The 288,358-nt window shown below is 46.9% G+C and overlaps 1 protein-coding gene and 1 pseudogene across 5 annotated transcripts; both read left to right on the forward strand.

Moving 5' to 3' along the window:
* The first annotated feature begins 32,472 nt into the window (after positions 1–32,472).
* LOC114603362 (large ribosomal subunit protein eL33 pseudogene) lies at positions 32,473–32,934 on the forward strand (annotated as a pseudogene).
* Positions 32,935–63,280: 30,346 nt separating this feature from the next.
* PAX7 (paired box 7) lies at positions 63,281–230,070 on the forward strand. Of its 5 annotated transcripts, none has more exons than XM_028741571.2 (9): positions 63,288–63,911; positions 68,231–68,466; positions 70,048–70,174; positions 77,852–77,980; positions 152,704–152,903; positions 171,916–172,081; positions 173,753–173,949; positions 218,117–218,363; positions 224,593–230,070. In XM_028741571.2, the coding sequence occupies exons 1-9, from the start codon at positions 63,827–63,829 to the stop codon at positions 224,706–224,708; spliced, it is 1,503 nt and encodes a 500-aa protein (XP_028597404.1). In that variant the 5' UTR covers positions 63,288–63,826; the 3' UTR covers positions 224,709–230,070. The 5 variants fall into 5 exon arrangements, with proteins under 5 accessions (XP_028597405.1, XP_028597404.1, XP_028597402.1 ...); XM_028741569.2 differs by having other exon boundaries at positions 63,289–63,911; positions 77,846–77,980; XM_028741570.2 differs by having other exon boundaries at positions 63,292–63,911; positions 70,045–70,174.
* Positions 230,071–288,358: the final 58,288 nt, after the last annotated feature.

The raw sequence follows: 288,358 nt of genomic DNA on the forward strand, positions 1-288,358 counted from the left end.
CCTTGAGATGCCAGAAACTGAGCCTGGGACCATCTGCATGCCAAGCATATGATCCCAAGCTATAGCCCTTCTCTTAAGACGTAGGAATCTGCCTCCTAGTGAGCCAGACTCTTTGCCTATCCAGCTCAGTACACCAACTGGCAGTGGCTCTCCAGAGCTTCAGGCAGGACTCATTCCAGCCCATAATAGATGTCACTGGGGATCGAACCTGGGACCTTCTGCATGCAGAGCAGGTGCCCTACCACCAAGCTATGGGCCTTCCCCCTAAGCAGCCCCTCTCTTTCTAAGCCTTTCAAGTAGGCTTCCTTTTCAAGGGAGTCATCTCAATGTAAGATGCTCTTCTCTGTCACCCCTGGGATTCCGCCATGTTGGCATTCTCTTCAGAAAGCATAGAAATCCCTTGAAGTCACCTGAATCTGTTCCTCCTGCTTCTTGCTGCAACTGTGAAGCTTTCTCTCGAGCTTGTCAGTCATGGAGAGCCCTGGGGGGAGGGGGAGGAGAGATGTACCTCTAAGAAGGGGCTGAGATTTTCTGCTTCCTTTTGGTGTACCAAGTTATCTCATGGCTCGGGGGCTTTTTATGTTCTGTTCTATTTATCTTTGTGGTTCTCCTCCCCCTCCCCTTGCAGGAAAAATATATATATACCAAGACACAACTTCCTCTCTTGGCTTGACAATGCTCTCTTCTACAAAGGGATTTTTTCTGCAAACAAGGGTGCCCTGTTGGAGGAACAGCTTTGAAGGTCTGTCCTAACATCTCTCCATCATGTGTCCCATCAGCGTTGGAAGACTCCACCATGACTAAAACCCTACAATAACGGGTCTATCTCAGCAAGTAGGCTCGGTCACATGTTTTGCCGTAAGGGAAGAGAGACAGGAGGAGATGGGGGCTCAGCTGTTATGTATCTCTGAGGGTTTTATTTTTTTCTGATCCCTTCTTCTTAACACTTCTTCTTTTTTTATGTGGGGCTGCTGGTGATTCAGCCTCAATTGCTCATTCCAGGTTAAAGGGCTCGGAGGAGAAACACCACACGAGTGTCTAGATAGACAAGCTGGTCATGGAAATGCCAGGGACATCAGATGCTGCCTTATACTGCCGGACCCATTGCTCCATCTAGCTCAGCACAGTCTACCCTGACTGGCAACAGCACTCCAGGCTTTCAGGCAGGAAGTCTCCCCCAGCCCTGCTGGGTGACACTGCCGGGGATTGAGCCCGGGGACTTTTGCATGCACAGAAAACAAGATACGGGATAGCGAAAATTTGTTCTCCCTCTCTCACAACGTTCGAATGTGTGAGCACCCAAGAAAGCCGTCAGGACAGAAGAAAGAAAGCCCTTCTTCACAAGTGGATAGTTAAACTATGGAACTCACTCCTCCAGGAGGCAGTGATGCCTCCCAACTTGGATGGATTAGACCAGGGGTCAGCAAACTTTTTCAGCAGGGGGCAGGTCCACTGTCCCTCAGACCTTGTGGGGGGCCAGACTATATTTTTTTGGGGGGGATGAACGAATTCCTATGCCCCACAAATAACCCAGAGATGCATTTTAAATAAAAGCACACATTCTACTCATGTAAAAACACGCTGATTCCCGGACTGTCTGTGGGCCGGATTTAGAAGGCAATTGGGCCAGATCCGGCCCCCAGGCCTTAGTTTGCCTACCCTTGGATTAGACAAATTTATGGAAGGATAAGGCTACCAAATGGCTGCTATCCATGATGGCTATGCTCTACCTCTATGACTCAGCAGCACTTCCAAATACCAGTTGCTGGAAACCACCGGAGAGGGTATTGATAATGCGCTTGGATCCTGATTGTGGGGCTCTCACAGGTATCTGAGTGGCTGCTGGGAGAACAGGATGCTGGACTAGATGGGCCATTGGCCTGATCCTGCAAGTTTTTCCTATGTTCAGCATGCACTCTGCTTGCTGAAAAACTGTGACTCTTCCCCTAAAACATAGGAAGCTGCCTTCTCCTAATTCAGGCCCATTGGACCATCAAGCTCAGTATGGTCTACAGTAGTGGTTCAGCTTTGTTGTTGTTTAGTCGTTTAGTCGTGTCCGACTCTTCGTGACCCCATGGACCAGAGCACGCCAGGCACCTCTGTCCTCCACTACCTCCCGCAGTTTGGTCAAACTCATGCTGGTAACCTCGAAAACACTATCCAACCATCTCGTCCTCTGTCGCCCCCTTCTCCTTGTGCCCTCCATCTTTCCCAGCATCAGTGTCTTCTCCAGGGAGTCTTCTCTTCTCATGAGGTGGCCAAAGTACTGGAGCCTCAGCTTCACGATCTGTCCTTCCAGTGAGCACTCAGGGCTGATTTCCTTAAGAACGGATGCGTTTGATCTTCTTGCAGTCCATGGGACTCTCAAGAGTCTTCTCCAGCACCATAATTCAAAAGCATCAATTCTTCAGTGATCAGCCTTCTTTATGGTCCAGCTCTCACTTCCATACATCACTACTGGGAAAACCATGGCTTTAACTATACGGACCTTTGTTGGCAAGGTGACTTCTCTACTTCTCAAGATGCTGTCTAGGCCTGTCATTGCCCTTCTCCCAAGAAGCAGGTGTCTTTTAATTTCGTGGCTGCTGTCACCATCTGCAGTGATCATGAATCATAGTGGTTCAGCTAGTGGTTCCCAATTGGCTAAGTACTATGGGCCCCCTGTTTTTCAAAAGCCATGGACCTTTGAAAGTTTTGGTATCTCTATAGTGGTTTTTGTTATGTGAACGGTGCAACGGACCCCCTGGGTGGGTTACATGGACCCTCTAGGGAATAGCTGGTACACACTGCACATGTGAAAAGGATCTAGGAGTCTTCATAGACCACAAGCTGTACATGAGTCAACAGTGTGATGCAGCAGCAAAAAAAGGCTAATGATTTTCTAGACTGCATCAACAGAAGTTTAGACTCCAGGTCAAGTGAAGTAATGATACCTCTCTTTTCTGCCTTGGTCAGACCACACCTGGAATACTGTGTCCAGTTCTAGGCACCACAGTTTAAGAAGGATATTGATAAGCTGGAATGTGCGCAGAGGAGGGCAACCAAGATGATCAAGGGTCTGGAACCCAAGCCTTATGAGGAGCAGTTGAGGGGGTTGGGTGTGTTTCACCTGGAAAAAAAGACTGAGAGGAGAGAGGAAAGCCATCTTCAAATATCTAATGGGCTGTTACATGGAAGACAGATTCTGTGTAACTTCAATGGCTTCAAGTTGCAAGAAAGGAGAATCTGATTAAACATCAGGAAGAACTTTCTGACAGTAAGAGCTGTCAGACAGTAGAAAGGTGTGATGGCCTGGGATTCAGACTCAGATGCTGAACCTGAGGGATCCCAGCCTGCACAGGATTCCCTGCCTCCAGAACCAGCTGAGCCAGGGCTGGGGCTTGAGACTGAAGGGTCCTCACCTGTGCTGGATCCTCAGGTGCAGGCACCAGCTGAGTCTGCTCTGGCTCCTGAGGTGATGGAGGACCCATTGCCTGCAGGTGCTCCACTCTCAGCCCTGTCAGGGGAAGCTGAGGTTGCCTCTGGGTCCGGTAACCCTCCAGCCTCTCCTGAGCTGCAGAGGCTCAGGGCAGAGAGGCGGAGGGAACTAAGTTCCCGCAGGAGGACAGCTCGCCTCCAGGCCAGGAGAGGCGAGTCACCAGAGGATTGGGGCCGCCCTATGCCTCGGGGCAGATAAAAGCCGGCCAGTCCCAAGTTGTGGGAACAACATTGTTGGTTGCTAGTTCCTGCCTGCACCCTGTCCTGCTTTAGAATTCAGTAGTGTTGCATTGGGTGGTCCTGGGTGAAAACATTCAACTCAAAGTTGGAGGAGGGTGGAGGTTGAAAGATAAAGAGTTGAAACGGCTACCATAAGGCAATGTAATGGCCACCAACTAGGAGGGCTTTAAAAGTCATTGCTTGAAGGACTTGGCTGTCAATGGCTACTAGCCACAGCAGCTGTGTTCCACTTCCACCGATTTGTAGGTTCCTCTTTCAAAGTCCTTCAGGCTGGTGGCCATTGTGGGACTGAGTTCTCTATCAAACATTCAAAAAGGAGAGATCATAGAATAATAGAATTGTAGTTTTTAACCTCTGCTTTAAAAAACCCAAATGAAGGAGAGTCCAACACCTTCTGAGGGAGTCTTTTCCACTGTCAAACAGCTCTTACCATCAAAATGTTCTTCCCAATGTTTAGATGGAATCTCCTTTCTTGTAAAGTGTTCCAGGTGTGATCTGATCTAGTACTGTATAGTGTCCCTGATCTGGACACTATACTTCTACTGATACAGCCTAGAAGATCATTAGCCTTTTTTGCTGCTGGATCACACTGTTGACTCATGTTCAGCTTGTGGTCTACTAAGACCCCTGGATCCTTTTGACATGTACTGCTGCCAAGCCAGGTGTCCCCCCCATTTTATATTTGTGTAGCTGGTGATTCCTAAGTGTAGAACCTTACATTTGTCTCTATTTAAATTCACTTTGCTAGTTTGGATCCAGTTCTCCAATCTGTTTAGGTCATCTTGTATCCCGATTCTCCCTTCCCAATTTGGTGTCATCTGCTAATCCGATGAGCATCGCCTTGACTCCTTCATCCAAGTCCTTTAGAAAGATGTTTAACAACGGGCCCAGGACAGAACCCTGCAGCACCCCACTTGCCCCTTCTTCTGAATACCAGTTGCTGGAAACTGCACAAGGGGAGAGTGCTCTTGTCCTCAGGCTCTGCTTGCAGGCTTTCCTTGAGGGCATCTGGTCAGCCACTGTGATCACATGATGCTGAACTAGATGAGCCTCCTTTGGCCAGATCCAGCAGCAACCTCCTGGTGTTCTTATGGAGAAGTTTGGAGCACGCAGAGAGCCAGATGCTGGGCTATATGAGTCTTTGTCCTGATCTTTAGGACTCATGTTCTTATATTATATGATATTGTGATGGCCACCAAATTGGATTAGGTGAATGCTTGGATGATAGGGCTATCTATCACGGCCTAGGACCCTCATACCTACGGGACCACCTCCCCCGGTATGCCCCGCGGAGGACCTTAAGGTCCATAAATAGTAACGCCCTAGAGGTCCCGGGCCCTAAGGAAGTCAGATTAGCCTCAACCAGAGCCAGGGCCTTTTCAACACTGGCTCCAGCCTGGTGGAACGCTCTGTCTCATGAGACCAGGGCCCTGCAGGATCTGATTTCTTTCTGCAGGGCCTGTAAGACAGAGTTGTTCCACCTGGCCTTTGGCTTGGAATCAACTTGATCCCCTTTCCCTCTTTCCACTTTCCTTTTTCCTTTCTCCTTCTGTGATGCAACTCCTATTTGGGGACACCTGGCTTTCTTCTGGCCCACGTAGGACCAGTCTGGATAGTTGGCCTTGGTGAAGACTTGACGTTTTCATCCCCAAAAAGTTTTTGATTTGAGTTTCTACTGAAATGAGGCTGCATTTTAATGTTGTTTTTTAATCTTTTTAAAAAATATGTATTTTAATAAATTGTTTTTATACCTGGTGTAGACCGCCCTGAGCCCAGTCTTGGCTGGGGAGGGCGGGGTATAAATTATTATTATTATTATTATTATTATTATTATTATTATTATTATTATTATTTACTACTTCCACCCTTGGATGGAATACACCAGTTGCCAGTACAGTCATACCTCGGGATAAACACGCTTCAGGTTGAGCGCATTCGGGTTGCGCTCCGCAGCTACCCGGAAGTAACGGAGCACGTTACTTCCGGGTTTCGCCGCTTGTGCATGTGCAGACGGTCAAAATGACATCACGCACATGCGCAGAAGTGGCAAAATGCGACCCGCACACGCGCAGACACGCTGTCGCGTCTTTACATTATGTTCAGGATGCGAACGGGGCTCCGGAACGGATCCCGTTCGCATCCCGAGGTACCACTGTATTCACAAATGGAGGAGATTGTTACTGTTGTGTTCAGGTCCTCCTTGCTGGCTTGCAGCTGGGGCATCTGGCTGTCTACTGGCGAGACTGGGGTGCTGGGCCAGTAGGGGCAACCGGCAGGCTCTGCTTCTGCCCTTATGTTCATCAGTCACACGCTGACATTCTTTCCGACCCTGCCTTTCCTTTGGCTGAGTTACAACAGCAGGGCTGAAAATAAAGCCGTGCTCTCCCCTGGCACAAACGCAGGCTTGTTCCCCATTCTTGGACTGGGGCTATGGAAGATTTGCGAGGAGGGCTGTCAGCACTTATCAATTGGCCTTCAGCTGAAGACTGGAAGTTTCAAGCTCCCTCTTGTTAATGGGGTGGGCGGGCCATCAGTTCTCTTCCGTGCTCCTCTGCCACTCAATGGGCCAGACCAGAGCTCCAGACAATGGGCATTTGTTGGATGGGCAGCATGGTGATTAGCAACGGAGGCTTCCCAGAGGGTGATGTGGCTTATTTAAAGGGATCCCAGCGGCAAGGGAGCAGGGAAGAGAGGATAGGACCAGCTCTTTCAGTCTCCGCACACCGGGCTGGTCCCAACCAGTTTATCTGCCCCTCTCCAGATTCTCCTGACTCAATGGCTTTTGAAGTTGTGGTAACTTTATCTCTCCCTCCCCATCACAAGTCCACCCCTCCTGCCTCCAAAAAAACGTCCTGTTGTTTTACAAAGTCTGGCAGGGAAGTTTCTCTCCCTCTCTCGTAACACTAGGGCTCATTGACATCCTGTGAAGTTGAATGTCAGAATATTCGGGGCAGATAAAAGAAAGGACTTCTTCACACGGTGCAGAGCTAAACTCTGGATCTCGCTTCCATAGGAGACAGTGACGGCCACCAACTCAGATGGCTTTCACCAACTCCAGAGGACTGGAGAAGTTCATAGAGGAGAGGACTATTGGTGGCTACTAGCCAACATGGGTGGTCAGAGGCAGCAATGCTTCTGAATACCAGTGGCTGGAAACTACAGGAGGGGAGAGTTGTTCTCTCTGGAGAGCCAGTGTGATGTAGTGGTTAAGAGTGGTAGACTCGTAATCTGGGGAACCGGGTTCGTGTCTCTGCTCCTCCACATGCAGCTGCTGGGTGACCTTGGGCCAGCCACACTTCTCTGAAGTCTCTCAGCCCCACTCACCTCACAGAGTGTTTGTTGTGGGGGAGGAAGGGAAAGGAGAAGGTTAGCTGCTTTGAGACTCCTTCGGGTAGTGATAAAGCAGTATATTAAATCCAAACTCTTCTTCTTGTGCTTAAGTCCTCCATGCAAGTTTCCGACTGGCGCATCTGGGTGGCCACTGTGAGAACAGGATGCTGGACTAGATGGGCCACTGGCCCACGGTTAAGTTTTTATGTTCTTATGTAACTGAACCAAGGCTTTTTGAAACTGAGGCAGCATGGCAAGGAAAGGGCCATGGCTCAGTGGTAGGGCACATGCTCTGAATGCAGAGTGTCCCAGGTTTGATCCCCAGTGTCCTCAGGTAGGACTCGAGATTCCTGAAATCCCCAGATAGGGTGAGCAGATGCCAGCCAAGGTAGACAGCATTTGCTTGCTGGATTAATAAGAACATCGGAAGAGTCAGCAATCTGTCCTCAGCCAGCCCTACTTGCAGTCAGAGGTTGGCTCTGCCTGTTATTGGCTGTGGCTTCACCTATGGCTGGTTTCCCCTGTCTTCTGCCCCGCCAGTCCTTACGAGCACCAGACAGCACTGGAGGCACCTGGCATCAACCCAGTGGCCTATCTAGTCCAGCATCCTGCTCTCATAGTGGCCAACCAAGTGACCATGATGGGCAGCCGGCGAGCAGAACCTGAGGTCAGCAAAAGCTCTCTACCCACCTATGGTGTGTGTGTAGTTAGTTTTCAATTACAATCCAATAATAGCCTCATAACAATACCAATTTATAATACAGTTATGAATACCAATCATTCAAATACCAAATTATGTCTCAACTAGGCCAGGGCCTTTTCAGTACTGGCCCCAACTTGGTGGAATGCTCTGTCACAAGAGACTAGGGCCCTGCGGGACTTGACATCTTTCTGCAGGGCCTGCAAGACAGAGCTGTTTCGCCTGGCCTTTGGTTTGGACTCAGTCTGACCCTCATGTTTCCCTCCTCTTATGGTTTTGATTTATGTGCTACTATTAAAATGAGGCTACATTTTAAATTGTATTTTAACCCGTAGTTTAATTAACTGTTCCCCCCCCCCCTAACTATGTTTTATTGTAATTTTATTGGTGTTAGCCGCCCTGAGCCTGGTTCTGGCCAGGGAGGGTGGGGTATAAATAAAAAATTATTATTATTATTATTATTATTATTATTATTATTATTATTATTATTTTGATAAAGTGCCCCCATGTGCATGCTAGATTTGATGGCTTGATTATTTGCTTTATTTCTGCCTTCCAAAATCTTACTAATTTCCATTACATTCCGGTCATAATAATAATTCCTTATACAACAACTGCAACTTCTATTCATGTTGACACATTAAATGATTTATAAATCTACAAGTGAGGAACTCAAACTATATCCTTGTTCTTCCTGTGTGTGGCAATTATTCTGTCCGTGGTGTTTCTTATTGTCCTTGTAAGATGTTATGTCTTTCTTTCTGCCAGTTGTTGCTGTTCTCCGTCATGCCTTGGATGGAGCTGATATCCCATTGTTGTTCCAGAAATTTCTCCATCGCTCCGCCCTGTGCTTTGTTGTTTTGCAACTTTAACAGCAGCTGCAAAAGTCACTCTGTCCCAATAAATAGCCTGTTTTCACCATTTTTCCTTTCAGCCTGGGAAGAAGAGCAGTCTGTCGAACTGCAGATGACTCAATAAAGAACCATATCAGTTCCTTGGCAGTTCACAGACTCCTTTCATCCTTCCTTCCATCTGAAGATATATGAGCAATTATACATCCAATTAAATTCCAAATCCTGTTAGCATTATTCAGTTCACTCCGTAAATAACAAAGGATGGGGAAGAGTCAGCTCTAAGTTTCCATGGTATACTTTTTATAAAATAGAGCTTCCCTCCCTTTTTCCTTTTTTTTTTTACCCACACAGTCCTGTTTGATGTTATATTCCATATTTATAATCCAATTTCTTCCATCCTCGCTTGTACAAATATAATTTGAACTAACATTCAGAGGAGGGTTGCCGAATCATAAATGTAGAGAAGAAAACTTTAAATAAAGAAACCATAGCCCCCCCCCCACCGTCTTTTGCGCCAAATGAAGTCTTATCTCAAGTTCAAACCTTAAAGTCCTTGCAGTTGGTTTCATTCTACAGTTTGTGATCTCATCGCTTCTAGCACGTACCTGTACTTTAGTCCAATTAAACTCTAATTAACAGGAGAACCTCTGCTTCTTAATGATGGCATTAGATGGTTTTCAGCAGACAAAGTGCTTTTGCACTCAGCGCCTCTCTGCCTCCCTCATTCCATACCGGAGCGAGATCCAAGTCCCGAGACAAACTGAGTGTGAAGCCCATTTCCCCCTGTACCCTCAATCATCCTTGTTTTTCCTTCGCCAACGATCTCCTGCTGTCTTGGGGAGCTGCCTCCATCAAGGCAGAGCAGAACTGGAAGCCCCCCTTGTGATTCCTAGCAACTGGCATACAGAAGCATATTGCCTCCAACCGTGGAAGTAGAACACAGCTAGGGTTGCCACCTTTGTTCTGGCAAAATACAAGACAGAGTGGTGCAGTTGTGGTTTTTTCCCCATCTGGTGCTGAAGTGCCTTCAAAGCAATCCATTACAATCTATTGCAACCCAACAGGATGGCTCCTCTGGAATTTGGCACACATGCATGCATGCACACACATAAATATAATTTGTAAATCTCTCTGTGCTTGGCTACTCAGAGCTTAAATACATGACCTTTCCCACACCATTTCAAGCACATGCATTTGGAAAGGATCCCTAACTTGGCAGAGAGAGAGAGACCTGAAATGTGTGGGAATGTTTATATAATTTAGCAGAGTTTATTTTTATTATTTTTTTATAAATTTTTTATTAATTTTCCAACATAAATAAAAACAATACAATAAACAATACATAAACACACAAACATATAAACACGTATAATTTCACATCCTCCTTTTCATAAACCTTACTTCCCCGACTTCCCCATACCTCCCCCTTCTGCATCCCTATTTCAAGATTTCTTCAGCAACCCCTCACTTCAATTAACTGATTACTCATTTTCCTTCCCACCCCCCCTTTCTTCTCTTACTTAATCAATTTACAGCTGTAATTCTATATTTTCTTAACCATGACATTTTAGCACTCATCAATTTTACAACAATTCTTAAGGTAAACTTTAAATTTCTTCCATTCTTCATCCACCGTCTCTTTTCCTTGGTCTCGGATTCTGCCGGTCATCTCCCCCAATCCCATATAGTCAATCACTTTCGTCTGCCATTCTTCCAGCGTGGGTAGTTCTTGTGTCTTCCAATACTTTGCTAAGAGAATCCTTGCTGCTGTGGTAGCATACACAAAGAACATCCTATCCTTTCTTGACACCAATTGGCCGACCATGCCCAGGAGAAAAGCTTCTGGCTTCTTATGAAAGGTACATTTAAGGACCTTCTTAATTTCATTATAAATCATTTCCCAGAAAGCCTTAATCCTCGGGCATGTCCACCAAAGGTGGTAGAAAGTTCCTTCAGTCTCATTACATTTCCAACATTTATTATTGGGCAAGTGATAAATTTTTGCAAGCTTGACTGGAGTATAATTTAGCAGAGTTTAAACGATCCCCTGTTTGAGTTTCTGCAGCGACAAGCGGGTTGGTAACTCGTTTGAGTCCTATCAATAATTATACCTTCCTGGTTGATAATCCCTTTCTGTCCCTCTTAAAGAAAACACACATGAATCTGAATCATATTAACATAAACTACTTTACTATCAGGACGCAGGTGGCGCTGTGGGTTAAACCACAGAGCCTAGGACTTGCCGATCAGAAGGTTGGTGGTTTGAATCCCCATGACGGGGTGAGCTCCCGTTGCTTGGTCCCTGATCCTGCCAACCTAGCAGTACGAAAGCACATCAAGTGCAAGTAGATAAATAGGTACCGCTCCAGCGGGAAGGTAAACGGTGTTTCCATGTGCTGCTCTGGATCGCCAGAAGCGGCTTAGTCATGCTGGCCACACGACCCAGAAGCTGTACGCCTGCTCCCTCAGCCATTAAAGTGAGATGAGCACCGCAACCCCAGAGTCGGCCACGACTAGACCTAATGGTCAGGGGTCCCTTTACCTTTACTTTACTATCAGATTCATTCAGGTTTACGAGTTGTTTCTGAAGGCAGGCTTAGGTTACATAACAGATAAACTATATACTAGATAGTAGTGAGTCATGAGAAGACTGCATCCCAGCAGTTACCAGTTAACACTCCTTGCAGCAACCGACCAACCAACTAACTAACTGACAAAACTGCCTGCCACATAGAGGCAGTTAGTCCTCTCTCGGAATGTTGGACTTGACTGACAGAGAGAGAGAGAGAGAGACCTGAAATGCAGGACAAAACTGTATAAATACAGGAGATAGCATAAAATACGGGACAATCCCATGTTTTATCCTGTATTACAGGGATGTCCAAGCACTAGATCGCGATCTACCAGAAGATCCCCAGGTGATCCTGATAGATCACGGGATCCTTATTGTGTACAAAAAGGTGGGGGGATACAAAAAAAATCACAGTCTCTTGGCAGTTGGACATGCCTGCTGTATTATATAGGACAGGCGACAACCCTCAGCCATCTTGGCTCATAGCTCTTGATTGTCTTCTCCATGAATTGGTTGAATCTTCTAATAGTCTGGCTCAGAAGGAGTCCCTAAGCATTTTGCTCTGCAGATGAGAAATGCGTTTCCCAAGTGATGAGGAGTTCCCAGATTTAGAATGAAATCATTGGGCTCTCTTTCCTGTGGATATTGCAACACTCCCTCATGACAGTGGTTTACTTTTATTCTTAACAAACACTTGCATCCCCCCCACCACCCCACCACCCCACCCCTGTTTTAGCTACGAGTGAGTTGAATGGCTTTTTACATACCATGATTGACACTTCAAGGTTCCTCACCCAATTGAGGGAGCAAATGTTTGTTGGAAGCAATTCTAATGTGCTGTTTCACCTCATATAGACAGATTAGCAAGCCGTTCCCCCTAATATAATGCATTTCATGTAATTTCCTCCTCATGGGGTCATATCATGGAGAACCGGTTCACAAAAGCTTTAGAACTACAAATTTTGATTTGATTTTTTGTTTTGATTTGAGTACTCTTGCGTGCCCAGGGCCCGTGACCCACGGCCCACTAGTGGATAAATAAAACACACGGAACAAACAGATTTTGGTTTATGGCAGTGATGGTGAAACTTGGCCCTTCAGCTGTTTCGGGACTACAACTCCCATCACCCCTATCTAACAGGACCAGTGGTCAGGGATGATGGGAATTGTAGTCCAAAAACTGCTGAAGGGCCAAGTTTGGCCGTCACTGGTTTATGGGTTCAAATAGGCCACAACTTCATTGGTTACAGGTGTGAGCGGTTTGGCTTAGGCATTGGGTGAAGCCAGACTATAGCTAGACTCCGGCCGTCTGCTGGGAGTCCAACTAAGGGTAAGCCACCAACAAGGGGAGCCCTAAGACTTACATCAAGTAGAAATCAGAACTCAGCTAATTATTGTGGGGGAAATGAGTTCTTTGTTGCCTGCGTAAGCCCAACAGAATAGAAAAGTTTTCAGCAGGCATTTAAATGTTGGCACAGAATACGCACCTGCTGAATCTCTAGCGGCAGACTGTTCCACAGGAGTGAGCTGATGACAGATAAAGGCTTGGTTGCTGTCAAACAAGCCTCACCAACTTTGGGAACATCCAGCGATGCTCCTGCAGATGTTCCCTGCAGGATATCGGTGATAGATAGCGTGAAAGAAGGAGGACTCACAGGGGAGCCCCTTATTTCCCAATCCTGAGCCAGCAGCTCCATACGTAGCCTCAAAAGAGCCAGACTACATTCGCTGCAGCTTTCTTTATATCAAATATGTATTCTAACACATGCTAATGTGCTTAGTATGTTACAATATTTGACTTGCATGGTTGCTGGTTTTGTTGTTTTGTTTTGTTTGGGTCTTCTGTGACCATGTAACAAAAAGACTGATTTGCATTGCTAACCCTCCATGAATTTCTCCAATCCTCTTTTAAAGCCTTGTTATTGGTCATCACAGCCTCCTGTGGGAGGGAGTTCCACAGTTTAGCTATACACTGCATGAAGAAGGGCTTTTATTTTATCCATCCTGAATCTTCCAACGTTCGGCTTCATGGGACATACACAAGTTCTGGCATTATGAGAGGGGGAGAATAACTTTTCTCTATCTACTTTTTTTGGGATGTACATGATTTTATAAGCTGTGGGTGTGCGTGTCTGTGTGTGTTGAGGGGCAGAAGAACAGCATCATAGCTTGGCAGCTGATGGACACAGAAGCACATATTGAGCTTATGTGCCTGGCATGGCTCTGTTTGGGATGCCCATGTGATGGGAGGGAATTCATGATTCAGCTTTCGTAGGCAGGTCAAGTGAGAAGAGAGGGTATAATTCGATTATCATCTTGTGACCGTCGTCTGAAGTGGAGTCCAAGGGATGGGAGGAAGAGAAGGGCAAGCTGAGCCTCTGATTTATTATTCCAACCCCATCACACCAAATTCTGAGAACATTTGTGACCTCAGCATGGAACTTACACAACCAACCAATGTTCCAACCTAAGCCATTTTATCGCCTATGAGGTCTTGCCCAGATAGGAAGTCATACTTATGGAGGATAGGACAAAGGGCTTATCTGCTGGAGAGTATCGCCAAGAGCCTTCTGAAGTTCTCCTCATCTAAATGCTTCATGTGATTTTGGAGCAAAACTAATGGGCTAGGCTTTCTGGACCATTGTTCTTTTCAAGGTCCCAAATTCACAGTAGGGCAGTACTTCTAATAGGACAAAACAAAATGACCCAACAGATGGAGCTGGAAAGCCACAGCTTGAAGACGCCTAGGCTAATCAAAGCTGGTGGGACATACAAAATTGAGAACGAAAGAAGAGCCTTTCTGGATCAGATCGATGATGATGATGATGATGATGACGACGACGACAACGACAACAACAACAACAACAACAACAACAACAACTTATTTATACCCTGCCCATCTGGCTGGGCTTCCCCAACCACTCTGGGAGGCTTCCAACCAAATATTAAAATACAGTAATACATCAAACATTAAAAACTTCCCGAAACAGGATTGTCATCGGATGCCTTCTAAAAGTCAGGTAGTTGTTTATTTCCTTGACATCTGACGGGAGGGCGTTCCACAGGGAGGGCGCCACCACCGAGAAGGCTCTCTGCCTGGTTCCCTGTAGCCTTGCTTCTCGCAGGGAGGGAGCTGCCAAAAGGCCCTCGGAGCTGGACCTCAGTGTCCGGGCAGAACGATGGGGGTGGAGACGCTCCTTCAGGTATACTGGACTGAGGCCATTTAGGGCTTTAAAGGTCAGCACCAACACTTTGAATTGTGATCGGAAACATACTGGGAGCCAGTGTAGGTGTAGGTCTTTCAAGACCGGTGTTATGTGGTCTCGGTGGCCGCTCCTAGTCACCAGTCTAGCTGCCGCATTCTGGATTAGTTGTAGTTGGCCCATCTAGTCCAGCATACTTTTCTCACAGTGACCCACCAGGTGTCCCAAGGCAAAGTCCCAATACAGGACCTGAATCCAGCAGTGCTCTCATAAGAACAGAAGAAGAGCCTGTTAGGCCAGGCCATCTAGGCCTGTTCTCACAGTGGCCACCCAGATGCCCAAAGGAAAACCCTCAAACAGTACCCAAGCATGAGAGGCCCCATGACTTCCAGGATCTGATATTTAGTAGTATTCCTGCCTGTGGTGGTGGACGTCTCTGTTAGTATTGTAGTAACTTGGTTAAAGAACAAAAGAAGAATTCCAGGATTGCCTGTATCCAGGTCCAGGGCAGGTACTCACTGCTGAGGGAGCCTTAAAATCACAAAACATGAAGCAAAGCAATGTGTGGAAATGCAGTATCTCCTAAGTTACCCCTTAGTATAGAAAGAGACCACACAGTAGGTAAGTTAAAAATGGTTTACTTACAAACCAGAGTTACCACCTGCTCTGGAGGATTAAGGGAGCCAGACACGACGTGCTGATGTCACACAGCATCCCAACATCGCTTGGGGGGGGCTGAACGTTGAGGGGCCCCTGTTCCCCTAAAAGAAAAAGATGGGGGGGTCCACAGTGACTTGGTCCCCAGAAACCGGTGCCCTTCTTACAAACTCTTCAGAGTTCAGATTCATGTGCTTTCCCATACAGCAACAAGAAAAGAAAAGCAGTATAACATAGTTTCAGAAAGCGGGAAATGTTTCTAAATTATTTGTACAGAAACACAAAGTTGGCTTGCGAGACAAAGATGTCTAAGCACAGACATCATTACTGTTTGGGTTCACATGGCGGGAGGGTGAAAGAACAAAAGTTTGGTAGCCCTTCCTCCCAAGGTGAGGGGGTGTGGCCTAGCTAAGCCTGGCAGGATAGCTTACTCTATGGTCTTAACCCTTTCATGTATTAACCAGAGTTAAGCATGTTGGTTATATAAGGCAAATAAAGATGTTTCTCTCACCACAGTCCACACTCAAATTGTGCCCCTCTGCCATAAACACAAATCTTGCATTTGGGATCCCCAAATTGACAGGCTTGACAGCAACCAGGAAGCCCTGTCCTGCCACACACAAGACCTCAGAGCCATCCCCCTCCACTGTTCACTGCCCCACTTGGAAGCACCTCTCTCTGTATACCGTAAGTTTTTCTTTCTCTGGATTAATGGGTTCTTTAATGATGGGGAAGCAATCCAATTTAGTTCACATTTAAAGGCCAGTCTACCTAAATTCACACTTCCCAAAAGAAAATGCAAAGCAAAAGGCAGTCATCTTTCAAAATGTGTGCTTCTCTGGATTTTGCAATGCAAGTAATGCATAGAAAAACATATTGGATTAAAATGGCTGCTGGTGTGTGGTTAGACACAAAATGGCTGTTCTGTGGGGCATGGGCAGACTCAAAATGGCTGCTGCATGGGCATGATAGGGTTGCCATATTTCAAAAAGTAACAACCAGGACACCCCACTCAAAAAGTTGTTGAGCTTTTCTTGATTTAGAGAAGAATGAATGAATGAATCTTTATTTGCATCAGCCATCGGCCATAGCAATAAAACGGTACGATATACAAAGAAGAAAAATTAAAAGGTCAATTATATAAAATACATTTTAGGGTTTTGAATCAATAGTCAAATAGTGGATCTTATTCTAATTGCCCCAACTAAAAACCTTGCAACCTTTGCTGTCACCTGCTCATCTTGATCTGCCAAGAGAAAGGACACTGTGGCAGTGGCTGGATGACCCGGAATGGACAATAAAAGAGGGGTGACAATCTCATTCCTCAAGTCTTTATAAAGAGCGCACACCAGAAGGGCATGTGCCACAGATTCGGTACTGCCATTGAGGCATCAGGCATAAGCCTGCATTTTATTAATGTTTGATCAGGGCTTGTATATTAAAGAGGGCTTAGATTTTTAAAAGTTTCACGCCAGGCAAGAAGGCTAGCTGCTTAAGAAAACACTGACAGTGTTTTCTTCCTAGACAAGGGGCCCCTTGATTGATAGCAGAAAACAATTCTCAAAGTCGTAAAAGCTGAAATTACAGGCTGAGAACGGACACTGATCCTACATGTTACAGAAGATAACAAAGGCAGAGATAAATATAATTAGGAATGAGTAAATAGTAAAATTATACCAATGTGCCTCCCAGTAAAATGAGCTAGATCTTCTTTCCAAGGTTAAAGACCAAATGGAGAAGCATCTGGCTGGCAGAAAGAAAGCATTTTTGGGAAGTCTTTTTTAAAGCTGTTTTCTTTCTTAAACTGAGAGAGTTTAAGGGTAATAAATATTGGGAACAGCTAAAGAGGAGAGCAGATGGCTGAAGGGGGGGTAAACTGAAGGGGTTCCTTTTAAAACCTGTTTTTTACTGAGTTCCTTCCTTTCTATTTTGAGAAGCTTTATTCTTTTAAAAGGTTACCTATGATAATGTATGAAATATATTAGCTTAAATATATTGGCTTAAATGTAACTATGCAAAGGATTTAGAAAGTAACAAATTTAGATGTTAGATTCTTATTTCATAGAGTCCTAGAGTTGGAATAGACCACAGGGGCCATTGAGCCCAGCCCCCTGTCAGACAAGAAGACGCCATCCAAGCAGCCATCCAAGCAGTCCTGATATATGGCTGTCAGACATTTGTTTAGAAACTCTCAAATGAAGGAGATCTTTCAATGTTGATGTGAAACTCAAGATCCTTGACATATGTTTAAGATAAAAATTTAAGATTAACCATTTGTTTTAGAAGGCAATAGGGCGAAGAGGGCAAGAGGTGAGCTGGTAATTAATATTCCTTGTTGAGACACATGTAAGATATATTACTACTTATTTGTCATTTATAGATGTAACAATATATAGCTCTTTGTGCTCCATATAAGGACAGGAGGATGTGGGTGTATCTTTTGTGATTGGATATAGCAGGCAGCCAATAGGAAATCCAACCAGGCTGATTGGACAGATGCAGCCAAGGAGGAGCAAAGGGGGCTGGATTAAGGGAATATAAGTGCTGGCCATAATGGCAGGAGGCCAGGCCAGAGCTTGGTAACCATATACCACTGTGCCTCTCATTTATTTGTCTGACAAATAAATAATTATTTTAATTTCTCTATTGCTGCGTTGAATATTTCATTCCAGCTAAGCGTTAACCACAAGCAGGGTGCTACATTTTATGGTGCCGTGACTCGGATAAGTGGTCTGCTGGAACGCAGCCCCTTCGCTCTACTGAGCAGGGTACAAGAGAGAGGATCTCTAAACTGCCTACCCAGCGCGCATGGAAAAATTTTTTCCAGGGGAACGCAGAAGTCTCGTCTGTCTGATACCCTGCTCACTGGCAGCGACGGACCGGGGGGAAACGGAACCAACCAAGGGGTAAGTGCACAAAGGGATTTTTGGCCCTCCAATTAATTGGGAGGAAGAGAAGTCTTGATCAAACTTCTGCGTCTCAGTAAGTGGGAACTGAGTACGCTAGGTGGTTGGGTATATCAGATGGTGGTCTGGTGGGGGAAAAGGAAAGTTGGGAGGTAGAGTGTGGTGAAGTATCTTGCGCATTGTATGTGTGAGAAAGTACAGAGCAATCTGTAGCTGACCTGAGTGTGGAGTGGGTAGTACTTCGGTTCCCAGTGAGGCGACTCCATCTGGGCAAGGAAACCCACGAAGCGTGTGTGTGAGTGACTGAGTGGATACTTCACAGGGCCATACAATGGGAGTTGGGGGTTCAAAGGGGGGAAATACACCTCTTGAATGTATGTTAAATAATTTTAAGAAAGCCTTCTCAGGGGCATATGGAGTCAAAATGACGCCAGAGCGCTTGAGAACGTTATGTGAACTAGAATGGCCAAAACAAAATACTGGATGGCCATCTCAGGGAACTTTTGATATAAATTTAGTAAGCAAACTTTGGTCTAACATCACCAAAGAAACTGGAGGGTGCCCAGAACAATTTTCATATATAGATTCCTGGCTGAGCACATTAAATAAAAATCCTCCATGGATAAGGGAATGCAAAGTCCAACGATGCAAATTATTGGCTGTAAAAGCCGAAGCTAGGAAAGGAATCTTGCCAAATAAACTCAAACCCATTTTTGAGGGACCAGAGGAAGAGGTGCTTCCACCTCCACCCTATGCTCCACATCGAAGGGAGCATAATCCAAACCCTCCACCAGTTGTAACCCCAAGGCAAGAAAGTGGAACGAATAATGGGGGTAGAGACACAGAACTTGACTCCTTGATAGATTATGATAAATATCTTCAGGAGGCATTGGAGTCCTATAATGAAGCCCAAGCAGAAGTGGTTATTCCATCTGTGAGTCCCAGTAGAACTCCATCTACAGTCTCTTTTAGTGGAACAACTGATTGCCTACCCCAAACCCCTGTACATCCAAGTCCTAGAGAATTATTACAGAAGTTACAGGGAGACCTTAATCGGTCAGCAAGCAATACAGCCAGGCGTATTAAGCTGCTAAAAGAACGCCTTGGGACAAATACCATCCCCTATGATTTGAGGCCCCTAGAGCAAAGCGAAGAGAAAGATCACGTAGTAGCCCCTCTCAGAAGAGTATTTGATGCACTTGAGGAGCCTGTGCTGGTTAACGGGCAACTCGGACCAAGGCCACCTCGAACTTCGACCCTTCAGTACATTCCATTCACAACTACGGATCTGATGAATTGGAAAACACACACCCCATCTTTTGCAGAAAAACCTCAGGCTATGATGGACTTGGTGACTTCAATAGTAAATACTCATAGTCCTACTTGGACAGATTGTCGCCAGCTTCTGAATACTCTGTTCACCACTGAGGAAAGAAGAGACATAATTGAAAAGGCACAGATATATTTGCGTGAGCAGGCCAGAGTGGGAAATATTTTTAATATTGACCGTCATCTCCAAGACAACTTTCCCTTGGAAGATCCTAATTGGGATCCAAACAATGCAATTCACCTGGCCAGGCTTACCACCTATCGCCAGACGCTTGTGCAAGGTATCCGCAGGGCATGCCAGAAGCCAACTAATATGTCTAAAGTCTCAGAAGTAGAACAGAAACCAAATGAGAGTCCAGGAGACTTTTTAGAGAGGCTGCAAGAAGCCTATCGTATATGGACTCCTTTTGACCCTGAAGCCCCTGAAAACAGCAGAATGATTACTGCTACATTTGTGGCCCAGTGCGCTTCTGACATTCGTAAGAAAATTCAGAAGTCAGAAGGATGGGAAGGGATGCTGATGAGCCAAATTATGGCCATTGCACGCCGAGTTTATCGGAATAGGGATGAGGCTGAGAAGCAAGAGAAGAAGAAGTGGCAGAAGGAAAAGATGGTAATGCTGGCCACAGCAGTGAAGCAAGACTACCGCCCCTTAAATGGAGGAAGAGGGCGGGGAAGGAATCCACCACTGGGAAGGAATCAATGTGCGAATTGCAAGAAGGAGGGTCATTGGAAGCGGGAGTGTCCTGAACCCCTGAGGTTGGAAGAAGTACGCCCAGGCCCAGGCCCAGGCCCAGGCTCCGGCCCAAGAAACCAGGGACGGGGACGGGGAATGATCCGAAATGGAAGATATCAGAGATCTGGACAAGGACAGAGTAGAGACAATTTCATTGGACTGGCAGAGGAGGATTTTACCCAAGACTAGGAACGACCGGACTCCATAAAGTTAGGCTTCCAGGAGCCCACGGTCACGATTCAATTAGGAAGCCATTTAATAGACTTTATGATTGATACTGGGGCTGAATACTCAGTACTCCCAGAACTATTGCAGAAAAAGGCATCCAAAAGTGTAGTCATTAAAAGTGCCACTGGTCAGTCAGCTAAGAGGTCTTTCCTCCAACCTTTGGAATGCCAGATTGGGGGACATCGTTTAACCCATCAGTTTTTGTATATACCTGAGTGTCCAATACCTCTCTTAGGTAGAGATATGCTGTCCAAACTGCAGGCCCAAATCACCTTCACTCCTCGAGGTCCAGAAATGAAACTGCCATCAAAGGCAGCAGGAATAATTACCCTTTCAGTACCTAAGGAACAATCATGGCGCCTAATGTCAGCCTTGCAAGTCCAACCCACATTGGATACAGAATTAAACAAGCTCCTCCGAACCCTACAGGTGCCACCAGGAGTATGGGCCGAAAATAGCCCACCAGGAATGGCCAAGAATATAGCTCCAATTGTAGTAACCTTAAAACCTATGGCTACCCCTGTATCTGTAAAGCAATATCCTTTACCCCGGCGAGCAGCAGAGGGCATCCAGAAACATTTGGACCGCCTATTAAAATATGGTCTGCTTAAGCCCTGCCAATCAGAATGGAACACACCCCTTTTGCCTGTTCGAAAACCTGGGACAGATGAATACAGGCCAGTGCAGGACTTGAGGCTCGTAAACCAGGCTATCGAGACCTTGCACCCAAATGTACCAAACCCATATACCTTGCTGAGTTTGATCCCACCAGAAGCAACATTTTTTACTGTATTGGACTTGAAAGATGCATTCTTCTGTTGCCGGCTGGCACCACAGAGCCAACCTATATTTGCCTTCCAGTGGGAAGACCCTTTAACAGGAACAAAAGGCCAGCTAACCTGGACAAGATTGCCCCAGGGATTTAAAAATTCCCCAACTTTGTTTGGCACTGCCTTGGCGAAGGATCTAACAAGTTACCCCTCAATACCTGGAGAAAAGGTGGTTCTGCAATATGTAGATGACCTTATACTAGCAGCAAAGGATTTTAATACCTGTAAAAAAGGGACAGAGGAACTGCTCCACTTGCTCTGGCAAGCTGGCTACCGAGTTTCCCAGAAAAAGGCACAGTTATGTTTAGAAAAGGTCAAATATTTGGGCTTTGACATCTCACACCAACAACGAGCATTGAGACCAGAGAGGAAAGAAGCTATTTGCCTTATCAAGGAACCTACCACAAGGAAACAACTTAGAGGATTCCTGGGAACAGCAGGGTTTTGTAGACTATGGATACCTGATTTCAGCAGTCTGGCCAAGCCCTTACATGAAAGCACTCGAGGTGCAGAGAAGGACCCATTCGTATGGGGACCTGAGCAGCAACAAGCCTTTTTAGTTATCAAACAACGACTTATGGAGGCCCCAGCCCTTGGACTGCCTAATTCGGAAAAACCCTTTCAGCTGTATGTACATGAACAGAATGGGATTGCAGCGGCAGTCCTGACCCAGAGATTAGGAAGTTGGAACCGTCCAGTAGCTTATTTGTCAAAACAATTGGACTCAGTAGCAAAAGGATGGCCTCCATGCCTAAGGGCAGTAGCGGCCACTGCAAGCCTTGTCAAAGAAGCTGATAAATTTACCTTCGGCCAGACGATGTACGTGAATGTACCTCATGCTGTTCTGACACTCATGGAATATAAGGGTAGTTATTGGCTAACGAACCCAAGGATGGCTAGGTACCAAGGCCTATTGTGTGAAAATCCCAGGATTCATCTACGAGTAGTGAATATGCTCAATCCAGCGACTTTGCTGCCCCTACCAGAGGTAGATGATGAGGAATCACATGATTGTCTCCAAGTAATGGATGAAGTTTATTCCAGTAGACCCGATCTGAAAGATGAACCATTGAAAAATCCAGATGTTGTATATTACACTGATGGTAGCAGTTACCTGCATGAAGGTGCCAGACGAGCAGGATATGCTGTGGTCACCAATGAGGAAGTTGTGGAAGCTGAAGCTTTGCCTGCCGGCACCTCAGCACAAAAAGCTGAACTTATAGGTTTAACTAGAGCTCTGCAATTGGCAGCCGGATGTAAGGCAAACATCTATACTGATTCTAAATATGCCTTCTTAACCCTGCATGCACATGGAGCTCTATGGAAAGAAAGAGGTCTAATAGGAGCCCACGGGAAGGCCTTGAAATATGGACCTGAAGTAGAAATCCTGTTAGAAGCAGTATGGGCTCCAGAACAGATTGCTGTAATGCATTGCAAAGGTCATGGACGAGGAAGGGATCCAATAACCAGAGGAAATCATGCGGCTGACAAAGCAGCCCGAGAGGCAGCCCAAAAGCCTGTGGGAGGATTTATAGCAGCCCTCATACCAGAGGTAGTTCCAGAAGAAGTTAAACCTCACTATACCCCAGAAGAGAGGAAGTGGGCTGAACAGGAAGGAGCAGTTGTGAAGGACGGTTGGATGATTCTGCCGGACAATAGGATTTATGTACCTCATCATCTAGCAGGCACAATTGTAAGAAATTATCATGAATCTACTCACCTTGGCGGTACTGCAACCAGAGAGAGTCTCAGTCGGAAGTTGTATATTATTAACCTATCACAATTAGCAACTTGCATTTCACAGAAATGTGTTCTTTGTGCTAAAAACAATCCCAGGCAGGGACCGGTACAACCTCCTGGAATCCAACATGTGGGATATGTCCCCATGGAAAGTCTAATTGTGGACTTCACAGAGCTGGTCCCTTCTAAGGGATTCAAGTATCTCCTTGTGTTTGTAGACACTCTTACCGGATGGGTTGAAGCCTTTCCCACCCGAACTGAAAAGGCACGAGAGGTAACTAAGAGACTCCTCACTGAATTGATCCCGAGGTTTGGATTACCTAGATGCATTGGAAGTGATAATGGGCCAGCGTTCATTGATCAAGTAGTACAAGAAGTATGTCGAGTCCTACAAGTGAAATGGAGACTGCATGCAGCATATAGGCCTCAGAGTTCAGGGAAAACTGAAAGAATGAATCGGACTCTGAAAACCCAATTGGCAAAATTAACCCAGGAAACGGGATTGGGATGGGTAGATGTGTTACCCATAACACTGTTTCGTGTTCGGTGTGCACCCACAAAAAGACTTAAGTTGTCACCTTTTGAGCTCCTGTATGGGAGACCGCCCTCCTTTGTTCAGGATATTCCAGCTGACCTTAAACAAATAGGAGACCATGTGACACAGGGACAAGTGCAATCTCTCTCCCGTGTTTTTGTTTCTCTTAACAGGTGGGTCCTCGAGCGCACGCCGTGCAGCATTGCCGAGCCGATTCATCAGTTCCAGGCTGGCGATAGCGTATGGGTGAAAGAGTGGAAACGTGATCCACTCGCACCTAAGTGGCGTGGACCTTACACCGTCTTGCTCTCTACTCCAACAGCGGTGAAGGTAGCTGAGGTGACCCCCTGGATTCATCACTCTCGTTTGAAGAAGTCCGAAGGCAGTTGGACGTGCAAAGGTGACCCCTCTAATCCTTTAAAACTGACTCTCTCCAAAAACCCCTGTATCTAGCCCTACCGGGAACGGGCTAGGTCACGGGCAACATTAGACGACCGGCCTGCTGCAGCCACAACCTGGAAGCTGGCTGACCTGCGCACGCCTGAAGCTTGAGGAGCGTCTGAACCAGCGACTGTGAACGGGAAGATTCTCTTATACAATTGATTGACTGCCCCCTTGTGGAACAATTATCAGAGATATTACTCACTGGGGATCCTTGGGATATATGTTTTGGTCTTGGTGGTTCCCCATTCCTGTCACTGGGGGAATTATATTGGGACTAATATTTATTTGCTATCACAATAAGGTACTCTTCTGTGGAAGGAATGCATATGCTAGACATCAACATGATTCTATTATTAATCCTGATCCCTTGGGAAGGGGAAGGGTCCTTGAATCTGACCAAATTGACTAAATATGGATTCCGCCATGACCACAATATGTGGGTAGGTTTAGCTGAAATGGTAGCCAATGTTGCAAATAGGACCAATTGCCTTGTTTGCTCTCTTGGGCCAGATGATTCAGAGGGAGGTATGCCCTTATTACCGATACCATTAGATGCCATTGGTATGGTAAGCGAAATACCACACCAAACAGAATTACAGAATTTCCACGGATGGAACTCAACTAAACCATTACGAGTTATACCTGTACAAGGGGAATTCTGTGTACATAAATCATCAGATGCAGCTGATTCTATCATGATAGGCTCTTCTCATTGTCACTATACTTGGGATTATTTTAAGAATAGTCATACCTGGGCACACGGTACTACCTATCGAACTCGGAATACCTTGCCCTGTGCACCTCCTTTTATTCATGCATGGAAAGTGGTATGGAACATAACTGTGACAGAAAAAGGCAATCTAACATACTGCACTGTGAACTCTCTACCTCTTTTGATATTTCGCCTTCTGTACTCCACGTACCAAAAACCTCAGACCCGATGGTTGTGGTGGATATGTGGAGAATGGGCATACAAGAAACTCCCTTCCAAATGGAGTGGGACTTGTTTCCTGGGATGGGTATTACCACCAATGTGGATTATGCCTACTAATTTGGCCAAGCGTACACGAAGAAACGCTGATATTTCTCATATAGCAGGAGGAAGTACCCAAAGTTGGAGCGGTACTGATGATTGGCCACCAGAGCGCATTATAGCCTATTATGATCCTGCCTCCTGGAATCCTGGTGAGCTCATACAAGGGGCACGGGATCCTATCTATAATCTAAACAGAATAATTCGATTGCAAGCAGTAGTGGAACTTGTAACCAATGCAACGGCCCAGAGTTTGAGACTTATTGCACAACAGTTGGATGAAAGTAGAGCCGCCATTTTGCAGCTGAAAATGGGAATGGATTATGTACTTGCCAAGCAGGGAGGCCTATGTGGAGTCTTGAACTTGACAGGGAATGCCTGTTGCTTTAACATTTCTGATAATGGTGAGGCAATCCGTGTGTTGGCTACAAAGATGGAGAATATAGCACATGTCCCAGTACAAACATGGGAAGGATGGGATATGGGATGGCTCACCAATTGGTTACCTAATGTCACAGGACTCAAAGGGATACTATTGTCTTGCTTGTTTTTCTTGACAGTAGTGGTAATGGTTTTATGTATGATGCCATGTATCATTTCATGTTTTAGAAGTACAATTAGCAAGATGGTTTCAAATGAAACTCTACCTCATATCATGGCCCTATACAGAGCTTTACCTCAGGAATATGATGAAGGTCAAGCTATCAAGGACACTTGGGACGAAGGTCCTTGAGCTTGAAAGGGGGGAATGAGGCATCAGGCATAAGCCTGCATTTTATTAATGTTTGATCAGGGCTTGTATATTAAAGAGGGCTTAGATTTTTAAAAGTTTCACGCCAGGCAAGAAGGCTAGCTGCTTAAGAAAACACTGACAGTGTTTTCTTCCTAGACAAGGGGCCCCTTGATTGATAGCAGAAAACAATTCTCAAAGTCGTAAAAGCTGAAATTACAGGCTGAGAACGGACACTGATCCTACATGTTACAGAAGATAACAAAGGCAGAGATAAATATAATTAGGAATGAGTAAATAGTAAAATTATACCAATGTGCCTCCCAGTAAAATGAGCTAGATCTTCTTTCCAAGGTTAAAGACCAAATGGAGAAGCATCTGGCTGGCAGAAAGAAAGCATTTTTGGGAAGTCTTTTTTAAAGCTGTTTTCTTTCTTAAACTGAGAGAGTTTAAGGGTAATAAATATTGGGAACAGCTAAAGAGGAGAGCAGATGGCTGAAGGGGGGGTAAACTGAAGGGGTTCCTTTTAAAACCTGTTTTTTACTGAGTTCCTTCCTTTCTATTTTGAGAAGCTTTATTCTTTTAAAAGGTTACCTATGATAATGTATGAAATATATTAGCTTAAATATATTGGCTTAAATGTAACTATGCAAAGGATTTAGAAAGTAACAAATTTAGATGTTAGATTCTTATTTCATAGAGTCCTAGAGTTGGAATAGACCACAGGGGCCATTGAGCCCAGCCCCCTGTCAGACAAGAAGACGCCATCCAAGCAGCCATCCAAGCAGTCCTGATATATGGCTGTCAGACATTTGTTTAGAAACTCTCAAATGAAGGAGATCTTTCAATGTTGATGTGAAACTCAAGATCCTTGACATATGTTTAAGATAAAAATTTAAGATTAACCATTTGTTTTAGAAGGCAATAGGGCGAAGAGGGCAAGAGGTGAGCTGGTAATTAATATTCCTTGTTGAGACACATGTAAGATATATTACTACTTATTTGTCATTTATAGATGTAACAATATATAGCTCTTTGTGCTCCATATAAGGACAGGAGGATGTGGGTGTATCTTTTGTGATTGGATATAGCAGGCAGCCAATAGGAAATCCAACCAGGCTGATTGGACAGATGCAGCCAAGGAGGAGCAAAGGGGGCTGGATTAAGGGAATATAAGTGCTGGCCATAATGGCAGGAGGCCAGGCCAGAGCTTGGTAACCATATACCACTGTGCCTCTCATTTATTTGTCTGACAAATAAATAATTATTTTAATTTCTCTATTGCTGCGTTGAATATTTCATTCCAGCTAAGCGTTAACCACAAGCAGGGTGCTACACCATCTCCACAGGAACTTAAGTGTTTTTCATGTGGAATCTGTTGGAATCGTCCCTCAAGTACAGCCGAGGGCAATACATTCAATCTTGTGAGAGTAAAAGCATGACTATATTTTAGAATTGCTAGGTTATGCAGATAAGGTGCCAGAGAGTCAAAATGGGTAGGTGGAAAATAGTCATACCATGGGCAAAATTTCCTTATTGTGGCCAAGTTGCTCTGACACTCGATATCATTTAGGCACTGACAAATTAGACTGTTTGCTTTACTAAAACCCAAAGTGAGTAACTGTTGTGGACTACTGCAAAGCGCTCTATGTTGGAGCTACCTTTGAAGATGACCCAGAAACTACAACTAATCCAGAATGCGGCAGCTAGACTGGTGACTGGGAGCGCCCACCGAGACCATATAACACTGGTCTTGAAAGACCTACACTGGCTCCCAGTACATTTCTAAGCACAATTCAAAGTGTTGGTGCTGACCTTTAAAGCCCTAAACGGCCTCAGTCCAGTATACCTGAAGGAGCGTCTCCACCCCCATTGTCCTACCCGGACACTGAGGTCCAGTGCCAAGGGCCTTCTGGCAGTTCCCTCACTGCGAGAAGCCAAGTTACAGGGAACCAGACAGAGGGCCTTCTTGGTAGTGGTGCCTGCCCTGTGGAATGCCCTCTCACCAGATGTCAAAGAGAAAAACTACCAAACTATTAGAAGACAATTGAAGGCAGCCCTGTTATGGAAGCTTTTAATATTTTATAGATTATTGTATTTTCATATTCTGTTGAAAGCCACCCAGAGTGGCTGGGAAAACCCAGCCAGATGGGCAGGGTATAAACAATAAATTATTATTACTACTATATTATTATTGTGGTGATCAACCACAAGAGTGAAGTTTTTGACAAACAATTTTAGCCCAGGCACTCTTCTGACAATCTTGCATCGCTAGGGATATTAGGCTGGTGGGATTTAGGTTTAGGCAAAGCCAATAGTTAAGTGTTCTACGCCAAATCCGTAATTGTACTGAGGGAAGATTAGCCTCTAGGCACAATGATGAGTTTGGGACAGAGGGTGGATGGGAGGGTGATCTGGCTGCGATATCGGTCACACCACTGATTGCCAGGGGTGATTTGGCTGATCTGGCTGGCTAGGCGAGTGTCCCCTTCCTTCCTCACCGCTCAGTTTGCGTCCCTCCTGAAGCTGCATGCTCGGTGGAAGAGGACAACCATCCTATCGGAGTGTACCGTTCTTCAGTCAAGGGATTTTGAGAAGACATGAGGAGGAGTCGACATGATAGAAGTTTATAAAACCACGAACAATGAAGAGTAAGTGAAGCAGCAATCTGAAATTTCCCTGCTAAGCCACTCTGGGGCCAAAACCAAACAAACCCTGGAAGATTTGTAGTATGAAATGTTTCTGTATTTTGGCAGGACATTACAATGCATGCATTTGATTAGGAATGATGTTGTTGTTTAGTCGTTTAGTCGTGTCCGCCTCTTCGTGACCCTGTGAACCAGAGCACTCCAGGCACTCCTGTCTTCCACTGCCTCCCGCAGTTTGGTCAAACTCATGCTGGGTCCAACCATCACGTCCTCTGTCGCCCCCTTCTCCTTGTGCCCTCTATCTTTCCCAACATCAGGGTCTTTTCCAGGGAGTCTTCTCTTCTCGTGAGGTGGCCAAAGTATTGGAGCCTCAGCTTCACGATCTGTCCTTCCAGTGAGCACTCAGGTCTTATTTCCCTAAGAATGGATGTGTTTGATCTTCTTGCAGTCCATGGGACTCTCAAGAGTCTCCTCCAACACCATAATTCAAAAGCATCAATTCTTCGGCGATCAGCCTTCTTTATGTTTTAAAAAGAAAGAAAGAAAAGACACATGGAATGGTCTCTGTGTCTCTAATTCAATAATGCTTGCTTTTCTAGAGTTACCACTACAATAAATGGAGCATGGAAATCAGGAGGAAGGGGTTGCTTTTCACCTGGAAACTTTTTCCTAGGGTCATTTATTTACTATTTATTTTACTTCTTAACATTTATATAATGTTCGGTTGTAGGAAAAAACCTCCAACCAGTTTACAGAAAACAGAAAACAGTAAAATCATCACTTTTTAAAAAAAATCACCCTACAATCATAATTTTAAAACATACAGAAATTAAAAGCACAATATAATAAGACTAAAGCAAACTTTCATACAAACTTTCTAAACATCTAGGTGTTGTTGTTTAGTCGTTTAGTCGTGTCCAGCTCTTTGTGATGCCATGGACCAGAGCATGCCAGGCACTTCTGTCTTCCACTGCCTCCCGCAGTTTGGTCAAACTCATGTTTGTATCTTCGAGAACACTGGTGTCTCAGCTTCAGGATCTGTCCTTCCAGTGAGCACTCAGGGCTGATTTCCTAAGAATGGAGAGGTTTTATCTTCTTGCAGTCCAGGGGACTCTCAAGAGTCTCCTCCAGCACCATAATTCAATAGCATCAATTCTTTGGTGATCAGCCTTCTTTTATGGTCCAGCTCTCACTTCCATACATCACTATTGGGAAAACCATGGCTTTAATCATACGGACCTTTGTTGGCAAGGCGATGTCTCTGCTTTTTAAGATGCTGTCTAGGTTTGTCATTGCTTTTCTCCCAAGAAGCAGGCGTCTTTTAATTTTGTGACTGCTGTCACCATCCACAGTGATCATGGAGCCCAAGAAAGTAAAATCTCTCACTGCCTCCATTTCTTCCCCTTCTATTTGCCAGGAGGTGATGGGACCAGTGGCCATGATCTTCGTTTTTTTGATGTTGAGCTTCAGACCATATTTTGTGCTCTCCTCTTTCACCCTCAATAAAAGGTTCTGCCTTGCCATGGCGAAGGGGCTTAAATAACTCAGAGAAGCTATGAACTGTGCCAAGCAGGGCACCCAAGATGAACAGGTCATAGTGGAGAGTTTTGACCAAACGTGATCCACCTGAAGGAGGAACCGGCAAGCCACTCCAGTATCCGTGCCAAGAAAACTCCATGGACAAAGACAACATCTAGGTAAAGGTAAAGGTACCCCTGCCGGTACGGGCCAGTCTTGCAGACACTTCCGGGTCACATGGCCAGCGTGACAAGCTGCATCTGGCGAGCCAGCGCAGCACACGGAACGCCATTTACCTTCCCGCTGGTAAGCGGTCCCTATTTATCTACTTGCACCCGGAGGTGCTTTCGAACTGCTAGGTTGGCAGGCGCTGGGACTGAACGACGGGAGCGCACCCCACCGCAGGGATTCGAACCGCTGACCTGACGATCGGCAAGTCCTAGGCGCTGAGGTTTTACGTTTGTTTAAACTAGAATGTCTTCAGAAACAGCCTTATTAGAAAAACTAACCAACAAACTGAAACTGACACGGGGACAAATAGAAGAAGACGCCTTCACCCCGATATGGCTCCCCTTTATCGCACACACAGCCCAACAAGACAATGACAAGAATCTGCCAACAGCATACGAATCAATCTGGCTAACCTGATCCAAAACCACATACACACCCCACTCACACACAAAAACAAATTTCACTACAGCCCATCAAAGACAACCAACCACACCCTAGGCCACCCCCCAAAGCTCTTCCCTCTGGGGGCAGGAAACAGTGAACTCCTCTTTGTCCTCAGGAATGTAATCATGGGAGGAACCGGACAGGTGACAAGACACTCAGGTTACCACCACAACTCCTCCCTGAACCCCTCCTCTTTGTGATGTGTCAATGATGTAGTCATGATGTAGTTATGATGTACCGGTAGTCTTAGGGGTGTAGCATGGGGAATTAGTAGCTAATAAAATTTGGGGTCTTCTTTTGTTCAGAGCTTCCATCTTGTTCCACCTTGTCCTGTCGCGACAGTCTTCAATAAAGACCAAGCCTACTGGCTGCTGTTTTGCTCTGCTATTCCTGGCTGGTGTCCTTGTTTTTTTTTGTCCAAGGGAGCCCTCAGATTTCTCCGTTAACAGTCTGGCGACCGCTCTCAAAGACTCTTGGTTCTCCTGTGAAGGTGAGGGGGAAGATAGAGGGGATCAGGCACCACTGGGCAACCTTAGACCAGGGATCCTTTTCCTCTCCCTGCCTTCCCTTTGTGGGCAGTAATCAACTGTCACCAGAAGGCTCAGCCAGGAGGAGCATAGGCAAGGTCAAGCCAGCCAACTAAGGATCCCAGGGTCCACAAGGGACGTTCCTAGGACGTGAGTATGGTTTGAAATTAGTGCACTGGGAGAGGGGTGGAAGGATAACGTCTCCACGACAGCCGAACCTTTCCTTCTCTCTCTCCCTGACCCACTCCCTTAGAGGGTGGCCAGAGGGAGTCGTGGGAAATCTCCCTTTCTCTCTCCTTGACCCATTCCTTCAGAGCATGGCCAGAAGGGTCGCAGTCTCTCTCTCTCTCTCTCTCTCTCTCTCTCTCTCTCTCTTTCTCTCTCCCCGACCCACTCCCTCGGAGGGTGGCCAGAGGGGGTCAAAGGGACATAACTTTCTCCTACACGCTTCTTTCCACCTTCTATCAAACAAATGAAGCTGCACCTCTGGCACGATGACCCTTGTTGGGGGTGACTCGTGTACGTGAGAACGCAAGGTCGTTTGTTCCCTTTCAAACCTTTGTCTTCTCGGGTCCCAGTCTGGCATTGCACTGCGCAAGCATCCAGTAGGGAATCCCGAACATAGTTCTAAGGTCAGGCAGGAGGTTGTCGTAGATGGTAGATTGGGAGGTTCGCAGAAGAAGACAGGGCCCCGCACTAGGATTAGTTTGGTGAGCAGCGTTGAGTGAATTCCAGATCCGTGGTTTTTTCGGCTTAAGAGACCTGTGGTTTCCAGGCTACTTGCCTGTGGTTTTAGTTGTAGGCAGGGATTGCCTTTAGATTTCTACTAGCCTTCTCCAGTCCGATCTGTTGCAGTTTGCCCAGAAAGGGCCGCGAGGGGCACCTGAGTGTTAGACTGAATACTGATAGGACATTCTTTTCTCTTCCCCTCCCTCTTTGTCCCTCGCTTGTATCTGTTTGTCTATCTCCTTGTATAGTTTGTTATTGAACAACCCACCCCCCCTCGGTATAAAAGGGAAATGGGAGCTCAACCCTCCAAGCACAATAGCTGGACTCCTCCTGACAATCAGGCTTCCATGTTTTTGCCTTAGAGAGGACTCAGAAGGGGTTGGCAGTATATGAAAACCTATCTAGATCCCCCAAGCCCGCAGCGAGCCCTACCCAGTTGGCATGCCAACCTTGATGGTCCTAGACGGAAGATCATTACACTCACAAAGGACCTGCATATGGAAGTGGATTCAGTATGGACTGAAACAAAGGACAGTGACCAGCCCTTCCCTCTGGGGGCATGAAACAGTGAACTCCTCTTTGTCCTCAGGAATGTAATCATGGGGAGGGGGAAAAGAGGAACCGGAAAGGTGACAAGACACTCAGGTTACCACCACAACTCCTCCCTGAACCCCTCCTCTTTGTGATGTGTCAATGATGTAGTTGTGATGTAGTTCTAGGGGTGTAGCTTGGGGGATTAGTAGCTAATAAAAGTTGGGGTCTTCTTTTGTTCAGGGCTTCCATCTTGTTCCACCTTGTGGCAGGTGGGAGTCCTGTCGCAACAGTCTTCAATAAAGACCAAGCGTGAGGCACCGCGAGGGCCGGCGGGCCGGCCTGGGTGGGCGTAGCGGGACCTGCTGGGAACAGGACTTCAAGACAACACCATGACTGGCAAGTTGTGGTCCAAGGCCAATTTTGCTGGCTACAAGCGAGGTCTTCGAAACCAGAGAGAGCACGCAGCTCTTCTGAAAATTGAGGGAGTTTATTCCCATAATGAGACAGAATTCTATTTGGGCAAGAAATGCGCCTATGTGTACAAAGCAAAAAACAACACCGTGACTCCTGGCGGCAAACCCAACAGGGTGATCTGGGGAAAGGTGACCCATGCCCATGGAAGCAGCGGCATGGTGTGAGCAAAGTTCTGCTCCAACCTACCTGCCAAAGCCATTGGACACAGGATCCGAGTGATGCTGTATCCATCTAGAGTCTAAATTTAGAGTGAAAATGAAATTAAGACTGTATTCCACTTTTGTATATTTGGTCTTGCCTTGCCTTTTTGTTTTCTGTCCTTGAGGCTCAGTTGCAGGAAAAAAACACTGTTCTACAATCAGAAGAGTCTTTGTTGCTTTTAAGGCATTGAAGCAACAGATTATTTTAAAAACAAAGCTGTGGTCCATGTTCCTGGCAGCAACTCATCCCCAACATTCCTGCTCCTCTTTTATAGTAGTGAGGTTTTCTAAAATGCTGTGACCTTACCGTTCAGAGAATAATGCTATCAATGACTACAAAGGTTATTCTAGGCCATGGGTAGGCAAACTAAGGCCCGGAGGCCAGATCTGGCCCCATCGCCTTCTAAATCCGGCCCGCGGACAGTCCAGGAATTAGCGTGTTTTTACATGACTAGATTGTGTGCTTTTATTTAAAATGCATCTCTGGGTTGTTTATGGGGCATAGGAATTCGTTCTTTCCTTTTCAAAATATAGTCTGGCCCCCCACAAGGTCTGAGAGACAGTGGACCGCCCCCTGCTGAAAAAGTTCGCTGACCCCTGTTATAAATGAACATGATTTTATTTTTGAAAACCATAGTACATCCATCAGCCACTAGAGGGTGATAAAGAACCGTGTGTGTTGTTTTTGGACAAGAGGAAATTTCCATGTTAGAGGGGAAAGGAGAATTTTTTTTACTGAGTTTTCTTAAAGTTGATAACGGACAGCACTGGCAACTGTTCCTCTGGAAACCGTTTCTGTGCCTTCAAGGGTAGCTAGATTTGCAGACATCAGAAGGCGACTGTGCTCATCTGCACATCTTAAAAATGCACACCATCAGCTGATCCAAAGTAATCTGATTTTGTGGGGCTTGTATGAAACACTGTGCCCCCAAATCCACTGTGGGGGGAAAGCATTTTCTCTCTGCCCATTTCAGGTTCAGCTGAGGTTTATCCAATATCCGTAGCTCATCTCTCCAAGTTCCATTAACGAGCAAGTAAAAACACTCACAAGATTGCAAACGCTTATTAAAAAGCAATTTAACAATGTAGTATTTACTTATGTTTATTTCTGAAAGTCTTTCTATGCCGGCATATCATAAAATATCAGGATGGTATTTAAGGGTATTTTTAAAAAACAACAACTTAAAAACCAAAGAATACTCTCCAATGCTAGACGACGCAGAGTGGACCCATTTCAAGTAATGGCCTTGGCTAACTTTGTTCCATAAATTTCAATGGGATTTTCTGAGCAGGACTAGTGTTGGATTAACCCTACTCAGAGTAGACCCATTAAACAAAAGGGCCTGTGTTAGTCAAGCCCATCAATTTCAGTGGGTTCACAGTACAGTTGGATACAGCCCAATACAAACCATCTATTGAAGTGGCCACAGGCACCTTGGTTGGCCATTCCAGAAATGAGGTTGACCAGGCGTGTAAGTGGCCTGGCATTCATTTCTGCAGCAGGACCCCTGTCTCCAACGTCCTAGAACCAACCAATCAGCCTGAATTGGTCTGGGTGTGTCAAAGATGGGCCCAGTAACAAGGAAACATGGGGTGGGTGCTCAGGAAAAACAGTGGGGTAGGGTGTTTTATTTGTTTGATTGATTATCATATTTATATCCCACCTCTTTTCTCCCCAGAGCTCAAGGTGGCCTGCATTGTTTCCCCCCTCCTCATTTAATCCCCACAATCCTTTGATACAGGTTAGGCTGAAAGGCAGTGAGGTCACCCCAGTGAGAGTTTCATGGCTGAGTGGGAGAATCTGAACTCTGGTCTCTCCCATAGAATCATAGAATTGTAGAGTTGGAAGGGACCCCGAGGGTCATTTAGTCCAACCCCTGCAATGCAGGAATCTCAACTAAAGCATCCAGGACAGATGGCCATCCAAGCTCTGCTTAAAAACCTCCAAGGAAGGAGAGTGAGTCCACAACCTCCAGAGGGAGACGCTTCCAACACCTCTTACCATCAGGAAGCTTTTCCTGATGTTTAGCCAGAGTCTCCAGGTCCTGGTCCTAGTCTGACCCGCTAACCGCTATCTGAGGTGGGTGCTTTGCTCTCCTGAATGATAGGGCCGGCTCCTTGCATTGTGGTGAGCCATGACTGGAACAGCGAAGAGCATTGGCTTGGCAGAGGGAGAACTGGATCATCCAAATGGCAAGTGGAACTCACTTCTGAAGCAAGAGGTTCTTGCTTCCAAGGCCAGCTTTTCCCTCTCACTTCCAACAGATCAACAACCTTGCCTCTTTCCCAGCCGTCCTCAAGGAGGGGGAGCATTTTGAGTGGGGGGCGGGTTATTCCATATCCCCCGTCTCTCCGTCTCTCCCATGTTGGTCAGAGCCTCAAGGGAAGGGCTACTCCATAAAAACGTCCCTCACAGCCCTCTTGAAAACCCACACCTGCTCCTGCCTGTCGTCTGCATGCCGTTGAGTTATCGCCCCAGATGTATGAACAAGGTTTGGAGAGCTGGGCTGAAAGCCAGCATTTAATCTGGGATTCTGTCAGCTCCTCAGAGACAGGGGTGGCCCATGATTCAGAAATAAGGAGAGGGCTTGGGTGGGGAAGGACACAGAGGGAAGATCTGATACTTTGCGATCAGAAAGTCCTAACCCTTAACTGCACATATGTATCTCCCCCCCCTACTTTCTCAGAAGGTCATCTAAGTGTCTAGGAGAGGGAGGTCTTCCTCGACATTCAAAGACATGATGGTTGAGGGGCGCAATATGTTTGTGGCCTAGAACTGTGTGAACACAACAACAACTGGGTTTCAAACCCTGAGGGGAAAAGGAAGCAAGACCCTGCTTCCTTCTCTCACCACCATCAACTCACCCCATTCAGCATGTCACCAGGCAAATTGGAAGATTCAGGAAACTCCTTCACACGGCTGGTTGTTAAACCATGGAACTCACTCCTGCAGGAGGCGGGGATGACTGACAACTTGATTGACTTTGAATGTTGTTGTTGTTTAGTCGTTTAGTCATGTCCGACTCTTCGTGACCCCATGGACCAGAGCACGCCAGGCACTCCTGTCTTCCACTGCCTCCCGCAGTTTGGTCAGCATCCCTGCCAAGAAAACTCCATGGACAAAGACAACAGACTTTGAATGAGAATTAGACAAATTGATGGAGGAGGATAATGCTATCAATGGCTACTAGCCACAATGGCTATGCTCCTCCTCCACAACTGGAAGCGGCAATTGAAATTAACCAGCGCCCCAAAGTTAGGTCCGTTAATTTCAAGGGGTCTGCTCTGAGTAGGCCTTAGCAAACTGGAAGCAGGCTTAGGTTGCAGTTACAGGTACATCTGTATATCTAAGGATGATGGAGTCAGAGTCTTTTGACCTCAGACTCAATAACTTGCTACATCTCTGTAGAGATGCGGTGGTAGAAGAGGCACGATGAAGACAAGCGAGCAAGAGAGAGAGAGAGAGAGAGAGGTGACCAGCCCTTTTGGTAAGTTACCTCTCTACCTGGTCACACCTGGGGGGAGTGACTCCCACAGCTTTGACAGAAAATGTTGGGCTTGACTGCTCTTTCTGGATATCCCATATTAACTACCTCACAGGGCTGTCCTGGGAGTTAAATGAGAGGGAGAACTATGAGCCTTGAGCTCCTTGGAGGAAAGATTGTGGGAAATAAATTTAACAAATAGGAGCGTTCTTCGTTGCTGTCCAGAAGAGGAGCCAGAATGATTTGGACCCTTATGACTTATCTTGCTTGCTATCCTTGTTTCACACAGTTTGTGGCTGAATTAATAATAATAATAATAATAATAATAATAATAATAATAATAATAAAATTTATTTATACCCTGCCCTCCCCAGCCAGAGCCGGGCTCAGGGCAGCTAACACCAATAAAATCACAGTAAAAACATAATAGGGGGGAAAGAAAAAAAGGGGAAAAAACAATTTAAAATACAGGTTAAAATGCAATTTAAAATGCAGCCTCATTTTAAAAGTACAGTGGTACCTCAGGTTAAGTACTTAATTCGTTCCGGAGGTCTGTTCTTAACCTGAAACTGTACTTAACCTGAAGCACCACTTTAGCTAATGGGGCCTCCTGCTGCTGCTGCTGCCCCGCCAGAGCACGAGTTCTGTTCTCATCCTGAAGCAAAGTTCTTAACCTGAAGCACTATTTCTGGGTTAGCGGAGTCTGTAACCTGAAGCGTATGTAACCTGAAGCGTATGTAACCCGAGGTACCACTGTAGTTGATAAATCACGACCATAAGGGGAGGGAAACATAAGGGTCAGACTGAAACTCCCTTGGAAGGAGCTAGAATCTGATAAGAACATAAAAAGGGGTCTGTTGGGTCAGGCCAATGGCCCATCTAGTCCAACATCCTGTTTGCGCATTGGCCAACCAGATGCCCAATGGGAAGCCTAAAAGCAGGACCTGAGCACAACATCAACTCTTCTCTTGTGGTTTCCATCAACTGTGGAGGCAGAACATAACCATTGCGACTACAGGCTGTTGATAGCCTTCTCTTCCAAGAATTTGTCTAATCCTCTTTTAAAGCCATCCAAGTTGTCGGTAATCACTGCCTCCTGCAGGAGTGAGTTCCATAGTTTAATTAAGGGCTGTGTGTCTTCCTTTTATCTGTCCTAAATCTTCCCCCATTCAGTTTAATTGGACATCCCTGAGGATGAGTGTTAGGAGAGAGGGGGGAAAACTTGATCCACTTTCGCCATGCAATGTATTATTTTATAAACTACTTCTTTCTTTCTTTTTCCTTTTTTTTTTTTTACTACAGAATGTGTTTTATTAAATAGCACAGGTTGGGGGGGGGAGATGCATCAGTGTTGGGATAAAGGTAAAGGGACCTCTGACTGTTAAGCCCAGTCGCGGACGACTCGAGCTTCCGAGTCATGTGGCCAGCAGGACTAAGCCGCTTCTGGCGAACCAGAGCAGCGCACGGAAACGCCGTTTACCTTCCCGCCAGAGCGGTACCTATCTATCTACTTGCACTTGACGTGCTTTCGAACTGCTAGGTTGGCAGGAGCAGGGACCGAGCAACGGGAGCTCACCCCGTCGCGGGGATTCGAACTGCTGACCTTCTAATCAGCAAGTCCTAGGCTCTGTGGTTTAACCCACAGTGCCACCCGCGTCCCATGTTTATTTTCTGTTAATAAAAGTCCATTCAAGAAAAGTTGATTTTCTTCTTTTAAAAAGGGATCTTCTAACAGCTTTTCTGCCTCCATGGGCAGCACAGAAAGATAATAATTTATTACAGGGATGCAGAGGTGGTCTGGGGGCATTCATGGGCGAGGGGGCTGAACGCCCAGCTCCAGCTGTGTGGAAGAAAAGGCAGGGTGGCTGCCGAGCCTCCAGTTGCCACAGAAAACTGCTGACCGAGAGGAGGGAAAATGAAAGAGGCATGCAGGACTGTAGGTCCTGGGAGTGCCTTTGAGGCAGGAGGTGGTGAGAGGGTGAGTTGACTCCCAGAATGAGCTGCCAAGACTTTTAACCGATTATTTTATAAACTTCTATCATGTCTTCTTACTCACCTAAAAGTCCTTACTCTAAAAGTGCTGAATACTGCAGCCTTTCATCGCAGGTGTGAGGCAACATCCCCTTGATAATTTTGGTCACCCTTTTCTTAACCTTTTCCAGCTCTGCAATATCCTTTTTGATTACCATAACTGTGCCGGGATACATATCTCAGAAAATACTTAGGTAAAATTGAAAACCTGCTTCGGTCTCTCTCTACATTTGCTTGCGGATTTGGCCTTTAGGTGGCAGCACCTGCCTTAATGTTTCCATATGAATAAAACCGGTCAAAATTAACACTAGACACTTCTCCCTGATCCCTTCTCCACTTCTCAGGTTGATCCCTCACCTGCAACCTGGGACCCGGAAATTATTATTTTTTGCTCATTTCTTCTCTAGGTAGGTCAGTCGCAAAGGAGGAGGGTGGAGATCCTGCTCATTTAAATAACTATAAACTGAGTGAGGAACATTCAAGTAAATAAACAAACCTGTATATCACTTTTTACCCGGCCAAAGTTCACTCACCCCAAAGGAACTTAAACACAGAAGCAGAATTTTTAAAGGAAGTAGCGCACCATCAGATGAGAACATAGGAAGCTATTTTATACTGAGTCAGAGCAATGGCCCAGATAGCTGAATATTGTCTACAATGGCAGGAAACATCTCTCCAGGGTTTCAGGGAAGAAGAGAAGAAGAGTTTGGATTTGATATCCCACTTTATCACTACCCAAAGGAGTCTCAAAGCGGCTAACATTCTCATTTCCCTTCCTCCCCCACAACAAACACTCTGTGAGGTGAGTGGGGCTGAGAGACTTCAGAGAAGTGTGACTAGCCCATGGTCACCCAGCAGCTGCATGTGGAGGAGCGGGGAATCAAACCCAGTTCACCATATTACGAGACTACCGCTCTTAACCACTATACCACACTGGCTCACAGGGAGGGGACAAGAGTTGGATTTAGGGCAGTACAGGCAGTTCCCCTACATAGGGTGTCGAGCCAAGGAGGCACAAAATTGAAAAGATCCATAATTGAGAGATCCATTTGGGGGCACCAAATTTGCACCTTGCTCAGGACGCCATATTACCAAGGGTTACCAAAGTCTGCCCCTGAAGGGTCGTTGCCAGCCCTTCCTGGAAATGCCATTGGGGGTCGAACCCTTGACTTTTCAGTATGTGGTCTACCTCTGAGCTGTTCCTCTGGCCTTCAAGTTCTTGCCTGACCACCAGCTCAACTTGGATCATGTTTTCTTCTTCCCTCCTCATCCCTTTTTCCTTAAGATCATAAGCAACTCTACTCACCGATTGTAAAACTGCTCTGGGAGCCTTCCCAGCACTCGATGCTCTGAATGAGTAAATACATTTACAGATCTCTGGTTCTGTGGCGGCTTGCCCACTGTGCTCTAGAGCAGTGTTTCCCAACCTTGGGCCTCCAGCTGTTTTTGAACTACAACTCCCATCATCCCTGACTAGCAAGACCAGTGGCAAGGGATGATGGGAATTGTAGTCCAAAAACAGCTGGAGGCCCAAGGTTGGGAAACACTGCTCTAGAGCCAGCTTAACTGACCTTCAATTCAGAAAGAAAAGGGGGACATGAATTTGGGGGCATCTCAACTGAAACCTCATAATTTCGAAAGTTTCCCTCCCTCTCCCCCTCCAATCATCTGCCCACTCCCAACCCACCGCACCCCCTTTTCAAAAGGTGGGGTGATCTGGGAAAGGTGTGGCCGCAAAGAGGAGGATATTGTAGTAAATCTCCCACTGTATAATTATCTAGGAAAGAGGCGGCCAAAGGAATCTCCAAACAGCAGGAGGTTTCCAAGGGGAAATTAGAGAGGGGTGGGAGCAAGAGACAACTTCTCTGTGTCTTTTAATCTCTCTTTCTAAAATAGTACACAGCAGGAAAGAAAGAGAAGAAGGGTGATCCTCTAAGCAGCTCTCTTAGAAAAAGGATCTCCTGTTCAGGAAATAACACAAGACTGAGAAAAAAAAGCCTGAGAGTTGTTGGGTGGTGAGTGTGTTGTTGTTTTTCCTTCCAATTATTTTCTGGATGAGACTCAGAAGTCAGAAAACTCCAAAAGAGCTTTGGTGTAACGCAGAGACAGGGAACTTGTGACAAGGGGTACCGTAAGTCAGGTTCACTGTGTTGTATCCAATGTTGATCCTATTGCAGAATTCGAACGGATCCCCGAGGATCATTTAATCCAACCCTCCTGCAATGCAGGAATAAGTAGACCCAATGAAATTAATGTACGTACATTCATGTTGGCAAGTTGGCAAGGAGAAAGGCACCTGATATATCATGGATTGTGCCAGGAGATGTCCAGTTCATTTTGCGGAGATATCTGTCACTCTTGCTGGCGATAAATGCCTCCATTCAAAAAAGAAAGAGGGGAGGGAGACACTCTGCCTCCTTGTCACACCGTAGGGCAAGATATCGCAGCCAAATGTAAAGAAGGGGCCATTCATAATTTCTGTGTGAGAGAGCGTATGAACTTAAGCAAGTTCACAAAAGGAGAGCCTGCCTTCTCTGGCAACCATCTGCAACCCCAGAGATGTGGGGTTGGATTGGATGAGCCTCGGGGTCTCTTCCAACTCCGCAATTCTGTGATTCTAACTCCCTGCCTTTTGCTCATCTCAGGATCTCAGCCCAGTTCACGGTGATTTCCATTCTGCCTGCCCTAAGCAAAGGTGAAGCATTTTCTCTTGCTGTCCTCCCAAAGCGAATAATTCCATGTTCAGATGCTCTCCTACCATGACTCTGTGGGAGACTATCTGTTTTGCACACAGAAGCACCCAGACTCAACCTTCTGCATCTCCAGGTAGGACTGGGGAACACCCTGAGTTCCTGGAGAGTTGCTGCCAGCCAGTGTAGTCAATACCGAACTAGATTGACCAACGAGCTGACTCAGTACAAGGCAGCTTCCTGTTTCAACCAGCCCTTCAAAAACATGAGAACTGGGATGGAATCATAGAATTTCAGAGTTGTAAGAGACCTCGAGGAGCATCTAGACCAAACTCCCTGCAACACAGGAATATGCATCTGTCCCAAACCTGCAACCTTGATGTTATCAGCACCATGCTCTAACCAACTGAGCTATTCATTCATACTTTACTTTATGTGTTAAGGCAGCTACACTGCATGCAAAAGAGTTCACCATCCAGCATCTCTGGGTAGGGTTGAGAGAGACTCCCTTTCGAACAAATGCCAGTGTACTGGAAGAAGCAAAGATCACCAGTGTTGAAGCAAAGATTCTTCGACATCAACTCGTCTTCCAAAGCAACTACTCTATTCCCAACTTAAAAATGGAAAGTGTAATGCTGGTGGTCAACAAAAGAGGTTTAAAGACTGTCTCAAGGCAAATTTTTAAAAATGTAGTATAAACACGAACAATTGGGAAACACTAGCCTGCAAGCGCTCCAGTTGGAGAACAACCATTGCCAAAGGTGTCATGGGCTTTGAAGATACTCGAACTCAGGACGCAAGGGAGAAACATGCTAAGAGGAAAGCAGGCATGGCAAATCCACATTGTGATCAACTCCCACCCGGAAACCAATGTCCCCACTGTGGAAGGACGTGTGGATCCAGAATTGGCCTCCACAGTCACTTACGGATTCATTGTTAAAACCGTGTTTATGGAAGACAATCTTACTCAGCTACAAGTGATCGCCAAAGAAGAAGAGATTGGACCAATGAATTACTTAGTATAATTCATCTTCCTATATTTGCCATCAGCCAAGAAGGGTTTTGAACCAGCCCCATAGGAAATTATAACACCAGTGACTTTGGGATTTGACTTTGTGTTGGCACCTCCAATCACTCAACTCATGTTCCCTATGAGGATATTTCTCTCTCTCTCTCTCTTTAGCCTTTAGAGAATTTAATTCCTTGGCCAACTTCATTTTTTATTTTTTTTAAAGAGCAATTTCCACTTTGCCATTTAGGGCCGCTGCATTTAGTGATAAGTCCGCTGGAACCGTTAACTCCCCAGAGCCTGCCAGCCCAGCTCAAACAGATTGATGCACCTTCCTGAGAATAGGAGAGGTGCTCTACAGGAGGGTGGGGTGGAATAAGGGGGGGAAATTGGCCCAAGGATTATGATAAGGGTGGTGGCAACCGTCTTGGCATTCTCTGCACGTCTTTTAACTTCCCTTCCTCTTACTGAGGGTGCAACAAAGTCAGGCAGGAATCTGCCTTCTTCCAAGCCAGATCACTGGTCCATCAAGCTCAGTATTGTTGGCACTGACAAGCAATGTGGCAACTAGAGTGGTGACTGGGAGTGGCCACCAGGACCTTATAACACTGGTCCTGAAAGACCTACATTCGCTTCCAGTATGTTTCTAAGCACAATTCAGAGTGTTGGTGCTGACCTTGAAAGCCCTAAACGGCCTCGGCCCAGTATACCTGAAGGAGCGTCGCCACCCCCATCGTTCAGCCCGGACACTGAGGACCAGCGCCAAGGGCCTTCTGGAGGTTCCCTCACTACCAGAAGCAAAGTTACAGGGAACCCGGCAGAGAGCCTTCTCGGTAGTGGCGCCCACCCTGTGGAACGCCCTCCCATCAGATGTCAAGGAAATAAACAACTATCTGACTTATAGAAGACATCTGAAGGCAGCCCTGTTTAGAGAAGTTTTTATGTTTGATATTTTATCATGTTTTTAATATTCTGTTGGGAGCCGCCCAGAGTAGCTGGGGAAGCCCAGCCAGACGGGTGGGGTATAAATAATATATTATTATTATTATTATTATTATTATTATTATTATTATTATTATTAGCAGCAGCAGCAGCAGCAGCAGCAGCAGCAGAATTTCAGATGGAAGAGATTGTCAGAGACTGAGACCCCATCATCACCCCTGGCCATAGTTGATGCTGGCTGGGGTGGAATGAAGGTGGAGGCAGACAACGTCTGGTAAGCTAAGGTGCTCCCCATCCCTTATTTAAAGAGTAAACATCAACTGATGATGTTGAATGGATTGCTGTGCAGCCAAATTGCGACAAATAGCCAGGCAGGTCTTTCACAGCAGTACAGAATTCCTATGGCAGGGTTTACATTTATTCCTGACTCCAGTATGGTACAGCGACTGCTTCACAGATCAATACCTTTGGCCTAATCCAACAGGTTATTCTTGTGTCCTTATGTCCTTGGAACAGATCAGCCTGGATAGCTCAGTCGGTTGGAGTGTGGTGCTGATGACGCCAAGGTTGCAGGTTCTGTCCCTGTATGGGACAGCTGCATATTCCTGCACTGCAGGGGGTTGGACTAGATGATCCTCAGGGTCCCTCACAACTCTATAATTCTATGACTCTATGAAAGGGTAGGGGACGCGGGTGGCGCTGTGGGTAAAAGCCTCAGTGCCTAGGGCTTGCCGATCGAAAGGTTGGCGGTTCGAATCCCCGCGGCGGGGTGCGCTCTTGTCGCTCGGTCCCAGCGCCTGCCAACCTAGCAGTTCGAAAGCACCCCTGGGTGCAAGTAGATAAATAGGGACCACTTACTAGCGGGAAGGTAAACGGCGTTTCCGTGTGCAGCTCTGGCTCGCCAGATGCAGCTTTGTCATGCTGGCCCCGTGACCCGGAAGTGTCTCCGGACAGCGCTGGTCCCCGGCCTCTTGAGTGAGATGGGCGCACAACCCTAGAGTCTGTCAAGACTGGCCCGTACGGGCAGGGGTACCTTTACCTTTACCTTTTATGAAAGGGTAAGGGAAGAGAGAACACATAGGAACATAAGAAGAGCCTGCTGGTTTAGGCCAATGACCCACCTTGTCCAAAGTGGCCAGCAGGACCTGAGCACAAGAGCCCCCCCCCCCTTCTGCAGTTCCCAGCAACTGCTATTCACAAACATTGCTGCCTCCAACTATCAAAGCAACAACAAACAGACCTATGGTCACGTAAAGCATACTCAAGAAACACATGAGATGTAACCGGCTGTGTTCTTAGATAAATAAGGTATACTATTCATAGTATCAAATTGTAAATTTCAGCAGAAGTAACTCATAAAGTTCAACAAACAAACAAAACAGAAGACCCAGTGGATCAGACCATTCTATAGTCAGTTCATGCATAAGGTCCATTTGTGTAATGGTGTCTATTCCACCTGTCTGTTCATAAAGTCCAAACCATCCACATGAAAGGTTGTTACAGTTCCACAAAATCCTCTCACAGAGTCTAAGACAAGGATTTCCGGAATATTGGCCTTGTTTCGCCATCCTGGGCTTCATCAGTAGTTAAAGCTCTAAGTAATGCAAACAAACACAATATCATGATCTCACACATTTTACAGCAAAAATAATATAAAACCATAAATAACTGTACATACCATATGTGGTATTACAGGACGTGGGTCTTATGGCATATTAGTCGCTGCAGTAAACAGCAACTGTTACAAAGTAGGGTTATATGGACAAGCACTAACTAATAGCCATCAATAGCTCTCTCCGTAAATTTACCTAATCCTCTTTGGAAGCCATCCAAATTGGGATCCATCACCGCCTCCTGTGGGAGTGAGTTCCGCAGTCTAACTTGGTTCTGATGAAAGTCCTTTGCTTTATCTATTCCTGAATCTTCCAACATTCAGGGACACTGGGTGTTACGAGAAAAGAAGAGACACATTTCTTTCTCCACTCTGTGCACAAGTTTATAAATTTCTATCCTGACGCTTCTTACTCGCCTTCTCTCTAAACTGGAAAGCCCCAAACACTGCAAACTTGCTTCATAGGGGGGTCTCTCAATCTACCACTTTTCCGTTTGGGCTTCCCTTTCCTGAGAGTTCCCCAGTTCTATCCATTTTGTGGCAAGGCAGCCGGAACCGGACACGGTATTCCAAATAGGGTTGCGCCATAGATATGTAGGTTGGCCAGTGGTGGGTTTTCATCCTTAGGAGGGAATAATAAATAATAATAATAAATTTTATTTATATCCCGCCCTCCCCAGCCGAAGCTGGGCTCAGGGCGGCTAACAACAATCAAATACACCCCCTTCATTTCTTGACCCTGGAACTGTAAGGTAAAAGGTCAAGGTAAAGGGACCCCTGACCATTAGGTCCAGTCGTGGCCGACTCTGGGGTTGCAGCGCTCATCTCGCTTTATTGGCCAAGGGAGCCGGCATACAGCTTCTGGGTCATGTGGCCAGCATGACTAAGCTGCTTCTGGTGAACCAGAGCAGCGCACAGAAATGCCGTTTACCTTCCCACCAGAGCGGTACCTATTTATCTACTTGCACTTTGACGTGCTTTCGAACTGCTAGGTTGGCAGGAGCAGGGACCGAGCAACGGGAGCTCATTCCGCCACGGGGATTCGAACCGCACAAGTCCTAGGCTCTGTGGTTTAACCCACAGTGCCACCCGCATCCCTGGAACTGTAAGGTAAGTAAGGCCAAATATGACCCAGGGGGATAATGTCAATGGCAGAAGAGTGGTTCATGGAGGGGTTGCGGCAGGACTCATCCCTTCTGCCTTGGCACAAAAGCCCAACTCTCCATAAAACGATCTAGCTTCCATCTCCCGAGGAGTTAGATAAAAGAAGAGGTGGAGACGCCTGGGTCTTTGGAACAAGGACGGGTGGAGACTGGGAAGGCAGGTGGGGTGGGGGGAGATCAAAAATCCTTTCTTCAGTATCCCAGCTCATAAACTGGGGTGGTGTTTCTCCTTCTTTATTTTCCACCCACCTTCTGACCTCCTCTGTTTGAGGCAATTAGAAGCTGCCCGGGGAGTGCCAAAGAAAAGAGAAGAGGATCAATTGAGCTGACCCGCCAGTTGCTGGCAGCAGTTGCAAAGGGGCCCCAGTGAACTATGCAAAATGAAATGAAATTAGGAGGACGTTTAGAGGGGGGAGCCCTGCAGGGCCAGACAAAGGCAGGCCCATCCAGTCCAACTCCCTGTTCCCAACAGAGGGCAGCCCAGCATGCCTTGGAAGCCTGTAAACAGGGCCTGGCAGCAGCAGCTCATTGGCCCCCTAGTGGTCAGCTATACAGCTGCTTTTGAACATGGAGGCTCCATTGCCCAAACCACGGTTTCCACATTGCCCAAACCACAGTTCCCATGTTGCACAACTCATGGTTTTCACATTGCCCAAACCATTGTCGACATCCATTTGGCACCATATCCCATATGGACTGTCTTGACCACTCCAGTGGGCAGTGGTTCTCCAGGTACAGAGACTGGGGAGAAGGCTCATTTCACACACACACACACCCCGGGCCTGAGGTCCTGCATGCAAAGCAAGCACCAGCTTATGGGCCCAAGGTCAGTATTAGGGGCGGAGCGGGTAACAAGGACTAAGCTCCATTGGGAAGGGGGGCAAATCCCTGCCTCACACATTTTCTTTTAAAAGTACCTTTTGGAAGCCCCTGTAACATCAGTCATGCTGCCTCCATGCCAGCAAGCATAATATGAATTGAAAACTGCTCTCTCTCTCTCTCTCTCTCTCTTTCTGATCATGTTCCTCTGGAATCGCTTTCTAATAAGCAGAGGCTTAGGCTGCCCTTAATGCAGTTATAATATGATTTGGTCTGGTTGGCGGCCATGAGAGTTAAATTGTGTTGTGATGGGAGAAGTATCCACAGGGCCAGAGTCTTCCATGTGGCACCTTGGCTATGATGACTGGCTCGTGCTCAAGATGAGTCACATTTGGTTTTTGGGTGTGTGTTGGTTTTTTGTTCTCTGCCCAACAAACAACAAAAGTTAGACTGTGATCCATTGGCATGCACCACAACTCAGCAGAGGGGTAGCATGTCCCCAGTCACCCGCTCCTGTGTGTAGGAAGGTGTCATAGCCTTTGAATGCAGAAGGTCCCAAATTCAATCTTCAATGGCATCACCGCATAGGGCTATGAGAGACCTCCTGCCTGAAACCTTGGAGAGCCATTGCTGGTCAGTGTAGACCAGGGTTTCCCAAACTTGGGTCTCCAGCTGTTTTTGGACTACAACTCCCATCATCCCTAGCTAACAGGACCAGTGGTCAGGGATGATGGGAATTGTAGTCCAATAATGGCTGGAGATGCAAGTCTTAAGGTTATCAATGCATGGACCATGCATGGATCTTACCAATGCATGGGTCTTGTTCCACCCAGCTCAAATATTATTCAGTGTTGACTGGCAAGAGTTTCAGGCCCACCTGGAGATACCTTTCCTGATCCCAAAGATCTGGAGATGGGATGGGCTAAGCATCTGATTCGATCCCATCCCACTGGAATACCAGTGTTTTCATGTTCTTATCCCATTTCGATCACACAGACACACACACATTGTTTGTTTATTTGTAATGGTTTGGAAGATGTGAAAGAAAAGCAAGAAATTTCCTTGGAGTAGGGTGTCTTTTTAAGACCCAGGTGAGCAAAACATTGTTATGAATGAGGGAAAGGCAGGGGGCTACAAGAGAGCAGCGTGGGGAGGGGGGAGAATTTCCTTTACCATCATGCTTTTATCTCTTTCAGCCACCCCAATAGAGAATTAAACGAATTTCATTTCCGTGATGAAGGAATTAATGGCCAACAAAAAAATATATATTGAAGAATTGAGTTCAGGTAGGAGACCAGAATCCGAAAGAGGACAGGAAGCCTTGATATTCAAATAGGGAGAGAGAGAGGTTATTATGTAACCATAAAAGGGTCCTATTTTACAAGTTAAGACTATGAAATGCATAAATGTAGACCGAGAGATCCCTCTGGGGAAGTGGGATTGTGTTTTTAATTCACCTAGACAAATAGGCAAGCAGGCTCCCATTCAATTCTTGCACACCTTTTCAACACGGGAGGCCCAGGTGTACTGAGCTGGGGGGTGGGAAAGAGGTTATACACGCACGCGCACACACACACACACACACACACACACATCTCAGTTCCCTGAGCAGAGGAGCTTTAGGAACAGTGCCATGGACTTCTTCAGAACGTGGTGGGCTTTCTTGCGTTGGATCCCACCTGTCAGAAATATTTTAGCTATGATTCCATTGCAGGGTATTGGGCTAATTGACCCTTTGGGTCATTCGTTTGTTTTCGTTTCAACTATTTTGTGCTTTAATCCTGTGTTTTTATCTTGTGAACTGCCCTGAGATCTTCAGATTAAGGGCAGTATATAAATTTAATAAATAAAATAATAAATGAATGTGGTTTCCCTCTTAAAGGTAAAGGTAAAGGGACCCCTGACCATTAGGTCCAGTCACGGACGACTCTGGGGTTGCGGCGCTCATCTTGCTTTAATGGCTGAGGGAGCCGGCGTACAGCTTCCGGGTCATGTGGCCAGCATGACTAATCTGCTTCTGGCGAACCAGAGCAGCGCACGGAAATGCTGTTTACCTTCCCGCCAGAAGGTATCCTGCCAGAAGGTACCTATTTATCTACTTGCACTTGATGTGATTTCGAACTGCTAGGTTGGCAGGAGCAGGAACCGAGCAACGGGAGCTCACCCCGTTGCGGGGATTTGAACCGCCGACCTTCTGATCGGCAAGCCCTAGGCTCTGTGGTTTAACCCACAGCGCCACCCGTGTACCGGTTTCCCTCTTAGATCCTGATTTAAAAAATCAGTATGTAAGGCAAGGCTGCAAAGGTGATATCTGCCTGACTTGAGGAGGAGGACGTTCCTTGTGCCTAATCTGCTTTAGATGGGGAGCTGCTACCCAGATCCTTAGAGATGGGGGCAGATGTCCCCATCTGTCTTGGCTGTGCCCAAAGCTCCTTAGAAGTTCAAAGCCCATAAGAGATTCAAGGGGCATCTTCTTACAGCGGTCTGTTTTGTTTTGAACGCCTTTAATGAAAACAATGCTTTTGCTCATTCCAGAGATGTTATGCTCTGATAAGGTAATTGCACAAGGGGACAAGCTTACATCCTATTACGGCTGCGCTCGGGATTTGGTGCTGCAATTGAGAGTCCCATGGGCTCGCTGGAGCTACGCCCGTCACCTCCTGCAGCAGACAGGCGAACTGGGAATGAGTTGGTGCATTGCTTTTGGGGGTGTATTCTGCAACACGTTGCTGAGGCAATAGTAAGGTAAAGGTAAAGGGACCCCTGACCATTAGGTCCAGTTGTGACCGACTCTGGGATTGCGGCGCTCATCTCGCTTTATTGGCCGAGGGAGCCGGCGTAGCGTACATGTGGCCAGCATGACTAAGCCGCTTCTGGCGAACCAGAGCAACACACAGAACCGCCGTTTACCTTCCCGCCAGAGTGGTACCTATTTATCTACTTGCACTTTGACATGCTTTCAAACTGCTAGGTGGGCAGGAGCAGGGACCGAGCTCACCCCGTCGCGGGGATTCAAACCCCTGACCTTCTGATCGGCAAGTCCTAGACTCTGGTTTAACCCACAGCACCACCTGCGTCCTGAGGCAATAGTAGAGGTGGGATTATACTGGACTGTCTCCGAATGCCAGTTTGCTGGAAACCTCAGGAGGAGAGCGTTGTTCCTGTGCTTGAAATCTGCTTGCCAGAGATCTGGTTGCCACTGTGAGAACAGGATGCTGGACGTGATGGGAATCACAAGTGGGGAGAATTGCTATTATGCATAATGGGTATCTGGGTGGCCACTGCAAAGAGGTAGGACAGAATGTACCACTTCAGACTATAGGTCCAGGTTCCAAGTTTTCCCACAGATGGGGGGCCTGGGGGCAACTCCTTGTACAAAGCATTTCTCCCAGATGTGCTAGATCTCTACATTCAGGGTGTTCTGACTCTTCCACTTCCTCCCTCTTTTAGCCAAGGAGAATTAAAAATGGCACTACCATTTGTATCGGTAGATCTGATCAGACATGTGTGATGCTCGATTGCAATAAGTGATACATCCCCAGTCTTCGGTCTGATTCCCATGACAAATCATAACTTTTTGAGTAATTTTAATAGTCATTTTAGAAGTCAGAGGAGCACTGCTCTGAGGGGGTGGTTTGGGGGACAGGTTTCCCTAGAGCAGGAGAAATAATGTCATTTGCTGAAGCACCAGGTTAACTGATGGATGTTCTAGTGAGTGAAAGAGGTTATAATGAATCTTACAAAGTCTGTGACCTATTGGCCCAAAGCAGTTGTGGAGAACTACAACTTACATCAGCCCCAACAAACATAACCAATGGTCAGAAATGAGGGAGGTTGTAGTTCAGCAAGAACTGGAGGGATAAAGGTTCCCAGCACCTGGCTTAGAGAACAGTCAGAGAACAGGGTAAAATAACCAACATGGCGAACAGGTCTATTAATGTCAATGGGTCTACTCTGAGTACAACTTAGATGCTACCCAAGCATTTCCCTCTTTCATTGGAAATACCTAGGTACCCAAAGGCCATTTATCCATAAAAGACAAACTATTATCTAAATTCAGTGGCCTGGCTAAGAAATATGCATCTCTCCCAGTATATTGCAAGAACTATTAAATAGGGTGGTGCCCAACTCAGTCATACTAGGAGTAGACCCACTGAAAATCAATGGACCTGAGCAAACCATGTCCATCGATTTCAGTGAGTCTACTCTGAGTAGGTCTACTTTTGGCTTCACATTCTGTGTTCAAATTGAACATGCTTGTCTTTCTATAACTCCACAGATCAGGATCCCAGGTCCCTGGAAATGAAGCATCAATTCCTACATTTAGGCTGCACAAATATAAGAGGGTGAAGGGATCTAGTCAACAAGCTGGACATGAGTCGACACTGTGATGCATCAGCAAAGAAAGCTAACACTATTCTAGGCTGCATCAACAGAAATCTAGTGCCCAGATCAAGGGAAGTCCCTCACCTGGAGATCTGCGTCCAGTTCTGGGCACCACAATTAAAGAAGGATATTGGCAAGCTAGAACGTGTGCTGAGCAGTCCGACCAAGATGATGAAGGGTCTGGAAACCAGGCCTGATGAGGAACAGTTGAGAGAATTGGAGTCTCGGCCAGAGAAGAGAAAACAGAGAGGAGATATGATAGGGCTGTCACATGGAGGATGAAGCAAGCTTGTTTTCTCCTGCTCTGAAGGGTGGGACCAGAAGCAATGGCTTCAAGTTACAAGGAGATTCCAATTAAACAGTAAGAGCTGTTCAACAGTGGAAAAGATTCCCTTGGAAGGCCATGGATTCTCCTTCCTTGGAGGTTTTTAAGTAGAGGTTGGGTTGTCATCTGACATGTATGCTATAGTTGAGATGCCTGCATTTCAGGGGGTTGGACTAGATGACCCTCAAGGTCCTTTCCAACTCTGAAATTCTACAATTCTAGATTGTCTATTCTGTGGGAACATGATAATTCAAACCACATATGAGACAGCTTGATTTGGGGAGAGAAATAGAGAAAATGGAGGAGAGAGGTTATGGAGACTGATCACCCAAATGTCTTAATATGACTGGTGCTCCCCTCCACTTAAAAAAAAAATAAAATCTCCTAGTAGTAAAGTTTATTTAAAGAGGACAAATCAGCTATCTTTATCACCCAGAAACATGCCATAAGGATTAAGAAAGCAGAGAGACAGTGATGGAAAGAAGAGCATCTGACGGAGGAAGCGAGAGAAGATAGGAAGTGGAGGCGTGAAATGTACCACTCACTCCTGTGCAGGTTTACTCGGAAGTAATTCCCACTCAAATAAATGTGCAACGGAGCTTACTATTTATAAAACCACCCTCTGATGCATATTTAACCAGAATTTTAAAGTTCCATTGAACACAACAGGGATTACTCTTGAGTAAGCGTGGACAGGATCCCAGCCTGATCCGATGTAGGCTGACCCAGAAGTAAGTTCCACTCCCTTACCCGCAGTAAGTGTGAATAGGATTGCAAGCATTGGCAGTCCAATCCTGTGCAAATTTCACCTAGACGTAAATCTCCCTTGAATTCAATAGAGCTTACACCTATTGAGCTCAATTTCTTGCTGTTATTTTAATGTCTGATATATATATATATATATATATATATATATATATATATATATGCTTTCGTAGATTTTCACGGGTATAGGTATGCAGGTTTTGGTGTCCTCGGGTGTCTTCCCGTGTAAAAGTTGGGGTGTCTAGGCGACGTTTCGACGAGGTCTCACTCGTCATCTTCAGGCTGGTGCTTTCGGCTTCTTGTTACTGGAACAGAGCAGGATCTCAGTGTTTGAGTTCCTATAAATACTGTTGAGGGGTGTGGTGTATAGCCTCCAATGTTCTGGGCCGAGAGGAAGTTCCCAGGCTAGTGTGCCTTTTCTTCTTTTGTTCCTTAGTTGCTTGAGGGATATCTTGAGTGATTTCTTGAGTGATATCCTGAGTACCACTTAGGTGGGTCATTAGGTGTGGATTAGTTGCTAAAGCCTTTGTGTCTTGACCTCTTGAACTTTGTGAAGAGTTTTTCTGAGAAGATGGCTGTAGTTGTGCTCTGGCTTGGCTTCGTGTATAGGGGCGAGCTGTGGTTTTGTGGCCTGTGCCAGCCAGATCTGTGTAGGGATTGCAGGGGGGTGCAGCATCCGGAGGTGCCATCATGGTTTGGCTACTGGATGGTGTCTGTAATTTATCTGTGGAGAGGGTCTGGGTTTGGGTCTGGTGTGGTTGATTGGTGATGGCGTTCTGTGTGCCTCTGGATCTGGTGTCAGTTTTTGTGGGGAGGGCTAATTTCCAGATGTCTGGCAAGCGGGATGTGTCGTCACGCTTGTTCATGTTGTGAGGGTGTTTCTCTATCTCGATGGCTTCCATGATTATTCTCTTGTGGTGATGTTCCATGTTAGAGAGCAATTTGGAATCTGCAAAATTAATTTCGTGTCCTGTTTCTTTCATGTGTTGGAAAAGAGAGGAAGTTTTTTCTTCTTTTTTGACGGCATTCTTGTGTTCTGCGATACGTGCATTTATTCGTCTGTTTGTTTGTCCAATGTACGTGGCTGGGCAGACTTTGCAGGGTATTTCATAGACCCCTTGGTTTTCCAACTGGATTTTATCTTTGGGGTTTCTGAGGATATTGGCTATCTTTTGGTTGGCGCAAAAGGCTGTTTTGATATTGTGTTTATGGAGGATTTTGCTAATTTTATCTGTAGTGCCCTTGATATAAGGAAGGATATATATCAAGGGCACTACAGATAAAATTAGCAAAATCCTCCATAAACACAATATCAAAACAGCCTTTTGCGCCAACCAAAAGATAGCCAATATCCTCAGAAACCCCAAAGATAAAATCCAGTTGGAAAACCAAGGGGTCTATGAAATACCCTGCAAAGTCTGCCCAGCCACGTACATTGGACAAACAAACAGACGAATAAATGCACGTATCGCAGAACACAAGAATGCCGTCAAAAAAGAAGAAAAAACTTCCTCTCTTTTCCAACACATGAAAGAAACAGGACACGAAATTAATTTTGCAGATTCCAAATTGCTCTCTAACATGGAACATCACCACAAGAGAATAATCATGGAAGCCATCGAGATAGAGAAACACCCTCACAACATGAACAAGCGTGACGACACATCCCGCTTGCCAGACATCTGGAAATTAGCCCTCCCCACAAAAACTGACACCAGATCCAGAGGCACACAGAACGCCATCACCAATCAACCACACCAGACCCAAACCCAGACCCTCTCCACAGATAAATTACAGACACCATCCAGTAGCCAAACCATGATGGCACCTCCGGATGCTGCACCCCCCTGCAATCCCTACACAGATCTGGCTGGCACAGGCCACAAAACCACAGCTCGCCCCTATACACGAAGCCAAGCCAGAGCACAACTACAGCCATCTTCTCAGAAAAACTCTTCACAAAGTTCAAGAGGTCAAGACACAAAGGCTTTAGCAACTAATCCACACCTAATGAACCACCTAAGTGGTACTCAGGATATCACTCAAGAAATCACTCAAGATATCCCTCAAGCAACTAAGGAACAAAAGAAGAAAAGGCACACTAGCCTGGGAACTTCCTCTCGGCCCAGAACATTGGAGGCTATACACCACACCCCTCAACAGTATTTATAGGAACTCAAACACTGAGATCCTGCTCTGTTCCAGTAACAAGAAGCCGAAAGCACCAGCCTGAAGATGACGAGTGAGACCTCGTCGAAACGTCGCCTAGACACCCCAACTTTTACACGGGAAGACACCCGAGGACACCAAAACCTATATATATATATATATATATATATATATATATATATATATATATATTCACTGGAGGGCTGCCTTTCACTGAAGCTTGCTTTACTAAAATCTATTCCTTGGTACACCCCAGAGAAAGATTTGCTGGGGTCAGGGGATATAGAATATGGAATTTTAACGATTTTTTTAACCACCTGAGTTCAAGCAGAATGGCATTGACCTGGTGACAATCCTATGCAGCGCATTTTCCTGGGAGTAAGCACTATTCAACTCAATGGGGCTTTCTTTCGAGTAGGCTGGGGGGGGGGGGCGACGACAGAAAATTCCCCCAAGGGAATTTACTCAGAGTAGACCCCTTGTCCATGAGGCTCATCTTGGGTCAGTCACTGCCTAACCTACCTCACAGGGTTGTTGTGTGGATTAAATGAGGAGGTGGAGAACCACGTGAGTCACCTTGAGCTCCTTGAAAGAAAAACGTGATATATAAATGCAATGAATACTGATGATAGTAATAATTTAGCGTCATTCTTGTGGCTTTACTCTTTATAGGACAAACATTCCATAGAACCCCATTGATGTTGCCTAGTGCCTAATGCAGGGTTTCCCAAACTTGGGTCTTGGACTACGATTCCCATCATCCAATGGTCCTGCTATGGGAGTGTCCTTTGTTAGACTTCTTAAGCTGGACACACACACCCCTTTCTCTGTGACGTCCCCAGGGCCAGTTATCAGCAGTTTAAAATGACAATATTAATATCACTTTAAAACAATTCATTTATATCTCACCTTTCTTCCAAGGAGCTGGGAGCAGCCTAGATGGTTCTCGCTCCATTTTCCGTTCCATATCCTCCTCAGAGGAGGGTCAAGTGTTCGTGAGGCCCCGATCCCTTGCGTCACCGATCCCTAGGGGAAACCCCCATTCATTCATTATTTCATTTCATTTCTGTATATACTAATTTTTTTCTCCAAAGAGTTCAAAGTATGTGCTTCTCCTCCTCTTCCTTTAATCTCCACAACAACCCTGTGAGGTACGTTAGAATGAGAAGCAGTAACTGGCCCAAGGTCATGGCTTAAGTGGGAGGGATTTGAACCCTGATCTTTCCCAAATCCTAGTCCGACACTCTAACCGCTATGCCACACTGGCTCTCACTGCAGAGAGAAAGGCTTCTGGGCTAAAAACGCGCTCAGGGCTGCAAAGTTCCCGCCTGGGTCTCTGTTTCCTTTAAGCCGCCTCTCAGGAGCGTCAGGCGGTTCACCAAACAAGAGGTTGTTTGTGTGTTTGTGTGTTTGTTTGTTTGTAGCGCAAAAACCTATAATAACAGAAGCATTTTGCTGGCTGAGAGAATGGCTGCTTCTTGAAAACACAGACAATTTGGATTTAGAAGGTTTTAATAATGTATTAAAATAATGTATTAAAAGGGACGCGGGTGGCGCTGTGGGTAAAAGCCTCAGCGCCTAGGGCTTGCCGATCGAAAGGTCGGTGGTTCAAATCCCCGCGGCGGGGTGCGCTCCCGTTGTTGGGTCCCAGCGCCTGCCAACCTAGCAGTTCGAAAGCACTCCCGGGTGCAAGTAGATAAATAGGGACCGCTTACTAGCGGGAAGGTAAACGGCGTTTCCGTGTGCAGCTCTGGCTCGCCAGAGCAGCGATGTCACGCTGGCCACGTGACCCGGAAGTGTCTCCGGACAGCGATGGCCCCTGGCCTCTTGAGTGAGATGGGCGCACAACCCTAGAGTCTGTCAAGACTGGCCCGTACCGGCAGGGGTACCTTTACCTTTACCTTTAATAATGTATTTGGGTGGCATGCATATCTGTGGTATGATAAGGTCAAAGCACATAAAGCATTTAAAAACCATATTGTCAGGAAAGCATTGTTTAATGTCTGGACAAGATATAAGGATTTACTTGAAAATAAAACCCCAAGGTGGTTGTCACCGATGGAAGCAAAGGTTCAGAAAAAGCTCAATATGGAGGCCAAATGGCCGAAATATTGGGAAATTTTGGAACAAGAGGGAGATAAATTGAAATTGCAGAGTTTTGGAAAAACTAAAAAATAAAGTGCGAGATTGGCTTCATTATTATCAAATATTGGAGGCATACAATTCGGACAAGAAAATTGGCTTTTAGGTGGAAAAATCAAAATTGGAAACAGAACTGTTAGATCCTAAAGTTAAGAATTTGTCAAGAATGTATAACTTGCTGTTGAAATGGAATACTCAGGATGAAACGGTGAAATCTGCTATGATTAAATGGGCACAAGATGTTGGACATAACATTATGATGGCTGACTGGGAACAGTTATGGACCACAGGTATGAAGTTCACAGCATGTAATGCCTTAAGAGAGAATATTATGAAAATGATATACAGGTGGTACATGACACCAGTCAAGCTTGCAACCAGTGACGTAGCGTGGGGGGTGCAGGGGGGGCCGGCCGCACCGGGCGCAACATCTGGGGTTAGGGCAAATCCACAGGTTAGGGGGCGCAAATCCACAGGTTAGGGGGCGCAAATCCATGGGTTAGGGGGCGCAAATTACTTGCCTTGCCCCAGGTGCTGACAACCCACGCTACGCCACTGCTTGCAACAATTTATCATTTGCCCGATAATAAATGTTGGAAATGTAAAGAAACTGAAGGTACATTCTTTCACCTTTGGTGGACGTGCCCAAGGATTAAGGCTTTCTGGGAGATGATATATAACGAAATGAAAAAGGTATTTAAATATACATTTCTGAAGAAACCAGAGGCCTTTCTCCTGGGCATGGTCGGCCAATTGGTGCTAAAGAAGGATAGAACTTTCTTTATGTATGCCACAACAGCAGCAAGAATACTTATTGCAAAGTACTGGAAGACACAAGAACTACCCACCTTGGAAGAGTGGCAGATGAAGGTGATAGACTATATGGAACTGGCGGAAATGACTGGCAGAATCCGAGACCAGGGAGAAGAGTTGGTGGAAGAAGATTGGAAGAAATTTAAAGATTATCTACAGAAATACTGTAAAATTAATGAATGTTAGAACGATGTTGGAATGAAGTTAAGTGGTTTTAGCAGCAATGTTATAAAGGTGTATATGTAAAAATGGATTGCTAATAGATGTGAATCTAAAGTTATAATATATCAAGACAAAGGATTAAGATAAAAACAAAGAGGGAAAGGATTTGCTGAATTAACTAATTGAACTGGAATGCAAAAAAGGGAGGTGTGAGGAGGTCAGGGAAACAAGTAAATGAAAGACAAGATATGGAAAGACTGATTTGTTTTTAATTGTTCTTTATTTTTCTGCTTTTTGTATTTTCTTTTTTCTTTTTCTTATCTCTTTTTTATTATTGTAATTTTGTTTGAAACTTTAATAAATATCATTTAAAAAAAATAACAGAAGCCAGAAAAAAGGGGGGAAATGTTTATTTTTCTTAAAAGAAAAAACCTCTTTACCCCTCTTTGGTTCTCGCCCCGTCTTCCAAATCTCCCATAGCCCTCTCCTCTGGCCAGCTTCAGCTGTGAAATCGCCGTTTCACACACGCCCCAGGCTTCTTAATTGTTGGGGAGGGGAAAATATGTATAAAATGAAATTTGTTTGCCACCAGGAGACCCTGGGCACACGCGTGGCTATTCTTTTTCTCTCTCCTCTCTCCCCCTCCCCAATTTGCCACAGAGTTTCCTTAAGCGTAGTGTTTTCTAAATTGCTTATTCTCCTCCCCCCCCCCAAAAAAAATAATTTAATTCTCCGATTTCCTAATATAGAATGGGAAGGAGAGTCGATAAAGGAGTAGTTAACCTGTCATCGCAGGAGAAGGCAGCCCCACCTCTCCAAAGGGGTGGCAGCCGCGATGATCAACCCTTCCCACTAGGCATTGCTGTCGAGGCGAGGAGTCCGGTCCTTTCTCTCTGTTGGAGAAGGCAGAGGACTGGGTTCACCTGCGCCTTCATCAGCCTAAAGCTCAGTCCTCTCTCCTCCTTATTTAATAGCCAGACTCCCAAAGTAAACATCTGGAGAGGTAGTATTACTACCATGGTTCTAATTTCCCACTCGCCCACGAAGCTCATTCGAGGTGACTTTGGCGCTGGTCTCTGCCTCTCTCAGCCGAGCCCACCTCATACGGTTGTTGTGAGCTAAAAGAGGACGGAAGGCATGAAAGAGGGAGAAAGAGAAGCATGTGTGCCTTCTTGAAGAAAAAGGAGGGATATAATTGCAGCAATAAATAAACAAAAATGATAATCATGGTTTTGCTAGCCTGGTTAGTAACGCTGTGATGGAATCGTTTTGCAAAACTCTCCATGACTTTTTGCATGTGGCTCAGAAAGCAACTGTTCCAGTACAGTTTCACTGAAAAGCTGCTGCGATTTACTCCCCGTGGAATGTGCGTGGTCTGGGATCCAAATGGGACCTTCAGCCCGGGATAATTAGTCAGTCAGACGTTATCACGTGCCTGAACAGGATGCTGAACTAGATCCGAACCACACAGGTCTGGTCCAGATCTTCAGAAGGCCTTAAAAACAACCAGGAGTCTTGTGGCACCTCAAAGACTTAATGTTATCGTGGCATAAGCTTTTGTGGAATGCCAGCGCGTCCCTGGGAATAAGTGTTATATCCTGAATTACAGGAGTATACTGCATGTGATTGACCAGCGAGGTCAGAAGGAAACGAAAGGCAGGAATCTACAGAGGGTGAGAGGTTCGGTCACACGCAAAAAAAACAAAACAGGTGTTGATAGCACAGTCCTTCTGTCATTAGTAAGTCAATCCACACTTTGATGAGCCGCAAAACAGTCTCGTTCAGTCCCGATAGAGTCGCTCTCCATGAATTCCGGGTTTTCCCGCGCAAGCTCCTTGTTCCGGGATGGCCTCTATAAAGCTGCGCAGTCTTTGCACTTGAGTTCACCTCCCAGTCAAATCTAACCCCCTTTCTTTCAACGCGAGAGTGAACCCTGTGTTCCAATCCTACTAGCTGAAATATTTTTTTCTTTTTTTTATTGATTCCTTTTTTTTTCTGGGTCGAACCCCACAGTTGAGTCCGCATGACATCAGAATATTTTGCATTTATTTATTTATTCTCTATCGAGATCGATATTCCGCGTTTACTCGCGTTTGATGCCTATACGCAAAACACCTGTCTGCCCGTTGCCATCCTTACTGCTAGATCGTAGCCATCCTCAAATATCTCAAGGGCTGTCACGTGGAAGATGGAGCAAGCTTGTTTTCCTCCTGCTCCGGAGGGTAGGACTCGAACCCATGGCTTCAAGTTACAAGAAAAGAAATTCCGACTAAACCTCAGGAATAACTTTTTGACAGTACAAGTCGTTCGACAGCGGAGCGGACTCCCTAGGGAGGTGCTGGATTCTCCTCCCTTGGAGGTTTTTAAGCAGATGTTGAACGGCCATCTGTCATGTATGATATACAGTGGTACCTCGGGTTAAGTACTTAATCCGTTCTTAACCTGAAACTGTTCTTAACCTGAAGCACCACTTTAGCTAATGGGGCCTCCTGCTGCCGCCGCGCTGCCGGAGCAAATTTCTGTTCTCATCCTAAAGCAAAGTTCTTAACCCGAGGTACTATTTCTGGGTTAGCAGAGTCTGTAACCTGAAGCATCTGTAACCTGAAGCGTATGTAACCCGAGGTACCACTGTAGTTGAGAATTCTGCATGGCCTTGGGTTGGACTAGATGACTCTATGATTATATCTTATTATCGCTCTTATCTCCAGCGATGTCTTCTTTGAAATCCTTCGGGGGTGGGGGTGTTTGTGAAATTTAATGTCTCGTTGAGCTTTCGAGAGAGAGGATGAGAAAGGTTATCGAAACTGCATTCGCCTTTAGGTCTGTGGAATATCGCGATTTATGATTACATTGGGAATCCTTTGCGTTGATATAGCGCTGGGCTGAGCGTCCCTCTTACCCCAACGAATAAATACCACTGTGATGTTGCATCGGTGAAGCGCCGAGAGAACCATCAGTTACTTCATCCCACGGACGTGCAAGGGAATTGGGGGGGGGGATATAAACAGGGGTCTTTTCCTCCCTTCACAATACATCTCAGTGGTTTCACTCTCGGTAGGAGCCACGAGGCCCCAGCACACTCCTATTCCCGCGGAATTGTCTACTGGGAGGAAACAGGGGGCTTTGCATACATACCTTTGCTGTCGAGAGGAGTGGCAGGGTGTATTTAAAAGAATAATAATGTAGCTACTGTTTTAAGTGTCAAAGGAGAGGGAAGCGGATCACTTATGGATGGTATACATTTATATATCTCTCCATATATTGCGCGCGCACACACACACTTTCAAAAAGAAATATACCTGTTTATGCAACTTCTCATTCCCCCCCTATCACTTGGCGGTGGTGGAAAAGGAACCTCTCGCTTCTTCCCAAGAAGATTCTGAAAATATTTTGAGTTCGGGGAAGAGCTCCGGTTCCCATCAATCGACAGTGTCAGTCAATGGGAGGGAAAGTCTGTCTAACGAGTAAGTTGCCCAAGGCGCTGGTCAGATATAAAATCAGGATAAAGGTTTAACACAATAAGTTGTGTTTGATAGCGCATTTGCTTGAAAATGTGTGTGTGTATATATAATTTCAGACCAGCTGGTTCAAGGAGCTAAAGGAAAAGGAAAGGTCTTTGGCTTTCATTTAGTGTAGTTTGCAAAAGTTTTTTCCGATTTAGGGGGGCGTTAGAGCGAGCGGGGAGAGAGAGAGAGAGAGAGAGAGAGAGAGAGAGAGAGAGAGAGAGAGAAGGGGGGAACAAAGGACACTTCGGAGCTTTGGCGTCGGTGCCCGCTGGGAAGGAGGGATGGAGTCATCCTCCTTAAAGCTTCAGAGGAAGGGGGGAGACCAGCTGCCTTCACCCCTCCTTCTCCGCCCCTGCCACTGTCCTGGGTTTCAGAGAATTATGATCGCTGTTTAGGAGAGGAGGGACGTCGTAGCCTGGGCTAAATTGACCCAAACAAACCAAATCGACTAGAAAAAGATGATTCACATGTTCTTATTCCTATTGGTATTAATGTCAAAGATCTAGCTATTGTACTTCGGCTGGGAAAGGAATATGAGTTAATAATGATAATTATTAAGAAAAAGCTGGAACACGTAACCTTAACTAGTTCTGGGTAAGAGATGGAGAGGGGTTGTTGTTTTTTCATTTCAGAAAATGCTTCTCGGTTGTGGGAAGGGGGAATAAGCCCCGCTGAACTCGGTGGTGCTTCCGATTGAGACGTGTATAGGATGGGGGGCTGCGATCCTAGGTGCCGTGAAACCCACTAGGACTTACTCCGAGAGAACGTGCGTACGAAAGGGCTGCCATCCTTAGGCGCCGCTTCCCGTGAAGCCGTTCCCATCGAGGTCAACAGAGCTTGCTTCCGAGTAAACGTGCATGGAATCTGGCTGCTGCCGGGCTGTTGTTCGCCGGGTAGGTTGCGCAGGAGACAACCCCCCACACGCACGCACCAGATTCACTGAAACATGCCCCGGAGTATATATGAATTATAGGATCGGGTTGCGCCTCTTGAAAGATCTTAAGCGCTTTCAGGTAACACGAGTGGGGCCTTAATGCCAGATCCACGTGGCTAGGATCCGGGCTGCCTGGCTGCGATCTTCGTGTTCCAAGACCCCATGCAACCAGCAGCCGACAAAAATCGATTCGCCAAGTTGGGGGTGGGAGGTGGGGAGAAGTGTAGATCTTACACCTGAGTGTCTAACTCTCAAGAAATTACACGGGATGGAGAAAGAAACTTAAAATGGGCTCAGCGACCCACCGGCTCGCTTCTAACCATGCTGTTACTCTGAAGTAAATCCTAGTACTGATGTGTTTGTTCTTTTCCACAAACGTCTATTGCCTTCCAAGTTACCAGCGAAGCGATGCTGCGACGTCTACTCGGAAGCAAGCCCTCTCCTGCTCAGAGGTCCGAGGAGAGCGATCCTCCAGCTGCTTAAAGCTACCGGTAAATGAGGGTCCCTTCCTCGACCCTTCCTCATTTTCGGGGAGGGAGGGAGAATACCTGCCAGGTGTGAAAGCAGGAAGACCTCCCTGACTGACTGGAAGACTTGTGGGTCGCGATGTGTGAAACGTGAGCGAATATTATCTGCTCCTGCTGTTCTGAAACCTATTGTAGAGACGTTGTCTCTCAAATATATATTATACATATATAATGCAGTCAAGGTGGACGGGTCTCTCTCCCCAAGTTTAAGGCTTGGATTAAGGTAAGGGGGTTCCCGGTTGTCACTTCCCTCTCCTTAGTACAGAATTGAAGTCCCTCCTAGAATCCCTTTAGCGGGGAAATTACGGCTTATTTTTGTGTGGAAACCTCTATTCTAATAAGTTGGGGGGCAGAGAAGCGGTCCCTGGAGGAGTTAGGGCGACGGAGTTGAGGGGAGAGTGCTGAGGTCCTCCCCCTCTCTCTCCCCTTTTCCTCGCTCTCCCCACCCCCAAAAAAACCTAATTTGTCCTGGGAAGTGGCAAAACTACTTTTGACGAGATAGTGGTTTGTTTGTTTTCTTGGGGGGGGGGGGAGCGAAGGGACGTCATTCTTCCGCCTCCCCAGGTAAACTTTGGGAAAGTTTTTTTTTTTTAAAAAAGAAACGATCGGAATGCTAGCACTTAAGAATATATAGAGATATATAGGGGAAGATTCCGTTTTCTCTCCTACGGAGACCACCGCCACCCACTTTTTAAAAAACAAATCCTCTAGATATACGTCTGGGAGAAGCGGGGGACACACCAGCCCCTTTGCGATTGGCTCCCAAGCCTCGGAGTTAAATCTCCCTTCTCTGCGCTCATGAATAAAAAAAGGAGGTTTTTTAGAAGGGAGAAAGGGGGGAGGAAATCCCCACTCCGCAGCCTATCAGAGTTGCTTCGGTCTCCTTTCTTGCATTTCCCCCGATGCGCCAAAGTTCAACCCGTCTTCACAACTTCCAACCCTATCCTAGCAGTCATCAGACACCCCCCCCCCTTCTTCTCCTCCTCCCCCCCCCCAAAAGAAGCAACACACGCACGCAAAATAAGAGTGAGGGAAGAAAGGGGGAAGGAAGGAAGAAGGAGGCAAAGGAAGGGGGGAGAGAAAAGCTTCCACAATCCTCCTCTAAAGAAATTCAACCTCTGCTCGCTTTCACTCCACAGTCTTCATCGCGCATTCCTAAAGGACGCAAGCTCAGTTCCAGCTGGTCAATTTCAACCCCCCCTTTTTTTCATTTTTTTAAAACTCTGGGGGGGCTTTGGGGGAGGCGAGTGGCTGAGGTTTTCCAAGAGGGGACAGACCAGAGGAGGGGTCCTCTCTCTTTCTGTCTCTCTCCACGTTCTCTCTCCCCGCACCCCATTTTTTTGGTTAAAAAAAATTATATAGACACTTTTTTTCTTGCAAAGATTTGGACTCCCCTTTTTTCTCCGGCTTTCTCGACTTGAAACCTTCCATCCCAGCGCCCCCCCTTTCCTCCTTCCCTCCCACCCACCCGTTCATCCCAGCAGCCTCGTCTAGAGTATGGCTGCGCTCCCTGGGACAGTACCAAGGATGATGCGCCCAGCACCCGGACAGAATTATCCCCGCACCGGATTTCCTTTAGAAGGTAAGCAGGCGGCTCGTTTTTCCTTCCCAGGTTAGATACTTGTTTTTTTTAAAAAAAGAAGAATTTAATTACAAAATAAAAATGTTAGGGTTTGGTTTTCCTCCTTCGCTTCTTAGCGGGGCCTTCCGATTCGTTTCATTTTTAAACTTTTCGCCATTATTCTCTTCAACTTTCAGCCCGTGTTCTTAATTTTTAAAAAGGAGGCATTTGTTCAAAATGAAGTTTTGTTTTGAAAGCGCGCTTGGAAACCGCCCTAAAGCCAGTCCCCTTTTACTGGGGAGGAAGCCCTCTTGCCGGGCTTACTCCTGAGTAAAGACGGCGGTTACAACTGCCTGCTTGCGAGGGTAGGCGCGTTTGGGACAAAGCGGGTCTTTTTCACTCTGCGAGCCAGCCTGCGCGTGATAGAAGGAGTCAGGCGTTTCTCGCTGCCGTTTGGCATTCCTAAGTTTCCCTCCAAATTCTAAAGAGAGACCAATTTTCCAAACTGTGGTCGTAATAGATATAATACATATAATATATTGTGGGGTTGTTTCGTTTGCCATTGACTCGTCGCAGACCGTTTTGGAAGGGGCTTTTGAATGAACTTTGCGCAGCTGGCTCCCTTCCTTTACCCCCGCTTTCCGTTTGCATGAAAATGTCTGTTCGTCCTCCACCGCCCCTTACCCCAAAACCAAAGTCCGGCGATGATATTTTTCGGTTTAGAAACGAGAAGCGAGTGAAAGCGACCCGGCGCGTCTGCGATGGAACGTTGGGCGCGCCAAAGGTTCGGAAAGAACTTGTCACTTTCTCTTGTCAATTACTCCCACGTTCTCTCGCCTCTACAACCTCCCACCCCCCTCTCTCTCTTTATATTTGAATGAGAGCGAGAAGTAATTAGAAAGCGGCTTTCCGACATCTCTCCCCTAAAAAAAAACCCACACAATTTTCTCCAGTCTCTCCCCCCACCACCACAGGTCCCCTGATTGGCGACCAAACCAGAATTAAACAAACTCCGGGTCCCCTTCCCTGCATTTATTAAAGCAAAGCTCGCTCAGCCGAGAGCGTGCTCAAGTGGGCGAGCAGGCAGTGGGCGGGGGGGCGAGCAGGCAGGGGACCCACGCCGGCTGCGCAAAAACCCACACGCCGCGGGGATTTGGAGTGAAGGGCCTCCTTTTCTGCGAGCAAATGAAGTGAAGCGGCGCTGGAAAGGGAAAAAGAGATCAGGGGGATTACCAAAATATTTGCACAACGTGATGGGGAATAATGACGAGGCGTAGCGGGCGGCCGGTCCAGGCGCCTCTCGGAGGCAGGCTGAGCCCACTCGAGGCTGAGCTGTGGCTAATGACAGCGCGCGCCGAGTGACTCCGAATTAGCGGCGCGTGATTCTTGATTAAACCGCCAGGCGAGGACCGGAATCCACTTTCCTCTCTTCGCCAAGAAGTGTGGAAGTCGGGAGTTGGGGGGGGGGGGGGGGGAGAGAGAGAAAGAGAAAGAGAGAGAGACCATCATATAACACCCCCCCCCATCCCAGTCTCTTTTTTTCTCTCCCCCACCCCAATTTCCAAATGTGTTGGGGACTTTAAATACCCGCTTAAAGCAATATTTATATATAGAAGTTCTCTCCGGGTCTCATTCAAGTGTTGGAGTCCTAAGAAAGAGCGCTTGGGAAGGTGGGCGCTTTTTATAACGCAGATTTGGTTATAGGAATACTTTTTAAAAAATATATCAGGAAGCGTGCAAATGTATAAAATAGACTTTTATTTTATGTGAGAACTATCTGTATATGTGTATAAAAGCATCATAAAAAGCATCATATAAAAATATAAAAGCGAGCTTACTCTGGATCCCATTTATGATTTGGTTAATCACTAAATACTGATAATCCCTGATTTATATATACTGAAATGAACTCTTTCTATGTATGCATATAAATTGATTTATGTAAAGATGAACAGGTATTCCTTATGTGTGTGTGTGTGTGTGTGTGTCCATACAGTATATGTTTGAACAGAAATACGTAACACAAACACACTTTCCCCCCCAAACCTTGGCTGTTTTCAAGCCTAACAGGTCACAGAAAGGGGGGGATGAGGTTTCTATAAAGGGTGCCGTTCTCCAAGCTGGGTAAGGATAAGGGAGGGAGGACATTTTGTAGTTTATCCAAAGTAGTGGTTTGGGGAGAGGGGGTTAGAAGACGTTGGCGGTTGTTATTTGCAGGGGGCGCGTGTAGGCCAAACGAGAGAAGAAGACGAAAAAGGACAACCTTACACAGATAGAGATCAAGGCAGCTGAGAGGGAAACGCAAACAGATGTCTGCGCGCTCAGCTGGAGAGGCGCCCAGGGAACCATTTATAAAATATATATTGGGGTTAAGGGGAGGAGGAGGGGAGGGGAATTTTGAGAAGTTTTGGCGCAGACCGACAAAGCGCCTGGTATTTGCCTCCAACTTACTCAGAGAAGACCCACTGAAAGGGATGGCCCGAAGGTAACGCTGTCCATTCCTTTCAATGGTTCCGACGTCCTGCATTTAAAATGAACCCGGGGAGAGGAAAACCACGGAACCGGGCGCCGCTCTCCTCCTGGGTTCAGTGAAACTCCCGAGGGAGAGAGGTTCGGATCTCCGCCAGAGACATTAAAGGGAGAAACTGGCTCCAAAGGAGTCTTGGGGGCCATGTCTACGCGAGAGTAAGCCCCTCAAAAGCCCAATGGGGCTTCCTTTTTGAGGGGTCCTCCGGGCATGCTTGCTCCCGAGGGAGCTCACTCCTGGCTGAATAAAACCGGCTTTACTCCCGAGGAGCTGGCGCCTAGGATGCTGTTGCGCGAGTGTTTGGCGCGCAGCGCGATCCTAAGGAGGAGTGGTTCCTCTTTGTTCCGTGCGGCTTATTCTTGGAGCAAGCGCGTGTAAGGCAGTAGCTGGCAGGGAAATGTTTTCAGGGGGGAGTGTGAGAAAAACCCACCCCAGCACACGGCCTTGTCAGTTACACTGAAAGTTCTCAAACCTGTCTTTGTAAGCTGTCTCTGACGCATACACAGAGTGCTGACCTCGTAATTGAAGCAGGAAAGTATATTCTGATCGGGACCGCGATCCCAAAGCCCTGACTTTGGTGTGGTTCTTAGGAGGGGTTGGGAAAAAGAAAGAGGCGTGTTTCACTTGCACGCGTGTCGTTTGAACATAAAACAGCCCTTTGGCTTTTAAAAGCGAGAAATTTTAGGATGGAGGGATGTTACCACGGGACAGAGATATTTAAGGAAGGCTCACCTTCATAGCGTTTCATTGTAACCAGAATTTATTCCTGCTTAACTGGACCTGGGTTCAAGTGGAGCTTTATTCATCCAGAATCCGCATCGATAAAGACCATAGAACTTTTTATGTGTGTGGGGGGGGGGTGAAATTTCCTAAAATTAAGGGGGGACACCCCCAAAAATAGTCCCTTTCCTCCAAGTCTTTAGTTAAGTCGATTGTGGATAAGGCCTCTGAGTGGGTCCTCCGTTGGAGTACTCCAAATCCAGACCAAACGTGCCGGCGACGGGCGCTTCGGTATAACCCGAATGGCTGTAAAATCCTCCGCTCATTCCCGTCCCCTTAGATATCAGTTCGATAAATAAAAATCGTAGAGACTTACTTCCGGGCAAACATGGTTAGGATCGGCAACCAGAATGTTGTGAATTTTATCTTTCAGCGCCCCACTTTTTAAAATAAAATATAATAAACTTATCAGCCACGATTTGAGTCCGGAACTAAACTTGAAGCGGGTTCAGTCAGAAACGGCCTCGCCCTCTTTAGTTTTCTCCAGCTCCGCAGTGAATCGGATCGGGACCTTACTTCCGAGTAACTGTATTGAGAATAAAGGAGGGTGTGCGCGTGTGTTGTGTGAGCCTGTACTAAATGAAAACCCGATTCACTTTCTTCCCGGTCTCAAGACAGTGATAAATTTGCCGATCCAGATAATAGGTTTGTCTCTAAATTCAAATAGGCGAGATCTAGATTATATAGGTGCTTCCTTATACATCCAGCAAGTTATCTATAACTGCGGGGAATATGTGGATAAAACGAAGTGAGTAAAAATGTAGGTGTTGCCCGCTCCGCATCACAAAGGGGAGACTGCGGTGGATCTGGTCCCGAGATCCACTTATGCTGTGAGCCAATAAACGGGTTCGGTCGGGACTTACTCCGCGATACGGGTCTGGTTCGAAATCCGGTTAAATTCAGGCGGGGTAGGTAGAGGATGGCAGCCTTACCTCGGTTGGTGTGATAAGGGCTTTACCCCCGAGGGAACCCGCAGGTAAAAGTCACCTTTGCCTTCTCTCTCCCTCTCCCTCTCTTCTCCTTTACCTCGCAGTCTCTACCCCGCTGGGCCAAGGCCGGGTCAACCAGCTAGGCGGCGTCTTCATCAACGGGAGACCCCTCCCCAACCACATCCGCCACAAGATCGTGGAAATGGCCCACCACGGGATCCGGCCCTGCGTCATCTCCCGCCAGCTCCGCGTCTCCCACGGCTGCGTCTCCAAAATCCTCTGCAGGTACCAGGAGACCGGCTCCATCCGCCCAGGAGCCATCGGTGGAAGTAAACCCAGGGTGAGTGAGTGGGAGTCCCCGGGGTAGCTACCTCGGGCATGCGCGGGGTGGGGGTAGCCTTCACGTCTTCTCCTCTGCCTCTTTTGGGGGGGGGGGACCCTTCTCTGGACACGCACCCTGAAAGCGAAGGGAAAACATCTTGTACTCCGTGTGCAGAAGGTTCGGGGTTTCCAGGTAGGGCTGCTGCGAGAAAACCCTACCTGAGTCCCATGGCGGCTGCCTGCCAGTGCAAACAATACGGAGCTAGATGGCAGCTTAACTATTTCCCTGAAGCTGCCACCCTAGCTTCGCTTACTTGGGGCCTAAAAAAAGCCCCACGGGATCTGAGCAGACACGGTTCGGTTTGCCCGTTATGTCTCACAACTGAGCTTACTTCCGAATAAGAAAAAGGAAAAAGTTGCGCGGTATCGTGGCTCTTAGCTATGGTCCGTTGAGGAAGGATTTTCGGACGGGCTTTCTCTCGGGAGACGTGTCCCGGATCGGGGCCCTCCGGCTGCTCTCTTTTTTCCTTCTTCTTCTTTTTTTGCATTCGTGGTTATTTATCATGAGATGAGCCTCTGGGCGATGGGTCCCGTCATCTCCGACAGGCAGCTCAAAATAGGAAGCGTTTACTGAGAGAAAAGCGAAATCTGTCAGTTCCTCATTTGATCTCACTTTACAACCATAAATCAGAGCAGAGTGGATAAAGGATGATATTTGCAGCTAATTTATAATCGTTCACACTCGGAGTCATTTTTTTAAAAAAATCTTTTAAAAATATGTATCTTTAGAAGTGAGAGGCTGGGGAGGGAAAATCTGTCCGACTTCAGGCATGCTTACTCAGGAGCAAGCTCCACTGAAACCCATGGAACTTTACTTCTGAGTAAGGATCCCAGGGTGGAGCTGGACCGGCCCCCTTAATCTCAAGTAAGACCCCGCGCGAAGCCCCGATCCCTAGGGGAAATTCCTCGGAAGCGAGTCCTGCGGCGTACAACCGGGTTTACTCCTAGGTAAATGCATAGAGAGGTACAATAAAATATTGACTTGAAAAATTTGGGCTCTTTGGGGGGTTTGGGAAACCATCAAAAGTTGTAAAATAAGGACCCTCCGGTTAAAGGGGGTGGGCTTTTTTTTTTTTTAGAAGCCTTTAAGGAGAGGGGGCTGAGTAGTTTGGATTTGGGAGGTTTTCCTGAGGTGGGGGGTAATTTGGGAAACCACCAAAGGCTTCATACAAGCACCCTTAGAATAAATTATTGACTAAAACGGATCTTATTTATGTATTTTTTATTTTAAGAGGGGGTTGTAGCAACTGCTAGTCCTACTCAGAGTAGACCCACTGAAGTTAACAGACCTGGCTGGCTAAGTGTCATGAATTTCCATGGGTCTACTCTGAGTAGGGTTTAGCTGGGAGTCGTTTAAAAAGAACATTTGAATGGCGAGGCGCGTGGGCTGAGGCGAGGGCGCACCTTTACCTGCTCCCCAAAATTTAAATTTAAAAGTGAATCCTTTTTCTTTCTCTCCCCCCTGCCCCACCCGCTGCAAACCTCTTCCCCCCACCCCACCTCGGATCTTTTCCCGACGGCGCATTGATCCCAAAAGCAGGTCGCTACTCCCGACGTGGAGAAGAAAATCGAAGAGTATAAACGAGAAAACCCCGGGATGTTTAGCTGGGAGATCCGGGACCGACTGCTGAAGGATGGGCATTGCGACCGAAGCACGGTCCCTTCAGGTGAGAAGGCAGCTTGGAAAAAGCCCAAACGGGGAGAAGGAGGGGGGGATGAAATCCTGTAATTGGGTGGGGGGAGGGAGGAACTAATCTAGGGATGCGTTTATCTACAAACAGGCCAGCTTGGGACCAAAATCTTCCCCTCCAGGCTAAGAGGCGGGCAAATAACTCAATGCACGCGCTCAAAAGCACAGACCAGGTTCCGTGCGTTTTGTGACTCCCCAAGAAAGAGTTCTGCAGCACTCTAAAGCTTGTATAGCCTTTGTTCTGTCGTCCTGTTTCAGACTGAGAGGCCCAGGATGAAATAAATAGGCAAATCCCTGGATGCAGGAAGCAGAGATGAAACTGGAGTTTGATCCCTTCTCCAGGTTTACTCTGGAATTTTTTACTTTTTACACAAATTCCTCCCCAACCCGTCCTCTTGAAGTTTCAGGTGGTACAGTCCAAAAACAACTTCAGCTGAGTGTGATGAGAGAGCCGGGCTTGAGTCTCAAGCTGAATTTGCAGGTTTGACTTCTGGCTCTGTCTGCCCCATCAGCAGAAGCTGGTCTTTGCAGAAATGTTGCATGCGGCTTAAGTGGCTTCTGGATCATTTGGGGGCGGGGGTGTCCCTGAGCCCCAGTATTTGCAAATCTGGACTAATAACGACACCCTGTAGACTAACGAGTGAATTGTGTAGAAGGGTTGCTAAATCTAAAAGTGTCCATTGAGGATGTAGAAAGACCTGTGGATGTTATCAGAGCCTTCAGCTGGATCAGGTCTAATCTAGCATCCTCTTCTCACAGCGGCCAGCCTGCTGCCCCATTGGCAAGCCCACAAGCAGAGTATCAGAGCTCTCTCCCTTCCTGTGGGTCCTAGCGACTGGTATTCAGAATCATTGCTGTCTTCAAAGGTGGAGACTGAGAGTATAACCATCATAGCTAGGGGCCATTGGTAGCCTCCTTGAATTTGCCCTAACCTCTTTTAAGACCAGTTAGGTTGGTGGCTATCATTGCGTCCTGTGGGAGTGAGTTCCAGAGTTTAACTTTGCACTATGTGGATAATGACTTTCCCCTGCCTGTCCTGAATCTTCAAACATTCGTGAGTTCTAGTGTTAGGAGAGAGGGAGGAAGACCTTTCCGCTGTCTCCATACCATGCATAATTTCAGGTATTAAACACTGAATGTGGAGACTCAGAAATCTAAAACCTCAATTCTCTCTTAATTTTGCGTGGCAACAAATACAGTAAGGGTTATACATTTAATAGATAAAATTGACCCCCAGAGCTATAGTTTATTAACAGATAAACTTTAACTTCTTTGTGTGTGTGTGTGTGTGTGTGTGTGTGTGTGTGTGTGTGTGCGCGCTCTGTACCAAAAGGTGGTAGCTCACATATTTTCCCAATAATGGATAGCACTTTATCAAGTTAATTTGGAAGGTGAGTTCGCAAGCTTTCAGATGTCACAGCATTCTTCAGCAGACTGAAAGCTTAACTCAAAACTTTGCACACCTGTCTCTCTGCCTCCCAGATTTTGGGTCACAGAGGTGCTGTTATGTGGCCTTTGTTTTGGGTCGCAATTATGCATGCTTGATTTGTGTTATTCGTTTTTTGAGAAATAGCCTGCATGAATCAAACAAGTGGCATTTCACTTATTTTCAATCTCCCTGGCTTCTCCTGATGGTTTGGAGCAATTTGAGGAGAAAAACAGAACAAGCCAGACAATCCCATTTTACATATTACTCAATACATTTGATGCAACCTTCTGAGTATCACAGAGCTATGCATCAGTCTGGCAGAGAGCCTGGTATAACCCAAAAGCTGTCATACTACATTCTTAAAACACTAAAGAAAATATTCCTTTCTTGTTGCTATAGATTCAGAACCAACCATACAACCGCTTAGAGTTTTGTCGAGATGATCCAGAACAGAAAACCTACATCTCTTCTTGTCCCTGCCCCCATCAACTCATATACCTAGTAACATTTTCCAGATCTTTATGTCTGGTAGGAAGAGAGGGTGCCAGCCAGATGATTCAAACTACAGTTCCCAGCAGCTCTAGCCAGCATGACCAGTGATCAGGGGTGATGGGAGTTATAGTTCAAAATAGCTGGAGGGTGTAAGAAGTCCTGATCTGCACAGCAAAATAGAAAAAGGTCTTGGAGTGGACAGTGCCACTTAAAACCACAAGTGGGGGGGGATCTGACTTTGGAAGGCACCCACCCAATGATAGCAATAATAGTAGTGAGAAGCTATTTAGCTTTTATTTCCTCTGTGCTCCTTTGCCGCCTGGGAGGAGAGTCCATTTTGCACACAAGAGGATTCCAAAACTGATACAAGCACACCCACACCCAGTTCGTAATGGTACAGTCCCTTTGTGCCACCTCATTCTGTGCTTTCCAGGTTAATACCCAATGCCAAGCCTTACCCAGAGTTGACCCATTGGAATTCGTGCATTTTATTTTTCATAAAAATTATATACCACTTGATCGTGAAAAGGGAAAACCCTTTTTTTAAAAAAAAAATGGCCATAGCTAATTTAGGTCCATGAATTTCAATGGATCCTACTCTGAGTATTAGGACTTAGCTGGCTATAACCTCCATTTATTTTTTTTATCTGGATGCTGAACACTTTAGCATCTGAGGGCAGGTTGTTTTAATGTTCCTGTGTTACTCCTCCTATAGTTTAGAGTGGATCTACTGTTGCCATATTTGAAACTTACTTTAAGAACTGGCATTAAAAGCAGGATATACAGTACTTAACAAGTGCATGATATAATTAGTAAGATCCACCCTGAGCCACCTGAGTAAAATTGTATACCAGAATTTCATATAAGGCTCCCCTTCTGGGCGCATTTACTTAGAAGCAGGCATTGTTAAAAGGCAGGGAGATTTAACTTGGCAAGTAAATTTAATGTATTTATTTATTTATTTATGTTTGTATTACTCACTCTTCACCCTAAGGTCCCAGGGCAGGTTATAGCATTAAAGCACAATATTAAAAACAATTTGGAGGCCCCAATTCAGAAAACATCAAAGTCATTAAAAATAATATTGTCTTAAGTATGAGTAGACAGTGTTTAGACCCTGTCAATTTCACTTTCACTCTGCCTTCCGGGTGTCCGGGTATTCATGGTGTGGATGGGTAATTCAGATTAAACTCCTCCTCCTCCTCTTCTTCCTCCTCCTCCTCCTTCCAAACCAGGAAGGTCTGATGTTTTAATTTGGGGAGAGACATCATTCTGTTGGCATAATATAAAGGCCTGTGGGTTTTCTGGTTCTACTAAATTCTTCAATAGGTATAACTTGAAAAAGTTCTATGTCTATACATTTGCAATGAGGGCATAAGGAGGGAGGGAGGGAGGGAGAGAGGGAGAGAGAGAGAGAGAGAGAAAGAAAGAAAGAAAGAAAGAAAGAAAGAAAGAAAGAAAGAAAGAAAGAAAGAAAGAAATCCAGTAGAGGCTGCTCCATGAGGGTAAATGGGGCCTCATCCAGTCTTCCTTTTATTTGCATCCAGTTTAGGGGGAGTGACCCCCCTCCTCCTTAGTCTCAACATTAACCTTGCAGAATTCAGCAACCAGGAGGATGGGAGCACAACCGGAATTAGTTGACTGCCTTTTATTGGCTGTGTCGCCACCTACTGTTGACCTCCCTTCCGCCCCACCAATCTCAATTCCAGCAGACACTGGAATTATCGGAAGTCAGCTGTGTACAACGAGACGAGATGCATTACACTGTCACATCACCAAAGACACTTTGACTTTATTTTAATATTTTATCATTTTTTCTGAATTCATATCCCAACCTTTTCTCCAAGAAGCGCCACGTCGCGTACGTGGTTCTCCCCGCTCCTCATTTAATTCCCAAAACACCCCTGTGAGGTAGCTTAGACTGAGAGTCACCCAACAAGCTTCATGGCCAAGTCAGGATTTGAACCAGGTCCTCGTCAAACACTCCCGGCACTGCATCTCGCTGGCTTTCGTAAGTCAGGCCATGAAGAGTTACCTAGGTAAAACACAACTGAGGACAGCTCAGGTCTCCAAATGACCATACTGTTAGGATACAGGGGCCAAGGTAGGTTACTAGGGCCATTGGAAGGCCTGTACTGTGGGCGCCATGAGCAGGTAATTGAGAAGGAAGCTTCAACACTAAAGGGGCCACCACCACAAAGGCCATATCCCTCAAACCTGTTAGCTGAATTGATCTGTCTCATGTTGTGCTAGTATGCAGGGCCCCCATAGAAGTTCTTACAAATGTACAGGGTCATATAAAGGAAGGCGGTGCTGTCCCCAAACTGTTTAGGGCAGGCAGGACCACTGTTCCCTTGTGAGTGACCTTCTGGTGGCTGTCAGGGCTAGCGGCAGAGCAACAAATAGGAATTTTAACTTTGTACGGTGGGTTGGTTTCTACACAAACCCACATATTGGCACACACACACACACACACACACACACACACACACACCTATCCTTCATCCAGGCTGGCAATGATTGGAGTTCAAGGATGCATTTCTAGCCAGGCAAAAACACTCAACAAGAGTGGAGAACAGGGTGTGTGTGGCCTGGTGAGAGTCCCAGGGCCAGACAGAGAGGGCTGGATTTGATCTCGGCACCCAAGGTTCCCCATGCATTTATATTCTGCCTTCCTCCCCCAAGGAGCTCAAGGCGGTATGTCTGGTTCTCCCCCCACCTCATTTAATCCCCACAACAACCCTGTGAGGTAGGTTGGGCTGAGAGAGGCGGTGACTGGCCCCAGGTTGCACCCAGTGAGCTTCATGGCTGAGTGGTGGATTTGACCCCTTGGTCTCCCATATCCTAGTCTAAACAAAATAATAAAAAAAATCCTTCCAGTAGCACCATAGAGACCAACTAAGGTTGTTATTGGTATGAGCTTTCGTGTGCATGCACACTTCTTCAGATATTCTTCAGATCTAAAGAAGTGTGCATGCACACAAAAGCTCACACCAGTAACAAAATTAATTGGTCTCTATGGTGCTACTGGAAGGAATTTTTTTATTTTGTTCCAACTACGGCAGACCAACACGGCTACCTACTTGTACCTATGTCCTAGACACTCTAATCCAGGCATCCCCAAGCTTCGACCCTCCAGATGTTTTGGACTACAATTCCCATCATCCCTGACCACTGGTCCTGTTAGCTAGGGATCATGGGAGTTGTAGGCCAAAACGTCTGGAGGGCCACAGGTTGGGGATTTTTATTATTATTATTATTTATTTAGAATCAGCAGCCCATCGCAGTCTTTTGGCCTCTGCTTATGCCAAGGTATAGGGACATGGGTGGCGCTGTGGGTTAAACCACAGAGCCTAGGACTTGCTGATCAGAAGGTTGGCGGTTCGAATCCCCGCAACGGGGTGAGCTCCTGTTGCTCGGTCCCTGCTTCTGCCAACCTAGCAGTTCCAAAGCACCTCAAAGTGCAAGTAGATAAATAAGTACCGCTCCAGCGGGAAGGTAAACAGTGTTTCCGTGCACTGCTCTGGTTTCGCCAGAAGCGGCTTAGTCATGCTGGCCACATGACCCGGAAGCTGTACACCGGCTCCCTCGGCCAATAGAGCAAGATGAGCGCCGCAACCCCAGAGTTGGTCACGACTGGACCTAATGGTCAGGGGTCCCTTTACCCTTTTTTATGCCAATGTACCAATTGAAGCCTTAATGCACACACCCCTCCAAAGGCGTTTTGAGGACAGTAGTTTCATAGAATCATAGAATCATAGAGTTGGAATAGACCACAAGGGCCATTGAGTCCAACCTCCTGCCAAGCAGGAAACACCATCAGAGCACTCCTGACATATGGTTGTCAAGCCTCTGCTTAAAGGTAAAGGTAAAGGTACCCCTGCCCGTACGGGCCAGTCTTGCCAGACTCTAGGGTTGTGCGCTCATCTCACTCTATAGGCCGGGAGCCAGCGCTGTCCGCAGACACTTCCGGGTCACATGGCCAGCGTGACAAGCTGCATCTGGCGAGCCAGCGCAGCACACGGAAGATGCCTCTGCTTAAAGACCTCCAAAGAAGGAGACTCCACCACACTCCTTGGCAGCAAATTCCACTGTCAAACAGCTCTTACTGTCAGGAAGTTCTTCCTAATGTTTAGGTGGAATCTTCTTTCTTGTAGTTTGGATCCATTGCTCCGTGTCCGCTTCTCTGGAGCAGCAGAAAACAACCTTTCTCCCTCCTCTATGTGACATCCTTTTATATATTTGAACATGGCTATCATATCACCCCTTAACCTCTCCTGTTTCAGTATGTTGGTTTGTTAAGGATGGGAGTTGTGTGTGTTTATCCTAAATATAACTGGGGTCGGGGGTTGGGCTCAGTATTTAGAGAGTCCTTGGCCGGTTTGTTAATTTAATGACTCATGCGAGCATTAAGTACATCTAAGATGACACCTGCTCAAACACAGAGAAGCATCATAGCTCAGTGGTAGAGCATCTGAGTTGCGTGCCGAAAGTCCTGGGTTCAGTCTTTGGCATCTGCAGGCAGAGCTGGGAAAAGACTCCCTCCCGGAAACCCTGGAGAGCAGCTGCCAGTCAGAGTAGACAATACTGAGTTAGATGGACCAGCGAGCTCTCCCTCTGTTTAAAGTACTTTCCTAAGTGAGATACCTCATTGGGTTTTTATTCCTTTCATTTCATATATATTACTACAACTTGAGTTCCATAAAATTCACACTGTAATGCAGTGAAATGCAATATGTAAAAAAAATAAAAGAAGCAATCAAAATTTAAATATTATTACTATTTATTAAACTTGTACACCACCCTATTCCCGCAGGTCTCAGGGCGGTTTGCAGGATTAAAACTAAATATTTAAACAATGATTTGGTGTGGGCATGTCCACCTGAACAAGGATTGCTGCCCGCTGATGGTCCATGGACCACTTTTATTTTGTTTTAAGCCCTAGTTTAGAAGAAGTTAGGGAAATGGGTGGCGCTGTTGGTTAAACCACAGAGCCTAGGACTTGCTGATCAGAAGGTCGGTGGTTCGAATCCCCGTGACGGGGTGAGCTCCCGTTGCTCGGTCCCTGCTCCTGCCAACCTAGCAGTTCGAAAGCACATCAAAGTACAAGTAGATAAATAGGTACCGCTCCGGCGGGAAGGTAAATGGCATTTCCATGCGCTGCTCTGGTTCGCCAGAAGTGGCTTAGTCATGCTGGCCCCATGACCCGGAAGCTGTACACCGGCTCCCTTGGCCAATAAAGCAAGATGAGCGCCGCAACCCCAGAGTCGGTCACGACTGGACCTAATGGTCAGGGGTCCCTTTGCCTTTACTTAGAAGAAGTTCCTGTTGGGTGTGGATGCAAGAGAGACTTTTGGGGTGTTGGCCAATCCATACCTTGGCTTAATGTGGATTGCGAACCCTAGTGCTTCCTCTAATTCCCCCTCATCTATTCCACTTTGCCCTCCAACTACTGCTGCCCCAAGCATTTTCTTCCCCAAATCTGGACATTCCCTGTGCTTTGAAAATCCAAATAGGAGATCTGCAATCTCCAGATGGACAGGCCTCATGAGTTGGGGCTGGTGATAGGGTGTCATGGGGATGGAGCAGCAATAGATGTTGACCTTCCACCATGGATGGAGAGAATCTTCACCATTCCTGATGGAAGTACCTTTTTTTGCCTCCCAGTTTCAACTTTCCAGTTTCAAAGCAGCTTATATTTTCTTCTTCTGTCTTTGACTGTCTGAGGTTTAGTGAGTTCGATTAGCCGGGTGCTCCGAATCAAGTTCGGGAAGAAAGAGGAAGAGGAGGACTGCGATAAGAAGGAGGACGACAGCGAGAAGAAGGCCAAGCACAGCATTGACGGCATTTTGGGCGACAAAGGTAGAGAGAAAGGGAGGGAGGGGGACAATTACAAACACATACACCCCCTTTTAAAAAATAATAATTGTTGGCCTCTCTCTTGGTTTCCTCCATCCTATTGTATGTTGACATTGTGAAGTGAGTGGGAACTGCAAAAAAAATGTTTCAGCATTTAAGTGCTTCTGTTCCTGGAGTGTGCCAGCCAGCCAGCCACACCTTTCTGGGGCTACTCCATTCCAAGTTAGTTTGTTTATATTTACTGCAAATTCCTCTGAGCCCACCAGTGGCTTCCTCCTTGTGCTTGTGCAGGTGGCCTTGTTTTGGTGGCGCTCAGAGGACGAGCCTGTTGCTAGTATATGAAACTTCCCTCCCCGTGCTGTTGAGACTCCACCTCCCAGTATTCAGAAAACGATTCCGGTTTTAACCTTGTCCCCCTGATCTGCTTGCTTTCTTTGTGCGGGGAAGGGATGTCCATACTGGTAACTACCACATTTGTAGTCTTGCAGCCACCGTTGCTTTCTGTTGGTTCGTTTCAAAAGTTTATTGCGAGTTGTTTGTGTGTTTGCTTTATTTTACTGTGAGCTGCTTTGGAGGCCTGTTGTCGGGCAAAGAGGCAGGACAAGGATTTCATAATAAATGGAAAGAATGAAGATAGGCCTCTACTCCCAGGAGCTTACAGTCAGTGAGATGAAAGACTTAGGTGAAGATAAACCCAGAGTTTCTTTCACCAGAGCTAGGGGTGAAGAACCAGGTGTTTTTGGACTCAAACCCCCATCAGCCCCAGCTAGTATGACCCAGGGCAGGGATAAAGGGAGTGCGGCCTATCAACATCTGGAGGACTCTGAGTTAAAAGAAGGCAAAGTTGTGATGGAGGTAGACAGGGGCAGTGAAGGCAGGTGACAGAGGTAGCTAGGGACAGTAAAGGCAAGTGATGGTCTAGTTCAGGGATGCTGAACCTGTGAGCCTCTGGATGATTGGACTCCCAACTCCCATCAGCCCTAGATAGCATGGCCAAGGACCAAGGATGATGGGAGATGGAGTCCAGTAACATCCAGAGGACTTCAGGTTACCCAGCTCTCTGAGGCTAAAGGATTCTGGTCACAACATCCACATGTTTCAATCACTCTCATGCCCCAGGCGTGGATTGCGACAAAGAATCCTGGGAAACTATAGTTTTTCAAGGGAGCTGGGAATTGTTAGGAGAGACCTTGCAGTGCTATGGTTCCCAGCCCCCTCGGCAAACTACAATTCCCGGGATTGAGGGCATCTCTGACTGGGTAGGAATGCTTTAAAAAATATAGGGCATATGTGACAGCAGCTAAACAGTCACGTGAAAGGCTTTGTGGAAAGGGTGTGTTTTAAGGATTGAGTTTTATTTTTATTTTTTCCTACTTCTTCTTTTTTTTTAAAAAAAGGAAATTCTCAGAGGGGTGAAATGAAAACTAAAAAGCCTTTAAAAAACATTTAACTATTCAAGTGGGTCCTTTTTTTATATTGTAGAAAGTCCAAGCTGCTTCCTCCCCTGGTTTTGAATATATTCTCAAAGATTTCAATACCTTAGCAGAACACGTTGGACTTTATAAAATCTCTGTAGCTCAAAGGTTCCTAATAAGTGTAAAGTATAACTGTCTCAGGAGATGCTGAGAGGACATGATTTTTAAAATAATAATAATAATAATAAAAAATAAAAAATAAGGGTCTTCAAGAATAATTTATAATCCTTTTTCTGACCAGGTTTTTCAGTACTTTATGCATTAATAATAATAATAACCAGGAACCTGCATAAATTATGCAAATTGGCACATTCTGTAATTTTGCATAATTTTACTTTCCTTGTTATGGTTGGGACAGTGACACAAATTTCCATTTCAACCACTGAAAACCTTATTCTGCCGTCTACAGTTTTAAGATCCTGATATTATAGCAGGCATTGCCTTTTTATTTCCAAACCCATAAGGCCTAGAATCTTAAGATTAGTTTTTTTAAAAGCTTCTGTCTCCACTAGTGCATTTTGTATTTTTCTGTGCATGCGCCCGCAATTCTCCATCTAGCTCATCTTTGACTCATTTTTACAGAGCGCCCCTCTACATGTTAAGGAATAGCTTTGAATTCAAAACACAGTCTTGATCGGGACTGACTGAATAATGTTATTCGGAGCTCTTTTTAGAGGTGGAAAAACCAGGATGCAAGTCTGTGGTCCTCTTTTTGCTGGTGTATTGTTAAAATCCTTCATGTGGTCTACCACCTTGACTTTCAGTGACCAGATAATCAAATTGCAGTGTTTCAAGGCAAGAGTCGGGAGCTGTGTTTAATTCTTCAGCATGTAAAACCCCGCTGTGCTTTCTTTTAAAATAAAGTTTCTCTCCGGTACGATGTGATGCTGTTTAAGGTGCTTTTAGACTGAGGGAAGGCGGGAGAAAAAATGTGCATATTTCCAGCACCTGAAATCTTAAGGATAACTTTTTCTTCCTTTCTTTTCTTTTTAAAAAAGAGGAAAAGTTATTTGAAATATTATTTATATCATCCGTTAAGTTAGTGAAAGGGGAAGGCGGTATAGAGAATAGGCCCAGAATGTGTCTTTCTTTCATTTTTCACACTTAGTATTAAAAAATATAATCGCCGCAGACGCAGATTGCCCCCCAGAGGGAGTCTCCCTTTCCCTTTTCAAAGCTTGATTGATCTTTTGAAGACAAATCTTGAACTGTTGGGTGGTGTTAATAAAATTAGAGAGCCGCTTGGAAAACACAATAGGGGAGAGAAAGGGGAGGGGGTCTGGTTGTGGGGTCTTGGAAGTGTTAATGTGCTACCTGTCTGACGTGGATGGTTTGATTTTCACACATACACCCGTTTTTGTGGTTTTTTGTTTTTGTGCCGGTGTTTTGGAACGGGTGGCGAAAGCTCCATCCGGAACACCAGCATTGGACGTCTTGCCTTGAAAACCGGAGTCACTCCGGATCAGTTACTTATAAGGACTTGAAAGCGGGATGTGTGTGGGGGGGGGATGAGAGGGGGGTCCTAAATGAATTCGTTAAACAGATCACTTTCTCTTCGGCTTGCTGCTGTTTTCTAAATGGTCCCCTGAAACCGTCTTTGACAGTTTACTGATGGGGGGTATCAGATTCAATTATCCGTTGGGTTTCTGGATATCTTGTCGTGGGGGGGGGGGTAGGCGTGGGAGGCGTCATGGAAATTGGGGGAGAGATTCTTTCATATAGACATAAGTATATATTTGTACAGAGAGAAAGAGAGAGGTTTTAATGTGTGTGTAGATAGATGAATATGTGTGATCTTGAATTTCTTAAAAACCTAACGCCACCCAAGTTAGTATTTTTCCGCAGGGGTGGGACGACTGTTTTTATTCGTGATAACGCCCAAAGTTTTGTGTTTGATTGGGTCTATATATATAGATAGATAGATAGATAGATAGCTTGTTTGTTTGTTTTAAAATAATGATACCTTCCTGTTGTTTTATCTCCACTCCCCCACCCACCCAAAAAAAATTAATTGAAGGGGAAGGCGATGACGTTTGTCATTTGGGGTTTCGTTAGGGTATATTGGGGTGTGCGGCGGGAGTGGGGATGTGTAAATTGGGGGGGGGAGTGTTTCTGGAGCAAAGCTTCTATTCTGTAATTAATAACCCGGTAGCAGAGAGCGCTCAGAGAGCGGTTGGAACAGTTCCGTTTTCTACATCAATATCAGGGGTTGTGGGGTTGTCCATTTCATGGGGGGGGGGGTGATCCTTTTCCTTCACATGGATGAGCAATGGAGGGAGGGTCTTATGACTGAACACTTTTTGAGAGGGGTGTGTGATAGAGGGCATTTTGGGGGTGTAGGAAGGAGCACTTGGCTAACTCCACCCTAAAATAAAATATTAACAAGAATTTGCCCGAAAGAGAGGATGAAGAGAAAAGGGAGAAGGTCGTTTCTCAGATCTCAGGCATTTACCTGGAAACAAGTCGCACTGCTGCGGCAGTTGGTTTGGGGGGGGGGGGGTTACATTCGAGTAAACATGCCCAGGCCTCGGCTGCACGGTCTTTACTCCCGAGTAAGAGCAATGTTTGCTTGTATTTAATTTTTATTGGACTGGAATAACGATACGGCCTGGAATGGGCTTCTGAGGTGCATTTCATCTCTCCGAAAACAGAATTATTAATTTTTTTATTTAAAAAATTGCTATTCATTTTTCAAGATCTTAAAAAAATAGGAAGGGTGACCAGCGTTTTCCGACCGAATATATCACGCTGAGATTACAGCGGGTTGATAATCTCCACTTCTTATCATTTTTATTTTTTATTTTTGCAAAATAAAAAACCATATTAAAATATATGTCTTTTCGGTGCTGGAACTCGAAATGTTTGAACAGAAGGTGGAGAAATCGGCTTGTTTGGCTTTCGGGTCTCGCCTTTGGCTGGGAGGGGGGTTAACCTTGGAGATGAACTTCGCTTTGCAAAGACTTTTCCAAGTCGATTAAAAACTTTTAAATACGGCAAAGGAACTCTGTGGCCCGCAAAAGCAAACAATTTTTTAAAGAGAAGGTTGGAGGTTGAGGGGGGGGGGGCCAACAGACGAAGCTGTGTGTCTCTCTTTTTTTCCTCCTCCTCGCCCCCCTCCCATTAAAATAGAGAGAAAGGAGGGGGGGGTTCGGCCTTGGCTTATTCTTATTCAAAAAAATTCCCAAGGCAGGGCCGCGGAGTTTGGGAACAAAACGGGGGCAGAAGAATGGGAGATAGATTTATTCAAAGCGCCCCGCTGGTCGATAGTTTTGTAATATTATCCGCGCCGTCTGTTGCAAGAGGAGGGTGGGGGAGCCGGTTGGAGGTTAGCAAAACGTTGCTTCCCCCCCTTTTTTTTTCCTTTTTTGGGCGGGAGGGGGTCTTTGGTTCAAATTGCTCAATATCCACTTGTAAATCAGGTCTTTTGTCGCTGAAAAGCGATCGGTGCTTGTTTTGCCTCCCCCCATCACCCCACGTCGTGATGGAAAATAAAATAAAGATAAAAAGTGGACATACTTTTTGTTTGTTTGTTTGTTTGTTTGTTTGTTTGTTTAGGCTTTAGATAATACCATCGGCTCAGATTCTTAGACAGGTAGTCCCGTCCCTTTTTCTCTCCCCCCCCCCCCAGAAAAGTTTGCAAATTGCATTCCGTGGGAGTTTGGTCGTAAAGCAGATTTAATGGGGTTTTATTTATTTCTCGAATTCCACTTTTCCTTTCCGGCTGTTTAAATATTTTTGTGCACGTGTAATGGTGGTTCTTTCCTCATTTAAGATGTCTTTTTCAGGAGATTCACGTCCGTATTTTTTTTCCCCTCCCCAAATTTGGGGTTTCTGGAAAGAAAGAAAAACCAAAGTTTTCAGGGAGGAAAAACGGAAGGTACGCCAAGATAAAAGGCTCTTGTGTGCGGAGCTAAATAAATGGACTGTTCCAAAAGTGACCCCCTCAAAAAAAAAAAGGAGAACGAAAAAGGGAGAGGGAGGGAGAGAGAGAGAATGAGAAACCAACTAACTGGTTGATTTTTTAGAGGTTCCGATGGAGGAATCGCTCATTCCTAAGAATTGTCCTCTTTTTATCGCGCGTTTGTTTAGCTTGAAAGTGAATTTCTATTGCCTACAAGATCGCGAGTTTTTAAGAGGTTTTGTTTGATCCCGCGCCCTTGAAAGAAGATGCGTTTATTTATTTGAAGAGGGGGAGGGCGGGTATAAGCAGGGCCTCCTCGCGAGTAAGCGCGCGCGCGCGTCCCGCACATTAGCATGTGAAAGCGCTTCTTCCTAGCTGTGGGTGAGGAGTGGGGGTTCTGTCCCCCCCCCCATTCTAGGCTCCGATCCGTATCCTTTCGAAATGAGCATATATAGAAATTTCCGTGTTTTCGTCTTTTTAAAAACCCTCTGGACGAATTTACTTCCAGTTTCAAGAAAGCTGGTGCAGAGACGCCCTACACGAGGAGGCTGAGGGGTTTGTTGTTATGTTTTTTTGGCGTGGGGGGGGGAGTGGAATAAGAGAAATTGCCTTCAGAAAAGTGAAGATCCATTTGCGAAAAGGGTACTCGGTTCGATCCCCGCAAAAGTGCTTTGATTTCTCACCTCCCCCATACCCAAATTTCCCAGCCGTGTCTTAGATCATTCGTTGGCATTTATTTATTTTTAAGAAAACCAGAGAATGCGAGAAATCCTCCCCACAATCCATAAATCTCCTTTCAAGCCTGCCAAACTTTTAATTGCCCTAATTAAAGTTCCTAATGACCATACTTAACTTGTAAAACATTTTTTTCCATACATACACCTCCAACCTTTGGAGGGGGCGGGAATCTCTGGGTCTGCATTGTTGTTGTTGTTTTAAAAATACTCTCGCACCCCCCCACCCCCCCAGCACCCTTCTCTGGAGTAAATTCTCTTCGAAGTAAACGAGAGTGGGGATTTAATGACTCCCAAGTAAGCGCGCGGAGGGGATCGGGCGGCACGTAGCTCGTCTCCGGCTTGCACCTTTTGGATCGGGGCCCCTCGGTTAGGTGGGACGGATTCTTGGGGGGAAACGTGCCTCCAGGACCTAGGCGTTTGGAGAACTCCCTATAGCCCTTTCCTAACTCTCAGCTGCCTCCCAGCAGCAGTGGGGTTACTCTCCAGTTGATATACAGGAGTGCAGAATCCTTGTCCAAAATCGCCACTTTTGGAAGAAGGGAACTAAAGGAAGAAAAGTCTGCGAATTCCTGATTTCGTCCACCTCCTCGAAAACCGCTTTAGGATACGATTGTCTAAATGTTTCGGGTTAAAACAGAGCCCTGCGTCGGGTTGTGCCTCTAAACAGAGTATTGCACGATACTAAGCACCATAACAGAAGCCTTATTACCTAGTTTATTGTTATTATTATTATTACTATTATTTTATTATTCAGTATAGGTGATAATTATTTATATCCTTCCAGTTTTGTTGCAAAACCCCTGGACGCCGCCATGCAGAAAAGCGGTGTGTAAAAAACTTCTTTTTAAAAATAAAAATCCTTTTTCTAAATACTCAGAAAACAAACCCCTGTTCCCGAACCTCTTCATGCTTTTAGTCCAGACGGCAGACCGAGTAAATTTAGTGGGGTTTACCTAGAGCAGTGCTGGAATGATTGGGGGGGGGGCAACCCCAATTTTTACCTGCCCCACGTTTATTGTTTTAGGAGATTGGGCTAAATTAGGGTTTGGGGATTCACCGAAGACCCGCATCCCAGAACACTATAGAGAAAAGGCGCTTAAAATTGCAGCCGGATCCTATCCCGTGAATATCTGGAAGCGATCTTGCGCTCATAGGGATCATACTGTGGGCACACACGCCCCTTTTAATACTGTTTAAGATCTGAACCGAACAACTAGCGCTGGTTTCCTAGAAGACGCGCTTGCTCCGTTCGCCCCCAACACTTTTATTTTTGGCCAGAGTGATTTTGGAAGGCAAACCCAGGCAACCCAATGGGCTTACTCTCTAGGAAAGTGTGCGAAAGCCGGGTAAGGGGGGGGGGGAGAGAGAGAAGAGGGAGGTTTGTGGAATTCACTACTCGGGAGTGACTCCTTCTGAATCGAATGGGGGGGCTGCTCCCAGGTAAGTGAGGGATCGGAACCTCGGACCTTTCTCTGTGCATTTTGCTTGGTTCACAACCCAATCTCCACCCCCAAAGATTTTTATTCTTATTAACTCCCAAGTAAACGTGCAAAACATTTCGGCTTGGGAGAGCCAGGTCCCCCCTTCGCACGCCTTTCTCGGACGTAAAAGCTTCATGGGAGGTGGGGTGAGAGAGGAGACAGACGTTGCACACCCCCCCCCCAAAAAAAGTCCTGTGCTGGAGAGGTTGTACAGCCAGGTATACTCGCGAGTAAGTCTCCCTTGGTCATCTCCTTTTTCCCAGGGAGACATTGTTTCCCAGGAATAATAGGAGATGGAAAAGGAGGAGGCGTCTTGGGGGGGGGTCAGTCCCCCCCAAAAAAACCCTCTATAGTGGCCTGTGCTGGATTTTCTTAGTAGGGATCCGAGCTCTCCCGGCTGCATCGTGAAAGAAAAGGCTCCCCTCGCTCGTCTGTTTTTTCCCCTCTTTTCCTCCCTCTCTCTCTATCATCCGCTTGGCATTTAATAACGTTAAGACTTATTAGCGGTCGTAATGAAAACTGTGGCGCCTGAATAGTGCGCTGTGTTGGAGAGGGGTGTAATAGCTCCGAGGCATGTTAAGAAAATGTATTTATCCCCAATCAGGGACTCACTCTTCGGGTTCCCAGCACAAACGTTAAGTTGAAGGGGTTTAAGACAGATTAAATTGAGTCTTTATTTCGCTCGCACTTTCATCTTTAAACGGCTCACTCCGCTTGGCCCACGGCGGATATTCATGAGGGCTAGCCGCGCTCTGTGTGTGTGTGTGTGTGTGTGTGTGTGTGTAGGAGGGAGGGAGGGAGGGTGTCTTCCAATACCACCTCTCCCGCTCGCCTCTTTCTCTTCCTCCCCTTCTCAAAAAAATAAAATCCTGGGCTGTTTCTCATTTGGTTTGTTTAGGGTGGCGCGGGGCGGGGAGGGATGGGCGAGCGAATTTATTCTTCTGGTCATCAGAGTCTCTGAGGGTAGGGAGACAGTCCAGGCCGAGGAAGCTGGGGGCCACAAGCAGTGGGCTAGGCTGCGGTACTATAGACCACCTCCAAATAACTTTTACCACTCCTATCGTGGTATATGAGTAAGCGTTCATGGAGCGGGGAAGGGCCATTTGGCTACCGCAGGGCAGAGCGCTCGCCAGCCTCTCTGGTGTAGACGGTTCAGTGGCTCAGAAACTCTTTCTGCCACCATACCTGCACACGCTTACTAGGGTGCGCGCGCGTCCCAGTAATAGATTTACTCCTAAGTAGGTACGCATGGGATTGGAAGGTGTCCCGAAGCCATTTGCCAGTGGCGGTGGTTTTGCTGCAACGTGGGCACCCACCTGGAAGTTGAAATTATTATTATTATTTTATTGCAATAATTTGAATAATATTGCAAAGGACCTCATCTCACAGCGCCGGTCCTTATGCATGAAAGTCAGAATTGGAACCGTTTCTGGGAGATTTGAGGTGCGCGGGAGAGGGAGAGTCTCCTTTGCACGCCTTAGATCCAGTAATACTCTTGTTCGCTCCTGCAGAAATGGGAGTAAGCCTCCTAGCTTTAATAGATCTGGGGGTGTAAAACCAGGTGGGTGGAGTGGGAGTGGTGGAGCTCGTCCTAGCATCCTATTCCACCTGTCCCTGCTCTAGAGCACGTTAGTTCTGTGAGAGGTTTAACTCCCCAGGAAAAAGGGGTCTGGGACTGCAGCCTGAGAAAATGGGTGTCAAATAGGATGAGGATGGATCCAGCCTCGGTCAAGGATAAAGGAGAGGTCCCCAGGATATTGACAAGGCAAGGCTGTAGTGCGATCCGAGCATGGCCCAGGTGTGAAATTTGCCACCCCCCACTCAATGGATTTTACTTCTGTGTAAACCCCGGGAAAAAGAGATTATTGCGTTGTGATTTGGTTTCTAGGCGCATCCTAGATAATGAAGAGGGTTTCAGGGGTTAAGAAATTGGCTGCCGCGCGCGTAATTGCGCGCGCGTTTCGGGGTACTGTTAATCTAGGAGTAAGACCCACGGAAAGTTATGGGGGGTATCGCTGGTTGTTGGTTTAAAAACAAGCAAACCTGCAAATCGTATTAATTTGGCATTTCCAATTAAGTTGAGGGAGAAGCAGGGAGAAATGGACTAGATACTTTGACTAGGATATGTGAGTCGTGGTGGTTGTTGTTTTTTCACTTGACCCTTGGCCTGTGTTCTGTGCTACTCGTGAGTAAAGCTCGACAGGGGATGGGGGAGGGGGTTATAAATAAAACACAATGGACCAAATTGTGTGCGTTTGGACATCGCCAGTGTAAAGGAACGTGGGGATTTTAAAGAACTTTGCACGTGTTTGCGTACACACATACGCAGACGTGTCCCGATATTGACTCCCCAAAGCAGCTTCGGAAGCTGGTTAAACGTGGTCTGTCGGAGCTGTGGGACTTACTCGTGAGATGGAACCAGAAAGGTGCCTTTGGGGTTCTATTCCTTTGGTTGTGGATTTGGAGAGAGGGTGGCGCTGTAAGATGGACTCAAGAACGTGGCCTCATACAGATAATAATTCTGATCCATCTAGCTGAGGATTGACTGCCCTGGGTGGTGGGGGCTCGCTAGAGTTTCATGCAGGACCTTCCCAGAGCTACCTGGAGATGCTGGAATCCTTCTGCATGCAGGACAGATGTTTTGCCAGTGAGCCACTACCCTTTACCAAAGGGATTTCTGATCCTTCAGGAGATGGTTGCATGTTGCGCCCTGGATGACAGATGCAGAGATCTGGAACTGGGCTGAGGTTGACTTACTGGAGCTCGCCTCCCGGTTCCAGGGTTTAAGGGCGAGAAGTAGCCGCGAATGTCTCTCCATAGATTCCTCTGAGACCCAGTTACGGGAATCACAAGGGGCGCAGTTGCTGTTGTGCTCAGGTCCTGCTTTGGGCTTCATAGAATTGTGGAGTTGGAAGGGACCCGAAAGATCCTCTAGTCCAGCCCCCTGTAATGCAGGAATATGCAGCAGTCCCATACGGGATCGAACTTGCAAGCTTGGTGTTCTTAGCACCACACTCTAACCAACTGAGCTATCCAGGCAGACCGCGTCTGCTTGGCCACTGTGGGAACAGCATGCTGGACTAGATTGGCAATGGGCCTGATCCAACAGCCAGTCTCTTACATTTCAACGCTCCTGCGAATGGATTTGTTTTAGGCTGAGCAGATAAGCCTCATCAAAACGGCATGCTTTTCTCTTCAAGTCAATCTATTCCAGATCACGGCCATTTTTTGCGCATTTAAAGCAGATTCAGCACGCATTTAGAACACACGACTTCTCCCCAAGAGTCCTGGGAACTGTAGTTCCCCCCTCACAGCACTACAGTTCCCAGCATCCTTAGCAAATGCCAGTTCTCAGGATTCTTTGGGGTAAGTCGTGTGCTTTAAGTGCCTTCAGCGTGCTTTAAATGTCTGACGTGGTGGATCTGCTGTAGGTTTGATCTGAAACACAGGTAATGCAAAAAATCATTTAAAAATATTTTTAATCCATATTTTAAAACTGAAACACTAATTCTGGAGAAAGTATACTTTAAAATTCCCCTACTGATGCTTCCCGCCCCCAATTTTATATTTGAATGGTCTCTGCGAGGCGGAAAACGTCCATGCAGTTTATCTCCCGGTTTCTCATTGCAGAAACACGCATCATTGCAGAAACACGCATCTCGATCTCCACTTCTGTATGTGTAAACACACACACGTGTATTGTACAAGTAAAAACAACAACAAACAGAACCGTTTGCCAGCCTATCTTAACACCCCACCCTACACCCCACGTTTGCGGGAAACCTGACTTTATGGAAGGGGGGCGCGGGGGGGGGGGAGGAAGGAAGTGGTTTGGCTTGATTTAATTAAGGAAGCAGGAGGACGTGGACTCCCCCATCCTCCTTTCCCCCTTGCTGTCCGTGCTGGTTTTAGTTTCACACCTGGAGAGATTAGGCGTCTCTGCACAATGTTGGAGCCTTACACCTGGCTGATTTTATTTATTTTTTAATTTCCTTTTTGGGTCTGAGGGATTGGGTGGGGGGTGCCAAACCCCAGCTCCCTCCTCCTCCTCCTCCCCTCCCCCTTGAAAACAACAACCACCCCAAACACCCCTTTCTTCCAAAATAACACCCTCTCCCACCCGTGGGTCTCCGCTGTCTCTATGTTTGAGAAGGGGGAAATCCACCAAATGGGGGTGGGATTACCTAAAGGGTTAGCAATCTAATCAAACAGCGAGCAGGCAGGATTTGGAGTGGGATCAAGAGGCATAATGGGGGGCAGGAGTGGAGATGGAGGCGGGAGGCGGAGGAGGAAGGATGGGGTTCATTTGGAGGCAGGAGTGAGAAAGTTGTAAGGGGAAGAAGGGAACAGGATGGAAAGAGGAGAGAGAAGGAAATGGCCAATATGGAGAGGGGGAGAGAAGGGGGAAGGCCTTATCTCCCCGGCACCTGCTTGGCATTCCGAAGGGCCCAGGTGGCGGGACAGAGACCTCGGCCTGAAACGCTGAAAAGCCATTGCTGCCAGTCAGTGTAGGGAGCACTGAGATAGATAGTCTTGCTTTCAGTATAAAGAAGCACCCTATGTTCCTGAGGAGAGGGAGAGGGAGGGAAGGAAGGGAGGGAGGGAGGGAGGAAGGGAAGGGAAGGGAAGGAGGAAGGGAGGAAGGGAGGAAGGGAGGAAGGGAGGAAGGGAGGAAGGAAGGGAGGAAGGAAGGAAGGAGAAAGAGCGAGCGGGAGGGAGAGAGGACGGAAAGAGGGGAGAAAAAGAAGAGTAGGAAAGAAGGAAGGGAAGAAAGAAGGGAAGAAAAAGAAAGAGGGAGAGAAGAAAGAGAAAGAATAAGAACGAGGGAGAGGAAGAAAGACAGGAAGGAAGGAAGGAAGGAAGGAAGGAGAAAGAAAGAAAGAAAGAAAGAAAGAAAGAAAGAAAAGAGAAGAGAGGAAGAGAGGGAAGGAAGGATCGGGGAAAGTGGGGAAGAGAAAAACGAAGGCTGGAAAAAGATGTGGCCGAGGGGGTAAAGGAAGATGAGGAAAACAAGTGAACCGTAAAGAGGAGGAAAGTGAAAAGAGAAAAAGGAGAAATCAGGAGAGAGCTGGGCGGAGGGCAGGGGAGAGGCGGGCGGGCGGGCGGGCGGGGTCCAGCCTGCTCCCACGCGGGGCTTCCACGCCTCGTCGGCGCGCGAGGCTTGAGACAAATAAGGTACAACCACAATGAGCGGCGATAACAATTACAAAGGCAAACAGGGGCTTTCGGGGACGGAGGCGGCGGAGGGGGGAGGGCTCCGCTCAACCCCGGTGTAGACATCAACAAAGTCTGCGAATGTTTGCAAGATAAAACTCCTTTCCAAATCCGCTGTGACGGCGAGGCGAGAGCGAGCGAGCGAGAGATAAGGGCTTCTGGGGCGGGGGGGGGGGGGCACACGATGAGGATGGGGAGATGCACCAGCATAATCTAATACAAGAGACGGGGCTGGCGCTCTCTGTCTTTTTTTAAAAGTTAAAACAAGGGGGAAAGGAGGGGAAGCTTAGATTATGCAAGGAAAAACGGGGGGGGGGGGAGTTGAGGAGACGAGGCAGGGAAGAGGGGGCTTTCCTGGGGTGGAGAGGGTCAGGCTCCCCAGATTCGGTCTAAGGAGTGCCTCCAAATCCCAAGACACCCCTCCCCCAAAAATGTTAAAATGTTGCCCTGAGAGGCAGCAGCTGAAGAAGAATCCTGTGTAGCCCCGCAACCTTGCTACTTTCCTTTCCCAACTCTTTGCAGTGCCCTTAAAATACTTTGAAAAATTTATTGGGTCACTGGGGCAAACCCAGGAAGGTTTTGTAGCATCATAGAGGTGGAAGGGATTCCCAAGGATCATCTAAGCCCAGGGGTCAGCAAACTTTTTCAGCAGGGGGCCAGTCCACTGTCCCTCAGACCTTGTGGGGGGCCGGACAACTCAACATTGAAATACATGGACCTAAGTTTCTGCTCATTAATTTCAATGGGTTGGCTACTGTTGTTGGCTATAACCCATTGTTTCAAGGAGGTTTTTCTATCTCAAAAGCAACTTTTAAAAATTGTAAGCTTATGGAATGTGAAGGCTGCTCAGAAGGCGTTTGTGATTTTGTGTACAGAATTCTTGGTGTCCTTCGTAGATAGAGATGGTTGGCTGTAGATCGCTGCATCTGTGGCAAAAATTGTGGGCAGTGCACTAAACGATCCTGAATAGCCCATCGATAAACAACTGCTAGCAAGCATTGTTGACCTGTTTGTATATAGATCAGTGGTGGGGAAACTGAGGCATTCCAGATGTTATTGGACTCCAACTCCCATCACCCCCGCAGCCAGCATGGTCAAGGATGATGGGGCCCGTAGTCCAGAAACATCTGGAGGGCCACAGGTTGCCCAACCTTGATCTAGAGTGAGAGTCTGGTTTTCTAGAAATGCATAGCTTGACAGCATGTCGGATTATCTAGGGGAAAGCAGGAGAGAGAAAAATCTGCCCACAATATTATTATTTTTTAATGTCTGTAGCAAACAGCTGCCCAGAAAGTAAGGAGTAAAGGAAAAAAGAAAAGTAGAATGTCAATCATAAACAAATGTTTGATGGGATTTGGTAATATTTGCCAAACATATACAGGTTTTGTATAGGAAATATCAGAGCTAAATGTCTTAAAAGGCTCAATATGCTATTTTTAGGTCTAGACTCTAGAGCAAAAGAGATGATTTCTCTAGAAAGCAAAATTTGATGGTGGGTGTTTGGGTGGGTCAAGGTGGTGAATTCATTATCGGAAACCACAGAAGCTGGGCTCAAATATAGAATTGTGGTTTGGATTGAAAGTTCTCTTCTCTCTTAAAAAATAGCCTTTCCCTTTATACAGAGCAGGGAAGATTCTTGCTGATTTCCAGAAAGCGTCTGTGTGTGTGTGTGTGTGTGTGTGTGTGTGTGTGTGTAGAGAGAGAGAGAGAGAGAGAGAGAGAGAGAGAGAGTTGGCTGAAGTGAAAAGCGCCCGTTTTCTAAAATGTTGATCCAAAGCTGGAAATAGGGGTGGCTGTAATCAAATGTTTGCAATATCTAGAAAGTTGGGGGTAGGCTTTGGATTGGTCCTAGAGGGGGAGGAGGGGAAATAAGCTTTCTAGAACTAAGAGCAATGTATATAAATCATTGGTGTCTGGTGTGGGGTTAATGTGTAAAAGTGACTGTGCGTTAGGTAGGGTGAATGTTGACAACGGGGGTGTATAACAGGCAACTTGTAATGGGACTTACGCAAATGGGTTGTTTCCACCTTTGCCCCTTTCTCATTGTCCTTCCTCCCCCACCTGACATTTTGGACCGTTCCGATTGGCCGATCATATGAAGAATCCATGCAGGTTCAACCATAGCAAGGTGACATTGCGGGGCACACCAGCCTCACCCAGGTTTGGCAGGCAGGCAAAGCAGCAAACCACAATGATAATGTCTTACCTCCACTGCTGGAGGCTGTGGCTGAGAATTGCAAGTTTCTGGTGACATTATTCCCCGGAGGAAGGTTTCAGGTTTTTTCTTAAATGAAAACTTAAATAGTGTTTTTTTTAATTCATTGTAGATGTTATTCCAGAATTCCTTAATGGCTGTGCATTCCCACCACATGTGCATATATGACCCTATACCATCTTTGCACCTCCAGCAAGTTGGTGATCTGTTTTTATACATCTTTGAGAGTTTTGCTGGAGTGTGGTGCCATCTGTATTGCGTTTTCATAATATTTTCTCTCAGATTATAGCACGCCGTAAAATTAATATCCCCCCTCCACAATTTCTCCCATTGATCCATATAAATGTTATATCCAAGGTGTTGCGCCCATTTCACCATTGATCCTTTCACCAATTCTTCTTTCACCTCCTACTCTAAGAGGAGGTTATAAATTCTTGAGATGTATTTTCCTTTATATTGGATTAATTCTTTTTCAAATCTAGATGTTTCCTTTGCAAGACCTTCCTTTTTATCTAAGTTCAATCTTTCATTTATCTGAAAATATTGTAGCCAGCTCCTGCTTGAGGGCTTCCCATTGGGATATCTGGTTGGCCAATGAAAAGAGGATGTTGGACTAGATGGGCCCTTGGCCTGATCCAGCAGGAAAACTTGTTCTTATGATCTAAGATCATAGAATCATAACATTGGAGAGTTGGAAGGGACCCTGAGGATCATCTCATCCAGCATATAGTCATGTAGGAATATGCAGCATACAGGGATTGGACTTGCAACCTTGGTGTCATCAGCACCATGTTCTAACCAACTGTGTAGTGATAGTTACCTATTTGGATGGCACAAATTCTCTGAGGGTAGGGCCATCAGTGTCTGTGTTGTACCCTCCCAGTTGGGGCAGTATGCCTCTGAATACCAGTGGCTAGGAATCTCAAGTGCTGTTGTGCTCATGCCCTGTTCCACTGGGGCATCTGATTGGCCAATGCGAGATGAGAATGCTGGACTATATGGTTCCTTGGCCTGATCCCGCAAGCTCTTGCATTCATTCGTCATCTAGTCCAAGTTGTATGTGCTCAAAGCACAGGGGCATCTATGGAAAGAAAGAGATGCTGGACTTGTTAACAAAAACTAATTGAATGCTCGATTCCCTGTGTGCATATGTATCATTAAAAAAAACAACAACAACCCATTGTCAGCAGTGCAGTTATCTCACATATTTAGGTTCCAGCACATTGCAATTTCTTTACAATACTTTCCTCGAATCTCTTTTTCTGGAGCCTTTCAACCAAGCCTCACTTCCTCTCCAGTGGCTGAATATTTCAGTCTCTTTTTCTGGGTATCTTGTGCGATTGCACAGGAGAAAAAGGAGATATGTGGGTGGGTGTTTCTTCCCTCCTTCCCCCAGTGGTTGTGGTTAAAGGAATTATATTTACCCACTTTTTTTCTTTTCTTTTCTTGTCTTTTTTTTTTTTTTTTTTTTTTTTTTTTTTTTTTGCAATAAGCTTGGTGAGAGAGAGAGAGAGAGAGAGAGAGAGTCATTGAAAAAGATGAGATGAGAGGGACGAGGACTTCAAACGAATCCATCATCTCTGGAGTTGGTGGAGATTTAGAGACAGTGTTGTGTGTGGAACGGGGAGGGGGGGAGGAAAAGAGTTATTTAGATATTAAAAAACCATATTTTCCTAGAGGCATCAGGAGTTTCCGCCATCCACACTTTCCCCTTGCAGCTATTTGGCTGGGTGAAATACTCGAGACCCAAATGTTGAGGAGAGATAACGCTGGCGAGCCACGCCGTGGTCTTCGAACCGCATCAGAGCATTAAACCCGGATTAACCTCCCCTTTCCCCCTCCCTCCCCATTCTCCTTCAACTCCCTCTCCCCCCCCCAAGCTCCCACCCCCCAACACACACATTTTCCCCCCCAGTGGAATTTACATGGAAGGATTTTAAAGCATACACAATTCTTAGCCTTTAAGCTTAAAGGTACTTAAGTTGAGCATTAGGGTAAAACTGGGGTGGGGTGGGGGGAGAGAACAGGAGAGAAATACCCCCTCCAAAATGTTGTTGTTGTTTCATAATGTAAAGAGCCCCCCACCATTACACAATGAAGTCCAGATTCTAAAGTTGCCAAACTGTTATTGGAAACTCATCCATACCTCCACCCATATTGCTATTATATATGGAAAGGTCCTGGGAAGATGGCTAGTTTAATGTGGCACTTTCTAAGATCACAGAATGTTTTGTGGACAGTTTGTCAGAGAAGATGGGCCCATGGGTCAGTGATAGAACAGCTGCTTTGCATGCAGGAAGATCCCAGGTACAACCAATTCGGTGTAAGTCAACTTAAAGGTAAAGGGACCCCTGACCATTAGGTCCAGTCGCAGACGACTCTGGGGTTGCGGCGCTCATCTCACTTTATTGGCCAAGGGAGCCGGCGTACATCTTCCAGGTCAGGTGGCCAGCATGACTAAGCCTCTTCTGGCGAACCAGAGCAGCGCACGGAAACGCCATCTACCTTCCCGCCGGAGCGGTACCTATTTATCTACTTGCACTTTGACGTGCTTTCGAACTACTAGGTTGGCAGGAGCAGGGACCGAGCAACGGGAGTTCACCCTGTTGCGGGGATTTGAACCGCTCACCTTCTGATTGGCAAGTCCTAGGCTCTGTGGTTTAACCCACAGTGCCACCCTATTCAAATCAGCCCTTTGTCAGCCCTTGCTCCTATTCAAATCAGCCCTTTGTCAGAACATTGAGGACTAGAATCTTGCTTTATTTTTAATGGGAGGCAGTAGCTGTGCGGTTAGTACATGGAAACACCTTCTTTGTACATGGAAGCTCCCTTGGTTCAATCCCCAGCACCATCTCAAGGTAGGCCTGGGAGACCTTCCCTTGCTGAAACCCCGAAGAGTCTCTGCCTGTCAGTGTAGGCCAAACTGAGCTAGATGGAGCACAGGTCCAACTCTGTATAAACCAGCTCCTGTTGTTCTTATGAAGCCACACCATACCCAGCATCCTGTTCTCACATTGGCCAACCAGATGCCTGCAAGAAACCTCCTATCAGGATCTGAGCACAAGAGTAAACCCTCCTCCGCTGAGGTTTCCAGCAACCAGTTTTCAGAAGCATCACGGCTTCCAACCATGGTGGCAGAGCATAGCCAATAATGGCTAGTTGACATTGATCACCTTCTGGTCCATGACTTTGTCCAACCCTCTTTCAAAGCCATCCAAGTTGGTGGTCTCCTGTGGCAGCAAGTTCGATAGTTAACTATGCAGTCATACCCTCCAACATTTCTCTGATTAAAATAGGGATGTCCTATTTAATAATAATAATAATAATAATAATACCCCACCCATCTGACTAGGTTGCCTCAGCCACTCTGGGTAGCTTCCAACATATAAAAACATAATAAAACATTAAACATTTTTTTAAAAGTCCCCTATCCAGGGCTGCCTTCAGAAGTCTTCTAATGGTTGTTTAGTTCCTTTTCTCCTTTGCTCGAGGGTCACGTGACTCCAGACCCTCCAACATTTCTCCGAAGAAAATAGGGACATTCTGGGATAAAATCAGAAACCGGGACAGATTCTGTAAATCCAGGACTGTCCCTGGAAAAAAATCATTTGTCAGATTCCTCTGTCCTGAATTTTCCAACATTCAGCTTCATTGAATGTTCACGAGTTCCAGTGTTCAGTTTAGTCCAAGACTGGAGCCAAAGTCTTCCATGTGCTCCACTGCTAAGCTATGATTCCTCTCCAAGATGAACCACTGAATCAGAACAGATCAATTTAATAACGTGGGGAGAGGGGGGAAGCATGTGCTGAAGTGTATGTTTGTGTGTGATATCACAGAGCGTGAGCAGAGGGGGAGAAAGGAAGGTAAGGGAAAGTGAAGGCTTCTAAGGGGAAATTGAGAAGCTTAGAGTCCTTTGATCCTTGGGTGTTTTCCCTTATCTGAAACATTTCTGGCGACACTGCTACAAAGGAAGTTCGTCATATTACCAGCGGCCCAGGCCTGCTCACAGGAATCAGCATCTATTAATTAGCAGCTGGTCTCGATGTCTTGTGGGAATTCCAGGCTGGTGGATTTTTTCTATATATAAAAAATTGAGTTTTGCAAAGCTGGTCTGAACTTCTATGCAAAGAATATCTGAAAAAGGCCTGGGCATTTAATTATTTTAGTGGTGGTGCTGGGGAAAAAAGATTTTACACATCACTTGGGAAGACAGACAAACTAATGCAAGTGTCCAGGAAGAAGCAAAGATCAGCAGTGTTGAAGCAATGATTCTTCAACATCAGCTTCGTTGGACTGGTCATGTTGTGTGGATGCCTGATGATCGTCTTCCAAAGCAACTACTTTATTCCGAACTTAAAAATGGAAAGTGTAATGCTGGTGGTCAGCTAAAGAGATTTAAAGACTGTTTCAAGGCAAATCTTTAAAAATGTAGTATAAACACTGACAACTGGGAAACACTGGCCTGCGAGCGCTCCAGTTGGAGAACAGCCTTGACCAAAGGTGTCATGGGCTTTGAAGACACTCGAACTCAGGAAGCAAGGGAGAAACGTGCTAAGAGGAAGGCACGCTTGACAAATCCACACCGTGATCAACTCCCGCCCGGAAACCAATGTCCCCACTGTGGAAGGACGTGTGGATCCAGAATTGGCCTCCACAGTCACTTACGGACTCATTGTTAAAACCGTGTTTATGGAAGACAATCATACTCAGCTATGAATGATTGCCGAAGAAGAAGAAGAAGAAGAAGAAGAAGAAGAAGAAGAAGAAGCTGGGGAAGAACTTGCTCTCGTCGTTTTCCTGCATGGGAGATGTATAGAAGCTGGCCATGTTGTCGTTGCAGGAAAAGGCGGGTTCTGTGAAAAAAGCTTTCCTTAAAAGATGATAAAGGTTTAGAGTTGCCACAGGTTCCCCATTCCTGAATTAGACCATCGCTTGCCTTCACTGCCCCTTGCTACCTCCTTCACAGATCTTGTTGGACTCCCATCAGCCTTAGCCAGAATGGTCAAGGTTGAAGCGAGTTGGAGTCCAGAAACATCTGGAGGGCTGCAGATTGCTCATCCCTGCATTAAAAGGATGTAGAGTTCTGGTGGAGGCAGGTAGTGGCAGCAAAGGCAAGTGGTGGGCGAGTTCGGGGATGGAGAGCCTTTGGCCCTCCAGATGTTGTTCCCTCTCATCATACCTAACAATAGCCCGGCTGGCTGGGGGTGGTGGGAGCATCAGGAAGGTCACGGCTTACTCATGTATGCCAAATTTCACCCAACCTTTTCTTCTCGCATGTCTTTAGGTCCTTGTTCTCATTTTGTCCTGCTGCTCAGTCTTACGCCTCTTTGAAGATAAATGCAGTTAGACACATACACCCAGCTGTGTTGCAAAAACTAAAATAAGATAAAGGGAACAAACTAAAAAATGTAATTTCCCAGCAACCCATAACATTATTATTATCATCAGGACACTGTGTGTCACGAAACACTAGACTTTAATTGAAATAGGTAGAGATAACTACCCCCATTATCCAGGGGGCTGTAGGTTCCCCATCCCTGAACTAGACCATCGCTTACCTTTACTGCCCCAAGCAGTTTACAAAAAGATAAAACAAGAAAATTGAGGGGGCAATGACCACAATACCTTAAGACATACAAAAAGTTAAAATAGATTAAAATTCACACCAGCTCTCTAAGAATCTGCCTGGACAGGCTTGTCTGAAGAAGAATGTTTTTAGCAGGTGCCAGAAAGAATACAACAAAGGCTTTATATCAACAGGCAGGGAGTTCCCAAGTGTAAGTGCTGCCACACTAAACTGTCAAGTTCTTGCAACTGTGGAGCAGGAATTGTGCGGCACTGGTTAGTGGTGCCAGTTCTGCCAACTGAAGTAGTCAAATGGGCACATGTGAGGTAAGGTGATCTCACGGGTCAAGTGGTCCCAAGCTGTTAAGGGCTTTATGAGACATCACCTTGTCAACAAAGGTCCATATAGTTAAAGCCATGGTTTTCCCAGTAGTGATGTGTGGAAGTGAGAGCTGGACCATAAAGAAGGCTGATCACCGAAGAATTGATGCTTATGAATTATGGTCTGAAAGAGACTTTTGAGAGTCCCATGGACTGCAAGAAGATCAAACCTATCCATTCTTAGGGAAATCAGCCCTGAGTGCTCACTGGAAGGACAGATCCTGAAGCTGAGGCTCCAATACTTTGGCCCCCTCATGAGAAGAGAAGACTCACTGGAAAAGACCCTGATGTTGGGAAAGATTGAGGGCACAAGGAGAAGGGGAGGACAGAGGACGAGATGGTTGGACAGTGTTCTCGAAGCTACAAACATGAGTCTGACCAAACTGCGGGTGGCAGTGGAAGACAGGAGTGCCTGGCGTGCTCTGGTCCATGGGGTCACGAAGAGTCGGACACAACTAAACGACTAAACAACAACAACACCTTGAATCACCTGGTATCAGTTGGCAACCAGTGCAAATCTCTGATAATTTGAAGCAGAGTGGCTCAGGACCAGCTCTGAGAGCAACTGTGTGTAGACTTGTGTGAAGGGGATGGGCAGAGAGATGACGGGCTTGGGTTTTGTTTTGTTTTGTTTTTGGAGCTTATTCTGATATTCAGAGGTCCCTTCTGTCCTCTGACTAGCTGTGGGATAGGCCTATGTATTTCTCTCCGGCTGAAGTTTGGCTGGACAGAAGGATGCCTCTGAGCATGTTCAGAGGCCGGGTTCCACAGTGCAGGTGTAGCCATTGGGAATCCAGCATTCCCTCTCCAGCAGCACGTAGTTAAACTATGGAACTCACTGTCCCAGGAGGCAGTGATGAGCACCACCCTAGATGGCTTTAAAAAAGGATTGGACAACTTTATTGAGGAGAAGGCTTACCAATGGCTACTAGCAAGGTTGGCTATGATCTGCTACCACGGTCAGAAATACTTGAGCACCAGTTGCTGGAAACCACAGCATCTTGGTGACAGCAGAGCTGTTCCAACTGCAAATATATTTTATCTGCAGGCTCATCTTGTGTTCTTATGCATTTAAAGCACACGGGTTCCCCCAAAGAATCGTGGGAACTGTAGTTTACCCCCTCTCAGAATGGCAGTTCCCAGAACTCTTAGCAAACTAAAGTTCCCAGGTTTCCCATGGGCATGGGATCTTCCTATTTGGAGTGACATCCCACATCCAACATGCCTCTGATAAAGGGAAGGAGATGATGATGATGATGATGATGGTGATGATGATGATGATATATTATATATACCCCGCCCATCTGGCTGGGCTTCCCCAGCCACTCTGGGTGGCTTCCAACAAAAGATTAAAAATACATTAAAACATCAGTCATTAAAAACTTCCCTGAACAGGGCTGCCTTCAGATGTCTTCTAAACATCAGATAGTTGTTCATCTCTTTGACATCTGATGGGAGGGTGTTCTACAGGGCGGGCACCACTACCGAGAAGGCCCCTGCCTGGTTCCCTGTAACCTTACTTCTCGCAGGGAGGGAACCGCCAGAAGGCCCTTGAAGCTGGACCTCAGTGTCTGGGCTGAATGATGGGGGTGGAGACGCTCCTTCAGGTATACTGGACCGAGGCCGTTTAGGGCCTTAAAGGTCAGCACCAACACTTTGAATTGTGCTCAGAAACGTACTGGGAGTCCATGTAGGTCTTGGCTGCCCCTTCCAAAGGATTTGAGGCTTGCCCCTTAACAGTGCCCTGGCTGGGCCTTTGGTCTGAGAACATAAGAAGAGCTTGCTGGATCAGGCCTTGAATCACCTAGTCCAGCAACCTAGTCCAGCAACCTGCTCTCACAGTGGCCATTCAGATGCATCTTGTGGGAAGCCATCGAGCAGGATCTGAGCAAAAAAACAAAACCCACTCTTTTCTGTGGTTTCCAGGAGCTGGTATTCAGAAGCAATGCTGACTCTGACTATGGAGGCAGAAGTTAGCAATCGTGGCTGGTAGCAATCAATAGCCTCCTCTTCCATGAATTTGTGTATTACTCTTTTAAAGCCATGCATGTTGCTTGTCATCACTGCCTCCTGTGGGAGTGAGTTCCACAGTTTAACTCTGTGCTGTGTGCAAGCAGAGAGGGACTTAATTTCCACACCGTCCTTCATTCAAGGATCGCAGGGTGGTTTACGATATAAAAACACAAAAAATACATACCATAGTAACAAACGAAAACAGTAATCCCTGCCCCACTTTAAAAGGCCATAGATGGTTTAATCAGCTTGGGAGAAGAGGAATGTTTTAGCCTGGTGCCTAATGAAGGCGTCAGGCGAGCCTCCCTGGCGAGAGCATTCCGCAAGTGGGGAGCCACCGCAGAAAAGGCCCCGTTCTCATGTTGCCACCCTCTGGACCTCTCCCAGTGGATGCATAAGAAGAAGGGTCTGGGGAATCTGGGTTAGATCAGGCCAAATGGGGCTCATCAAGTCCAGCATCCTGTTCTCACAGTGGCCAGCCGGATGCCTGTAGGAAACCTGCAAGCAGGATTCACACTCAAGAACACCTCTCTCCTCTTGTGTTTTCCAGCAAGTGGTATTCAGGAGCATCGCTGCCTGTGGCCATGGAGGCAGAGCATATAGTCATCATGGGTAGCCTTCTCTTCCTCGAATTTTGCTACCCTGTTTTTGCAAAGGAAGGAAGGCGGGGAAAACCGTGACGAAAGGCTCTTGGCCCAGCTTTCCCCCTAACCTTTCCCAATTAGGTGTCCAGAGGAGGTTACGGGAGAGCAGCAGGTTATAGGAGGGAGGAAAGCAAACCATTTTCAGATGTAGCTGCTGCTTTTAAGTTCCTTGGTCCTCTTGCCCTTAGGCTGGGCATCCTTTTTAAAGAAGAGAGAGACGAGGGCAAGGAGGGGGAGGGAATGTTTCTCAATTCGCCACCCTGTGCTTCCCCCGCTTCGCTCTCGCCTGTTTCTAAAATTGGAAAGGAGCACTCGGCTTGACCCTTTGAAACAGAGGATGGGAGACAGGGGGCCTGTTTCAAGAGCTTCTTCTCTGGGCTGGTCAAGCCTCTCAGCCCTTACTGCTGCCTTTGTCTGGAGGCCTTAAAGTTCGCAGATCAAAGTGACCTGGAATGCCCCCCTTTTTAAGGGAGGAAGGGGAAGGGCTGGAGGAGGAATATATGGCTAGGAACTCAGGCTGTGAAACTCTTGGTCTCTTCGTTTGATGGAGGGCGTTCGAAATGGCAGGGGCTGATTTTGTTTTATTTTGAAGAAAGAAGATGAGACAAAATTCATGGAGGAGGCTGTTGGAGTAGGCTGTTAGTCACAATGGCTGCCACGAGTGGAAGCAATTCTGAAAGATACGGTAGTTCCTGGTGCTTGAATCCAACTTGAAGGCTTCCCATTAAGGCTCCAGTTGGCCACTGAACTGATGCAGCTGGTTCTTCTTATGTTGTTTGTTTGTTTGTTTGTTTGTTTGTTTGTTTGTTACATTTATATCCCACCTTTTCCTCCAAGATGCTCAAAGTGGGATGCATAGTTCTCCTCCCCCATTTTAATCCTCACAAGAACACTGCAAGGTTGGTTAGGTGAGAGCGTGACTTCCTGTGGACTTCATGGCTGAGTGGGATTCGAACCTTGGTCACCCCCAGATCTTAGTCTTATACTCTCACCACGACACCACACTGGCCCTTAAAAGGTAGAACAGTATAGTGAGGAGATGAGGTTTGCCTTTTGTTCAGTGGGGAAGGGAGATGATCTCTGCATGGGGTGGACTGTGGTGGATTCCTTACCGATCTTCTACAAAAGTTCCATCTCCCATGTTAAAGAGCTTCTGGACTCTCTGAAAGGCTGTGGCGTGTCCATTGTTGGGTGTGTGTTGAGAAGGGAGGGAAGTGTGGCTGCAGAGTGTGCCTCCAAGGCCCCCCATGGCCACCCACCCACCACCCATAGTCCACTTTCAGCCAGTCCCCACCTCTCTGCTTTTCATACTTGCAACCAGTCTAGAAGGCCACCCTGGCTCTGTCCGCTTCCTTCTCCTTAATTAAACTCAGTGTTGCCCCTTGTAGAATTCATCAGGGAGGAGAATGGAGAGAAGCAGCAATTAATTCACTCCACCTTGCATTGGCTCTAGCGCTACCTACTGTGAGGCTCCCTGCCAGCCCCAATGACCAGCAGCCAACCACTGGTGGCCAACGAGTCAAGCATGATGTTGGGAGTCTGGAGCTTTCGAAACTCTCCTCCAGTGCCCAGAGTTGCTCTCCAAGGGGAAGGCAGCACTATTTGTGGGGTGGAACCACCCTATCCATCGGATCTTGCCCTTTCAGGGAGGATTGTTAACAGCAGCAGGGCCTGTTTCACCATTTCTTATGCAATGGATACATCCTCTTGCAGAATCATTTTTATTTTATTTTATTTTATGTTCCCCGTCAAAATTTCGATGGGTTCTTCACAGCCTTTGGTTTGCAAAGGTTTCCTCCCCAGTGGCAAATCTTGCACCCTCATTTTGGAGTGTGTGTTTTAAAGTTGCGGACATTTCGTAAGGGTGCCTTACTGCCTTCGATTTTTATTTCCCCTTTTCTCCCCAGAGTTTCCTTCATCCTTCCCCCCTCCCCTTCCTTTTAATCTCATCCCAAACACCAGGCTTCACTTCTGCCTGCACTTGAATAAATGCACAGCAGGAAGGCTTCAATTTCCATCTCTCAAACTCTCAACACAGGAAGCCAGAAACGCCTTTTCTTTAAAGTGTCTGTTACTTTGGTTTTGGGATTTTTTTAAAAAAAAAGATGTAAACACACCCGACTATCTCTTCCCAAGAGGGTGAAGGAATTGTTTTATTCTTAATTAAAAAAAAAACAAAACCCACACCAAACCTCCTAGACGAACCTTTCCCTGCTGAAATAATTTTAAAGGGCTTCTAAAAACAAATAACAGAAATTTGTGAGCTGTAGCAAGGGTTTTGCAACTGACCGATGGTTCAAACTGTCTATAAGCCTGCAGTTGAGCTAATAGTATTTTTTTTTAGGAAAGTAGCAATCCTAAACTCACTTGCTAGGAAGTCAGCCCCATTGAACTTAGTGGCATTTACTTCTGAAGGATCAGCACTGAGAGTCAACTGAACCCTTGCTAAACTGAGAACTCTCTACAAGACCATAAATCTATCTTGTGAATTGATGATTAGGGAGTTGTTTTTTCAGGGGGGTTGGGGGAATCCTCTCCCTATTAATGACCCTGCCTCTTTGTATTTAAAATTAATTTTGCATTTCAGGTGAGCTCGGTCTGAGTACAGTGAGATGGGGTTATATTTAATTGGGGCCCCAAGGAAAGTAAACTAGGCATCATGTCCCATGAGTTACAATGCTTTTACTCTAAGGAAGCCAAATGTCACCATCAGCTCTTCCTTCCCAGCATAGGATGAGTCAGTGACATGCTTCAAACTTTGGGGCCATGGATGCTTCTGAATTCCTCTTGCTGGAAGCCTCAGATCCTGATTGTGGGTTTGGGGCAGGTGGACCTTGTTGGCCACTGTGAGGACAGGATGTTGGAGTAGATGGGTCAGAGCAGCTGGGGAAACCCAGCCAGGTGGGCCGGGTATAAATAATAAAATAATAATAATAATAGTAATTATTATTATTATTATTATTATTATTATTATTATTATTATTATTGGCCTGATCCAGCAGGCTCTTTTTATGTTCTTATGTAAGTCTCGCCACAAAAGAAGCAGTCCAATTGTATACGACAAATACGGTTTTCTTGACTATTTTCCAGGATGATCCCCCCAAAAAGGATTTAGAACCTAAGGAACTGGTCACATTCACAACAGCAGATAGTACAGACTTGGAATAACATGGAAATCTGCAACTTCCCCCCAAACTGCAGACAATAGCTCTTAACTACAAATATATCGCATGTGTATAGATTTTTAAGAAAACGCCATTCGGGGGACATTTTTGGACCATTTCCCTCCATTAGAGTATCCCCCCCCCCCACTTCACCTATTCTCTGCCCCCTAACCTCTTCCTTCCCCCTGGCCTTGCAAGAGTTTTGAAGCCACGGCTGCTCCATTCTCCAGGCGCGCCTGGAAAGGCCCCCACTTTAGAAATACAAACAACTTTTAAGAAAGAAAACCAAAGTAACCACACCAGAATGGCTCTGTTCAATGGGGGAATAGTTGTCGGGCTTTGCCATGGTGTGTTCAGTGGCCGTTCCTTAATCCACCTTTCATTTTCACCGACAAATGTCAAGAATCTGTATCTGTCTCCACTCCCTTGGGAGCGCTGATTAGTCAACAAAAGGGGCACCATTATCCGCTGAAGAGAACAGGGGGGGAGGGGTGGCAGGGAAAGAGGGGGGTCTCTGCTCTTGTGGGGGGTGAGGGCATCTTTAAACTATTGACTTAGTGGATGAAGTCAAAAGCAAACACTCTGGGCTCTTTAAGTTGGAGGGGGGGAGTGGGAGGATGGGGAGGTTATGGAAAGAATGAGAATGGAAGAAAGCCAGGCTTGGCTAAGAAGAGCCCACTCTTCCTACTGGTGATACTCTTAGTCTTCCATTTTTCCCTTCTGTTTAAGAGGAGCTTGCTGGATCCCAATGTCCCATCTCATAGGATCGTAGAGTTGGAAGAGACCCTGGGGATCAACCCCCTAAATTGCAAGAATATGCAGCTGTCCCTTGCGGGGGTTCGAACCTGCAACCTTGGCGTTGTCATCACCACGCTCAAACCAACTGAGCTATCCAATGCTTCTACGTCCAACATCACTGTTCTCACAGTGGTCAACCAGATGTCAATTTTGAGAAGCCTGAACGCAGGTCCTGAGCGCAACAGCGGCCTTCTCCCCTCTTGCGGCTTCCAGAAACTGGAATTCAGAAGCATCCACTGCCTCTGGCTTGAAAGCATCCCATAATGAGCATCTGGGTGGCCACTGTGAGAACGGGATGCTGGAATAGATGGACCACTGGCCTGATCCAGCAAAGCTCATGCCGCAAGGTGCAATAGTGACTGCCAACTTGGATTTGACAGGGCTATTGGTGGCTATGTTCTTACCTCCACTGTTGGAGGAAGTAGATCAGGCATAGGCAAACTCCAGCCCTCCAGATGTTTGGGACTACAATTCCCACCATCCCTAGCTAACAGGACCAGTGGTCAGGGATGATGGGGATTGTAGTCCCAAACATCTGGAGGGCTGGAGTTTGCCTATGCCTGTAGTAGATCCTTCTGAAGACTAAGTGCTGGGAATCGCAAGTGGGGGAAGTTGTGCTCCTGCTTTTGGTATGCGTGATGGGCATCTGGTGGGCTGCTGTGAGGACAAGAAGCCAGCAGATGATGATGGTGATGGTGATGGTGATGGTGATGGTGATGATTGGAATGCCATTTGTGGACTGATTTCTTGACACACAGCGTGGAGATAGGGAAGAAGGGTACTGTTCCCCTTCATTTGTATTTGACATGAGAATAGTCACCCTCCAGGAAGGATGATGGAACTTTCTTGTCCAGGGGTGGGGAACCTCAACACCTGGAGGATGAATATGACACTCCAGACCTCTATATAAGGACTCTCTCTAGATCACCTCTCTCACTGGCCCCATTTCCCATCCTCCTGGAGTGTTTACATTTGGCTAGAAAGTGTCCCTGAACTATGACGACGTCTCTTCCTTCTCCACGTAGAGTCCTGGCCAGCATGCCAGTGGTCAGTGATGTTGATTAGAGTTGGAGTCCTGTGACATCTGGAGGAACATAGGTGCCCCAGCCTTGAAATGTGCCATCACTTGCCATTACTGCCCCTAGCTACCTCCTTAATAAATCTGCAGCCTTTTCATGCAGGGATGGGTCCTGTGGTGCCCTCCAGATGTTGCTGGACACCACCTCCCATCACCCTTGACCACTGGTCATGCTTCCTGTTGAGCCTGATTATAGCCAGATACCAGTAGTGTCTTGAATGTTTCCCATTCCTGAATGAAACCGTCACTTACCTTTACTGCCCCAGGCTACTTCAATCACATTTTGCCTTCTCTGAATGCAGGGATGGGCCATCTGTGACCAACCAGATATTGTTGGACTCTGAGCCCCCCTTCCCAAAATTACCACCCTTGACTATTGGGTTGATGGGAGTTGGGCGTCCAACACCATATGGGGGGGCGGGCAGAGGTTGTCAGCCCCTTGCCTCAGTAGGATGACATAAGGGGATAGGATGGTTGAGTTGAAACCCCAGGCCAGTCACATCCTCTGTAGAAGAAAGGTGCCATTGTCAAGTCTCAGCTGCAAATTTGATCTGAGTTTGTTTCCTGATGTTTTATGGGCATAAATTGAATTAAAGTCACGTTTTGAAAAGAGGGCATCTAAGCGATGCGGCTCCTCCGTTTCTGATCAAAAGGATGCTTTATAAGTTGTCCAGTCTGGAGATTACTAGGATCCTTGGAGATATTTCTGCCTCTCCTCAAAATCTAGTGTCGCAGGAATTGAAGGAGGGAAGAGCTTCCAAACATTTAAAAGTGTTTTGCCTTTCTCTGTTGCCATGGATAGAGGTGAACAGTTCTAAAACTTATGATTCCCCCCCCCCCTGAAATAAATTTAATTTATAGAAGCACAAGGCACATAAAAAATGTTTCTCTTCTTCCAGATATCAGTAGCCATGCCCAATCCAGAAGACTCTATTCCATTATTCTTTTTTCCCATTCCTTCTTTCTTCCGCCAGACAGTTGGTATTCCATTCAGTCCTCTGGCTCAGTTGTTTTGGTCTTTTCTGGCCCCTTGAAATATATATTGCAGATAAAATGTTGTCAAGTTAAGGATTGGCATTTGAATGTCACCAGTTGCTGACATCAGCATAATTTTGGAAAATTCCATCCGCCACCTTGATTCAAAATCATGGCCGCACGTAGCCAAACCTACCGTAGATAAAAACCCACACATTCCAACTGCCTTCTGGGACTCATTGAAATGAATAGACTTCAGTTAGCCGTCTCTTCATTCCAACAGGTTTACTCTACATAAGACTAATAATCTTTAATGTTGGGTTGTTTTGTGTTTTTTTGTTTGCTATTTCTGAACCATAAAAGGTGTTCATTTGTGTGTGTTTTTTAATGTTTAAGGGATATTGTTTGGGGGAAAGGTGCCACATTTCTGTTGAAACAGTATCTGCAGGGCAAAAATACATATAGGTGATGATTATTAAAAATGGGTTGTATCCAGCTGCTCAGAGTAGACCCACTGAAATTAATGGACCTAAGCGAATCACACCCATTAATTTCTGGGTTGGACTAGCATTGGCTACAGCCCATTATTATTAGTAGTATCCATTCATTCATTTACTATGGTTTATTCTTTCCAAAGACCTCAGAGCTCAACTACATCCTCGAGTCAGCCATTTCATTGCTGAATGCCAATAACTTCCGAAGTGTCTCTTGCAAATGCTTGAGTTAATATCACTATTTCATGTGGACACAACTCTTAAATATATAGTTTTGTTGTGGTATGTGTTGGTGGGGAGTCATTTTAAAAACCTTTGGCAAATCAAAGCAAAGAGTGATGATTTTGAGCCACAAAAAGTGATGGTGATTTTGTAGCAAGCATCCAAGGGTCCCTTACTGCTGTGGACCTTATTTTATTATTAATTTTGTTATTTGTTGTTAATTATACCTGTCTCATCTTCCCGCCCCCCCATTCTTTCACACCTCTCTACCTCCGGTCTTTCCTATCCAGCCACCTGGGCCAGCCGGAATGACCCCCAGATTCCTTCTGAAGTCATTCCGTTGCTGTAATTATTTTTCATGGTTTCCCTTGGCACGGAGGAAATGGAGAAGGAACTTGAGGGGCTGGCTGGAGGGAGGTGGGGGGGGAGATGGCGGGGTTGCGTGGGTAGAGGTTACCTGTTCAATGGAAGCTGGAAGAGCGAGGGAGAGAGAGGTCAGAAGGGAAATGGCATTTTTCCAGAGCCATAATTAGATGTAAACAAGAGGCGAGAGGGGGAGCGCCATGGTCCAGGCGCTCGATTGTGAAGGGATTAACTCCTAAATAAACTAATAAAGGGCCCTGGGGTTGCGGGCAGGACACAAAAGGCTGCAAGAATATCAAAGCCTGCAGAGGCCCAAGCCCGGCAAAGGCAGCGGAAAGGTAGAGGAATTCAACTCAGCTGGGATTGTTTGGAATCTGGAGGCTGAGTTGAATGTGGAACGCTGAGGGAACCTGCTTTGGGCCACCGAGCTCAGTGTTCCCTGCACGGGCCGGCAGCTGCCCTCCCACTCCCCACCAGGAAGGGCCATAGCTTGGACCAGGTGCTTTGCACTAAGGAGGTTCTAGGGGCTGGCTCTGGCTCTTGCTGACATCTTGGAGAGCCCATGCCAGTCAGTGTCGATGTAGAGGGAGCAAGATCAGGTACCTTCCCATGATCCTATCAGCCCTTCACAGTCAGGAGGGCTGGAATATTTTTCTTTTTTAGAATATATTTCTATTAAGTTTTACATAACAAATTGAAATTCAAACATATCACTCACCTCCTCTAGGATTCTCTGAATCACTTGACTTCCCTCTGCCCTTCCATGGTTACCGTTGTCGATCTTTCTTTCCATCTGCTTATCTTATTTTCTCTAATTTGTTTTAAGAATAGTAATCCATTTTTCCCATAGTTTTTCATGCATTACAAGCATTACTCAAATCCTGCCAGAGTTTTTAGTCATTTACAGTGTTCTCTTAGGTATATTATAAATTTCCCCCATTCCTTCTTAAAATTCTTCTCTTCCTGGTTTCTGATTTTCCCAGTCAGTTTTGCCATTTCGGCATGGTCCATCATCTTCAACAGCCATTACTCTCTGGTTGGAACTTTGTTGTCCTTCCGTCTCTGGGCCAGTAGTATTTGCACTGCTGTTGTCGCGCACATGAATAGTCGTTTCTGCTACCTCAGAATTTCTGTACCTAAAATGCCTAATGAAAAAGCCTCTGGTTTTTTCACAAATGTTATTTTAAACATTTTTTTAACTCATTGTAAATCATTTCCCAGAATGCTTTAGTTATCTTGCACATCCACCACATGTGGCAGAATGTACCTTCTTTCTCCTTACATTTCCAGCAAACATTGGAAGCAGATCTATACATTTACAGGTGTTAAATACCATCGATACATCATTTTCATGCAATTTTCTTTCAACTCACAACACACTGTAAATTTTAAGTCTTCACAAGGGCTTGAATCTTAATTCCATTTTAGCAGAAAGGCCATAGCTCAGTGATAGCACACCTGCACTGCTTTCATATGTATCCAGTTTCAATCCTTAGTACAGTGGTACCTCGGGTTAAGTACTTAATTCGTTCTGGAGGTCCGTTCTTAACCTGAAACTGTTCTTAACATGAAGCACCACTTTAGCTAATCGGGCCTCCCGCTGCTGCTGCACCACCGCCATGTGATTTCTGTTCTCATTCTGAAGCAAAGTTCTTAACCCGCGGTACTATTTCTGGGTTTGCGGAGTCTGTAACCTGAAGCGTATGTAACCCAAGGTACCACTGTATCTCGGTGGTAAGGCTGGGAATGCTCCCCACCTGAATCCTTGGAAAGATGCTGACACAGTGAGTGTGGACAACACTGAGCTTTGTGGACCAATAGTCCAACTTGGTTTAAGGCCTCTTCATGAGTCTTAGGTGGTGAAGCTATGGATTGAACTTGGGACCTTCTGCATGCAAGGAAGGTGTTCCACCATCGAGCTACCTTGTGAGATGCGTTGTCCCATTGTCTCAACAGCTCATCCCTTAGGAGATTCCTTCTAGCGATCAACCAAAATCTGCTTCCTTTCCATTTACACTTGTGCCTTCTGGACTGGGTCCATCTTCTGCCTGACATCCTTCCAGGTACAGTGGTACCTTGGGTTACAGACACTTCAGGTTACAGACACTTCAGGTTGCAGACTCCACTAACCCAGAAATAGTACCTCAGGTTAAGAACTTTGCTTCAGGATGAGAACAGAAATCGCCTGGCGACAGCGGGAGGCCCCAATAGCTAAAGTGGTACCTCAGGTTAAGAACAGTTTCAGGTTAAGAACGGACCTCCAGAACGAATTAAGTTCTTAACCCGAGGTACCACTGTACTGGCCTTGGCAGGAGACATTTGTCCCTGTCACTTTGATTTCTTTGCCATTTTGTAACCACCAAGACATGGAAAAAGCAGGAGAGGTTGTTCCTGAGTAGAGCCCTACCATTGAGTCATAGAACTGTAGAGTTGGAAGGGACCCAAAGGGTTGTCTAGTCCAAAGCCCTGCAATGCTGGAATTGCCAGTATTAGTTCCCTCCACCCCTCTGCTCACCAAAAACGCAAAGCAGCAGCTCTGCATCTACCCACACAGTCATATTCATACATTTCCTGACAGGGGCACCAACTATAGCAGCCCCCCAATGCAACTTCCTAGGTCTCATGAGGTTTCAGACAGGACCTCTGAGGCCTCAGAGATGATGTTTGAGGCCTTGCAAGATCTCAGAACCTGACTTCCAGTGGCAACAGAAGTCAGGTTCCAAGGCATGTGTGTGACGTCACGACATCACGCAAACTGGGCACCCGTAACCCGGGGTCCAAGTTGGCTCCCCTGTTTCCTGTCACTCACAGACTCCCTGGGGCCATTTCCGCCCATCTCCTCCCCTGGCCAATCACAGCTATCAACAGCATAGCCAGTCATCACCATGGACTTCCCCATGATGTCCAGGAGGGTGGAGCAATTGGAACTCTGAGAGAAGGAGGAGCCTCCAAAACAAATTGGCTGTGCCTTGCCTTGGCTGCCCAATCAGATCTGGTGATTAATCAGCCGCTGCTAGAGAAGAGCTCTCATGGGCAAGCTATGTGCATGCGTGGCTCAGACCTGCTTTTAAAGGAGTCCCACACCACTTTAAACCCATTCTGGGAACGGTAGTTGGTTCAGGGTGCCAATAAAGTGGCACCTCAGGTTAAGTACTTAATTCGTTTCGGAGGTTTGTTCTTAATCTGAAACTGTTCTTAACCTGAAGCACCACTTTAGCTAATGGGGCCTCTTGCTGGCGCCGTGCCGCCGGAGCATGATTTCTGTTCTCATCCTCAAGCAAAGTTCTTAACCCGAGGTACTATTTCTGGGTTAGCAGAGTCTGTGACCTGAAGCATATGTAACCTGAAGCGTATGTAACCTGAGGTACCACTGTAGTTGTTAGGAGAACCTCTGTTCCCCCTCACAGAGGTACAATTCCCAGAAGGGTTTAGCAAGCAAGCGATCCTTCTTCCAGGGAACTCTAGGAATGGTAGCAGAACAGGAGTTGCATAACAGCTCTCTGCACCTCCTTTAGTGGGAAACCATGACTGTACTGCTTTAAATCCACGGTGTATATGAGGCCTGCTTCATATCTCTAGGTTTTTGCTTGTGCTCAGAAGCAGCATATACACCTGTGGTTCCTGCATTGCAGGGGGTTGGACTCGATGACCCCTTGCATCTCTTCCAACTCTGCAATTCTATGATTCTGTAGTTCTGTGCTAACTGGCCCCCATCAATCACTGGTCTCTTGAACATCACTGTCCTTTAAAACATTAAAAGAAATATTTAAGAATGGGGAAAAGACTCTTCAAAAGTCACAAACTTCCCTAATCTGTTGCCCACTACCCTCTTTTTTGTACTCTCTTTCTCTCTCTACATATATATTTTCAAAAACAGGTATTTATAATTTCCATTTTTCACACAGTCCAGAGTCTCTTTTCTTCTCCTTCCCAGCACCAGTCTTCACTTTTGGCCTTAATCCCCCGAGATCAGAGAGTTTAACCTTTAGGGAGGGGGGGGGCGAGAATCTGCACTTCCCTCCATGTTGCTTGTAGGAAACCACTGTGGGGAGGGGGGGTGAAATACCTCAAAATCCAGGGGTTTATTTCCAGTGGGCTCCCTATGGAGTTTGAGGCTTCGGGGCTGAGATTTATTTGGCAGGCTGCACATCAAGCAGAATTCAATAGTAATAACCTATATTAAAAATGTGCTGTTCTACCCCTGTGTCCCTAATGTTTTGTTGTCGTTACGGTAGACCTAGGGTGCCCCTTATTTCACTCTCTTTTCTGGATTGCAAATAAGTCCCCCCCCCAAAAAAAAAGATTACTCCTTCTAGCCCCCCAGCTGCTATTTTTGTAGCTGGAACAATAAGGGAACCTTAGGAAGTGGAGCAAAATTGGAAATGGGGGGACGCCCCCCCCAAAAGTCGCTAACCAATGCCAACACCGAACACACTTTCTAATCAGCACAGCTCAAAGTTCATAAAGTCCACCAAAGGGGCTTTAAAAGACCTTGATGTTGCCTCTGTTGGCTCTCATTGACTTTTACTGAAGAGAAAGGAAAGGGGGTTCAGAGAGGTAAGTGGGGGAACCACCACGATGCCCCAATGTGAAGCCCACAAGTGGGACATGAATGCAACAGCAAATTTCAGGAAAATTAACTATGAACCCCAAAATTTGGGATCCTATCCAAACCTGTGCCAAAGTCTTGCAGTTTTGTTGCAGCATTAACCCTGCATTTTGCAGCGCCCTAGGAAATGAGCAATTGATAGGGTTTGTTTGTAACATTAGCTACGAACCCCCAAATTTGAGATCCCTTCCACAGCAGTGCCAGACTGTTGCAGTTGTTTTGCAGCGAAAACCTTGCGTTTTGCAGTGCCCCACAAACTGAGCGATTGATACACCGAACATGGCGTTCGTACCGCAATTCTCTCCTCTTGCAGTTTCCAGCAACTGGTATTCGTTGGCAGAAAGATTGTGGAGGCAGAGCTAAACACCTTGCAGCCAGTAGCCATTCATAGGCGCCTCCACAGCGGATTTCTCCAATCCATCAGTTTCTTGGTTTGCTGAGCTCACCCAAGCTTCTAGGACAGGGTCAGCAAACTTACCACACCTCGAACCGGTGTCTCCAGCGCCGATTTCGCGGCGGGCCGAAGGGCGGGGCAGCGCATGCCCATACGCATGCGCACACGCTATTTCTGGCGCACTTCCGGGTCGGAGGAGCACTGGAAATAGCGTGTGTGCATGTGCACAGGCCTCCTCCGACTCGGATGTGCACCGGAAAATAACATTTGCGCATGCGCAGATAACGCTTGCGCATGTGCAGAAGCTATTTCCGGTGCTCCTCCGACCCAGAAGTGGGCAGCCGCGCAGCGCAGCACCGGTGGCAGCGGGTGGCGGGGGTCACTGTGGGCTGGATAAACAAGTCCCGCGGGCGTTATCCGGCCCGCGGGCCTTAGTTTGGGGACCCCTGTTCTAGGAGGATAACTGGAGTGGCCCTCCAGATGTGCTGCAATGCCATTAATCATTGCTGACCATTGGCTCCATTGACACTGGAAGGCCACAGGTTCCTTATCCCTGATCTTGGCCACAGTGAAGGGGCGTGTCACTGTCAATAGGCAGGGAGTTCCAAAGTGCAGGTGTTGGCTGCAGTCCTGTACACACCTGCTTGGGAGTGAGCCCCTCAGGAAGCTTACTTCGGATTGAGCATTCCTGCATGGGATTGTGCTCTCAGGGTATCGCCTGGGTGACTGGCTGAGAAATAGGCTATGTACACCATACATTCCCCCACCCCACCCCATCACCCCCCGCTGCACCAAGAATCTGGGGAACTGCAGTTTTTAAGGGTAATGGGAACTGCACCTCTATGAGGAGGAAACTACAGGTTTCTTTTTTCTTTTTAATAATTTTTTTTAATTAGTTTTTACACATATTTTCCAGAATAACATCCTTTTAAGCATCATTTCGATTTTTTTTGGCTATCACCGCCTGAGACTTCCTTCAATCTCGACTGATGGTTTTCTAAAGTCTTTCTAATTATGCGTTTTGTTACTGTAGTTATTGCTATAAACTCAAATTTCCAATACACCTATTCTTAATTCTCTTCACAATAATTTATAAATTACTCCTTACAAAACTTCTTTTAACCCTACAAGTGATGTCAATGGATTACAATTGCTTTCCAGATATGTCAAAAACTGCTTCCATTCCTTTAGGAAAGTCTGGTTCTGCTGCTTCCGAATTTTGCATTAGTCTCGCCATCTCAGCATAGTTCATCAATTTCTCTTGCCACTCTTCTTTAGCTGGTATTTCTTCTTGTTTCCATCTTTGGGCTAATAGTATGCTTGCTGCTGTTATTGCATATAAAACCAGTTTTTTTTATCATTCTTACGAATTTCTGTACCCACAATACCCAATAGAAGGGCTTCTGGTTTTTTAACATATGTATATTTCAACATTTTTAAAAACTCATTATAAATCATTTCCCTGAAGTCCTATACTTCCCAGGTTTCTTGGCTGTGGGGGGGGGGGGGAGCTGTGTGCTTTAGATGTATGCTGGATGTGCTTCAAATACATGGTGTGTCTCTACCAAAGTGTGTTGTGTTTTAGGGATTTGTCCATGTTAAAGTCCTGGAATCCAGATGGCAAAGGGCTAAATAAAATAAACTAACGATGCCCATGCTTCAGTGTTGTTCCTTACACCTTACTCATGTGCCTTCCCCTTTAACTGACCACCTTACATGATTTAACTTAAACAAATAAATGCCAAAAGGTCATAGAATTGTAGAGTTGGACCCAACTGCTCCATCAACATCCATTGTTAAATGAGAGTTTTCACTGCATAGGGGCCAATTGCCGCCACCCCCAATGCCTTAGCTGGGTAATGATTCTCCCCTCCAATCGCTTTAATTATCTGACCCCAAGTGCCATTTTAATACGAACTTTCAGAGTTCATATTAGGGGGTGAGTGTGTCACTGGTGGGAGGAGACTTTCTCTGTACAGTGGTGCATTGGTTCCCGAACAGCTTGGTTGCTGAACAAATCGGCTCCTGAACACCGCAAACCCAGAAGTAAGTGTTCCAGTTTGCAGATGTTTTTCGGAAGCTGAACGTCCATTGCGGCTTTCGCTTGAGTGCAGGAAGCTCCTGCAGCCAATCGGAAGCTGCCGTGCCTTGGTTTTTGAACGGTTTCGGGAGTCAAACAGACTCCCAGAATGGATTAAGTTAGAGAACCAAGGTACTGCTGTATTGTGGAAGAGCACATGGGTGTGTGGAATAGCCCCCAATAATAATAATAATATTATAATAATAACTTATTATTTGTACCCCGCCCGTCTGGCTGGGTTTCCCCAGCCACTCTGGGCGGCTTCCAACAAAGATGAAAAATACATTAAAATGCCGCACATTAAAAACTTCCCTGAACAGGGCTGCCTTCAGATGTCTTCTAAAAGTCAGATAGTTGTTTATTTCCTTGACATCTGATGGGAGGGCGTTCCACAGGGCGGGCGCCACAGCCTGGTTCCCTGTAACTTGGCTTCTTGCCGCGAGGGAACTGCCAGAAGGCCCTCGGCGCTGGACCTCAGCATCCGGGCAGAATGATGGAGTGGAGATGCTCCTTCAGATATACTGGGCCGAGACCATTTAGGGCAGCATGGTGTAGCGGTTAGTGTGTCAGGCTAGGACCTGGGAGACACCCAGGTCCAAGTCCCCACTTGGCACATAAGGTGACCTTGTGGGCCAGAGCCTCACCTACCTCACAGGGTTGTTGTGGGTATTAAACCAGGAGTGGGAGACCCACGCATGCTGTCTTGAGCTGCTTGGATGAAGAGGTGGGAAATGGATGCAATAAATGAATGAAAAGGGAGAAAGGTAGCTGTGTGTGCCTGTGTGGATGCACATACTATCCATGCTTAGATCCATTACCTCCTTCAAAGCACAGAGGGGGACATCTCTTTTTGCTCTGTCTGCAGCTGAAATATGGGGGAGCTGAGGTTTTGAGGCTAGCAACGATCAGATCCCATTCCCCCCTCGCCCTGGCATGGCCAAGATGAGCCTGGATTCGAGCAGCCAAAACCCCAAGACAGAATGCTCAATTAAGTCTGTGTTTCGGCAAAGCTGTCAGTGTATTTTGGACGGGTCGCCCTAATGGATTTGACTCGGAAATCTCAACCAGCTCAGTTTTTTCCTCTTTTAAAACAAACTCATTAAACTTGTCAACACTCATTAGGGCCTTCAAGCACTGAACCAGAGTCACTGGGGGAATCGCTCGGCCAGCTCAGGAAGTGGGAAAGCCAATGTTGAAGATCTGGGGTTGTTGTTTTTTTTAAAAAAGTGCAAAAATAATAATTGCTGTGGATTTGGTGGGGCGGTGAATTAAAAGGGGGGGGTTATAGATGAGAAAGAGAGAGAGAAAAATGTGGGTTTGATAGGGCAGTGGATAAAAGGGGAAGTTTTTAAAAGTAGATCATAGAATTGTAGAGTTGGAAGGGACCGTGATAGATACGAGGAAGGTTGATTAAATAGAGTACCCCAGGTTGCAAATTCATTTCAAGTATGGATGGGAGAGAAATTCAGCTCAGCTCAGATTTTAAGGTGAACCTAACTAATTTTCCTGAAACAACTCCCCCAAACTGAAACACAGCTGTCCTTTGAAATTTGTACTTTCCCAGATTCAGGGAACTTTCCTGCTCTCTAGCTTGGCGATGTGTGAAAGGATTGCATTTTTAAAAGTGCATTAGATTTGGGGAATTTGCTTAGTGAAAAAAGGAAAAAGCATATTAGGGCAAAATTTCAATCCAAAATGTGCATGTTAGAAAGTTTGCAGCAAAATACTGATGAATTTTCAGGGGGGGCTTTGTTTAATTAAAAGCAAGCAAACAAACAAACAAACAAACTGATAAACGGTGAAGGACCTAGGCTTGGAAAATTGAGAAACTGAAAACAAGCAAATTGTACAGATTTGCCCAACTCTAAATCCAGGGTACTTAAATAACTTCTGACACCACTGCAGCCTCTCAACCTTGAATCTATTCTGAATAAAGCTTAGGAGCAGAAGAGGCTGGTTTATAGTGAGACCACTGGTCCATCTAACTCAGTGCTGTCTGTACTGACTGGCAGAGGCTCTCCAGGGTTTTGGATACACAGTTTCTCCCAGCTTGACCTGGAGATTCAGCTGGGGACGGATCCTGGGACGTTCAGAGCTTCCTTTAACCTTAGTTGGAGGCAACACTTTGTGTTTATATATATCTCTGGACACCTCTCTTAAGTCAACAGAACAGCAATGTTTGGTTTTGGGTTTTTACAAGAGAGAGATGTTTCTATTTATGATCAGTTTGCCACATCCACCATCTCAGCACTGACTTATAGAAATCCTGGAGCAACGTGGGGGTCACCTTCTTCAGATGGGCAGGCAAATGAAGGCAGAAACCGTCACCTGGCTTTCTGAGAAAAACTTAACAGGGGCATAGGTGCCATCTCTGGGGTCAGCGATGTGACAGAGAACATTTCGACCAGTTTTCCTGTTGTTGATATGGCAACAGGGGTTGGGGGCAGACTTTCTGTGAGACCCCTCCAAATCTCAAAAAGCTTGGACTGTTTCCCCGCACAAATCCTTTCCCGCTTGCTAAGTTGGAGCGCAGAGGCCATTGTTGGCTCAAACACACACTCGGTTTTGAAAGCGACTCTCTCCTTCTTTTAAACTTCCACGCATGCTGGCAGCCAGGGTGCAAAGGGACTTCGTCGCCACCCTTGCAGCAGCAGTTTTGCAAGAAGCTTGCAGAACCTCCCCTCCTTTGAAACGGACAGAATCTGAGCCCAGGACACGCTTCACCCCACTGAGTTGAATTGTGTGCATTCCAGGGATGCTATTATTTTTTATTGCTTTTATTATTTATTAAATTTCTGTACTGACCTTCATCAGGGCAGTTCACCATATAAAAACGCAAAAATACACAACATAGTAACAAACAATGGCAATACAGTTTAAAAGGCTGTAATAGATTGTTTAATTAGTCAGAGGCCTGAGAAAAGAGGAATGTTTTTGCCTGGCGCCTAAATATATGTAACAAAGGCTATTGGATCCGTGCTGTTTTGTTGCCCATTCTGTTAGTTTTCACAAGTGACGTGAAAGGCTTTGAACCTAAGAGTAGTTCTTTGGGGAGTTTAGCCAAAATCTGTAGGATTTACTTCGTCGCAGTCATTATTTTTAGCACCGAGGGAGGATCGGTCTGGAATTTTCCACTTGCGTTACCAGGGGAGAGAATGCCAGTGGACCGGACCTACGAAGGCATTGCTGTTGTTTTACTTTGTTCATATAATTTGTTCAAATTACAGAGAAGAAAATACCTTGCAAGGTTGAAACGTTGCGTACGAAAACAGCCCCAGAATGCAAAGTAGAGAAATATATATTTTTATAAGAGTCATGTTGGTGACTCCCCCCCCCCCCCCGGCTAGATATGAATGATAAATGTTTAGTTATTTCCCCCCCCCCCCCGAATGCACTGAAGAAAAATAGAGGAGTAGCCTGAGCTTGAGGAAAGACAGTTGAGAAAAAGTTGATAGCTTGAGTAATTTTGCCTACCTTTGTAAAACAAAAACACCTTCCTGAATCTGTTTTGAGCTACAATTCCCACCCCTGCTTTTGAATCATATTGGATTTATTTATTTTTAGTTAAAAGCTCCTTTTGGATTTGGAAAAAAAGAGAGGTTGATTCCACTGGTTCCATCCTTTGACGGTGAAAAGTTTGCGCTTCAGTTAGGAGTAGACCTCTTCCTTTCGTCTTTTCATTTTTTTTAAGGGGTTTCGGTGGCTTTTCAAGTCCTGAATCTCTTCTTATAGAAATCCTTCCTCTGTCCTCCTCCTCTTCTCCCCCCCCACTTCAAAAAAGGGGGGAACTAAAAAAAAAACCCACCAAAAAAAAAAAGCCCCAGCCCTTCTGTTCGTCCCTGACAATGAGAGCATCAGCTATTCAACTGGATTGATTAACTCTCCGAAAAAGTTTATTAAGAGGGGCGAAGACAAAGGCTGTAAAGGCTGGGCTGCAATGGGCCTGTCGGTTTTATAGACTAGGCTCCCATTGTCTCGCTTAAAGGGGGATGCCTGACTAGTTTTCAATGGGGGGTTTCTTTGGAGTGACGACTGCGGGCTTCAGACAACAGTGTGTTAAAAGCGGGGAGTGTCATTTTCCCTCTTTCTCTCCCTCGCTCCTCTCCAGACCCCAAAGGCTCTGTTCTCTCTTTCGTCCGCCCCCCCTGCCCCTTTTGCATTAATGTACATCTGCAAGGGAAGAGAGAATAAACGGCGTTTTCCTTCACCGTGTTTTCCACCCCCCCGGCTCCACCCTCTTCAACGTGCTCTCCCGCCCCCCCAAGGCAAAGTAGCTTCTACCATATGGTCTCCATCAGGCCCTGAAAATCCAACCAACAGAACAGATTCCACCCTTCTTCAATGTGTGTGTTTGTAAAAAGAAACCAAAGATCGGTGGGGACGAGGCTTGCCGATCGGCGATTTGGTGTCTTTGTGGATATTTGAAGGAGTTTGGGGCTGCATTCACGCAGCGGTTTGTTCCATTTTCACAACTTTCCCCAGCTGTTCCGCACGAGGTTTGAGCTCCCGCATGGTGGAAATGTTGCTTCTGGAACTAGAGTGGAATACAGTGGTACCTCAGGTTACATACACTTCAGGTTACATACGCTTCAGGTTACAGACTCCGCTAACCCAGAAATATTACCTCAGGTTAAGAACTTTGCTTCAGGATAAGAACAGAAATCTTGCAGCGTTGGCACTGCAGCAGCGGGAGGCCCCATTAGCTAAAGTGGTGCTTCAGGTTAAGAACAGTTTCAGGTTAAGTACGGACCTCCAGAACGAATTAAGTACTTAACCTGAGGTACTACTGTACAGCAGAAGTTGAGTACCGCACTCGTTTTTGCCTCCGCCCTGAAACAAACCACACATAGAAATTAGCACCGAACTTGGGCGATGATGTTCTGTTGTGTGGAAGCTCAAATGCAGAAATTAATAGTAAGGGGAAAGTCGGGGAAACAGACTAAACAGCTCTGCCGAGGCAACCTGAGTTTATTGCTCATTTCTGTGTTATGCTTGCAGAAAAAACTTTTGTGTTATGCTTCCAGGCAAAAATCCACTTGCAAATTATATGGAAATGTGTGCTAAACTTGAGCTATGTTCCACTATGGTTCTGGAACTGGCTGTTGCATCGTATGAAAGCTCAACAGTTAAGGGGACATCACAAAAATGGAGTCAACTGTCATGTCAGTGCAGCCTAAGACTCTAAAGTGTTGCTTTTCTCTCGCTGTACAGTCGCTAGTCCTAGGTGTGCTTACTCAGAAGTAGGAAAGAGGGAAGGAATTTGGTCAGGTAAGGATCTGGATGTGGATCTCCACACACTTCCCGGAACAATAGACATACTGAAAAGCAGCTGTTCCTATTGAATTTTTCACTTTTTCGAATTTTGTGCTACAGTTCTCCTGGCCGAAAAGGAGGAGGACAATTTCTGTTAGGGGAGAAATGAAAATGCATATATTGGTGAAAATAAGATGCAAGGAATATTAGGGGAAATGGCTTGCAGGAAATGTGCAAATGGACATGGAAATGCAAGCGAATTTTTTGTGAGTACATCTTCTTTTTAATTTTTTTTTTAAAGTAAACAGGTGTAGCAAATAGTTGAAATTGGAAAAAGTGATAAATGGAGATGAACCAAAACCTTCAGGTTTTTGAATAGGGCAGGGAAGGAACCTATTCTGAAATCCTGGAGAGTTGTTGCAGTGTTGACACTACTGAACTAGATGGATGAAGGCAGCTCCCTGTATGTTCCATCCCTCCTCAGAAGAAACGTCCATTGATTCCGCTTCCAAGGAAATGTGCTCAGGGTTCTTGCTGCCACCTGGGCCAATTTACCGGTACTTGATGGTTAAACATGGGCTGCAGGTGGAGTGAGCCTGTTTTTTCAAGTTCAGTCAACATTCTTAACTGCACAGGCTTTTGTAGTCAAGATAACTGGTTGTTAGGCATCACCTGGCAATCGCAATAATGCTACGTATTTTTGTGTTTTCCTATTGTAAACCACCCTGCGACCCTCGGATGAAGTGCAGTGTAGAAATTAACAGATAATAATAATAAATAATAATGCAACAGCCCTCTCCCTGGTTGTGATTCTCAGTACCCAGTATACTGCCTCTGACGGGGGAGGTAGAACATTAGCCATTGTGGCTAATAATAATAATAATAATTTATTATTTATACCCCGCCCATCTGGCTGGGTTTCCCCAGCCACTCTGGGTGGCTTCCAACAGAACACTAAAATACAATAACCTATTAAACATTAAAAGCTTCCCTAAACAGGGCTGCCTTCAGATGTCTTCTAAAAGTCAGATAGTTGCTTATTTCCTTGACATCTGATGGGAGGGCGTTCCACAGGGTGGGTGCCACTACCGAGAAGGCCCTCTGCCTGGTTCCCTGTAACCTCACTTCTCGCAGTGAGGAAACCGCCAGAAGGCCCTTGAAGCTGGACCTCAGTGTCCGGGCAGAATGATGGGGGTGGAGACGCTCCTTCAGGTATACTGGACCGAGGCCGTTTAGGGCTTTAAAGGACAGCACCAACACTTTGAATTGTGCTCGGAAACATACTGGGAGCCAGTGCAGTTCTTTCAAGACTGGTGTTATATGGTCTCGGCAGCCACCCCCAGTCTAGCTATGGTCTAGCTGCTGCATTCTGGATTAGTTGTAGTTTCCAGGTCACCTTCAAAGGTAGCCCCACATAGAGCGCATTGCAGTAGTCCAAGCGAGAAATAATAGTCATGGGGAAGCCTCATTCGCCAACCATTTGTCTAATGCGCTTCTGAAGACATCTTTGTTGGTGATGGCGATGCTATGCCTCCAATGTCAGAGGTGGTGTGCCTCTGAAGACACTTGCTGGACATTACAGGTGTGCCCACGTCCAGCTTGCAGGCTTCCCAAGCTGGCCACAGTGAGAGCAGGACACTGGCCTTAGAGAGGTCATTGACCTGAGCCAGCAAGCTCTTCTTATCTGTTCTCTTTTTGTAGGTAGGTGGGAGGGAGGGTATGTTTTGGTGAGCCAAGCAAAGCGGGCACTGGATTGTGGCGCTGATGCCCGGCCCCTCCTGGCCTCCTCCTTCCAGGGTGACTTCTGTCTTGATTCTTGACCCTGCCTCTTGACTCGCCCTCCGGTTTTCTCCTGGCTTGCCGCACCACCACTGAGATCGCCTGCATGAGCGTCCCTGGCTGCTCCCTGAGTCGGCGCCTTTGACAGCAACAAGAAACTGAGATTTTGTGTCATCGGCCCAGTCTTGTGGGACTCTCTCTGCCAACAGAGATTCAGCAGGTGTCTTCTGGGCTAACACTTAAATGCCTGCTGGAAACTTTTCTATTCTTGCCAGGCTTATGCAGACCACGCTTTCACAGTGGTTAACTGACGTCTTATTTAAACCTTTTTTATGGTTTAATTGTGTGGTGTTTAGGTTTCTACTGCTGTAAAATGCCCAGACCAGGCACCCCCCAACTTGCGGACCTCCAGATGTTTTGGCTTACAACTCCCATCATCCCTAGCTGACAGGACCAGTGGTCAGGGGTGGTGGGAATTGTAGTCCAAAACATCTGGAGGGCCGAAGGTTGGGGGTGCCTGGCCTAGACGCACACACACAACTCAGCAGCATAAAAATATTTTTGTTTGTTTGTTTGTTTGTTTGTTTGTTTATAAATAAATAAATAAAGCAAGCCATTGGATTTGAGATTGAGGCAACCAGGACGTGGATCTTGGCTCAGCCATGAGTTTCCTTGGGGTGTTTTTTGTGCACGTTGAACCCTTTAAGCCTAACCCACCTTGTGTTTAATCCTTGGCCTTCTGCCCCCCCCCCCGAAAAACTTGGAATATTTATGCAGCCTGGAGCTCTTTCGAGGAGACGTTGTAAGGCACCTATGCAATGGACTCTTACAAGTGTACTCGGGTGTGGGGGATGTCTGCAAGAGGACGTTTTTGGGAGGGGACTTGTTTCCACAATGAGGAGTAGCTTTCTCATGAGTTGGAAGGCCATACTTCAGACCGAGAGACTTTCTCCTCTCCCAAAGTCCAGAACAATCAGGTGGGCAGGGGGAGGGGGGAGGAGGAAGAGGAAGAGGAAGACAATTCACACATCCCTTCCTCCTCCGTAACCTTCTCCGTGGAACAGTAGCTATTTCATGGCTGACTAAAGTTGAACGTTCCTCAGGGGAGATCTTTGACATATGACCCTCGTAACCTGTACTTAGCACTTTAAAAAGCGACAAGTACCCCCAGAGAGATGACCTTAGCATGGGCTAAATTGCAGGGGCAAAAAGAGACTATATATATTTTAAAGCGGTGCTGGTGAAGGGAAGGGGGGAGGGAAGGAAGGAGATTGAATGTAAAACCAGAAGCATTCCCAGCTTGGGGCACAACAGCTCAAATTAACTCGCCCAGTGGTATCCCCGAATAGCATTTAACATGCCTCCTGTGTGCGTCAGGAAGGGTCAAAGGGAGCACAGGCTTATGGCGGCGCCAAACTGCCTGGAGCAATGAATAATCTTGCAGGGAGGGGCGGCACCCTGCCAAAAGCAGAGTCTGGGTACCTGGCTGTGTTTCTGGTGGGGGGGGGTTGAACCTGTCCACCATCAGAACTGCAGCCACAGATGAATCTGGTTTCCTCCAATCGTCCTCTTCCTCTCAGACCTATCAACTGCCAACAACCAACGCAAGTCACACCAGTGTGCTTTTCTTTATATTGTTTAGCGTGTTTTGGTTCAATGTTTGGGGCAGCTCAGTGGTAGATTGTCGGCCTTGCGTGCAGAAGGCCCCAAGTTCATCCCCAGACTCTTCAGGAATGGCTGGGAGAAAACCCCACACACGCCAACATTTCCCTGATGAAAATAGGGACATCCTATTTGATAACAACAGGATGCGGGTGGTGCTGTGGGTTAAACCACAGAGCCTAGGGCTTGCCGATCAGAAGGTCGGTGGTTCAAATCCCCGTGAGCTCCCAATGCTCGGTCCCTGCTCCTGCCAACCTAGCAGTTTGAAAGCATTAAATGCAAGTAGATAAATAGGTACCGCTCCGGCAGGAAGGTAAATGGAGTTTCCGTGCGCTGCTCTGGTTCACCAGAAGCGGCTTAGTCATGCTGCCACATGACCCGGAAGCTGTACGCCGGCTCCCTCGGCCAGTAAAGCGAGATGTGAGCTGCAACCCCAGAGTCGTACGCGACTGGACTTTACTATTTATACGCCACCCATCTGACTGGGTTTCCCCAACCAGTGGCGTAGCGTGGGGGGTGCAGGGGGGCCGGCCGCACTGGGCGCAACATCTGGGGTTAGGGCAAATCCACAGGTTAGGGGGCGCAAATTACTTGCCTTGCCCCAGGTGCTGACAACCCACGCTACGCCACTGTCCCCAACCACTCTGGGTGGCTTCCAACATGTATAAAAACATAATAAAACGTTATACCGGTACATTTTTTTAAAACTTCCCTATACAGATGTGTGTTTTCCCCCCCTGTTTTTTCAGTAGCTCCAGTTGAGAGTGATAAATGATTTTTCTTTCTTTGTGGAACTCTTGCCAATCTGGGTGATCTCTTATGATCATATGCACATATATATTCCCTATACAGGGCTGCTTTCAGATGGCTTGGGAGTTGGATAACTATATCCTCCAACATTTCTCCAAAGAAAATAGGGACATCCTAAGGAAAAGCAGGACATTCTGGGATCAAATTGGAGAACTGGGTGGCTTCTGTAAATCCAGGACTGTCCCTTGGAGGAAATAGGGGCCCTTGGAGGGTCTGAAACCCTGCTTGAAAACTCTAGAGAGCTTCTGACAGTCAGTGTAAACAATACTGAGCTAAATGGACCAGTGGTCAGTAGAGGACAGCTTCCTATGTTCCCCCAAAGCCCTTGAGGCTGTTTGCAAGCCCCCAATTTAGAATGATGGTGAAGAAACGCTACAAAGGTTTTCAAGTCATTTTGTCCATGCATGTATTTGTGTGTGTGTGTGTGTGTGTGTGTGTGTGTGTGCTTGCTTGCTTGTTTGTTTGTTCTTGTTTAGTCATTTAGTCGTGTCCAACTCTTCGTGACCCCATGGACCAGAGCATGCCACTTGTCCCTCAGATGAGCCTCCACACCTGAGGGCCGGAAAGTAGCCAATGTAACACCAATTTTTTAAAAGGGATTTGGGGGGATGCTGGAAATTTCAGGCCTGATAGCTTAATGTCTCCTGGGAAAACTGGTGGAAAGTATTGTTAAAGATAAAATATCCAAGCATATAGAAGAACAAGCCTTGCTCAAGCAAAGCTAGCATGGCTTCTGTGAGGGAAGGTCCTGTCTCACAAACCTATTAGAGTCCTTTGAGAGTGCCAACAAGCATATAGATAGTAGTAGTAGTACTGGGAGCCAATGTAGGTCTTTCTAGACCGGTGTTATGTGGTCTCGGCGGCTGCTCCCAGTCACCAGTCTAGCTGCCGCATTCTGGATTAGTTGTAGTTTCCAGGTCCCCTTCAAAGGTAGCTCCACGTAGAGCACATTGCAGTAGTCCAAGCGGGAGATAACCAGAGCATGCACCACTCTGGCAAGACAGTCTAAAGGCAGATAGGGTCTCAGCCTGCGTACCATGGATAGGGAAGGTCCAGCTGATATAGTGTACCTGGACTTTCAAAAAGCTTTTGAAAATGTACTTCACTGAAGACTCCTGAGAAAGTTGAGTAGACATGGAACAAGAGGTCAGGTCAGGAATTTGTTAAAGAGCAGGAAGCAGAGAGCAGGAATAAATGTACCATTCTCCAAATGAAGATATGCATGTATAAAGTGGATTTCCCCAAGCATCGGTGGGGGGAGCTGTTCTTTTTAACTTCCTCATAAAACATCTAGAGTTAGGGGTGAACAGGGAGGTGGCCAACTTTGCTGATGACGCTAAATTGTCTAGGTTCATTAAAACAAAACAAGATTGTGAAGAGCTCCAAAAGGACGTCTTCGAAGGGAGTGAATATGTGATAAAATTGCAAGTGTAATTCAGTGTAGAGAAGTGTAAAGTGATGCATGTTGGGGCAACAAATCTGAATTTCACATATATACTCATGGGGTCTGAACTGGCAGCATCTGACCAGGAACGAGACCTTGGGGTCGTAGTAGCTGGCTCAATGAAAATGTCAGGCTAGTGTGCGGCAACTGTGAAAAAGGCAAATTCCATGCTAGGGCTCATTAGGAAAGGAACTGAAAATATAACTGCCAATATCATATTGCCATTATACAAATAGATGGTGTGACCATGTTTGGAATACTGTATACCAGTTCTGGCATAGAAACTGCTTTGGTCGTCCTATATGATGAAAGGGAAAGGTGTTCCTGTTTATTCTTCTTGACCTCTTGGTGACTTTTGATACCATTGACTATTCTGGAGCAGTGGTCTGAGTTGGAGGTGGTAGCACCACTTAGCAGTGGTCCTACTTGGATGGTTATTTCCAGAGGCTGAGGCTTGGAGAGTGCTCTTCAGCCCCGTGGAGCCTTCACCATGGGGTTCCTCGGGGTTCAATGTTGTTTAACATCTACATCAGCGGTTCTCAACTTGTGGGTCCCCAGATGTTGTTGGACTACAACTCCCATCATCCCTGAGCTCTGGCCTTGCTAGCTAGGGGTGATGGGAGTTGTAGTTCAACAACATCTGGGGACCCACAGGTTGAGAAAGGCTGAAACCACAGAGTGGGGTTATCCAGACTTTGGGATCAGCAAGATGCTGACGACACACAGCGTACATTTTCAGCAAGATACTGGTATTGCACTCCCTCTGAGGAAGTGGGTATGTAGCTCAGGAGTTCTTCTAAGGCTCAGGTGGCTTCGGTGGACCTGCATTGCAGGGGGCTAGACTAGATGACTCTTGGGGTCCCTTCCAACTCTACAATTCTATGATTCTGCAATGGCACCCCATTTGTGCTGGCCTGGCACTTTCATTTCACACCTTTAGGATCCAAGTGAAAATGTTTCTCTATAACTCAGCATTTGGCTGATTAACGCTCTAGGGCAGGCATAGGCAACTGCTCTTGTTAGCTAGGGATGATGGGAATTGTAGTCCCAAACATCTGGAGGGCTGGAGTTTGCCTATGCCTGCTCTAGGGCTTTTTAAATGTGTTTGTGGGAGAGGGTTCTTGGTTTGTTTTGGTCCTTGTTTTATTCTGTCTTTTGTGTTCTCATTTTGCTTGCTTATGTTGGGAACCGCCCTGCGATCCCCGGATGAAGGGCAGTATGTGACTCTGACGAATCTGCTCTGTCCGCCTCACCTCAGATAGGATATTGTAGAATTGGAACAGCTTCGGGGGGGGGGGGGGAGGCAAGCAAAGTGATCAAGGGGGTGAAGCAACCATGAGGAAAAGTTGCAGCATTTGGAACGTTTTAGTTTGGGGAAAAGGGTGAGGAAGAGGACATGATTTGTTGTTGTTGTTTAGTCATTTAGTCATGCCCGACTCTTCGTGACCCCATGGACCAGAGCACGCCAGGCACTCCTGTCTTCCACTGCCTCCCGCAGTTTGGTCAGGCTCATGTTCGTAGCTTCGAGAACACTGTCCCACCATCTCGTCCTCTGTTGTCCCCTTCTCCTTCTGCCCTCCATCTTTCCCAACATCAGGGTCTTTTCCAGGGAGTCTTCTCTTCTCATGAGGTGGCCAAAGTCTTGGAGCCTCAGCTTCAGGATCTGTCCTTCCAGTGAGCACTCAGGGCTGATTTCCTCCAGAATGGATAGGTTTGATCTTCTTGCAGTCCTTGGGACTCTCAAGAGTCTCCTCCAGCACCAGAATTCAAAAGCATAAATTCTTCGGCGATCAGCCTTCTTTATGGTCCAGCTCTTACTTCCATACATCACTACTGGGAAAACCATAGCTTTAACTATACAGACCTTTGTTGGCAGTGAATAAAATGATGTATGGCATGGGGAAAGCAGAGGTGGGGTTTTTTCCCCCTCCTTCTCTCATAACAATAGAATTCAGGGACATCCAGAGAAGCTGAATGTTGGAAGAATCAGAACAGAGAAAAGAAAGCCCTTTGCACAGCACCTAGTTAAACTATGGGACTTGCTCTCACAAAAGGCAGCGATAGCCTCTGCGATCTTCCACTAACAAATACCACTTGCATTGGGGCATCTGGTTGGCTGCTGGAAAAATAGGATGCTGGAGTAGGTGGGCTGTTGGCCTAGCATGCTCTTTTCATGTTCTTAGATAACGCTAACACTCAACAGCATAGCTCCGTTGGTGTTAGAGCATGGTGCTGATAACACCAGATGGGACAGCTGCATATTCCTGCATTGTCGGGTGGTTGGATTAGATTGGCATTTCCCAAACGTGGGTCTCCAGCTGTTTTTGGACTACAGTTCCCATCATCGCTGACCACTGGTCGTGCAAGCTAGGGATGGTGGAAGTTGTGGTCCAAAAACAGCTGGAGATCCCAGTTTGGGAACCTTAGACTAGATCAGCCTTTCTCAACCTGTGGGTCCCCAGATGTTGTTGGACTACAACTCCCGTCACCTCTGGCTAGCAATTCCAGAGCTCAGGGATGATGGGAGTTGTAGTCCAACAACATCTGGGGACCCACAGGTTGAGAACTGCTGGACTAGATGATCCTCTGGGTCCCTTACAACTCTACAATTCTGGAATGATAAGAATGACCCTAGCGATCCTATCATTTGAAAAAGTTTTGGTCCTTAAAAGGTTTTTTTATTAAATACAACAACAACCTCATACATTGATTTTTGCCAACCTAACAACCCCAAAGTCTCATTTTTTAAACCCCCCATATATAATACATTCTGGCCTGGAATACATTTCTCCCCTTTCTTCAGACCAGAGGCACCCCGCAGCTGGGTCCTCCTGACTTCAAGGCAGAGATCAACCCAATATTACCTCAATTAATTAACTGCAAAGACAAAGGGCTTTTGAGGCCTCCTCTCTCTTAGCCGGGAAGGGGGTCTTTGTACCCTACACTCACTGAATGGCGGGGCGGTGGGGGTGGGGAGGCCAGCAAAAGATCCTCAGGGGGAAAGTTAAGTGGCATTTTCGATACTTGGTTTCTGGAGCTATTTATATCTTTGTGTTTCTAGTTCCAACTTTGAAACTCAGCTGGGGACATTATGACGAAACAGGGGGGGCAGCTTCTCTCTCAGTCTTCACAGCTGAAATCAAAGCAAATCCCCATCTCAAAGGGGGGGCAGACTTTGCTTCATAACTTTTTTTTTCATGTCGTGCAGTGTTTTTTGAAGCTTTTCAGGTTAAATATAACCCATCTTGGCTTTGATGAGGAGGGGAGGGTTGTTTTTGTGTGTGTGTGTGTTTTTCAGACTGCTGCAAAGAGCTACAGGCTAAATCAGTCAACCAAATGAAAAGTTTGGGAGACTTTTGCCGAACAAAAGAGGCTTTTGAATTGTGTTGCTCTTTGGATGCAACAGAGTTTCTTTGGTTTCTTCCTTTTCCACTTGCTTCGATGACTCTTAGACACATCCCTGCATTGTGAAATACAGAAAGGTAGGCAGCTGGTCATATAACCAAGTCAGGCTGTTGGCCTGTCTAGCTCAGTATTGCCTACACTGACTGGGAGCAGCTCTCCAGTGTTTCAGGAGGGGAGTTTCTCGTGCCCTACCTGGAGATGCTGCTGGGGATGGAACCTGGGACCTTCTGCATGCAGAACAAATGCTCCACCCCTTGTAGAGATGCCTTGTAGTAACAACAACAACAACAACAACAACAACAACAACAACAACAACAACTTATTATTTATACCCCACCCATCTGGGTTTCCCCAGCCACTCTGGGCGGCTTCCAACAGAACACCAAAATACCTGTTAAACATTAAACACTTCCCTAAACAGGGCTGCCTTCAGATGTCTTCTAAAAGTCTGGTAGTTGTTTTTCTCTTTGACATCTGGTGGGAGGGCGTTCCACAGGGCGGGCGCCACTACCGAGAAGGCCCTCTGCCTGATTCCCTGTAGCTTTGCTTCTTGCAGTGAGGAAACTGCCAGAAGGCCCTCAGCACTGGACCTCAGAATGATGGGATGGAGACGCTCCTTCAGGTATACTGGACTGAGGCCATTTAGGGCTTTAAAGGTCAACACCAACACTTTGAATTGTGCTCGGAAATGTACTGGGAGCCAGTGTGGGTCTTTCAAGACCGGTGTTATATGGTCTCGGCAGCCGCTTCCAGTCACCAGTCTAGCTGCCGCATTGTAGAGATGCAGTCGTGAATGGCGTCCCTTACCTTGAACATCTGCTTGACTTTCTGCTGGGGTAGGTTGAAGTTCATTTTATGCATCAGCTGAAGCACTTTGCTGATGCTCAGGCTGCCATCGCCATTCTTGTCCTCTTTGTCAAAGGTTTGCTTCGACCACATTTATCAGGAATCAAGAAAAAGAGGAGAGACTACTCTGCCCGGGCAAACAAAGAGAAGATGCTAAATGGAATGAAGGCTGCTTCTCTGGGACTACAGGAATCAAGGGATTCAAAAACCACAGAGCACTTAATCAGGAAGAAACAAAATCATGGAAGGCCATCTGATCAAGCTTTCTGCCACAAGATGGGATCACCCATTCAGTGGGCAGAATGAGCAGTGTGTGCAATACAGAATTCCTAAAATGCTCCTCCAACAATACAACAGGCTGTGTCCAATGTTAGTCCCTCTCAGAGGAGACTTGCTGAAATTAATAGAAATGGCTAACTTAGGTCCGTTCATGCCAGTGGCTCTACTGAACCACGTGGAAATAAGATTACAGTTTCTGCAGGCGTGGGACTACAAAACCCCTGGTGCAATGCAATTGCGAGGAAAAGTCAGAAGGAAATGTTAGGCATGATCTCCAGAGCTGGGGGAACACCCCAGAGGCCCAGAGGCAGCATGGGATATTGACGGATGTCTTCATGCCAGATTTGCTTCAAATAGTTGCATCCAATGTTAATCCTATCCCAGATACTACTCACTTACATTTATTAATTTTGATGAGTCTATTCTGAGCAAAACCTTGGGTACAGGCATAGGGAATATAGACCACAGAATCATAATGAGTTGTGGAATCACATGGCTGTTTAGTCTATAGCAGGAATGTGGCTTGTTCGTAATTCCTGAGTGCAGCACTCTGCGGAGTTGCCAAATTTGTGCCGTGCAAGATTTACTCTGAGTTAATTTATTGACTGCACCTGCGTGGTCCATGAAGCTAGCATAGCTAAGCAGCCAAAAATCAGGTGGCACATGCCATCTTTGGGAACACTCAGGTGTCCCTTCCTTTAACCCTTTAGTTTCTCTCCATCTATCTAGCGGGGTTGCTAGGAAAGTACACCTGACAGCAATCCCTGAGCAGAACAGGTTACACTGAAAGGTGATGGGCCCTCCCTGTTGCCAGTTTTTAAACAGAGACTGGATGTCCATCTGCCAGGGAGTCTTCAGATGTGACCCCTGCATTGCAGATGACTCCTGTGATCCCTTCAAACTCTACACTTCTAAGTTGACATTTCTGCTTGTTTAAAATTACAGTGGTACCTCGGGTTAAGTACTTAATTCGTTCCGGAGGTCCATTCTTAACCTGAAACTGTTCTTAACCTGAAGCACCACTTTAGCTAATGGGGCCTCCCACTGCCGCTGTGCCGCCGGAGCACAATTTCTGTTCTCATCCTGAAGCAAAGTTCTTAACCCGAGGTACTATTTCTAGGTTAGCGGAGTCTATAACCTGAAGCGTATGTAACCTGAAGCATATGTAACCCGAGGTACCACTGTATATTGTCGATTTTAGTGTGTGAACTGCCCTGGGAAGCCTATAATTCCAAATGAACCAAGGCTGGTTTGCAAGGCAGAACGGGGAGAGCCCTACGTCAAGCCAGGCAAAATGTGAGTCAGGACTGATCCTAACCCTACAGAAGGTACTAGGCATGTTTATTGCCCTGAGGGCTTTGCTAAGACCAAAAAACTTTAGTCTGGAGCTTACTTAATAGGGAGTAGAATAGAGGCTGGGGGAGGTGGGAGAGAGAGCTGAGCTTTCTTCCTTTTTTAAAGGATCTCCTCTTTATTGCTTAAGCCACCTGGCCCTCTCTTTTCCCCATCAGGCTCCACTTAAGCTGATGTACCTTTTAAATGTGGTGGTGGGGGGATAATCTAGGGGGTGGGGGGCCCCCTCCGAACCCTTTAGATATGGAAATGTCAGCCAGTTGTTTATAATTTTCTACCCTCCCTGTAACGTGAACCTGATGGAGCAAACAAAGGTTCTGAGGATCTGCTTGTTCCCTACCTTTGGAAATTTTGGAGCAGGTCCAGAACGCTTGTAAGCAAGCGGTTTTGTTCTTTAAGAAAGGGGAGCTGAAAGGAATAGAAGGGTTTTTAAAAAATAAAAAAATAAGCAGGCCATTCTTTCCCCTCTCTTAAGTCTTCCAGTTTGGAAATAGTATGTCTATGGCTGGATCAGGCCATCCTTCACCCTGTTCTCACGGTGGCCAACTAGATGCCCATTATTAGAAACCCTCAAGCAGATCCCGAACACAAGAGCAATTTCCCCTCCTGCTTTTCCCCCACAGCAGCTGATATTCAGAAGCATTGCTGCCTCGACTGTGGATGTAGAACACAGTCATCAAGGCTAGTAGCCCTCTCATCCCTGTATAAGTATAATCAGCTTTAATATCTATCTGGGTTGGTGGACATCAATGTCTTCTGTAGGAGCAAGCTCCACAGTTTAACTAGTTTAACACTGATTCTATTTTCGGACACCACACAGTAGTCTGTATATATATATTTATTTTCTGGAGATCAGCCAACCCACTCGGCAAATGTACAGATACCGTATTTTTCGCTCTATAAGATGCACCCGACCACAAGACGCATCTAGTTTTTGTAGGAGGAAAACAAGAAAAAAAATATTCTGAATCTCAGAAGCCAGAACAGCAAGAGGGATCGCTGCGCAGTGAAAGCAGCAATCCCTCTTGCTGTTCTGGCTTCTGGGATAGCTGTGCAGCCTGCATTCGCTCCATAGGACGCACACACATTTCCCCTTACTTTTTAGGAGGGAAAAAGTGAGTCTTATAGGGCAAAAAATACGGTAATTGCAATTTGCACAGTGTGGTTCTAAAAGTGTTGAATGAAATAGTTGGGCCAGACTGGTAAAACGAGAATGGAAAACTGTGATGATAAAATAATAGAACTGCAAAGTTGGAAAGGACACAAAGGGTCATCTTGGCAGTCCGACCCCCTGCAATGCAGGAAGCACAGCTGAAGAATCCCATGCAAATGACCACCCAACCTCTGTTTTAAAAGCCTGCAAGGAAGGAGAGTCCATCTCCTTCCGCAGGACTCCATTCCACGGTCAAGCAGCTTTCCCCATCAGAAAGTTCTTCCTAAGGTTTAGCCAGAATCTCCTTTTTTGTAATTTGAATGCAGGTCCTTCCTTCTGGAGGAGCAGAAAACTAACTTGCTTCTAACCCTAATGCCCCATTTAAAGATGGGCAGTAGAGATAAGGAACCAACCCATTTCATTTTCTCTTTCCTTCCAATCTTCCATATCAGCTTGCAATCCAAAACAAAGCACGAGTCTGCTATCTCCACCACAACTCTGACCATCACTTTCCTTTACTGCCCCAAGCTACCTCAGTCACAAATCCTGGCTTCCTTTAATGCAGGACTGCAGAACCTGTGGCCTGACAGATGTTGCTGGACTCCATCTCCCTTCATCCCTGACCATTAGCTAGGATTGCTGGGAGTTCGAGTCCAACGACACCCAGAGTGCAACGCACTGGCTACCCCTGGCATAAGCAGTATTGAACTAGATGGTCTATTGTTTTAACTCAGCAGAAGGCTGTTTGTTGCTGTCTGGGCCTCTGATCTGATATTGGACGACTGTCCTGGGTCGTCCTCCCAGAGGAAGTTCCTTCTTAATCCACCACCCTCCCGCAAACCCCCGGCCCTCTCCGGCCCTCTCCTTTCCTCGCCCTCCTCTTCTGTTTGGCAAAGTTTGAGCACGGCACGAAAGCTCGCCGCACGAATGTGTCAGCACGACTTAATATGTAGCACTAATTAAGAAATAAAGTCTCCTGGCCGGTTCCACGGCAATCATTTAGCCGAGTTTACTAACCACGCTCGGCTGCTTCAAAAATCGTCATTAGCCCACGCTACTTACGGGCATAAAATTTCTCGTTTTCTGCTTTTCATCGGCCTCGCCCTGGAATCTTGGTTTTGCTTTATTTATAAATTTGCACTCAAACAATGGCCATAAACCCATTCCCAGAGTGTTACAAATCAGAAATTTGTCCGCGTTCCCCCCCTCCCCACCTTCCAGGGTGAGGCTCCCTTTCTGCTTTGGGAACGGCAGTGTCCATCGCCAGCTGGGGGGGGGGAGAAAGGGGGGGAGCTTGGGGGTGGGGTTGTGCTGGAGATTGATTGGGGTGGAGGTTGGCGAGCGTTGAGAGAGAGAGAGAGAGAGAGAGAGAGAGAGAGAGAGAGAGAGAAGACACTGCAGGCATGAAAAGACAGTCTGTGGTGACTGGGGGCTGCTTTTGTACAGAGGGACTCAACTGGACATTGGGGGCAAGGACGGGCAGGGAAGGAAGAGGCATATGGGCCAAGCCATTCTCTGCAACTCCAGGAATAAGCAAAACCACAGAGTTGCGGATCTGTCTGCTATCCTTTTGCATCACTCTCAATTCTGCCTGAAACTGCAGTTAGGCTGCAATATAGTGGTACCTCGGGTTAAGTACGTAATTCCTTCCGGAGGTCCGTTCTTAACCTGAAACTGTTCTTAACCTGAAGCACCACTTTAGCTGATGGGGCCTCCTGCTGCTGCCACGTCGCCACTGCACGATTTCTGTTCTCATCCTGAAGTTCTTAACCCGAGGTACTATTTCTGGGTGAGCGGAGTCTGTAACCTGAAGCGTCTGTAACCCGAGGTATCACTGTGCTGCCCTATACCCGCAGGTCTCAGGGCAGTTATATATGGGTTGCATCCAGTGCTAGACCTACTCACTGTAGACCCCATTAAGTTGAATGCAATGACTAACTTTGGTTCATTTATTTCACTGGGTCTGCGGTGTGTTAAACCTCTTCAGTTTTTCCTCAATACAGTGGTACCTCGGGTTAAGTACGTAATTCCTTCCGGAGGTCCGTTCTTAACCTGAAACTGTTCTTAACCTGAAGCACCACTTCAGCTAATGGGGCCTCCTGCCGCCGCCGTGCCACCGGAGCATGATTTCTGTTCTGATCCTGAAGCAAAGTTCTTAACCCGAGGTACTATTTCTGGGTTAGCGGAGTCTGTAACCTGAAGTGTATGTAACCTGAAGCGTATGTAACCCAAGGTACCACTGTAGGTGCTTCCTTTGCCCACTAAGCAAGGTTTGTTCTCAGCCCCTGAATAGTTAGAAAGGGGCCACGATGACAAATCGGACCACCACTTACTTGGGGGTAAGAAGATAAGGAGAGGCTTGCTGGATCAGGCCAATGGCCCAACAAGTCCAGCATCCTGTTCTCACAGTGGCCAACCAGATGCCCATCGTGGGAAACCCACAAACAGGATTCGAGCACAAGACCAAACTCTCCCCTCCTGTTGTTCCCAGCAACGGGTGTGTAAAAGCATTCTTGCCTCCAACCATAAAGGCAACACATAGCCATCATGACTAGTGTAGCCATCAATAGACCTCTCCTCCGTCCAAGTTTATGGCCATCACTGGCTCCAGTGGAAACACGTTCCATAGTTAAGCTCTGCATAAAGAAGGGATTTATGTGAGAAATTTCGATTCAGTTTGTATTTAATGCAGACCCTCCCGAATTTGCCTTCCCCGAAACTTCACCCAGACCGAAACATAGCCATCCTTTGAGATTTGCAGGTCTCTTAATTTTTTTTAATGTGGTTCACTGGCCTAGTAATGTGTGCAAAAATAAATAAATAAATGCGAATTGTAGTGAAAATGACACTCAAAGATGCATTAGGCTAGGGGAAATGGCTTTGCAAAAAAGCATGTATATTAGGAGAAATCCACACTTAAAGTGCCAATGAATTTTCATGAGCTTAAAAAAATGCAATCTGATGCGGAAATGTGGGGTACTGGGTTTAAGCTCGGAAGAATGAAAAACAGAGAGAAACTGAAATTGACACAGTCAGCCATTCCTAATTCGGAGCAAGCAATGTTTAAAAAGAAAGAAAAAACTCAAAAATGACTGTGCAGGTTTCTAGCCCCTAAGTATGTGGGGATATAGGGTTAGCACTGCCAGTTCGTGTTGCTAATACTAAGCTACATGAACCAATGGTCTGACTCTGTGGAAGGAAGCTTTTTCTGTTATGTCTGAGCACCAGAAAATCTGCAGTGAGATAGAATTGGCTGTGTAGCCCAGATCTTTGGGATTACAGAGCCCAACAGCCCCAGTCAACTCCTCACCCTCTAAATAAATGGCTGGCTTAAATGGTAAATTAGGAAGGCATCTAATACTGAGGACAGTTGCTCCACCTAGCTCTGTATTGTCTGCACTGAAAAGCAGCAGCTGTCCAGCAGATATTCTCAGACCTACCTGGAGATGCATGCAGGGCAGATAATCTACCCCAGAGCTAAGGATCTCCCCCTAAAATTCAAGTAAGATTCTAGTCCCCATGGTTCTGAATTGAAAGGCTGATTGAGATAGGATTGAATCAGACCATTGGACCGCCTAGCTCTGTATTGTCTACACTGGCTGGCAGCAGCTCTCCAGGGTTTCAGGCAGAGGTCTTCCCCAGCCTTACCTGGAGATGGTAGGGTCTGGATCTGGGACCTTCTGCAAGCCAAGCAAGTGCTCTGCCCCTGAATTGTGGCCCCTCACTAAACATTCTAGTCCTCCTGACTGAGAGAGGACATTGGTCCATCTTGCTCAGTGTTGTCCACAGTGACTGTGGCAGATCTCCAGGATTCCCAGTCCAGACTGAAGATGCCATTAGGGATTGAACCTGGGACCTTCTGCTTGTGAGACAGATGTTGTACCACTAAGCTATAGCCATTCCCCTTGCACACCCTTTGTCCTCTCTGAAACAGTTCTCTGTAGGCACATCTCACTTCTGCATTTTGACCCCTTTGCTTCTGAGCTCCACTTTCCTCCTCTCCCTCCTCCCCTACGACTATAGTCTCTCTTCCAGTATAAACACATCACTTGCCAGCCTGCTTCTGTTTGCTGTCCTGGCAGAGGCACAGCAAACTTACAAGGAGATGTCAGCCAGCAAAGGTTAAAGACGGTAGCGGGATTGTAGTAGCAGGATACGGGGCGGGTGTGCGGGGTGCCGGGGAATGAATCCAATAAAAATAATAGTATAATATGAACTGCTGTGGTGGTTGAGCTCATTTCAGGGAGAGCCCAAAGGCTTAGAGAGAACACCAAGGGAGTGTTCTCTTCTTCCCTAGGTGGTTGTGTTCAGGGTTTGTCCTACACAGAGTAGTCCCATTAAAGCGGCACTGGAGGGGAAGGCTATTGATGGCTACTTGCCGTGATGCTCTGCATTCATGATCAGAAACATTGATGTTTCTGAATACTATCTATTCTGAATACTATTTCTGGAAAATGCAAGAGGGGAGAAGGCTCTTGTGCTCAGCTCCTTGGTCTTCTCATTGGGCATCTGCTTGGCCACTGTGAGAACAGGATGCTGGTCTAGATAGTCCACTGGCCTGATAATAATATAATAATAATTTATTATTTATACCCCGCCCATCTGGCTGGGTTTCCCCAGCCACTCTGGGCGGCTTCCAGCACAATATTAAAATAAAGTAGTGCATCAAACATTAAAAGCTTCTCTAAACATGCTGCCTTCAGTTGTCATCTAAAATTCTGGTAGTTGTTGTTCTCTTTGACATCTGGTGGGAGGGCGTTCCACAGGGCAGGTGCCACTACCAAGAAGGCCCTCTGCCTGGTTCCCTGTAATGGCTGGTTCCCTGATCCAGCAAGTTCTCCTGATGTTCTTATCCTCCTCACTTCCAATGAATGGAGTGGACTGTTGGAAGCTTCAGGACAGATAAAAGGAACCACTTCTTCACACAGCACATCATTAAACTATGGGGTTTACTCCCATGGGAAGCAGTGATGGCCACCAAACTGGATGGCTTTAAGTGAACAAACTCATGGAGAACAAGGCTATCAACAGCACCAATGTGCTCTTCCTCCACAGTCAGAGGCCACAATGCTCCTGAATACCAGTTGCTGGAAACTGCAGGAAGGGAGAGCACTTTCCGTCAGGGGCGGATCTACTACGAAACTAATGAAGTTTAGGCTTCAGGACTCCTAATCCCAGAGGGGCCCCAGAAGCTACTTTGGTCTACATTGCTTAAAAATTATGGGTCTAGTAGACCCAATTTGAGTCACACGACTCAATTTGATGCTTTTGTTGTTGTATATATCGCAACAATCCTAAAGTTTGAGGGCCAGTAGCAGAGATGTTGCAAAAGTAGAGTGTTGCGGTAAATTGGCTGTTCTGAATCCCCTCCTGCTTGTTCACAGAGGACAAGACCCTCAAGGAATAACAGTGAGTTCATGAAAGTACTTAAGTGGATACCACAAACGCAAACACGATGGTGATCCATCATGGAAGAAGGTGACAGTGTTTACCCAGAGCTCATTGCTGGTTGTGAAGGCGCCCTCCCCATACCAGTTCAAACTTAGGGGCCCCAAAAATGTAGGTTCAAAACTGCTTTGGGTCCTGCTTGCAGGCTTCCCATTGGGGCATCTCCAAGGGCCTTCTGGTGGTTCCCTCACTGCAAGAAGTGAAGTTGCAGAGAACTAGGCAGAGGGCCTTCTCGGAAGTGGCACAAGTTGGAGGAAACCTCCATTTCATAATGATCTCCCAGTCTAAGCTGCTTCATTGCTGAAGCAACATGAAGTTCATGACCTCCTCCATTGGGGGGTAACAAATTTCCCTAATTTAGAGTCTTCCCATTCTGGGAGTTTTTGAAATCTTAGCACAGCCAATGCCACGAGGAAATTCTCCTCTTTGTATAATGGAAGAGTCTGATCTAACTGCATAATGGAAGAGTCTGATTTAACTACGCAACAGGCTGAAGACTATGGGGCTGCTATGAGACTGTGGGAATGCACGGTGGAACATGTACTTTATTAAGCTTTTCGGATATGCCTTCTAACTCCTAAAGACTTCACAAAAGATGGCAAACTCTTAGAGTCTGAACAACTTACTGTGGAGGAGCATGGAATGAGAGGTGGGTAGCAGGGGGGAGGTACCAGTTTCGTCTGAGTACCTGGATCCATCCACCATCTCACATCTGCTCTCACGAACTCATCCAGATGGACCCAGTAGATGACATACTCTCCAATATTCCCCTCATGAAAATAGGGATGTCCATAGTAGTAATAATAATTTATTATTAAACCCCATCCATTCTGATTGGGTTGCCCCAGCCACTCTGTGTGACTTCCAACATATATAAAACCTAATAAAACATTAAACATTTAAAATGCTCTGACACTTCCCTATAGAGGGTTGCCTTCAAATGGCTTCTAAAGCCTGTGTCGCTACTTATCTCCTTGGCTGCGGGGTCGCATAACTACATATCCTCCAACATTTCTCCGATGAAAATAGGGATGTCCTAAGGAAAATTGGGTGGCGCTGTGAGTTAAACCACAGAGCCTAGGATCAGAAGGTTGGCAGCTCGAATCCCCGCGATGGGGTGAGCTCCCGTTACTAGGTCCCTGCTCCTGCCAACTTAGCAGTTCAAAAGTATGTCAAAGTGCAAGTAGATAAATAGGTACCACTCTGGTGGGAAGGTAAACAGTGTTTTCGTGCGCTGCTCTGGTTCGCCAGAAGCGGCTTAGTCATGCTGGCCACATGAATGTTGTATTGTTTTTAACACTCGATTGGAAGCTGCCCAGAGTGGCTGGGGAAACTCAGCCAGATGGGCAGGGTATAAATAATAAATAAATTATTATTATTATTATTATTATTATTATTATTATTATTATTACTATTATGACCCGGAAGCTGTATGCCGGCTCCCTCGGCCAATAAAGCGAGATGAGCGCCGCAACCCTAGAGTCGGTCATGACTGGAGCTACTGGTCAGGGGTCCCTTTACCTTTAAGGAAAAGCGGGACATTCTGGGATCAAATCAGAAACCAGAACAGCTTCTGTAAATCCAAGATTCTTTTCCTGGAAAATATGGACACTTGGAGGGTCTGGGATGGTTTATCCTCATCCCTTTGCCTTGAACAAATTAGCAGAAGAACTTAAGACAAGACCCAGCTACAGCATCCTTTCCTTACAGTAGCCAACTATATGGGAGCTATATGGGAAGCCCGCAAGCAGGAACTGAGCACAAGAACATTCTCCCCTCTTGTGGCTTCCAGCAACTGGTATTCAGAAGCATTCCTGCCTCTCACCAAAGAGGCAAATCAGAGCCAATTCTACACCCCCAAACCTCCCTTCTTGAGCTATGAATTCTGCCATTGAACTTCCTTTTGCTCCAACTCAAATACAGTAGTCTTATCACCGCACCCCAAATCTCTTTGCACCCGAAAAGGTTTACAAAGCACCGCTGCTTCTCTGATCCTGGATCTTCCCTTAAAGTTGGTAGGGGGAGTTAGCTTTGCATCTTCGCTTCCCTCCCCCCCCCCCCCACTTTTTGAGATGATAACAATCTCCTTGACCCTTTGTTGCTGAGGACCCCTTCTCCTTCTTCTCTTTCTTCTTCCCTGCCACCCTTTCTCTCCTTCCCCCTCCCACCCCCCCATCCAGAATCTCTTTTCCAGGCTGCGGGTTTTAATATTCAAGCCGTTACCTTCTCTACGAAGCTGCGCCGGGGAGGTTGACGTGCCCCAGTTTATTGATATCACTTTGGCCTGTCAGCCGCACATTCAGCAACTAATGGCCCCCTAAGGTGCCCGTCCAGGCAGCTCTAAAGAGATCTGCACCAAGGAGAGAGAGAAAGAGTGGGGGGAGGAATGCCCCCTGTTTTTTGTTATTTTTTGTCCAAGGTGAGACAATGCGGAGGAGGGAGATCTCAGTTCCCAACAGATGACAGGGCTGATAAAGAGCCCGGCGATGCAATAATATCTCTCTTTTCATTCCTTTCCCCAATTCTTCTTTCTGTCACTTCCATTATCTTCTCCTGCTCTCCCTTCACTTTCTTCTCCAGTGTGGAAAGAGGAGACAAGTCTGAGGAGGTTCAATCCCAGGCATAACTTGATTTTGTGTTTTTTTTAAGGCAGCCTGATTTCTTATAACCGTTCTTGACGGCATCCCAATGCCTCGCTGTTGGCTGATGGGAGGCGATGGGAGGGCGCCCTGCTTCTCACACACCCTCTTTCTGATTGGTTCCTTGTGGTCCTATGAACCTTGGATGTTGGCGAACAGGTTGTCCCACCAGCAGGCCAGAGAATGGGGAGTGAGTTGCTGATGGAAGATACAGGCAGATGAAGACCTTCTCCACGCAGTGCATAGTTAAGCTCACTGCTACAGGAGAGACAGATGACCATCAACCTAGATGGCTTTAAAAGAGGATCGGACAAATTCATGAAGGAGGAAACAAGCATCCTCCATTTTCCAGGGGACAGCCCTTGAGATATTTGCAGATGGTTATCGTATCTCCTCTCAGTCTCCTCTTTCCCAGGCTAAACATCCCCAACTCCCTCAACCGTTCTTCATCAGGCTTGGTTTCCACACTCTTCATCATTTGGTTGCCCTCCTCTGCACACCTTCCAGCTTGTTAATATCCTCCCCAGCCTAGAAATGGACAGAGGACTCCAGATGTGATCTGACCAAGGCAGAATAGAGCGGTACTATGACTTCCCTTGATCAGGACCCAATAATTCTGTTGATGCAGCCTAGAATAGCATTCACTTGTTTGGTACTGCATCACACTGTTGACTCATGTTCACCTTGTTATCCTGCCTGTGGGCTTCTGGTTGGCCAATGTGAGAACAGGATGTTGGATTAGATGGGCTATTGGCCTGATCCAGCAAACTCTTCTTATGTGTAAGAGAATGGGGCCAAGTCACAGGAAAAACGAGGGAAGATTATAATTTGAGAGGGAGAGAATGAGAGTAATAGGCTGATCTGAATCTTTGTTCATTCATGGTTGGCTCACTGGGAAGGCCCCAGGGACCAGGGAGTCAACTGGCAATCAGAGACATTTACTGCCTCTGATAGTGGGAGTAGAACAACCATTGGCAGCCCTAGGTAAAGGTAAAGGGACCCCTGACCATTAGGTCCGTACAGCTTCCGGGTCATGTGGCCAGAATGACTAAGCCACTTCTGGCGAACCAGAGCAGCACACGGAAACGCTGTTTACCTTTCCACCGGAGTGGTACCTATTTATCTACTTGCACTTTGACATGCTTTTGAACTGCTAGGTTGGCAGGAGCAGGGACCGAGCAACGGGAGCTCACCCTGTTGTGGGGATTCGAACCGCCGACCTTCTGATCAGCAAGTCCTAGGCTCTGTGGTTTAACCCACAGCACCACCCACGTCCCATTGGCAGTCCTACCCTCCATTAATTTGTTTTATCCAAGCTGGTGGCCATCACTACATCATAAGGACATGGACTCTTATCTAGTCCAAGGATGATGGTAGCTGGAAAAGTAGTAAAGAAGGCTACAGGTTTTCCCTACCCCAGCATTCACAGGGGGCAGAGTTTTGGTGGAGTTAAGGAGGAGAAGCGAAGGCAAGTGATGGTCTAGTTCAGAGATGGAGAACCTATAGCTTCAGAGATGGAGAACCTATTCCCATCAGCCCCAGCAGGATAGCCGATAGTCAGGGATGATGATAGCTAGAGTCTAGCAATATAAGGAAAGCTACCTGTTTCCCACCCCCCACACTCAGCCCTGCATTAAAAGAAAACAGAGGTGTAATGGAGGTAGCTAGGGGAAGTAAAGGCCAGTGACAATCTAGTTAGCAGATGGGGAAAACAGTAGCCCTTTGGGTGCTGTTGGACTTCAGCTCCCATGCACCCCAACCACCATGGCCAAGAGGTGATGATGATGAGAGTCCAGCAACATTCGGACGGCCTCAGGCTCCCCTCCCCAGCTTTAGGTTCCACTTGTTGGCTTCCTATAAACACCTGGAAGAACAGAATGCCAAGCTGGATGGACAGTGCTTGCAGAAATGAGTTTCTTTATGTTCACAGCCATGATTGATGGGAACCTATGCCTTTGAGGCAGCTTTCCTTTGAATCCTACTTGCTAGGAGAAAAGAACAGTAGGTGGTCTTCAATCTTCATGCTTATGAGCTTCCCAGAATCCCAGACTAATCCTTATTCATCTTCTTCCTAAACTCAGAAGGTTGAAAAGGTAGATACCGCAGGTATTTAAGTCAGGTAGAAGTTATCTCTTCTTCCTGCACCGATTTCTTGCCTGTAGATGTTGGCACTCCACAACATTACCAGTTTTGACAAATGAGGTCTTTTTTAGAGAAGAAAGTAAGGAGAGCCCCCCCCCCCCTGGATCAGAGAAGGCATGGGGGTGGGCCTTTCTCATCCCGAGGGCCTCATCCCCTTCTTCGCAACCTTCTGAGGGCCATGTGGGCGGGGCCATGTGCAAAACTGGGCGGTGCAACAAATGTCAATTTTTACCTTTGTACAGCAGGCTAGTTTCTACACCCCCTCACAAACCCCCATCCAGATATGCAGGAGTTCAAGGGACTGAGACTGAGGCTCCCTATCCATGGATCAGATGAAAGCTGGGCAACCCTGACGGCTATGTTCTGCCTCCATTGTTGGAGGTAAAGGTAAAGGGACCCCTGATCGTTAGGTCCAGTTACGGATGACTCTGGGGTTGCGGCGCTCATCTTGCTTTACTGGCCGAGGGGGCCGGCATACAGCTTCCGGGTCATGTGGCAGCATGACTAAGCCGCTTCTGGCGAACCAGAGCAGCGCACAGAAATGCCGTTTACCTTCCTGCCAGAGCGGTACCTATTTATCTACTTGCACCTGATGTGCTTTTGAACTGCTCGGTTGGCAGGAGCAGGGACCAAACAACGGGAGCTCACTCTGTCGCAGGGATTCGAACCGCCGACCTTCTGATTGGCAAGCCCTAGGCTCTGTGGTTTAGACCACAGCGCCACCCACATCCCTATTGTTGGAGGTAGTATGCCTCTGAATGAATACCAGTTGCTGGAAACTACATGAGAGGAGAGTTGCCATGGAATGACTTCCCACTGGGCCATCTGGTTGGCTACTGTGAGGGCAGAATGCCAGACTAGATGGGCAAATGGCTGGATGCAGCAGCAGGACCAGTCAGATAGCTCAGTTGCTCACAGCATGGTGCTGATGATAATGCCAAGGTTGCCGGTTCGATTCCTGTATAGGAGAGCTGCATATTTCTGCATTGCAGGGGGTTGGACAAGATGATCTTCAGGGTCCCCTTCCAACACTATGATTCTAGTGCCCCCATGTCCATCTATTCCAAGATCGAAGCAGATGCTTCCAAGATTGAACATGGCAGCCCTCCCCCATGTTTCTGAGATTCAGTGGCCGACTGCCTATGTGCCTGGAGGTTTAATTCCTATAACAGCAGAGAGGAACCTGAAAGCAACCCCACTGTATCACATCCATGGTCCACCTAGGCCAAGGACAAAGCTGGCCTTTCATCCTCCTTGACTGTTATCCATACAGGCAGATGGAGCTGATAGGAGTTGTTGTCCAGCACCATTCTGGATGTGGGCCACTGGCGAGATCCAGCAGGGCTTTTCTTAGGTCCTTACCAACCAGCCCAAGAAACAAACTTTCAACAAACAAACTTACTGCCAACAAAATCAGGCAGGTTCCACACTCTCCCCATGATCTGAGAGAACCTGATCCTTGATATCTAATCCCTTTCAAAGCCACCTACCCTATAGCCCATTCCACATGTTGTTTAGTCGTTTAGTTGTGTCCGACTCTTCGTGACCCCATGGACCAGAGCACGCCAGGCACTTCTGTCTTCCACTGCCTCCCGCATTTTGGTCAAACTCATGCTGGTAGCTTCGAGAACACTGTCCAACCATCTTGTCCTCTGTCGTCCCCTTCTCCTTGTGCCCTCCATCTTTCCCAACATCAGGGTTGTTTCCAGGGAGTCTTCTCTTCTCATGAGGTGGCCAAAGTATTGGAGCCTCAGCTTCAGGATCTGTTCTTCCAGGGAGCACTCAGGGCTGATTTCCTTCAGAATGGAGAGGTTTGATCTTCTTGCAGCCCATGGGACTCTCAAGAGTCTCCTCCAGCACCATAATTCAAAAGCATCAATTCTTCGGCGATCATCCTTCTTACTTTCCAGCCCTTACTTTCATACATCACTACTGGGAAAACCATAGCTTTAACTATACGGACCTTTGTTGGCAAGGTGATGTCTCTGCTTTTTAGGATGCTGTCTAGATTTGTCTCCATTCCACATACAAACCCACATCTCCTTGCCCCGCTCTCTTCACGGAGAACTGTCCCTCTGTTTAGTCAAATTTCCAAGTTCTCCCAACTCCATCACGGGCATTGCCTTCCAATGCCACTCTGTTACAGCTGACCAGTTCAGTGCCTGGGAGGAGGAGGAGAAGCAGCCTCATATCTCTGGAAAAAGGCCCCCGATGCTTTAATGCGTTGCTGAGCACACCGGTCCCCAGCTGAGCTGTAAATGACTTTTTTTTCCTTTCCATTTTCCGAGGCCAGCCGCCCTGTCTGTTTGGAATTCCCGGACCACCTCGCCGACGTGAGCCCTCTCATTCCGCCCGGGCTGCATTACTAGATTAAAACGCATATCAACGATTACGCGATTGGTTTTTCTGTGTGCGGCTTCACGCCGCCAAACCTTAAACTATGTTAAACTGTAATCAAAATTGGATGAAGGAGGGCAGTTTGTTTGTGTTTTTTTGGAGGGTGCGTGTTGCTGCAAGGAGCGACAGATGGAGAAAAGGGAAGCCAAGATGAGTAGCAGGCATAGGCGACTGGTTCTCTTTGGATTCGTAGGGCCAGGGAGGACAATGCAATGTGTCCACCCTAGGAATAGCTTTCGGTCCTAGATTTGAGAGTTAAAAACATGATTTTGGCAGATGAGTATGAGTACAGGAGAGAAGGGGTGCATTTTTATTCTGCAGAAATCTTCTTTCACCCACATCCTTCTCCCCCTCCCCCCTGCCCTGTTGCAAAGCTTTCATACAATTGCAGAGTTGGAAGGGACCCCACAGGTCATCTAGTCCAACCCCCTGCAATGCAGGAATCTCAACTAAAGTATCCATGACAGACGGCCACCCAACCTCTCCTTAGAAACAGCCAATGAAAGAGAGTCTGCCACCTCCGTTAATGTCAGGAAGTTCTTCCTAATGTTCACTTGGAATCTCCTTTCTTGTTGTTTGAAGCCGTTGGTTCGAGTCCTGCCCTTCGGAAAAGCAGAAAACAAGCTTGCTCCATCTTTCATGTGACAGCTTTTTATTAACCTTACTAACAACCCAAAAGTGTGGTAGCAGGGCATTTCGGGAAGCTTTTAATGTTTGATGTATTACAGTATTTTAATATTCTTTTGGAAGCCGCCCAGAGTGGCTGGGGAAGCCCAGCCAGATGGGCGGGGTATAAATAATAAATTATTATTATTATTATTATTATTATTATTATTATTATTATTATTATTATTACATCATACCATGTACAAAGCAAACATTCCCCCCCCCCCCTTATTTAGAAAATATGCCTCATCGTTATATATCAATGCATCCCTGTTTTCCGGGCTGGCGCGAAAGGTGAATGTTGTTGTTTTTTGTTTTTTTGTTAATAATATTTATTACTTTTACAAGAATTTAAACACTTACAAAAAAACGCAAAGAAAAAACAGTACATTACAATACAAAAACACTACTTAGAAACTAACAAGATAAAACAAAAACAATTTAAAAACACATAAAAAAAAAGAAATTTCAATATCTTATCTTTCTTTCACATATTTCCACGGCCTCCTCACACCTCCCTTTTTGTATACCACTTCTATTAATTAATTGCAGCAATTCCTTTCCATCTTCCCCTGTTTTCTATCCTATAATTATCTTAACACATTTTAACCTTATTTTTCCTTTAATACTCTACTAATCTATTTATACTTAATTCCTTATAACATTTCTACTAAAGCCATATAACTTCATTCCAACATTCTTCTAACATTCATTAATTTTACAATATTTCTATAAATAGTCTTTAAACTTTTCCCAGTCTTCTTCCACCGACTCTTCTCCCTGGTCTCGGATCTTGCCAGTCTTTTCCGCCAATTCCATATAGTCCATCAACTTCGTCTGCCATTATCCAACACTTCAGTGCTTTCAAGAAGCAGCCATTCTCCCAGCCAGCAAAAAGCAGATGATTCACAACAAAGTTTAGGGGTCTGGCAGGGCAGGTCCACCTCCTTCTTTGGCATCCGTCAATATCTTAACTTTTACTCGAGGCTTCCTGCCCTGCCAAACAAATCTAGAAACATCCCTCTGCCACCTCCTGAAACAATCCATCCCATCCAAAACTTGCACTGTTTGAAACAAAAGCAACATCCCCGGCAACACAGCAACCCTCATCCCCACCACAACAACTTGGCCCAACAATAACAACTTCAGATTTGTCCATATTTCCCAATCCCCCTTCTCTTCAATCCAACGTCCTTCACAGTTACCCTTAAATAGATTCACATTTTTGGCGGTCATACTGACCCCCAAATACCTCTCTTTCTCAACCGATGTTAGTCCTGTCTCCTCCTGAAACTCTGTCAAGCTTTCCTTTCCCAATTCAGGTAGGGCTCTGGTCCTCGCAAAAGGTGAATGTTAAGCATCTAAGTCTGAAGCGCAGGAAATAAAATCCCACCAGATGACACAAAAGCATTCTGGATTGTCCAGCACCCTAGGAACTCACAGATGGTGTGCAGTTTTTCTGCAAAAGCCGAAATCTGTAAATTCTTACAGTCGCTCTCTTCTTTTTCATTTGGGTTCAGTGATCTGTCCAGACAGTCTTGGAGAGAAACAGTATCTGGGGATGAGAAGAACAGCTAGGTTGTATTTTGTGTTTTGCTCTTTTACTCCATTTCAAAAATAATTATTATTTTCGATCATCCTAGTTGCTCTGCCACCTTCTTTCCTCTGGTTTAAGGTCTCATTTGCGTTTTGATGGGTTTGGCCATTTCTGTGTCCTGTCATCTGAGTCCGAGCAGAATGGCAGTCAAAGGGGGTGAGAACCACTAGACAGTTGTGCCACCTCCCTGGAAGAAGGGGGGGAGGTAAGCTAGGGGTGCCCACTAATTAATTTTTTTAACCAGCAAAGCAAGATGACTTTATTTACTCTCTTCGAGAACAAGTTCTGTTCTGGTCCAGCTGGTGAGCAATGATAGAAAGCAATCGTTGCAACATGGGGAGCTGCCTTATACTGAGCCAGACCCATTAGGCCATAGAGCTCAGTATTGCCTACACTGACTGGCAGCAGTGGCTTTCCAGGGTTTCAGGCAGAGGGATCTCCCAGCCCTCCCTGGAAATGCCAAGGAATGAATCTGGGACCCTCTGCAGGCAAAGTGGTTGCTCCACCACTGAGCTATGGACCTTCCCCTTAAAATAATGCAAGGATCTAGTCTTCATCAAGACACAGGGAAATGTTTTATACCAAGTCAATTCTTGATCCATTTAGCTCAGTAGTGTCTAGGCTGACTCCGGGGTTTCAGATCTGACAACCACAGTCCTCCCTAGATATCTCAGGGATTGAGCTTGGGACCATTTGTGTGTGTGGCAGGTGCTCTGCCACTGAGCTATGGCTTTCCCCCTAAAAATAAAGTAAGATTCTGGTCTTCATGGTTCTGAATAAAGGGCAGATTTAAAAAGAGACATGGCAACTTGCCTCATAGCAATCCAGTGGCCCATCTGGTCTAGCATCTTCTTACAACACTGGCCAACCTGTGGCTTATGGGAAGCCAGCAAGCAGGATTTCGGCTATCCCTGATTAAGCCATTAAATTTTGTGCCGCTATTGCTGTTCTGCCCCCACATGATGCCAGAATAGCACACCTCTGAGAAGAAGCTTGCCATCACGATTTCTGAAATTCTCAGCCCAGTGCTATATGTGTGTCTACTCTGGAGAAAGCCAAACTGAGCTCCGCGGGGCTTGCTCAGCAGACGCAGATAGGAGCGAGTTATCCATCATGCTGTGTTGTTTCGAGCTGTGTGTTGTTGTTGTTGTTTAGTCGTTTAGTTGTGTCCGACTCTTTGTGAGCCCATGGACCAGAGCACGCCAGGCACTTCTGTCTTCCACTGCCTCCTGCAGTTTGGTCAAACTCATGCTGGTAGCTTCGAGAACACTGTCCAACCATCTCGTCCTCTGTCGCCCCCTTCTCCTTGTGCCCTCCATCTTTCCCAACATCAGGATCTTTTCCAGGGAGTCTTCTCTTCTCATGAGGTGGCCAAAGTATTGGAGCCTCAGCTTCAGGATCTGTCCTTCCAGTGAGCACTCAGGGCTGATTTCCTTCAGAATGGATAGGTTTGATCTTCTTGCAGTCCATGGGACTCTCAAGAGTCTCCTCCAGCACCGTAATTCAAAAGCATAGCTGTGTACACGCCGTCAAATTAAAGCACACATCCCTTGCAAAAATTAAAATTAAAAATAAATCCCGGGAACTGGAGTTTATGCCTCACCGAACTACAAATCCCAGCACCCTTAGCAAACCACAGTTCCCGGGATTCTTCGGAGGGGAGGGTACGTGCAGAATTTGCCCATGGCATGCATGCAACCAAGCTGGGGAAGGGAATTCAGCCTGGTGCAAAATAAGCAAACTGGCAAGGCTCGCATCTTCAGAGTTGGCGAGCATCCCTTCCTGGTTAGGTCTGCCGTTCCACAGCACGAAAGATTTGGTGGGCTATGGAGGAGACCTTTAGGGGTGCAGGGATTAAGGCAGTCCAGATGGGACCATGAGGGGGGAAAGCAGAAGAAAGGGAGAGTGAGGGGGGAGAGCCACATTATCTTAAGATGTGCCTAACCCACACTCTCTGTCTGCCGCTAACCCCTTCCCCCCCACCTCCGAATCAACTGGCAATCCGATCTCCAGGTTAATAAATGCGCCTCCATGTCTGGGCTGGACGGCGAATCCTTCCAGACGGCACCAGGGTGCTTGGAGACAAGACAGCAGGTCCTTGGTGCGCCTCAAGAGTTCCATCAGAGCCTGGAGGGTCTTGGTGTGACCAATTTCTACCTAATCCTGTTGATTAATTTAACTTTAAGGGCCTCCCAGGAGTGCTGGAGGGGGGAGGTGTTGGAAGTCCAGCGGAGGGAGGGGAGGATGGAAGAAAATCTCTCCTCTTTTTGTGTGTTCAGCTACGAAATGGTAGTTTTAAAAAATGTGTGTGTGATTAGTGCGCAGGGAGCAGAGGAAGGGAGGCTCTGCAGGAAGCTGGGTTGGATCAGGCCAATATCCTGTCTAAGCATGTCATAGAATCATAGCTGGAAGGGATTCCCAAGGATCATCTAGTCCACCCCCACCCACACAATGCAAGAGTCCTGCTCTGGGTGGGCTTGGACCACCAACCTTCTGGTTAACAGCAAGGCATGCCGAGCCGTTCCAGCATCTTGTTCCCACAGTGGCCAACCAGATGTCCATTATGGGAAATCCAAAAGTGAGACCCCAGCACAAGAGCCCTCTCCCTTCCTGTGTTTCCCTAACAGGTATTCCGAGGCATAACTGCCTCTGAAAGTGAGGTGGGGGGACAGGACATAGCCTCCATGGCTAGTAGCCATTGGAAGCCTTCTCCCCCTTGTCCAATCCTCTTTTAAAGCCATCTAGCTTGGTGACCAGGGACGCGAGTGGCGCTGTGGGTTAAACCACAGAGCCTAGGACTTGCCGATCAGAAGGTCAGCAGTTCGAATCCCCACGACGGGGTGAGCTCCCATTGCTCGGTCCCAGATCCTGCCAACCTCGCAGTTCGAAAGCACATCAAAGTGCAAGTAGATAAATAGGTACCGCTCTGGCAGGAAGGTAAACAGCGTTTCCGTGCGCTGCTCTGGTTCTCCAGAAGCGGCTTAGTCATGCTGGCCACACGACCCGGACGCTGTACGCCGGCTCCCTCGGCCAATAAAGCAAGATGAGCACCGCAACCCCAGAGTCGTCCAAGACTGGACCTAATGGTCAGGGGTCCCTTTACCTTTAGCTTTAGCTTGGTGACAATCACTGCCTACTGCAGAACTGAGTTCCATAGTTTAAATATGTGTTGTGTGAAGAGGTCCATCCTTTGGTCTGCCTTGAATCTTCTATCATTCAGCTCCATTGGATATCCACACGTTCTAGTGGTATGAGGGAGGGAGAAGAAATGCACACAACCCACATTCCCCACCAAATACGATACACCTCGGTCATGTGGCCACTGGTTCCTCATGCCCTTATTTCGACATTGGTGATGGGACTTGGTTCTCCGCCACACCTGCGCAGAGCAGAATCAGGGTTGTATCCAGTGCTATTTTAGATCAGAGTAGACCAACTGGGCACGACGAACGTAGATCCATTAATTTCAATGGCTCTACTCAGAGTACAACTTGGTTGGATGCAACCCTAACATTGGCCATTCAGGGGGAACTGGGAGGGTTGATTTGGGACAGATTTTAAAAAGTCATTCTTCAAACTATGGAATTCACTGCTACAGGAGGCAGTGATGGCCAACAGCTTGGATGGCTTTCAGAGAGGATCGGACAAATTCATGGAGAAGGAAAAGACTATCAATTCTTACTAGCCATTATAGCTAGTAGTGGTCAGAGGCAAGAATGCTTTTGTATACAAGGTGCTGGAAACTGCTGTTGGGGAAACTGCTCTTGTGCTTGAATCCTGCTTGTGGACTTCCCATTGGGGCATTTGGTTGGCCACTGTGAGAACAGGATGCTGGACTAGATGGGCCATTGGCCGGATCCAGCTGAAGGCTCTTATTCTGTTTGTATGTTGCCACACACCAGGACATGCCACGCGAGGCACCTTCTACACCTTGTCTTACAGAAGGGTTGGCCATGTTCCCACCATGTTTCCACTATCACTTCTTAATTTTTGGTCCAGCTTGGCCTGTGTTTTCATCCGCCTCCATCTCTCGTTTTCGTCCCCCGCCAGGCAACCGGCTGGATGAAGGATCTGATGTTGAGTCGGAGCCCGACCTGCCTCTCAAGCGCAAGCAACGTCGCAGCCGGACCACTTTCACAGCGGAGCAACTGGAGGAGCTGGAGAAAGCCTTTGAAAGGACCCATTACCCAGACATCTACACCCGAGAGGAGCTTGCTCAGAGGACCAAACTCACTGAGGCAAGAGTCCAGGTAAGGGATATTGTCTTTACTAAATATATATCCCTCCCTCCCTCTCCAACAAGCCAAGGGTGGCAAACAGATGCAGATACGCACTTCTAAAAAACAAAGTCAAAACGTTCTAAAATCGATTCTAAAAGCATTGATGCTTAGAAATATCCTTCCATCGAATGATCACAGGGCAGCCAGAAATAGTCTTCTTCATCCGCCAAACCCCTGGAGAAACAGGAACGTTTTTGCATTCTTCCTGGAATTTAATAAATGATGGGGACGGGAGCCCTTCACTAGGGTGGGCATTCCACAACCAAGGGAGCCACCACTGAAAAGGCCCTTCTCGGTAATGGCACCCTCCCTGTGGAATTCCATCCCACCAGATGTCAGGGAGATAAAGAATTACAGAACTTTTAGAAAACATCTGAAAGCAGCCCTGTTCAGGGAAGTTTTTAATGTCTGACCTTTTATTATTTTTCATGTTTTTCTGGAAGCCACCCAGGGTGGCTGGGGAAACTCAGCCAGATGGGCAGGGTATAAACAATAGAATTATTATTATTATTATTATTATTATTATTATTATTATTATTATTATTATTATTATCACAACCACCATCATCAACACCATCATCATCAAGAACACCTCAAAGCAGTTTACAAAATGATCCTCAAAGTGGTTTGTTGTTTTCAGTTAGGGTTGTAGCCAATGAAGCTTCACTCAGAGGAAACCCCCTGGAAATAAATGACCCTCAGTTAGTCATGATGATGATGATGATGATGATGATGATGATGATGATGATTTATTATTTATACTCCGCCCATCTGGGCAGCTTCCAACAAAATATTAAAATACCGTAATACATTGGCAATACAATGGCAATTCAATTCAGTGGATCTACCCTGGGTAGGGCAAACATGGGGAAAGTCCCATGTGCTCGTTTTTGTACAAAGTGGCTTTTATTTGCAGCAAATAAGACTATTGGGAAGTTGTGAATCGCTGTCCTAGCTGGGTTGGGGGGGCAGTACAAGAAGCGAAGTGTTAAATGTGTGCTTTGGAACATGAGCAATTCTAAAATCATAGAATTGTAGAGTCAAAAGGGACCCCCATCTAGCCCAACCCCCGCAATGCAAGTAACACAGCTATACCAACATGTGGGGAACTCCTTCCACCGTGGCCTGCCATAAGACCATTAAGTCCAGAAACGAAAAACTACCGTATTTTTTGCTCTATAAGACTCACTTTTTCCCTCCTAAAAAGTAAGGGGAAATGTGTGTGCGTCTTATGGAGCGAATGCAGGCTGCGTAGCTTTCCCAGAAGCCAGAACAGCAAGAGGGATCGCTGCTTTCACTGCACAGCGATCCCTCTTGATGTTCTGGCTTCTGGGATTCAGAATATTTTTTTTTTCTTGTTTTCCTCCTCCAAAAACTAGGTGCGTCTTATGGTATGGTGCGTCTTATAGAGCGAAAATCAATCCATCACTGCAGAAGAGGATGGCCTTTAGGTCATGTGGGTCTCCATTGCACTGTGTGGGAAGGGGAGGAATGTCAAAGTGAATATTTGGGATTCACGGCAAGTTGCTTGATCAGATGGAGCTGACCAAAGTCCCCCAAGTCGAGGGAGAGAAATTTCCTGGCCTTTCCGGGACTGCACCTGTCGGATGCAGGCCGGCATTATTTCTCCACCTCTCAACGCACAGACTTTGGCTAATTTACGGAGAACCTTTCCGAGAGCCAAAACAAACTGTGGGGTTTGAAGCAGCACCGTGATCCCATTGCAATTTGATAACCCCGCAGGGGATTCCCTGATGTATTGCGGATAAATCCCCCGCTCCACATTGTGTGCAAACACACATCAGCAGAAAGGCTAAGAAGTGTGAACAGAGCAGGGAATATAATAAAGTCTTCTGGAAAGAGGTGTGGGGCAAAGTCTACAATGGAATGGAGTTGCTAGACTTTTCCTTGGGAAAATTCAAACTCTGCCTCCCTCCTTGAGGACACAGTTAAAAGTCCAGGGGACCTTAGAACTGAGAGGGTGTCCTGATTTTAATTCCGTTTAGACCAGGGGTCAGCAGGGGGCCAGTCCACTGTCCCTCAGGCCTTGTGAGGGGCCGGACTATATTTTGGAGAGGAAAAAAGAATGATTTCCTATGCCCCACAAACAACCCAGAGATGCATTTTAAATTAAAGCACACATTCTACTCATGTAAAAACACCAGGCAGGCCCCACAAATAACCCAGAGATGCATTTTAAATAAAAGAGCACATTCTACTCGTGTGAAAACACGCTGATTCCCGGACGGTCTGCAGGCCCGATTTAGAAGGCTATCGGAACAAGGCAATCCCAGAGCAGTAACTTGTACAAAGAGACAATTCTGTGTGAGCAACCTCATCACATGGTAGGCAAAGATGTGGAAGAAGATGTCCTCATCAGCCACCTGGTGCAGGTGACTGGAAGGAGGCAAATCTGAGCGGCAACTTGTACAGAGACACATTGGGCAGGCTCTCTGGAGAGTCCTTCTGCTGCAGTCACTCGCATTGCAGAGAAACTGCAAAATTACCCACCCCCAGTCGAGGCTGATTGGAATGAGAGCACTCCAGCAGACATTGTTGCAGAGAGGTGACGGGCACACTCCTCTGATGCCTGGTAAATCTGCCGCATCTGTGTACCGGGAACTGATTGGAGCATCCATTCAGACCTTCCGCAGAGAGACAACAAGATTACTCACCTCCTACATGAGCTGATTGGACAAAAGGCCAGGCCCAATCAGTAAATCATGCAGAGATGCATCAGGCAGACTCCTCTATTTTTGGTTTCTTAATAAAGATTTTTTTAAAATATATTTCCATGCATACCTTGGCTGTTGCTGGCTAAGTGCTACTGACTGAAGGCAAGCGCAACTGATGTTTCAGTTGTGAACATGCAGAGCCTTCAGCTGGATCAGGCAATGGCCGATCTAGTCCAGCATCCTGATCTCACAGGTGCCTGTGGGAAAGCCAGGAGCATGATTCGAACACAAGAGCATGCTCCCTTCCTGCTGTTTCCAGCAACTGGTATTCAGAAGCATTGCTGCCTCCAGAGCATAGCCATCCTGCTAGTAGCCAGCGATAGCCTTCTGGTTCATGAATTTGCCTAATCCTCCTTTAAAGCCTTCTCCATCACTGCCTCCAGTGGGAGTGAGTTCCACAGGTTAGCTTCGCACGACATGAAGAAGGACTGTCTTTTATCTGTCCTGAATCTTCCAACGCTTAGCTTCATTGGATGCTAGAGAAAGGAATTCTCTCTGACCTCTTTCTCCATGCCATGCGTGATATAAATGTCCATCCTGTGGTCTCCTCCCCACCTCCTCTGTAAACTAAAAAGTCCCAAACACTGCAACGCTGCTTCCTCTAAGAGAAGTCGCTCTATCCCCCTTGATCATTTGAACGCCCTTTTCTGAAACATTCCCAGCTCGACAACATATTTTTTTGAGGTAAGGGGGTCATCTGTTTCCTCCTACCCAAAGAGTTTGGGCTGTCAGGGTGACAGGGCTAGACAGAATCATAGAATTGTAGGATTGTGGATTTGCAAAGGATCCCCAAGGATTATCGAGTCCAGGCACGCCCAACCTCCAAGAGACTGTGATCTACTCGCAGTATAAAAATACAGGCTGTGATCTACCCATTGCTATTGACAGCCAAAGTTGTTGAGCTTTGTGATCTACCACAGATGTCCAGTGATCTACCGGTAGATCATGATCCACTTGTTGGACATGCCTGATCTAGTCTAACCTCCTGGCTAAAGAATCTCTGGCAAATGGTCTTCCAAGCTGTGCTTAAAAACTTCCATTGAAGGGGAGTGCACCAATTTCCGAGGAAAATCTGCTCAGCTGCCAAACAGCTCTTACTGACAGAAAGTTCTACTTAATGCTTAGTTGGAACCGCCTTTCTTGTGATAGGAATCCATTGGTTTGGGTCTTTAAAAAAAAACATAAGCCAGATCTGATTAAAAGTTCTGGATTCTTTTTTAAAGAAACAAAGTGTCTGCTGGAACTGAATAGGCTTTGCTAGGCTCTACAGCCAGTGCCAGGGACACGGGTGGCGCTGTGGGTTAAACCACAGAGCCTAGGACTTGCCGATCAGAAGGTCAGCAGTTCAAATCCGTTGCTCGGTCCCTGCTCCTGCCAACCTAGCAGTTCGAAAGCATGAAGTGCAAGTAGATAAATAGGTACCGCTCCGGCGGGAAGGTAAATGGCGTTTCCGTGTGCTGCTCTGGTTCGCCAGAAGCGGCTTAGTCCTGCTGGCCACATGACCAGCTCTCTCAGCCAATAAAGCGAGATGAGCGCCGCAACCCCAGAGTCGGCCAGGACTGGACCTAATAGCCAGGGGTCCCTTTACCTTTACCTTTACAGCCAGTGCCAAGCTGGACTGCTGAATTTTTTTTGGGGGGGGGGGGATCTTTGCTACCGTTCTGTATTTTTATGGCTCCAGATTGTACGCCTTGCTTCCCATTTTTATTTCGAACTCATTTTGTGAATGCACGTTTAACTGGTCAAGTCTATCATCCTGGCAAGCCTGTAGGGCAGGCATCCCCAAACTCGTCCCTCCAGATGTTTTGGAACTACAGTTCCCATTATCCGTGACCACTGGTCCTGTTGGCTAGGGATGATGGGAGTTGTAGTCCCAAATCATCTGGAGGGATGAGTTTGGGGTGCCTGCTGTAGGGTTTAGAAAGGGGGGCACCCCACCCCATCCCCAGGCCCAATTTCTCACTCACCTGTGAACCTTTGGGAAGTCAATTTCTCTCAGACACAGCCTACCTCACAGGGGTGTCCTGAGAAAAAGAAGTGGATGTCCCACAGTGGAACAACTCTTAACACCAGGATGCTCTTCCTAAAGTTTAGTTGGAATCTCCTCTCTTGAAAGAGAGCGAGAAGGAAAAGATGGCATCCAAATCAAATACCTTTATTGGCATCACAGTATAAAACATTTCAAGTCACCGGGATAATTAAAAGGACAAGGGTGAAGCTGTTGATAATAAGGCAATCGTGTGCACTTAGATATTCTGCTACGCCCTGTCTGTTCCCCAAAAGGATAGTTCATTGGGAACCTTTTCTGGTAAAATTGTGGCTGAAAAGAAGCTACTAAGGCAGTGATACCTTTGTCCCGATCTGCCAGGAGAAACTTCATTTGACAACTTCTCGGGCTGATAGGCTGGAGGTCCAACATTTTGCTCAGCATCAGTTGGCGAGGTCCACTGTGTAAAAAGCAATCTAAGGGAATGTGGTCCATTGAATCAGGTACTTCTTGGTTGCAGGCACACAATCAGGCTTGATGTGGAGTTAAGTCGTACCTCGGTTTACGAACTTAATCTGTTCTGGAAGTCCGTTCTTAAACTGAAACCGTTCTTAAACCAAGGCGCGCTTTCTCTAATGTGGCCTCCCACTGCCGGTGCCCTTCCGCCATTCAGATTCCATTCTTAGACTGAGGTAAAGTTCACAAATTGGGACACTACTTCCGGTTTTGCGGAGTTCGTAAACCAAATCGTTTGTAAACAGGACTGTTCTTAAACCAATGTACCACTGCAGAGTGGTACCTTGGGTTACAGACGCTTCAGGTTACAGACTCCGCTAACCCAGAAATAGTACCTCAGGTGAAGAACTTTGCTTCAGGATGAGAACAGAAATCGCCCGGCGGCAGCAGGAGGCCCCATTAGCTAAAGTGGTATCTAAGGTTATGAACAGTTTCAGGTTAAGAACAGACCTGCAGAATGAATTAAGTTCTTAACCTGATGTACCACTGTATGTGAGAATCTGCCTTTGGTCACCGCAGAAGGGAAAGCATTTGATCTCGCGAGCATAAAGGCTCTCCGATGGGAGGGGAGTTGTAGATCCTTTAGATATTTGGCACAGGTTCCGTAGGGTCTTGTGATACCTAAGGCCTCTGGAGAACAGGATCTCGGAGTATGAGCTAACAAGCGCTGTCTTTCGTGGCCACAGAGCCGCTGCTTGATTATTTGGAATACAGTGGTACCTCAGTTAAAGAACAGCCCTGTTTACGAACTATTTGGTATAAGAACTCTGCAAAACCAGAAGTAGTGTTTCAGTTAGCAAACTTTACCTTGGTTTAGGAATGAAATCCGAACGGTGGAAAGGCACAGGCAGCGGGAGGCCTCATTAGGGAAAGTGCACCTCAGTTTAAGAACGTACTTCTGGAATGGATTAAGTTCATAAACCGAGGTACCACTGTATGCACTGTATTTTTCGCTCTATAAGACGCACCAGACCACAAGACGCACCTAGTTTTTGTAGGAGGAAAACAAGGGGGAAAAAATTCTGAATCTCAGAAGCCAGAACAGCAAGAGGGATCACTGCGCAGTGAAAGCAGCAATCCCTCTTGCTGTTCTGGCTTCTGGGATAGCTGCGCAGCCTGCATTCGCTCCATAAGACGCACACACATTTCCCCTTACTTTTTAGGAGGGAAAAAGTGAGTCTTATAGGGCAAAAAATACGGTAATTGCAATTTGCACAGTGTGGTTCTAAAGGTGTTGAATGAAATAGTTGGGCCAGACTGGTAAAACGAGAATGGAAAACTGTGATGATAAAATAATAGAACTGCAAAGTTGGAAAGGACACAAAGGGTCATCTGGGCAGTCCGACCCCCTGCAATGCAGGAAGCACAGCTGAAGAATCCCATGCAAATGACCACCCAACCTCTGTTTTAAAAGCCTGCAAGGAAGGAGAGTCCATATCCTTCCACAGGAGTCCATTCCACGGTCAAGCAGCTTTCCCCATCAGAAAGTTCTTCCTAAGGTTCCCTCTTGCTGTTCTGGCTTCTGTGATAGCTGCGCAGCCTGCAGTCGCCCCATAAGACGCACACACATTTCCCCTTACTTTTTAGGAGGGGAAAAGTGAGTCTTATAGAGCAAAAAATACGGTAACTTTCGTCACATGCCTCAAGGCTCTCGAGAGCAATACCCAAACTACGGATTTTATCTTGAATTTCTCCATACCGAGATGGCACCCCCTTTCTTTATCTGACAGCGGAGTTTGCAAACCCCCACCCCACCCTGGCTACCACCATCCAAGCCAATCCTCCAAGGCCCTTTGACCACTTCTGTTTTGCCAGAAGGCTCTCAGCAGCTGCTCCTCCACTTGCATTCTTGATGGGTTTCTCATTCCGTCAGGCTGGCACGACTGGTTTCTTCCCACCACTTCTAAGCCAGCCGCCCCTCTCCCTCCCTCCCCACCACCCCCACTTGTAAAATTTTCTGCGTATCTGAGCAGATCTTTTTACTGGCTCTCGAGAGCTACAAATTTTGAGCCCGTCAAGTTCTTGATGAAGACGGGAGGGAGAAAGCCGGATGGGGGGGGGGGGGAAGCACCACAAAAGCAATTTAGAACTTTGAGGAAGAAGAAAAACTAAGTCTGGCAACCTTTTTTAAAAAAATATTTTTATCAAATTTCCAAAAGTTCCACGTAAAATTCATATTTGACTTCATTGACTTCTCATCCCATTTTCCGTGATGTTTTTCTTATCTCCCCCTTTGCTACATCCTGCCTTCCCTTTTTTTAACATAGTCGTAACACAATCATCTTTAACTGTTCTGTTGCTCATAGTTCAAGACCTGCTCATGTCATAGTATTTCTTCAAATCATCCGAAAAAGGTTTCCATTCTTCAAAAATGGAGATTCTCTTATTTTAGCTGTTAGCTTTGCCGATTCAACATAATCCATTGCTTTCCTTATCCGTTCTTTTCTTAGCAGGAAGTTCTTCGTCTTTCCATTTCTGAAAAAGTCTGGCAAGATTATTTATTCATTTATTGTCTGTTGGTTACATTTATATCCCACTTTTCCTCGAAGGAGCTCAAGGTGGCGTACATGATTCTTCTCCTTTCCTTTCCCATTTTATCCTTCCAACGACCCTGTGAGGTGGGTTTTACTGAGAGGCAGCGGCTGGCTCAAGGTCACCCAGTGAGAGTTTCATGGCTGAGCAGAGATTTGCAGATCATAGAATCAGAGAATTGCAGAGTTGGAAGGGACCCCATGGGTTCATCTAGTCCAACCCCCTGCAATGCAGGAAATCTCAATTTAAGCATCCATGACAGATGGCCACCCAACCTCTGCTTAAAAACCTCCAAGGAAGGAGAGTCCACCACCTCCCGTGGGAGACATTGAATTTAATTCTTTTTCTCCTCTCCCCAAAATTGATGAGGTTTTCAATTGCATCCCACGGAGAGACAGGCAGAGGTTCCCATCAGGAGTGCCGTGAAGGGTGCAAAAGTCTTTATTCTTATGCATTCCCAAAAAAATTATGTAAGGACACCAGAAGAGCTCTGCTGGGTTAGGCCAAAGGGGCCCCATTGAGCCCAGTATTCTGTTCTCACAATGGGCAACCAAATGCCCCAATGGGAAGCCTGTAGGCAAGAGCCCTCTCCCTTCCTGTAGTTTCCAGCAACTAGGATTCAGAAGCGTCGCTGCCTCATGACACTGGAAGTAGAGTATAGCAATTTCTGGCTAGAAGCTACGCATGGGCTCACTGTCCTCCATGAATTTGTCAAATCCTCTTTTAAAGCCGTCCAAGCTGGTCATTGTGCCTGCTTCTTGTGGGCGTTGAATGCTGCTCTTTGTCAAGTGCAGTCATACCTCGGATCCTGAACGCCTGGCGAGTCAAACGTTTTGGCTCCTGAGCGCCACAAACTCAGAAGGAAGTGTTCCGGTTTGCAAACGTTCTTTGGAACTGGAACGCCCAATGCATCTTCCGTGGCTTCCGATTGGCTGCAGGAGCTTCCTGCAGCCAATTGGAAGCCGTGCCTTGGTTTCCGAACATTTTGGAAGTCGAACAGACTTCCGGAACGGATTGTGTTCGACTTCCTTTTTCCCCCCAATGAATATTTATTGACATTTTCATAAACCACACAAAACAAAAATAGACAAAAAATAACAAAAATACAAAAATCCAAAACTTAAAAACAATTAAAAACACATAAAATTTCAATTACTTATTTTCTTATAACTTGTTTCTCAGACCTCCTCACACCTCCCCTTCTTGTATTCCAATTTAAATTGTCGATTCAGCAAATCCTTAACTTATTTCTCCACTTTGACTTAATAATTTATTCTAACATATTGTTATTTTACTTTTCTTCTTTCTTCCATTTCCTCCATTTATTTTACAAGCCTTATTTTCATTTAATTTAGCCCATTTTAAAAACCAGTTTTAACTTATCCAAACTTCAACATCAATACTTATACCTCATTATTCATTCTTAAATATTTTTCCTAAAGTCGACCAAAATTTCCCTTCCACGACTTTCCCAATTTCCATACAGATAGCAAAACCAAATAAAAACAAAACAAATTATAATTATATACCCTTTGGATTCCCAGACTCCACCCACCCTTTCCCCGGTTTCAGTCCCCAACAAATATCCATCAGTCTCAATATTCTGTTTAGCCTGGAGATCTCACGTCCGAGGCTCTTAATTCTCTCTCAATTCCTCTCTGCCGGTCTTTTTGATTGTCCTTAATGTTAAATCCCAAATCTCGGAGAGGCTCCGGCCCAACAGGATCCGCGTTTCTTCCAGCCAGACCTCCATATTTAAGAAAAAGGCCTATGGGGTACTCCAAATCTTGTTTCATACACCTTTCAAATCCAAATTTCCCCAAAGCTCCAACTTCCACCTTAATCAAATTTATAATCCTTCGGTCTTCAGATCTCCACATAAGGGGATCTCTCAGTTCTCCACTCTCCAATTCAGGCCAGATTTTCCACATCAGACTTTTATTTTCCTTTGTTGCCATCATGTCAGGCCTCAAGGTACAACTCTCCTTTAACATCTGCAAGATTTCAGCTCCTCCTTCCTTTTCTTCAGGGGCAACGTATGTCTCCTTCTCCATATTCTCAAAACTCTCAAGTTTCTCTATTTGTCCAGTTGAATAGGCTTCCTGTTTCGCATCCTTATCAGATTCAACAATGTTCTTTACTGCTAAGTCCAGAGTCATAACATTTGTAGCCAAAACATCAGTTTGGCCTTGTAACTTTCCCAAGAGAACGAATGCTCTGTCCAATTCAGCCTGGATTTTCCTTCCTCCAGCCATTCCTGTAATGTCACTAAACCCCTCTAGGGGGATTTTAGTTCCTTAATATTCCTTTCAGCTCAAGTCCAAAAATCACATTATTTTGTATCAGCCCTTCCTTATTTTCAACAAATTGTAGCAAATGTAACCAGCAGAAGTAACAAAGGCAAGGTTCTCTTTTTCCGTCTTGACAGCTTACTTGACAGCTGTCAAACTCTTCAGTATTTCATCAGCAGGCTCTCTCACGGGACGCTCCCGGGTCCGGGGGGGTGAAACTTAGCTCCCAAAATTAGTCTTTTATCCTCCAGTAAGAATTCTTGTAATGTCAAACCGTGAAGTTAAGGTCTTTTACAAAAAAAAGAAGAAAATTCTCTCGACCTTAGCTAGCAGGTCCTTTGCTTTAAGTTGTTTATAAAGAGGGGGGGCAGACTTCCTTTTTAACCCTTCCCCGCACGTTCCTAATTCAACAAATTTTTCTTTTAAAGTCCAAATTTTCGTATTACTCACGGGTTGTTGCTTTAGAGTCCAATTGTTCAAAGGAAAAAGTCAGCGCTCTCCGACAATGGCTTGCGGCTTCACTCTCAGTACTCTCAGCACCACGCCGCACCCCGTCCCCGTTCCAAAGCCTTTAAAAAGGCTTCTTCGCAGATTGGGGGGGCGCAAATGGTGCCCGCCGAGTCACTACACTCACAGGCTTCTGCGCCTGTGATTTTAAGGGTCCCCGCGTCGCCGCAGCGGCAAGACCCGATCCTGCAGAGCCGATTCCCTCCGGAGCTCGGAGGGAATCCGCCATTAATCGATGGCGCTAACCCGGAAGTCCCTCGGCTTGTGTTCGACTTCCGAGGTACCACTGTACCGCCTTTTGTCTGTCTTGAATCTTCCAAGGTTCAGCTCCGAGTGAGGAGAGGTTTCAAGAGCAGAAGGACCCAAGTTTGGTTTCTTAAGGAAAGATTGCAAGAGATGTAGTAACAGCGTTTGTTGGGAACATTTTGTCCATTTCCAAACATGCAAGCCGACAGAGGATAACCAGAGCCAAACAAGGAAGCCATGTCTGCTACCCCAAATCAAATCAGGTAGACGCACCTTGCACCCCCAAATCCTTCCAGCATTCCAGTTCCTGGTGCTTTCTTTCTCTCCTTGTCCCCTGAACTCCTGAACTCACACCAGCCCTTTCCAGCTGGGTGCAAGGTGTCCAGGCTTCGTAAGAAGTGGCCTTACACCAAATCAGACCACTTGCCCTTCTAGCTCAATACTGTCTGCACAGACTGGCAGCAGCTTTCCACAGTTTCAGACAAAGAGTCTTTCCCATCTGTCGGAATTTGAACTCGTGGCCTTCTGTATGCACATCAGGCATCCTACTACAAAATAACCCTCAGGGTTAACATTATAGAATCTTAAAACCAGAGAGAAGTCATGGAGATCCTGATGGTGCAGCAGAATAATAAGAGAATAAATTATAGACTCATAGAATTGTGGAGTCAGAAGGCACCCCCGAGGGTCATTTAGTCCAAACCCCAGCGATGCAGGAATAACAGCTAAAGAATCGCTGGCAGATGGCCGTCCAACTTCTATTTAAACACTTCCAATGAAGATGGCAATTGTGGTCCAAAAACAGCTGGAGACCCAACTTTGGGAAACCCTTAGGGTCCCTTCCAACTCTACAGTTTTTTGATTCTATTATTCATCTGTACACATACCTGGGCGATGCTTCAAGATCTTATATTGGAGTGACTTAAGTTGCGTTTTCCGTGAAGTTCCATCATACTGACAGAACTTGCACCACTCCCTTGAAACTCATGTTTTTGGTATTCCTAAATGCTCAGTTTTGGAGCATCCAGAACAGCTCCTCCTCCTCATTGTCCTTCTCCAGAGTGACCCAAGGAATCAGTCCTCCATGGCCTTCTCGCTGATTGGCTCCTGCCAAAATTGACTTCCTTCTCAGTGGCTCAAAAGCTCCCCTTTCATGCCGATTGACCAGCTCTGGGACACTGGAGACAGGACCTCTGCTGCAAAATCAGCAACGAGTCTTCAACCCTCCACAACTTGTGGTGCTGGAAAGTCCAACATGTTGGCTGGTGAGCTCAAGGCTTCAGCCCTTGCCTGTTTCTGCAAATGTAGAGAAACCAAGATGACAGATCACTTCTGGGAAGACGAGTCTCTTCTCTCTGTTTCCACTTAACCAGCTTGCTTACCCTCCCATCGATCTTCCCTCAGCATCAAGTCCTCATTAAGCTAAGGAGGCTCCCAACGGGACTTCTCTTCTCTCCCCATCCCCTTGCAAGAAGATCTCCACCTGACCTCCCTTTTCCCCTCCTTGCCTGACAAATTGTGGGAGGCGACCCAGAGCCGGTCTAATTTATTCCAGCCCCATCCCAGCAGGGAAGGGTCTGTGCAGCTGCTGGGTTGGGAGAGAGCGGAAACAACTGTCGACCACACCTCAGGTCTCCCTTGCATCGGGCTGAGTGCACCCTGAGCACATGTAACGTTTTGCTTTGCAGCATCGCACTGCTAAACTGCTATGAGAGTTAGAAGCCCTCCAGTTAAGTCACAGGGTGCTGTGAAAGGGGATCAGGAAGCGAGAAGTGTCTGACAATGGCTCCAAGTTAATGTACAAAAATCTGAAGTGCATTATGATTTCTACCAAGGAGAGAATTTGGTTTTTTTAAAACATATCAACAGTCATTTAACATAACTTCTTATCTTATACAATATTTTTGAGTTCCATGAGCACCTCTGATGATTTTCCGTTCTTTATCACTTATTCTGCATTTCTTAATTTCTCTATTACTCTTAATGATCATTAACTAACAATTCTCCGCATAATCTTTCTTGTAATATTTCAAATAGTCCTCCTTACAAAACTTCTTGCAATCCTACTAGCGTAATCTGTTCATTACTATTTCTTTTCAAATAGTTCATATATTTACTCCAGTCTTCTAAGAATCTCTGGTAGTCCATCAATTTCATCTGCCATTCACAAGGAGAGAATTTGAGGGCAGGGGAGATCCACAGCAATGTTTAGATTTGCCTCCCAGCTTTCTACACTCTATGACAGCCTGGATAGCTCAGTTGGTTAGAGTGTGGCGCTGATAACACCAAAGTTGCAGGTTCAATTCCCCATATGGGACAACTGCATATTCCTGCATTGCAGAGAGTTGAACTAGATGATCCTCAGGGTCTCTTCCGACTCTACAATTCTGTGTGGAACTGTTGGGCTTTTCATTGCCATTGCCCTGACTCTCAGATGACTTCACTTGCCCTCAGTGATGGTTGTCTTTTTGCCAAAACTCATTGGCTGACAATAGCCATCTGTGACACCACCCTGCTTGCTTAGTGACTCCTAATAGGCTGCTATCACTCTGATTTAATCCTTAAATGTTAAGGGTCTCTTGGGCCAAATGGGAAAGGAAAACATAGCTGTCATGGTTAGAAGATAGTGATATTCGTTCTCTTCCACCACGAATCAGCCTGATCCTCTTTGAAATGGCTTTGGGGAGAGGAAACCTCTGAAAAGGAGCAATGTCACCCACACCCAGTCAATGTGTTTTGCACTGAGGTGACAGGGCTGTGTTTTTATAGGCAAGTTTCTTCAGCTAATGATTTACACCTCCTGACCCGAGGAGTTTGCCATCTGTTTCTGGCAGATGGCAATAACAGAAGTCAGAGCAGAGTAGAAGTGGGAAAGGAGGGCATCTTTTGAAGAGAGTCTGTCCTCCATGGATGGGACAAGAGTTTGTTTAAAACAGTGTCTTCATTCCACGTATCATATTTGTGGGGGGAGGACCCACCTGTGTTAGGGAACAGAGCCTGAAGTCAGACTTCAAGGGGCCTTCAGCAGAGTGATGCCACTGGGCACCTCACCCCAAACACAAAGCCCTGGTCGCTGGATCTAAGAGATCTTTTTGGCCCTTCAGAAGGTTGAAAGTGGCCCTCAGGTTGCAAAGGACTCCCCTACCCCTGCTCTTCATCACTGTGCCACCTGTTGGCTCGCCAGGCAGACAACCAATGAGTGAGGCAGGAAGCGACATCTCCATGGCTTCTTCCTCCTCACCACCACAAGGTTTATCTGAGTCAGAAGCTGGTGGAGAAAAAAACAGTGGGTTTCAATGGTGAGCAGAACGAGCAGGTCTGGTGGGGGGGACTCTTATCAGTGGGACCCTGTAGGTGTGTAAAGCCCTGGCAGATGCCTCGCTATGTCCATATCTACACCAGTCATGCCCCTCCCCCCTTCCAAAAAAAAATAATTCTAGGAGTTGTAGTTTGTTTGTTTTTATTATTATTGTTATTGTTGTTGTTATTATTATTATTATTATTATTATTATTATTATTATTATTATTATTATTTATACCCCGCCCACCCCAGCCAAGACCAGGCTCAGGGCAGCTAACAACCGATATAAAAACAAACTGATTGAAATACAACTTAAAAACAAGATTAAAATACAACATTAAAACATTAAAATGCAGCCTCATTTCAATGGAAACTCAAATCAAAAACTTTTTTGGGGATGAAAACATCAGGTCTTCACCAAGGCTAACTATCCGGACTGGTCCTACATGGGCCAGAAAAAAGCCAGGGAAGTCCCCAAATAGGAGTTCCATCACAGGAGGAGAAAGGAAAAAAGAAAGAGGGAGAGGGAATCAAATTGATTCCAAGCCAAAGGCCAGGAGGAACAACTCTGTCTTACAGGCCCTGCAGAAAGAAATCAGACCCTGCAGGGCCCTGGTCTCATGAGACAGAGCGTTCCACCAGGCCGGGGCCAGTGTTGAAAAGGCCCTGGCTCTGTTTGAGGCTAATCTGACTTCCTTAGGGCCAGGGACCTCTAGGGTGTTGCTATTTATGGACCTTAAGGTCCTCCGGGGGCATACCGGGAGAGGCGGTCCCGTAGGTACGAGGGTCCTAGGCCGTGAAGGGCTTGAAAGGTCAAAACCAGCACCTTAAATCTGACCCTGTACTCCACCGGGAGCCAGTGCAGCTGGAAAAGCACTGGGTGAATATGCTCCAATGGCAGAGACCCCATGAGGAGCCTCGCTGCAGCATTCTGCACCCGCTGGAGTTTCTGGGACAGCTTCAAGGGCAGCCCTGCGTAGAGCGAATTACAGTAGTCAAGCCTGGAGGTGACCATTGCATGAATCACTGGGGCCAGGTTCCGAAAGATTGTTGTATCGCAGGGAGTTGAGCTAGATGACATTTGGCCCCTTCCAACTCTTCAGATGTATGAGATCCCTCTTCCCCTCCCAGAGCAGTTTAATAGCCAACACTTCTTCCCAGGGAACTCTGGGAATTGTAGCTCTGTGTAAGGAGAGTATTGGGGTCTCGTCTCAGCACCGTTAATGAACCACAGCTCCCTCAATTCTTTGGGAGAAGTCTATTTAAAAGGGTGTCCTAATGAATGCCTTAAATCTATGGTGTGAGTCTGGCCCATGTCATCATTGGTGGAAGTGGTCTTTTGGGTAACACTGCCCCCCCCCAAGCCAGGAACAAGGGAGCCAGAATCCCTCTGGGCTGCCTCCTCACTCCTCTCCCCCATCTTCACAGTGGGAGTTTGATATCTGAAGGAATTGACGGTCACTCTGGGATTAACTCTCTCTCTCTCTCTCTCTTTTGGGAGAGAGATTCCCCTGGCAAGAGAATCTTTTTAATGGCTGATAAAACCTTCACTGTGGTGGAGTGGAAACAGGTTCCCTTTGAAGTGGGTCTTGCATTTCCCTCTTGACGCTCAATCCTGTATATTTTAACCGCCAATAAACTGATTTATAAGCACATCTCTTTTTTCCTTCAAAAATAAAAAAGTCTCTCCAGCCACCTTTCAAAGAATTGGCGAGAGGGAGGGGAATATTGCCAGCGCAAATGTCAGGAATGTATTTTGAATCTTCTTGCGGGAAGGAAGACCGGTCCCTTGAAAGGATATTAGCCATGGCAAGCCCATGAAACCTCCATGATTAGTGGCAGTCAAACAAATAAAGGAGCCGGATGTGTCCCAAAGGACTCTTGCATCATAGCATATCTGCCTCGGTTTCCTGGAGTTATCCAGCTAGCTTCTGCTGGAGAAACAATCCTTGGTTTCGTGGTTCCTTGTCCTTAATCAACAAGGTGAAAATCCTAACAGTATTAAATCCAGTTATCGTAATGGCACAAAATGATATGAAAATCGCCTGAAAAGTTTCCAATGGGTGTAATGAATCTAAGGAAGGGCTGTAGCTCAGTGGTAGAACATCTGCTTTGAATGCAGAAGGTCCCAGGTTCAGTTCCTGGTATCTTCAGGTAGAGCTGGGAGAGAACCCCTGTCTGAAATGCTGAAATGCTGCATTAAAAGGGATTAGAGTTATGCTGAAGTTTGCTAGGGACAGTAAAGGAAAGTGATGGTCTAGTTCAGGGATTTTGGCTCCAGATGTTGTCAGACCTCGGCTCCCATCAGTCCCAGCTGCCAGCATGGCCAACTGTCAGGGTGATGGGAGAGTTAGACTACAACAACATCCAGATGGCCACAGGTCGCCCATCCCTGCATTAAAAGAAGGCATGGTTTTGAGGGAGATCGGTAGGGGCAGTAAAGCCAAATGACCATCTAGTTCAGGGATGGAGAACCTGCAGCCCTTCAGTTGTTGCTGGACTCCCAACACCCATCAGACTTCATGGCAAGTGGTCAAGGGTGATGGGATTTGTAGTCCAACAACAGCTTGAGGACCACTGGTTCTCCATACCTGAACTAGACCATAGCTTACCTTTATTGCCCCAAGCTACCTCCATCACAACTCTGACCATCACTTACCTTTACTGCCCCTAGATACCTTCATAACAGCTGAAAGGCACCATGTTCCCCATTCTCACCATAGGTTTAGGGTCCCTGGGGTAAGCAAGCTCTCTCTTTTGCTTGTCCCTAACCTGCTGGGAAGGGACGTGGGTGGCGCTGTGGGTTAAACCACAGAGCCTAGGACTTGCCGATCAGAAGGTCGGCCACGACGGGGTGAGCTCCCATTGCTTGGTCCCTGCTCCTGCCAACCTAGCAGTTCGAAAGCACGTCCAAGTGCAAGTAGATAAATAGGTATTGCTCCGGCGGGAAGGTAAACGGCGTTTCCGTGCGCTGCTCTGGTTCTCCAGAAGCGGCTTAGTCATGCTGGCCACATGACCCAGAAGCTGTACACCGGCTCCCTCGGCCAGTAAAGTGAGATGAGTGCCGCAACCCCAGAGTTGGTCACGACTGGACCTAATGGTCAGGGGTCCCTTTACCTTTTTTATGGGGACTAGAATCTTGCTTCGTTTTTAAAGAAGGGGCCATAACTCGGTGGTAGAGCATCTGCTTTCTATGCCGAATTCCCTAGTCTTTTGCAGCATCTCTAGGTAGGGCTGGGAGGGATTCCCTGTCTGAAACCCTAGGGAGTAGCTGCCGGTCAGTGTAGACAGTGCTGAGCCCGATGGACACTGTATAAAGCAGGTTCCTATGTTCTATGGATGAGGAAGTGACATATCCCAGTGGAAGAGCATCTTCTTTGCCTCCATGAGGTCCTAGGTTGTAGCAGACCCAACATCTCATTTAGAAAGGGGTGGATCAATGTGAGACTACCAAAGGAAGAGCTAACTTTCCCTGCTTGGTCTTCTCAACATGCCCAGAGTCGTCAACCAAACCTTTACTAGAAACACACAGATCAGGCTCCCCAACTCAACTTCTCCACCGCCCCTTCAGCTTTTAGGGGTTTTGTGTTGTTATTCTATTCCACCTCCCCCCTCTCCTGTTGCTGTGAAATTCAATCAGGTCTCCCAGACCTCTAGGCCCTGGAGAACTCAGCAGCTGCATTCTCAACTGTCTCGAAAGCTTAGCCCCGTCCCCTTCTCAAACCAGAATCAGCCCTGAGAGTTTTTGGATTCAATTGAAAATGAGTTTTTAAAAAAATAAAAAAAATAAAAAAACAGACACAGATTGCAGCTGGAATACATATGGTACAATTTGATTGGCTCAGATAATTGCGCACCAGGATTTATGAGGAGGGGAAATGGATGGGGAGAGAATGTGGAGGGGTTTTTTAGCCACGATTCCTGCATTTCAGAGGGTTGGACTAGATGTTCTTTGTAAGGTTCCTTCCAACTCTATGATTCTAAGTTGGCTAGCTTTTAACAGTGGTGTCGTGCACAAAGGAAGCACAGATTGCCAGAAAATAATTCAGAAGGGCAGAAATGGTCCTGGTAGGCCAGAGTCGGCTCTGCTAATCCAATAGGATTTCCGGGGGCTGATGGTAAGACAGTGGTCGGCCACTGGCAGACGGGGGCCAAAGGAGGGCCTTCCTGTTTGCTGGCCTGCCCTGTCCTGACACCTAGTGGCCATTTTTTGTTTTGCATGGAGCCTGTGCAAGAATAGGCTTTTAGAAAAGATGGTTCTGAAGGGTTGGAAGATGGTTTGCCATCAGGGCCAGATTTAGGTTTGATGAGGCCCTAAGCTACTGAAGGTAATGGGGCCCTTTATATGCCCAGCTGTCCTTTGTCAACAACAAATTGTCACTGGTTTTTGTGTTGAATATATGGAGCTAAAGCCATTTGCGCATAACAAAATATGTATTTTATCGAAGTAATTGTTGAACTGAAATACAATTAAGTATATTAATAGTGAAATAATTATTAAGCTCTAACTTAAAATGATTTTTATTCATAACAAACTTAATAATGCAAACACATTGGAATTTGGCAATAACAAAAGTTCCTTTAGAAACACAATTTACAAAGACTCATAATGGGGGGGGGCAAGAGAGTGGGGCCCTAAGCTATAGCTTGTTTAGCTTATACGTAAATCCGGCACTGGTTGCAGCAGGTGGTGATGGTGCCAGGGCGTCAGATCATTCGTGGCACTTGCTCCCTAGACAATGACAATGCGGAGAGTCCATAGCTCAGGGAACGGAGACCCTTCTTTGCATGCAGAAGGTCTCGGGTTCAACCCCTTGGCATGTGTCTTCCCCCATAACTTCCTGCCTTCCTCTCTCCCTTCTCCCAGGTGTGGTTCAGCAACCGGCGGGCACGGTGGCGCAAGCAGGCCGGGGCCAATCAGCTGGCAGCATTCAATCACCTGTTGCCGGGGGGCTTCCCTCCGACTGGGATGCCTACTTTGCCTCCGTACCAGCTGCCAGATTCAACTTACCCAACCACCACCCTTTCCCAAGGTGGGTGCTGAGGGCTTGGGTGGGAAAGTGGGTTGTTTTGATGGGTGGGTTGTGTCGGAACCTGCCTTCAACCGAGCGACTCCTCCAGAATCGCCTCCGTTCTCTCCTCCCACGATAATTAATGACCTGAGTCTCTGATAAGGCTCCAAGCACGTTCCCATTATGCAGAGTATCCAGCACAGGGAAGGACGAGAAATATGAGCTACATGCTAAGAGTTTTATTACTAAGCTACGCAGACAGAAAAGAAACATCCTCTCTCTGTGAAAGCAGAGAGAAACTGAACCACAAAGGAACAGGAAACCAGTAAACATCACATCCGTCTCCTGTCTTCTGTGAGACTTCCAACAGCCTGGGATGTCTGGAATGCAAAACAGAGTCTTTTGACCCCAAAGCACTGCACAGTGGCAACACACAGAAACCAACAGGTTGATGGATGGCGTTTATATCAAACCTCAAGGTGGCAGGCGTGGTCCCACCCATCCCTCCTTGTTTAATCCTCTTAGCAATCCTCTGAGGGGGCTTCGGCCGAGAGGCAGGGACTGGCCCAGAATCACCCAGTGAGATTCACGACAGAACATGGGGATTTGAACTCTGGTTCTCCCAGTTCCTAGTCTGACTGGCACAGAGTGGGCAGAGCCAGGGATTGGCTGAGCCAGAGCGAATGATAGCTGAGATCTTCTAGGGGCAACACTGAGACTCAGGGCTTACCCACAATTCCTCTATTCCCACTGCTTTTCCCTGGGGAAAACCACTCGGAGCAACCAGCAATTTGGGTTGTCTCCTGCTCTGTAGACTGGCAGCTGCAGGTTCGATCCCCGCCATCTCCTGGTAAAAATCTCTTCCAGCCTTTACCCTGGCAAATCCTCAGTTTCTGTTCACACCTCCACGGGGCAAGGAGGAAGGAGTTCTTCTTGCATTGCCAAAGGCTCTCGGTGGCTCTGTTTCTTAACAGCCCTAGTGAATTCCTCTGCAGCTTGTATTTCTTGCTTCACAGCCCAAACAATCAAAATCCTACCATTTATTAATTTCTAGGCTTTAGAGGGGGTCCCACCCAAATCTATAACATGCCCCCCCTTCACTTTAGCAACAGGGACAGCTTTCCACAGCTGGGCATGAGAAAATAACAGGAGGTTACTAACAGCGTTCAGATCAGTACATCAAAGCAAGATAGTTTGCTTCGGTTTAGTGCTAAATTGGTTTTCCCTGAGAAAGGAGTGGGGCAAGGGAGAAAGCGCGTAGACTCATCCCTAGAAAGCATGGGTCAAGCAGAAAACTGGATAGCTCAGTTGATTAGAGTGTGCTGCTAATAATGCCGAGGTTGCAGGTTTGATTCCCATAAGGGACAGGTCATATTCCTGCACTGGAGGGGGGTCAGACTGGATGATCCTCAGGGTCCCTTCCAACTCGATGAATCCATGATTCAAGTGGAAGAGGAGGAGGGGGAAGGTGACAGGCAGGGCCACCCGCTGGATGAGTTGTAAGAAAGAATTTAGGGCAATGCCCCATTCACCCCAATGGACCAGACCTCCGCTGAAACAGATGGTGGGAACATGATTTGGGCCTCAGGTCAAGATGGCGCCTCCATCCTGCCAGCCTTTCCCCAAAGGAACACAGTGATTGTTAGGTGATGACAGCCACTGCTTCTAACCCGATGCTTCGTTTCCCCACAGATGGGGGCAGCACTGTGCACAGACCCCAGCCTCTCCCACCATCCACCATGCACCAGGGAGGGTTGGCTGCCGCTGCCGCAGACTCCAGCTCCGCCTACGGGACCCGACACGGCTTCTCCACCTACTCCGACAGCTTCATGAACCCCGCAGCTCCTGCCAATCACATGAACCCTGTCAGCAATGGCCTCTCTCCCCAGGTAGGCTGCTCACCTGTGTTTTGCCATCGTCTCCGGCCTAAACTGTAGGCAGTGCGTGAGGAAAGTGGGAGAACACATGGCCCCCCAATAAGAGCTCCAGTTCCCACGTGTCCTTAGTTGAGCGCCGCAGCGTTTTGTTCATTTGCTTATTGTTGAAAGCCGGGATAGGCAGCCTGCAGCCCTCCAGAAGGCGTTGGACGACAGCTCCCATCAACCCTACGCTGGCTGATGGAAGTTGTAGTCCAACAATACTTCGAAAGCTGCAGGTTCCCCATTGCTTATTTCCCCCCACTCTTCCCCAGAAGACTCCCAGAGTTGCTTACCAATATCAGAAATGATTCCCTTTCCTCAAGCTTACAATCGGGGATTGGAAGGGTGGAGGAAAGAAGCAAACCCAGTTACTAGTTCTTAGGCAGTTAAACAATTCTACAGGTCTGCAGCTGAGGCTAAACTGAGGCATTGCCAGGTCACCCAGTCAAAGACGGAAACAGAGCCCTTCAAGGAAGGAAGTGCCACCACATATTTGAGGACATCCCACAATGTCTGCTTAGCCCCGATTCTGTTGCAATGCAGACAATGAGTAAAGGCCCTCTTGCGCCTTCAGGACTTTGGTTTGCTAGCACAGTTGGTTTTAGGATTTGCTGTTGATCTACAGATGTAACGGTCAGCCTTGTTTTTTGTGATTTGTCATGAAGGTTTTTTCCTTAAGCTGCTTTGAGATGTGACTTTACAGACAAATTAACCAGTGAATCCCGGTGTTGTATTTGAGAGCATCTGTTTGAAAACCATGAATGAATAGTTCCGGGTATTCTCTGCTAACTGCAATAGTGGAAGACGAATCATTGATACCAACATGCTTTGTCCATGCATCTTCCTATTGCAATATGTTATTAGACAAATCTGCATATTTATTTATGGATGCAGCAGGGAACCTTTTGTCTCCCAGACATTGTTGGACTGCAATTCGCATCAGCTCCACCCAGCATGGCCAATCGTCAGGGATGATGGGAGTTGTAGTCCAGCGATATCTGGAGGGGCACAGGAGGAGCCCCATTCTTGTATTAGAAGTCACAAGTTGTGATGGAGGTAGCCAGGGGCAGTAAAGTTGGAAAGGACCACCAAACGTCATCTGGTCCAATCCACTGCGAGTGCAAGAATCACAGCTGAAGAATCCCTGAAAAGCACTGTGAAGGGAATTCTGAGCCATCCCAATTAATTGACAGAAAGAACACACCTTCTATTTTCTTTGGGCCCAAACAAGTTCAAGGTCTATCAGTAATGCTGGATCCTTGCCCGGCCTGAAACCCTGGAGAGCCGTTGCTGCTGGTCAGTGTAGACAATACTGAGCAAGACAGACCAAATAAGCAGTTTCCTTGTTCTGTTGTTTAGTCGTTTAGTCGTGTCCCACTCTTCGTGACCCCCTGGACCAGAGCACGCCAGGCACTCCTGTCTTCCACTGCCTCCCGCAGTTTGGTCAGACTCATGTTTGTAGCTTCGAGAACACTGTCCAACCATCCCATCCTCTGTCGTCCCCTTCTCCTTGTGCCCTCCATCTTCCCCAACATCAGGGTCTTTTCCAGGGAGTCTTCTCTTCTCCTGAGGTGGCCAAAGTATTGGAGCCTCAGCTTCAGGATCTGTCCTTCCAGTGAGCACTCAGGGCTGATTTCCCTAAGAATGGATCGGTTTGATCTTCTTGCAGTCCATGGGACTCTCAAGAGTCTCCTCCAGCACCATAATTCAAAAGCATCAATTCTTTGGCGATCAGCCTTCTTTATGGTCCAGCTCTCACTTCCATACATCACTACAGCTTCCTAACACGTGTTAAATGTATCCCCCAAGTGACCGCATTACAAATAGTACAGAATAGGTCATTGGCGAAGTTAACCCACGGTCCTTAAGGGTGTTACATCACTAAAGGAGAGCGTGAGTGGCAGAGGGTGATTGCGTCAGGCCTTTTTTTGACTTGGTTGGCTTCTGTCTCATTTCCTCTCCTCCCCTCCCTTTTTCTTCAGTGTCTGTTTAAGTGTAATAAGCATTTAAATGAAGTATTGCCTGACCAGGGATGGAAAGAAGAGGAGGAGGAGGAGGGAGAGATTTGGGAAGGAGGGGAGAGAAGTAGAAGGGGGTGTTAAATAGCAAAGAATTAGGGTGGGGGGGAGGGAGAAGATCAGATGCAAATCACTAGTAGAAAGGAAATTATGTGCAATTACCCAGCAAAACTGGGCAGCCTCTGCCCACCCCTGCCAACAAGATCTCATTAATAAGCAGAAAATAAGATTGAAATGGTGTGTAAAAGAGGTGGAAAAATGAATTTGAATGCTGCATTTGTCCACAATTACCCCCTCGTTCACACATATTTTATTGCAATTTTTTTATTATTATTCTTAATCTTTCCATCCCTCAAAGCAGATTGGGAACATCCTGGCATTATGGTTGCAGAGGGAGAGGCATTACGGATTTCCCTTTTTCTTTCCCTTCTGCCCCCCTGGAAGAGACTCTGCCCGCTCTCAAATTTGCAAAGGCCGGGCTGGCGGGGATCAGAATTCATTGCTTCGGCTTATCGCCGTGTAGGAACAAGTTCTTTTCCGGGGGGAAATGCCCGACCTTCAATTGCGTGGCGAGACGCCCTGCAATGCGTCTCTTTTTCCCTCTGTAGGCGGGAACGCAGGAAGCTGCCTTAGGCAGAGACAGGGCATTTGTCCACCTAGCCTATTGGTGCCTGCACTGACTGGCAGTGGCTCTGAAGGATTCCAGAGCGGATCTCCCCACCCCACCCCTACTTGGAGATGCCACTGGGGGCTGAACATCATAAGAAAAGCCTGCTGGATCAGGCCAATGACCCACCTAGTCCAGCATCACCTTCTCATGGGAGAATTTGGAGGCAGAGAGTAATAATAATAATAATAATAATAATAATAATAATAATAATAATTTTCGAACGGTTTTGGGAGTCAGACGGACTCCCAGAATGGATTAAGTTAGAGAACCAAGATTAAGTTAGAGAACCAAGATTAAGTTAGAGAACCAAGATTAAGTTAGAGAACCAAGGTACCGCTGTATTGTGGAAGGGCACGTGGGTGTGTGGAGTAGCCAATAATAATAATAATAATAATAATAATAATATAAGTGGTTTCCCCAACCACTCTGGGCAGCTTCCCACAAAAATTAAAAATACATCAAAATGTCACACATTAAAAACTTCCCTGACCAAGGCTGCCTTCAGATGTTTTCTAAATGTCAGGTAGTTATTTATCTCTTTGACATCTGATGGGAGGGCGTTCCACAGGGCGGGTGCCACTACCGAGAAGGCCCTCGGCCTGGTTCCCTGTAGCTTTGCTTCTCGCAATGAGGGAACTGCCAGAAGGCCCTTGGCGCTGGACCTCCGTGTCCGGGCAGAATGATGGGGGTGGAGACGCTCCTTCAGGTATACTGGGCCGAGGCCGTTTAGGGTTTTAAAGGTCAACACCAACACTTTGAATTGTGCTCGGAAACGTACTGGGAGCCAATGTAGGTCTTTCAAGACCGGTGTTATGTGGTCTCGGCGGCCGCCCCCAGTTTAGCGGCCGCATTCTGGATTAGTTGTAGTTTCCGGGTCACCTTCAAAGGTAGCCCCACATAGAGTGCATTGCAGTAGTCCAAGCGGGAGATAACTAGAGCATGCACCACTCTGGCAAGACAGTCCGCGGGCAGGGAGGGTCTCATCCTGCGTACCAGATGGAGCTGGTAGACAGCTGCCCTGGACACAGAATTGACCTGCACCTCCATGGACAGCTGTGAGTTAGGTTGGTAACATCAACATGCGATGGAGGGATAACATCAAGGAGCATTTCTCACCCCCCAAATGATCAAATTGGCACAGTTATTTTTACACTCCCATTGAGGAGGCACATTCCTTTCGGATGTTATCTGGGAACATAAGAGCCTGCTGGATCAGACCCTTGGCCCATCTAGCCCATCATCCTGTTCTCAAAGTGGCAACCAGATGTCCCAATGGGCAGAATCTGAGCATAAGAACTTTCTCTGCGGTTGCCAGCAGCTGGTATTCGGAAGCATCAGTGCCTCCTCTTGTGAAGGGAGAACATGGTTGTCATGTTTAGGAGCCATTGATAGCCCTCCCTTCCTCCACGAAGTCATCTGATCCTCTTTAAAGCCACTCCTGTGGCAGTGAGTTCCATAGTTTAACCATGTTCCGCACGAAGGGCTTTCTTTGATCTGCCCTGAATCTTCCAACATACAGCTGCACTGGATTCCCACAATTTCCAGTTTTACGAAAGACGGAGAAAAACTTTTCTCCATCTGTTTCCTCCGTGCCATTTATCATTTCGTAAACTTCTGTCACCTTGCCTTTTAGTAGTAGTAATAATAATAATAATAATAATAATAATAATAATAATAATAATAATAATAAATTTTATTTATACCCTGCCCTGCCCAGCCATGACCGGGCTCAAGGTGGCTAACACCAAATATAAAAGCAATTGATTGAAATACAGCTTAAAAAACAAGATTAAAATACAACATAAAAACATTAAAATGCAGCCTCATTTCAGTGGAAACTCAAATAAAAAACTTTTGGGGGGATGAAAGCGTCAAGTCTTCACCAAGGCTAACTATCCAGACTGGTCTTACATGGGCCGGAAAAAAGCCAGGGAAGTCCCCAAATAGGAGTTCCATCACAGAAGAAACTAAAAAGTCCCAAATGCTACAACTTGTCTTCCTAGGGGAGTCTCTCCTGGAACCTGAGCCTCCAAAGCAGCCACCCCCTCTTGCCTCCTGGCTCCCCCTGCCTTCCTTTAACTCTCTGCCAAGACCACAAGAAGACCCCACTCCAAAGGTCCATTGAGCCCAGCATCCTGTTACCAAATGCTCCATTTGCGAAGCCCGCAATGGATTCTCCCTCAAACAGGTGGCAGTGGGGGCCACCAATGTGGATGGCTTCAGTAGAGGATTAGACAGAACCACTAAACCCAAATGCTGTCCGTGGCTGCCAGACCTTAAGGTCCACAAATGACAACATTTTGGAGGTCCCAAGTCATAAGGAGATTAGGTTGGTCTCAACTAGGGCCAGGGCCTTTACAGTACTGGCCCCGACGTGGTGGAACGCTCTGTCACAAGAGACTAGGGCCCTGCAGGACTTGACATCTTTCCGCAGGGCCTGCAAAACAGAGCTGTTCTGCCTGGCCGTTGGTTTGGACTCAGTCTGACCCTTATGTTTCCCTCCCCTTATGGTTTTGACTTTTAAAATGAGGCTGCATTTTAAATTGCATTTTAACCTGTATTTTAAATGGTGTTTTTTCCCCCTCCTTTTTTCTTATTATGTTTTTACTGAAGTTTTTTTGGTGTTAGCCACCCTAAGCCCGGCTCTGGCCGGGGAGGGCGGGGTATAAATAAAATTATTTATTATTATTATTATTATTATTATTATTATTATTATTATTACCACAATGACTATGTTCTGTCACTTTCAGAGGCAGTATTTGCAAACCCTTGGTTGTGAGAATGCTGCTGCCATCAGGTCCTGCGTGGGGCATCTTGCTAGCTACAGCTACACCCGTGTACAGTGGCACCTCAGGTTAAGTACCGTATTTATCGCTCTATAAGACGCACCAGGCCATAAGACACACCTAGTTTTTGGAGGATGAAAACAAGAAAAAAAATATTCTGAATCTCAGAAGCCAGAACAGCAAGAGGGATCACTGCGCAGCAAAAGCAGCGATCCCTCTTGCTGTTCTGGCTTCTGGGATAGCTGCGCAGCCTGCATTCACTCCATAAGACGCACACACATTTCCCCTTACTTTTTAGGAGGAAAAAAGTGAGTCTTATAGGGCAAAAAATACAGTACTTAATTCGTTCCGGAGGTCCATTCTTAACCTGAAACTGTTCTTAACCTGAAGCACCACTTTAGCTAATGGGGCCTCCTGCTGCCGCTGCATCGCCGGAGCATGTTTTCTGTTCTCATCCTGAAGCAAAGTTCTTAACCCGAGGTAATATTTCTGGGTTAGCGGGGTCCATAACCTGAAGCGTATGTAGCCCGAGGTACCACTGTACTTAGGCCATGTTTCCAGGTTAAAGAAGAGCCTACTGGATCGGGGCCACAGGCCCATTTGGTTCAGCATCCTGTTCTCAAAAATGCCTTTGAGAAACAAGCAAGCAGGCGTGGTTCCGTTGCTGGGGCCAGGGCTGCTTCTGAAAACCAGTTTCTGGAAACGGCAGGAGCATAGCTGTCAACCTTCCCTTTTTTTGCGGGAAATTCCCTTATTCCAGCGCGGTTTCCCACTGCTTCCCGCTGCTATCCCAGATTGTTAGATATCCCGTAGACTGTCCCCGGGACAGGTGAGGCTGCTGATCCCTTCTTTTCAAATCTGAAAGTTGACAGCTATGGGCAGGAGCAGAGATGGCTCTTGGGATTGGGACCTGCTTCCCGTTGGGCCAGCTGGCTGGCCACTGTGACACCAGGATGCCGGGCTACACTGTGACACCAGGATGCCTGAGCCAGCAAACCTCTTCTTTTATATGTAATTTATTTTATTTTTGCATCAAATGGATTTCCTATTTCCATAAGGCATTTGGAAACAGAGGCTCCAGTTTTTCTCTGCCTCTCTCCCCTCCTTCTTGCAGAAAGCTTTGCTGAGATCCCAACAGCTCAGTATCACATACAGCCCTCGCTCCGTAAACTTTTAACCTAAAGGATCCCACAAAGCTGGCATTTCTTTCCAGTAAACTTTTCCTTTCTTCCTTCATCCGCCCCCCCCCCCCGCCCCCATCCAGAAGAGCCATCTGCTCCTGTCAGTTAGCTTCCTGGGCTGAGGGCAGTGGGAAAAACCAGAGCAAAAAGACGTCTCTCTCTTCTGCTTCTTTTTCTCATGTGAAAAGGGAGACGTTTATTTTCCAAGTTGGGGCCCTGCCCTGGGATTTGAAGGATGGGGGTGGGGTGCGTTGTAAGAGAAAAGAGGGGTTCCTGCAGGTGCCTTTGTAACAGAGATCCTTTCCTTTCGAAGCTGAAAGCCTTTCGAACTTTATAAATAGGGCTTGCTAAGCATATGGACATCGATTTTCCAACTTTCCCCCCATTTCTTTTTCGGTATATATTTATTTATAAATAAAATTCAACAAAATGTAATAGTAGATGGCAAATGAAATGCAATAGAAGTAGAATAAACGAAGCTATCGGGAGCCAAATATATAGGAAAATAATTCCATTGCAAATTCACATGTAATAAATTAATATACCAAAAGTTCCATGTACAACAAATGGGTTTACATTCTCCTGTACCTTATTAAAGGTAAAGGGACCCCTGACCATTAGGTCCAGTTGTGACCGACTCTGGGGTTGCGGCGCTCGTCTCACTTTACTGACTGAGGGAGCCGGCGTACAGCTTCTGAGTCATGTGGCCAGCATGACTAAGCCGCTTCTGGCGAACCAGAGCAGTGCACGGAAACGCCGTTTACCTTCCCGCTGGAGTGGTACCTATTTATCTACTTGCACTTTGATGTGCTTTCGAACTGCTAGGTTGGCAGGAGCAGGGACCGAGTAACAGGAGCTCACCCCATCGCGGGGATTCGAACCGCCAACCTTCTGATCAGCAAGTCCTAGGTTCTGTGGTTTAACTCTGTAGTTTGCATTTGAAGATGAATTTATCAGATTGGCTCACCCTGAAAAGTGTATGAGCCGAAATGCAGCCATTTTTCCATAGAATCATAGAAGTGGGACCCCAAGGGTCATCTAGTCCAACCCCCTGCAATGCAGGCATCTCAACTAAAGCATCCATGACAGACGGCCATCCAACCTCTGCTTAAAAACCTCCAAGGAGAGAGAGTCCATCTCCTCTGTTCCACTGTCTAACAGTTCTTAGCATCAGAAAGTGCTTCCTAATATTTAGTCGGAATCTCCCTTCTTGTAACCTGAAGACACTGGATCGGGTCCTGCCCTCCAGAACAGCAGAAAACAAGCTTGGTCCATCCTCCAGTGTGACATTTTGCAATGCTGTTCTGCAGCCTGCGTATAACTGCACATGTTGGTGGAAATGGCATGCAAAACATAGCAGGGAAACTCACTTTGCAAAAAATGTGTACATGTCAGGGGCGGGTGCCAGGAGCAGGCCAGTACTAGCTCACACAGTGTCAGGGAAGTTAACTCTTAATTCAAAGAAACAAGCAGCTTGGGAGCACAGGCCTAGTGAGCACAGCAACTCTTCCCCATAGATCATGCCCCAATGAGGCAATTGTGAGGACTGAAGGTCTCTGTTTTCCCACAGTTGCCTAAGCCTCCTCCTCCCTCTGATCCTTCCCAAGCAATCGGAGACTGCATCAACATGCCTTTCCCTGCTCCGCCCTCTTCATACCGCCCTCTTCTGGTTCTGGGAGACCAGCAGGAAGGGGAGCTGATTGCAGCAGGAGGTGGAGACCCCCTGACTTCTTCAGCAGCCTGCCTGATCTCTGTTTCTTGTCCCCCTACCCCCAGCCTCTGATTCTGTCTCTGATTCTGGACTGCTCTCTGCCACAGCCTCTTCCTGCTCACTAAAGCCTGTTGCCTCTTCAGCTTCTGACACCTCCTCTTTCCAGACTGCTCCCTCTTCTCCCTCTTTCCATTCATCACCATCCCACCACCAATCCCCTGGCTCTGAGCTTGCTTCCTTTGGGGGTTCCCTAGCTGGTGCCTCCCAGCTCTCTTCTGCATCCAGCCAGTGCATGACGGAACACCATAATATGTTCACACTAGAATGCTGATGAATTTTCATGAGGAAGAGAGAGAGAGAGAGAGAGAGAGAGAGAGAGCGCACATAAGCAGAGAGGAAGTTGGAGAAAGTGAGGGAGAGGAATCAAGCCGAGGCTGGGTACATCTTCCCTTTTCTTTGATAGGGTTCCCGCTTCATGCTTGCAGTTCGAAACAGCAACACTTCTTTACTAGCTTCTTTGTGGCTTTAATCAAGGAGCTAAAAGGGTTGCCTTTCAGCCCGCTGAAGATCTTTGGTTAAAGCTCAGCACGCATCACAAATTGAAGCCATGCACAGTGAGAAGTCAAGAACTTCTGAGATCAATGGGTCTTGATCCCGGGATTGCAGTCCTGCTGGTCATAATGAATTGCTTATTATGCTTTTGCTATCCGGCATGTGCCTGTCTGTATAAAACAATGCATTAATGCGGCTGGTGTTCCTCCAGCACCCCTGATCATTTTTACTGCCCTTGTCTACATCTTTTTAGACGTTCAGTGAAGACAATAGCTGGATGGGCTGACTCTGTATGGCAGTTTCCTCTTTATATGAGCCTTTTATTCAAAACCTGAATAAAGAATAGGATCCTACTTAGAGGGGGGCGGGTTGGGGGGGGAGACCATAGCTTAGTGCTAGAGTACCTGGTCTGCATGCAGTTGAGAGCATGCCCTGCTCCCTGAAACCTCAGAGAGCTGCTTCCAGTCAGTGTCGACAATACTAAGCCAGATGGAGCAGTTCCTGATTAATTTAGCCCCACGTCAGCCTCCAGAGTCCACATTTGGGACTGCGTCTTGCGGCATTTTCTGAAGGGCTTTTGTCGCCGTCTTTTTGTGTGTGCCTGGGGGCTTCAGAGCAACTGAGCGATGCCGCCTTGGCCGAGAGAGAATTGAAGTGCCTTTCCCCCCCCCTTTCCTTTTTTTTATTTTATTGTCCTGCTTTATGTGGATTAATCAGGGAGCCTGGGAGACGGGTTCAGGCAGGCCAGATAGAGGGAGAGAAAATGAGAGATTAGCACATTAACGCTGGAGCGAAGAGCGCGACGAGGCAGGCGACCTCTGGAATTCAGAGGCGGACGGGCCATTTGGACGGGCTGGAGTGACCCAAAGAGAACTGAGTGTGGGGGAGCCAGGAGGAGGCTTTGGGGCAGAGGAGGCCCAACCGGGGGACAGAAGCAGGGGAAGAAGGTGCCAAGGATGGAAGCCATTCAAATAAGGAGGAGACACCACTGTGCCAAGTATCTGGGAAGATGGATGCAGAATGTATATCTAGGAAGCCACCTTATCCCAGGGAGGGTGGCTGGGTGTCCCGTTTTTGCAGAGGACAGTCCTCTCTTTGAAGGGCTGGCAATCCTCTCTTTTAGGAACAGAGAACCTGTTCCAGACTGAGGGCCACATTCCCCATGGTGGCAGCCTTCAGGGGCCGCATGTAGGTGGTGGGTGGGGCTAGAAGCGAAGGTGGGTGGAGCAATGGATTTTGCCCTTGTGTCTTGGGAGGTGGCTGGTACCTACACACGCTCAATGCTCCATTCAGAAAGTGACCCTGAGTATACTTTCCAGATGGGCAAAAAGCGCTCGAGGAGGGTATGAAGTAGTGCGAAGGAAGCTTCCTTATGCTGAGCCAAACCACCTGGGATGTTCTGCATGCAAAGCAGGTGTTCTGCCATGGGCCCATCTAGCTCAACACAGATGGGCAAGATCTGGGAACATTAGATCATGTAGCTCATGCATTGGTTACTTCAAGACAGGATTGCTGCAATGCTCTCTATGTGGGGCTTCTAGCAGTTTTCTAGCTTCCTGCCAACCTAGCAGTTGAAAAGCACATCAAAATGCAAGTAGATAAATAGGTACCGCTCTGGCGGGAAGGTAAACGGCATTTCCATGTGCTTCTCTGGTTTGCCAGAAGCGGCTTGGTCATGCTGGCCACATGACCCAGAAGCTGTATGCCGGCTCCCTCGGCCAATAAAGCGAGATGAGCGCCGCAACCCCAGAGTCGTTTGCGACTGGGGTTAACAGTCAGGGGTCCCTTTGCATATATATATATATATATAGAGAGAGAGAGAGAGAGAGAGAGAGCGCGCACCATAATTTTTTTTAGTGATATGTTTGTTTTGGGCGTTGTTGTTGTTGTGAAAAAGTTCTTCCTACAACCAAGCAGTGCATACATGTTAAGAAATAAATAAAATAAATAAATGGGGACCCAGGAAGCTGCCCTCTACCAAGTCAGACTGTTGGTCCATTGAACTCGGTATTTTGTACACTGACCAGCAGTAGCTCTCCAGAGCTTCCGGCAGGGAACGTTCCCAGCAATCAAGCCAGGGCCCTTCTGCGTGTTAGAACAGCCCCGCAGATGCGTGATTCTTTGGCTCAGGCAGGCAGGCAGAAGATCAGCCATCCTAGCGGGGTCCGCGGTCAGCAAATGAGTAAATTGATCAAAGGTGTCCATGGCTAGAGCTTTGATGATAAGCCCTGGTCTTTAAGCTTATCGCACCCGGGAAATGAGGGGTATCTCATTGCAGTCAATAAGGACCTGAAAAGGGATCATGGGACTCTCTGGGAGCTGCGGGAGAGATAGGGGTGCTTGGAGAGAAAGAGGGAGGGCTTGCGATCTAATCTCGGTTAAGCAGCCAAAGAGGGGGAGAGAGAGAGAAAATCCTTGCTGCACTCTTGGGAACTGGACAAAGGGGAAACGTGCAGGGTTTTCAACCCACCTACCCCCCACTCAGACTCCAAGTGAATTGTTTTCCTGCATAGGCGAGCTCGAGACTGATTAGCAGCTGCTTGGACGGCAGAATGCCCTGGGGTCCAGCCCCGGGGAGGAAGATGAAGGATAGAGAGGTGTCTCTAACAACTGGACCAGTGTGGTGCAATGGGACAGAGTGTTGGACTAGGACCTGGGAGAGCCCAGGGTTCAAATTTGCAGCTCACTGGGTGACCCTGAGCCAGTTGCTGCCTCTCAGTCAAACCTACCTCACAGGGTTGTTGTGGAGATTAAATGAGGAGGGGGAGAACTATGTACACCACCGTCAAATCTGGGGGGGGGGGGCTAGGGAGGTGGGGTATATATGCAGCAAATGAATGAATGGATGGATGAACTAGTCTACTGTACAAAGGCAAAATGTATATCTGTTGCTCCACCCACATTTTCATCTGGGCATATGCCTACGGGCATATGCCTGCCCCCGCCCCCACTTTTGATGGGAAGGTGGCCCTGACAGTGGGCCTTTCCCAGGGAGTCTTCTCTTCTCATGAGGTGGCCAAGGTATTGGAGCCTCAGCTTCAGGATCTGTCCTTCCCGTGAGCACTCAGGGCTGATTTCCTTCAGAATGGATAGGTTTGATCTTCTTGCAGTCCATGGGACTCTCAAGAGTCTCCTCCAGCACTATAATTCAAAACGCATGTCGCTAGTTAGCCCCTAAGCCAGGGGTCATTGCCGCTACATCTTGTGGCTGCAGATTCCATAAACTAGTTCTGTGTGGTGCAAAGGAGTCTTTTTCTTTGGCCCATGCTCCTGTCAGTCAGGCGCTCGGGAAGATAAGCCAAGCTCTAGGACTGGAAGAGATGTAGACAAGCTTTCCCTCTGCCCACTTACTTCAGGCCACATAAGATTGTGGGAAGAGAAGTTCAGCATCCTCTTCTCACTGTGACCAACCAGGGGCTACAATGGTAAGCCTGTAAGGATGAACTGAGAGCAAGAGCAACACTCTCCCCACTTGTGGTTCCCAGGTATTCAGCAGCATATACTCCCTCCAATAGGGCAGGTAGCTGCTGACATCCTTTCACTCCACAGATTTAACTGGACCCCCTTTTGAACCTTTCCAAGTTGATGGCTACCACTGCTGCATCTTATGGGAGCAAGTTCTGCAGTTTTTGCTGAGGTCTAAAGGGGTGGTGCTGTGGGTTAAAACCACAGAGCCTAGGGCTTGCCGATCAGAAGGTCGGCGGTTTGAATCCCCACTATGGGGTGAGCTCCCGTTGCTCAGTCCCTGCTCCTGCCAACCTAGCAGTTCAAAAGCACGTCAAAGTGCAAGTAGATCAATAGGTACCGCTCCAGCGGGAAGGTAAACGGTGTTTCCGTGCACTGCTCTGGTTTTGCCAGAAGCAGCTTAGTCATGCTGGCCACATGACCCGGAAGCTGTACGCCGGCTCCCTTGGCCAATAAAGCGAGATGAGCGCTGCAACCCCAGAGTCGGTCACGACTGGACCTAATGGTCAGGGGTCCCTTTACCCTTTACAAAGGGGTTGTATCCTGTGCCAGTCCTACTCAATGAAGTTAACAGGTCCATCAATTTCAGCAGGTCTACACTCCAGGACTAGTCTGATGTTCTTCCATGGAAACTAGTTCAGCTGTGCTAGAAATGTCCAAAATTGTGGACAAGGTAGCTATCAACGATAGTTATGTTCTGCCTCTGCGGTCAGAGGCATTAATGCTTCTGACTGTAGCTGGAAATCACAAGACCCTGCTTGTGGGGTTTCCATATCGGGCACCTGGTTGGCCACTGTGACAATAGGCTGGACGCGATGGGCTCTTGCCCTGACCCAGCAAGGGTCTGTGCTCATGTCCTTCTGAGATGAGCTTATTGACTCAGAGACAGAGACCTCTGATGAGGAGGCTGACATGCTGAGATGGCCAAATGAGAGCCAAGAGTATTGTAGCACTTTAAAGATGGAGGATAGGGACGCGGGTGGCGCTGTGGGTTAAACCACAGAGCCTAGGACTTGCCGATCAGAAGGTCGCCAGTTCGAATCCCCCGTGACGGGGTGAGCTCGAAGGTCGCCAGTTCGAATCCCCCGTGACGGGGTGAGCTCCCATTGCTTGGTCCCTGCTGCTGCCAACGTAGTAGTTCGAAAGCATGTCAAAATGCAAGTAGATAAATAGATACTGCTCCGGTGGGAAGGTGAACAGCGTTTCTGTGTGCTGCTCTGGTTCGCCAGAAGCGTCTTGGTCATGCTGGCCACATGACCTGGAAGCTGTACACCGGCTCCCTTGGCCAATAAAGTGAGATGAGCGCCGCAACCCCAGAGTTGGTCATGACTGAATCTAATGGTCAGGGATCCCTTTACCTTTACCTTTACCTAAAGGGATAGGGCTGTCAGTGGTTACTAGCCACAATGGCTCAGCCTCCATGCATGAAGGCGGTAAATGCTTCTGAACAGCAGTTGCCTCAAACCACAGGAGGGGCAGAGTGCTGTTGTGCTTGTGTGCTGCTTGACGGTTTCCCATAATGGGCACCTGGTGGCCCACTGTGAAAACAGGATGCTAGACTAGATGGGATGCTGGACTAGATTGGTGTGATCAAGCAGACTCTTATGGTGTTCTTCCAACTCGACAGTCAGAGGCAACATGCCTCTGAATCCCACGTTTTGGGAATCACAAATGGCGAGGCTTCATGTTGTGGTTTTCCCATGGGGGGCGCATCTCACTGGCCACTGTGGGCAAAGGACGCTGGACTAGATGGGCCATTGGCCTGATCCAGCAGGCTCTTTTTCAGTTCTTAGGGCCACGCTGAGAACAGGGTGCCAAACTAGGTGTGCAATTGGCCGGATCCAGCCAGCTCTTCATATGTTCTTATGTTTCCCCTCATCTTCCAGAACCTGATGCAGCCAGATCCTCCTCTCTCTCTCTCTCTCTCTCTCCCTCTCTCTGCATTTTTCTTCTCTATCTCCTGCTCTTCCTCCCTCTCTCCATTTGATGTCGAAGAGAAAGCTGTCTGCCACTCCAGCGCGTCTCTACCGAGAAGGGATCAGAAGTTTCAGCGAGCGTTTCGGCGCCTCTCCTTTGATCCATGTCCTGAGGCCCGCTTGACGGCAGGGAGAAGGGAGATGGGGGGGGGCGGAGAGAAAAACACGAGACAAAACGAGTCACTCAAAGTGATTCCTGACAACTGTCTCCTTGCGATAAGGAAGCGCTGTGTGTCTTGGGTCCCCCCCCCCTCGCCACCCTTTATTTTTTTAATACCTCTCCTCCGTTTCCATAGCCGCTTTAAACCCAGAAGAGAAACCAAGTGTTATTTTATTTTATTTTATTTTATTTTATTTTATTTGCAAAGGATGGCGGCAAGCCTGCCTGGAGTCTCTCATCTCACCTGCTTCCCATTTCTCTCTCTCTCTCTCTCTTTCTCTCTTTAATATCTCTCCCCCCACCGCCAACCTCCCTGCCTCATTCTCTTTCTCCCGCCTAATGCGCTGTGTCGGATGCTGTCGGTTAGCCCAGCGCCGGTTTAATTATGTGCTAAAAAGAAAAGCCTTGCTGAATTTGCAGGTGGCCCGGACGGGCGTCGGGTTTATTATCTCCGACCCTAACCACAGGGAAACACCTGCGTTGAAAAGGAAGTTTAGCAAGGGGGGCAGGAGAGAATAAAAAGGAAGAGGTGGGGTTCTCTACATTATTTTACAATAACAAATCCTTTCTCCCCCACACACGCAAAACTCGCTCATTATTATTACTTCCCTGTTATGCTTTCAGTGGGCAATAACTGGCCCTTGATACTATTTTGTCTGGTATTGGACAGGGATGGAGAGACACCTGGCCTGCAGCCCTAATGTGGCCCTCCGTGCCTCTCTAGGTGGCCGCTGGGAACCTATCCAGCCTGCACCCCTCATAAGCCCCATCCCAGTTGGGGAGAAACACAGCGTATAAATACATTAAGTAAAAATAAAAATAATAATACAGTGGTACCTCTGGTTACGTACTTAATTCATTCTTAACCTGAAACTGTTCCTAACCTGAGGTACCACTTTAGCTAATGGGGCCTCCCGCTGCCGCTGCGCCACCACTGCACAATTTCTGTTCTCATCCGGAAGCAAAGTTCTTACCCCGAGGTACTATTTCTGGGTTAGCAGAGTCTGTAACCTGAAGCATCTGTAACCTGAAGCGTATGTAACCCGAGGTACCACTGTATTCTTCTACCACTGTCCCTTCTCAAGTGCATTTTCCTCTATCGTTGAAATTCTTCTTGCCCAAATGGAGGGCTGCAGAGCTCATTTGTGTGTCTGTAGAGACCTCTGACTTGCGTGTGATTGGGATGTCAGCTGCTGTACACAGTTGCATCTGTTGCCCATCCCCTTTTGCATCTGGCCACGCCCACATTTGCCTCTGGCTCTGCCCACCACTGGCATACAGACCTAGTGGTTGCCTTAGGCTGCAAAAGGCTCCCCACCCCTGTTACAGAGGAACCTGAATTCTCAAAGCACCGTTGATGCCTTATCCCAGAGGGGAGGGCAACCAAGAAGATGTTCATTTTTGGCTGCTCCCATTGGGCAGTATTACTGGCCTGGGTGAATCCTCATCACCATCTTGAGATTTGTGCTCTGCTGTTCAGAGTTTAGGGAATTAAATCCCATGGATTATTTTAAAGCCGGACACTAAAATAACTTCATTTGTGCCATTGCTTCCCACTTCAGCAATTATTCGCAGAGCCTGTAAAATGGGACCAAAAAAAATTGCCCTTCCCATTCCAAGTGATGGCACGAAGCATTGGCCTCACTCCAAATGGACTTTGTGATATCATTATCTGACCTGGAGAATATATTTGAACCCTGAAATGCCCTCCTACCTTTCCAGCAAAACTGCCCACAAAATTCAGATCAGGCCGCATGCTGTGTATCTAGCACTCATAATCTTTGTTTACTTAAATATAAATAGTCCACCTCATATCAGATACAGAGCAGCTGAGCCTGGATAAAAACATAGGGATGATGGGAGTTGTAGTCCAACAATATCTGGAGGGCCACAGGTTCCCTGTGCCTCCATTAAAAGAAGGCAGAGTTGTGATAGAGGTACCATAGGGCAGTAAAGGCCAGTAATGGTCTAGTTAAGGGGTGGAGGATCTGTAGCGCTCTGGAAGTCATTGGGCTCCGATTCCCATCACTCCCACCCAGCAGGGCCAATTGCTTGGGATGCTGGGAGTTGTAGTCCAACAACATCTGGAAAGCCACAGGTTCTCCATCCTTCACATAGCCTCTTACTGCTACTGCCTTGTCTTTAAAACTGTGTGCTGATGTTGCAGAAACTACAACTCCCATCATCCGCAGCCAGTATGGCCAATGGCCAGGGACAATCGGGGCTGTAGTTCAGCAAGGGTTTCCTGCACCTCGCTTAGAGTTTCACATGAAGTGACCCATGACCAAATCAACCAGCCTTCTTCAGGACTTTTGGAGTGCTGCTTCCACCCACCCATCCTTACCAGATTTTCTCCAGATCAAACTACTCACACAATGCAGGGAGCCCATCTGACCATCTCCCCCCCTTTCTAGAAAGGCAGCCCTATTTATAGTAACTGCAGCAGTAACCAGGGTTTACTTATCTTCCCACCATGTTGTCTTGATTCATGGGAATGCCCACCATCAAAAATAGCTGATGACCCAGGCAAGGAGGAGGTCACTAGTCCCAGATAGGCAGGAAGGTGAAGCAAGACAGGATCAGCACCTTGGAGAGGGAGCTCGTGGTTGGTTTCAGCACCATGGCTAGCACCCATGCAGCTGAGCTACAATGTACAAGTTGTCTCAGCAGTGGAGCAACTGGCAGATTTTTATAGCTATGGTTAGGCAGCCATAAACTTAGGGACCCCCACCTGCTGAATCCTGCATGATGTCCACTCAGTGCTCTCTTCATCCTTTGAGGTGTCTGTGGAGTCTAGTTCAGGGGAGAAGATGTGGTATCAATGTCCACAGCTCCACATGGGACAGACAAAGGCGTGCATTCATTTCCTCCTCAAGGTTGTTACTGCAGGAGGACTCAAAGTTAGCCACCCCTCTCTTAAAGGAAGAGCTGTAGCTTAAGGGTAGACCTGCTTTGCCCAGGTTCCAGGTTCAATCACTGGCAGCATTCCCAGGTGATGACGAAAACATCCCCTGCTTTAAAAACTGTTCAGCCCCTGCTAGTCAGCATAGAGGGCACTGAACTAAATGGACCAAGAGTCTGAGTCAGTGCAAAGCAGCTTCCCGTGATTTGCTTGACCCTTTCAGAAGAATGTGCCAGCATATGGTGACCACCGGCACCCCATGTGCAGATGAGCATGGGGGGTGCAGGGCTAGTTGCCACAATCCATCTCCCTCTCCCCTGCAAGGTATGCCTGTTTGCAAATCAGAGACCACTGCAAAGCATATAGGAAAAGCCCCCTTCCCCATCCACTCATTTTCTTAAAATATTTCAACCTCATCTTGAAACAATTAGACTGTTGTGATATCAGCCGCTGTGGAGTGGAATGCCATTAGCATGCGGGGGGGGAGAGAGGGGGAGAAGGGACACACTGGGGGGGGGAGTGGCGTAGGGACAGCATGGGGGGAGAGAGAGAATACATCCCCTACTCAACACCCCCCTCCCCTTCCCGAACCACGCTGCACTTCGCTGATAAACGGGAAATATCGGGGAACCGGATTTCCACATTATCTGAGCGCGGCAGAAAATCAAAATTTCAGTCTAAATCCAAGGAGACGAGGCTCTAAGTCTCCTCCCAATGATACGGCCCCAGCCAGAGAGAGGAGGGGGGCTGAGAAGGTGCAAATTGTATTTTCGTCTTTTCGAAAGGGGGGCAAAAATAGAGTATGATGCTATGCAGTGGGGAGAGGGATGAGAAATGAGAAGGAGGGAGGGAGGAAGAAGAGATTTATCTGTGCGAGGAGGGAAGGAGTTTTGGGTTGAGTTGTTTTTCCCAGATCAAGCTTTTTGGATCGAGAAGCTGTCCCAGTCAAGAATATATTGCAGGAATCGGGGCGGGGGGGACGACTTTTCCCCAGGATTTTGTGCAGGAGGTTCTTAATAGTTGTTAAGACAGGGTTGGGGAACCTTTTAATTAGTGTTTTCCTGCGCAGCTGAGCGCAACCACCTAGGTCCATGCTAAAGAGCAGGCTTCCTCAAACTCGGACCTCCAGATGTTTTGAGACTACAATTCCCATCATCCCTGACCACTGGTCCTGCTAGCTAGAGATCATGGGAGTTGTAGGCCAAAAACATCGGGGGAGCGAGTTTGAGGAAGCCTGCTAAAGAGCCACAGGAGAGCTACTGGTTTAAAAAGCAAAGGAAGCCTGGTTAGGACATAAGAACGTTAAAAGACCCCTGCTGGATTGGGTCCATGGCCCATTGAGTACAGCATCCTCTTCTCACAATGGCCAACCAGATGCCCGTGGCAAACCCACAAGTAGGACCCAAGGACAAGAGCAGCTCTCCCCTCCTGTGGTTTCCAGCAACTGGTCCATAAATAACAACACTTTGGAGGTCCCGAGCCTCAAGGAGGTTAGACTGGTCTCAACTAGGGCCAGGGCCTTTTCAGCACTGGCCCCGACTTGGTGGAACACTCTGTCACAAGAGACCAGGGCCCTGCGGGACTTGACATCTTTCCACAGGGCCTGCAAGATGGAGCTGTTTCGCCTGGCCTTTGGCTTGACTCACTCTGACCCCTTATATGGGATTTGGTATATAAATTTTCCCTTGGTTTTTTTGCTGGCCCATGTAGGACCAGCATGAATATCTGGCTCAGGTGAATATCTAATGTTTCCTCCCTTTATGGTCTTGATTTATGGGCTGCTACTAAAATGAGGCTGCATTTTAAGTTGTATTTTAAGCCGAATTTTAATTAACTGGTGTTTTCCCCCCTATTATGTTTTATTGTAATTTATATTTGGTGTTAGCCGCCCTGGCCAGGGAGGGCAGGGTATAAATAATATTTATTATTATTATTATTATTATTATTATTATTATTATTATTATTAGCATCACCACCTCCAGCTGTGGAGGCAGAACACAAACATCATGACTATTAGTCATTGGTAGCCTTCTCTGTGAATTTGTCCATTTTTAGCCATCCAAGTTGGTGGCCATAACTGCTAATAATAATAATAATAATAATAATAATAATAATATAACATGCTGCCCATCTGACTGGGTTGCCCCAGCAACACTTGGCAGCTTCCAACAAATCAAACCACAGCAAAACATCAAACATTTAAAAACTTTCCTACACAGGGCTGCCCTCAGATGTCTTCTAAAAGTCAGATAGTTGTTTATTTCCTTGACATCTGAAGGGAGGGCATTCCACAGGGAAGGCCCCACTACCGAGAAGGCCCTCTGCCTGGTTCCCTGTAGCTTCACTTGTCACAGAGAGGGAACCACCAGAAGGCCTTCGGAGCTAGACCTCAGTGTCCAGGCTGAACGATGAAGGGTGGAGATGCTTGTTCAGCTATACAGGGCTGAAACTGTTTAGGGCTTTAAAGGTCAGCACCAACACTTGGAGCTGTGCTTGGAAATGTACTGGGAGCCAATGTAGGGGTTGTTTTTTTTAGGACCAGTGTTCATTCGTCCTAGTTTAAGCATTTTTGTGATTTCTTGGTAAACAAACCGTCCAAAAGTTGAATACCTGTGGGCAGACCATAGCCATCATGGCTGGTAGTTGTTGATATCCCTCTCCTCTGCGAATTTGTCCAATCCTCTTTTAAAGTGGTCTAAGGTGGAGTTCATCACTGACGTCTACGGCAAGTAGTTCCGTAGTTTAAGGTTAGGATTAGAGTCAGTTCATTAACCTTAAAGCAGGCATGGGCAAACTCAGCCCTCCAGATGCTTTGGGACCACAACTCCCATGATCCCTAGCTAACAGGACCAGTGGTCAGGGATTATGGGAATTGTAGTCCCAAAACATCTGGAGGGCCGAGTTTGCTTATGCCTGCTTTAAAGAGTCTACTCTGGGTAGGACTAGCATTTTGCTGCTGTGCACCTCTCTCTCTCCCCATCTCTATCATCGATGTGTCTATCATAAGGTTACCAGATTTTTTTCAATGAATCAACTTCAATGGATTTTGTATGGGGACTGATTTGTAAATCTGGGGACTGTCCCCGGGAAACAGGGACGTCTGGTAACCTTCATCTATCATCTATCATTTATCATCTATCATCTATCTATCTTTCTATCTATCATCTATCTATCTTTCATCTATCTATATCTATCTATCATCTATCTGTCTGTCTGTCTGTCTGTCTGTCTGTCTATCCATCCATCCCTATCTCTGCATCTCTCTATTGCTATCTATCATCTATCTATCTTTCTATCATCTATCTATCATTCATCTATCTATATCTATCATCTGTCTGTCTGTCTGTCTGTCTGTCCATCCATCCATCCATCCCTATCTCTGCATCTCTCTATTGCTATCTATCATCTATTTATCTTTCTATCTATCATCTATCTATCATTCATCTATCTATATCTATCATCTGTCTGTCTGTCTGTCTGTCTGTCTGTCTGTCTGTCTATCTATCTATCCATCCATCCCTATCTCTCCATCTCTCTATTGCTATCTATCATCTATTGCTATCTATCATCTATTGCTATCTATCATCTATCATCTATATCTATCTATCTATCTATCATCTATTTATCTATCTATCATAGATTATAGAATCTATTATAGAAATCTATCTATTTCTATAATAACCCCCTTTCCTCTTGCCCTTTGCTTCACCCTCTTTGCTGTGCTTTTCACCCCTGACCCCAGGTCTGGCCACGCCGAGACCCCTCGTCAAAGCGCCACCGAGAGACACCGCCTTGTCTGGGAAACGGGGTGGGGAGGGCAAGAGGTGGAAGTTCATTCACCGGCAAGTGTTTCCATTTAGTTCCAGATGCCAGCCTGACAGGTGCGCCTCTTGATTAATTCCCAGCTCCCTGTACCGTCCCTTCCAGTGGAGAGCAAGTGAAAGCTTTAGCTCTGGGGGGGGGGGGAGACACACCGTCATGCACTCAGTCCAGTAGGGTCACAGGAGAAAGTGCCCGTTGTTGCAAAGGGGGGCTGGATTTAATCCGCGTTGAGCCGTGGAGTGCCCCTTAAGCTGAGCAAATCGAGCTCTGGCAGCATAATGCGGGTGGTGTGCCCACCCAAAAAAGCTTGTGTACTGAATGGATTCAAAAAGCTGCAGCAACTGTACAAAAAGGTCTGTCCCCCGGATGATGGAGCAAGCTTGTTCTCTGGTCCTCCAGAGAGGAGGACCCAAACCAGCGGATTCAAATTTCAAGAAAGGGGATGCAGACTAAACATTAGGAGGAACTTTCTGGCAGTGGATACCATCCGGTGGTGGAATAAGTGACATTGAAAAGTGGTGGACTCTCCTTTATTGGAGGGTTTTAGGGAGAGGTTAGAGGGCCATCTGTCAGGGATTCTTTAGCTGTGATTCCTTCATTGCAGGGGGCTGGATAGAATGACCGTTGGGGTCCCTTCCACCTCTACAATTCTAGTGGGTTCTATGAACTGTGATGTCACTCTGGCACTGAGCACTTACAGCCTGGGTTTCTACTGCTTTGCCAAATTCCATAACTGCCATGATGTGCCTCTCTGCACTTTGTTCATGTTCTAGAACCTGACTTTTTACACACTGGTTGTTTTACCCGTTTTATCAAATATGAAATACCTTTTTAGAAGGAACTACCAAAAATCAGCTTGGGCGGGTATCCAGTACTAGTGCTACTCAGAGTAAAGGTAAAGGGGCCCCTGACCATTAGGTCCCATCGCAGATGACTCTGGGGTTGCGGTGCTCATCTTGCTTTATTGGCCAAGGGAGCCGGCATACAGCTTCCGGGTCATGTGGCCAGCATGACTAAGCCGCTTCTGGCGAACCAGAACAGCACACGGAAACGCCGTTTACCTTCCCACCTATTTATCTATTGCACTTTGACGTGCTTTCGAACTGCTAGGTTGGCAGGAGCAGGGACCGAGCAACGGGAGCTCACCCCATTGCGGGGATTCGAACCGCCGACCTTCTGATCAGCAAGCCCTAGACTCAGTGGTTTAGACCACAGCGCCACCCGCGTCCCACTGCTACTCAGAGTAGGCCCACTGGAATTAATGCCCTTGGGAGGGAGGATGGGGACAAACTGGAATCAGCGCCACCTGCTGTTGGACTCCCAAGCAACGCAGGCACTCTGTACTGTTCTCCTGCACTCCAATCAGCCTGTCCAAAGCATCAAGCCCGGTAATACCTGCTCTAGCTGCCAGCAGCACAGAATTTCTTTCAGATCCTTGTAGTCAGGGATGCGGGGAGGACCTGTGGCTCTGCAGATGCTGGTGTATCACCTGTGGCTCCCCAGACATCATGACCAGGAGTTCTGCCTGCCAGCCTCCTGCTTCTTAGTCTCAGTGTTGCCCAACGCAGAACTCAGCAGGGAGGTGGACAGGGAGAAAAACAGAGTGAGTTGGCTCTGCTTGTCATTGGTTCTGGCTCCGCCTACCATTGTGCTCCCTACCTTCTGCCAGTGGGTCAGTGGTGATGGGTGTTGAAGCCCAGCAAGTTCTGGAGAGCCACAATTTTCTCATCCTTCATTAAAAGGAGACAGAGTTTGATGTCTTCTTGGGGGGCAGCAAAGGGAAGCAATGGCTTTGTTCAGGGATAGTTCTCCAGAAGCTGTTTGGTTCCATTTCCCAGCAGCCAGCATGGCCAATGTTCAGGAAGTCAAGGAAATTGGCACCCAACAACATCTGGAAGGCCACGAGTTGCTCATCCCTGCATTAAAAGAAGGCAGGGTGCTGATGGAGGCAGCTTGGGGCACCAAAGACTAGTTCAGGGACTGGGACTCCAGCTCCCACCAACCCCAGCAGCCAGCATAGCCAAAGGTCAGGAGGGATGAGAGTTGGGAGTCCAATAGCATCTAAAGCAGCAGTTCTCAACCTGTGGGTCCCCAGATGTTGTTGGACTACAACTCCCATCATCCTTGAGCTCTGGCCTTGCTAGCTAGGGGTGATGGGAGTTGTAGTTCAACAACATCTGGGGACCCACAGGTTGAGAAAAGGCTGATCTAGAGGGTCACTGCTCTAGTACATTAGGCAGCTTTTAAAGTTAAACAATGAATATTATGAATGATGACACATCCCATTCAGTTAGAGGTGGGGGCTCTTCCAGATGGAAATGGATCTTGCCAGCAAAGTGAGTGGTGCCGGGGGGGGGGGCGGTTAGTGGAGGAGCTGGAAGCTGTTTATCCTCTAGTTTGCCATGGAACTTTCTGCATCTAGTTTTAAAGCAGTGGGTGAAAATATCAGCCGCATCCACTGTTAATTCAAATACTGTTATTTATTTATTTTGCTGATACCATCATCTGTTGCTCTGCAGCTTCAACATTCAGTGTCATCTAAGAAAGGGGAATTTGCACACACACACACACACACACACACACACAAAGCATTAGCACTGTTATCTGCCAGAATCTCTCCCGAGGAAACAGAGTTTGTCGGGAGTTGGATTTTGTTATTTTTTTCTCTCCTCCTTGGCGTTGTTTGTGTATCGTCTTCGCTTCTCTTTCTATCTCTCTCTCTCCAAGCGCCTGTTTTAAATGTAAAGCAGCCATAGGCAAATTTTTGCTAATTTTTTTTATTTTGTATGTATACGCCTTTTATCGTTCCGGTGATGCGCCCAGAGCCTTATCCACCGATAAGTGGATTAGTTGTTGAGCTAAACAAAAAAGGTGTCTGACAACTGGGAAGCTCCAAAGAACATATTTTTTGTTTTCCGAAGAATGGAACTGTGTTTTGTATTTGTGTTTCCTCCCTCTCTTCTCTGGCACTTCACGGAGAGGAACAGTTTGTTGCAAATATCAGGAGCGAAAAGAGCATGTACCTTGCAGCATTTTCCAACTTCATGCACAGCTAGTCATTCAGTTACGGAGTCATTGAATTGTAGAGTTGGAAGAAGGGCCAAAGAGCCATCTCGTCTGAACCCCTGCAACGCAGGAACCACAGGCCTGCTCAGAGTAGACCCATCCAAATCAACAGCCATGACTGAAATCTGCTGTTTTCAGTGGGTCTACTCTGAGTAGATAGGGACGCGGGTGGCGCTGTGGGTTAAACCACAGAGCCTAAGACGTGCCGATCAGAAGGTCAGTGGTTCGAATCCCCACGACGGGGTGAGCTCCCGTTGCTCGGTCCCTGCTCCTGCCAACCTAGCAGTTCAAAAGCACGTCAAAGTGCAAGTAGATAAATAGGTACCGCTCTGGCGGGAAGGTAAACGGTGTTTCTGTGCACTGCTCTGGTTCGCCAGAAGCAGCTTAGTCATGCTGGCCACATGACCTGGAAGCTGTACGCCGGCTCCCTCAGCCAATAAAGCGAGATGAGCGCTGCGACCCTAGAGTTGGCCACGACTGGACCTAATTGTCAGGGGTCCCTTTACCTTTACTCTGAGTAGAACTTCACTGGAGACAACCCAAGAGCTCGATGGGGGTTGATGCCCCTTGGGACTGGTGGAGCAGAAGGCAGGGAACCCAGAAGTAGGTGGAGACAGAGCCAATGACAAATGGAGCTAACTCATTCTATTTTTCTCCCTGTCCTCCTCTCTTCTGAGCTCCACAATGGGCAACACTAAGGAGGAGTAAGCTGATCCCAATGGACCAGCCCCCTCTGGAGTAGAGAGTCTGGGGATCAGTTGGGCCAATGATCCAATTCCATCTTCCAAGGCAGCGGTTCTCAACCTGTGGGTCCCCAGATGTTGTTAGACTACAACTCCCATCACCCCTAGCTAGCAAGGCCAGAGCTCAAAGATGATGGCAGTTGTAGTCCAACAACATCTGGGGACCCACAGGTTGAGAACCACTGTTCTAAGGCAACTTCATCTCCTGCAGAACAAACTGCAGGGCCCCAGGGCAGAGAATATGCTTTGTACACAGAAGGTCCCAGATTCTATCGCTGGCATCTCCAGTGAAACCCACATTCACTTCTGGCAGGCAGGGGGAAAGAAAGACAAAAGTGGGTGGGACAACCAACATAAAAATTATATTCCTACAATAGGCAAGTTTCTGCATAAACCCTCACACCCATCTTGATCTTTCAAGCAGGAAGCACCATCATAGTTCAAGGACACAGCCCAGCCAAGACATGTTTGCACTTGAGGAGGCTAAAAAACAGGCCTAGAGAAAATTCCCTGGGCTGGATAGAGAGGCTTGGCGAGTTACATATGACACACACCTCACCCTGAGATTTCCCATCTCTGCCCTGCCTGACCTACACATATCTAGGATGGGGTCAGCAGGCAAGGAGACGAGAACCATTTGCTGTTGCCTGCAGGAACCAGCAGGGGGCTCTAGACTAAAATAGTCATGAAGGGTTTGCGATGATGCAAGGTTTCAAGGTGCAGACGGCGCTGCTCTAAGATGGCTTTTAATGAAGTGTTATTCCCTCAGTCTTCAGCCAAAAGGAACGGAAATTGCAGGCAGGGGAGGCACACACAGAAAAAAAACATGTAAAAGGTCCCCAGCTGGCAGTTAGAAGCATCTGCACTTAGCCTGAAGGCTCCAGCTGAGAGCTATTTCACCATTTATCTACATGTAATTATTGCTATGAGGTGCAGACATTAACACTGTCAAGAACAATTTACCCTGACATTTTTCACTTGCTCTATACCCTGATGGGTTTCCCGCCTCCCTCGCTCTCTCTTCCCTTCCCCCTCCTCACATGTATATGTATACAGAGAGAGAGAGAAAGAGAGAGCTAAGTACGGTATATGATTTCTTGGCAAGGTCTAGGATCGTCATCATCCAGGCGTCCCCTTCGCAACTCATTAAACTTCAAAATTTAATTCTGTCTGGGAGGGAGGGAGGGAGGGAGAGAGAAAGAGCGAGTCTGGGAGAGGACGGTGCGTGTGCCTCAACCCCCCCTTCCCCAGCGCCCTGAACGCGCTTCGCCTGGACACGCTACCGTAACCCTTCCCGCAGCACCATTGTCCACCTACCCCCGCAATGACAGTATAGCAGATCAAGCATTTCCACTCAACACAAACCGAATTTACCGGTTGCTGCGTTTTCAATTGGAATGCAATCTCGAGTATTAACCTTTGCTTTCGAGGCTGCCTCGAAAACACGGCCTGCCATTTAGAAGCCGAAGCTGGGAGCTCCCGTCTCGATGGCGGCTGGTTATTGAGGAAGGCTAGCCGTCCTCCAGCTCACTTGCCCACTCAACTAACCGCCTTCCCTGTCCCTCTCGCCTCCTCTTGCGGCCTAACTCTTTTCCATAATTTGCCCAACCGGTGACACTTTAAATTAAGGCTCCCAGCCCGCTCCTGAATCTTGATTTAACGAGACAGTTATTGTATGTTCCCTAATAAATATCAATTGCCTGTTTGGGGTGTGTTGGCGGGCAATGTGACAGCGAAACAAACCGTGACAGCCTCATCCCTTCGTCGCCAATATGTTGTGTGCAACCGATTGTTATTGTGGTGATAACTCTGCGATAAACAGGATCCACTATAGACCAGGGGCTCTGCCATTGGTATCTATAGTGTTGTTCTTTGATCTTGAGTCCCCAGATGTGGGTGAACTACAACTTCCAACATCCACCGCCAGCTTAGCCCTATCTCAAGAATTATGGGAGTTGTAGTCCACCCACATCTGAGGACCCAAAGTTGAAGGACATTGATTTAGACCAGTCTTTCTCAACCTTAAGTCCCCATATGTTGTTGGACTACCACTCCCATCATACCTGACTGCAGACCCTTCTCACTAGGGATGGTGGGAGTTGTAGTCTGATGTCATCTGGGGACCCAAGGTTGAGAGAGGATGATCTAGAAGGGCAGCTTGAGTGAGCAGACAAGTATGGTGGGGAGGGGTTGGGGGGGTTCCATAGAGCTAAGTCAAGATGGCTAGTCCTATTTCAACAAGTGGGTGGGGAGAGCACTGTGGAGGAAAATTTAAGGGATAGGGCCCAGTGTATCCACTAAACACTAACAGCTGAAAGACACCAAGTCCTTGAACTGCCCCTGTGAAAGACACCAAGTCTGGGAAACCTTTATCAATCCAAGGGCCACATAATGATCCTTCTGGGGGCCACATGTCAGTGACAGGTGAGGACAGAAGCAAAAATGAATGGAGCTACTTTAGGCCATATCCATTGATGCTAGTCCTAATCAGAGTAGAACCTTTGGTGTTAATGGACATGACTACTGAAAGTCCATTCATTTTAATGGGTCTACACTGAGTTGAAAGCCAAGAGCCCTCCTGCAACTAGTATTCAAGGGTATACTGCTTCTAAAGCTGGAGGTTCATTTGATCTGGCACAATGATCTGCCCTCAATAGATATATCCTCTTCCTTGAATATCACCACTACCTTTTAAAGCCATCATAGGCAGTGACCATCCACATCTTGTCTCCGGAGCCAGACTTCAAAAGTCTTGTTCAGTGCTAGTCTTACTCAGAGTAGACCCACTGAGGTTAATGGACATGGTTAAGTTCGGTCCATTTGTGTCAATGGGTTGTGCCCAATGCTAGTCCTACACAGAGCAAACCCACCAAAGTTAATGAACATGACTGTCTTAGATTCATTAATTTCAGTGGATCTACTCTGAGTAGACTAGCATTGGCTACATCCCTATGGATTTATTCTGATTAGGACTACCACTGATTAGGATACTACCCAATGTGATGGTGTGGTGTTCAATGGATTTGTTTTCTTGCATTCAACGTCATTGTTGTTGTTGAAAAAGTGAAGGGCAAGTGAAAGGCAAGTGATAGTTCAAGATTCAATAGAGGCAAGTGATAGTTCAAGATTCAATAGAGGCAAGTGATAGTTCAAGGATAGGGAACCTGAGGCCCTCCAAATGCTGTTGGATTCCAGCCAGCCCCATTAAGCTTACCTGTGATCAAGGATGATGGCATCAGAAGGGCCATAGGTCTTCTATGCCTACATTAATAGAAGGCAGATTGATGATGGAGGTAGTCAGGGCAGTGAAGGCAAGCAATGGCCTAGTTGAGGGATGACCATGGCCAACTACCAGGGGCAATGATGGGATTCAGAGTCTAGCAAGGTGTGGAGGGCATCAGTGTGGGAAAACTCTTCACTAGCTGCTCCACCAGACCATCTCCGGTGTACTGTACTCTGATCCTTTCCCACCCCTGCCACAAGTACAGACCGATCAGCGTTGTCACCACAAGCAGGACTTAACACATTGTGAGATCTGGCAGCTTGTTTGCGCGGATGTTAATCAGCTCCGCCTGTCCCTTCCTTGTCACTGCCCAGTCGCTGCCACAGCCAATCTATATCCTAATCTCCATCAATTAACGAGGAACACTTTATCCCCTCTCCTTCCCTCCCCCCTCCTGCACCTCCGCTATCAGGAGCACCCACCCCAAAGCCACAGCGATCGAGGGGGGAACGAGCCCTCCCCACATCTCAAACCCCCACCACCACCCTCTATTCACTTTCCGCTAACCTGGCGCACCCAATTAGGCGTTTGACACCCGAACCCGTTGATAAATTGTTTCTGTCATCTGTTTTCTGTCTTTCATTAAATGGGAAGACGGAGGACAGGGGGAGGGGGAGGACACAGGCGAGGAGGACGGGGGTGGGGTGGGGGAGGGAAGGATGGGAGATGTGATCTCCCGTGCTTAGCGAGGCTAGATACATTAATTACAAAACGGCCATTTGTGGCATGAAAAAGCATTAATTAAATTTATGCAATCATTATCTTTAAACAGTCGTATCTGCAGAATAATCAGCCCCTGCCTTCGTCTCCCTTTTCCTCCACTAAGTAGTTCTAATCCCTGCTTTCCTAGACTTTATCTCAGGATCAGACGTCTCTTCTGCACTTGCAAACTTCGGAGAGCAGACGGAGCCCAAAACTCTTGCTTCTGAAATGCTATGCGGGGCATCCTTACAGCAGCTCCAGGGTGCCAGAGATGGGAATGAGAGTCTAGGGCTGTCATAATAATAATAATAATTTATTATTTATACCCCGCCATCTGGCTGGATTTCCCCAGCCACTCTGGGCAGCTTCCAATAGAACACTAAAATACAATAACCTATTAGACATTAAAAGCTTCCCTAAACAGGGCTGCCTTCAGATGTCTTCTAAAAGTCTGGTAGTTGTTGTTCTCTTTGACATCTGGTGGGAGGGCGTTCCACAGGGCGGGTGCCACTACCAAAAAGGCCCTCTGCCTGGTTCCCTGTAACTTGGCTTCTCGTAGCGAGGGAACCGCCAGAAGGCCCTCAGCACTGGACCTCAGTGTCCGGGCAGAACGATGGAAGTGGAGACGTTCCTTCAGGTATACTGGACCAAGGCCATTTAGGGCTTTCAAGGTCAGCACCAACACTTTGAATTGTGCTCGGAAACGTACTGGGAGCCAGTGTAGATCCTTTAGGACTGGTGTTATATGGTTGCAGCTGCTCCCCATCATCAGTCTAGGTGCCACATTCTGGATTTGTTGTAGTTTCCAGGTCACCTTCAAAGCTAGCATCTTCCCATTATCCTTTAGGGCAGCGGTTCTCAACCTGTGGGTCCTCAGATGTTGTTGGACTACAACTCCCATCATCCCTGGGCACTGGCCTTGCTAGGGTGATGGGAGTTGTAGTTCAACAACATCTGGGGACCCACAGGTTGAGGAAGACTGCTTTAGAGGAAGCCTGTATCTCAGCTTTGCATCCAGGAGGTCCCAGGTTCAGTGATAGGAGAGAGCCCTGTCCAGAATCCTGAGGAGCCACTGCCAGCGTAGACAACACTGAGCTAGATGGACCAATATTCTCACTCAGCATAGGATGGCTTCCTGTAGCTCAGTGTTAGAGCCTGGAAAAGAAAAGCTTGAGAGGCACTGCCAGTCAGTGCAGACCGCACTGAGCTAGGGTGGACCAATGAATCTGACAAGGTGCTCCTCTTTTTTCCTGACACTCTGGTGAAACAAACACCATCTGCAGTTGCTGGAATGATTACATTATTGTCTGCCGTCATTGCTGAAACTCAGTGGCTCTTTGGCTGTTTTAGCTGTTGTTATTAGTCCCTGTCACTCCTACAGGAGGCAGGGATGGCCAACAACATGGATGGCTTTGAAAAAGGATTGGACAAATTCATGGAGGAGAGGGCTATTAATGGCTACCCAGCCACGATGGCTGTGCTCTGGCTCCATGGTCACAGGCAGCACTGCTTCTGAATACCAGTTGCTGGAAAGGGAAGGAGGACAGAGGGTTCTTGGGCTTGAATCTTGCCTGCAGGTTTCCCATCGGGAGATCTGGTTGGCCCCTGAGAGAACACAATGATGGGCTAGATGAGCTGTTGGTCTGATCCAGTGGACTCTTACTTTTTTATGCTGGGACTGGCTCATATGAAGCAGCCATGACAGCAGGTGAGGGACACATCTGTTGATTTTCAGATGTTGCTGGACTCCCCATTATCATTGACCTTTGCCCATGCTGGAGCTGATGGGAGTTGAAGTCCAGTAGCATCTGGAGGGCCCACACCTGCAGGTAGATGTGGGGGGAAATGCAGGTAAGGCCATGATCCATGGTTTGTTCTTGTGGCTATCTCCATTGAACAATCTGCCTGCATTCAATGACTTGGATTCATAGATTGGGAAATGCTGGTTGTGGGGCAGTGTCTCCCCAAATACTGTATTCCTTTCCTCTGGATGATGCCTTCTTAGGCCATACATTTAAAACCCTATGATGCCACTTTAAAGAATATTGGCTTCCCCAAATAATTCTGGGAACTGTAGTTTGTTAAAGGTGCTGAGAGTTATCAGGAGACTCCGACCCCCATTCCCCTCTTGGGGCTACCCTCCCCATGAAGAGGGATTGATTACTAGACCTCTGGGAATTGTAGTCTGGGAAGGGAATGCAGGTCTCCTGACAATTCTCAGCACCTTTAGCAAACTACAACTCCCAGAATTCTTTGCAAGAAGCCATGACTGTTTAAAGTATTATCATAGTGCTTTAAAAGTACGTTGTGAATCTGGCCTTCCTAAGAAGTTATACTGTAATAGGAGCTGTCCATGGTACTGATTGTTAACACGCTGGGTAGAATCTTCCTTTTGCAATTTACAATGCAATCCTAACTCCTCAGAAGTAGGTTCTGTTGGATTCAATGGGGCTTGCTTCCTGGTAACAGGGTGAGGATCATTGCCTTAACTGGGGGGTGTTAGGAAAAAATGCAACAGTATATGCTCTCAGTAATATCCAATAGCAATGTGTTCTGCATACCAATATTTTTGGTGGCTACTCCAAGAATAACCAATTGAGATTTCACATCAAAATTTACAGACTCCTGGGCTTTGAGAGCCCATTCGTTTCAGTGCTAGCAGAGAATGCGCAAATTCCTTTAAGCAGATTTCCCTAATATCCGGGGTTCAATTGGAAAGGGGGACGTGAGGAGTAGAAGCGGTTAAACCGGTTTAGGTTTCCAATGCCGATGTGCCCTCAGTGTGGAGGAGAGCCATCCCCTGTGTGATCTGTTGGCCTAAGAGCCTCTGCTCTAAACTATGAGGCCCTGATCCACAGCTCAGACCATTTTCTTTTATACTGCAAGGACCATTTCTAATTCAAGACCTGACTGCAATTGCATACCTTTTATCTATCTTGCTGTGTACACCAATTTAGGGAGATTTGTGTTATTGGTTATTGCACATGCATGATAGAAAAGTTGGAGTTCTCCTGTTGCTTTGGACCCAGGGTCTGACTCTGCAAAGGCAGCTTTCTAGCCTCCTGTATCTGAAAGGAAGGGCCTGTAGTTCAGCTGCAGAACATATGTGCAAAAGTTCCAAAGGCTTGGTCCTTGGGATTCACTAGATGAGCCATTGGGTCCCTTGGAATTCTACAGTCCTATGATTCTGTGATTTCCTGGTGGAGCTGGGACTAAGGTAAAGGTAAAGGGACCCCTGACCATTAGGTCCAATAATGGCCCGACTCTGGGATTGTGGTGCTCATCTCGCTTTATTGGCCAAGGGAGCCGGCGTACAGCTTCTGGGTCATGTGGCCAGCATGACTAAGCCGCTTCTGGCGAACCAGAGCAGCGCACAGAAATGCCGTTTACCTTCCCGCCGTTTACCTTTATTTACTTGCACTTTGAAGTGCTTTCGAACTGCTAGGTTGGCAGGAGCAGGGACCGAGCAACGGGAGCTCACCCCGTCGCAGGGATTCGAACCGCCAACCTTCTGATCGGCAAGTCCTAGGCTCTGTGGCTTAACCCACAGCGCCACCCGCGTCCCTGGGAGCTGGGACTATTCCCTGTCAAAACCCCAGATAACTATTGCCAGTCAATACTAAGCTGGGTGAACTTGCAATTTTAAGACAACTTTCTGCATTCCTATTTAAAGCGTCCCTTTATTCAAAACCACATGGGCTGGGATCTTAGTTTATTTTATGGGCCCAGCAGTTGAGCACCTGCTTTGCATGCAGAAAGTCTTCATTTAAACTCTCAGCGTCTCCCATTAATGCCTGCAACCCCGAAGAACCACTGCCAGCCAGTGTAGACAAAGCTGAGCTGGCTGAGTCAGTCTGACATGGTTTGAGACAACACCTTCCAATGTCTCCATTTAAAGCAGCCTTTCCCTGAGAACCATATGACTAGAGCAACAAACAGAGAGAGGAAGCTGGTGGAAAGGAATTGCTTCTCAATTGTTTAATGCTTTCTCCATTCGCTTGCCATCCCAGAGTAAATTCAGTGTTTGGCCTGGAATCTTGCTAGCTGGCACCATGTTTGGTGAACTTTATCGAGGCTATTTCATCTCCCCACAGACACACACACCCCACCTCTTTCTCTTTCGATTTTTGCCCCGGCCCCATGCCTGATGGAGAAACCCTGAGGCATTGGCTTGACTTAACTAGTGTATCTTACACCGTAGTTAAGCTGGACTTTAACTGATTGCAGCGGTCCGCTTGATCAGAGGTGGGGAGAAGTGGGGGGAGAGAAAGAAAGAGACAGAGAAGGAGAGTTCCACCGCAGATTGGAAGACTATCAGCCAGCCAGCCAGCCAGCCTAGCCTGAGGCTGGGATATGCCACTCGGTAGAACCCTTTGTAGTATACATCTCTTTTCACAATTTATAGATACTTCCCTTTTGCCATCCCAGGAAAAAAGGAAGGAAGAAGCAGAGAAGGGGGATGTGGGGAGAGCCTCAAAGGATCTCCGCGAAATCTTGTTTGGAAGCAGTGAACCACCACCCTGACTCCATTACTGGTGCCTGCGGGGGGTGGGCGATAGGAGCAGAGGGACCGATCTGCTCAACTGAGGAACAGGGAGGAGGGGAGAGGAAGAAGGTGGGGTGTGTTTCAGATCGGCTTTGTCGATTTGTGCCGGTGTGGGGCTGCAGAGGAGAAGGACACCACAATGATGTGCTTTGTTTGGTTTTTTCCTTTTCAGAAAACCTTGGGTTTTTGTTTTGTTTTTTTAATTTGGGGGATAGTTTAATAGGCGCCTTTTGACCCTTAGCAGTAAAATGTGTAGGGTGCTTTGTTTTGGTTTTTCAGGTCCTTCCTGCTTTGGAGCAGGACTAGCCGTGGTTTTAGAGCAGAGGGACGCGGGTGGCGCTGTGGGTTAAACCACAGAGCCTAGGACTTGCCAATCGGAAGGTTGGCGGTTCGAATCCCCACAACGGGGTGAGCTCCTGTTGCTCAGTCCCTGCTCCTACCAACCTAGCAGTTCGAAAGCATGTCAAAGTGCAAATAGATAAATAGGTACCATTCCAGTGGGAAAGTAACCGGCGTTTTCGTGCGCTGCTCTGGTTCGCCAGAAGCGGCTTAGTCATGCTGGCCACATGACCTGGAAGCTGTATGCTGGCTCCCTCGGCCAAGAAAGCGAGATGAGCGCCGCAACCCCAGAGTCGGTCACAACTGTACCTAATGGTCAGGGGTCCCTTTACCTTTACCTTAGCCAGAGGTATTCGTGGAGGAGAGGGCTGCTCATGGCTCCTAGCCATGATGGCTACGATCTGCAAATACCAGTTGCTGGAAACTACAGGAGAGGAGAGATATTTTCGTGTTTGGGTCATGCTTGGGGGTTCTGGTTGGGCACTGTGAGAAAAGAATGCTGCACTGGATGGGGCTTTGGCCTGACCCAGAAGGTCTCATAAGTTATAGTGTTGGCCACCAAATTCATGGAGGACAGGGCTATGATCTACCAGCTGCTGGGAATCACCAGTGAGGAGAGTTGCTGTTATTGGTTTCCCATCATGGGTATCTGGCTGGCTTCTGTGAGAACAGGATGCTGGACTAGGACAGGATGCTGCTTGATCCAGCATTTTCTTAATAAATGAAATATCTAAATAACTGAAATGTCTTATTATTATTATTATTATTATTATTATTATTATTATTATTATTATTATCACCACAAGGTATTTCCCTATTGCTTGGGAAATGCATTTCTCGTCAGCCGAGCAAATTCCTTAGGAACTTCTACTGAGTCAGACGATTAGAAGATTCAGTAAATTCATGAATGGCTACTAGCCACAGGCCCTAAGTTCTACCCTCAATGGCAGAGACCTTGTTTGCCTCTGGATAGCATTTGCAGGGAAGCACAACTGGGCAAGTCTTGCTGTTACGCTTGCTGCTGTACTCCTTGCAGCCTTCTCATGGGAAAATCTGGCTGGCTACAGTGAGAACCCTCTTTAGCCTAATTGAGTTACAGGCCGCCTTTTAGCAGCCTCCAGGCCCCACAGTGTTTTCACACAGCATACGAAGCTGTGATTCTAAACCCTGGAACTCGCTGCTGCAGGAGGCAGTGAGGCCCACCAACTTGGATGTCTTTAAAAGAGGATTGGAAAAATTCATGGAGGGCAAGGCTATCGATGGCTACTAGCCATGATAGTACATGGCCTAGGACCCACGTATCTACGGGACCAACTCTCCTGGTATGCCCTGCAGAGGACCTTAAGGTCCACAAATGACAACACTTTGGAGGTCCCAAGTCGCAAGGTGGTTAGATTGGTCTCAACTAGGGCCAGGGCCTTTTCCATACTGGCCCCGACTTGGTGGAACGCTCTGTCACAAGAGACTAGGGCCCTGCGGGACTTGACATCCATCTTTCCGCAGGGCCTGCAAGACAGAGCTGTTCCGCCTGGCCTTTGGTTTGGACTCAGTCTGACCCTTATGTTTTCCCTCCCCTTACGGTTTTGATACATGGGCTACTTTTAAAATGAGGCTGCATTTTAAATTGCATTTTAACCTGTATTTTAAATTGGGGTGTCCCCCCCTATTATGTTTTTATTATAATTTTACTGGTGTTAGCCACCCTGAGGGCGGGGTATAAATAAAATTTATTATTATTATTTATTATGATGGCTATGATGGCTGAAGGCAGCAACGCTTCTGAATGCCATTTGTTGGAAGCCTCAGGAAGAGATAGTGCTCTCATGCTTGGATCCTGCAGAGGGTGGTTCCCATTGAAGCATATGGCTGGTCACCCAGAGAAGAGGATGATGAACTAGACAGGCCATTGAACTCTTTCTATAAAACGAATAGACTCTTCCTCTCCGCATTTGCAGCGCCAACTTTCCAATAGTTTAAAAAAACGGTCTTTTGTAGTCTTTAATGTCCCTTTTAAAATAGCTGCTCTTACCAATTCCCATTGTAGGGAAATCAGTCTGTGATTATGTATAGGGTATTAACACGTCGGGGGAGAGAGAAGGAAGGAGTTTGCTTTGCGGCTGAGAGAGGGATAAAATGAGGTTTAAGGATCTCAGTGTGGAGATGGGAAATATTAAGTTAGGTTTGAAAGAAGCGTTCCTTGAATACTCTCTGGGGATTAGGGAATGGAGTGGTGAGCGAGGCAAGAGAATCCGCCTTAATGATGCCAAGATCCATCCCTCATAAAGGGATTCCACGTAGAGGATGGAGCTTTCAGTATCAATGACCTAAAAGACTTTCTCTCTCTCTCTCTCTCTCTCTCTCAGTCCACCACCCGAAACATCTCCCTTTCCAATCTAATTCCAACCAAGCTTTTCAAATATTGTGATAAGGGAGAACAAATGGAAAAAGGAGGTTGGAGGGTCTCTCGTGGCCATTTAAAGAAGGAAGGGGATTTTCTTCTTGTCTTGCAAAGTCGAGGGGGGATTGCGTTCTTCCCACCCCAGACTCTTCAGCGCTTGCCTTAGAAGGACAAAATGACTACTAGTCTGATGGCGATATGATTTCTAAGCAGAGACGGAATGGCAGTCTGTCAGGGAATGTTGAACAGGGATTCCTGGATTGCAGGGAGTTGAGTTAGATGAACCTTGGTGCCTCTTTCCAATTCTACAATTCTATGATTTTATATTATTATTATTATTATTATATGATACCTTCAGGATCAGAGGGCAGTATGCCTCTGAAAACCAGTTGCTGGGGTGCATGAATGGGGAGAAAGATGTTGCCCTCATGGGCTTCCCATTGGGTCATCTGGCTGGGCTCTGTGTGGGGAGGATGCTGGACTAGATGGGGTCCCCTTTGGCCTGATCCAGCTGCTTAAATTCAAGCTCTTTCACCCCTGGACCAATGACTTGTGGGCCAGTTGTGAAACCTGCAGTCCCCTAGATGTTGCTGGACTGCAACTCCCATCAACATTGACCATTGGCCAATGGGAGGTAGTCCAACAAAACTGGAGTTTCACAGGTCCATCCAGCTCTGTATTGACCACAATGGCAGAAAGCAGCTCTTCAGGGTCTCCCAGCCCTACCTGAAGATGCCTTTGGAGATGAACCTGGGACCTTCTTCATGCAAAGCAAAGCAGATGCTCTACCCCTGAGCTACAGCCCATCTCTCAAGAGAAGGCTAACATGTGTGTTGAAAACTGATACATGGTCCTTCTCCAAAGATGAAGGTGGGCTGTGCCTCACCTGTGTTGCTTGCAGATAGACAACTATGTATTAGACAATTATGGGCTAGATGAATGAATAAATGAGAGGGCTCATAGCTCCCTGGTTTCATAAGGAGAATCATAAAATTGATAGAAGGACCTCTCTTAGAGCAAGGAGTGGGAACCTGGGGTTGCCGTGATGTTAGATTCCATCTCCCATCAGTGACAGACAGCTGATGGAAGAAGGGATTTGTGGTGCAACAGCATCCAGAAGGTCTGATATCCCCCACCCCTGAAAGAAAACAGAGTTGTGATGGAGATAGATTGGGGCAGTAAGGACACGTGATAGTCTAGTTCAGGGATGGGAAAGGTGTGTCCCTCTAGGTGATGCTGGCCCCCATCAGCCCTGGCCAACATATGGCCAGGGACCAGGGATGATGGGAATTATAGTCTAGCGATATCTGGAGGACCCCACAGATCCCACATCCCTCCATTAAAAGAAGGCAGAATTGTGGTGGTGGTAGCTGGGGGCACTAAAGGCAAGTGATGGTCTAGTTCAGGAATGGGGAACCTGCAGCCCTGCAGTTGTTCCTGGACCACAACTCCCAACAGCCAACATATGGTCAATGGTGCTGATGAGAGTTGGAGTCCAGCAACATCTGAAGGAGCACACACTGGAGGGACCAATGGTCTGACTTAGCATGGCAGCTTCCTATGTTCTTGCTGTGCCTTAAGGGAGAGCCATAGCTCAGAGTTTAGCCCCTACTTTCCTTGCAGGGTGTTCCCAAGTTCAGTCCCTGACTGCATCTTCAGGTAGGTCTTGGAGAGACTCCCTGCCTGAAGCCCTGGAGAGCTGCTGCCGGTCAGTGTAGCCAGTACTAAGCTAGATGGAGCAATGTCTGACTAAGGCAGCTTCCTAGGGTCCTATTTCAATAAGCCCTTTATCCAGTGGACTAGAATGTGGTGCTGATAACACCAAGGTTGCAGGTTCGATCCCCGTAAGGGACAGCTGCATATTCCGGCATTGTAGATCCCCTATAATGGATAATCATGGATTATTATACTATAATGGATAATTATAATGGATAATCATGGAATAAATGATCCTCAGGGTCCTTTTCCAACTGTGATTCTATGAACATCTTTAGGGAAAGGACCACAGGTCAGTCACTGAGCATCTTCCTAGCTTGCAGAAGGTCTCAGGTTTAATTCCCAGCATCTCCAGGTAGGACCAGAAGAGAGTGCTTGTCAGAAATGCTGGAGAGCTGCTACCCATTGAGATAGAGGGAGCCACATGGGTCTGATTCTGTCTACAGCATCTTCGTACACTCCTGTCTAGCAGCAATAGTTGGGTCTTGTGCCGCTCGCCTTTCGCTCTCTCGCTCTCCGATACCCGCCTGCCCCGGAAACCCAGTGGGCTTTCCCCACCCGATGCCCACCCCCTACGCCCACGTCCCCCTCCGAACCTAAAATAAAGCTATTGATGGCTGAGATTGGTTTGCCTAATTGTGGTTTGCACTCTGAAGCCATCTCCGTTTATCGTAAAGGGTGCACATTTTGCGGCTTGAGCCTCGGCGGCCAGAGGCCCTGAGGGCTAGCTCAGAAATGGAGAGAATTAATTACATTTAAAAAAAAAACCCTCCCCTTCTTTTAAAGTGTGTGAGAGAGTGATGAAATCCCAGAGGGGAGGAATGTGTAAGGGCTCTGTAGAAACTGAGTTTTTTTGAGGGGGGGCCGTTAGTTCCCGCCACCACCAAAATAAGAGGACCGAGAGATACAGAGAGATAGAGTGGCCCCTTGCTTCCGCCACCTGAAAAATGGTAACTTGGGAAATTTCCAGTTTATTAATTTTATTTCATTGCATTTATTTCCCAGCTCTGCCTCCAAGGAGCTCCAGGTGGCATGCGTGGTTCTCCCCCTCCTCATCTAATCTTCACAACAACCCTGTGAGGTTGTCAAGCCAAGAGGGAGACACCAGCCCAAGGTCACCCAGTCAAGTGACTACGGCCGAGCGGGGATTTGAACCCTGGTCTTAAAGGTCACACCCCATGGCCTCGGATCTCAGCACAGTCAAGATTGTTGTGAGCTGACCTTGGAACGCAGTGTCCCTTTCTTTTGTGCCCCCGGTTTCTTTGTCCCATGTAGGACTTCACACAGGTGTGTGGGGAACTTTGGGCCCTCAGACGCTGCTGAACTACAACTCCCACCAGCCCCAGCAAGCATGGCCCAACAGCCTGGGATGGTGAGAGTTGTAGTCCAGAAACAAGTGGAGAGGCAGAGGTTCTCCACACCTAAATCAGCATCTGTAGCAAAGGCCTCTTCCATGAACCTGTTTGAGGGTGTAGAGACTCCAGCATCCAGCATGGGACGATGGGAGCTGGAGTCTCAGGAGATTGGAAGATTCAGGACACATAAAAGTAGATAGACAGACAGACAGACAGACCCTCTTAAGAATATTAAGGGGTTGGGGAGGGGTAGAACTAGACCATGTGAAAAATGAACATAATATTTTAGCTACAGTTCATTCATTTTCAGCTTTGTATTCTTGTTATTCACAACATTTCGTTGTCGCACCCATAACCTAGGTTTAAGGTGCGATTCAGCTCCTAGCTTTCATATCTCAGTTTCTAACACTTCCCAGGTCTTGCTTGCAGGTTTTCCATTAGGGGATCTGGCCAGCTACTCTGGGAGCAGAGTGCTTGATCCAAGAGGTTTTGCTTATGTTTTTATGTTCTTATCATACATGAGTAGCAAGTGGTACCTCCATGCTCAGAAGCAGTCTACCTTGGAATGCTGGGTGCTCTGAGCATCGGGGAATGGGGTGAGCCTTGCCTTCACCCTCTGCAGTTAAGCCTCCCAAAGGAATTTGTGTGGCTCTCTCCATCCGGTTTGCTGCCACGTCCAGAGCCTCTTTGATCAGAAACTTCACTTCGAGCCGGCGTCTGATTGAACACCTAGAGGGGATTTTGGAGGGAGCAATTGATAAGAAGCAGGAGAGCTGGGTGGCGGGGACAGGAAGGTTGCCAATCACCCTGATTGACATGACAGATTTCCTTCCTGATAGTAATATATTTTATTTATATATATATATATATAAAACCCTTTCAGATACGGAGAGGCTATTGATTTCTTGTTAGTGGTGGTAAGCGCTCCAAGACATAATAAATTAGGAGAAAGCAAGGTCAATTGCAGGAAAAGCATGATAGAGGGAAATAGTAATAATAATCCTTTCCTCTAGAGTTTGGATCTGCAAGTTTTGGGGTTGTTGTTTTTTTTAATAAAATGGGAGGGACGTGGAAGAGCTTCACTCGCTGGAATATCTGTGGTGTTAAGGGTCACTAGCTCAGAGTGTCCACACTCAGGGAGCTGCCAGTGTGGTTAGAGTATTGGACTAAGACCTGGGAGAGACCAGAGTTCAAATCCTGGCTCAGAAATAAGAATTGATTATTGGTTGATTATTGCATTTATCAATTGCTTACTACAGGAAATGTTTCAAAGGAATTTGCAATTATTTAAAAAAACCTAATAAAAAAGTTTAAATACATCAGGAAGATAAAAATAACATTATGGTGCTCATTGTTCAACAACACGAAAAGGACAAATTCTTTATATTTATTTATATCCTGCCTTTCCCCCCCAGACTGGGACTCGAGGCGTCTTACACAAGCTAAAGCAAGACAGATAAAATACAAAAAAGCTAAAATAGATATATAAAAAATATAATCATTAAAAATCAACTGAACTGTAACAGAATTGAAACAAGATGATAACACAAACCTATTCAAATACCGATGAAAAAAAATGAAGCCACAAAGCTGACTTGGCGACCTCAGGCCATAGTCACTCATTCTCAGTCCATGGAGCATGAGACTTGGGCCCCACATTGGGGGAAACGCTTCCTGCATTTCAGGGGATTGAACCAAATGACCCTCGTGGTCTCTTCCGACTCTACAATTCTAACCTACTTTTCATGGTTGTTGTGAGGATAAACCGGGGCAGAATTAGAACCAGGTGCTCCACTTTGAGCTCCTTGGAGGAGAAAGGGCAGGGGATAAACGGGGTAAATAAAAACAAATAGATATGCTGAATCAAGCCATTGGCCCATCTAGATCAGTCAAGTCTCATCGTCTCTGACCATTGACCATGCTTGTCTGGGGCTGATGAGAACTGTAGCCCAACAACATCTGAAGGCAGAAGTCACCTTCCCCATCTCTGGCCCACACTGACCAGCAGGATGTCACTGGGGTTTCAGAAAGAGACTCTCTCCCAGCCGCAGCTGCCTGACACCCTAGAAAGCCACAGCTAGTCAGGGTACTCCAGGGTTTCCCAGACTTGGGTCTCCAGCTGTTGTTGGACTACAACTCCCGTCATCCCTTGCTAGCAGGACCAGTGGTCAGGGATGATGGGAACTGTAGTCCCAAAATGAGTTTGGGAAACCCTGGCGTACACTCTAGTGAGCTAGTTGGGCTCATAGCTGACTGTATAAGGCAGTTCCCTGTTTAAATGAGTCTTTCAGAACCATGAGGACTAGGATCCTACTTAATTTGGGGGGAACGAACCATAGCTTGGTGCTGGAGTGCTGTGGTCCCAGGTTCAATCCCCAACATTTCCGTGAAGGGCTTGGAAAGTCTCTTGTCTGAAGAAACACCGAGTTAGATGGCAGCTTCCTATATCGTAAGAGAAGGGCTCCAGCTCAATGGCAGAGCATCCGGTTTGAATGCAGAAGGTCCCAGGCTCAGCCGCCATCATCTCAAGCTTATATCTGGCAGAAGTTGGGGCAAGGGGAGCCATCGGACCGTTTGCCGGGCGAGGAATCGCCTCTCCCGAAACAGCAGCGTGTCATTCGGAAAGAATAAAGTCCTCCCAACAGGAGGTTAGCGAGGGATAAAAAGCTTTCTTCCACCTCTTGCCGGGCTCCAAACATTTTCAATTTGGTGCATTAATTGAGGTCAATAAGATTATGCTACATTTTCAGACTCCCCCCCCCCCCTTCCCGTCCTCCCTTTTTCTTTATAAAAAAAAGGGAAAGCTTTGGAGCGGCGCGGAGGTGACTGCCGGCACTTCGGCGCTTTGCCAAAAAGCAAGGAGGGGAGGAGCTGATGCTTCCTGCGGTCAGAGCATTGCCAGGGAAGCAGAGGGACTGGTCCGAGATTCAGAAAAGAGGTTTGTGTCAGAGTAGGAGGAGGAAGTGGATTTGCTGGGAATTGCAAGTGTGGCCGGCTTCCCATTGGGGCCTCTGGGTGGCCACTGTGAGAGAGCAGGATGCTGGGCTAAATCTTTGGGCTGATCCAGCAGCCAGGCTTCTGTTATGCTCTTAAGTCTACTGGTAGTAGCAATTAGTCACAAGAAATAGATGGATCCTCCAGCTCGGAAACATGCTGGAAACATGATGCTGGACTAGATAGGGCTATTCTTACAGTCTTCCATTCTTAAGAGTAGATTAGGCCAAACGATAACTAAAATTGGAAGATGATACTGTACTACCAGCTCCATCTGGTATTCAGGCTGAGACCCTACCTGCCTGTGCACTGTCTCACCAGAGAGGTACATGCTCTGGTTATCTCCCGCTTGGACTGCTGCAATGCGGTCTATGTGAGGCTAGCTTTGAAGGTGACCTGGAAACTACAACAAATCCAGAATGCAGCATCTAGACTGGTGACGGGGAGCCGCTGCAACCATATAACACCAGTCCTAAAGGATCTACACTGGCTCCCAGTATGTTTCCGAGCACAATTCAAAGTGTCAGTGCTGACCTTTAAAGCCCTAAACGGCCTCGGTCCAGTATACCTGAAAGAGCGTTTCCACCCCTATCGTTCAGCCCGGACACCGAGGTCCAGCTCCGAGGGCCTTTTGGCAGTTCCCTTACTGCGAGAAGTGAAGTTAACAGGGAAGTAGGCAAAGGGACTTCTCAACAGTTATGCCTGCCCTGTGGAACACCCTCCCACCAGATGTCAAGGAGATAAAGAACAACACAACTTTTCGAAGACATCTGAAGTTTTTAATGTTTGGATCCAAACACAACAATACAAACCCAACACGTAGGCTAATAGTTAGTAGAGAATATACTGTATAATAGAATAGTGATCATAGAAGTTTTTAATGTGTGACATTTTAATGTATTTTTAATCTTTGTTAGAAGCCACCCAGAGTGGCTGGGGAGACCCAGCCTGATGAGCAGGGTACAAATAATAAATTATTATTATTATTATTATTATTATTATTATTATTATTATTATATTCTCTACTAACAATTAGGGATGCGGGTGGCACTGTGGGTTAAAGCCTCAGTGCCTAGGCCTTGCCGATCGAAAGGTTGGCGGTTCGAATCCCCGCGGCGGGGTGCGCTCCCGTCGCTCGGTCCCAGCGCCTGCCAACCTAGCAGTTCGAAAGCACCCTTGGGTGCAAGTAGATAAATAGGGACCGCTTACCAGCGGGAAGGTAAACGGCGTTCCGTGTGCTGCGCTGGCTCGCCAGATGCAGCTTGTCACGCTGGCCACGTGACCCGGAAGTGTCTGCAGACAGCGCTGGCTCCCGGCCTCTTAAGTGAGATGAGCGCACAACCCTAGAGTCTGGCAAGACTGGCCCGTAGGGGCAGGGGTACCTTTACCTTTTACCTTACTAACAATTAGCCTGTGTGTTGTGTTTGTATTGTTGTGATTGGTTCTTATTGCAACACAGGGGTTTATTTTTGGTTCGTTGGCATGATCCTGCAAAACTCTTCTGCGGTTCTTGAGTTTAAAAACTAATGAGATGAGCACCATTGTTCTCGGACCCTGCTTCCCTTCTTTCCCTAGGCATGTGGTTGGCCATTGGTACAGAAGAGGATGCTGAACCCGATGGACCTCTGGCCTGATCTAAATTCTGGCGTTCTTGCATTCTGTTCCTTCCAAGCACTCACTTCTCTTTAAACATCGTATGCCTGGTGCCATTGTTCCCCATTGACTTGGGTCTCATCCTGCAAATCCCCACAGGTCATGAGCATCCTGAGCAACCCCAGCGGGGTCCCCCCGCAGCCCCAGGCTGACTTCTCCATCTCGCCCCTCCACGGCAGCTTGGACACCGCCAACTCCATCTCGGCCAGCTGCAGTCAGAGGAGCGACTCCATCAAGTCTGTTGACAGCCTCCCCACCTCGCAGTCCTACTGCCCCCCGACCTACACCACCACTGGCTATAGTGTGGACCCGGTGGCCAGCTACCAGTATGGACAGTACGGGCAAAGTAAGTACAGTATCTGCTACTGGAGGGTTAAGACCCTGCCTGTTGGTGGGGTGGGGTGGGGTTGTTGCAGAAACTCATGCAGGGGGGCAACAGGTAACCTCCTCTGCATCTCTGGAGGTGGGTGGGAAGTTGTGGTTCCTACATTGCAGGGGGTTGGACTAGATGACCCTTAGAGTCCCCTCCAACTCTACAATTCTATGATTCTAAGCAGGGACCCACACAGAGGACCATATCAGGATAAATTTTACAGAGAACTGTGTAGACATTTGCTAAATTAATGGATGCCAGTCAGAGTTGGCAATTCTACACTCCATGGACCTACATAAATGCAATGCATAAATAAGTAAAGTAAAGTAGAGGTGAAGGGACCCCTGACCATTAGGTCCAGTCGTGGCCAACTCTGGGGTTGCGGCGCTCAACTCACTTTACTGGCCGAGGGAGCCAGCTTACAGCTTCTGGGTCATGTGGCCAGCATGACTAAGCCGCTTTTGGCGAACCAGAGCAGCACACGGAAACGCCGTTTACCTTCCCGCCAGAACAGTACCTATTTATCTACTTGCACTTTGATGTGCTTTCGAACTGCAAGGTTGGCAGGAGCAGGGACCGAGCAATGGGAGCTCACCCCGTTGCGGGAATTTGAACCACCGACCTTCCGATTGGCAGGCCCTAGGCTCTGTGGTTTAACCCACAGCACCACCTGCGTCCCACATAAATAAGTACATTATTATTATTATTATTTGTTCAATTGATATACTGCCCTATACCCACAGGTCTCAGGGCAGTTATATATGGGTTGCATCCAATGTTAGACCTACTCATTGTAGACCCCCTTAAGTTGAATGTTAAACCTCTTTAGCTTTTCTCGATATCGCCCGGGCCATTTGGGGATTCCCAAAAGGGGGTCTGGGAGCAAGTGGCGAGGTCCCTGGGGCAAGGGCTTTTGGTCATCTCCGTGGAGGTGGGAGGGTCAGCTCACCTCTTGGTCCACCGGAGTCACGCACAACGCCACCCCTCCCTCCCGAGAGGCTCTCAGCCAGACAGTTCACCTGCTACCCTTCGAAGCCAGGGATAAGTTTGTGACCCATTGAAACCCTTGAAGTTGGGGAGGGGCTCTCCTCCCCTTTTCGCCCAGGGCTCATTGCAGAGTAACCTCCCTCCCCAAGCGGCCGTGGCAACCGCCCGCCCCCCCTTTGCCCTTGCTCCATGTAATGTGTTTCGACTTCTACGGCCAAATGAGAACCTTCTGTAAACTGCAGAGAGAGGGGCATGAATGGCTGTTGACTTCCCCACCCCCCATGCTCCCTGCTCTTTCCCTCTTGCGGGAAGGTGGGGTGGGGGGAATGGCGCTTGATCTGCGACCCCGTGACCTTCCTCTCGCTTCTGGATGCAAAGGCCAGCCACACGTGCTATTGATAAAAATCTTAAACAAATTCCGATACCATGTATTTCCAATAAAGATGCCCCGGGGCCAGGTGTTAGTCACACCCCATGTGTGTGCGAGGGCGGGGGGGGAGCAGGAGCAATGTGAAAAATAAGGAAATGCAAGGGCAGAGAGGGTACAGTGGGAGGGGGGATGAAGGAGAAGGGGGAGACGTGCATTTCCTCTTAATTCCCCTTTTCTCCCCACCCCCAAAAAACCGTACTGATAAATGATCAAGGCACCTTTTTTGGCTTTCCCAGAATTAAGGGGCAATTATGAGGCAGATTGCTGATTTTCCATACCCTCCAACATTTCTCTGATGAAAATAGGGACATAAATATATTTTTTATTATTATTATTATTATTATTATTATACTATTTATACCTCACCCATATGACTGAGTTGCCCCAGCCAGTTTGGGCAGCTTACAGCATATATAAAAACATAATAAAACATTAACATTTTTTAAAACCTCTATACAGTGGTACCTTGGGTTAAAAACTTAATTCATTCCAGAGGTCTGTTCTTAACCTGAAGCATCCCCTTTAGCCTGGTGCCACCGTGCAATTTCTGTTCTCATCCTGAAGCAAAGCTCTTAACCCAAGGTACTATTTCTGGGTTAGCGGAGTCTGTAACCTGAAGCGTCTGTAACCCGAGGTACCACTGTACAGGGCTGCCTTCAGATGTCTTCTAAAGGTTGTATAGTTAAGTATCTCCTTGGCTTGGCGGTCGCATAACTCCATACCCTCCAACATTTCTCTGATGAAAATAGGGACGTCCTAAGGAAAAGAGGGACATTCTTGGATCAAATCAGAAACCGGGACGGCTTCTGTAAATTCAGGACTGTCCCTGGCAAATAGGGGCATTTGGAGGGTCTGATTTTCTAGAGTGTATTGGACAGGGGAGCAGACAGTAAGGTGCAGTTCTGAATTACCAAATAGGCAGAGTAGGACCCTGCGACAACAGATCAAAATAATATTGATTTGATCTTGTAAGAAAATTGCAGTGAAGCTTTCCTAGTTCAATGTTATCACACTATCACGTGTGCATGAGATTCTGCGCCCCTCCCCAAGATTTTGACAGCCATCGGGCCCTCACAGGGTTTAATACGGCACTGATGTGATGGCCTCCAGCGCTGGCAGGTATCAAGATCCCTGAGCAGGAATGATGATGTGAGTTGGAGCCCAGTAACATCTGCAGAAGCACAAGTTCCCTGCATTAAGAGGCGTGATTCGGGTACCTAGGGGCAGTGACGGCAAGCGATGGCCTAGTTCAGAGATGGCAAAACTGTGGCCCTCCAGTTGCTTTAAGACTCTGACTCCCAACAGTCCCAGCCAGCATTGCCAGTGGTCAGGGATTATGGGAGTTGCAGTCGAACAGCATTTGGGAGGCCACAAGTTCCCAATCCCTTCATTAAAAGTCAGAGTTATGATGGAGGTAACTGGGGGTAGTAACGGCAAATGATGGTCTGGTTCAGGGATGGGGAAGCTATGGACTTCTGGGTGAGGCTGAGCTCCAGCTACCATCAGCTCCAACCAGCATGACCAACATTGAGGATTGTTGGTGGAAGTTGGCCCAGTGACATTTTAGAGGGTCACAGGTAGGTAGGTAGGTAGGTAGGTTGGTTGGTTGGTTGGTTGGTTGAAAGGAAGCAGGCAGAGATCTGTGTATCATCCAGAGACATAGCAGGTGTCATCTTCTAAGAGTGGATTCTTCAGACAGCATGGGAGATCTTAGGCTCCACTCACAGGCGGGTCAGTGATGCAGGAAGGTGGGGAGACTCAGACTCATGCACAGATGCAACGGGCACCTCCTCAGTATGCTGTTTTGGGCTCCCAGGAGCTTCCAGTTTCTACATTTCACATGGCAATCCCCCTCCCGCAGAGGGGGAAAGATCTCACGACATCTGCTGCCTTGCCTTGGCACAGAGCTTGGACATTACCAACACAGGCAAAGGTATTCCCCTACCGACTATTAAGTTTTTGCTGTTCTGCAACCTCTTGCCTTGGCAGGAGCCTCGAGAGAGAGGGAATTATCAGAAGGGAGAGGGCAAGGGGTGTGGAAATGCTTACCTCCCCCCCCCCCCAGCCCAACCACCTTTTCCCTTTAATAAAGCCACTGCTGTTCTGATTGCTAAGTGACGCCTAGATCAGGCTAACCAAATGCCTGACCATGCTTTGGAACACATTAATCCCCAAGGAGAATGAATTTCCCCAGTCGATCCTGTTTGGCCTCCGTTTTCTACTGGAGTCCCCAAATCTAAGCTTCCCCTCCCCCTCCCCACCCAAAAAACCCCCACAGAAGGAGAACCACCTGTTGAGTGTGTGTGTGTGTGTGTGTGTGTGTGTGTGTGTCTGTGTGTGTATACACACACACACATACATACATATATATATATATACATATAAATGCACACATTATATATAAATACACACACACACACACACACACACACACACACACACAGCTCACTGGGGCTTAATTTAGAGGCCCGACAGAGCCCCAGGACCCAATTTTCTTTGCCAGGTGTAAGGTAAAGGGACCCCTGACCATTAGGTCCAGTCGTGACCAACTCTGGGGTTGCGGCGCTCATCTCACTTTATTGGCCGAGGGAGCCAGCGTACAGCTTCCGGGTCATGTGGCCAGCATGACTAAGCCACTTCTGGCGAACCAGAGCAGCGCACGGAAACACCGTTTATCTTCCCGCCGGAGCGGTACCTATATATCTACTTGCACTTTGAGGTGCTTTCGAACTGCTAGGTTGGCAGGAGCAGTGACCAAGCAAGGGGAGCTCACCCCGGCACGGGGATTCGAACCACCGACCTTTTGATTGGCAAGTCCTAGGCTCTGTGGTTTAACCCACAGTGCCACCCGCGTCCCTGTGTAGTCCCAGGTGTAGAACCCCACAATTAGTAGAGTCACAGAATTGTTAAGTTGAGAGGGAGCCCAACCCCCTGCAATGCAGGAATCAGAGCTCAAGAATCCCTGAAGGAGAGACCGCTGATTCAGGCCAATGCCAATCTAGTCCGCCATCCTGTCCTCACAGTGACCAACCTGATCCCTGTGGGAATCCAACACGCAGGGCACAGGCACAAGGAGAACTCTCCACTCCTGTTGCTCCCGCAGAACTGGTATTCAGAAGCATCTATGGATCAGGCCAAAGGGAGTTCCATCTACCCCCCAACATCCTGTTTCCCCAGTGGCCAACCAGATGCCCCAAGGGGAATTCCACAAGCAGGACCCCCCAGCACAGGAGCACTGTCTTCCCCCCCCCCATGGCAGTTTCCAGCAACTGGTACTGGGAAGCTCTGCCGCCAATGTTACGGGTCCGTCCAGGCCTCTCATGGGGAAACCAAGCTGAGATCTCGTGGAGACAAGCAGTGAGAAACATGCCTGCTCCATCCCGGATGGTGTCAGCGGAGGTGTGCGAGGGGTGGGGGGGGGGTGGAGATGGGGGGGCGGAGAAAGAGGTGAATGGAGGAGAGCCAGAACAGAGCAGTCCCAGCCATTCCCAGAGGCCGAGGCTGCGCTAATGAAACCGCTGATGGAACGCAGAAGCGTGAAAGGATTCCTAATGGATGTGACAAGTCTAATAAGAATTTTCGCCTGGAAAATGCTGACAGGATGCTGATGGCTGAAATTTGTTTACCCGTTGGCACCAATGGTGCCTTCCTTGCCAGCCTTGTATTAATCTAATTTGTGACATTAGAATGAGGGGGGTGGGCACAGAGTTTGACTGAAGCACTGCTAATCGGGAGTGTCAGTTACTTACTCATATATATATATATATATATATATATATATATATATATATATATATGAATGAATGAACTTTCACTTGCCAGTCTTCAGAGAATGGTGGATTTTGGGTCTTCCAGCCAAGCCAAAAGCACGTCACACAATTCCGCTTACAGCCAAGAAATGTATTGAGAGTTTATTTTTATCCTTTTCCCGCAAACTAACTCGAAGTCTCAGGACGGGCTCGTGACGTGGCACCCAAATTTTCAAGTGCTGGACGGGGGCACAGGATTCCGCATGCTGGACGGATTCTGGCTTTCTTTCTTTTTTTCAAAAAAAATAATTCAACCAAGTTTCTAGGCCTCTATATTAATAGAGTCCATGTGTTTTGACTTTCGAAAGCAAGATGACTTAACAATGGGAAAAACGACACTTTGGGGCAGCCAAGGGGGGCTTATAAGCGTGTAGATGGATGCCAAGTGAAAAATCAGAAGCCATGGCTTTTTAAACATGTTCGTGGGAGGTGGGGTTATTGGTTTCAGTTTGTTTTTGTTTCGTTATGTATTTGTATTCACATTTTGTATTTTTCTGTCGTGAACCGCCATCGGATCTTCGGATGAAGGGCGGTGTACAAATTAATTTATTATTATTATTATTATTATTATTATTATTATTATTATTATTATTATTATTATTTATTAAGTTTTCAGAAGTTGTGGGGTATGGTATCAGATTGAGGACTAGCTGCTTACTTTTTTTTAAAAAGGCAAGAATCTCTATCCCACTCTTCTGATACGTAGGCATTACTCAGGGTGGCTTCCAATAGCTAAGAACACAATATTATAATAAAATAATGCAAAATGCATCAGAGATAGGCATGATGAATACCATGTTTTAAAAACTGCAGCTGCCAAGCCCCATGGTGGGTGATGAGACAAACATGGGCTGACTGGGCTCTCCCATCTTTATCTAGGGTGTGTCTTTGTAGAACTGTAAATGCTTCTTCTGCAACATTATTCGCACTCTTTACCTCTTCCTCTGTTGTTTACTCCTCCTCTTCCTTTCCCCAGCCGCAGTTGACTATCTGACCAAAAACGTGAGCCTGTCCACACAGCGTAGAATGAAGCTTGGGGAACATTCAGCTGTGCTGGGTCTCCTACCCGTTGAAACAGGCCAAGCTTACTGATGGATGCAGCCACACGACATCGCCTACGTTGATAGTCGACCACCAATGAGACACAAATGAAAAATGGAAGAAGAAAAAATCCCACTTCTGCCACCAGCCTTCCAAGGACCCAGCTCTGTCAACGCCCTTCTTCTTCTGGGACCTTAAGCATCGAACCTTCCAAATCTTGCCTGCACCTGAAGGGCAAAGAGGACTGAGGAAGGAAGGGAGAAGTTTCCACTAATTCAAATTCTAACTGTGCAGACCTGTTAAGAAAACACTCGCCTATGGTGACTTTGACCCCTTCAAAGGCCAGAGACAATGAGTGTGATCCGATGTTTATTTCCCCCCTGATGTTCAAGCCCTCCTAGCCAACGCCGTAAACAACCAACAGTTATGGACCTTCCATTGATGTGGCCTCTGGGCTTAAGTCACTGTGGAACCTGTTTTCTTCGTAAATATATAGATAGATAGGTAGATTCTTTTCGTCTGTCTACCCCCCAGCCCCATTTAGTTATTGTACATGATCGGCATTGCCTGTGAAGGAGGAATCCTGGTGATTGTTAAGTGTTGATCTTGGGACCAAATGGGGAAATATTTGGACCAAAAATGGAGAAGGTATAGCAAAAGGGGGAGAGGTTGCAGTGCATCTCAATTCAATGTGTTGGGGAGAGGGAAATTTGATGTATATTGTAACTTTTTTTCCCAGTTTGGGGACCACTAATTCTGCAGGAAGTTGAGACAGAATCTGAGGAAGCTGGAGGTTAGATGCAGGATGAATACCACGCAACTTTGTTCGCCTATGGCGTTTTAAAATTGCCACGTTCTGGCAATCAAGGGAGCCAAGTATATTAACAAAGACAAGGGATCCCTTGTTGTCTAGGCTGTCAAAAATCCCACACACCCTGAACATTGGCTTCAAAGTTGCATTGGGTCCTGTTGGATGAATCTATTCATCTACAAGACCACCACATGGTGACAAGGAAGATAGGGGGAAACTCTTCATTTCCATCCCCCTTCTGGTTGATTTTGACTGCTATACAGTCAGCGGCACCCAGCTTGAAAATGGAAGTCTTCTGTGGGAGGTGCTTCTATTAAAACTAAGTATTTAAAAGATTCAGGAACTGGTCCATACAACACTAATTTGCAGAATGTTTCCATATGCACATTTCCACTGTTGCTGATGCGGTTCAGAAGCCTAGCAAGGTCTGTATGGACCCACATTCTTTACCTCTAGTGCAGATGCAAATTTGGGCTGGATTTCAGAGTGGGGGGCAGGAATCAATGTCTGCCAGGGCTCACTCTGAGCTGTGGGGTACCAGCAGGGTTTTCTGGGCCCACAAATGGATTGGGACCTTTGACCTCCCCCACAACTTGTTGGCAAGGTCTGCTGCCTATGTGCTCATTGAAACTAAAAGAAGTGCCTCTGGGCATGTGAAGATGGCAGAATTTTGTGGGCAATGTACTCTGTAGTGCCCCCGGCTGCCTTGTTACAAAGTGTGGGGCAGGGGGGGCAGGGAGCAGGTCATCTGGGTCATCTCCTAACAACACCCCTGGAGGAACTTATTCCAGCGGTGACCTCGTATTTTCCCATTTGATAGAAAAAGAGGAGATGAGAAAGTTCAAGGACAGGAGAAAAGGACAGTTGAAACAATCGGCTGGCAGTGGTAGCCAACAATCCGTATTAGGACAGTTGGTTTTCAGTGGAAGAGCAGATTCAAGACCCAATTGCATCTCCAGATAGGGTTGGAAGAAACCCCCTACATGAAACCTTGGAGAGCCACTGCCAGTCAGTGTCAGCAATACTGGGCTAGATGGACCAATGGTCTAAGGCCTACCAAAATCAGGAGCATTCCATTGCATCGGTGCTAGTCTTTCCTTTCGGGAAGTGTCTGTGGCTCAATGGCAGAGCAGCTTGCTTTGCACACCAAGGTCACTGGTTCACGCTGTAGCATTTTGAGTTCAAAGCATATCAGATAGCAAGGCTAGACTCTCTTGATGTTCAGAATACCTCATGGGTGTTGCAAGGTCTGTTGCACTTCATTGTGTGTGTCCACAAAGTCCCCAATCCCCTAAAACTCCCTTAAATCCAACAGCATTCACCAGTGGGCATGTGGTGGGTTTTTAATCGGTTCCGAAAATTATTGCTTTCCAAAATTAGGAGAACCATGAGTGCAATTTCAGACAGGCAAACCTTCAAGCCCGGAAGTGGAAGAATAATGAAAATGCAAGGTGGGGAATCAGGAAGAGCTGGTAGTTTTAAGGTCAGAAAAGTCATTCCATCTCTCAAATTCCTTTCAGCCTTGTTTAAAGCCACAGGTGACCAGTTTCCTTCTCTACTGCTTTCACCTTGACAAACCATCTACTCTGGATGGTTTTAAGAGTTTCCAAGATACGGAATTTACCTCTAGCTCCAGCCACAGTCCTGGCCCATCTACCAAAATTTCTCATCTCAAGAGTTCACAACTCTAAGGCGAATTTGCTCATATCACAGAAACAGTGCCGGATTTACGTATAAGCTAAACAAGCTATTGCTTAGGGCCCCACTCTCTTGGGAGGCCCCAAAAAATTTAAAGGAAAAAAAATACTTTGATAAAATACATATTTTGTCATGTGCAAATGGCTTTAGATACCTATTAGGTCCATAAATTACCATATAGCATATATTCAACACAAAAAAGAGCGACAATTTGTTGTTGACAAAAGGACAGCTGGGCATATAAGGGACCCCATTACCTTCATTGGCTTAGGGCTTCATCAAACCTAAATCTGGCCCTGCACAGAAACCATGTTTTGATCTTGGATTGTTCTTACATATATATATTTTTGGGGGGGGGCGGGAGGGGTAGCTCAAGGGCAGCATTGAGTTCTCCCAATTCCATATACATATGCAAAATGCATGGCAACTCTACTCCAACCAAAAGTCACCAATGCCACATAAACAGGAAGTAGCACCCCTGGAAAAACCTGCTTCCTGTTTTCCGCTCAATTTCCGCATCGGTTTTTGAAATTGTACATATAAAATAAAGCAGAACACACACACCAGACTGTGACTTAACCCCAGCCATTATTTCGGCAGATCCTTGGATCTCCAAGTCCATTTGGGATGCTGGATGCTATGGAATGATGCTAGTGAATAGCAATGTTATTTGCCACTTCCCTTTGCCACAAAAGTCACAGCCTTCTAAGCCGCTGCTGTAAATATAGAGCTTAGAAGAGTATGTTGAAGAGGAGAGGGTTCTTGGAGGGGGTACCTACGTACCTTAAGTGGAAACTCGGTCACGTGGTGTTTGTTTATAGAAAGTTGGCATTTCTCTTTCTTCTCTCTCTATATATTACTAAACACACAGTGAGTGCTGTGGTAGTTTTTAAAAATACACATATATAAATATAAATAAATATATATATATATATATACATATATATATAAAGGCTTGGGAGGCAGAACAGTGTAGGACCTTTTGCGTATTGTATGTTTTCAAAATACATTCCAATAACTTTTGGGGTTTGGGTTGAATTTTTCTTTAGGGGGTGGGGGGAAAGGGAAAGTTGCCTCTATCTTCTTTTTCATGAAAGGAAATTTAAATTCATTGGTGGAAGAAGAAAAAATATGTTGGGGGTTGGTTTTAATTGATTTATTAGATGAGCAGCAAAAAATTCTGGGGATGGGAAACCAGCAAAGGGCAGGTGGAAGACAACACCCAAAAAGAAATGCAAAAATTCAAGGTGAACTGAAGGGGAGGAACCAAATGGTCGCTTTTACTATACTGACAGGCTGAGTTGCACTCAATTATTTTTAGTTTTATTTTAGTTCCCCCACTTTAAGCAACCTTCCTCCCCAGCCATCCTGCAAACAGATTTTGCAACCCCTTTGCTTTTGAATGTTAAGTGATGTGCATCATGGAAAGGGGAACATTATTTGGGACACACAAGCCCCAAACTTCCTGCCCTTCGATGTGAAGAACTAGTCCCTTTGGATTCCGGCTATGGCATTGGCCAACCGGAACATGCGCAGTTAGTGTACTACCATGGAGATTTAAATCTGAAATGCAGACATCTCCTGATTCAGTTATTTTTGTCCCATAGGGACTGTACCAAAACCCAGTTTTCCTATTTAAGCATCCCATTTCACGAACATCAGGGAAACAGCTTTTGCTTTCGGTGACTTTTTCGACACTTAACTGCAAACCGGCGAGTTCCGGTGCTCTTTCTCCCTGTTGATTTGTTGTTGATGTTATATAATACGTTGACATGCCTCGGATGTTTGTAAGCAAAGGAGTTTGTAAGCGAGGTTGCCCCATGGACCACGGCAAACCAGGTTGGGCATCAGTGTGGGCAAGTGAGGGCAAAGGACAGTGAGGGCAAAGGAGGAGGAGGAGGCAGACAGCCAGGAGAGCTTTCAAAGCAAATCCTTGACAGCTGGAAATATTTGAAGCCCTGCAGTGAGGACGCGAAGTGATGAACTTCCTCTGCCCCTCAGTGCTCTCCCCAAAGCTGCTCTTGTGACCCAATCCAACTGCATTGACACATTCCATGTTTCACTGATCATTCCAGTGGGGGATTTTCCAAGCTTGGGTGGCCTTGCCCAGATTCCATATGTGTGCTCCTGAATGCATAGACTTTCCTGTTCATTGCCATGGAGTTCCAATGTGCATTTGATGCAGAACACCCTGGGATTTGCTGAAATGTATGGGAAACGTTCTCTCATTGGAGAGAATTTGGCACCAGAACTTCCCTGCCCAGCCTGCAAAGCAAAGGGCTGGATACTGATTATTGGGGGGGACGGGACAAAAAAACTGGAACAAATCACCTCCTCCCCACACGTTCTTTACCAAGTATCATTCTAACATCATCTTTGCATATTCTTTATTTTCTGCTCACCTTCCCCCACCCCCAAACCCAGCCAAATGCTCCTGCACCCCTGGGGGAAAATATATATAGATATCTGACCAATCAGAGATTTTGTGTATTTAATGTTTCTAACGTGTCACCCACCCCGCCCCCTAACCAACTCCACATACCCCGCAAAACCTGGACAAATATTATCTGTAGAACATACCTTATTCCTAGTAATTGCAGATATGTTGCTTCTGTGTTCGAGTCATAGCTAATTTTTGCTCCATATGTACATGTGCGTGTGTGAATCAGTGTGGGTGAGATGGTGAGTGTGAGCGAGAGAGAGAGAGAAAGAGAGAAAGAGAGCGTGTGTGTGTGTGTGTACATATATATATATAAATATAATCACCTCATAATTTATTCAGCTATATGGAGTAGTAGAGTAGAGAAACAGAACTGGTACTTGCTTTAACTACCTGCTGCCTGTAGGTGTCTCTCTTCTGTAACTCAGGCGTAACGGTTATACATTAAAAAAAAAGAAAGAAAATGAATTCACTGCTGCTTGGAGTGTCTTCTTTTCCCCCTCCCTTTGATTCCACTCACCGGGCAATCTTTCACATCATGGGTAGGGAAGTTCAAACCTGCAAGGCACGTGTGGCCCTCCAGACCTTTTCAATCTGGCCCTTGGACCTCTCCCCAGCCCATGCCCCCTTACCCAACCCTGCCGTGTGCTCCCTACTTTGCCCAGCTGGAATGTGTCCCTGAACTGTGGGTTCCATCCAACTATGTCCCACTTAAGAACCTGAGAAGAGCCAGTGGCCCATTGAACCCAGCATGCTGTTCTCACAGGATCACAGCAGAAGAGTGCTCTCACCTCCTGTGGCCTCCAGCAACTGGTGTTCAGAAGCATTGCTGCCTTTGACCAGGAAGGCAGAGTATAGCCATCATGACTAGTAGCCATTGATAGCCCTCTTCATGAATTTGTCCATCCTTCTTTTGAAGCCCTCCAAGTTGGTGGCCACCTCTGCCTCCCGTGGGAGCTCCTTGGTTTGACAGCCTGAAGAAGTCCTCCCAGCCAGTGTGGTGTAATGGTTAAGAGCGGTAGATTCGTAATCTGGGGAACCGGGTTCGCGTCTCCGCTCCTCCACATGCAGCTGCTGGGTGACCTTGGGCCAGTCACACTTCTCTGAAGTCTCTCAGCCCCACTCACCTCACAGAGTGTTTGTTGTGGGGGAGGAAGGGAAAGGAGAATGTTAGCCGCTTTGAGACTCCCTCAGGTAGTGATAAAGTGGGATATCAAATCCAAACTCTTCTTCTTCTTTTGTTTGTCCTGAATTCTCAAACATTCAGCTTCATTGGGTGACTGTGAATCCTAGTGTTGAGAAAGGAAGAAAACTTTTCTCTGTCCACTTTCCCCATGCCATGTATAATTTTATGAACTTCTATCACATCGTCTCTTGCTCAGTTTGTCTCTAAACTGGGGTTTCCCAAACTTGGGTCTCCAGCTGTATTTGGACTACAATTCCCATCATCCCTGACCACCGGTCCTCCTAGCTAGGGATGATGGGAGCTGTAGTCCAAAAACATCTGGAGACTCAAGTTTGGGAAACCCTGCTCTAAACTAAGAAGTCCCAAATGCTGCAGTCTGAAGTTTCATAAGAGGGTAGCTCCATCCTCTGCATAGGGGAGTATACTCTTCATTCTGGGAATATGTTGGAGCCTGTCAGGAGAAGCTGTGGATTCACATGTGCATCAGCCCCAAACCAGGACTCCTCAGCAACAGAGTTCTCTCTGAGGAGGAGAAGGATCCATGTCTAGGTGTGTCCATGTGGTTCCATGAGCCACCACCCAAGGAGACCTATGCCACCAGACTCTGATGACTGGTCCACAGACTCCGCAAGGGCTCAAGAGAACCCTGTGGAGTGATACCCACAGCCAGAAACCCAATTTCTGTGAAGGGTGAGGGGAAGGCACCCACCCATTATTAAATGGCCAGGAGATACCACTCCGTGAGTAGGCTCCCCAGTCAGGGTCTACCCAGCTCTGCTATAAAACTCAGTCCATTTGCTCCAGGCTGAAACAACTTGGATGTCTGGCCATAGCAGCTAGAGTACTGTCCAAGGTCCTGAAACCCCTTTAAGGTTTGCCAACCAGGAAACTGCTCACCACATCTTGTTTGGACCACTGCCCTGCCTCAGTGGTGGCCATCCCTGTAGCTCAATAGGATCCATAGCCCCTTACAGGCCCCTGCCATAAGGAAATATGACGGATCATTGTTGATAAATGTAGGATAAATGTAGGAAGTGGGCAGAACAGACTTCTGGGTAGCCTGGTGCCAAAGTAACCCAGACTGGAAACCAACTGATTCTCATCCCTACTCACAGATCTATTCCCCTTTCAAGCCAGGGTGATGGAGAATTACTAGGTCATCAATCATGGCTTCTAGAAGAGCGAAATGACATTCTGCACTAGCATGACCCAAGATCCTCTTCCCAAAAAACTGGGTTCCTCAAGCTGTATAAATCATGCATTCTAGGGATATGGGAGAGATTTTATTTAGTTTGCATTTCCATCCAGGCATACCTAAATCTCGCTTCCCGAAGCAATCTGGGAACTGAAACACGGTCCTCCTTTGAAATTCACACTTTTATGAGTTTTGCAGCCAAGTTGTGGGTACAAAATGTATATACTGGGGGTAAAGTCCCTCTTAAAATGCACACACAAACACACACACAAATGCACTATATTAGGGGAACTTGCTTTGAAAAGAAATCTGAGTCAGGCAAATCTGCATTCAAAAATGTGTTCATAAGGAGAAATTCAGACTGGAACGACTTTTTAAAAAATGGCAAACTGATGTGGAGAACTGAACAGATTGGAAAAATGGGAAACCAAATGTGATGGATCCGCTCATCCCTAATGCATTCTAATGAAGTGGCAACAATTCATGGTGCATAATTTCACTCCAGCCACCCATCCGCTGTTTCTGGTAATCGTGCAAAGGACACAGGGGTAGTTGTGGCATATTGACACTCCACCTGGAATTGAGAGTTTGCTACACACTTTCAAGAACCAACGTCCACCATTCTTAAAGAACAGAAGTGTGATCCTTCCTTTTTTAAAAAATACACACTTGAGGAAACTGAATGCTGGGCCGAGTACTATGTTCTATATATATGGAGTTCTATGCATCCATATATTAGTGAAAAATAACAGGCAAAAAAACATTATATTAAGGGGAATTCCTCTGCAAAAATGTGCATACAAGACAAAATTGTGTAGCATGAAAGTGTATATCAAGAGAAATTCACGCTGAAATGCAGACATTTTTTTAAAAATGATGTGGAAGTATGGGGGAACTTAACTTAGGATGGCAAAGAATGACAAATGCAGAGCATGGTAATTGATGGATTTGCCCCTCTGTAGATCAAAGCAGCAAAGGGATCAGTAACTGGACTCCCATGGGCCAAATCTGCCTCCATCCCAGTTAATAGCTATGGAACAGGACCATTGGTCCATTGGTGACCTGACCCAATGAAGTTCCTGTGTTCTTTTTTCCTGTTTGTGGATAGGGAAGGATGGGACGATGTATTATGAGACGCTCTTAGACCAGGGATGGAGAACCTCTTAATAATTATCATCATCATCATATTTATTTAGATCCACATTTTCCCCAGACTGGGACTCAAGGCAGCTTACACAAATTAAAACAACATGGACTGAATAATATAGAGCTGTAGAGTTGGACCCCAGCGCCTGCAATGCAGGAATCTCAAGATCATCCATGACAGATGGCCATCCAGCCTCTGCTTAGAAACCTCCAAGGAAGGAGAGTCCACCACCTCTTGCATGCCTGCTGTCAAAACAGCTCTTTCAGAAAGTTCATCCTGATGTTTAGTTGGAATCTCCTTTCTCATAACTTGAAGCCATTGGTTCGGATCCTGCCCTCCAGAGCAGGAGAAAACAAGCTTGCTCCATCCTCCTCCTCGAGATATTTGAGAGGAGATATGATAGTCATCTCCTTTTTCCCAGGCTAAACATACCCAACTCCCTCAACCATTCCTCATAAGGCTTGGTTTCCAGATCCTTGATCATCTTGGCTGCCTTCCTCTGCACATGTTCCAGCTTGACGATATCCTTCCTTAAATTGTTGTGCCTGGAACTGGACACAGTACTTCAGGTATGCATAAAATGCAGAACGCTGAAAATATATAACACGTCACTGTTAAAAGGTAATTAAACTATAATAGAATTAAAACAATATTAAAAACAAACCTATTAAAACGAAGATATCCCCCTCCAGATGTTGCTGGACTCAGCTTCCCAGGCCATTGGCTGTGGTGTGCTGCCAAATATAGCAAATATAACAGTTTTATTAACAAATAAACAGCAGGCATGCAAAGCATAAAATAAAACATACCCGACAGGGGCTACCCAATCTCCCCTTCAGCTGCCCAGAGCCCCAGGTAGAGCAGCAGGAGAAAGACCCCAACCATCAGTCTCCCAGCATCAGGTCCTTTGATCTAGGTAGACGCTCACCAGGCCACTCCCACCTATGGCTTTTACAGCCTGCCTTGATGTAAGCAAGTGTACCTGGCATTACTCATGATTAGCCCAGGACCCTGAGATGCATTTTTCGCTCTATAGGACGCACCTGACCATAGGAGGCACCTTGTTTTAGAGGGGGAGAACAAGAAAAAAAAATTCTCCCCATCTCTGCTCAGCGCCCCTTCAGCAAAGCAGCAGGAGAAATGGAGCCCCTTCCATTTCTCCTCCCGCTTGGCTGAAGGGGCGCTGCGCAGCTCTCCCTCTCTGCTGAAGCCAGGAGAGTCTTGCTCTCCCAGCTTCAGCAAAAGGAACCCGAAGCCTTCGGAGCGCAGCGCGAGTTCCCGCTGTGCTCCAAAGGCTTCAGGCAGCTATCCCTGAAGCCTGGAGAGCAAGAGGGGTCGGTGTGCACCAACCCCTCTTGCTCTCCAGGCTTCAGCAAAAGCAACGCGAAGCCTCCGGAGCGCGGAGGGAGCGCTCCCTCTGTGCTTCAGAGGCTTCACGTTGCTATTGCTGAAGCCAAGGAGCCTGCATTTGCTCCATAGGATGCACACGCATTTCCCCTTAATTTTTGGAGGGGGAAAAGTGCATCCTATAGGGCAGAAAATACGGTAATACAGAGCGGCTGAGAGTCTCCCATTACCTGCAGCTGGGCATCCAGCCAGCACTTGCAACACAGAAGAACCCAAGAAACTCCCGACAGGTGTGCGAAACACAAGAATCCAGCTGACCTCAAACTGAGGGTGTTAAAGGGAAAGGGACATGCCACCTAACTCCTTGAAATACAATTGTCTTCCACAATTCCACTACATGTGGCTGGTGAGAAGCAGAGCCCAGCAGCATCAGATGGCCACATTCCCTACCTTGGCACACAAATCACCCTGTGATTCCTGCATTGCAGGGGGTTGGTCTAGATGACCCTCGGGACCCCCTTCCAAATCTACAATTCTATGAATCTAAGATTCTGTCTTGGGGGAGACCCGTGGCTCAGTGGTGGAGCATCTGCTTTGCATGCAGATGGCTCCAGGTTCGATCGCCAGGAACCTGGCTAGGAAAAGACTGGAACCCTGGAGAGCTTCTGCCAGCCTGTGCAGACACTACTGAGCTATATGGGCCAATGGCCCAACTCAGTGGAAGGCAGCTCCTGTGTCTAGTTAACACAGGATAGGACAGCTTCATTTTTAACTATTTTCAGAGGAAGCTTCTGGGCTGCCAATTCCAGCTTGGAATACTTTAGCATTAAAGCATTCCGTGATCAATTTTCTATCCGTATCGGCATAAAGCAGTCTATTACCGTAGGCTGTGGGCCTGCATAAAAGAAGGACATTTTGGGCGTAATAAGAAGGAATATAAGGCAGGGCATTGCAGAGGTGTGTGGGGTGGGGAGAGAAAATTAGCTGAGGATATGATTAGAAAAATCCTGTGCTTGGAAGAAAGAGGGGAGACAGAACACCTTACCTCATTTAGGCTAGGTGAGACAGCAAAACCTGGAATACTGTTATCAAAGGGTCAGTTCTTTAGTTAATTATAATATTTTTACCGCTGGAAAGAGACACCATTTGAGTTGTTTTGCTATGCCTTCAAATAATATCAGGCTGCCTGTTCCTTTTTTTAAAAAAATGAACAGCAGAAGAATGTTAAAAGAGCAGCCTGTAGGATTGAGCACAACCACCCTGGTCCACGGGATGCAGGTGGCGCTGTGGGTTAAAACACAGAGCCTAGGACTTGCCGATCAGAAGGTCGGCGGTTCGAATCCCCGCGACAGGGTGAGCACCCGTTGCTCGGTCCCTGCTCCTGCCCACCTAGCAGTTCGAAGGCCGTCAAGTGCAAGTAGATAAATAGGTACCGCTCCGGTGGGAAGATAAATGGCGTTTCCGTGCGCTGCTCTGGTTCTCCAGAAGCGGCTTAGTCATGCTGGCCACATGACCCAGAAGCTGTACGCCGCTCCCTCGGCCAATAAAGTGAGATGAGCGCCGCAACCCCAGAGTCGGTCACGACTGGACCTAATGGAAAAGGGGGGAAACCACCAAAGAGGAATTCAAACAAATAGCCAGCACGTGTAGACACAAAGTCAGAAAAGCTAAAGCACAGAATGAACTCAGGCTTTCTAGAGAGATTAAAAGCAACAAAAAAGGCTTTTATGGGTATGTTCGTAGCAAAAGGAAGAACAAAGAAACCGTGGGGTCACTCAGAGGAGAAGATGGTGAAATGCAAACAGGGGACACAGAAAGGGCTGAACTCCTCAATGCCTTCTTTGCCTCAGTCTTCTCCGATAAAGAAAACAATGCCCGACCTGAAGAATTTGGAGCAAATGATTCAGCAGAGGAAACACAGCCCAGAATAACTAAGGAGATAGTACAAGAATACTTGGCTAGTTTAGATGGCAAGTCTTGGCAAGTCTCCAGGGCCAGATGAACTGCATCCAAGAGTATTAAAAGAACTGGCAGATGTGATTTCAGAACCACTGGCAGTCATCTTTGAGAATTCCTGGAGAACAGGCGAAGTCCCGGCAGACTGGAGGAGGGCAAATGTTGTCCCTATTTTCAAAAAGGGGAAAAGAGAGGACCCAAATAATTATCGCCCAGTCAGTCTGACATCAATACCAGGGAAGATTCTGGAGCAGATCATTAAGCAAACAGTCTGTGAGCACCTAGAAAGGAATGCTGTGATCACCAATAGTCAGCATGGATTTCTGAAAAATAAGTCATGTCAGACTAACCTGATCTCGTTTTTTGACAGAATTACAAGCCTGGTAGATGAAGGGAACGCAGTGGATGTAGCCTACCTTGATTTCAGCAAGGCATTCGACAAGGTGCCCCATGATATCCTTGTAAAGAAGCTGGTAAAATGCGGTCTTGACTATGCTACCACTCAGTGGATTTGTAACTGGCTGACTGACCGAACCCAAAGGGTGCTCATCAATGGTTCCTCTTCATCCTGGAGAAGAGTGACTAGTGGGGTGCCACAGGGTTCTGTCTTGGGCCCGGTCTTATTCAACATCTTTATCAACGACTTGGATGATGGACTCAAGGGCATCCTGATCAAATTTGCAGATGACACCAAACTGGGAGGGGTGGCTAACACCCCAGAGGACAGGATCACACTTCAAAACGACCTTGACAGATTAGAGAACTGGGCCAAAAAAACAAGATGAATTTTAACAGGGAGAAATGTAAAGTATTGCACTTGGGCAAAAAAATGAGAGGCACAAATACAAGATAGGGGACACCTGGCTTGAGAGCAGTACATGTGAAAAGGATCTAGGAGTCTTGGTTGACCACAAACTTGACATGAGCCAACAGTGTGACGCGGCAGCTAAAAAAGCCAATGCAATTCTGGGCTGCATCAATAGGAGTATAGCATCTAGATCAAGGGAAGTAATAGTGCCACTGTATTCTGCTCTGGTCAGACCTCACCTGGAGTACTGTGTCCAGTTCTGGGCACCACAGTTCAAGAAGGACACTGACAAACTGGAACGTGTCCAGAGGAGGGCACCCAAAATGGTCAAAGGCCTGGAAACGATGCCTTATGAGGAACGGCTAAGGGAGCTGGGCATGTTTAGTCTGGAGAAGAGGAGGTTAAGGGGTGATATGATAGCCATGTTCAAATATATAAAAGGATGTCACATAGAGGAGGGAGAAAGGTTGTTTTCTGCTGCTCCAGGGAAGCGGACACGGAGCAATGGATCCAAACTACAAGAAAGAAGATTCCACCTAAACATTAGGAAGAACTTCCTGACAGTAAGAGCTGTTCGACAGTGGAATTTGCTGCCAAGGAGTGTGGTGGAGTCTCCTTCTTTGGAGGTCTTTAAGCAGAGGCTTGACAACCATATGTCAGGAGTGCTCTGATGGTGTTTCCTGCTTGGCAGGGGGTTGGACTCGATGGCCCTTGTGGTCTCTTCCAATTCTATGATTCTATGATTCTAATGGTCAGGGGTCCCTTTACCTTTACCCAGGTCCACACTAAATAATCACAGGAGAGACACTGGTTTCAAAGGGAAGGCAAGCCTGCCCAAGACATAAGAAGACCTCTGCTGGAGCAAGCCTGTCGCCCATCTAATCCACTATCCTGTTCTCACAGTGGGCAACCCAGATCCCCCAATGGAAATGCAAAAGCAAGCTCCAACAACAAAAGCACTCTCCTTTCCTGTGGTTTCCAGCAACTGCTATTCAGAAGTGGCGCTGTGGTCTAAACCACTGAGCCTCTTCGGCTTGCTGATCAGAAGGTCGGTGGTTCAAATCCCCACGACGGGGTGAGCTCCCGTTGCTCTGTCCCAGCTCCTGCCAACCGAGCAGTTCAAAAGCACACCCGTGCAAGTAGATAAATAGGTACCACTGCGGCAGGAAGGTAAACGGCGTTTCCATGCGCTCTGGTTTCCGTCACAGTGTCCTGTTGCGTCAGAAGCAGTCTAGTCCTGCTGGCCGCATGACCCGGAAAGCTGTCTGTGGACAAACACTGGCTCCCTTGGCCTGAATGCGAATTGAGCGCTGCACCCCATAGTCGCCTTTGACTGGACTTAACCGTCCAGGGGTCCTTTACCTTTTACCTTACTCAGAAGTATTTCTGGATGTAGAGCATAGCCATTGTGGCTAGTAGTGCTCTCCAACATTGCTCCAATGAAAATAGGAATGACCTATTCCATCATCATCACTTTATTATTTGTGCCCCACCCATCTGTATGTGTGTGTGTGTGTGTGTGTGTGTGTGTGTGTGTACACACACACACACACACATTTTTATTGTTTTTTTTAACATATCATTTCCAACAATCATATAACATAACTTCTTCTCTTATACAATATTTTAGACTTCCGTCAACACCTCTGATGATTTCTCGTTCTTTATCACTTATTCTGCATTTCTTAATTTCTCTATTACTCTTAATTATCATTAACTAACAATTCTTCTCATAGTCTTTCTTGCAATATTTCAAATAGTCCTCCTTACAAAACTTCTTGCAATCCTACTAGCATGATCTCTTCATTACCATTGCTTTTCAAATACAGTGGTACCTCGCAAGACGAATGCCTCGCAAGACGGAAAACTCGCAAGACGAAAGGGTTTTTTGTTTTTTGAGCTGCTTCACAAGACGATTTTCCCTATGGGCTTGCTTCTCAAGACGGAAACGTCTTGCAAGTTTGTTTCCTTTTTCTTAACACCGTTAATACAGTTGCGACTTGACTTCGAGGAGCAACTCATAGCACGCGGTGTGGTAGCCTTTTTTGAGGTTTTTAAAGACTTTGGTGATTTTTGAAGCTTTTCCAAAACTTTCCCGACACCGTGCTTCGCAAGACGAAAAAAATAGCAAGACGACAAAACTCGCGGAACGAATTAATTTCGTCTTGCGAGGCTCCACTGTAATTCATATATTTACTCCAGTCTTCTAAGAATCTCTGGTCCCTCAGGCTTCGAATCCTTCCTGTTAATTTATCTAATTCTGCATAGTCCATCAATTTCGTCTGCCATTCTTCTTTCGTCGGTGCCCCACCAATCTGATTGGGTTGCCGCAGCCACTCTGGGTGGCTTCCAACATGTATAAAAACATAATAAAACGTCAAATAATTTTTTTAAAAAAACTTCCCCGTACAGAGCTGCCTTCAGATGTCTTCTAAAGGTTGTCTTGTTACTAATCTCCTAGGCTCAGGGCTCGTATAGCTCCATGCTCTCTACGATGAAAATAGGGATCAAATCAGAAACCGGGCCGCCTTCTGTAAATCCGGGACTGTCCCTGGGAAATAGGGACATTTGCAGGCTCTGGTAGCCTTCGTCTGCTCCATTAATTTGTCCAATCCACTTTTGAAATCATCCAAGCCATCATTACCTCCTGTGGCAGAGAGTTCCACAGTTTAACTGTGCTGCTTGAAGGAAGAGTTTGTATTATCTGTCCTGATTCGTCAGGGCAGCTCAGGGTTCAAGCCGGGCTCAGGGCAGCTAACAGCAATAAAATCACAGTAAAAATATAATGGGGGGGGGGGGCAATTTAAAATACAGGTTAAAATGCAATTTAAAATGCAGCCTCATTTTAAAAGTAGCCAATAAATCAAGACCAAAAGGGGAGGGAAACATAAGGGTCAGACTGAGTCCAAAGGCCATGGAACAGCTCTGTCTTGCAGGCCCTGCGGAAAGATGTCAAGTCCTGCAGGGCCCTGGTCTCTTGTGACAGAGCGTTCCACCAAGTCGGGGCCAGTACGGAAAAGGCCCTGGCCCTAGTTGAGACCAATCTAACCTCCTTGAGGCTCGGGACCTCCTTTAATTACTGGCTGTCCCTTTGGCATAAACTGCCCAATTACCATCTTATTCAGTGCCTTTGGAGAGATGAATTTACCAGCCCATGGGCAACAAAAATCCATTCCAAACTGTTGTCTTATGGAATCTCTCCTTCCGATATACTAAATTTAGATCTAGTTACAGCAAAAAAGGTCATCAAACAAAGATTGGAGGAGGTTGATTTGCAACAAAATCTTACTACAGGTAAATCTTATACAGGATAAATCAGGGCACTACATTTATGTCCCAGATACCTAGATATCTGTCTACCTTATCGGTTGCGTCGCATAGATTTGCTTTTGTTAGAGCCAGATTTAATGTGTTCCCCTCGAATGTGCTGAGCAATAGATTTTCTAACGGTAAAACCTCTGTTTTATGCGCATGTGACAACAAATCAATAGAATCCCTTTATCATATCTTGTATAATTGTCCTTTATATATTGTTCCCCGATCAAGGATTCTGAGTTCAATCATTTTGGAAACTGTTGCTAAACCACCTGAATTAAATCTAGCCTATCTACTCCAGGACATTGACTCTTATAGAACATTACAGGTTGCCAGATTCCTGAATTCAGTTCTTTCATATAAAAGACTTCATGGAATGCTGCATGACTATTAAAAATCTAGTAAACTCTATCCACCATCTTTATATTCAAGGCCACAATATGGTACATCTAGAGATTGTACGTAACGTGAAGGAGATTATGCGTTGAAATATTTTAGTTGATATTTTAGAATGTAAAATGCTATTTTATTTATTGATTGGTTTTATCTTGTGGGCTTATAGCCGAATAAAGTATTATCTATCTATCTATCTGTTATTTGTGGACTTTAAGGTCCTCCGCAGGGCATACCAGGAGAGGCGGTCCCGTAGGTACGTGAGTCCTAGGCCGCATAGGGCTTTAAAGGTCAAAACCAGCACCTTAAACCTGTACTCCACCAGGAGCCAGTGCAGTTGGTAAAGCACTGGATGAATGTGATCCCACGGCAAGGACCCCGTAAGGAGCCTCGCTGCGGCATTCTGCACCCACTGGAGTCTCTGGGTCAGCTTCAAGGGCAGCCCCGCGTAGAGCGAGTTGCCTCATGCCTGTTGCCCCAACCAAGGAGGAGTGGCAGACTAAATTAATGGACTATGCCAAAATGGCAAAACTTACTGGAACAATAAGTAGCCAAGAAGAAAGAAATGTTATCAAAGAATGGGGGGAAATTATGGAGTGTTTGAAAAGTTTTTGTACACAATTAAGCTCATTAGCAGGACTAGTGTAAAACAAACAGTTAAACACAATGTTAAGGGGAAATTAGGGAGTAAGAAAAAAAATGGAATATTGTAGGAGATGCAGTATTAAAAAACAAAATTGCAAGAAACCGCAAGAGGGGAGGAGAGAAGTCAAAATACATATTTTTACTGTGAAGTTATTAGGTTTGTATGTGTCAGGGGTTCAGGGGCAGAGGCGAGGGCAAGGGAGGAAACAGAGAGCGAGGGGGAGGAGTCCGAAGAAAGGATGAGTGATGACGACGACCCGAGATCTCCGAGTCTTTCCAGTGAATCGGAAGATTCACAGAAAGGAGCGCCAGTGGCCAGAGCAAAGGGGGGGCCTAGGGGGACACCCCAGGAGGAAGGGACCAGCGGGGGTTCAGAGGGCAGCAGTTGGAAATCGGGGCCAGCGTCCCCACCAGAGCGCAGTGGAGAGGAAGGACGTCAGGGATCGAGCCCTGGCAGCTCGCAGCAGGGAGGAGGGCATGAGTCAGGAGTGACCACACCCCCATCGGGGAGAGAAGAAACAGTCAAGCGGAAAGTGGAAGGTTGGGCGCGCGCGCCAAGTTCAAATGCACAGGAAGGCGGCGCAGTAAGCAGCCCGGAAAGGGAGCCAGGTCCTAAAGCCCGACGCAAGGAGACAGGAGGGTCCGGGGGGTCAGCGTCAGAGGAGTCCCGGAAGGAAGAGACCACGGGGGGCAGAGGGACCCAGAGAAGGACGGTCAGGCGGAAAAGGTGGAGTAAGGCGAGGATATTAAGTTGGTGTACAAGGGGCGGAGACTCAGACGGAGCTTCGCCGGTCTAGCCATTAGACGTAGAGTTGCACGCAGCAGCTTGGAAATGGAAACTGTAACTCAATAAAGACTTTTATAAAGTGAACGCTGGCTAGCGTGATCCTCTGTGAGCTAGGATCGGAGAGCAGCTCTGACAGTAAGCTCCGTCTCCCTCTGTGGGCATCTAAAGCCTAGCGGAGAGGAGAGAAGGCTGGTGCCTACTAGAGAGCTCACGAACGGCAGACAAGATGACGGCCGAACAACAGATAGCGGATCTCAGAGAAGCAGTGACACAACTGAATGCCGAGGTACTTGCATCCAGGAAGAGAGAGGAGGACGCAGCTGCCGCCTACAGAGATCTCCAGGTCAGATTGGAAATGCTTACGAAGCAAGGGCAACTGACACCCAGACCGGAGGGGATTGGGTTGGGGAGACGAGCAGGCGGTCTAGTCTCTCACTTCGATGGGAATTTGCAACAGTACCCCAACTTTAGAGCAGATGTAAAGTGTGCACTGCAACTGCTGGAAAAGGACTTTAGAGATGAGCAAGAGAAGGTGGGGTTTATCATGTCCCATTTGCATGGAGATGCTAAAGCATGGCTGCGCAATTTGTGGAGAGATAAGGATCCGGCGCTCCAAAATGCGGATGCCTTCATTAAAGCGATGGATGGGTGCTTCCTATCAAGCATAGACGTGGATCTTGCCCGGAAGGAGGTGCATGGACTTAAGCAGGGGAGGGCCAGTGTACGGCAGTATCATGCCCGCTTTTTTGCATTGGTCAGTGCCCTGGAATGGGACAGAGATTCAGCTCCAGTCAGAGACCTGTTTTGGGAAGGCTTGAGCGGCCCGGTTAAAGACGAGATTGCGAGGGGGGAGAGACCCCGGACCACGCAGGAGATCGTTCAGAGGGCGCTCGCTGTGGGGGTCCGTCTGGAGGAACGTCCTTGGGGCAAGGACGAAGGGCGCGGAGGGCGCGAACCAGCCAGAGGCTACTCCTTCGTTCCCAGAGAAGCAGCGCGTGCGCAATCCACGCCTCCGCCAGGAGGAGGAGCGGAACCTATGGAGGTGGGAGGTGCAAGGGCTCAGTCAGCAACCAGAGCCCTAGCACCGGGAGCAGTGAAAGCAAAGCCTCCTAGAGGGAACCGGAAGTGCTACATCTGCGAAAATTCCCAGCACATGGCGAAAGAGTGTCCCCAGAGGCTCCACAAGCACACTGCAGCCTCAGCAATGGTAACTGCAGCGACTCAGCAAGGAGAACCACAGCAGGGAAACGAAGGAGTCTGGCTGGAGACAGAGGCACTGGGGCCCAGCCAGACGTGTCAGTGAAGCAGTCCCCAGAGATGTTGCAGCCCACAGACCCCCTCCCGCCCAAACCAGTAGTGCGGCTCACCGCATCGCTCCAACTACCCAATGGAATCACCATGGACGTGCCAATCACTATTGACTCAGGAAGCAATGCGGACTTTATAGGGCAAGACTTTGTTGACCAGCACAATATACAGTTGCTGCCTGCCACACTGCCCCTGCAGGTCGTCACGGTGGATGGCAGGGAGCTGCTCGGGGGGCAAGTCGTGAAGCAAACGCCACCAATGGTGATGCGACTTGGGAACCACAGGGAAGTCATCAGCTTCAATGTCACTCAATTATCGGACACGCCCATTGTGCTGGGCATGAGTTGGCTGGACAAGCACAGCCCGGCGATGGCGTGGAACCAGAGGCAGCTGACTTTCGGCTCTTCCTACTGTGCTGAACACTGCATCCTGCCCCAGCAGGAGGGAGAGGAAGAGGAGTCACAGCTGCAGCTTGGGACGCTGCAAGCAGTTCCCCACAAGTACGCAGACTTTTTGGAGGTTTTCTGCGAGAAGGAGGCGGACAAGCTACCCCCCCCACCGACCATACGACTGCAAGATCGACCTCCTACCAGGGGTGGCGTTGCCAAAGGGGAAGCTGTACTCCATGTCCGAGGACGAACTACAGGAACTCAAAGAGTTCATAGATCACAATCTGGAGCGCGGTTTCATCCGAGAGTCCAAGGCAGTGGGGGGCAGTCCGGTATTCTTTGTTAAGAAGAAAAACACGCCCCAAAAAAGGCTCGTGGTGGACTATCGGATTTTGAACGCTGTGACCAAGCCATCGGACTTCCCCATGCCCAGGATCGACGACCTCCTCGCGACCGTACGCAAAGGACGCGTCTTCACCAAGTTGGACCTGCGAGGGGCGTACAACCTCATTCGTATGCGGGAGGGCGATGAGTGGAAGACGGCCATGTTCACGCCCCTGGGCACCTACGAATACAGAGTTATGCCTTTTGGATTACAAAATGGCTCCCACTGTTTTCAAGCTTTTATGCATCACGTCTTGGCAGGGCTGCTCTACAAGAAGTGTGTCTGTTTCCTGGATGACATACTCATCTTTTCTGAGTCGCAGCACGATCACGACAGAGACGTCAAAGAAGTGCTGAGCAGACTGCAGCCACATAGGCTCTACGCCAAGCTGGAAAAATGCCAGTTCGACGTGTCGGAGGTGGACTTCCTGGGCTACAGGTTGTCAGACAAAGGGCTCGCAATGGACAGCGCCAAGGTTCGCGCTGTTTTGGACTGGAAAAGTCCGCGCAACCGGAAGGAGGTCCAGCGGGTTGTGGGCTTTGCAAACTTCTATCGCAAGTTCATCAAGGGGTTCGCGATGCAGACGGCGGCCATCACGGACACGCTCAGCTCCAAGAAGAAGAAATTCATCTGGACGGCGCAAGCAGAGCAGTCCTTTCAGGCACTCAAGCGTCTCTTCGCGTCGGAGGAGCAGCTACTACACGTCAACCCCAGCAGACCAATGAGGGTGGAGACGGACGCTTCAGACAGAGCCGTAGGAGCAGTTCTGTTGCAGCAAGACCCGCAGGGGGCTTGGAGGCCGGGAGCGTTCTACTCCAGGAAGCTCACCAAGTCAGAACAGAACTACACCATCTGGGACAGGGAGTTGCTAGCCATTCATGCAGCCTTCAAGGCGTGGAGGCACTTCCTGATCGGAGCCAAGCACACAGTGCAGGTCCGCACGGACCACAAGAATCTGGAGCACTGGCGCACGGCGAGGTTCCTGAACCAGAGGCAGATACGTTGGGCAGAGTTCTTTGCGGACTTCGACTTCCGTATAGAGTATGTCCCGGGGGACACCAACATCATGGCGGACGCGCTCTCCCGTAAACCGCAGTACCTCGAGGAGGCGACGCCAGCGGCGGCCATGCATATCTTCGCACCGACAGCGTGGGCGTGCGCTTCGGCGACTGTTGACCTGGAGGCGGTACGACGTGCATTGCGGGACGACTCTTTCGCGCGAGCAAAGATGGCAGAGGCGCACAGGGGCACGGCGGCGACCGACGAGTTCCAGGTTCGCGATGGATTACTCCTCCGTAAAGGGGCCATCTACGTGCCAGGGGACGATCTTCGCGCCAAGGTACTGCAGCAGTTGCACGACGCGCCCACTGCCGGGCACTTTGGCACAGAGAAGACGATAGAATTAGTCGCCAGAGACTTCTGGTGGCCCAGAATGAGAGGGGAAGTCGCGGACTACGTGGCGAGGTGCGACACCTGCCAGAGGGCCAAACCAGTACACAGACCGCCGGCGGGACTGCTGGAACCTCTGCAAACCCCGTTCGAACCATGGGAGAGAGTGGCCCTGGACTTTGTCACGGATCTGCCCAGCTCGAGGGGCAAGACGGCAGTGCTAGTGGTGGTGGACTTGTTCTCCAAGATGGCACATTTCATTCCGTGTGCGAAGGTGGCCATGGCGGAACAAACCGTCAAACTGTTCATAGACCACGTGTTCAAGGTCCACGGTCTGCCGCGGTCCATACTGTCCGACAGGGGGCGGCAGTTCATCTCGAACTTCTGGCAGAAGCTGATGGGCTTCCTGAACGTCAAGATCAACCTGGCTTCGGCTAGACACCCGCAGACCAACGGGCAAGCGGAGCGGGTCAATGCCATCATGCAGCAGTACCTGAGATGCTATGCAAATCAGCAGCCGGCGACGTGGGTGGACTACCTGCCGCTCGCCGAGTTCGCCTACAACAACACGAAGCACGTGTCCACAGGGGTGACGCCGTTCTTCGCCAACAACGGAAGGCACCCCAGAACCTTCCCGGGACTGGAAAGAATGGGGGAGGGGGAGCCGCAGACAGCAGACGCGTTCGCGTCAGAGTTGCAAGAGGTCCACGATTAACTTCGGAGGCACCTGGAGCTGGCTAAACACGCATACAAGGTGCAAGCGGACAAACACAGGAGAGTCGGCGAAGAGATCCAGGTGGGAGACTGGGTCTGGTTGGCAGCCCAAGCAGTGCCGGCCAGGTCGTTAGCGAAGAAGAAACTAGGGCATAAACAACTAGGGCCCTACCAAGTCGAAGAGCAGGTCAACCCGGTGGCTTTCAGGCTGATGCTTCCGGAGGGGTCCAGAATGCATCCGGTGTTCCACAGGTCGGTGCTCACTCCCTACAAGACACCTCACAGGTTTCAGGAACCAGGAACGGCTCCGAGTCCGCGACGAGAGGGAACCAAACAAGGGGGAGTGACACAAGAGGAGTCCATCAACGAGGTCACAGAGATTTTGGACTCTAGATGGGGAGAAGAGGGCGTAGAATACCTCCTCGCCAAGGAGGGCTTCCCGGCCAGTGCCAACAGCTGGGTGCCAGGCTACGCCTTGGAGGAACCTCTGCTCAAGGACGAGTTTCATGCCCTTTTCCCACACAGGCCCATGCCAGCAGACTTTTTCGACGATTGGCTTTTCACACCGACGCTTTCAGCCAGCACTTTCCACGGGTTCGACTCGGACGAGGAACCGACAATGGACACGCGTTCCCCGGAGGGGTCGCCCTCGGGATCTGCCTCAGAGCCCTCGTATTGGTGGGACGATAGACCAGAGGAGCAGTGGCACAGGAAGTGGCTGGAGGTTCCAGGTCGAGCGACGGACCCGGGAACGACTGAGGCGGAGACGGACGTGGACATGTTCGGGGAGGACCTGGGCTTCGAGCACGGCGGCACAGAGATGGAAGCGGAGGTGACCGCTGTCGACGAGCGCAGGGAGGAAGAATCGGAAGTCTTCAGTTGGAGGCCCGCCAAGGGAAGCGAACTGTATCCGGCATTCGTCCCCATGACTCGGCAGCACCCAGCTCCCGCACCGGAAGGAGGGGAGGGGGGAAAGGGGGGCTTCGAGGGGGGGATGGATGTCAGGGGTTCAGGAGCAGAGGCGAGGGCAAGGGAGGAAACAGAGAGCGAGGGGGAGGAGTCCGAAGAAAGGATGAGTGATGACGACGACCCGAGATCTCCGAGTCTTTCCAGTGAATCGGAAGATTCACAGAAAGGAGCGCCAGTGGCCAGAGCAAAGGGGGGGCCTAGGGGGACACCCCAGGAGGAAGGGACCAGCGGGGGTTCAGAGGGCAGCAGTTGGAAATCGGGGCCAGCGTCCCCACCAGAGCGCAGTGGAGAGGAAGGACGTCAGGGATCGAGCCCTGGCAGCTCGCAGCAGGGAGGAGGGCATGAGTCAGGAGTGACCACACCCCCATCGGGGAGAGAAGAAACGGTCAAGCGGAAAGTGGAAGGTTGGGTGCGCGCGCCAAGTTCAAATGCACAGGAAGGCGGCGCAGTAAGCAGCCCGGAAAGGGAGCCAGGTCCTAAAGCCCGACGCAAGGAGACAGGAGGGTCCGGGGGGTCAGCGTCAGAGGAGTCCCGGAAGGAAGAGACCACGGGGGGCAGAGGGACCCAGAGAAGGACGGTCAGGCGGAAAAGGTGGAGTAAGGCGAGGATATTAAGTTGGTGTACAAGGGGCGGAGACTCAGACGGAGCTTCGCCGGTCTAGCTACTAGACGTAGAGTTGCACGCAGCAGCTTGGAAATGGAAACTGTAACTCAATAAAGACTTTTATAAAGTGAACGCTGGCTAGCGTGATCCTCTGTGAGCTGGGATCGTGGAGCAGCTCTGACAGTATGTTTGTAAAAAAAATAAAAATAAAATTGAGAAATATATTTTTTAAAAATTCCAAACATAAAAGGTGGTGCTCTTATCTCCTTGGTCACTTTGGGTTGCCCTATTCTGAACTGTTTCTAACTGCAATGTGCTTTTTGAGGTGAAGTTACTGAAACTGTAAACAGTGAATGTCATATAGGACATCAGGGTTGTGGGACATGAAAAGGCAAGGTGTGCAGGTCCCATCGATCATCTGATCATCAGCTCATCTAAATCCATGTCCCTTTGGCCATGTGGTTTCATTATCAAAACTGCAATTACATATGGCGCTAATTAAATTATCCCAGATATTGGGAAACCTCAAATGGTTTTGGTTGCTTATCATAGAATCATAGAATTGTCAAGTTGGAAGGGGCTGCGAGGGTCATCCAGTCCAACCCGCTGCAATGCAGGAATCTTTCGCCCAATTCAGGACTCGAACCCACAACCCTGAGATTCCTCCTCTCATATTTGTTCCATTTAAAAGGATGGATTTTTGTATATCATCTTTTGTAGGTTGTTTTCTCTGTTAATTACTTTGGGGCTCTTTCTAGGAGTGCAATAATAATAATAATAATAATAATAATAATAATAATAATAATAATATTATTATTATTATTTCCCCATCCACTCTGGGCGGCTTCCAACAGAATATTAAAATACAATAGTCTATTAAACATTAAAAGCTTCCCTAAACAGGGCTGCCTTCAGATGTCTTCTAAAAGTCTGGTAGTTGTTTTTCTCTTTGACATCTGGTGGGAGGGCGTTCCACAGGGCGGGTGCCACTACCGAGAAGGCCCTCTGCCTGGTTCCCTGTAACTTGGCTTCTCGCAGTGAGGGAACCGCCAGAAGGCCCTTGGTGCTGGACCTCAGTGTCCGGGTAGAACGATGGGGGTGGAGACGCTCCTTCAGGTATACTGGACCAAGGCCGTTTAGGGCTTTAAAGGTCAGCACCAACACTTTGAATTGTGCTTGGAAACGTACTGGGAGCCAGTGTGCAAAGCAATGGATCTGCGAATGATATAAGAGTATGGGATGATGGCAGCAGAGAGAGGTCTCCTCCCACAGCGAAGCTTGCCGACTTTTTAGAAGCAAAGGATGCTCAGTCGATTGATCTGAAGGTAAGGAGGCTGCCCTCGCTTTCAAATAACTTCTTGAGCTTATGTGCAAGTGAGGCTGGTTTTGCATGCAGAAGGTTTCAGCTTCGATGCTGAGCATCTCTAGGTAGGACTATCTGAACTCCTGGAAAGCCACTGCTAGCCAGAGTAGAAAATTCTGAGCCCAACAAACTGACAAAGGCAGCTTCCTGCTGAAACCAGTCCTGCTTTCGTTTTAGAGGAAAGGGCCATCGTGCCGTAGCAGAGGATCGGCTTTGGATGCAGAAGACCCCCATCTCTCCAGGTAGAGCTGGGATTCTCCCCTGCCTGGTACCCTGGAGATTCGCTGCCAGTCAGTGCATCACAAAATTGTAGAATTTTGGAAGGGTCATCTAGTCCAACCCCCTGCAATGCAGTGTGTAGACAATACGAATCTAGACAGACCAACTCCCCCATCCCTATCTTAAAAGGACACAGGAGCAAAAGAGGCTTCTCCTCCCCGCAAGTCAGTTGGCAACCCTTCTGCAAAAGGGAGCTGAGATTTCGCCCGTCCATTTGGGTCTCCTTCCCTCTGCTCGTCGGATCTACTCCTATAGCACAACGAATCTAATTGGCTTTATTTTCCCTGTAACAAGATTTTACAAGCGAGGGGGTGATGGAAGAGAAGGACTTATTGTACGGCCCTCCCCCTAATTCAGTTTCCGATTGTCTTGAAAATGTATCCCAACTAATTACTTGCATTAGGAGATACGGGTTTATTTCAACCAGGAAATAACTGAGAGGAGGAGGAGGTGGTGTTTGGGGGGGGTGACTGGGGAGAGGAGAAGGGGGGAGAGAGAGAAAGAGAGAGGGGGGGGGAAGGTGGAGGCTCAGAACGACAGCCACAAGAAAACTCTTCTCATTTCCCCAAGACGCCCACAAAGCTTTTATGAATATAACTGGATTTGCAACAAGCATTCCAGCCTCGTGGAAAGAGGCACTCAGACAAGGAGACAATTTTACTAGATAATAGACTATCACGCAGGATACAATTTAAATTAAAAAATGCAATTTTCACCTTGAAATGAACAAATGATTACAATTTCTATACAAATTAAGGCATTCACTCTTTCTTTCAGTAGTGGCATCAGTCCATGAAATATGACATAATTGGCATGAAATACATTTTCAAATATTTTGGTTTTCTCTGTGTGCACACGGCAGTGTGTGTGTGTGTGTGTGTGTGTGTGTCTGCTGTGCATGGGGTTTTTTTTTCTTCCTTTTTTAGGGAGAAAAAACAGAAATAAAGAAAAAAGAAAACACGGTCCTGATGTGTGTGTATGTGTATGAGTGTGGCCTGCGTGTGTGTGAGAGGGAGAGAAAGAGAAATAGAGAGACCCCACTTTCTGGGGTGGGGTGGAGGGGGACACATTAAAAAGAAAACTACCCGAAGATTGAGCTTTTTTTATTATTATTCCTCTTGCCATCCCCTCGCTCCCCTCCCTCCAACTTGCAAGATAAAATTGGGGGGGGGATGTATCAGACCGATAAAAAGAGTCTTGCAATGGAGGCTCGTAATGCCTCCAGATTTATCTAATCTAAATTGCCACGCTTATCTGCAAAAATCACATCTGTTGGTTATCTACCAGCTCCGCAGATCTGCCTCTTCATCCCCTCCCTCCCCTTCGCCTTCAAATGATTATTTTTTCCCCTTATTCCTCAGTCTTTTATTTTTAATTATTTTTCCATTATGTCCTCTTTTTTTCATATAAAGCTGGAGTTTACAAGGGCTAATCGGGGAGATTATTAGGCGAGAATCAGAATGGCAAAGAAACTAACCCACCCCCCACCCGGTTTAAAGAAAGAATGAAAAAGAAAAAAAATGCATTATCTGATGAGGGGGGCATGAGGAAAACAGCAGAGAGAGAGAGATTGGGCAGCCATCTTGAGCGGCCATCTTGATGGCAAAAGAATAGCAATGGGGTGGTTTGCTTGTGTAGGGGGGGGAAGTATCTTCGAGCTTCTTGAAGCAGCTGCCGGGAACCTGGACTGGAACACGCAATGCCTAGAGGGTTGCCAACTTTATCCCGGGCTCCTATTGCTGTTCCTTTAGTGGCAACTTGATCTGTTTATGTTTATTGGGCATGGTGTTCACCTCAGTGCTGTGAGGCACTCCAGCCCGGCTAGTTTTGAGAAGCTGAGCTGCCATGAAAAGCGTAGGATTGCGTTGGTGGGAGGGGTTCCCAGCCAGTTGCAACCCCAGGCACGATTCCCTTGCACCCACAGCCAGAATTCTGAGCCCAAGCAATGTAGAAGAACACCAGCAACCACTCAGTTATTGATGTTTCTTGGTCTACAGCACTGCAACATTCCCCATTTAACCCAATGTCCTCTGCGTGGCTCACAGGTGAAAGCTAAAAACCACAAAGAGCTCAGATGTAAAACATGAAAATGGTTAAAGTGGCGCAAGACTAAAATTTGTTATTTAGTCATGTCCGACTCTTCGTGACCCCATGGACCAGAGCACGCCAGGCACTCCTGTCTTCCACTGCCTCCCGCGGTTTGGTCAAACTCATGCTGGTAGCTTCGAGAACACCATCCAACCATCTCGTCCTCTGTCATCCCCTTCTCCTTGTGCCCTCCATCTTTCCCAGCATCAGGGTCTTTTCCAGGGAGTCTTCTCTTCTCATGAGGTGGCCAAAGTATTGGAGCCTCAGCTTCAGGATCTGTCCTTCCAGTGAGCACTCAGGGCTGATTTCCTTCAGAATGGAGAGGTTTGATCTTCTTGCAGTCCATGGTACTCCCAAGAGTCTTCTCCAGCACCATAATTTAAAAGCATCAACTCTTTGGCGATCAGCCTTCTTTATGGTACAGCTCTCACTTCCATACATCACTAAAGACTAAAATGGGGGACTGGAAATAGCAGTAGGGGAAAGAACTAGATGAGACTGGTGTCAGACTAGGATCTGGGAGGCTAGGGTTCAAATCCTCTCTAGGTCATGAAGCTCACTGAAGTCATACCCTCCAACACTCCTCAGATGAAAATAGGGACATTTCTCACACATGCACACCCAACAAGTTCCCCACACTGTCCAAGAAACAAACTATAGCATCCGACCAAGCACTAAACTGAAAAGAGCTAGCGTTGATCCTGTTTTGCTAGCGAGTCTCATACGATGAGACTCCCATTGGCTCCCAGTATGTTTCCGAGCACAATCCAAGTGTTGGTGCTGACCTTTAAAGCCCCAAATGCCCTTGGTCCAGTATACCTGAAGGAGCGTCTCCACCCCCATCATCCAGCTAGGACACTGAGGTTCAGCGCCGAGGGCCTTCTGGCGGTTCCCTCCCTGCGAGAAGCCAAGTTACAGGGAACCAGGCAGAGGGCCTTCTTGGTAGTGGCACCCGCCTTGTGGAACACCCTCCCACCAGATGTCAAAGAGAATTACCAGACTTTTAGAAGACATCTGAAGGCAGCCCTGTTTAGGGAAGCTTTTAATGTTTGATGCATTACTGTATTTTAATATTTTGTTGGAAGCCGCCCAGAGTGGCTGAGGAAGCCCAGCCAGATGGGCGAGATATAAATAATAAATTATTATTATTATTATTATTATTATTATTATTATTATTATTATTATTATTCAGGGGCTTCCTCCAATTTTGCACACATTTATACAAACAACTTCTGCAGGCAAAAGTCTCCTGCAGACCCCATCTCTACCTCTTTTGTTTTGGTTTGTTTCGGGATTTCATTGAATAAGTAAAAAGAGAAACTTGGCATTTGTCTCTTCCACAAGTCTCTCGAGAAACTTGGGATAAGTAACGTCTAACTGGTTGGAAAATAATTCTGAATTTAATACAGAGACTTTGATTCTTGGTACTCCTCCAACCTCTTACAGTTTCAATCATAAGTTTATGTTTCTGTATATACCTTGCAATTCATGTGCCCCACACCTCTCATTCTCTCATTTCTTATTATGGTCTTTGCCACTGACCTGTTCGTATCTCATATCTGGATAAACAGCTTTATCATTTCTTCTTGTGAATGCAACCTCCCATGCCAACTTTGGTTGACTCCAGCTGAGTTTTTACCTGTTTCTCTCATGAAGTTCTATTTTGTTATTTGGGTTATAGGGATAAAATTCAGTAAAAATACATTTTGGAAAATAAAAACCGGAGGCCTTTTACTGTTATTCCACCTCCTTTTTGGAGTCCCCTCCCCCTTAAATGTTAGGCTGGTTCTGTCTCTGTTGTCTTTCCAATACCTGTGGAAAACCTTCATTTTCCAATGAGGCTTTTAAGTGGATATCTTTTCCCCAATCTGCACCCATATTGGCACTTTCGAACCTGTACAGGGAAGCGGAACGGGATCTGAAAAGTCAAGAACTTGCTTCTCATCTGTTAACAGAAACCCAGGGCTGTACAGTGGTACCTCGGGTTAAGAACTTAATTTGTTCCGGAGGTCCGTTCTTAACATGAAACTGTTCTTAACCTGAGGTACCACTTTAGCTAATGGCTGCGCCGTTGCCACACGATTTCTGTTCTCATCCTGAAGCAAAGTTCTTAACCCGAGGTACTATTTCTGGGTTAGTGAAGTCTGTAATCTGAAGCGTCTGTAACCTGAAGCATCTGTAACCCGAGGTACCACTGTATTGCCAAATTCTGGAAGACACAAGACTTTCTAGAATTTGGCAAATTGTCCTCCTTGAAAAGGTATCTCATAAACCAAAGGTATCTAAAGGGTCAAGCTTGAATAACCTTTTCTTTTTTCGTATATGGCAAGATTTTATTTCTTATACAAATATTGAGACACATGCAGTACCATCACTATATGCAAAGGTCTGGCCCATTTAAGACTATATTCTCAATAATGATGGAACTCACGGGTGCATAATACTTTTATTTTTTATAAATCTTTATTATTTGTAAAGGGAATCTTTGTACAGGTTAACACTTTATTATCCCTTTTGGAGCTGCCTTACATCTTTGTACCTTTGTCCTTCCAGGTTGTGATGCTCTACAGTTTAAAATCTTGATTCGCAGAATCGTAGAATCTTGGAATTGGAAGGGATCCCAGGGGTCATCTAGTCCAACCCCCTGCGATGCAGGAATCTTAACAAGATTGTACAAGACAGATGGCCATCCAATCTCTACTTTAAAATCTCCAAGCAAGGAGAGTCCACAACCTCCTGAGGGAGACCATTCCACTGTCAAACAGCTCTTACTGTTATTTAGTCGCAATCTCCTTTCTTGTAACTTGAAGTCATGGGTTCAAGTCCTACCCATCAGAGCAGGAGAAAACAAGCTTGTTACCTCTTCCATGTGACAGCCCTTGAGATATTTGAAGAAGGCTGGCGCTGTGGGTTAAACCACAGAGCCTAGGACTTGCCGATCAGAAGGTCGGCGGTTCAAATCCCCGCGACGGGGTGAGCTCCCGTTGCTCGGTCCCTGCTCCTGCCAACCTAGCAGTTCAAAAGCACGTCAAGGTGCAAGTAGATAAATAGGTGCCACTCTGTTGGGAGGTAAACAGTGTTTCTGTGTGCTGCTCTGGTTTTGCCAGAAGTGGCTTAGTTATGCTGGCCACATGACCCGGAAGCTGTACGCCGGTTCCCTCGGCCAATAAAGCGAGATGAGCGCCGCAACCCCAGAGTCGGTCACGACTGGACCTAATGGTCAGGGGTCCCTTTACCTATCACATCACCTCTAAGTCTCCTCTTTGGGGCTTTCCCTCTCTCTCTCTCTCTGTCTCTCTCTCTCTTTTCTCGATATGTTTTGTAAGAAAGAAAAAGTTCCTCATTAACACAACATCCTTCATGCAAACGGACTGACATCTTCGGATGCAATCCTTTCCACTTCTGGCTGGCTTGTTTGTGCCTGATTATTTATTGCCTAGGGTCTACTCTGAGTACAGCTTACTCCTACAGACGTTCTCTGACCATGGCCCTTGATCCGCAGTTTCGGTTTCCATGCATGCGGCTTTCCTCTCGACACGGAAGTTGTCCGAGCTCAGAATGTGACTCGTGACCTCACCGGCGAGCCCAATTCCATGCTTACCCCAGCTCAGGGCCTGGGGGCCAAACACCACAAATGCAATTCGGGCATAACCCTCACCCGTTCTCGCTGACCCGTCGATTTCGGCCGTAACTAATTCGATGGGGAGGGGTAAAAAGGTACTGCACACCAAACTGGGGGGAGGAAGGTAAATAAACATATGGAATAAATTACCAGCACAAGCAGGAGGAGGTAAATGAGTTCAAGGGACACCTATGGTTTCATTCTTGGCTCTCCACCCCCACCACACACACCCAAAAAGAAAAACCAGGGGAATAATATTAAAGGAACCTGGGGGCAGGGAGAGAGAAAATGAGCAGGAATTTAGGATTAAGATCAGCCTGACGGTCTCTTCCTGTTCTTATCGGAGAGCAGGGAATTACAAGATTCGTTCTAGGGCACAGGCCTGAAAAGGAGAAAGTCGTCATGGAAAGCAAAGCATCTCTTTGGAATGGTGAGCCAGCCTCATGAGAGGGGCTCAAGCCCTTTTGACCCATAGGGCTTGGGTCAGAAAGTAGCCTGGGCACAATTCTTGAATATGGGGACAGGACGGGAGGAAGACGGGCCGAGTGGAAGGGAGCAAACCGTCCAACATTTATCTGATGAAAATTGTTGTTGTTTAGTCATGTCCGATTCTTTGTGACCCCATGGACCAGAGCACACCAGGCACTCCTGTCTTCCACTGCCTCCCGCGGTTTGGTAAAACTCATGCTGGTAGCTTCGAGAACATTATCCAACCATCTCGTCCTCTGTTGTCCCCTTCTCCTTGGGCCCTCCATCTTTCCCAACATCAGGGTCTTTTCCAGGGAGTCTTCTCTTCTCATGAGGTGGCCAAAGTATTGGAGCCTCAGCTTCAGGATCTGTCCTTCCAGGGAGCACTCAGGGCTGATTTCCTTCAGAATGGATAGGTTTGATCTTCTTGCAGTCCATGGTACTCTCAAGAGTCTTCTCCAGCACCAGGAAAAATGGTTTTCAGGTGGAGAAATTGAAATTGGAGACAGAACTGTTAGAACCCAAAACTAAGAACTTGTCAAAAATGTACAACTTGCTGTTGGAATGGAATACACAGGACGAAACAGTTAAATCAGCCATGATCAAGTGGGCACAAGATATTGGTCATAACATTATGTTTGAAGACTGGGAACGGTTATGGACCACCGGTATAAAATTTACGGCATGTAATGCCTTAAAAGAAAATATTATGAAAATGATTTATAGGTGGTACATGACCCCAGTCAAGCTTGCAAAAATATACCACTTGTCTGACAATAAATGTTGGAAATGTAAAGAGACTGAAGGTACATTCTTTCACCTCTGGTGGACGTGCCCAAGGATTAAGGCTTTCTGGGAGAAGATTTATAATGAAATGAAAAAGGTATTTAAATATACCTTCTTAAAGAAACCAGAGGCCTTTCTCCTGGGTATGGTTGGCCAATTGGTGTTAAAGAAGGACAGGACTTTTTTCATGTATGCTACAACAGCAGCAAGAATACTTATCGCAAAGTTTTGGAAGACAGAAGAATTACCCACCGTGGAAGAATGGCAAATGAAAGTTATAGACTATATGGGACTGGCAGAGATGACTGGCAGAATCTGAGACCAGGGGAAAGAGACGACGGAAGAAGATTGGAAGAAATTTAAAGACTATCTTAAAAAATATTGTAAAATTGTTGAATGTTAAGACGATGTTGATTCTGAAATTATGGGGTTGCTAGCTGCAATTATTATGTAATATGAAAAGAAAGTTTAAAAAACTTAATCAAAATTAAGGGAAGGATTTGTTGAAGAGAATTAATTAGAGAATGGAATGCAGTAAGGAGAGGTATGAGGAGGTCGGGAAAGTAATTTTCACGAATATAAGGGAATGAAGTTATACATGTGGTTTTTGTTTGTTTTCTGATTTTTTGTATGTATTTTTGATTTTCTTTTTTGTGTCTTTTTTGTGTGATTTTTATGTTTTATAAAACTTGTGAAAATGCTAATAAATATCTTATAAAAAAAAAAAAGAGTCTTCTCCAGCACCATAATTCAAAAGCATCAATTATTTGGTGACCAGCCTTCTTTATGGTCCAGCTCTCACTTCCATACATTACCACTGGGAAGGTAAATGGCGTTTCCGTGCACTGCTCTACTTCACCAGAAGCAGCTTAGTCATGCTGGCCACATGTCTGCAGACAAACGCCAGCTCCCTCAGCCAGTAAAGCGAAATGGGCGCCTCAACCCCAGAGTCATCCGCAACTGGACTTAACAGTCTGGGGTCCCTTTACATTTATTCCGTTGTTATTATTATTACGACGATGACGATGACAATGACTCCCTGGCTTTTTCTGGCCCACGTAGGACCAGTCTGGATAGTTGGCCTTGGTGAAGATTTGACGTTTTCATCCCCAAAAAGTTTTTGATTTGAGTTTCTACTGAAATGAGGCTGCATTTTAATGTTGTACTTTAATCTAGTTTTTAAGTTGTATTTTAATCAATTGCTTTTATACCTTGTGTTAGCCACCCTGAGCTGTCTTGGCTGGGGAGAACGGGGTAATAATAATAATAATAATAATAATAATAATAATAATAATAATATTACTACTACTACTACTACTACTACTACTATTAATACCCTGCCCATCTGACTGGGTTGCTCTAGCCACTCTGGGCAGCTTCCGACATACAGTGGTAACTCAGATTAAGTACTTAATTCATGCCGGAGGTCTGTTCTTAACCTGAAACTGTTCTTAACCTGAAGCACTACTTTAGCTAATGGGGCCCCCTGCTGCTGCCGTGCCGCCGGAGCACGATTTCTGTTCTCATCCTGAAGCAAATTTCTTAACCCGAGGTAGTATTTCTGGGTTAGTGGAGTCTGTAACCTGAAGCATCTGTAACCTGAAGCGTATGTAACCCGAGGTACCACTGTATAAGAAAAGCATAATGAAACATTGAACATTTTTTAAAAAAACTTCCCTATACAGGGCTGCCTCCAGATGTCTTCTAAAGGTTGTATAATTACTTATCTCTTTGGCTCAAGGAATGCCTGACTCCATACCCTCCCAACATTTCTCTGGTGAAAATAGGAACGTCGTAAGGAAAAACAGGACATTCCAGGATCAAATGAGAAATTCTGCAAATCCAGGACTGTCCCTGGAAAACAGGGACACTTTGGAAGGTCTAAGGGAGGCAAGAGGTGAATGTTTGACGACGCTCGAAAGGTTCCAGGTTAAATTCAGGGCAAACAAAAGGAATTTCTTATTTACGCAGCACATGGTTAGACTGTGGAACTCCCACAGGAGACAGTGATGGCCACCAACTTGGGTGGATGGAGAAAGGGGCTATTAATAACAACCAACCACGATGTCTATTCTCTGCCTCCATGTTGGAGGCAGCAATGCTTCTGAATCGCAGTTGCTGGACACCACCGAAGGGGAGAATATTCTTAGAATTATAGAATTGTCATGAAAGGGTCCCAAGGGTCTTCAACTTCAATACCCTGCAATGCAGAGCCTCGTGGGGGGGGGGGGATGTAATCCACTGGGAGCAGTCAAATACAACATTCCTTGTTTTCCTAGAGTGGACATGCAAGGGGATGTAGGTCCAGCCAGTCAAAACTTCCTGTTCCTCCTGGGCTGAAGCATCTTTCGCTTGCCTGTGTCTAGAGGTGGGTGTGACCTTACCTGTCCAGGTAACAAAAGGGTGAGTCACGCAGCACTCTCTCTCCCCCTTTTTCACTTCCTTCTTCATTGGACCAGAGAGCCAGTGTGGTGTAGTGGTTAAGAGCGGTAGACTTGTAATCTGGTGAACCGGGTTCGCGTCTCCGCTCCTCCACCTGCAGCTGCTGGGTGACCTTGGGCTAGTCACACTTCTCTGAAGTCTCTCAGCCCCACTCACCTCACAGAGTGTTTGTTGTGGGGGAGGAAGGGAAAGGAGAATGTTAGCCGCTTTGAGACTCCTTAAAGGGAGTGAAAGGTGGGATATGAAATCCAAACTCTTCTTCTTCTTCTTCTTCTTTTTAGCTAGGAATGCTCTGCTAGCTCTCTCAGCTAGCAGAAGCACTGGGACTATTCCCCATATGGGGTAGATCCACATGTACATATTTGTAGCTAAGTCTGCCTTCAGGAATCCAACTGTGAACTGATGTGAGTAAACTTCTTTTATTGACTTTAAATAAGGAGTGCCTGGCGTGCTCTGGTCCATGGGGTCACGAAGAGTCAGACACGACTAAATGACTACAGAACAACAACAATGGCTTCAACCCTAAGCACTCTTACCAGGGAGACAGCCTAGTTGAACTCAATAGGACCTGCTTTGGGGTAGAAACATTTCCACACACTACCCTTTCAACAAGTATTCTAAGATCTTTATCCCGGTCGGCAGCTGTTTTGGATTTGAATTGATTTTTAATGTATGTGCATTTGCTGCTTTACATTTTGTGTGTGTGAAGCCATTGTTTTAACTGTTGTTATATATGAAACTGGTGTGTGTGTGTGTGTGTGTGTGTGTGTGTGTGTGTGTGTGTGTGTGTGTGTGAAATTAGATAGAACTCATTAAAATTAATGGACAGGACAAACTTAGGTCCATGAGTTTCAATGGGTCTGTTCTCAGTAGGAAGAGATTGGATGCAAGCCTTGGTCTTTTCTGGTGCAACCACAAAGACAGACAGACAGACAGACAGACAGACAGACAGACAGACAGACAGACAGATAAATGGTAAGCATTTGGTTGCAACAGATTCCTTCAAAGTTGACCCCAGCTGGGCTAACCAGGGTTGTCAGCAGAGAGGACGCCAAATTAGACTCCTGCCGCCACGAGCCCAGATGCAACTCAAAGCGGCTTCTTTATGTATTCATGAATCGCTCGGAAGAGAAATAAAAGCATTCATTACGACGCAAAACTGTTACTAATGATATCTACCTGGCGCCCAGCACCTCTGGAAATTTAATGCGACACACTTGGGGTAGAAAATGTATTCGCTTATTCAGGGGGCCGGCGGTGAATGGGAAATTTCCCTTTCCTTAGCCCAACCTCATTCTGCATTCGCTAAAAGCAACATTTACAATTCTTCTGCCATTATGTCCTACCAGGGCCTCTGCGCTCGCTGTCACGACCTTGATATTAGCTGAAAATTGGAAATTCGATGGCGTGGCGGAGAAAGGGAGGGGCGTGGACGGGAGGGCTCTCTGCTTTCCTCCCCGCCCCCCAATCTCCTGGTTGCCTATGCTAAAGAAAAGAAAAGCAAGGTAATATTTACCACCAGGCCAGAGTCAATAGGATGCCTTCGAAGTGGTGGTGGGGGGACTGTCATTTGTCTTGTAAGAAAGGAAGAAAGATGGGTGGAAGTATGGGCAGATGGGACAATAATTTTTAGGAGAGTTGGAAGTGGTTTCAAAGATTTCCTCATCACCTCTCGACATCTTTTCCTTAGTATCTCTGGCTAGGGATGGGCGAATATTTCAATTTTGACTTCTCTCCATTTCTCCTCCTTAAGTTTCACTCTCTGCGTTTCTGCACCAGATTGCAATATTTAGCAGGTCCTGTTTGCAGGTTTCCCATAATCGACATCTGGCTGGTCAGTGTCAGGCCAAGGGAGCGGCGTACAGTCATGTGGCCAGCATGACCAAGCCGTTTCTGGAGAACCAGAGCAGCGCACGGAAACGCCGTTTACCTTCCCACCGGAGCGGTACCTATTTATCTACTTGCACTTGACGTGCTTTTGAACTGCTAGGTGGGCAGGAGCAGGGACCGAGCAACGGGAGCTCACCCTGTCACGGGTATTCATAGAATCATAGAATCATAGAGTTGGAAGAGACCACAAGGGCCATCGAGTCCAACCCCCTGCAAAGCAGGAAACACCATCAGAGCACTCCTGACATATGGTTGTCAAGCCTCTGCTTAAAGACCTCCAAAGAAGGAGACTCCACCACACTCCTTGGCAGCAAATTCCACTGTCGAACAGCTCTTACTGTCAGGAAGTTCTTCCTAATGTTTAGGTGGAATCTTCTTTCTTGTAGTTTGGATCCATTGCTCCGTGTCCGCTTCTCTGGAGCAGCAGAAAACAACCTTTCTCCCTCCTCTATGTGACATCCTTTTATATATTTGAACATGGCTATCATATCACCCCTTAACCTCCTCTTCTCCAGGCTAAACATGCCCAGCTCCCTTCGAACCGCCGACCTTCTGATCGGCAAGTCCTAGGCTCTGTGGTTTAACCCACAGCGCCACCTGCGTCCCTAACAGGGAACAAAGTCATCCCAAAAAGCGCCATGAGCAACAAAAAGCAATGGGAACAATTATCCCAGGGGCTGCCGAAAGCTCGATGAATTGGCTGAAACATAATAATAATAATAATAATAATAATAATAATAATAATAATAATAATATTTATACCCCGCCCTCCCCGCCCAGAGCCAGGCTCAGGACGGCTAACACCAGTAAAATTAAAGTAAAAACATAATAGGAAAAAAACCAATTTAAAATACAGGTTAAAATGCAATTTAAAATGCAGCCTCGTTTTAAAAGTAGCCCATAGATCAAAACCATAACGGGAGGGAAACATAAGGGTCAGACTGAGTCCAAATCAAAGGCCAGGTGGAACAGTTCAACTGATGATGTTGCTGTTGCAGTCAATTGTTTGGTTAAATCTGCATGTGGAGATGAGCAGCAAACTTTTTTTGGATAATGGCACTGCCCCTTCTTTCACACACAAGAGGAAATGCCTCTTCTAATTTGGTCTCAGAAGAGGCACTCTCCTTTACACTTAGGAGAGAATCGCTCTCCTGATACTGTCTTAGAAGAGGCGTTCCCGCTTACATAGGAGGGAAATTTAGAATGGTCACACCCCTTCTTTTGCATTAAGGGCAGGATCTCTTACCAAATATCTTCTCAGAAGCAGGGGGGGGGGTCACCTTTCACACGTGGCGGAGAATGCCTCTCCTATCCCTTCCCACCTGTGGTTTTAAAAAAGTACTTGTATTAAAGAGGCTTTAAAAATAAATTTCCTTCTCTTTTTTAAAATGCAAGTGCTGGGTACTTGACTGACAGAGGGACTAGTTTAGACCTGTTTATCAAGGTTCCCTCTTTAAAAAGTGAACTTCATCCCGTTAGATATATATAAAGGTAAAGGACCCCTGGATAGTTAAGTCCAGTCAAAGGCAACTATGGGGTTGCAGCGCTCATCTCGCTTTCACGCCGAGGGAGCCGGTGTTTGTCAACAGACAGCTTTCCAGGTCACCGTGACGGAAACAAGAGCGACGGAAACGCTGTTTACCTTCTCGCCACCATGGAACCTATTTATCTACTTGCACTGGTGTGCTTTCAAACTGCTAGGGTGGCAGGAGCTGGGACAGAGCAGTGGGAGCTCACCCCGTTGCAGAGCTCACCCCGTTGCAGGGATTATCGCCCAGTCAGTCTGACATCAATACCAGGGAAGATTCTGGAGAAGATCATTAAGCAAACAGTCTGTGAGCACCTAGAAAGGAATGCTGTGATCACCAATAGTCAGCATGGATTTCTGAAAAATAAGTCATGTCAGACTAACTTGATCTCGTTTTTTGACAGAATTACAAGCCTGGTAGATGAAGGGAACGCAGTGGATGTAGCCTACCTTGATTTCAGCAAGGCATTTGACAAGGTGCCCCATGATATTCTTGTAAAGAAGCTGGTAAAATGCGGTCTTGACTATGCTACCACTCAGTGGATTTGTAACTGGCTGACTGACCGAACCCAAAGGGTGCTCATCAATGGTTCCTCTTCATCCTGGAGAAGAGTGACTAGTGGGGTGCCACAGGGTTCTGTCTTGGGCCCAGTCTTATTCAACATCTTTATCAACGACTTGGATGATGGACTCAAGGGCATCCTGATCAAATTTGCAGATGACACCAAACTGGGAGGGGTGGCTAACACCCCAGAGGACAGGATCACACTTCAAAACGACCTTGACAGATTGGAGAACTGGGCCAAAACAAACAAGATGAACTTTAACAGGGAGAAATGTAAAGTATTGCACTTGGGCAAAAAAAATGAGAGGCACAAATACAAGATGGGGGACACTTGGCTTGAGAGCAGTACATGTGAAAAGGATCTAGGAGTCTTGGTTGACCACAAACTTGACATGAGCCAACAGTGTGACGCGGCAGCTAAAAAAGCCAATGCAATTCTGGGCTGCATCAATAGGAGTATAGCATCTAGATCAAGGGAAGTAATAGTGCCACTGTATTCTGCTCTGGTCAGACCTCACCTGGAGTACTGTGTCCAGTTCTGGGCACCACAGTTCAAGAAGGACACTGACAAACTGGAACATGTCCAGAGGAGGGCAACCAAAATGGTCAAAGGCCTGGAAACGATGCCTTATGAGGAACGGCTAAGGGAGCTGGGCATGTTTAGCCTGGAGAAGAGGAGGTTAAGGGGTGATATGATAGCCATGTTCAAATATATAAAAGGATGTCATATAGAGGAGGGAGAAAGGTTGTTTTCTGCTGCTCCAGAGAAGCGGACACGGAGCAATGGATCCAAACTACAAGAAAGAAGATTCCGCCTAAACATTAGGAAGAACTTCCTGACAGTAAGAGCTGTTCGACAGTGGAATTTGCTGCCAAGGAGTGTGGTGGAGTCTCCTTCTTTGGAGGTCTTTAAGCAGAGGCTTGACAACCATATGTCAGGAGTGCTCTGATGGTGTTTCCTGCTTGGCAGGGGGTTGGACTCGATGGCCCTTGTGGTCTCTTCCAACTCTATGATTCTATGATTCAAACCGCCAGCCTTCTGATCAGCAAGCCCAAGAGGCTCATTATACCTAATGTTGATGCATGTTTTAATCTGTTTTTGGTTTGTTGCTGGTTTTATCTTTTGATTATATCCAAGAGATGTGGGTTTTTTGGCTGTTTTTAACTGATAGTCTCTTTGTAAACTGTTTTAATGGTGTTTTATTTTGTTTTGTGTTTTGTTTTGTTTTGTTTTTTGTTTTGTTTTGTTTTGTTTTGTTTTGTTTTGTTTTGTTTTGTTTTGTTTTACAATCAAGCTGGGATCTTGTGTGATCCCAACTCAGCCCAAGACTTTCCCTGCTCAGAATAGAAACCCGTGAGGGTAAGATTGGTGACCTTTTATCGCCACACCACCTCCCTCACCCACAAACAAGGCCTCTCTGCGCCCAACTCTTTTCTCTCATCCCAATCACCACCTGCTCCCTAGGAAATATAATACTTTTTTTTAAAAAAAAAAGTTTTCCATGCGACCTATTGAAACTTTCGCTGGGTTCAGGAGGAAGGCCGCTTGCTACTGTTTATCGTTCTGTGGGGTATAAATTCAATTAGCTGGAAGGTGTGAAGACAAACAGGGATCCATTTCTCCGTGATTTATCTTTCCAAAAGCAATGTTGACGTCACAGAGCTAAGGTTTCCACAGCCCAGAACAAAATTAGCACCTCCTTAACTGAGGAGGAAACAGCAGGGAGCTGCAGTCTGAATACACACCATACATTTAAAGCACAGGGCTCCCAAGCCCTTTCCAAAGAAGCCTGGGAGCTGTAGTTTGTTAAGGGTGTTGGGAATTGTAGCTCTGAAATGGAGGCAGTGAGAGATTTTACTTTCTTGGGCTCCATGATCACTGCAGATGGTGACAGCAGCCACGAAATTAAAAGACACCTGCTTCTTGGGAGAAAAGCAATGAGAAACCTAGAAAGCATCTTAAAAAATAGAGACATCACCTTGCCAACAAAGGTCCATATAATAAAAGCTATGGTTTTCCCAGTTGGGATGTATGGAAGTTAGAGCTGGACCATAAAGAAGGCTGATCGCCAAAGAATTGATGCTTTTGAATTATGGTGCTGGAGAAGACTCTTGAGAGTCCCATGGACTGCAAGAAGATCAAACCGATCCATTCTGAAGGAAATCAGCCCTGAGTGCTCACTGGAAGGACAGATTGTGAAGCTGAGGCTCCAGTACTTTGGCCACCTCATGAGAAGAGAAGACTCCCTGGAAAAGACCCTGATGTTGGCAAAGATGGAGGGCACAAGGAGAAGGGGACGACAGAGGACAAGATGGTTGGACAGTGTTCTCAAAGCTACAAACATGAGTCTGACCAAACTGTGGGAGGCAGTGGAAGACAGGAGGGCCTGGCGTGCTCTGGTCCATGGGGTCACAAAGAGTCGGACACGACTAAACGACTAAACAACAACAACAAAGGAGGAAACTACAGTTCCCAGAATTCTTTGGGTCATGGATAGAGCTTTCCCACAGGCATCTTTATTGGCCTTGTGAGAACAGGGTGCAGGGACTGGATGGGCCATTGGCTGCATCCAGCAGGTTCTTATTATGTTCTTATAGAAACTACATTTCCCATGATCCTTTCGAGAGAAGGTTGTTCTTTGAAAATTGGAAAGTTACATGACTCCCTTCTTGGAAAGACTGGCTTCATAAAGTTTGGCATTTGGATATAATGTCAAAACTAACATCTTATCTAAGAGTGAGATTTGCAAGTGAATCTTAAATCTGTTTACAGTGGTACCTCAGGTTAAGAACATAATTCGTTCTGGAGGTCCGTTCTTAACCTGACACTGTTCTTAACCTGAGGTACCACTTTAGCTAATGGGGCCTCCCGCCACCGCCGCACGATTCTGTTCTCATCCTGAAGTAAAATTCTTAACCTGAGGTACTATTTCTGGGTTAGTGGAGTCCGTCTATAACCTGTCTGTAACCCGAAGTACCACTGTATTTAATTGTCCCATTTCTACCCCATCTTTCTTCTAGGCAGCTCAAATACATGGTTCTCTATCTCCCCATTTTATCCTCACCACAACCCTGTGAGGTAACCTGAGAGGCCGTGACTGGCACCCAAAGTCACCCAATGATTTTCGTGGCTGAGTGGGGATTTGAACCCTGCTCTCCAAGGTCCTAGTCTGGCTCTCTAACCACTAAACCACACTGGCTCTTTTGTGGGAGAACTGACTGCCCCTTATACAGTATCGTCAAGAAAATATTTACCTCCTGCGAAAGCAAACCCAAGTAGGTTTGGAGGGATTTTTCCAAAGAAATATTATAATCTTACGTTAAGTCATATTTTCTTGCAGAATTTATTATCTGAACTGAAAATAATGATAATGTTGAGGCGGTTTTGCTAAATATTGTCAGTGATTTTTATTTTTAAAAAAAGGGTTGTTACAGTGAGGGCCACACTTTTAATATTTGGAGCGCGGGGAGTTTCTTGTACTGCATACTCCTGAGTACCCCCCAGAAAAAAAGCACTGATATAGTTAACAAATGACTGAATGATTTTATATATGTATATATGGATTTATTCATAGCCCTCTCCTTTTCCTAGGCCAGAACCCAAGATGGCATCAAACAAATTAAAACAACACAGATGAAATACAACAAACATAGGAAATCATCGTTTGCAAAAATAGAAGGATTTTTTAACAAATGTAAATAACCCTGATCTGTTAAAATGTGGAACACACACACACACACACACACACACACACACACACACACACCAAACCAGTCGATTCCTAAAGGCCAAACAGTCCGGCGCATTGCACAAACTTTCTCCAAAGATGGTCCCCTTGGCACATTTCCAGCCGCAGCTCAGAGCGGACTGGAAGGAGGCATTTCGTTAATCCCACCCGCAGTGGGGACGTGCCAAGCGGCCCCACTCTGCCCCCCCCCCAGCCCAGCCTGTTCTGCCAGCTGGACTGTGTGGGAGAAGGGTCTGTGCCTATCCTTTCGCTGCCACGCAGACAGATGTTTTGTTCCCAGAAGAGGGATCTTAGATCAGAGCAACCTCTTGCTTGCCAGGGAAAATGTGCCATGGGCGGGGGCGTTCGGAGAGGACAGAGGGAAAGCGGGAGGGGGATTTCCCGGGGCCAGGGTGGCATCGTCAAGGATCCCACACACGTGGGATCTGTTCCTTTCCATCATGCCCCGGTCGAAGGAGATTCAGATGAAAGTGAGGGAACTGTATCAAATAAGGGTGAAAATCAGGACCTCTTGTGTTCTGGACATTTTGCCTTTCTTCCAAAACACCCTTCCAACTTCAAAGTGAATTTATGTAGGATCTAACACACACCACCAACAGTAAGCATCTTTATTAACTTATCTGCCCAGGCTCCAGAATCTTTGGGACGGCCTTTTTCTTGATCCTGCAGTGGGGACAGAAGACAGGGCCTTCTTGGTGGTGGCTGCTCCCAGGTGACTTTGGAACTCCCTTCCTAGATAGGCTAGACTGGCTCCCTCCTTGTTTTCCTTCTACTGGCAGGCGGAAACACTCTGATTCCAACAGGGAACTGAATGTTTTTTTAAGGAAAGAGTGCTGTGCTGCTTTTATTATCTGTAGTTTAAGCAATTTGGGTGTGTGTGTGGGTGTGTGTGTGTAGTCCTAATTCTATTTGAGTTTGGTTATTTTTAACAGTTATCCTTCTTATGTTTATAGCTGTTTGGATTTTATCTGTGTTGTTTAAATTTGTGTAGCCCTCCTTGAGCTCCGGTCTGGGGGAAAGGCGGCATAGAAATAAAGATAATAATGAAAATAATAAATAATGATAAAATGCCAGAGAAGAATCCCCTTCAATACACGCAAGAGAGGTGCTTGACAGGATTGTCCAGTGTAGGTCGCCGGTCCCACAGAGCTTACAGTTTAGACCCTTGGGAAAGAGATCATAGCACCCTTTGGAAGGAGAAGGAAAACCACTTCTGTGTGTGACCCAGGTGTAGGTGGGACCACTGAGCCTCTTGTGCTTGCTAATCAGAAGGTCGGCGGTTCAAATCCCCGTGACGGGGTGAGCTCCCATTGCTCTGTCCCAGCTCCTGCCAACCTAGCAGTTTGAAAGCACGTCAAAGTGCAAGTAGATAAATAGGTACCACTATGGCAGGAAGGTAAACAGTGTTTTTGTGCACTCTGGTTTCCGTCACGGTGTCCAGTTGTGCCAGAAGCGGTTTAGTCCTGCTGGCTCCATGACCTGGAAAGCTGTCTGTGGGCAAATGCCGGCTCCTTCAGCCTGAAAGCGAGATGAGCGCCACAACTGGACTTAACAGTCCAGGGTTCCTTTACCTTTATCTTTACCTGATTGCAGGGTAGAAAGAGACAACTGTAAGGGAGGCAAAGAAAACATTTCAGACCAACTCTGTCCACAGGACCTTTGAAAGGCCCCCCTGCTAGGAAAAAGGGGAGGGCCATTTACAACAGTTGGAAAAGGTGAGAGAGAGAGAGAGAGAGAGAGAGAGAGAGAGAGAGAGAGAGAATGCATAAGAATGTGTGAGTGAGTGTGTATGTGAAAAACAACAGACTTTCCAAGTGTCCCTATTTTCCAAGGACAGTCCCAGATTTACAGAAGCCATCCTGGTTTCGGATTGGATCCCGGAATGTCCCTATTTCGATCAACCTTTAGAAGACACCTGAAGGCAGCCCTGTATATGGAAGTTTTTTAAAATTATGTTTAATGTTTTATTATGCTTTTTATTCGTTGGAAGCCATCCAAAGTAGCTTGGGGCGATCCAGTCAGATGGGCAGGGTATAAATAATTAGATGATGGAATAGGACACCCCTATTTTCATCAGAGAAATGTTGGAACGCATGAAAGAAGTGTGTGTTTGTGTAAGAGAGTGCATCAGAGATTGCATGCGTGGGGGGAATGAATGTGTGTTTGTATGAGAGAGTGTGTGGCAGAAAGAACCTGTGTCTGCGTGAGAAAGAATTGTGTAAATTTGTGTGTGAGAGAGAGACAGAGAGGTGCAAGAGTGTGTGTACATGTGTGTGTGTGTGTGTGTGAGAGAGAGAGAGAGAGAGAGAGAGAGAGAGAGAGAGAGAGAGAGAGAAATGTGTGCTTGTGGGAGAAAGAGAGAGAAGATTGCTGGCCACTCAGATTTCAGGATCTCAGGGAAAAAATGCGAGCTGCTGAGTATTTTCCCAGGCCGGGCAAAGGTTTCCCAGCTGCCTGCCGCCCCCACCGGGGTGAAGGCATAGAAGCCTGAAGTCTTGCCAAAGCTTCCCCCCCCCCTTCCCATGTTTTGCACTGAAAGTGAGGAGGTGGAGGTTACGGAGTTTGGGGAGGAGGGGAGTTGAGAGGTTAGCAAAGGATTTGCCCAGCCTGGGTGAGAAAGTTGGAGACCTCTCTCCTAACGTCCCCCCCCCCAGCGCCCTGCACAGCTGCTGAGCCGTGCTGGCAACTGGAGGCAGGAAAGCAGAAGGGGGGGGATCATAGCCCCCCAAAAACACAGATAGAGCCAGATCGCTGGGAAATTAGAGCAGCAGCAGCAGCAGCAGCAGAGAGACAGAGAGAGAGAAAGGGCTCCTGGGTGAGCTTTCTGCACAGGTGTCGCAAAGGAATTATCACCAGCCCCCGGGCATGAATCAAAGGAGGCAGGAATTCCCCACGGCCAAGAAAGAATGTTCTAGAAGGAAGGGAAGGTGTCTGCCCTAGGGCAAAAGTCACAACAAGTCAAGTGGCTGGGCTCAGCTTCGCACACATGCAAACACACGCAGGCCTTTGCAGAAGTTGTGCCTTGTGCTGAACAGCACCAGGCAACAAAACATACCGTAGATATATATGTGTGATTGCTTTTCCATACACCTATAGAAACAACAATGAGAGCAGAACTGGAGTACAGTCTATCATTGCACAAAGTGAAGGCAGCATTTCACATCAGGGCTAACGCCTCAAGAAAACCATCTGTCTCCGTAAGACATTTATTTGCTTTTTCCCATAAACGAATCGCTTCCTATCAGGAATCTCGGAGAGATTTTCAAGGAGACACACACACACACACACACACACACACACACACACGACATATATATAAAAACAAGTTAAAACAGGTGCATCTTTTTTAAAAAAAATCAGTTTAAAAACATAACGTGCTTTTTCATTTATTTCATAAAATGTATATAGCAGTTGATTCTACAAAAGAAAACCTCAAAGCAGTTTACAAAAAGATACAACGATAAAACCAAGGGTTGAAATGCAATACTTTAAAACATACGGAAAGTTAAAATTCTAAAACAGATTAAAGGAGAAAGAAAGGATTGTCTTTAGCTCTTATGTTCATAGTTTTTCCTTCGTATCTGAGCGATTTATTTTTTATTCTCCTCATCCTGTACGCATGCGAAAGGTTTGGGGGAACGGACTCAGACGAGAGATGGGAAACGTTTTTGTAGACTGAGGGCCACCTTTGCCTTCTGAGCGACGTTCAAGGGGCACGTGGCTATGATGGGCAATGGCCAGAGGCAAATTGTGACAGGGATTCCTCCTCGGTCCTTCATCCACTGCAAGCAAGAGACATTATCAGAGTTTATGGATGCCTCCCAGCCAGGCAAAAAAACATTTGAGGAGCATGCAAAGCAGGGTCAGCAAGTGTCTGGGGAAAGTCCCAAGGGCCAAAATGAGAGGCGTGGGGGCCACATCCCACCCCAGAGTTCCATTAAGGTTCCCACCTGGATTTTGCCCCTGGACAACCTACGGCAGAAGGAGCAACCAAGCTGACTTATTTTCATTGCCCATGACCTTCAGATAGACAGGTAGGAGGCTGCAGATGACCCAGGGGCAACCCTACAGAGGTCGTGAGAAGGGAGCGCTTCCTTTCTCGTATACTGATTTCATCAGCCAGCTCCTATCTTCCGATAGCCCCGGCGACGTTCCCAACTCATTTCCGTGCTGCGCATTCAATTTATTCCCCCCGCGGATTTATTATTCATCTCTAATCCACCGTTGGCTTGCAAATGCCACCGATAGAGGGGCCTGCAGAAGCAAGCGAAATGATGCAGAATATAGATATATATATCTAAAGTCAATGTTATCCAGCACACAAGTAGATCGGGAAGGGGGAGACGACCAGCGATTCCTCTTATAGTGTCCATGCAAGAGGGGGCTATTGATGGCTTCTAGCCACAGTCAGAGGCAGCAACAGAATGACAGCTGCCGGGAGCCACAGGAGGGGAGAGGGTTCTTGAGCTCAAATCCTCCTTGTGGGTTTGTCAGCTACTGTGATAACAGAATGGTGGATTAGGTAGGCCCCCCTTGGCCTGATCCAGCAGCGTCCTTGTAATATTCGTATGTTCTCTTTGTTGCTAAGTCTAAAGGCAAACAGGATTGCCATTATTCCGAAAGCCAGCCAGCTTGAGAGTCGGATGTGTTTCGGAAATGCAATCAATAGTAGTAGTAGTACAGTGGTACCTCGGCTTACATACGCTTCAGGTTACATACGCTTCAGGTTACAGACTCCGCTAACCCAGAAATAGTACCTCGGGTTAAGAACTTTGCTTCAGGGTGAGAACAGAAATCGCGCGGTGGTGGCGTGGCGGCAGCAGCAGGAGGCCCCATTAGCTAAAGTGGTGCTTCAGGTTAAGAACAGTTTCAGGTTAAGAACGGACCTCCAGAATGAATTAAGTACTTAACCTGAGGTACCACTGTAGTAGTTATTGATTGCATGTCCAAAACACACCCAACTCGCAAGCTGGCTGGCTTTTGGAATAATGGCTATTATTATTATTATTATTATTATTATTATTATTATTATTATTATTTACACCCCACATACATGCATCTCCCCTCCTGATTTAATCCTCTCGATAACTTTGTGAGGTTGGATAGGCTGAGAGGCAGGGATTGGCCCAAGGTCACCCCGTGAGCTTCATGGCTGAGTAGGGATTCGAACTCGCGTCTCCCAGGCCCTAATCTGAGACTGGGCATATCCAAGCAAGGGTTATCTGGTTTCAAAAACCTATGAAGCTGTCTGACTGGGGGTGCACATACACACACACAAACAAATGTCAATAAACACACCAAAGCATGGGTTGCAGACTTGTAGTCCTGCAAATGTTGGGTTTTGTTTTTTACTTTCAAATCCTTTATTATTTTATTCACATAATATACATTCTTTACAACAAACAACTCCAAAATAAGCAAGCAACTCCAAAATAAAATCATATGTAACAAAACCATGTCTCATGTTTTCATTTACACAGATCTCCTCTCCGATACCTTTACTTGATATTTCTTGCTGCTTTCTGCATTCCTTATAGAATCTTTATAGATCTTATAGAACCTGGAATCCTGCAAATATTGTTGGTCTCCAATGGCCAGGGCTTATGGGGAGTATGGGGGTTGCAGTCTGACATCTGGAGAGCCACCTCATAGGGTTCACCATCCTTACAATAGGGGCATGAACTCTTGTGAGCTGAGCTGTGTGGTGAGGTGCCCACCAGCCCATGAGTGGATCTGAGCTGGGCAGCCAAATGAGTTCCAGCAAATTGCAGGATTGTGTGTGTCATCACCCCTTGGCCGATGAACTGCTGGGAATCAGAAGACCTCCGCTCGTCCCCTCTAGCTCCTAGGAAACAACACCTTTAAAAAAACCCAATGGATGTCTGAGTGGAGGAAAGAAAAAACAGCCTTTTGACCGCAAGAACATGGTGACGAGATGTTGCAATGAGAAAGGAGGGCCTGAGCCAAGAAGGGATGAGAGGGATTTCTGACCCAGTTGCTCACCTCCTGAGCTGAAAGAGTTGGCCGAAAGCAAACCCAGCATCCTTGAAGTGCAAATGAAGCCTAGTTTCGCCCCTGCCCACTGCATACCGGCAAAATAAGTCACGCCGAGGTCTAAGTTGGGAGACACGTACGCTGGTGGCAGTGAGGGCACACAGGGAAGGGAAAGAAGGCAAGGGGTGTGCAGAAACAGAGTTCAGGGTGTGTTTGTAGAAACAGTCATGAAATAATAATAATAATAATAATAATAATAATAATAATAATAATAATAATAATTTATTTATACCCCACCCATCTTTGCAATGTTCTTCCCTAATACAATGCACTGTTGTACAGTGGTACCTCCGGTTGTGAACTTAATTAGTTCCGGAGGTTCGTTGTTAACCCGAAACCGTTCTTAACCTGAGCCGCACTTTCGCTAATGGGGCCTGCCACCGCGCCGCCGCCACATGACTTCCACTCGTATCCTGAGGCAAAGTTTGCAACCAGGAGCATCTACTTCCGGGTTAGTGGAGCTCATTATCCGAAGCATTCATAAGGAGGATGGTATGTAACCCAAGGTTGCACTATATCTTTATTTTTGCCGATATACGCATCTCTATGCATGCTTTACGATACGATTGTCATTGTCCCATACAGAACAACGAAATAGAAAAAATCTACATCAGACATTCAAAAACCATAAAGCCTGCTATCCCAGCCTGGTTAGCCCCTAAAAACTCTGATACCCCATAATTGAATACAATATACTCACCTAGAGACTGCCTTACACTGCGTTTAAAACCAAAATCGCATTTGGATAGAAACTGTTTCTCAGGTGGTCAGTCCTAGTCTTTATAACCCTGGACCTTCTTCCAGAAGGCAGAAGCTGAAAGAGATCATTTCCGGGGTGCGCACTATCCTGTGCTATCTCTGCAGCTTTCTTATGGCACCTGGAAGCATAGATTTGATCCAAGGTGGGAAGAGTGCACCCAATAATTCTCTCCACAGTCTTTACAACCCTGGATAGCATTGTTTTTCCCCTGACCGTGCAGCTCCCAAACCACACACACAGACCATAAGTTAATACACTCTCAACAGTACAATGGTACTGGGTTTTTTATGTGTTTTCATACACATTACTTGAAGAGAGACCTCCATTGCAAAATTCAGAGGAGTGCGAATTTCAAAGGACAGCAGTGCCACGGTTCGTCAACTGGGTTTAATTTCTCCTGCATCACATAAGAACATAAGGAGAGCCTGGCTGCTGGATCAGGCCGGGGGACCATCTAGTCCAGCATCTTGTTCTCACAGTGGCCGACCAAACGATGCCTCTTTTGGGAAACCCACAAGTAGGACCTGAGTGCGAAAGCAGCCTTCTCCCCTCCTGCAGTTTCCAGAAACTGGCCTTAGGAAGCACTGCTGCCTCCAAACTTTTAAAAAAAGCCATTCGAGAGGGTGGCCACAGCTTCCTCCAGTGGCAGTGAGTTCCGTAGTTTACAAGGGTTGCCATATTTCAGAAAGTAATAACCTTTTGGAAATTCCCAATCCCACCTTTGAAAACCCGGTAATGTCTGGGGAAACCTGGACATTGGCAGCCCTAATTGACTCTGTGTTGTGTGAAGGATGTCCCTTTCTTTATGCTAGCTTCATCTTATCTGTACCTACTCCTCCATCCAATGGGGCTCACAATGGCATCTTCCATTTCCATTACTAATGCCCCATCTCCAGTGCTATTTTTCTATATATATATATATGAGGTGCCAGAATTCATCGTGAACGCCGCCGTTGTTCTCTGAGAATGGACGCCACCAGAGAGGTGCCAGAACTGAGTTCTGGAGAGTGTCCAGCTAATAAAAGCCATAATAATAATAATAATTATCGAGAGCCAGTGTGGTGGAGTGGTTAAGAGCGGTAGTCACGTAATCTGGAGAACCGGGTTCGCGTCTCCGCTCCTCCACATGCAGCTGCTGGGTGACCTTGTGCTAGTCACACTTCTTTGAAGTCTCTCAGCCTCACTCACCTCACAGAGTGTTTGTTGTGGGGGAGGAAGGGAAAGGAGAATGTTAGCCGCTTTGAGACTCCTTAAAGGGAGTGAAAGGCGGGATATCAAATCCAAACTCTAATAATAATAATCATCATCATCATCATCATCAACACCCACCTTTGGTTTCAAAAACTATAAAAGAGAGATAGGTATTAATAGATATGAGAGAGAGAGAGCGCATAATAGGTAGGTAGGTACTGATGGATGATGCTTGCCACAGCTTGTTCCTGGAATTCATAGCTGGCCTGTGAAGTCAGGGGGTGATCGGAAGTCAAACAGCTGTCTCCAGACGGTTCATTACTGCCATGGGATTATGGCCCACAAGCGGGGGGTGGGTTTTGAATACATTCTTTGGCAACGTACGTCAATTCGGCACCATTGCCTTCCCTCTTAGGAAATGTTCCACCACTTTTAGTCCATTATTATTTTCCCTCTCCCTAAGACAGAGCTATTCCAGCCTGAACGATCCTTGTCCCGTTGCTCATGAACTGGGAACCGAATCTTTGAAACTTGGAAGTGAGCTTGGGTTCGACTTTGTCCATGGCTTTCTGTCAGATGCAATAAGACACCCCCACAAAAAGAAAAATGTCAGGGGGTGGGAGTGGGCAATAAGAAAAGGGCGGGCAAGAAGAAATTGTTTATTAATGGAGCTCTGGCTATTAACACCAAATGCACGTGTTTTGTTGCTGAAGGCGGTAGGCTGGGTCTTCTGTGAGGCAGTGTGGTGTAGTGGTTAGAGTGTCGGTCTAGGATTAGGGAGACCAAGGTGCGAATCCCCACTTGGGCATGGAGTTCACTGGGCGACCAGGGTGGGGGGCAGTCACTGTCGTCACCCAGCCTAACCTACCTCACAGGGTGGTTGCGGAGATTAAATTGGGGAAACCGTGAGCTTCTTGCAGGAGAGGTGAGATATGCATGCAAATATAATAATAATTCTGAATATCCAATGCTCAGTCCAGTATACCTGAAGGAGCGTCTCCACCCCCATCGTCCACTGAGGTCCAGCGCTGAGAGCCTTCTGGTGGTTCCCTCGCTGCGAGAAGCCAAGTTACAGGGAACAAGGCAGAGGGCCTTCTCGGTAGTGGCACCCGCCCTGTGGAACGCCCTCCCACCAGATGTCAAAGAGAACAACAACTACCAGACTTTTAGAAGACATCTGAAGGCAGCCCTGTTTAGGGAAACTTTTAATGTTTGATGAATTAGTGTATTTTAATATTTTGTTGGAAGCCGCCCAGAGTGGCTGGGGAAGCCCAGCCAGATGGGCGAGATATAAATAATAAATTATTATTATTATTATTATCATCATCATCATCATCATCATCATCAAAAGCCACACCTGCAGATTCCAGTGGCTCACCTGGATAAGATAGCTCACTTAGTTAGAGCTGGAGCTGAGAAAAAAATTCCTGCACTGCAGGGGGATAGACACTAGATGATCCTCACAGTCCCTTCCAACTCCACAATTCTATGATTCCTTTACGATCTAGTCCAGTACCATCAACACCAACAATAGCCTGGCCAATGACAGAGAACCTGCTCTGTATGCAGAATGCCCCAGGTTCAGTTCCCAGTGAAATTTCCAGGTAGGGGAAAGATTCCTTGCCTGAATCCTGGAAAGCTGCTACCAGTCAGCGTAGACCAGGCTTCCTCAACCTCGGCCCTCCAGATGTTTTGAGACTACAATTCCCATCATCCCTGACCACTGGTGCTGCTAGCTAGGGATCATGGGAGTTGTAGGCCAAAAACATCTGGAGGGCCAAGTTTGAGGAAGCCTGGCATAGACAATATTGTCGGATGGACCAATGGCCTGATTTAGTAGAACAGAAAAGGGACGCAGGTGGCGCTGTGGGTTAAACCACAGAGCCTAGGGCTTGCCGATCAGAAGGTCGGGGGTTCGAATCCCCGCCACGGGGTGAGCACCCGTTGCTCGGTCCCTGCTCCTGCCAACCTAGCAGTTCGAAAGCACGTCAAAGTGCAAGTAGATAAATAGGTACCACTCCGGTGGGAAAGTAAACGGCTGGTTCGCCAGAAGCGGCTTAGTCATGCTGGCCACATGACCCGGAACTGTACGCCGGTTCCCTCGGCCAATAAAGCGAGATGAGCGCCGCAACCCCAGAGTCGGCCACGACTGGAACTAATGGTCAGGGGTCCCTTTATCTTTACCTTTATGTATCATAAGCGAATGTCCACAGTGCTGTGATAAAGGTTCAGAAGGTCCCAGACTCAGTCCCCAAGCTGGAGGGACCTATTGTCCCGCTTGGTCTCAAAATATTCCCTTTGCTTCTGTTGAAATCAGCCCTTCATTCAGAATCATGAGGACTAGGCTCTTTAGCTGCAGGGGGGCAAGACCAGAGCTCAACAAAAGAGCACATGGGTTAGATGGACCTAATGGTCTGAACTCAGGATAAAGCAGCTTTCTCTGTTCCTAAATCTTTAATGCAAGGCAAAACATTCTTGCTATAATCTTAGCAAAACCTGGTGGGTGGGTGGGTGTGGGTGGGTGTGGGTGTGGGTGGGTGTAATTTCTCAACTCTTGCTCCCACCACCCACCCTTCCTCATCTCGCTGGTTGTTCTTCTCATTTTGTACCAGATCATTCATGCTTTTGAAAAAAAAATCTCACACCGCTGTGTTTATCATGTTTTCCCCGTTTGCGTTTACACAGCCTCCTTTAATGGGCAATAATGAATGAACAAAACCAATTAAGATTTTATCGCGGCTGAAGTGGACCTGTTAAATTCTTTCCTTCCTCTCTGTCTCCCCACCGCGGTCCCTGAGAGCTCAGAAAACTCTCGCGGGTGGCACTGGTGAAACGCCACCAAGATATTAAGACGGCTTTCGAAAGAAAAAAACTTACACCCCCATCTTCACCACTACCACAATACCATAAAATGAACAGGATGAGTTTAAGCTGTGAGTGAGAGGACTGCTACTCTGGATATGCTCTGAGGTCAGGAATGCAGAGAGGGTTAGAAAAAAAATCCCTTGGCAGGCTGCTCCCTTCTAATTGCAGGCTCGGGCCACTAGGTGGCGCTGCGGCAACCGTGTCGCTAATTTGCATGGTGCTTGTCTCCTAGGCAGGTGATTGGTCCTTGGTCACCAGCTAACTAGCTCAGATTGCTGATTGGCTGGGAAGCATTTATGACTCGCAGAAATAACTTAAGACCATTTGGCGATATCCAGATGAGCCAAATTCAGGATAAACTCCTTTAAATTGCAGAGAATGGCCTATTTAACAGTGCGGGACCTCAGGCCAAGAGGTCTAAGGGGTGTTTAAAACAAGCAGTGTATAAAGTTTTACATACATACTTCCCAAAGACAGTTCTCCAAAATCAACAGTGAAGCAGTGGATCTCTTTGAAGATGAAAAAGCAGACATTTCTGATATTTTTGCACCACTGAATTGTATTAATTGTTTGACAGATTGGTTTTGAAATGGTTGCAATAATGTTCGCAATGTGTTCTAATTCCTAACACTGTCATTATCATGAGCTCAGTGTTGTCAGTGCGAAAGCCGAATGCAGATATTAAATGAAATCAAAATAAGCTCACCGAAAGAGCCACCCGTCAAAATTCACACTTCACCAAATTTCACAATGAAGTTCTCCAGCCAAGTTATGCCTGTGGTGGTGGGGAAATGCATATACTGGGGTGAAGTGTGCATACATTTGCATATAGTAGGAAAAATACAATGGTGCAAAAATGGCATTAAATGCATGCAGAATGCATTATGTTGGAGCAGCTGCTTGGCAAAAATGTGTGTTTTAGAGAAAACAAAAACAAAGAGAATCACAGAACCATGGAACTGCAGAGTTGGAGGGCACCCAAGGGCCATCTAGTCCAACCCCCTGAAAAGCAGGGATCACAGCTGACGAATCCCTGACACCCAACCTCTGCTTAAAAACCTCCAAAGAAGGAGAGTCCACCATCTTCCGAGGGAGTCAATTCCACTGTCAAATTGCTCTTACTGCCAGATATTTCTTTCTCATGTTCAGTCAGAATCTGCTTTCCTGTACAGTGGTACCTTGGGTTACAGACGCTTCAGGTTACAGGTGCTTCAGGTTACAGATTTCGCTAACCCAGAAATAGTACCTCGGGTTAAGAACTTTGCTTCAGGATGAGAACAGAAATTGTGCTTCGCGGCGCGGCGGCAGCAGGAGGCCCCATTAGCTAAAGTGGTACCTCAGGTTAAGAACAGTTTCAGGTTAAGAACGGACTTAAAAAATGAATTAAGTTCTTAACCTGAGGTACCACTGTAATTTGAATGTTGATTAGGAGAAAATCACACTAAAATGCTGACAAAGGTTTGTGGCGTTTTCTCTCTCTTTTTAAACACAATTGGTTGTGGGAAGACGAAATTTAAGATTGGAAAAACAAGGAACTTGGCGAAACCAAATCGACACGTATGCACATCCCTATAGGGATCTCTGGCTATTGACCCCATTCCCTCAGCCCTCTGCAGTTGAGAAAAATGAAATCAAGACACACACACACAAACAGACGCATTGCCAAAATCTCTGGAACAGAAATGATTCAGGTGTTGGGGAAACCAGGAGTTTTGTTGGCCTGGATTTTGAAACAGGAATGGGGAAGACAAGGTGGGCATATGCGCCAAGCAAAATGAGTGCTGATCTCACATCAATCAAGTGGTTTCGGGTGGCCCTGAGGGAAAACTGAAAGCAAGTGGATTGTGGGGTTGATGTCGCCCAGTTGGCCCCAGAACGCAGGCACCCAAATGTCATCTTTGTGATCTTAAACCACAACGCTGTGAAAAAATAACTAAGGGCGGTGGCGGGGGAGAGAGAAAGAAGATTTGGGCACGCTGCAGATGCGTGGAAGCAGCTGGTTCAAAACTCTGATTATATTAATATCGGATATCAAAAAGAAGGGGGACAGAATGCGAATGTTTTGCAAAATAACTTTCCAGAAGCTTTCCACACACATACAGAGAGATGTCTTATCTCTCCGGGTAATGGAAGTAATAGAGATGAAACTTCAGATACATTTTAAATACGTACTCATATACGAACAGGGTGAGGAGGGGAGGGGAATTGAAGCAATCTTGGGTAAAGGCTGCTCTCTTTTTTTTCCCCCTCCTCGATGTAAAAGTGTGAGCTGCAAAACTGGGCAAGATTCTGCAGGCTATGGGCCAGGGACGGGCATGACCACAGGCCACAGTGGGTGTGGGGTAAGACACATGACTTTTTGTGCAGGATGAACCTCCTGGCCACATAAAAGCCAAAGTGTTGTATTCCCCACACACTCATTTCTCTATCTGCCGCCCGGGTAAGCAAGGTGTGCTTTCGCAGTTCAAGGACAGATTGCAGCCTGGAGGAGCAGGAGGAGTGAGTGGGGAGCGGGTGTAGATTGGGAAGAAAGGGCACAGCCCAAGGGCCAGATCAAAATGTCTTGGGGGCCACATCTGGCCCGCAGACCCAATGCATATGATGGTGTTAAGTATTAAACTGCGAGAGAGAGAGAGAGAGAGAGAGAGAGAGAGAGAGAGAATATGAGATGTTTTTCCAAAAAAAGAGATGCTGGAATTCACCATATTCTCTTGTAATGACACTGGCATTAGAGGTGCAGGAACTGAGTTTTGATGATTTCCGGCTGGAAAAGAAGCCATAGATGATAGAGATAGATAGATGATAGATAGATAGATAGATAGATAGATAGATAGATAGATGATAGATAGATAGATAGATAGATAGATAGATAGATAGATAGATAGATATAGATAGATAGATAGATAGATAGATAGATGATAGATAGATAGATAGATAGATAGATGATAGATGATAGATAGATAGATAGATAGATAGATAGATGATAGATAGATAGATAGATAGATAGATGATAGATAGATAGATAGATAGATGATAGATAGATAGATATAGATAGATGATAGATAGATAGATAGATAGATAGATGATAGATAGATAGATAGATAGATAGATAGATAGATAGATAGATAGATGATTGATAGATAGATAGATAGATAGATAGATAGATGATAGATAGATAGATAGATAGATAGATAGATAGATAGATGATAGATGATAGATAGATAGATAGATAGATAGATAGATAGATAGATAGATAGATAGATGATAGAAGATAGATGATAGATAGATAGATAGATAGATGATAGATAGATGATAGATAGATAGATAGATAGATAGATAGATAGATGATAGATAGATAGATAGATAGATGATAGATAGATAGATAGATAGATAGATAGATAGATAGATGATAGATGATAGATAGATAGATAGATGATAGATAGATAGATAGATAGATAGATAGATAGATAGATAGATAGATAGATAGATGATAGAAGATAGATGATAGATAGATAGATAGATAGATAGATAGATAGATAGATAGATAGATAGATAGATAGATAGATAGATGATAGATAGATAGATAGATATAGATAGATAGGCAGGCAGGCAGACATCAAGACGAATCATGCCCAAATTGGCCAGGACTGCATCCAGTGTTCTGGGATTTTTCACACAACAGCCCTTTAGTCCTGTTTCTTGGGATGAGGAAGGGGACTATACCTAAACACAGATTGTGTGGTTAGAGCAGCGGTTTTTGTAGCGGTTAGACTGCAGGGGTCAGCAAACATTTTCAGCAGGGAGCCGGTCCACTGTCCCTCAGACCTTGTGGGGGGTCAGACTATATTTTGGGGAAAATAATAATGAACGAATTCCTATGCCCCACAAATAACCCAGAGATGCATTTTAAATAAAAGGACACATTCTACTCATGTAAAAACACCAGGCAGGCCCCACAAATAATCCATTTTAAATAAAAAGACACATTCTACTCATGTAAAAACACGCTGATTCCTGGACCGTACGTGGGCCGGATTTAGAAGGCGATTGGGCCAGATCCGGTCCCCGGGCCTTAGTTTGCCTACCCATGGGTTAGAGTGCCAGACTATAGGACCTAGGAGAGAGCGGTGTTCAAATCTCCCACTCAGCCCCAAAGCAACTTTGGGTCAGTCCCCAACTCTCAGCCAAATCTACCTCACAGGGTTGCTGTGAAGATAACATGGAGGGGAGAGGGAGCTTCCTGTACACCAGCTTTAGCTCGTCTGAATAATACAGTGGTACCTCAGGTTAAGTACTTAATTCGTTCTGGAGGTCCGTACTTAACCTGAAACTGTTCTTAACCTGAATCACTACTTTAGCTAATGGGGCCTCTCGCTGCTGCCGCGCCGCCAGAGCACAATTTCTGTTCTCATCCTGAAGCAAATTTCTTAACCTGAAGCACTTTTTCTGGGTTAGCGGAGTCTGTAACCTGAAGCGTATGTAACCTGAGGTACCACTGTACGTGATGATAAAATAATAATAAAAATAATAAAAATAATCCCTCAAAAGGCTCTCCGTTCTGTATTCTGGGCAGGGGTGCCAACTTGAATTAAATATCAGAGGGGCCCAGGTGAGTCCTGCCCCCAAAAAATCAATCACATGACGTCCTGCATGCACACCATTTGAATGGCAATGCCCATGAACTTTTTTGGGGGAGCTCACCCTTTCAAATGTTTTCCTGGGGGGGCCAAAGCCCCCTCGGCCCCTAGGAGTTGGAAAGATGTGTCCCTGAGTTGAGGTCCCCCTCTTTCCATGGAAGGGGGTCGTCCCTTGGTCACCCCTAGAATGCAACATGCTTGCTCGGAGGCAAAGGCCTGGGGTCACAGCTTCCTCCTTTATGTAGCACTGGCATGGCAGCGTTCGAGGAAGATGTATCATCCGAACCACACAAGGAGCCTCCAAATCCAGTTCACCACTGACCAGGGGGGAGGAGGAACCGTGCAGCTGGCGTGGCAGAAAACATCCAGGGAGGGAACCACAGAGGCTTGCCCAACATGGCATTCCCTTCTTAAATCCCAAGCAACCCCGAGCCAAATTTCCTGCGGTCGGTTTGGCTGTCAAAATGCCTCTTCTCCTCCCTCTTCCCTCCTTTTTAAAAAGAAAAAAAGAACACACACACACACACACACACACACACACATATATATATACATATATATATATATATATATATATATATATATATTCTGCTATGTGAACCAACCTTGCCGGCTTCAGACACTCGCAAATAATTTATCTCTTGGGGGCTTTCCCCAGAGACCAATAAGAGGCGCGATCTCAGCCATGGAATCCAGGGGCAAATGGCGCCAGTTCCCTTCACCTGTTGCGGTTCTCAAATTTTCCTGGCTCCAAATCACGAGCTTTCAGACAAGTCCTCCCTGGAGTACCCTGAGAAATGTGGGGGTAGGTACATTCCCTCTTCTTTCCCCCCCCCCCACCATCACCACAAAACACACACTCCTCACAGCCACCAACTGAGATTTCTCCACACACACACAGAAAACCCAACCTTCATGCTAGCAGATGAGAAAAGCTTCAGATCGTCCTTCTGGTGGGAGACACAGGGATGGCATCATCGCCAGTCTCCTTTGCCCACCCAGCGGGCCGTTTCAGAGCCGCAAATCCCCAAAGGCCACAAATGGGCCACCCATGGGCCCGTTTCGTGTAGGCAAACGGATTTCAATGTGCACTGTTTCTCCTGCAAACAGGCATGCCCAGCCCACAAACTTCATTCCGCACGAAGGCGGACCTGTTTGTTTTCAGAAATCTGGGGGACCTATTCCTAGATTGGGTGAATGGTGGGGGAGTGGGGATGGAGACGGTTTCAATCCCATCAGCAATTGTGCTGCATCTTCTGAGTTAACAGCAAGGGAAGCCCCACACAGAACACACTGCAGCAATCTAGTGCTGGAACTGAGGGAGGAGTATTGTTTTGCCCGTTTTGTTTTACTTCTTGTTTTTGCTTTACTTATTTACTTGTTTTCATCCAGCATTGTAGTCTGTGAATCGGCATGAGATCCTACGATGAAGGGCAGTATATAAATCAAATGAATAATAAATGAAACAAAACAACAACAACAACAACAAAAATAAAATAAAATAAAATCTACTGTGGCCAGGCTTTCCTGATCCAACAATGGTCATAGCTGTCAAACCAATTGCACTTTAAAAAAAAAAAAAATAAGAATTGAGACTCTTTCCCCCTGCCCTTCCCAAAACAGTTGGAGAATTTAGTCTGGAGAATATTGGGTGGAATTGCCCAATTAGTCAGCCTGCAAATGGAGGGGAGTTTTTTGTGTGTGTTTTTTTACACTGAATTCAGCACATGAACTCATTTGCTGTGTCTAACCACGCAATTCTACCTCTCGCCTACAAAACAAGAATAATGGCAATGTCCTTCACTGCAGGGCTGTTGTAATGGTTGCCAGAAGGATGCCTGTTACGAATAATCTAAAAGTGTCACTAGGCTGTTGCTTTTCAACTGGAGTTCACCGGAGCTCAGCTCCAGCGCCTCTCAGGTGGGCGCCGTTGCCATTCTAAGAGAACAAGGGGAAAATTCTCTGGCACCTCTTATTCTAGGAAAAATAGCACTGAGTGTCGCTCTATGGCCAGAGTCGGAGAGAGGGGAGAATTTTTTTTGTCTGACCTTCTATTTTTGCTTTAAGCACTGTGGCAATCCTCATCATATGGCTGTTGGGGGTTTTCTTTGCAGAGGGCCCCCAAAACATCCTTTGTCCCTGTGGTCACCGCAATGGAGCCTCTCTAACGCAAGTGGAGATTTAGAAACCAACCTGGAGGAGGAGGAGGAGGAGTGGAAAGAGCACCATCTACTGTCAGATGGCCGTAATTTCACATTGCATCCAAAACAATATTCCATTCCAGGGTATTTTTCCCCCACCTGGAGCAAAGGGGAAAGATTGAGGCTGGGGGGGTGGGGTGTTCAAAGCAAGCACATTCCAGGGTCTGCTTGAGGGGGCGGGGCATGCCTGACATTTCTCAGAATATTAAAGTCCTCAGTGGAGGCAACCAATTTAAAAAAAACAAAACCAGAAGTTAAAAACACAGTAAGACAAATCTAAAAGCCCATTGAACCATGTACTGTATGAATAATTGCAGTGGACTATTTATTAGATGACTGAGGGGGGCTCCTGCCATTTGAGAATGGCGCATTGTCTCAATGCGGGGGGCGGGGAGCAGGTTATTTGACAGAGCACTTTTTCACCTTATATTCCCAGTAGGTCTCTGGATTCTGCAGGAGAATAAAAACCTAAGAGCAGCTTGCAGGATCAGATCATCAGCCCCAGCCATCCAGCCCAGCACCCCATTCTCATAGTGGCCACCCCGGGGACTATGGGGATGTAGCGCTCATCTCGCTTTCAGGCCGAGGGAGCCAGTGTTTGCCCACAGACAGTTTTCCGGGTCATGTGGCTGGCATGACTAAACTGCTTCTGGCGCAAGGAGACACCGTGGCGGAAACCAGTGCACACAGAAATGCCGTTCACCTTCCCGCCACAGTGGTACCTATTTATCTACTTGTTCTGGCATGCTTTCGAACTGGTAGGTTGGCAGGAGCTGGGACAGAGCAACGGGAGCTCACCCCATCGCGGGGATTTAAATCGCCAACCTTCTGATCAGCAAGCTCAACAGGTTCAGTGGTTTAGATAGCCTTGCCCTCCATGAATTTCTCGAATCCTTTCAGAAGCCATCCAAGTTGGCCCATTCATCTCAATGGTCCATTAGGTCCATTCATCTCAATGGGCATACCCTGAGTAAGTTGGATAAAAATTCAAATACATCAACAGTTCAGATAAAAAGCAGATTAAAACATCTGTCAGCGTCTACATGTCTGGATAGATTTGCCTATTATTAGCAACATTGATATTAAGGAGGAGGAAAATGGCAAGGGGAGACAATATTGTACAATGGTTAGAGCATCAGACCAAGACCTGGGACTCCAGGGTTCAAATTCCCCACTTGGCCACAAAGCTCATTTGATGACCTTGCTCCAGTCACTGCCTCCCTAACCTGCCTCACAGGGTTGTTGTGGTGATTAAATGAGGACGGGGAGAATTGTGTATGCTACCTCGAGCTTCGTGGAGAAAAGGGTATCAAGGCAAAAAAATAAAACTTAAGGATTATATGCAATGCTACTCAAGAGTAGGGGACACAGGTGGCGCTGTGGGTTAAACCACAGAGCCTAGGACTTGCCAATCAGAAAGTCGTCAGTTTGAATCCCCGCGACGGGGTGAGCTCCCGTTGCTCGGTCCCTGCTCCTGCCAACCTAGCAGTTCAAAAGCACGTCAAAGTGCAAATAGATAAATAGGTACCACTCCAGTGGGAAGGTAACCGGCGTTTCCGTGCGCTGCTCTGGTTCGCCAGAAGCGGCTTAGTCATGCTGGCCACATGACCTGGAAGCTGTACGCCGGCTCCCTCAGCCAGTAAAGCGAGATGAGCGCCGCAACCCCAGAGTCGGTCACGACTGGACCTAATGGTCAGGGGTCCCTTTACCTTTACCTTTACTCAAGAGTAGACCCACCAGAGTTAATTATCCCGACTGAGGTCCGTTGATTTCAATGAGGTTCCCCTGAGTAGGATTTGGGAAGGGGAGACAGGAAAGTGGAATGGGCAAATTTGTCCATCTCAGCTTCGGACCACCTGTAAAAAGCCTGCCGTGGTGTCAAACGCATGACAGGAGCACCGGCTGTGAACCCTGAGCGCTTCAAGGTGCTTTGACGCACACTGGCCTCATGGACACCCACCCGCTGATCCATCCACTTTCTCCGGCACGCATCCCATGTGGTTTGAGTTACCACCTTGAGCAACACAGACAGGAGAGCGGAAGGTTGGTGGGAGTGGGGGGGGCGAGGAGAAGTAGAAACCCCAACTTTGGGTTCTGTCCAAGAAGTGTCACACATCATCATCCGGCCTGTAATAATAACTACTTATCTAACAAGGGGGGACGTCAGACAGTTTGATTTGCCAATTAGCCTCACACTGAGCTGCTAACCAAAAGCAGATGGACTGATATGTTATCTCAGTGTTTCCCCGACAAAAAGGGAGAGGGAGAGAGAGGCAAGACGCTTTTGCCTGGGCTGAAACAGGAGGCACACTCTGTTCTTAACACCCAAAAAATAAAGGGGGACTGCTAGAGCTGGGCAAAGGGTCCTCCCTCGTCTGTCTCTGTGCGAGTCGCCGTTCTCGGCAACTCATCCAGAGATGTGACAGGCAACCTCCTCCACCTGCTACAGCTGGGGTGTTCTGGTGGGACCCAGAAGCAATGGGATGATGCTTCCAGGTAAGGCTGCCGTCTGGAGCAAGGGTCAAACCCCTCAAAGACGATTAAAGCAGGTAAGCTTCCGCAGCCAGCCCAAACGTCCTGTTCACCATGGCCAAGGTGGAAGTAGATTGGTGAAATAATTGGGGTGCCGTACTTCCCGATTTCCCCAGACATTACTGGGATTTCAAAGGCGGAATTGATGTCCGGGGGGTGGGGTGGATTTCCAAAAGGCGGTGCTTTGTCCTGGATCTTAGGCAAGTCAATAAAAAAAAATCATGTTTTCGTAAGTTTTAAAATTTTATATATGGATGTTTTACGATGGCCAATACTTTAAAAAAAATCTCAACGGTTTTTGGGGTGTCTTGGTACCTTATGGGGGTATAAGAAGAGATTAGATGAGAGGAATGATGTGTCGCTGTCTGAGATACGACTCATCCCAGACCTCCCACTTTTATCTGCCACTTTTATTTTCCTTTGAACGCCACCCAGTCCAAACAAGCAGCTTGCACCGATCAGAGGGAAGTGGGATGCAAAACAGTTGTCTTCCAAAACAACCCCTCAAGGATGCTTAAACACAGATGTGGGGAACCAGTGGCCTGGCAGATGTGGCTGAACTACAGCTCCCATAATCCCAAGCCATTGCTTGCTGGGGTTGCTGGGGAGAGGTAGTTGCGCCATCTCTGGGGAGCCAAAGCTTCCCCTCACCTGCTCTAACCCATCCCATACAAACAAAAATATTAGGAACCAATCTGGATCTGCCACAAATATTGGGGGTGGGAGATAGGTTGCAATAGGAAAAACAGTATCCTGTCCCCAGCCCCATTACATTATTCCAGAAAATCAGCTGAATGATGATGAACATGTGTGGAGGCATGCAAAAAAATAATCCAGCAACTATAGTACAGTGGTACCTTGGGTTACATACGCTTCAGGTTACATACGCTTCAGGTTACAGACTCCGCTAACCCAGAAATAGCACCTCATGTTAAGAACTTTGCTTCAGGATGAGAACAGAAATTGTGCTCCGGCGGCACAGCGGCAGTGGGAAGCCCCATTAACTAAAGTGGTGCTTCAGGTTAAGAACAGTTTCAGGTTAAGAACAGACCTCCGGAACGAATTAAGTACTTAACCCGAGGTACCACTGTAAGGGACGCGGGTGGCGCTGTGGGTAAAAGCCTCAGCGCCTAGGGCTTGCCGATCGAAAGGTCGGCGGTTCGAATCCCCGCGGTGGGTGCGCTCCCGTCGTTCGG

This window comes from Podarcis muralis, chromosome 7 (assembly GCF_964188315.1).
Source record: "Podarcis muralis chromosome 7, rPodMur119.hap1.1, whole genome shotgun sequence".
NCBI lineage: Eukaryota > Metazoa > Chordata > Lepidosauria > Squamata > Lacertidae > Podarcis > Podarcis muralis.

Coding starts and splice junctions, on each gene's coding strand:
- PAX7 (XM_028741568.2), top strand. CDS start 63,827: ATGGCTGCGCTCCCTGGGACAGTACCAAGGATGATGCGCCCAGCACCC. Junction 68,467..70,044: donor TCGGTGGAAGTAAACCCAGG/GTGAGTGAGTGG, acceptor TGATCCCAAAAG/CAGGTCGCTACTCCCGACGT. Junction 173,950..218,116: donor GCAATGGCCTCTCTCCCCAG/GTAGGCTGCTCA, acceptor AAATCCCCACAG/GTCATGAGCATCCTGAGCAA.